General features: G+C 52.5%; 2 protein-coding genes across 5 annotated transcripts; both read right to left on the bottom strand.

Moving 5' to 3' along the window:
• Positions 1 to 32,764: 32,764 nt before the first annotated feature.
• On the bottom strand, positions 32,765 to 41,725 carry FCN2 (ficolin 2). Its single transcript, XM_053558760.1, has 9 exons — positions 41,467 to 41,725; positions 39,374 to 39,487; positions 37,736 to 37,789; positions 37,333 to 37,368; positions 36,366 to 36,398; positions 35,846 to 35,973; positions 35,276 to 35,405; positions 34,344 to 34,478; positions 32,765 to 33,254 (listed from the first exon to the last, which is right to left on the bottom strand). The coding sequence occupies exons 1-9, from the start codon at positions 41,537 to 41,539 to the stop codon at positions 32,866 to 32,868; spliced, it is 1,092 nt and encodes a 363-aa protein (XP_053414735.1). The 5' UTR covers positions 41,540 to 41,725; the 3' UTR covers positions 32,765 to 32,865.
• Positions 41,726 to 55,484: 13,759 nt separating this feature from the next.
• COL5A1 (collagen type V alpha 1 chain) lies at positions 55,485 to 225,968 on the bottom strand. 4 transcript variants are annotated; one of them, XM_053558706.1, is made up of 66 exons: positions 225,388 to 225,962; positions 189,566 to 189,733; positions 184,399 to 184,612; positions 179,910 to 180,072; positions 155,810 to 155,941; positions 154,592 to 154,729; positions 153,443 to 153,682; positions 152,322 to 152,489; positions 151,453 to 151,509; positions 145,723 to 145,764; positions 145,431 to 145,493; positions 138,772 to 138,846; positions 137,449 to 137,541; positions 136,022 to 136,078; positions 134,851 to 134,904; positions 134,499 to 134,552; positions 132,104 to 132,157; positions 130,731 to 130,784; positions 129,512 to 129,565; positions 127,737 to 127,781; positions 126,197 to 126,250; positions 125,465 to 125,509; positions 124,671 to 124,724; positions 124,419 to 124,463; positions 123,418 to 123,471; positions 119,453 to 119,497; positions 117,536 to 117,589; positions 112,395 to 112,439; positions 109,877 to 109,930; positions 107,576 to 107,683; positions 106,745 to 106,798; positions 104,838 to 104,891; positions 100,764 to 100,808; positions 100,577 to 100,630; positions 99,619 to 99,663; positions 99,121 to 99,174; positions 97,995 to 98,048; positions 93,664 to 93,717; positions 92,571 to 92,678; positions 91,128 to 91,217; positions 90,967 to 91,020; positions 89,975 to 90,082; positions 86,604 to 86,711; positions 85,349 to 85,402; positions 84,298 to 84,351; positions 84,091 to 84,198; positions 83,233 to 83,286; positions 83,026 to 83,133; positions 81,807 to 81,860; positions 80,977 to 81,084; positions 80,286 to 80,339; positions 79,912 to 79,965; positions 78,877 to 78,930; positions 77,896 to 77,949; positions 77,019 to 77,126; positions 76,872 to 76,925; positions 76,723 to 76,776; positions 75,662 to 75,769; positions 74,810 to 74,863; positions 73,965 to 74,000; positions 73,591 to 73,644; positions 72,585 to 72,840; positions 71,606 to 71,718; positions 68,199 to 68,267; positions 63,723 to 63,956; positions 55,485 to 57,830 (listed from the first exon to the last, which is right to left on the bottom strand). In XM_053558706.1, exons 1-66 carry the CDS (start codon positions 225,515 to 225,517, stop codon positions 57,684 to 57,686), a joined length of 5,538 nt encoding a protein of 1,845 aa, XP_053414681.1. In that variant the 5' UTR covers positions 225,518 to 225,962; the 3' UTR covers positions 55,485 to 57,683. The 4 variants fall into 4 exon arrangements, with proteins under 4 accessions (XP_053414681.1, XP_053414690.1, XP_053414710.1 ...); XM_053558715.1 differs by lacking the exon at positions 68,199 to 68,267 and adding an exon at positions 68,068 to 68,136; XM_053558724.1 differs by lacking the exon at positions 55,485 to 57,830 and having other exon boundaries at positions 63,769 to 63,956; positions 68,068 to 68,267; positions 225,388 to 225,968.
• Between the last annotated feature and the right edge of the window lie 60,805 nt (positions 225,969 to 286,773).

Genomic DNA, 286,773 nt, shown 5'->3' with positions numbered 1-286,773 from the left:
GAATCACCTCCCTGCCTGACCAGTGCCCCTGCAGTGAGGACAGACCAAGTCCCCACCAAAGAGGGAAAACCCCACTCCCAGGCCAGCCCTCCAGCTGTGGCAGGTGGCTCTAGCTTCAGTTATCAGCCAGCCCAGGTCCAATGTCATCAAGGTGGCAGGCTCCCTTTGTTCCCTTGGCTGTGAATGTCCAGGCTAAAATCTGCCCCTCCCCCCACCACCCCACCCCACCCCCGGAGCCCAGCACAGGTGTGGATTAGGAAAAGAAACCCTTTTTCTACCTGCTTTTCCCAGGTAAGTCACCTCCAGGGGAGTGAAAGGACATTGGCACAGGAGCTGCTGTCTGCTGAGGTCGGTGCCTGCTCCTCTCCTCCGCCACCTCCCCATCCACCCTGAGAGGACCTGCCTCCTCCTTCTCTGCCTGGAAGCCTGGCGAGGGTTTGGGGGCTCTGTGTGTCCCAACACAGCTGCTTCTGAGCTCTGTGCTGCCAGCTGGGTCCCCTCATCCCTCCTGTGATATCCTGGCCCATCCTCTGTGTGGAAAGGAAGCAGAGGGTCCAAAGTGGCTGTATCCTCTCTCTGAGTTTAAATCAGGTCCACAAATCTCCTTCCACACAGAACATGAGAGCACTGTCTCTCTGGAACTCTTCTCCGGGACAGTCTCCAGTTTCCTCTGAGTGGACACCTCTCCAACCTCAGGCTTCCAAAACCACTGTCTTCTGCGACCTGAGGTGAGCCAGGACAGGACAAAACTGAGGTGAGCACAGAAAGTGGCTGCTGGAGAGAGGGAGGGGCTCTTGGTCCCTGCTGGGCCTGTGAGATGCCACCTCACCCGCCCACTCGGGGCTGATCCGTCCTGGGACTGATGCTGACAAGCTGGCAAATGTGAAGGGTTATAACTCAATGAAGGGCACTGCCATGGTCACATTGCCCCCAGTCATCTCTTCTCTTCCCCATGGACGTGCTTCCTTAGGGTGTGACAGGTAACAAGTGACAACAGGGATTGGAAGATGCGTGGGGCTGGTGGACGTGTGGGACAGCCTCATGCTCAAGCCACTGGCTCTGATGTACCATCGTTTAGGATGACAAAGAGCTTGGAGGCAGGGTCAGGGGACACAGGCTGTGACTCAGGGTTCCCTATGTGACTCCACTCCTGAGATGGCCCGGCTTCCTCTTCACCTGCCAACGGTGAAGAGGCCAAATGTGACTCCATTTTGTAAGTAAGGCTCCATTTTAGAACCCAGCCCCCTTACATGCCCCTTCTGGGCAGGACCAATCAGTCCAGGTGGGGCCAGCCTATCATAAGTGGACAGGCATCCCTTCCTAGAAAGTTTCTGATGCAAACTCACCCTATGGCACCTCTGACATATCAGGTGGTGCCGAGCACCTCTAGACAACAGCTCAGCCAATGGCAACCCCTCCTGACAAACACCTGATGGAATTCCCCTATGCGCCTTCCAAAACCTTCCCCTGCTCCATTTCAGGGTCTGCAGCTATGCTGTAGGGTGGAGTGACCCGGGCATATGCTTGAATAAAGACACTCCCTTGCTTTTACATGTGCCTATGGTGGTCTCTCAGTGGTGATTTTGGTTCCAACATTTGGGGGCTCGTGTGGGATAGTCGCCTCTGAGACCCCACCTCGCACGGAGTGCTCCACACCAGTGAGTTGTGTGTCAATTGCCTAGTCATTGTCTTGTCTTGTCTTGTGGTGCATAGAGTTTGTCCTGCCAATACCAGTAAAGCAGTTCCCCATGTCCAGGGGAAGCTCAGGAAGGCATTACTCCCCATATAAGACATTTGAGACAGCTAGGAGTATTGGTTCCATGCCAGTCGCCCTGGAACACACCCCTGCTGCCTGTCAAGAAACCAAATTCCAATGATTACTAACCAGTTCAGGACCTCAGAGAGGACAAACAACGGACAGCCCCATGGTGCCTAACCCCTACACCTTGTTGAGCACCTTACCCCCCACCCAGCAATGATATACTGTCCTAGATTTAAAGGATGCATTCTTCTGCCTGCCTCTGGTCCCTTCAAGCCAACCCATGTTTGTGTTTGAGTAGCATGACCCCACAGATGGATTCAATGGACAACTTACTTGGACATGGCTGCCTCAAGGATTCAAGAACTCCCCCACCATTTTTGATGAGGCACTGCATGAAGACCTCAGTGAGCACTGGAGGGACAATCCTAATGTTAGTCTACTCCAGTATGTAGATGACCTCTTAGTAGCTGTGGATAGTAAATCCGAGTGCTGGCAGGCCACCCGTAACTTACTTAAGGCTCCTGGCAACCATGGGTACAGGGCTGCGGCCAAAAATGCCCAGATTTGTAGGACCCAAGTGACCTACTTGGGTTACATACTCAAGGGGGGACAGAGATGACTGTCAGAGTCAAGGAAAGAAACCATCCTACAAATCCCTACCCTCAAAACCCGAAGGGAAGTCAGGGAATTCCAGGGGTCTGCAGGATTCTCTGGCTGTGGATCCCAGGGTTGGCAGAAAAGGCAAAACCACTGTATGAAGCAACCCGAGGCTAGGAACCTCTAATGTGGACAGAATCCCTGGCCCATGCCTTCAAGGCCATAAGGACTGAACTCCTACGTGCCCCAGCCTTAGCCCTGCCTGATATCACAAAACCCTTCCGCTTGTATGTGGACGAAAGAGCAGGGATAGCAAAGGCAGTACTGACCAGGCCTAGGACCATGGAGGAGGCCTGTGGCCTATTTGTCGAAGAAATTAGATCCTGTGGTGGTGGGATGGCCCCCCCTGCATACGTAGCATTGCTGCCACCACCTTACTGGTCAAAGATGCAAACAAATTAACTTTGGGACAAGATCTAACAGTAACAACCCCACATGCCATCGAGGGGGTACTCAAGCAGCACCTGATCGCTGGCTGACAAACGCCAGGCTGACTCATTACCACGCCCTACTCCTAAACCCCCTGAAAGTTCAATTCAGTTCTAACACAGCCCTCAATCCAGCCACCTGCTGCCTGTCCAAGATTTGGCGCGGCCACTTCATGACTGCGCCGAGATCCTGAGTCAAGCCTATTGCATCCCCTATTGCATTCTGGGACCAGCCCCTGCTGCAGGCTGATGCTACCTAGTACACGGATGGTAGTAGTTTCATCAAGGATGGCACCAGGTGTGCAGGGGCGGCAGTAACAACAGAAACTGAGATGGTATGGGCTGAGCCTCTGCCCCCAGGAACTTCGGCCCAGAGGGCAAAACTTGTTGCCCTGACTCAAGCCCTCCAAATAGGTGAGGGCAAGTGACTGAATGTATTCACTGACAGCTGCTATGCCTTTGCAACGGCACACATGCATAGTGCCATCTACCAAGAAAGAGAGTTATTAACAGCAAAAGAAAAGACAATTAAGAATAAGCAGGAAATATTGGACTTAATCCAGGCACTTTGGCTGCCAAAGAAGATAGCCATAATACACTGCCCCGGACACCAAAAACCCCTTAGCCAGTGGTGAGGGGGAACTGCCGGGCAGATGCTGTTGCACTAGAGGCGGCCCTCGCTGCCGGCCCTCCAGCTACCCCAGCTTTGATGGCACAGTTGCCCCGTGTGCTTGCACTCACACTGCCCAGCCCCGAGTACACAAAGGAGGATCTAGTGCAGAATAGACAGAAGGTCCCCCTACACTACTAAAGAGATGAATGATACTACACACCAACTAAGAGACTGATCCTTCCGGATAAGCTTGGCCTGGACCTAGTACACCAAATTCATCACAGCACACACATGGGACCACAGAAAATTGAAGACTTGTTGTGGAAAGGACCCCTCAAGATTTTTAACCTCAAGACCAAAACACAATCAGTCACTTCCAAATGTGCAACGTGCAGGATTGTGAATGCCAAGTCCACTACCGGGCCCCCCGGGTCATGGGAAAGAGGAACCCGACCCGGGGCATACTGGGAAGTACACTTTACTGAAATAAAACCTGGTAAATACAGGTACAAATGTATTTTAGTCTTCATAGATACCTTTTCAGGATGGGTGGAGGCCTTCCCCACCGAGGCAGAGACAGCGACCATGGTAAGCAAAAAGCTGCTAGAAGACATCATCCCTAGGTATGAACTTCCCACCCAAATAGGGTCTGACAATGGCCAGCTTTTGTTTCCCAAATACAGCAAAGCACAGTCTCCCTCCTAAATATTAACTGGAAATTACATTGTGCCTATAGGCCCCAGAGTTCAGGACAGGTAGAGAGAATGAATAGAACCTTAAAGGAAACATTGACTAAATTAACCTTAGAAACTGGTGGTGACTGGGTATCTCTCCTCCCTTCCTTCTTTATAGAGTAAGAAACTCCCCTTACACCTTTGGTTTAACACTCTGTAAAATATTGTTTGGAAGACCGCCCCACCATCCTGTCAAACCTAAAACCAGAGTTAGTAACAGAATTCAATCCCTCTGAATTCTGGTCCTGTCTGGACTTACTGCACATTATCCAGCAACAGGTGTGGCCTCAACTGAGAGGGGTATATGAAAAGGAACCCACCGCCTGTGCCTCACGGATATCGGCCTGGAGACGGGGTGTACATCAAACGCCATTGAAAAGACACCCTTGAGCCGAGATGGAAAGGAACATATGTCATTATCCTGATTACACCAACTGCCGTTAAAGTCGACGGGATTGCGTGTGGGTCCACCACTTCCACATCCGGCCAGCCAACCCCCAACCAAAAAAGGAAGACTACCAACGCGACCCCCCGGCAGAGAAGGAAGACTACCAACCCAACCCCCACGCAGAGAAGGAAGACTACCAACCCGACCCCCAAGCAGAGAAGGAAGTCTACCAACCCGACCCCCACACAGAGAAGGAAGACTAAAAACCCGACCCCCACGCAGAGATGGAAGACTACCAAACCAACCCCCAGGAACAGAAGGAAGACTACCAACCCGACCCCACGCAGAGAACAAGACTACAAACCCGACCCCCATGCAGAAAAGGAAGACTACCAACCCAACCCCAAAGCAGAGAAGGAAGACTAAAAACCCGACCCACACTCAGAGAAGAAAGACTACCACCGCGACCCACATGCAGAGAAAGAAGACTACCAACCCGACCCCATCGCAGAGAAGGAAGACGACCAAACTGACCCCCATGCAGAGAAGGAAGACGACCAAACCGACCACCAAGCAGAGAAGGAAGACTACCAACCCGACCCCCAGGCAGAGAAGGAAGACTACCAACCTGAAACCCACGCAGAGAAGGAACTACCAACCCGACCCCCATGCAGAGAAGGAAGACTACCAACCCAATCCCTAAGCAGAGATGGAAGACTACCAACCCAACCCCTAAGCAGAGATGGAAGACTACCAATCCGACCGCCACGCAGAGATGGAAGACTACCAACCCGACCCCTAGGCAGAGATGGAAGACTACCACCCAACCCCTAAGCAGAGATGGAAGACTACCAACCTGACTGCCACGCAGAGATGGAAGACTACCAACCCGACCACCACGCAGAGATGGAAGACTACCAACCCGACCGCAACGCAGAGAAGGAAGACTACCAACCCGACCGCCACGCAGAGAAGGAAGACTACCAACCCGACCCCCACGCAGAGAAGGAAGACTACAAACCCGACCCCTAGGCGGAGATGGAAGACTACCAACCTGACCCCTAAGCAGAGAAGGAAGACTACCAACCCGACCCCCACACAGAGAAGGAAGACTACAAACCCGACCCCCATGCAGAGATGGAACACTACCAACACGACCCCTAGGTGGAGATGGAAGACTACCAACCCAACCCTTAAGCAGAGAAGGAAGACAACCAACCCAACCCGTAAGCAGAGATGGAAGACTACCAACCCAACCCCTAAGCAGAGATGGAAGACTACCAACCCGACCGCCATGCAGAGAAGGAAGACTACCAACCCAACCCCTAAGCAGAGATGGAAGACTACCAACCTGACCTCCATGAAGAGAAGGAAGACTACCAACCCAACCCCTAAGCAGAGAAGGAAGACAACCAACCCGACCCCCACGCAGAGAAGGAAGACTACCAACCCAACCGCCACGCAGAGAAGGAAGACTACCAACCCGACCCCCATGCAGAGAAGGAAGACTACCAACCCAACCCCTAAGCAGAGAAGGAAGACTACCAACCCAACCCCTAAGCAGAGATGGAAGACTACGAACCCGACCTCCATGCAGAGAAGGAAGACTACCAACCCAACCCCTAAGCAGAGATGGAAGACTACCAACCCGACCACCAAGCACAGAAGGAAGACTACCAACCCAAATCCTAAGCAGAGAAGGAAGACTACCAACCCGAAGCCATGCAGAGAAGGAAGACTAAAAACCCGACCCCCAGGCAGAGAAGGAAGACAACCAACCCGACCCCCACGCAGAGAAAGAAGACTACCAACCCGACCCCCGGGCAGAGAAGGAAGACTACCAACCCGACCCCCACGCAGAGAAGGAAGACTACCAACCCGACCCCCACGCAGAGAAGGAAGACTACAAACCCGACCCCTAGGTGGAGATGGAAGACTACCAACCCAACTCCTAAGCAGAGAAGGAAGACTACCAATCCAACCCCTAAGCAGAGATGGAAGACTACCAACCCGACCCCCATGCAGAGAAAGAAGACTACCAACCCGACCCCCACGCAGAGAAGGAAGACTACCAACCCGACCCCTAAGCAGAGATGGAAGACTACCAACCCAACCCCCACGCAGAGATGGAAGACTACCAACCCAACCCCTAAGCAGAGATGGAAGACTACCAACCCGACCGCCACGCAGAGAAGGAAGACTACAAACCCGACCCCTAGGCGGAGATGGAAGACTACCAACCCGACCCCTAAGCAGAGAAGGAAGACTACAAACCCGACCCCCAGGCAGAGATGGAAGACTACCAACCTAACCCCTAAGCAGAGAAGGAAGACTACCAACCCGACCACCACGCAGAGAAGGAAGACTACAAACCCGACCCCTAGGCGGAGATGGAAGACTACCAACCCGACCCCTAAGCAGAGAAGGAAGACTACCAACCCGACCCCCACGCAGAGAACGGAGACTACAAACCCGACCCCTAGGCGGAGATGGAAGACTACCAACCCAACCCCTAAGCAGAGATGGAAGACTACCAACCCGACCCCCACACAGAGAAGGAAGACTACAAACCCGACCCCCACGCAGAGATGGAACACTACCAACCCGACCCCTAGGCGGAGATGGAAGACTACCAACCCAACCCCTAAGCAGAGAAGGAAGACTACCAACCCAACCCCTAAGCAGAGATGGAAGACTACCAACCCGACCCCCACGCAGAGAAGGAAGACTACAAACCCGACCCCCAGGCAGAGATGGAAGACTACCAACCCAATCCCTAAGCACAGAAGGAAGACTACCAACCCGACCCCCACGCAGAGAAGGAAGACTACAAACCCGACCCCCAGGCAGAGATGGAAGACTACCAACCCAACCCCTAAGCAGAGAAGGAAGACTACCAACCCGACCACCAAGCACAGAAGGAAGACTACCAACCCGACCTCCATGCAGAGAAGGAAGACTACCAACCCAACCCCTAAGCAGAGAAGGAAGACTACCAACCCAACCCCTAAGCAGAGATGGAAGACTACCAACCCGACTGCAATGCAGAGAAGGAAGACTACCAACCCAACCCCTAAGCAGAGATGGAAGACTACCAACCCAACCTCCATGCAGAGAAGGAAGACTACCAACCCAACCCCTAAGCAGAGATGGAAGACTACCAACCCGACCACCAAGCACAGAAGGAAGACTACCAACCCAACTCCTAAGCAGAGAAGGAAGACTACCAACCCGACCGCCATGCAGAGAAGGAAGACTAAAAACCCGACCCCCACGCAGAGAAGGAAGACAACCAACCCGACCCCCACGCAGAGAAAGAAGACTACCAACCCGACCCCCACGCAGAGAAGGAAGATTACAAACCCAACCCCTAGGTGGAGATGGAAGACTACCAACCCAACCCCTAAGCAGAGAAGGAAGACTACCAACCCGACCCCTAAGCAGAGATGGAAGACTACCAACCCAACCCCTAAGCAGAGATGGAAGACTACCAACCCGACCCCCACGCAGAGAAAGAAGACTACCAACCCGACCCCCACGCAGAGAAGGAAGACTACCAACCCGATCCCTAAGCAGAGATGGAAGACTACCAACCCAACCCCCACGCAGAGAAGGAAGACTACCAATCCAACCCCTAAGCAGAGATGGAAGACTACTAACCCGACCCCCACACAGAGAAGGAAGACTACAAACCCGACCCTTAGGTGGAGATGGAAGACTACCAACCCGACCCCTAAGCAGAGAAGGAAGACTACCAACCCGACTCCCACGCAGAGAACGAAGACTACAAACCCGACCCCTAGGCGGAGATGGAAGACTACCAACCCAACCCCTAAGCAGAGAAGGAAGACTACCAACCCAACCCCTAAGCAGAGATGGAAGACTACCAACCCGACCCCCACGCAGAGAAGGAAGACTACCAACCCGACCCCCACGCAGAGAAGGAAGACTACCAACCCGACCCCTAAGCAGAGATGGAAGACTACCAACCCAACCCCTAAGCAGAGATGGAAGACTACCAACCCGACCACCAAGCACAGAAGGAAGACTACCAACCCGACCCCCAGGCACAGATGGAAGACTACCAACCCGACCCCCACACAGAGATGGATGACTACCAACCGGACCCCCACGCAGAGATGGAAGACTACCAACCCGCCTGGAGAATCTGGCCATCCGAGAACCCACTGAAGCTCAAGCTGCAGAGATGTCCCCCGCATCTCTGCACCTAACGTTCTTTTTCGCTTTACTAACTTTATCACCCCTTTTTGCTCTGAACAACCCCCACGCTCCAGTCAACGTCACCTTGAAAATTGTAAGTGGTATCACGGGCCACACTGTGAATCAGACTTCAGGCCTCCACCCCCCCACCACCACCCAATACTTGGTGGCCCACCCTCCAATTTGACTTGTGTGCCCTGGCTGCCTGCACCTGGGACATACATGACCAGGGGAGCTTGGGTCCCTGGCTGCACTCGGCCATCCCAGAGGGCAGCCCTGCACAATACCTATTTCTACATTTGTCCTGGGACAGAAAGGGGGCAAGACCGGGTAAGAAAATGGGGGGGCCCCAAGACTTCTATTGCTCCTCCTGGGGGTGCGAGTCTTCTGGCTGGTTTAGCTGGAAAGTTTCTGACAAAACTGATCTCATCCAGGTCCACAAAGCTACTGGGTCAACAACAGTGGGGTGGGGCATCACTAAGGGAGGGGGACTTGGGTGACCATGCAGCCGACCTTGGTATAATGCCTTGACCCTAACTTTCACGGAGCAGGTCAGGAAAACCCAAAGGTGGGAAACAGGCAAAACATGGGGGCTAAGATTGTACCAGTCCAGGTATGATAACGGACACCTCTTCACTGTCCAGAGATTGGAACGGCCCCCAGTGGCACCCGTAGTTGCGCCTGTGGGACCCAGTTCATTTATGAATATTAACCCTCAGACAGGACCCCCTGAACAGCCTCCCAATATTACTGGAATTCCACCACCCAAATCTAATGTGCTGCTACAGCCCCAGAATGTTCCAGGAGAGCCCGAAACCCGAGGGACCACCTCCATTTGGAACCTTTTGCAAGGCACCTACCGGGTCCTAAATTCCTCACACCCGGGAGTGTTGGTTGTGCCTATGCTCCCAACTACCATTTTATCAGGCTCTAGCTCTAAACGGCGCCTTCAGCTCTACCAATACTTCCAGCCACTGCCAATGGGAGAGAGAAAGAACTCGAGTAACCCTCCAAAAAGTCCAAGGACAGGGAACTTGTCTAATCTCCTCACTATCACCAAACTCCTCCTACCCCCTGTGCAACAGCACACAGCATAGACAGGATAATACTTATTACACCCCAGCCCCCAAAACCTGGTGGACCTGCACGACAGGGTTAACTCCCTGTGTGCACAGCACAATCTTAAACCAAACCCTGGGGTACTGCGTCATGGTCCAACTGTTCCCCACGATAACCTATTTTTCAGAAGATCAAATAGAAATTGCCTTTTCCCCATCCCAAATGAGCCCAGAACCAGATGGGCAGTGGATGCTGCCGCGGTCCTCATCTCCTCACTAGTAGGGCTAGGGATTGCTGGTGCCACTGGAGTGGGGACCTCGTCCCTAATAATATAGGACAAAAATTATCAGTTACTCAAAACTGTCATAGACCTGGATTTGAAAGAAATAGAAAACTCCGTTAGCCAGTTAGAGGAGTCCCTGTCTTCATTAGCAGAACTATCTTACAAAATCAGAGAGGGCTGGACCTGCTCCTCATGCAACGAGGCGGTCTATGCACCGCACTAAGAGAACAGTGTTGCTTTTACACCAACCATTCAGGAATTACAAGGGATTCCATGGCTCAACTACAAAAAAGGTTGAGAGAAAGGGAATTGGAACAACAGCAGGGCTCCTGGTATGAGTCACTGTTTAATTGGTCTCCCTGGCTGCCTACTTTGATTTCTGCCCTAATTGACCCCGTAATACTCCTCATACTCACCCTAACCTTTGGTCCCTGTGTTCTAAACAAGTTAATATCTTTTATCAAAGAACGGGTCAATACTGTCCAGCTTTTAGTCTTGAGGTCACAGTACCAGCCCTTAGAACAAGAAACTCCCCTGGGCCCAGAATTTGGCCCAGATAGCAACAAACTCAAGAGGGGAATGAAGAGGCCAAATGTGACTCCATTTTGTAAGTAAGGCTCCATTTTGGAACCCAGCCCCGTTACTCGCCCCTTCTGGGCAGGACTGATCAGCCCAGGTGGGGCTAGCCTATCAGAAGTGGACGGGCATCCCTTCCTAGAAAGTTTCCAACGCAAACTCACCCTATGGCACCTCCAGGGTATCAGGTGGCGCCAAGCACTCCTAGACAACAGCTCAGCCAAGGACAACCCCTCCCGACAAATGCCTGATGGCATTCCCTATGCACCTTTAAAAACCTTCCCCTGCTCCATTTCGGGGTCACCCCTCTGCAGCTATGCTGTAGGGTGGAGTAACCCGGGCATATGCTTGAACAAAGACACTCCCTTGCTTTTACATGTGCGTACGGTGGTCTCTCAGAGGCGATTTCGGTCCCAATAGACAGCTCCAACAGGGACAGGAAACCCTGTGAGGTGGGATGTCACCAAATTGGCACCTCAGAGTCCTAGACTGCCCCCCTGAAATTCACCATCCTCTGCGGCTGGAACTGACACTGCGCACGTACATCTTGAGAAATGTCTCGAAGAAAGAGTTAAATTCTCAAGTGCTGTCATTACCGTGGAAGGCAAAAGTCAAGCTGTTAAGGATAGAAATATATTTGGACTGACAAGTCAGAAATTTTGAAAAAACTTTGCTTTTAAAACTTGCTTAATTGAGAGATGAGCTAAAAAACCACTTTTACAAATATTTAATTTAAGCCTTGCTGTATTTTATTTACAAAAAGTCTGTTACTTTTGGGATCTGATAAAAATTTTAAAAGTATTTCTAAGAAACACAGGCAATGTTATCTGGGAGGGCAAGGGGGCTTATGCAATGAGTTTAGGGTAGACACACGTTCACGTGCACTGTGTTTGCAAATGCATGTGCACACATCAGTGACCGCATGTATCCGGGCGGCCTTGGGAAAGTGAAAATGGCTGGTGGACAGAAGGGCTGTGCTGCCCAGGTCACTGTGGGGCTGGCTGGCACTGAGTGGGTGCCTGGAGCTGCAGGGCTGCTCTGTCCCGAGAGCTCCAGCTCCTCTGGGCCACAGGACAGACTCAGGGCGCCCAGCTCCCTCCCAGGAACAGTGGGCTGGGACCAGCTTGAGCCTGGACACAGGCCAGGCCTGTCCCCACAGATGGCCTGTCCCTGTCCGTCTGCTGAGCCCTGCCCCCTCCCTTCCTGTGCTTTGGAGGGCCCAGCCCTCTGCTGTCTGGAGGACTGGGAGAACTGGGCAGCTCCTGCGGGGGGCTGTGGACAGGAGGCCACACAGTGTTGGTACAGCTGTGATCTCTGGATTTCTGTGGTCAGGGAGGGTAAGACACCCATCTGGGGAAGCCTTACTTGGGTGGGGGTGACCAACAGATGTCAGGAAGGCGCAGGCCAGCTGTGGGGCCAGCTGGCACAGAGCCTGCCCCACGTGGTAGAGATACTGATCATTTGGAAGGCCGGAAAGTCCACCTGGAAACCCATCTGCAGAAGGAAGGCCCCGGACCAGATCCAGGCCAGGGTTGTGCTCCACCTCTGAGGACCCCTTTTGAAGGTGCAGTGCCATGTGGATGGAAGCACTCCTTCCTGGGGTTTTCATGCTCCAGGCTGCCCACAGGATACCCCTCTGTGTCTTGGTGCCTTAACTTCTCCAGATTCTGGTCAGATTTATGGTTTTGTCTTCCCCGTGTACCCCCTCCCAGATGGCAGGGGGCTGCCATTATGGAACCCTTAGGAACCTTCCATGGCTGCACCCAGCGACTCTCCAGCCCTTGGACACAACCTTTGCTGCAGCCTGACCACCACCCTGCCCTCCTCCTGTTCAGTCCTCAGGCGAGGCCAGGGCCAAGCCTGGGACCTTTCTCCCCTGGCCCCAGTCTGCTGTCAGCATGTCTGTGGGGCCCACCCTGGCCACACAGCCCTGCCTGTGAGCAGCTGTGTTTTTGGCTCTCATGCAAGGGGCCCAGTAGACCTTACCTCCTCTGAGAACAGCGCCCTCTCTGTTTTGGCTGGTGAAGTGCAGGGGCATTTGGCCCCGGCTGTGTGACCCGGGACCAGTCAGTTGGCCTCTCTGAGTCTTCTTTCTCACGTGACACAGATAATAGGGAGGATTTGGGGGCCCTGGGTAGTGAGGATAGTATGCTCTAACATAGGTCCATGGTGTACCACAGAGTCGGGAGCCGTTGGGGACAGCGGCCCTGGCGCAGCTGAGGTCCTTGCCTGTGGAGACCTCCATTCCTGCCATGGTGTTCCCCTGGGAGAAGGAGCCATTGGCTGTGGGTCCCTGTCATGAGCCACACTCCCTGGGGTCAGAGCTGTGGCCACACGATCTGCCTTCAATGCCTTCAGAAACCATCCCCGGGGGAACAGCTGGCTTCCTCCTCTCTCTTCTGGTATAAAAATACTGTTAATCCTCCAACATAGCTGATCTCTGGGGCACCCCAGACTCTGAAGCCAGGGTGATTCCTACCTCTGCACACCAAACCCCCCTCATCTCCTGTCCGCTCCCTTGGCCCAGGGTTTATAAGCTCTGCCAGTGGCTCAATGCCTTAAGTGCAGCTTACAAGCAAAGAACTTGGAAGGGGCCTTATTGTTGGCTTCAGGCTCCGCTGGATCTAGGTGGAACATGGCATTGCTTACCGGGATGGGGTGTGGTTTTAGGCTGCATTAACAAAGACATAACATCTAGAACAAGGGAGGACACTGCCATTCTCATCGCCGCACAGGGCAGACCACACCTGTGCCTCGGTTCTCAGTTTTGCCCTTTAAAGCATCCAAGGAGGGGACACTGCCTGGGAGTGGGGCACAGCTGGAGGTGGCTTTCTGAGAGGCCGTGGAAAGCAGAGGAGGAAAGTAAAGGGCAAAATGTAGGGTCTGCTCCAGGCAAGAGTGGCACATCTTGGAGAGACCACGGCTGCTCTAGGGCCAGGCCTCAGGCCTCCCCATCCCTCTCCCTCTTGCTCTCCAGGTGTTTGCTCCTGTCCCTTGGTACCTCTGAGCCCGTGGGCTCCCTTCCTCTCCTAGTAGCCCATAACTAGGAAATGTGGGGTGACTAGTTTGTCCTGGGCGGCTGGGACCTATCCTCTTTGGGCGCTGAGCACCCCACCTCCTGGGGAGCCCCAGTCCTGGGCACACAGTATGGAGGATAGCCAGTCATGCTAAGAGGAGTCTCAGTGGCCTCAGGCAAAAGTAACAGAGAATAAAAAGCAAAAATCCTGGGGCTTTTCTTCCCAGGGAAAGGAAGATATAGGCTTCAGGAAACCCAGCTGACTGGCATGACGTCTTCTCTTCACTAAAGTGACGCTAATTACTCTGTTAATGGGGAAGCCCACTCCCCATGCCCCCACGGGCCACCCCCTAGGCACAGAGTTCTCTCCTGGGTACAGGTGAGTCAATTCCTTCTCTGAAGGATCTCATGGTCTCACCAGAGAACAAGGCATTTTCCAACAGCCCCGTACAAACTATGCCCGCAGGAGGTGCAAGGCCAGAGCTCCTGGGGGCCCGGGGCTCCTGGGCACATGGGAGGCTCAAGGCCAGAGCTCCTGGGGACCTGGGGCTCCTGTGCCCGAAGGAGGAGCAAGGCCAGGGTTCCTGGGGTCCCGGGCCTCCTGGGCACATGGGAGGCTCAAGGCCAGGGCTCCTGGGAGCCTGGCCCGGGCTTCTTCCCTGTAGGCTCAGTCCCATGCTCTCCTGAATCCTCCTAGGAGTTCAATTCTTCAGATAATTTCTTACCACCTATGTGGCCCCGGTGGATTTTCAAATTTCAGTGCAAATAAGGACGGTTCATGTTCCTACAGGTGCAGAAATGGCGAACCCATGGGGAAAGAGGGTGTGCCTCTGCCACACACTCCTGTCACAGCCGCAGGTTTCCTGTTGACGTTGTTACTGTTTATAACGGATTCACAGAGATGATGCTATGTCCTGTGGACCTGCTTTCTCCTCCTGAGGATACAGACAGGCCACGTTTCTAAACTTCTCTTGCAGTTAGATGGGGTCACATCGGGAAGACTTTCTAGTCAATGGGATACCCACAAGCTAAAAAATCCACCAGGGATGCATAGACGGTGAGAAACACCCAAAGGATTGAACCCCTAGGAGGAATTCAGGAGACCATGAGACTGAGCCCATGGGGAGAAGCACGGGCCAGGTTCCCTGGAGCCCCTGCCTTGAGTCTCCTGTGTGCAAGGTTTGCCTGGTGCACAGAGGTTGTGCAGACCCCAAACCACCTTTACCATGTCCCAGGGAGCCCCGCAAAGCCCTCTGTCAGCCTGCATTGAATCACAAGGAAAGATGGTGACCCGTGACCCCAAGTGGCTGTGTGTCACAGCAGCTGCGTGAATCTATACTCGCACTGACTGGGGCAGATCCCAGAACTGCAACCCAGATCCCAAATTCGCAGCATGGACCTAACACCGGCCTGGCTGCCAGATGGGGGGTGGAGGGGGAAGATTTCTGTTTGATCAAGGTGTTGCCTCCAATAACTTCGAAGGCAGCTTCATGGAACGTCCTTTGTAGCTCCGAGGGAACAGCTTGGAGAACAGAATTCTCATAGCATGTGTTTATTTTTATTGGCTGTCTGACTAGGTGTTACCAGAGGAAGAAGAGCTCAGGGAACAGCTTAGCCGTTTGCAAGCAGGAATAAAATGGAATGAAGGATGTAGGAATTGGAGGTCTTGTAGGGCTGGAAAATGCCTGAACATTTTTAGATCCTGAACAGTAAGAGATGAGATTTTTGAAGATCTTGAGTAACAAAGACCAGCAGAATGCTTTTTTTGAACAGGATGATTCAACCTTGTAGGAAAGATCCTTCTGGCCCAGCTGAAATCTTCAAGGGAGACGAGTCCATTAGGATGGAAGATGTGGGAGGCATGGGGATAAATTAGCAATGAAACACATCACCTCCAAGACGCAGCAGAAGTACCCTGGCTCCTTGAAGGTCTGCAGGGCCAGCCCTTCCTCCGTGCCCTACATGGGACGATGGTGGCCCTGGGAGGTGACGGACACTTGTTTAAATAGGGCCACCAGATCTTTACAAGGAGGCGGCCCAGGCGAGGGCAGGCGAGAACAGAGGAGAGAAGAAACCTGCCTTCTCCTGCCGGCACTTTAGAACCCTGGGCGCTGTGCCAGCGTTGCCTCCTGCCAGTTTCTTGGCTCTACTTGAGCAACTCCGTTTAGTTGTCATTGTCACTGTGACTAATCAGCCCGAGGCCATCTGGGTGGGGGCAGCCAGTTATCTGCTGAAGCTTTCCAGGGGGCTGGGAGCCCTGTTCGCCCACCCCAAGACATGGCACAAGTCCCAGTCATAAAGCAGGGCTGGGAACAACCTGGAAAGGTCCATTTGTCCCAAGGTAGCTGATAGGGCCCTTCCCGAGCCCAGAGCCATCCCTGGCAGGAGAGGTGTTCTAGACGCTAATCAGGGTTGAAATACAAATCATCGCATCTCAGAACTGGGAAATAAGGGGCAGCTGCTGTGGTCCATCCTTTCCCCCAGAACTAGAGTCAGAGCCTCAGCAGCTCTGAGCAGACCTCCAGGCACGAGAAGCTCACTACCATCTGAGAAGACCTGGCCTGGGACATTTGCTGGTGACATTGGAAGGCCCCCCTCTTGTCAAATGTGGCTCTGCTTCTCTATAAGAGCTGGTCTTTCCAGTGGGCCACATGAGCTCCCCAGAAAGGGCCCCTACTGGACTGGTGGCCGAGACATGGGGATCAAGGACAGAATGATATCTGAAAAAACAACCCCCAAACCCTCGCATGTATCAGGCCTGCCTGACTCTAGATAGCCTCTCCTCCAAAGCTAAGTAGGTGTTTCCCGAGCTCAAGATGCTCAGGATTGAGGATGGCCGGGTGCTGCCCCTGCCTGAGCCAGCCGCTGCTTGGCCGTGCAGCTCCCACTTCTCCGGCTGTGCACATGTGGATTCTAATGGAAACCTCTTTATGTCAGTCTGCTCAGCTCTCTTGCCCAGATAGACAGCTGTAAGTTTCACTCTGATAAGCCAGAGGGTCTCCAGCTTTCTTTTACTTGTACAGAGACCATCAGGCTGGCCGCCCAGCCCTCTGAAGCTGGCACATTAGTGGTTCCTAGGTCTGGCCATTCATCAGAGCCACATGGGAGACTCTTAAGAGTACAGATTTAGGGGCCCCATCCCAGACCTTTGAAGCCCACATCTCAGTGGGTGATACCTGAAGCCCTTCCTGTCATTTAGATGATGACCTGTGGCAGGAAACCTCATGGCAGCATATCCCATGGGCAAAGCTGACATCCAAGCCTGTCCCACCCATGCCCAGCCTTCCTCAGGCTGCATGCCTCCAGGGTCCCCAGTGGCCCCTCAGGATGCTAGGGAAGAGTGGTCTGAATCGAAAGTAAATTCAAATATTTTAAAAACCCTGAATAAGGATCAAGGTAACAACAATGACTACTTACATGGCTTAAATAAAGTGTTTTATGGGGATGTAGCTTAATAATCTAAGTCTGGCTTATACTGTATCACTTACAACACTATAGGAGCTTACAAGAAAGCTTGTAACCTCACCAGGAAATTTATGCTTAGAAAAATCAACATTAAGAGAAAAAGCTGTCCATAAATGCGTTAATCACTGGGTAGAATCAAAGTAGTCAACAATAAGAGGATGTCCATTTCCTTAAATGAACATTAAGTGACCATTTAAAAAAATGCTAAATGTGCAAACTCTAGTAAAATGGAAAAACAACTGTAAAATTAGAACATAGGACTGGAAATGCAGACTCCACTTCCAGTAAGGATGAGTTAGAAGGCAAGGCTCAAACTTCCTTCTGAAAACAAAAAGGTGGGCAAAACTCAGAGTTACTCTTCTTAAGCACTGATGACCAGAAGAGTGACGTATTACCAGAAGTAGAGACCCAGAATGGAGCATTTGTGGGAATCTTTGCCTGTGTCACTTGCCAATCAGGGGGTGTTGAGGCTGTGTAGAAGTCTCAGCAGCTTAGCAGCCTGCAGGGGACCCAAGGTTAGAGTTTGGGGCTTGTCAGGCATGAGGACTCAGGTTAGGGCAGCTGCTGTGAAAGTCTGCATCTTGGAGGTGAGGGCGTCTTGGTGTATGCCTGTTGTCCCCCCACACTGCAGTCTAGTTTCAAGTCACACAGCTGCACAGAGAATGTCAGCGATGGAACTGGATTTCAAGTGCCTGAGCATAGTCCAGGGGGGCAAATGAAAACCTGCCTGGCTTCACATCATCTCATTAAATCAGTCTTTTAAAAGCAAAGTCCATAATTTCTCATGCCAGCCAAGGTGAACATTTATCACTATTCTATGCTTGCATAACCAATTACTACAAACTGTACCCGTTTATTAACCACGGGAATGTAGGTCAGTGCTCTGGGTGGGCTCTCTGCTTAGGGTCTCACAAGGCTGAAATCAAGGTGTGAGCCAAACTGGATTCTCACTTGCAGAATCTGGGGAAGAAGCAGCATCCACGTTCCTTCCAGTTGCTTCTGGAATCCAGTTCCTTTCCTAGTGGAACTAGAAATGGAGGTTTCCATTTTTTACTGGCTGTCAGCTGGGGGCTGCTCTTAGCTATCAGAGACCCCTATCAGGTCCTTTCTACATTAATCTCCATCTTCAAAGCCAGCAATAGTGTGCCAAATTCTCCTCACACTCCCCTCTTGTTACCTGCCAGAGGAAAAACTGTTCCCCTTTAAAGGGCTCACGTATGAGATGAGAAGCACCTTGATAGTCTCCCTTTGAACTCAATCTCAGCTGATTAGCAACCTTAATTACATCTCTAAATCCCTTTTGCCACATAACATTACATAACCACAGGTTTGATAGCTTATCTTTGTAAGCACTGGGAATTAGGATTGGGAATCTTTGAGGGGAGAGGCATTTTAGAATCACCACAGTAAGCCCATGGCAGACAATAAAACAAATGGCAAAACACAAAAGGCTGATGATCTGAAAAGTAACAAAGACAGATTGAAGAGAGAACATAAAATTTGGAGGAAAAAAACCTATATGAGGAAGGCAAAACAGAACCTGTAATCTGAGAGCAGTTGGATAAATTGCCTGCTAAAACAGCAAAATCAACATTATCCCCAAAGATTTTTAAAGAACCCAGAGTTTCATAACATAATATTCAAAATGTCCAGGATACAATCCAAAATTGCACAAAGGATACAAAGAACCAGGAAAACATAAACAACTCTGCAAGGAAAAGTCAGTCACCATTTACCAATCCTGATATGACCAAGTGTTAGAAGCATCGGAAGCTTGATGGCAGTCATTATAACCATGTTCTAAGAAGTAAACCCAAACACTCTTGAAATGAATGGAAGGATAGACATTCTCATTGAAAAACTAGAAGCTGTAAAATAAAACCAAATGAAAAGTTTAGAAATGAAAAGTGCATGAACAGAAATAAGATTTCCCTAGATGAGACCAATACCAGAACAAATATGATAGAAGAATCAGTGACCTTGAAGATGTGTCAACAGAAGTTATGTGAATGGAGCAATAGAGAGAAGAGCCATTAGGAAAATAAACATAGAGAAACTTCTACTCTCATAAAGTAGAGCAGGCATACTTTCTGCCATTTACTTTCAAGAAATATATCTAAAATCTCTGACCTGAAGAAGCTGGTAACCTGGTAACACAAATAAGCACAAACAAACAAACAAAAAACTCTGGTAAAAACCTGCCCCATTTATCCAAAGGCTCAGGAAGGGAGTGGACTAGCAAGACAGAAAACGTTTAGATGATAATTGCTGTTCTGTAGTCAAATACAATGACCCCCCTCCCATATCAGCGAAGGCTAGGAAGGCAGCCTAGATTTTCATCTTCATTAGGCTATAATGAAGCATCCCAACACCCCCTGATGTGGAATGGTATGGTGTTAGAAAAGGTACTTTCATCATCCCCCACCCCCAGCCAGTAACAAGTCCCTTCTACCCCTGCACTGTCAGCAGAGCCTACGCAGGGAGACTGAATTTCCACCCCCACCCCAGCAGTAATGAGTCACTCATCTGCTTCCCCACTGGGCTGGGATCAGGAATCCTAGTGGAGATTTAGGACTTTCACCACCTACCAGTAACAGTGAGACCCCCCCTCCCCTACAGTGTTAGCAGAGACCTCATGGAAAACAATGAAGAGGCGCTCAACCCCTCCCACCCAGAGACGTACTGTGGAGGGCTGTAGGAGAGCTAGATCTACTCCCTTCCAGCAGTAATAACGAGCCTAACAATTAATAATTACATTAAAGATAAATGGTCTAAATATACCAGTTAAAAGAGAGAGATTAGCAAAGTCTATTTTAAAGTATGACAAAAATATACTGTCTAAAAGAATCTTATTTTAAAAATAATGCTATAGACAAATTGAAAGTAAAAGCATGGGAAAATATATATCATGCAAACATTAATCAAAAGAAAGCAGGAGTGCTCTATTATTATAGTATCAGATAAAGTTGTCTTCAGAGAAAAGAAAATTACCAGAGACAGGGAAAGACAAACTATAATGTTAAACGTTAACCACTGAGAAGATGCAGCAATCCTGAACAATTTTGCAGAGGGGTGGCCATCGTGTAGAGGTATTTTGTGAATATTTTGTAAAAATAGGTACGCTTAATTACAATTCCCCCCTTTCCCTATATATGGCAACCTCTGGGACATCCTGTATTAATTTCAGATGAAGTAGAATTCAGAACAAAGATTATCAAAGACAAGGGGCAGTATTACTTGTTGATAAGAGGGTCAGTTCAACAAGGAGACGGATGATCCTGGAAGTGTACACACCTGAAATGAAGCTTCTGAAAAGCATGTGAAAGGAGAAACCTTCCCTGACAGGGATTTCACACTCCCTGTCTGTAATCTGTGGGATCGGCAGGGATTTCACACTTCCCCTGTCTGTAATCTGTGGGATCGGCAGGGAGACATTCAGTAAGAACATAAAAGCCATGAACCCCATCTTCAACCGAATCAACTTAGTTTGCATGTCTAGATGCTTCCACCAGATGACAGAAGAAATTACATTCTCTTCAAGTTTAGGCAAACTTTCCCCATGATAGATCATACTCTGGGCCATGAAATAAACATTAGTTAATGTAAGATAGTTGAAGTCAGAGTAAATACCTTTCTATTCTTTGACCCTGATACCAGATAACAGGAACAGAAAGATATCTAGAAAAATCCCAAATATTTTGGCAGTGAAATTATACCATTTTGAATAAACCAAAGGAAAAATCACAGAGGAAATTCTTAGAACTATACTGAAGTAAATTAACTTTACTGTATTTAAATAATACCTTAAAAAAAACCCTTGACCTAAAAAAAAAATACCTCCCGGTTTTTCATACATCATGTCTACCATTCAATCCAAAACTGCTAACTATGCCCCCACAACTGAGATTTTTTTTTTTTTTTGAAAAAGCCAGAAGAGGCTTTTCTGGCTTTTCAAAAATCCACAGGCCACCCGAGTGTGAGCAATATCTGAAAAGGTATTTATTACAACTATGATTTATATGCTGAAGAAATAGAAGAGAATGAGTTTAGAGAGATGAAAACATGAACTGGTAATTCTGTAACTGAAATGAAGAACTCAATGAGTGGATTTCCATTTATAAACAAGCTGGATACCACTATAAGCTTTATTAGGAATTGGAATGTAAGTCAAGGTCCATGGAAAATATCCAGGCTGAGCATGGAAAGAAAGGAACAATCCAAATACAGAAACTAGCTCAGGAGACCACACATAGAAATGTGAATCACTCTTGAGATACTTTGCTAAGAAGAATACGTTCCAGCTCCATCCATGTAAACATGAAAGAGGTCTCCATCTTTCTTTAAGTCTGCATAATATTCCATGGTGTACATACACCACAATTTGCTAGTCCATTCGTGGATCGATGGGCACCTGGGCTTCTTCCATGACTTAGCAATTATGAATTGGGCTGCAATAAACATTCTGGTACAAATATCTTTGTTATGATGTGATTTTTGGTCTTCTGGGTGTATGCCCAGCAGAGGAATTACAGGATTGAATGGCAGATCTATTTTTAGATCTCTAAGTGTTCTCCATATCTCTTTCCAAAAGGAATGTATTAATTTGCATTCCCACCAGCAGTGCAAAAGTGTTGCCTTTTCTCCACATCCACGCCCCAATGTACTCAGCCCTACTATGAGACTAATTTAGGGTTTTCACATGAAAGCTATAACCCAGTTACAACCTAAGAATAGGGGTAAGGGGGAAAGGGAGGGGAGGGAGGGGGGAGGTGGGTAGAGGGAGGGGATTGGTGGGATTACACCAGCGGTGCATCTTACAAGGGTATATGTGAAACTTGGTAAACGGTCTGTGAAGCTAGTGAATGATGCCCCATGATCATATCAATGTACACAGCTATGATTTAATAAAAAAAAAAAAAGAAATGTGAATCACATATGTCCCTGAGTGCCTGAAAGAGAGGAGAGAGTGGAGGAACAGTGACCTTTGAAGAGGTAAAGGCCAGCATTTCCCAAAACTCAGGAAACATGTAAGTCCAAAGATTTTATGCCTTCCGTGAATCCCAAGCAGAGCAGACTCAAAGAAAATCTCCTTCAAGGACCTCATGGTAGAGATATCAAGGCAAGGACAAAACACTACAAACAACCAGAGGAAAAAACTTCATGTGATCTTTAGAGGGACCACGAGGATTTCAGGCCACTTTTCAGCAGAGACAATCAAACCTGCAAATACTGGACATACACACGTAAAGAGCTGCAGGGAAATAGCTGGCGACACACACGTCCACATCAAATTAAAATACTGCTAAGGATGAATCCAATAAAGAAGACATTTTCAGGTAACAGAAATGGACAGAAATTATCACCAGCAGACTTTCATTTTAAAAAATATATGAAAGGGAGTTTGTCAGGCAGCAAGAAGACGGTCCCAGACTGAAGAAGGAAATGGAGAAAGGGCTGCAGGGCAATGTCAAGGGTAAAAATGTGGATGAAGATGAAGAACCACCACGCAGAGTGAAGGTACAGAGGCGGGACGGGGTTAGATAGATACAGGTAAGATGTTTAAAGGTCTTCACTGGCAAAAGAGTAGAAGGAATAATTTGTATTAAACTGTATAAAAAGTTGAGGAGATATGCCGCAATCTCAAACATAAACACCAAAGAAACAGGAAAAGAATGTATAAGTAATAAGCTAAGAGAGGGGAGATGGGATAATAAAAGATTCAACTAGTACAAAAGAAAGCCAACAAGAAACGAAAAAGGAGTAAAAACAAAGCTGTGTGGATGTCCACAAAGGCCAAAATGTTGCTGGATGGGGCCGTGCCTGCACTCCACCTTTGGAGACCCCTCAAAATGTTTTTTTGCTCATTTTATTTCATCCTCAAATTGCAAAGTCTGACTGAGTTTTGCTGGTGTGAGTTTGGGGGGAATGATTAGAAAAGACTCATCATAGGCATGCTTTGCTGCTTAAATTTGATATTTAGTTTCTGAAAGCTATAAGTTAAAAACAACTTAGTTTATCCCTAATATTTCAGGTTTGACTTACAGTTCTGTTTTTTCTATTTAGAAGACCTACAAATCCTAATAGTCACCTTTTTAGGGCTTTTGGATATTATAAATTTAGCTCATTAAATCCCTTCAAATATTTTAAACGGCAATAATAAGTGGGATATATTCAAATTCTTTCTTAAGTATTTTAGTTGTTTAATGAAAAAACGTTCTTAGTACTAATTTTAAGAAATCCGATAATTAAACTTAGAAATGCAATGAGCCCAAACTCTCTGAAATATTCCAATACCGTGTATGAATGCACTGAGATTTCCATGTAGTATTATACTATTTAAGTCAATTAGTTAATTACACATTTTGGATTGGGTTTATGAAACTTTCTTTGTAATAGTCCAAATTCTTTTTATTTTTTTTTATCAAAACTTTTTTATTATTTTTTTATTTTTATTTTTTTTTATTGTTGGGGATTCATTGAGGGTACAATAAGCCAGGTTACACTGATTGCAATTGTTAGGTACAGTCCCTCTTGCAATCATGTCTTGCCCCCATAAAGTATGACACACACCAAGGCCCCATCCCCCTCCCTCCATCCCCGCCATAACCTTAATTGTCATTAATTGTCCTCATATCAAAATTGAGTACATAGGATTCATGCTTCTCCATTCTTGTGATGCTTTACTAAGAATAATGTCTTCCACGTCCATCCAGGTTAATACGAAGGATGTAAAGTCTCCATTTTTTTTAATAGCTGAATAGTATTCCATGGTATACATATACCACAGCTTGTTAATCCATTCCTGGGTTGGTGGGCATTTAGGCTGTTTCCACATTTTGGCGATTGTAAATTGAGCTGCAATAAACAGTCTAGTACAAGTGTCCTTATGATAAAAGGATTTTTTTCCTTCTGGGTAGATGCTCAGTAATGGGATTGCAGGATCAAATGGGAGGTCTAGGTTTAGTGCTTTGAGGTTTCTCCATACTTCCTTCCAAAAAGGTTGTATTAGTTTGCAATCCCACCAGCAGTGTAAAAGTGTTCCCTTCTCTCCACATCCACGCCAGCATCTGCAGTTTTGAGATTTTGAGATGTGGGCCATTCTCGCTGGGGTTAGATGATATCTCAGGGTTGTTTTGATTTGCATTTCTCTAATATATAGAGATGATGAACATTTTTTCATGTGTTTGTTAGCCATTCGTCTGTCATCTTTAGAGAAAGTTCTATTCATGTCTCTTGCCCATTGATATATGGGATTGTTGGCTTTATTCATGTGGATTAATTTGAGTTCTCTATAGATCCTAGTTATCAAGCTTTTGTCTGATTGAAAATATGCAAATATCCTTTCCCATTGTGTAGGTTGTCTCTTTGCTTTGGTTATTGTCTCCTTAGCTGTACAGAAGCTTTTCAGTTTAATGAAGTCCCATTTGTTTATTTTTGTTGTTGTTGCAATTGCCATGGCAGTCTTCTTCATGAAGTCTTTCCCCAGGCCAATATCTTCCACTGTTTTTCCTATGCTTTCTTGGAGGATTTTTATTGTTTCATGCCTTAAATTTAAGTCCTTTATCCATCTTGAATCAATTTTTGTGAGTGGGGAAAGGTGTGGGTCCAGTTTCAGTCTTTTACATGTAGACATCCAGTTCTCCCAACACCATTTATTGAATAGGGAGTCTTTCCCCCAAGGTATGTTCTTGTTTGGTTTATTGAAGATTAGGTGGTTGTAAGATGTTAGTTTCATTTCTTGGTTTTCAATTCGATTCCAAGTGTCTATGTCTCTGTTTTTGTGCCAGTACCATGCTGTCTTGAGCACTATGGCTTTGTTGTACAGACTAAAATCTGGTATGCTGATGCCCCCAGCTTTATTTTTGTTACTAAGAACTGCCTTAGCTATACGGGGTTTTTTCCGGTTCCATACAAAACGCAGAATCATTTTTTCCAAATCTTGAAAGTACGATGTAGGTACTTTGATAGGAATGGCATTGAATAGGTAGATTGCTTTGGGAAGTACAGACATTTTAACAATGTTGATTCTTCCCATCCATGAGCATGGTATGTTCTTCCATTTGTTAATATCCTCTGCTATTTCCTTTCTGAGGATTTCATAGTTTTCTTTATAGAGGTCCTTACCTCCTTCGTTAGGTATATTCCTAGGTATTTCATTTTCTTTGAGACTTGGTGAAGGGAGTTGTGTCCTTAATTAGCTTCTCATCTTGACTGTTATTGGTGTACACAAAGGCTACTGACTTGTGGACATTGATTTCATATCCTGAAACATTACTGTATTTTTTGATGACTTCTAGGAGTCTTGTGGTTGAGTCTTTGGGGTTCTCTAAGTATAAGATCATGTCGTCAGCAAAGAGGGAGAGTTTGACCTCCTCTGCTCCCATTTGGATTCCCTTTATTTCCTTGTCTTGCCTAATTGTATTGGCTAGAACTTCCAGCACTACGTTGAATAGTAAAGGTGACAGAGGACAACCTTGTCTGGTTTCAGTTCTAAGAGGAAAAGCTTTCAGTTTTACTCCATTCAGTAAAATATTGGCTGTGGGTTTGTCATAGATAGCTTCAATCAGTTTTAGAAATGTGCCACCTATGCCTATACTCTTCAGTGTTCTAATTAGAAAAGGATGCTGGATTTTATCAAATGCTTCTTCTGCATCTATTGAGAGGATCATGTGATCTTTATTTTTGCCTCTGTTAATATGGTGGATAACGTTTATGGACTTGCGTATGTTAAACCAGCCTTGCATCCCTGGGATGAAGCCTACTTGATCATGATGAATGACTTTTTTGATGATAAGCTGTAATCTATTGGCTAGGATTTTGTTGAGGATTTTTGCATCTATATTCATGAGTGAGATTGGTCTGAAATTCTCCTTTTTGTTTGGGTCTTTTCCTGGTTTTGGTATCAGGGTGATGTTTGCTTCATAGAATGTGTTGGGGAAGATTCCTTCTTCCTTAATTTTTTGGAATAATTTCTGCAGTACAGGAATAAGCTCTTCCTTGAAGGTTTGATAGAATTCTGGTGTGAAGCCATCTGGACCAGGGCATTTTTTGGTTGGAAGATTTTTTATTGTTTCTTTGATCTCAGTGCTTGAAATTGGTCTGTTCAGGAGCTCATTTTCTTCCTGGCTAAGTCTAGGGAGAGGGTGTGATTCCAAATATTGATCCATTTCCTTCACATTGTCAAATTTCTGGGCATAGAGTTTCTGGTAGTATTCAGAGATGATCTCTTGTATCTCTGTGGGATCAGTTGTTATTTCCCCTTTATCATTTCTGATTGAGGTTACTAGAGATTTTACTTTTCTATTCCTCGTTAGTCTGGCCAATGGTTTATCTATTTTATTTATTTTTTAAAAAAAATCAACTCCTTGTTTCATTAATTTTCTGAATGATTCTTTTGTTTTCAATTTCATTGATCTCTGATTTGATTTTGGATATTTCTTTTCTTCTACTGAGTTTAGGCTTAGATTGTTCTTCTTTTTCCAATTCCATAAGATCTCTTGTGAGATTGTTGATGTGCTCTCTTTCTGTTTTTCGAATGTAGGCATCTAAAGCAATGAATTTTCCTCTCAAAACTGCTTTTGCAGTATCCCACAGGTTTTGGTAGCTTGTGTCTTCATTGTTGTTATGCTCAAGGAAGTTAATGATTTCCTGTTTTATTTCTTCCTGCACCTATCTGTTATTCAACAGAAGATTGCTTAATTTCCATGCCTTTGGGTGGGGTTGAGCATTTTTGTTAGAGTTGAGTTCCACCTTTAGTGCCTTATGGTCTGAGAAGATACAAGGTAAAATTTCAATTCTTTTGATTCTGTTGATATTTGTTTTGTGTCCCAGGATATGATCAATTTTGGAGAATGTTCCATGGGGTGATGAGAAGAATGTATATTCTTTATCTTTGGGATGGAGTGTTCTATATGCGTCTGTCAAGCACAGTTGTTCTAGGGTCTCATTTAAATCTCTTATATCTTTGTTTAATTTCTGTTTAGAGGATCTGTCCAGCTCTGTAAGAGGAGTGTTAAAGTCCCCTGTTATGATGGTATTATCAGATATCATATTGCTCAGACTGAGTAAGGTCTGTTTCAAGAATCTGGGAGCATTTAAATTGGGTGCATAGATATTTAGAATTGAAATGTCTTCTTGTTGTAGTTTTCCCTTGACCAATATAAAGTGACCATCTTTGTCTTTTTTTACTTTAGTTGCTTTAAATCCACATGTATCTGAAAATAAGATTGCAACTCCTCTTTTCTTCTGAATTCCATTTGCCTGAAAAATTGTCTTCCAACCCTTGACTTGGAGCTTTAATTTGTCTTTTGAAGCCAGGTGTGTTTCTTGCAGACAGCAAATAGATGGCTTGTGTTTTTTAATCCAGTCAGCCAATCTATGTCACTTCAGTGGGGAATTCAAGCCATTAACATTTATTGAGATAATTGATAAGTGTGGTAGTATTCTAGTCATCTTATTTGGTGAGAGTCCATTGCTTAGTTTTATCTTTTGCATCAGTGTGGAGGTTAGGTTCTGTCCTTTAATTTCTGAGTACTTACTTTGCTGCGGATCCATTGTGGTGGTCAGTGTGCAGAACAGGTTGAAGTATTTCCTGTAGAGCTGGTCTTGTTGCGGTGAATTTCCTCAATGTTTGTATATCCGTAAATGATTTGATTTCTCCATCAATTTTTAAGCTTAGCTTAGCAGGGTACAGAATTCTGGGCTGGAAATTGTTCTGTTTGAGTAGATTAAAGGTAGATGACCATTGTCTTCTTGCTTAGAAAGTTTCATTAGAGAAGTCTGCGGTCACTCTGACGGATTTGCCCCTGTAGGTCGACTGGCGCTTACTCCTGGCAGCTTGCAGAATCTTTTCTTTTGTCTTGACTTTGGACAGGTTTATCACAATGTGTCTTGGAGAAGCTCGGTTAGAGTTGAGGCGACCTGGGGTCCGATAGCCCTCTGAAAGCAGTGTGTCAGAATCTTTGGTGATATTTGGGAAATTTTCTTTTATAATATTCTCTAGTATGGCTTCCATTCCTCTGGGGCATTCTTCTTCCCCTTCTGGAATTCCTATAACTCGTATGTTGGAACGCTTCATAAAGTCCCATAATTCTGACAGTGAACGTTCTGCTTTCTCTCTCTTCTTTTCTGCCTCTTTTAGTATCTGAGTTATCTCAAGAATTTTGTCTTCTACCTCTGAAATTCTTTCTTCTGCATGGTCTAACCTGTTGCTGATACTTTCCATTGCATCTTTAAGTTCCCTAATTGACTGTTTCAGTTCCTTCAGGTCTGCTATATCCTTTTTATATTCTTCATATCATTCATCTCTTATTTGATTCTGTTTTTGGATTTCCTTTTGGTTATTTTCCACTTTATTAGCAGTTTCCTTCATTGTTTCCATCATTTCTTTCATTGTTTTCAACATGTGTATTCTAAATTCCCTTTCTGTTATTCCTAACATTTCTGTTTAGGTGGAATCCTCTGCAGTAGCTACCTCATGGTCCCTTGGCGGGGTTGTTCTGAACTGGTTCTTCATGTTGCCTGGAGTTTTCTGCTGATTCTTCCTCATGAGTGATTTCTTTTTTCTGTTTCCTTGCCCTAATTTTCCTTTCACTTCCTCTTGCTCTTTAAGTTCTTGTGCCTGTGGACTAAGGGTTACAGGACCAGAAGGGTGAGAAGGTTGAAGAGCAAAAAAGGGATGAAAGAAAGGAGGACTGAGTGATAAGAAAAAAAAGAAAAATAGAGAAAGAAGAGGGGGTGGGTATAAGGAATATTGACAAAAAGAAGAGAGGCACAGAAAGAGGGAGACAGGGCAATATAGGTGTACAGTGGGGTACTTTGACACAACCTTAAAAAAAACCCACCTTCTGGGGGTGCCCAGTTGGGTGGTTCCCTTGAGGTCAGCAGCTCTTTGCTAACCTGATCAGACACAGTACCCCACCTCCACCCAGTAGAGAGGAAAGACAAAAATGCTATAAATCAAACCAAAACAAGCAACAGAAAACTTTACGGGATAAAATTGGGTGAAAAACCAAATAATAGCAGTAGAAACACTAGCAAAAATGAAGTTCTAATTATTGAAAAAGACAGCAATGGGAAATTATAATTAAACTAGAAAAATTGAGAAAGAAAAAGTATCTGTATGGAAAAGGTTGAACTTATAAAACAAAACAACATCAACAACATCAAAATAAACAAACAAACAAAAAAAACAACCAAACCAAAAAAAAAACCACAACCAAAAACAAAGCAGTATGTATATGTTATTGAATATTGTCTGGGCAACACGTGGTCTTCTGGGGTATGAGATGTTAATCACAGTTCTGATACGACTGGAGGGTGCTGATTTCTCAAACCCCAGCAGGTAGACCCCCTAAATCTCTCTTCAGCCCACTTAAAAGGCACTTTGAACTTGTTCACTTGCTGAGCAGAAGCTTTCCCAGGAAAGTGCCTGTCGCTGGAATCACTGTTGAAGTGGCTATCCACTTACCCAGTGTGCCAAAACCGGTCTCACTCTGCCCCTGAGGGTTAGGGCTGCAAGGCAGCTCAGACCCCACCCTTAGGCTACTTGGTCGCTGGGTTACCAGCTTCCACCCAATTCTAGCTCTGCAACCCTGAGGGCGGAGCTTGCCGGGGCAGATGGCTCACAATGGCTCCCTGTGACCCACCGCCAAACACCATTAGCTCCGTCTGGCTCAGCGGCTCAGACTGGGGCCCTAGACAAAGGCCAAAGTTCTCCGCACTCCCGCTCAGGCTCTCCCCAAGGCAATTCAACTGAGTGCCAAGTCCAAAGACACCAAAACAGTTCACAGGTAAGGCCTTTCTGGTTTGCAGTCTCGCTGCTACTGAACTTACAGTTGCGGGCGGGTTTAGACCAATTAAACACACGCGACCACTTGCTGGTTTTCCACTGTTTTAGTCCTCCTCTTGGGGTCCAGAAGTTTCTCGCTGACTCCCTGTATCCACGCAGGTGTGATGATAGGCAGATCCCACCAGCCAGAGATGCCTGGAGTTCTATCTCCCCAGACTCACGGTGCCCAGATGCAAGAAAACTGTTACTCGGCTCAGTCCAAATTCTTTAAACATTATAAGACCATGAAATATCAAATCTGTTCAGTTTCCTTAATACAAAAGTCATAATTCTATGGCTTTCATTATATTAATCATTTCTGGCTGTTTTTAAATTATTTTTTATTTCAAGCTTTTTTTTATTTTATTTTGAGACATGGTCTCACTCTATCACCTAAGCTAGACTGCAGTGATGCAATCATAGCCCACTGCAACCTCAAACTCCTTGAGCTCAAGAGATCCTCCTGCCTCTGTCTCAGCCTCCTGAGAAGCTGGGACTATAGACACACACCACCCCACCTGGATAATTTTTTTTTAATTTTTAAAATTTCTTGTAAAGATGGGGTCTTGCTATGATGCCCAGGTCTCAAATTCCCGTCTTTGAGTGATTATCCTGTGCCTGCCTCCCAAAGTGCTGGGATTACAAACATCAGCCTGGCCTATTTCCAGACTTAACTCGACGTCTTCCTGGGTTTTTAAAATGCTTACCTACTAAAGACAAAAAGTGCCATCCCAATTAATGGACTGTCCATCTAAATAGCAATTATGGCTAGGACATGGTGGGATGTGGACAGCCCTTACAGTTTCTGAGTCAAGGACCCTGATGTTAGGGAAAGATGTGCACCCAGCTCATGTCCCCAGATCTGAGCACATGAACTTTCCTTAAAAATAGTTTTTAAATGTGTGGAACATAATGTGTACTCAAAGTGTATAAAATAAACAATATAGAGTAAATACTTTCATCACTGCACAGCAGACCCAATTGAATCACCACACAGGGTCCCCCAAGGCCCACACCCCGGTCCCTTTTCCATCAGCACCTTCTCACCCTCAAATGTAATCACTCCTTATTTTTCTTACACACATGCACCACCTAAGTATCCATCCAAAATGGTACAGGTTATTTTTGCTTTTGAAAAGCTTTATCTAAGTGGGATCAGTGGGGTGCACTGTCCTGAATCTGGCTTCTTTTCTACTCTATTTGTGAGTTCAAACTCCTTATACGTGGTGAGGGTGAGTGATGATCAGGGCTGTGCAGAGTGGTGCTGGGTGTCTGGCCTTGCATTTTTTCACCAATTTCCTTCCTGACAGGTGTTTGGATGGACTCCAGTGTGGGACTGTTATGGATATTTGGCTGTAGAGATTCCTGGCCATGCCCCACATGCAAGTGACAGGTCATCCACGGTGTGGAGTAGAGTTGGCAGGTTATGGGGACGTGTGTCTTCTGCCTTGATAGTTAATGCCAGACTGTTTTCCATGCTGGCTGCATCAGTTTGCACTGATGCCAGCCGTACAGAAAGCCCTTCTGTCAGTTGGGTCGTCAGGCTTCCTAGCTGTAGTGGTTCTGATGCATGTGCAGCCTGGTTATAACATTTGGTTGTGATCTGCATTTCTCTGGAAGGCAACAGGGTAAAGTTCTTTTTTACAAATACATCGGTCTTGTGAGTATCATCTGTTCAAATCTCCGGCTTTTTTAAAACTGAGCTGCTCTAGTTCTTTTATTATTCGAAGAGATGTGACTCTGTGATGTACATTTTGACAGGCAGGATGATGCCCTTTGGCTCCCCCCAAAGATTTCCTGCCCTAGTATCTGTGAGCACTGCCCATGGCAAGAGGGACTTTGCTGATGTGACTACAGGACAAACTCAGAGATGGGGACTCATCCTGCCTTGGCCAGGGAGGCCGATCCAAGCGTGGAAAAGCTTCCCTAGCTGTGGTCAGGTGACCACAGAAGAAGGGGTTCCAGTTAAGCAGTGCCAGTGGCCTCTGGAAGCTGGCCAAGACATGGGCACAGGTTCTTCCCAGAAGCCACCCAGAGGAACTGACCCTGCCCAGAGGGACTGTGCCATGCTACCCACCAACGGGGCCATAAGGGCCCAGGTTCTGTCACGGTAAGTCACTGCACTTGTGGGGATTAGTTGCAGCAACAGTGGAAAACCAGTAACCTATGTGCTACAGAGTGATGCTGCCCTCCCTGGCTTCTGTGTTACTCTAAGTGTCCTTGGTGAGCAGAGGTTCTGGATTTGAACGTGGTCACACTTCATACATGCTGCTCCTCACATCCTGAGAACCCTCTTCTCTCCACCTCCTAGAGGGCCAGTGCAGCCTCCCCAAGGAGGCCCACAGTCCCCCTGAGCTGAGGTCTGCTAGGGTGAGGAAGGCCCCTGCAGTCACTTCTGCATGGGCAGCCAGCTGAGCTCCTCGCCTCCCTCCTGGGGACCGGTGTTGGGTGTTTTCTTTCTTCTGTGCGGGCAGCCTGCCCAAAAAAGCAGCAGAAAAGTGCCTATTCCCTAACACACTGCCCTTTTATGAGTGTTTTCTAGGCCGAACGCAACCTTTTGAAAGCTGTGCCAACCACACCAATTAAGGGAGATTGAAAGTTCACTTAAAAGTCATCCAACCTCTCTGGACATCAGTAATGCTGTCTGCTAAATGGGCACCCAACTCTTCCCAACATGCCAATTCCAAGGAGATAACTGCTAAGTAACAGACGTGGGGCAGTGCTCAAAAGCAGTGGCATTCCAGGAACACAGATTTAATGATGACAAACTTTCTGTCAGAAAGCAAACATGTTCTAGAGGTGTAACCTCCCTCTGGGGAGGCTGCGAGGCCATATCAGGTGCGCAGGGCAGGGGCAGTGGGCACTGGGCGAGCACGCTCAGTGAGGCTGCGGGGGCCGGACGCAGATCCAGATCTCCAGGACCACCATAATCGTGTCGTGGTCTCCTCAGGCAGGTCTGTGGCGTCCTCAGTGGCCTCGGTGAGCCGCACCTTCATCTCTGACATCTTGTAGCTGTAGTTGTACCCTTTGCCTGTCTTCCAGTTGATGCCATTGGCGTAGCTCTCATGGGCCCCCTTGAGGTATTGGCCGTTCAGGTTTGCCGAATGGCAGTCCGCGTACCACCAGGCTCCCCGGTACATCCCAGAGCAGTCGGAAGGGTTCAGGTCATTGTCCTGGTCTTTGGTGGAGAAGAACTGGCCGTTGTGTGTTGTCAGAGAATCGCCTGCTCAGAGAAAATGTAGGTTTGAGGTCATTAGAAGGGCCCTGCTGTCCCTGCCGGCTGTCATGGGGTCCCCGCCCACCATCATGGGGTCCCACCTGCCTCCTGCCTCTGCTCAGCACCAGCTTCACTCTGAAGCCCAGCAGCTGAGTCCAAGTGAATTAACCACCTACCCTTGGGGTGAGAGAGATCAGAAGAGGGTCTCCCATCACCTGGTCTGGGAGGTCATCTCCACAACCTTCCTCCAGCAACCACCTACTTCCCCCAGGGCTCCCTTAAAACTGTCAGGACCGCTCTGTCCCCAGAACTCCTCTGCCCTCCAGCCTGCACCTGGCCTCTGCCCTGGGGGTCCCTTGGCAGGCACAATGGGCCTCGTCTGGGGCCTGTCCTGCTCCCTGCTGAGCCCTGAGCCTGCAGCTCACCTGTGGCCTCTCCAGGTGAGCAGTGTTGCCCCCAGCCTTGCTTAGCCACCTATAAAATGGGAGTGCTGCTGCCTCCCTGCTTCCATCCTCAGAGGTCTCACATGACACTGTGAGTGGAAGAGGGGTGGACAAACTCCAAGATCATTCCCAAAGTGACCCCAGGGAGCCTCCTGCTCTGCAGCTCTGGGTACAGCACAGTTAATTGGGCTTTGTCTCTCGGCAGCTCTCAGAGCCTTTAATGAGAGAATGTGTTTGGGGGATTCCGCAAGCAGATGCTCTATAGGAAATGCCACCCCAAATCCTGGGGCCTGAGTCCTTTTGGTTCCAGAAGGCCAGTGTTCCATAGAACACAGTCTGGGAAACTGGGCTGCAAGGCCCCAGGAGAAATGGCCACCCTCTTTCAGGTTTCAGCAGGGATGATGATCAGTCATCTCAGTCCCCACTCAGCTCATGGCTTGGCAGACACAACCTTAGGAGCCTTAATCAATGGTGCCCATGAACCATTGTTACCTGGACATGCAGGTGTCAATTCATCGTGACAGATGGACAGACCCAGCTCAGAGAGGTGAGGTCTCTAACCCAGGGTCCTGGGGGGCACAGGGCCAGATTGTCTCTGCTTCCTAAGCCCCACTCTGAAGCCCAGATCACATGGCCAAGTGCAGACACGCACCTGCATTGCCCCCCACAAAGGCTCCCAGGATCAGCTTGTACTTGTCGGCCTCCCCCGCCACCTTGAAGGAGCGGTACTTGGCAAAATGGTGGTTGCCCTTGAAGTCCACGAGGTCCACACGGAGCTCGCTGGTGCCTGTTGGAGGAAGAGGTCAAGGTTCTAGCCTTTAAGATCTTCTGTCACCAGGCATGGGGAGGTCTTTGTAAATTTTTAGGGGGTGACGGCACTCAGCGTCCAAGAAAATGAGCTGGGAATGTATGAGGACCCCTGTTGATGGGAGAGTCTCGGGATGGCCCCATTCCTAAATATTCCCCCCATTATGTACTGAGCTAGGCCTGAGGACCCACTGCTGGTGCCCATTTGATGGGATAAAGTGTTACATTAGCCTGAAAGGGTAAATTCTCCTTCAAAGCACTACAAAGCCGTCAGCACAGCAGTATGGGAGGGTGTGGGTGTTGTTTCTCGTGTAGGCATTTGAGGCACTCGAGCAGCTGAGGTGCAGAGGTGGAGCACTGGCCAGGCCATGCACCAGAGGGGTGAGCACGGCTGTGTGGGGGCCTATCAAAGCCAGAGCTAGAGGATTTTTCCTGGGATGAAGGTGCCACCTTCATAGGCAGAACAACAATGGGAGAAGGGGAAAGGCCACCCCCCAGCCACAGTGGTCTGTCCATGCTCAGGTTCTTAAGAAGCCAGGGTACCAAGCTGGAAGGGATCTCCCCCCCAGAAGACCTCACTGCCTCTGATCCCAGTGCTCTGGAGGGGGGCTACAACAGGGAATTTGTGTCCCGGGATGTCACAGTGTGACCCCTGTAAGCTCAGGGTCTGATGCCTACAGGTGGCAGGACCAGGCCTCCTGTTCCCAACTGCCCAGTCTAAGGGGCAGGGACAGCTCCACCTGGAGCCCCAGGCCCACCTGATCCCGCCTGGCCTACCCTGGGAGGTGAGGGCGTGAATGTTGTCATTCCCCAGCCAGAACTCCCCCAATTGGCTGCCGAAGCCCCGCTTGTATGCGTCCCAGTCACGGTAGAAGTCCACAGAGCCATCAGCCCTTCGCTGGAAAACCTGCAGAGGAGCCAGGTCAGGAGGTAGGAGGCCAGGCTGGTATCCCAGGGACAGTGGGACCCAGCCTCCTGGGAGCAGGAATTGAGAGGTCACAGCACACATGGCCCTGGGTCATAAGCACCCCCGACCTGGTCTCATCTAGACCCCACATGAGGAAGGAGGAAATGGAGTTTCAGAGAGGGCAGGCAACAAGCCCCAGGTCACACAGCAGGAGGGCAGTGGGCCCTCACTGTGCCCTGCCCTGAAGCCTGCACTTTTCCCCATGAGTGACTTCCCCGCCATTTCTGATTCCTTTTGTCCTCAGGGAAAGTGAGGGATTCAGCTTCAAAATAGAAAGAGCATAGAGAATTTCAAAGTGTTCACCCACCAGAAAGGGAGCCTGGTCTCCAGGACCCCCAGCTGCCCTCTCTGGCCAGGGGACCACCCCAGCCCATACTCACGGTCCAGCCCCCTCCGTCTGTGTCCATGTCACAAAACACAGTCAGGGGCCTGCAGTCCGGCAGGTAGATGGTGTGCCAGCCGCTCAGGAAGTGCCCGAGGCTGAGCAGATCCTGGCAGGTGCGTGGTCCTGGGAGAGAACCGGGGATGGAAGTGGGCCCGGAGCCCTGAGCAGGCCAGGGGTGGGGAGGGCACACCCAGGAGAGAGAGAAGCAGAGACAGCAAGGTCTGTGGGACGGGTGGACACCGAGGCCAGGATGGAGACATGGCCCCCCATTGTGACAAGCAGGCAACAGCCCCTAACCTCCCCGCTCCCAGCACCACCCTCCTTAGTGTCCAGGCCCTGCCATTTGGGGTGAATTATGCGATACAAGGAAATCGCCAAGGGACATTCTGGCCACACAGGCAGCAGCTGCCAATGGCTGAGAGACTGAGGGAGCCCCCTGAGTGGACAGTCCCTCCCTGGGCCCTGCACAAGGGGTTGGAGGCAGTGGACCGGAGGGGGGCGGCCTGAGCACTGACCTGTGGCACACGACGGGGTCTGCCCAGGGTCCCCTGTGTGGGAAGAGGACATTGTCCTGAGATGGGGTCAGAGCCCTGGTACCTAGCACCCCCGACCTTGCCCAGACAGAGGCTGGAGCAGGGACACAACTGTGATCCAGACGCTCCCGGGACATTTGCTCCAGTTCTAATTAGCGGTCGCTGGACTCCGCTTCACTGGTCAGCACAGACAACCGGGCAGGGGCCCTGCATGTCCCGCTTTTCCCTGTGGCCAGAGGTGGGCAGTGTCTGTCCTGTGACACTAACTGGCCTCACACTGGTCCTCCTGCACCTGTCACAGTGGGTCGGTCTTCTCAGCCACCCGGTCACTGCAGGCTCAGCCCAGTCTGCCTTACAGTCTGGTCACCAGTGAGCGTCCTGGCAGCATCTGCACTGGGGGCTGAGCCCAGTCTGGTCATTATTGTAGACCGAGGATGTGACTGTCTAGAGCAGGGGTCCTCAAACTTTTTAAACAGGGGGCCAATTCACTGTCCCTCAGACCGTTGGAGGGCCAGACTATAGTTTAAAAAAAAAAACTATGAACAAATTCCTATGCACACTGCACATAGCTTATTTTGAAGTAAAAAACAAAACGGGAACAAATACAATTCACACCACTTCATGTGGCCCGTGGGCCACACTTTGAGTTAGCCTGGTTTAGAGGTTTGCAGACTTTGCTTTTTTTGACTTTTACAATTTTTTGAAACAAATGGGCATAAATTAGACAAATGTTTAAACACGTAAAATGTCTACATCTATGCGACTGTGTGATTTTGCTCATCACCTGGGGTGGCGGCTGGCAGATGCCGTGTGTGAGACCCCACAGACGCTGAGGACAAGGTGGGTCGGGGCCCTTCCACCCTCCCCCAGCCTGGAGAGGCGGGGACTTGGGTCTGAGGCCTCCCCTGCACAAAGCCCGCATAGGCCCCGGGGACCGCGGACAGCTCACCTTTCTCTCCTCGCATCCCCTTCTGTCCTTGATCTCCTGCAGACAGAAGCAGGACGATGAGACCTCCACGCCCAGAGTGTCACGTCAACCCACGACTGTCCCCCCATTCTGGTTTCCAGGCAGCCTCTACTCTGGGAGGTCAGGGGGAAGGCAGCAGCCAGCTGGGGCACAGTCCCGGCTTCCTCCCCTGGGCTCCACACACTTGTGGGCCTGCTGGCTCACTACGGCTTTGAGATGCCGGGGTCCCAAGCAGGGGAAGGGGACACTGAGGCCCTGACTCCAATGGCTGCCTCGCTGTCCTGTCTCATCTCCCCCTCTGTCTCTGTCTCTGTCTCTCTCCGTCCATCTTTATATACAGGCCTAGGGTCCAGCTCAAGGCCGCCTATCTTTGTCCCCTGGTTACCTTTAGGTCCAGGTGGTCCTTCCTTCCCAGGTTCTCCAGCGGGACCTCGTTCTCCTGCAAAATCCAATCATCCCCATCACTGAGAAAAATGCAGCCTAAACAGTTCTTCTGGAAAAACTTTGCCCCACGCAGTAGAGTCCTGAGTCCTCACCCCTCCAGATCCCATACCCCAGAGTCACTGACCCAAGGCACATCCTGGCGGTGCCCACAGATGGGTGGTGGAGCCCACACAGTGGCGGGTGCGATGGACAAGCCTGTACCCCGGGCTGGAGATCAGTGCAGGGCGTTGGCCCAGCTCCTATCTGCTTTCTGGACACAACCTGGGTTTCACCCTCTGTGACCATGAGCCTGGGTCCAAGTCCCCCTCCTGGAGCCCCCCTGCCTAGTTGGGCACCGCCCTGGGACGAGTAATGTGTCTTCAGAGAGCATTGTTCTGCCAGTCTCCCACACCCAGAGGGCAAGTCTGTGCGGCAAGGTCCCAGGGCGGGAGGCTCTGGCTCTGCAGCCAGGCCAAGTTCCTGCAACAGTCACTCAGGGTTCCACGCAGGTTCTGACCAGAGAGGGGACACCAGGAGCCATGCGGTCTCCCAAGCCAGTGTCATTGTCCTCAATAGGGGTCTGAGGACTGCCCAGTGCCCAGGTCCCACCACCACATGGGCCTGAGCCCAAGGCTGAGCCCTCGCGTGCCCTGATGCCACCTGAGAGGCTGCCCAGCATCCTCTCTGTCCCCCTGGCTGGGAGACGGCGTGTGTCTGGATTCTGCTTTGGGCCACATGAGCCAGCCCTTCCTGCTGCTAGAAAGCTGGCCCAAGGAAGGTCAGTTCCTCCTGCCACAGGAAGAGCTTCCTCCCGGCTGTCCTCTCAGCAGGGCTTGGGGACAGGAGTCCAGCTCTTGGGTAATCAGGCATGACCTGGCCCCATCCTGCCCACTCAGGTACTGAGCAGGGATACCTGGGAGGATGTATGAGTCATGGGGAGCTCCAAGCTTGTCCCATCTCCACTGGGACGTCCCCACCAGTTGCTGTGGGGTCGTCACCTGGTCACCTATAGACAGGGGCAATTCAGCCCCAAGGCAGCTCCCTTTTCCAGCTTAGTGTCCATCTGTGTTACGCCAGGCTCGGGGACCCTCACACATCTCAGCAGGCACCTGCCACCTGATCTTGTTTGTTGGGACAGCTGCCAGCCGTGCCCTGAAGCTGACCCAGGCCAAGGCCCAGCCCCTTCCCTACCGGCGTGTGAGCTCAGGAGGTCCTGACCACCTTGGCACTCAATTTCCTCATCTCAGAGAGGTTGAGAAGAAATTGGTCACCCCAACTTTGGTGAGAATGGGGAGGCCCATACACTTCAGGAGTCTTGCCTGTAGTCAGAGAAAGCTGGTATAGAATCAAAGACAGGTGACAGGCCCCTAAAACACACCCCAAAGTGAGCTCCTAAAAGGGCTGAAGGATCAGCTCCCACCTGAGGCATGTCCAGAACCCATCACCTCAGAGGTCAGCTGTGTCCCCACTGTCCCCTCTCAGCAAAGGCCAAGAGCAAAGCTTCCGATCATGGTGGGTTGTCGCCCAACTCAGCATCTAATTTCAGAGGGCAGGAAATGCTCCCCACCCCCTTCTGCCCACCAGCCCTTGGCTTACGTACCTCTCTCTCCCTGAGTGCCAGTCTCCCCTTTGGGCCCTGGGGCTCCAGGCATCCCTGGGCAGCCTCGGAGGATGGAGAGCTTGTCGGAGCCCTGCAGACCCATCACTGTCACCTCTGTACAGAGACATAAGTGGCCAGTCAGTGCCAGACACAAGTGGCAAGTGAGTGCCATCGTCCTGGGCCTGATGTCCTACAGAGCTGCAGAGAAACACCTAAACTGAGGGAACCTGCCCCTTGATGACACTGGGCCTGGGCTGATGGCTGCTGCCAGAGCACCTGCCTCAGCGGGAGGCAGGCCTGGGAGTCAGTGCAATTTTCCTAATCTGTTGGTAACTTAGTCCATCCTCACCACAGGGGCAGTGGTCAGGCAGGGAAATGATGTGAGGCAGAGCCCCGGCCTTGGGGCCACCCTGTCTGATTGGTCATGCTCCCTCTCCAGGCCATGTCACCTCTCCCCTCGGAGCTTCTGTCCCTTCAGCTACCAAGTGGGAATTATAACAGGACCATACCAGGGATTAGAGTATAGAACACGAATCTTTAAAATTCAGTATAATTCATAACGTCATTTAGAAAGAGCTTCGCCAACAGTGGGTTCCTTCAATAAATAAGGATGATAAACTCATCTAAGGAACGTGGGGAATGGGGCTCACATTAGCACCTTCACTGCCAGACCTTGGGATGGGATCACACAATTCTGCGGCTGCAAAGGGGACTCCTGGGTCACCTGGAGGGTGGAGGAAGGGAGCCAGGGACACAGAGGAAGCTGTAGCACCACTGGAACCAGAGATTTTTTGCTTCTTTAACAAATAATTTTAGTTTTGTTGATGACAAGATTAATGCATCTTCCTAAGGGTCAATTGAGAAAGTATAGAATTAAATCCCACTGCCCCGGGAGATTCAGGCAGGTATAGTATTTTGTGCAGTTTCCTTTTGTATGTCCTCACCCTTCGCTCACTATTCACAGCAAATGTAGACCTTATTTTTTATTTACTTATTTCTGCTCATCAAAAAAGAGTACTTAATAATTTTTGACAATTCACTCTTCCAGGCCTCTCCCTGCAGTGCGGTGGCAGCCATCACTTGCCCTGGGTCACCAGAAACACAAGAGGAGCCGTCGTGCCCACTAACACGAGCCTCACCTGTTCTGAGGTCAGAGCAAGGACCTCGGTGTGGCCAAGACACAGCTGAGCCCATGGGTTGATCCTGGGTGGAGCTGCTGGGCATGGCACTTGCATGTCCCAAGGAGCCCAGGGGAAGGGGTTCTGGAGGCCGTGCAGGCCATGTCACCCTCCCTGTGCCATGTCAGGGCCACCATGGAGCCTCCTGTCCCCAGAGCCAGGCAGATCCCAGACTGAATGTCCTCTGTGCTGGGGCCTTACCCTGTCGACTGTGTTGCGCTGGTCTCCCAGAGATGGTGATAATAGCCCCAATCTGACCAGGGCCACCTCTATACCACCTCTATTCCACCCACTGGAAGTGGGACTTCTATGGCTGATGGTGACAAACATCCCTTCCACCCACTACCCCTTGGCCTGACCTGTACCACAACTCAGTAACCACAAGGGACCCTGGGGAACCCAGTCTGGTTGTGCAACCAGGGAAGGGGAAACAGACGTAGCTGAGCCCCCTGAACACATGCCACGTCCTTGCACAGCCCATGCCTGGGGGCTCTCATGACGGCCCTGGTGTGGAGCAAAGCCTGGATGACCTGCAGTCGGTGCCCTGGCCAGACCCTGCAGGCTGTGCAGTGGACATCTAGATCCCCTCATGAAGGCCCTAGTGTGGCGGAAAGCCCGCATGACCTGCAGACAGTGCACTGGCCACACCCTGCAGGCCGTGCCTCAGGCATCTAGACCCAGCTGGGCCAGCTCTAGGGTTCTGCTCGCAACCCTGCATGAGGCTCCATCTGTTTCTTTGACCTTCTATCTCCTCTTCTAAAAAAGTGATATTTTAAAAAGCAGCTGATGAGGGAATAAGGGCAGAACACTGGCAAAGGTCTTCCCACTAGGCTGGCTTACACTCAGTGGTCAGCAAGTGGAAGCTGTTAGCTTCCAGAGCTGTGGTCCCTTCTTCTCACCTGGCATCTGACTCACCTGGACAGGTGTCAGCAGTCAAGGCCGTGGTCCACAGGAAGGAGAAGACCAGGAGGGCAGGCCCCATGGCCATGGCAGCTCAGCTGTATCGTTCTGGTCCTGCTGCCGAAGGAGCTCCCTGGCTTTTATAGGGCTGTGGCCACCTGCTGTGACCTTTGGCTCTATTTCCCATCCCCAGTGGGGGTGGTCACTTCCTGTTCATGGCCTCACAGGCTTCCTACTCAGTGGGCTTTACTTCCCAGCAAGGACACTCTGTGCCCAGAGAGAGGACTCCCCAAGGTCCGTGTGGGGAGGCCCTGTGTGTGCTTTAGAGCAGGACCAGGCCCAGCCCCCATCACTGGCCCTGCCAGAAACAGTCCCCAAGGTCTTGAGCAAGATGGGAGGGTGTTCAATAATGGGTCTCAAGTTCACGGAAGTTTGGGATCATCCACTGGGACAGGATGGTTCCCAGGGGCAGGGAGAGAGTGCCTCAGCTGCTGGGAAGTGGCATAATCAGGCTCAGACGCTGACAGAGGGGCCAGTGCCCTGGCATGCAGACCAGGCACCAGGCCAGACCAGGCACCAGCTGCAGAGGCTCTGTTGGGGACGGGGCAGAGGAGCCAGCAGACACCCACCCTGTGGGAAGAACATGCTGGATTAGCCCAGGTAGAGAAGCTTTGTCCACATCTTAGAGAAGAGCCCAAAATGAAGCAAATGCTCACTTGGGTTTGGTCCCATCAGAGACAGAGGTGGCCAGTGTGCCCCAAAGCCCCCCCCCACCCCCCCAACCAAGGTCCTGACACAGGTGTCAAAAGGGTTAGGATCTGACCCCAGTCAGAGGAAGGTTCCATGGCATAGGGTCCTTGGTGTCATGTGGCCTGGGAATATGAAGCCATTCAAAGACCTTTACTTTGAAAAGCCAAGGAGAAGTCACACTCTGTGTGGGCAAAAGGTGGCTGGGAGAGGCAGAAACAGAACCCAGAGACGTGGCCTCCCTCCTGCCACCTTCTGTCCACATCACGGCATTGAGAGCTGGGCACAGAGGCATTGGCAGCCCACAGTGGCCTGCCTGTGTTCCCGGGTCCTTCATCGCTGGGCTGCCTGAGTGGTGACCATGACCCCAAGTGGATAACTGTGCCTATTATCCACTGGGCTGGAGAGGTTGAAACTCAGCATGAATCGTGCAGCATAAGGAAATCTGCATTAACTTGGCATTTTGAGTATTGCAACGTTTAAGAGCATTCAGTCTGTTATACAATCTGATAATCCATCTGAAAATGTAAAATTGAGTCACTGAAGCAGTTAGTGGTTCTACGTGGAAATCTTGCTGTGTGTGTGTATCGTTTGGGAACTTTAAGAGACCTCCCCTAAGTTCATCAGACTCACATGCTTAAATTATTAGATTTCTAAAAATTAGTTTATATTCAGAAGGTTTTATTAAAGGTAGACAACTTAAATTCTAAAACATAAATTTAGATACAGTAATTTTGGAAATGCAATTAAAATGTTTAAGCTGTTAAATTAACTCCGTCAGTGAACTGACTAAGAATTATTCACAGGCCCTCTTAAAGGAAGTCGTTAAAGTGTTCCTGCTCCAGATAGAGGTTGGTTTATAAAGCCAAATTTAAAGGCTTACGGAAGCACTGGACTTCTGAAGTTGTAATCTCAATAAATGGACAAAATGCATTTGAATTGATCTTTATAACAAGGTAACAACGTACTGAGTGCAAGAAATGAAATAAAACCAAGCAATAAAACACCACAGGGGAAAACGTCCCCCCACCACAAGGACCCAGCACAGGTCAGCTGCTGTGGGTGGTGAAACTGAGGCCCAGAGAACCACAGAGGCTGCCGTGGGGCCACACAGCTCCCCTCTGCGTCCCATGCATCCTGTCCTCCCTCTATCTGGACTCCACACCTGCCCTGGGCTCCCAGGAGGGTCTGTGTCCCGAAGGTGAGTGGCTCAGCAGCTGGATGGCCTCCCTCTGCCTGGGCCTCATCTGTGATGGCTCCAGCGCAGGAGTTAGACACGCCCCACCCCTCTCAGGAGGGCCCCCTCGGGAAATGAGGTCATTTACATAGTCATGTAAAATCAGTCCAGGGACAAGATCAGAAACTAAAATCCTGTGCTGGGCTTCCTTGGACCCAGGGTCACGCCTCTGTTCGGGAATTTCAGAATGATTCCTGGGAGCTCCGTGTATGTGCATTTCCTGGGCCAGCACCCAGGGATTTGGCTTCCCGTTGTGTTCTAGCCTCACAAGTAGGAGGAAAAAGTGCTTATATTTAATAAACACCTACTATGGGCCAAGCACTGTTTTATGTCCAATAATACAGCGGGGAACCAGACAGACAAGCCCCTGTGTTTGCAGAAACTATTCCGACAATGTAGATAAACTTACTGGTTTATAACTATAGTGTCATAACCTAGAACTCGAGAAACCAATGTGGGCTACAAAGGAAATGTAAGCAGGTATATTATTAGCATAAAACAAACTGAAATATCTGTTCTTAATGCACATATACACGTGCGCACACACACACACACACACACACAGAGACTATTTCTCATTCTCTTAAAAATACATTGTGAGTGCCCTGGGCAGACACCACCCCTCCTGCAGTGATTCCAGGTTCCAAGCTGCCTCTAGCATGTGGCTCTGCCACCTTCCATAAGTGGCCCTTGCCATGAGAGCCACCTCTATTTCAGCCACTGGAAGTGGGACTTCTACGGCTGATGGTGACACACATCCTTTCCACCCACTACCCTGTGGCCTGACCTACACCACAACTGGGTAACCACAAGGGACCCTGGGGAACTCAGTCTGGTTGTGCAACCAGGGAAGGGGAAACAGACGTAGTTGAGCACCCAGGAAAGGGCTGAGCCTATTTCAAGGTTGCTGTTTGCCCGTGGTATGTTTTTCCATTCATTTACGTTCATTTGGTTGTCCTGAGAGTGCATTTCTCTTAAACAGTATATCACTGCATCCTGTTGTTCGTTTAAGTCCATCCTGACAATCTGGGCGTTGAGTTGATTTACATTTAATGTGACTGATGGTATGGTTCTGTGAGGTCTGCCCTCCTGCTATTTATTTTATATCTTATTATATCTGTGTTTTCTCTGGCCTGTCTTCCTTCAGGTTGGTCAAGAATTTTTTAGTATTTCCCTCTCTCTCCCCCTTGGCTTTCCATTTCTCCCTCGGTATATCCTATTTTAGTGGTTGTTCCAGGATCCGGAAGACTCATCTTCAACTTATCACTGCCTCCCTCAGATGACAACTGGGCCACGTCCCCCATAACAGAGGGATCTCACTCCAATCCTTTTTCCTATTCTTGGCATACATTTTGCTTTTGCTTCCATTATGAACTCCAATACAAATATTGTTTTTATTTTTAAATTTCAAATTGTCTTTTAACAACATTTTTAAAAATGAGAAAAAATTATTCTGCACGCATTCTCAGACTACCCACCTCCATGGCTCTTCCTCCCACTAAGGATTGGCACATCTACCTGGTAATGTTTCCTTGGGCTAAAGACCTTCCTTCAGCATTGCTGGCGATGTGGGTCTGCTGGCAACAAGTTCTCTCGGCTTTCACTTACCTGAAAAGACCTTTATTTAGCCTTCTTTTTTCTTTCTTTTTTGGAGACGGGGTCTCACTATCTCCTAGTCTGGAGCATAGTGGCATGATCATAGCTCATTGCAACTTTAAACTAAGCTCAAGCAATCCTCCTGCTTCAGCCTCCCAAAGTGCTGGGGTTACAGGTGTGAGCTCCCATACCTGGCTTCATCTTCAATTTTGAATCATAGTTTTGCTAGGTACGAATGAATTCTCATATGTTAAGAAATGTGTGTTTCAGCCCCTTAGAAATATTCTTTTGTGGTCTTCTCCTTCCCTGATAATGAGAAACTATCCACTCTTCTTATCAATTTTCTCCCTTCTTCTCCCCTCTGGCTGTTGTCAAGATCTCCCCTCAGCCTTGTCTTCTTTACGCCTCGGCATGACTTACTTTGTGTTTATCCTGCTAAGGTTTCACTGAGTTCTTAAATCTGGAGGTTCATGCTATCGATCAAGTTTAGAAAATTTTGGCTAATAGTTCCTCAAATATTCTTCTACCCCGTTCTCCCCCATCTCCTTTGGACTGAAATTGCATTGTTTTTGTTTGCTTGCTACCTTCCCACTAAAAATTAACACTTTGTGAAGTCGTTGTATGAACTTTATTTTCTAGACTTCAGTTTGGATGGTATCTATCCACATGTCCTCTTATTTCCCTCATCCTTTCTTACGCTCCCCACCCAATGAATTTTTGACTTCAGATTTTGCAATTTTCATTGCTAATGTTTACATTTAGTTCATCTTTACAGGTTCCATATGTCTTTTGAAATCATCAATTTCTTTGCCCATTATATCCACATTTTCTTGTATATTATTTAAAATATTTATCACCCTTATTTAAAGTACTTGCCTGCAAACCCTGGCCCCTGAAGCACCCCTTCGTTTGTTTCCATTTAATTTTTTCCTCTTGATTATGGGTCACCTTTTTCTTCTCCTTTAGCATGTCTAGTCATTTTTGATTCTGTGCAAGGCATTGTGAATATTATATTATAGAAACTGAATGCTGTACTCTTCTTCGGGAAAGAGCTGAGCTTTGTGCTAGCAGGCAAGGTCAGTTGCTGGGAGACCACTTTTGATTCTGTGGGTGCTTGGCTTTAAGTCCAAAGTTCAGACGGTGTTAGAGTGGCACTATTTGTCTTCAGTTGTACAGTGCAAGTGTTAGTCCTGGGGTGTGGTCCTTTGACTTAAGCATTAGGTCTCCTGGGGTTCCAGTGGAAAGCTTGAGGTGTTCACCAAGTCCATATAAAGTGATGAGACTTAAACTGTCTTCTCGACACTGGGAAACTGCTGGACTCCCTGCCCTCCAGCTGTTTCTCTCCAGTACTTTGATTTCACTCCAAACATGTTGATGTCAGGAGACAGGCAAGGATATGAAGGAGTCTGTAAGCACATGAGGGGCTCTCCGATACGGCTCTCTCTTTTTTAGAATTTCTTGTCCCAGTCTCCAGCCATCTTGGTAGCCTAGATCCCTGACACCAAGTGCTTAGACTGCAGGCGGCTGCCTTCTGCTTGAGCAATGTTCCCTGCATCACATGAACTTAGGGGGGCCCTCAGAAAGGGTGACTGCAGTTCTCACCCGGCCTGGCTCCTTTCTCTTGAGGCTGACCTCATGCTCATAGTCTACCTGCTTTGGGTCATTCTGCTTTGGCTTTTATTTTCATAGATTCCCTAGAATATTTCCATTCACAGAGGAGTTAATCTGATGTAAACTATCTCCCTATTATCAAATGTTAGAGGTCTGAAAGATGGTTTGGTTTTTTTTTTTTAACATTTAATTCCACAAAGTCTCTCTCATCAGTTGACATCTGAGTTAAGATCTGAATCACATGTGTGAGACATGCAATATTTGGGGGTAAAATCTTACAGAAAGAGGGAAAGATGTCAGTGGATTTAAGAAACAGTAAGGCAGCTGGGGCAGCAGAGAGCAGTAAAAGAGGAGATGACTGGTGGGACCTAGTGTAGAAGGCATGAACGGAGGTGCCCTGGCACCCACTCCTGCAGAGGGTGGGATGTCCGCACACAGCTCTCTGTGATAGCCCCACCCCCATTCGTCATAAACCACTCCTCCAGTCACTTCACTCTTCCGCTCTTCTGAGTAACAACAGCATCCTCCCACAGAATGTGATGACAGCTGGGGTGGGACATATCCGGTGTGAGGCCATGGTCTCCTCCATCTGTGGTCTTGTCCACCATGGTCTCGGGCAGGGGGGAAATAACACCTCCCGACACATGATGCAGCAGGTGAGACTGGCTCTTGGTGCCTCCCAACTAGACACACTCTGCTGACCTTCGCTCTAGAGCTGCCCTTGCACAATTTCTCCCCTTTGCCAGGACCTGCTTGTGTCCAACTTCCACTCTAAATAAAGGCTGTGAAATTGATTTCTACCAAAGGGTCAGAACCTTGTTGTTCTGATAAGAAAACCTCTCTGAATTCTTGGAGAGAGCTGGATTTTAATGAGAGTCCCAGCTTTATATGGGAGGACTAAATTCCTTTACAGTGGAATGTTTGCAGTGGGGGACCCTAGGGGGTGTATTTTTGAGACTTTGGGAAACTCAGTGTATGGGAAGGAGCTTGCTTTTTGTGTGAGCAGGCTGCGTTCAAAGCAAAAGCCTGGAAAACCAAATAATCCTGCATGTTTCAAGCAGGAGATGCAATACCCAAGCACTTTTTAGAAATTAAAATTCCTGGTGCCATCCTAGACCCACCGAATCAGACCCTCACCAGGTGATAGGGGCCAGACAGGGGGCAAAAGGGGTGCCCCCAGCCTGTCAGAACAAACTTTGCAGCAGACTGAAGTGTGGGGACATTGGCTAGGACTTTCTGGTGACATACAGGCCCTGCACCTATGAGCCCGAGGCCTTCCCTGGCAGCAGGGAGAAGCAGCTCCCCCAACCTGTGAGCCCCGGGCCCTTCCCTGGCAACGGGGAGAAGCAGCTCCCCCCACCTGTGATGGCCTCTTTGCTTTGACTCCAGCCCCCTCATCGCCTGGCTGCAGAAGCCCGAAGCATGGAGCCCAGGTCCACAACCTCTGTGAGCCTAGACATACAGCCCTGAGGGACAGTCCCCTCTGCTCCTAGCCAGCCAGCACCACAACCAAAGCCTTGGGCCACTAGGACTCTTGCTTAAATTTTGCCCTGCCTCTGCCTCTCAGGAACAAGCGGGATGAGGAATCATGGCTGACACCCCCTGGAACAGCCTTGACGGGGTTCTAGGCATGGCTCCAGCAATTCCCATGCCTGCCGTGGGCTGGGCAAGCAAGACTCCAAGGGGCATGAGGCTTGCCTACCCCTAGGAACACAGGGAAATTTCCCAAGCGGAGCTGAAGCCCAGCAGAACAGTGGGGGTGGGGGGACTGGCACGGCCTTTGGGGCACCACAGCTGGGGGCAGTTGGGAGGTTTGCTGGCTATCTCTACCATCTCTGTGTAACTTCTCAGCCCCAGAATGCTGCTGGGGGGAAGAGTCCAGCATGGCAGGTGGCTTCCCCTGAGCCAATGGTGGACTGCAGGGTTAGAAAAGACAGATCTAATTCACCCTCCAGGCCTGGGTCAAACCCACTCCCCCAGGGGTCTGTGTCCCCTTGATGGCCATCTGGCACGGTGTGGCAGGGGGAGCTCAGGCATTTACAGTAGACACCCGAGGGCCCCATTTCCAGCTACACACAGAATGTCAGCCGCCTGGGGCAGGACCTGTGTGCTCTCTGTGTTCGTATCCATGAGGCATTTCCTGTGGATCAGGAGGGAGGCCAGGAATTGACAGCAGGCTCCCTGGCCCAGCACTGCCTGCCTTGGCTCTAGCAAGGAATATGGGGCTCTGAGAGTGACCAGCTCGTCTCATTTTCCTCTCTCTTTTGTCAGAACATGAGAGACAGCCCCAGAGGGCAGCTACAGGGGCTAGCCTTCCAGGGCTAAGGGCTGTGCTATGGCAAGCCCTCCATGCAGAGCTTCCGTGGCAGACACCACAGAAGCGTGTGTGACGAGGGCGTCCAGATGGTGTCATCTGTACTTCTCCAGATCCCACCTTCTGTCAAAGGTGAGACCACACCTTCTCCTCAAAGCCCACCCCACACACCTGGCCCCACTTGGAGCAAGCCTGTCTCAGCCTGGGGCTCCTGGCCTCTCAGTGGCTCTCAGGGGAGTCCAGTGGTGAGGACTTGAGGTCACCGTGGGCAGGGCTTTCTTCTCCCCACACACCCTCTGCTCAACACAGGGCTGCACCCCCATGGAGACTGCCCCACGGTTGGTGTCAGAGGCATAGTTCCCTGTGCCCCCAAATCCCTTGGCCAGCATGCAGGAGCAGCACTGGTGTGATCGGAGGTTGACGATTGTAGGGCAGTCCTGTGACAGCTGTGCCTACCAGCAGGGTGGCTTTCCCTGAGCTGAGAGTGACAGCACAAGGAAGAAGGACAGAGTGCTTCCCACTCACAATTTCGTGTGGGCCTACAATCTGTCAAATGCCAGCTCTCTGTTTTCTGAGTGAGGGAACCAGGCAGCCATCCATCACAATTCTGACTTGTCCCATGCACAAAAGGTTAGGAAACACACTTCAGGTCTCAGGGCAGACCTGCCAGTGGCCTCCTGCGCCCCACCCTCTGCATTCTCCCTCTTGTGAGGTCCCCTCCCTTTGAATATGGGCTGGACATAGCAATGTGCTTCCCACCCACAGAGCAACTGGGAGGGCCGTCCCTTCTCAGACTGGGTGATGCAGCCTATGCCTCCATCTTGCCAGTAGACTTTCCTCCCACGGGTTGTGATAGAGCAAGTTGCCAGGTTGGAGAGGCCCACATGGCAGGGAGCTGAAGGTGACCCTCATTCACCCACCCACCAAGTCCTGGGGCCTTAGCCCAACAGTGCTCAGGGACCCAAGACCTGACGGCCACTGTGGGAGTGAACGAGACTTTCCACAGCTGAGCGTCTGGATGAAACCCAGCCCTGGCTTGCAACTCTGAGGCAGAGACCCAGCTAACACGTTCCCAGATAGATTTCTGGCCCTCAGAAGCTGTACAATGACATACGTGTGTGCTGTTTTGAGCCTCTCCATTTGGGGATAATTTGCTGCAGCAGTACTAATGCAAACACTGAGGGTGGCAGCGCCTCTCCGTGGCCAGTCTCCCATCCTTAGGGAGAGTCCTAACCCCCGAGGAGCTCTTGATCTAGCAGTTTCCAGTTTCAAGATGAATTTGAGCAAGTCCCAAAGGGCAGTGAGATTTTTGCACTGTTGAACATGTCAGTTCTCAGCACGTCTGGGAGTCAGACTTCTCCCAAACCTACATGAATTCCACTTGTCAAGTTGGAAAAAGAAAGCAGGAAGTGTCTGTGCAGGATGTTAGTGTTTCCTCCTGGGATGTTACTGGAAAGTTGTATTTTCCTGGCTGAGGCATAAGAACAGACCCCAGTGACCAAAAGAGTCTGCTGGGTCGTCCCAGCCCAACTTAAGTTGAGTTAAGTCGGCCTACCCATCCTTCCCAGCTTGCCCATGTGCAACAGGAGTTGGGGGGAGGCCCAGCCCCCTCTGCACCTGTCAGCCTCTGTAGGCTGAGGGGTTGTGGTAATAGTTTATAGAACTGGAGTGGTGTCACCCAGGCCTGTTGGAGACCTGCCTAAGCTGCCCCCTGAGCCTTATGCATCTGGGGGACTCAGTGCAGTGATGTCCCCTCCCGCCATGGCGGTCAGGATGGGCTTCCTGGGGCCCGTGATGAAGTACGGCAATCCTGCCTTCCCAGCTTGGGGCTGACTTCTCAGAGGAAACCTGACAAACATCGCAACTCCCATGTCTCATTCTTCAATTCTAAATAGACACATCGCATCCACTGGACGTCCTTGTCACCCCTTTCGGCTGAATCTCTGGATTGTATTCTTGTCCTCTGTTGAAATTGTCCTCAGGATAAAATCTCTTTGTGAGAGTGTTGCATCAGAATGAATGACCCCCTTTGTGCTCTGGGTGGATTTTTTATATTAGAAATACAGGAGGGCCTCTGCAAGGTGACTCCCCCAAGGGACTGTCACAGGCTGGCCACACATGGAGGTGGTCAGCGTAAGGTTGGGTTCTGTGAGAATTAGGTCACATGAGGAGGTGGTCAGTGCAGGAAGGTGGTCAGCTATGGGGGTTCTGGCGTATATGAATGTGACTATGGCATTTACATGTTAGTTTTATATTATATGTATTTAAAATACATGCTTGTATTTTATGTGTGTCTGTAAAATATATACAGCATTATGTGAACATGCCTATAACTTTATTCAATGTGATTTCGCAACTCCCCATTTGTCAATTTTTAGCATTTGAATTTATTGCAGCTTTTGCTTCAACTTACTCTGGGCCCTGAGAGCTGGCGGAAGCCTGTGGAAGTGTGGGTGGGTGGGGATGGCCATGGCCGAAGAGAAGCAAGTCCCCAGCACAGCTGCTCACGGGGACCTTTGGGGCGGGGTGCAGGACGCCCAGATCTGGCTCAGGCGTTCTAGGGTGGACATAGATTGTGTGCTCTTCTGGGCATCCAGATTAGGGAGCCTCTGCATGTGACTTCAGCACTGTCACCACAAGGAGAGCCAGGAAACACAGGGGCACAGCCCTTCAGCACCCACACTGAGCCTTTCCCCTCCCCTTTTCCTGTCCTCCAAGCGACTTCCTAAGTAGACCCTCAGCATTCCCATCACTGATCTCCACTGTGTCCCCTCAACCCTGTCTGCACAGAGGAGCCTGATGAAGTACGCAGGGTGGGCCACATCACAGCTCTGACACCCACTGGGGCTTCTCCTCCCCAGGAGTGAAAGCTGGGAGCTTCCCTGCGGCCACCAAGCCCAGACCCCCGCCCCCTGCCCTACAGCTTTCTCTGCCCCTTCTCTGCTCAGGCCACACCAGCCTCCTTCTCTCCTTGAACTGCTGGCACAGTCTGCATCCAGGCCTGCCCTGCTGTTCCCTTATCCTGGGATGCCCCTTCTGCCCAGGGCCACAGAGAGCTCTCCACCCTTCCTGCAGGTCTCCAGGCAAAGGGAAGCTTTAGGGGCCCCCATCACCTCAGGAGCATTTCAACCACTGCCCCGCGTGTACACACACACGTCTTCTCTCCCCTACACGCTCTCCTCAGAACCTCCCCCTGGGCACACCATGCTGTACCTGGCTCTGTGGTCTTGGTCTCCCCTTGACCCCTGGAGCGTCAGCTTCCTGCAGACAGATTCTTCCTCGGCTGCCCCTGCCTGGCACACAGAGGCCTCACTGAGCTGCCGTTGAGTAAATGAATGAATGAATACATGGTAGGAGAGCTGCATGGGGGACCGAGGGGGCACGCTCCCTCCTTCTAGGGTTCCTTCCCAGAGCATGCACGGCTGCCTCCACTCCCAAGAAATCATAGGGCTCTCCCCCAGGAGTGGTAGCCAGCCCTCCTGGTCACTGCCACCCTCCCCGTGACTGAGAAATCAGTGGATCCCAGCTGTCCTGGGCCCCACCCAGGCAGGTGTCCCCTTGCCCCATCTACGCAGGTGTCCCACCTATGGTCCCAATGGAAGCAGCTTCTTGAGGTAGCTGGGGCACAGCCTCGGCAGTTAGAGGCCATGGGCTCCAGTGGACATAGAGGTTCCTTTGCCCCAGGCTTGGAGCCCAGAGCCCCACTCTACATGGATGAGGCCTCCTGGCAAAGCCCCCACCCCTGTCCCTGCCAACCTGGTGCTCACACAATCCTCTCCCACCTTCCTCCTCTCAACCATCCAAAGGATGACCCTAGGACACAGGACACTAGTGCTAAGACAAAGGGGCTGAAGGACGTCTTTTCCAATACTGGATGTTTGATTAATTTCACCTTCAATGGTGAACAATGACCTGCTTTCTCTTTTGTGGGGACAGATGCTTTCCTGATTCAACAAAGACCAACTCTGCCCTCTGAGAAGGCTGAAAACAACTTGGCCCTCTGGGAAGGCTGACAATGAAGAGACAGCTATCACCCCCTCCTGTCCGGGTCCACACAGAATCTCACCTGCGCACTGACACCATGGCTTTCTGCAGGTGATGCGAGGGCCTTTCTTGTCTGAGTGAGGGCCAGGTGGCCTGTCTCCAGAAGCCCAGCTCAGGTGCTGGGAGCCCTCGCTGATGTGTCACTGGGCATGGGTCGGTGGGGAGCAGGGCAATGAGGGCTCTGCTCATGTCCCCGAGGACACCCACACGTGAGCACACACCCAGTGCCAGGCACAGTGCTGAGCCCTCCAGTCCAGCCTACAGGTGCTCAACCAGGGTTCAGGGATGGGGCTCTGCAAGGCCCCCTAGGGTGTCTCCACTGGGGGGGCTTCATACAGGAGCCTGTGGCCTGAGTCACTAGCCTCCTCCTCTCCCCTTTGGCCGGCCCTCTTGAAAGGCTGAGTTCATGGTACTTTACTTGGGCAGGGAGAAAGGTACATTATAACCCAGGACGAGAGTCGCTTTGCCCCCGGGGGCTCTCTGTGCCTAGCCTCAGCCCATCCTGGAGCTTGGCCCGAGAAGAGAGGGTCCTTGGGATCGGGGCCTCTGCCTGAGTGGTGGCATTAAAGTGCAGCTCGTGTGTGTGAGCCTGCTCGCTGCCCCTGCTGGCTCCTCTCTCCACCCTGGGGGAGACTCCCCTACCCACCCGAGGGGCACTCCATGTGACGGTGCAGCCCCCTAAAGGGCTGAGTTTGCTGGCCACACGCCTCTTGTGAGGATTCTGAGGGTCACTGTATGTCCGGCCACTGACTTCCCCACATATACCAGAGGATCTGTCTGCAGGGCACCTCTCAGGAACTTGACCAGCCCCTCAGCTGTGTGATTCCAGCCACTCCACACACTGAAGCCTGCGCCGCAGCACCTCTGGACTCGCGCTGCCTGTCTCTCCCCCTCTGGACTCAGCTGCAGGGACCTCAGACCCATCAGGCTTTGATGCCCGTCAGCGTCCACCTCCTGAGCTGCTCTCTCCAGCTTAGACAGACGTATTAGATGCCACCTCCGGCCACTCCGAGACCTCCAGGTACGAATGTGTTGCCCAAATTCACGGTGACTGAGTTTTAACCAGCATTTGTTCCTCAGAGCATGTCTCAATTTGATTTTGGGATGCAGATGTGATGTTGGGAGCAGTTGCTTCCTCCAAGCCCACAAATCCTCACTCGTGGACTATTTCCTTCCACTGCCGGGTGGGTCTTCCCAGAGCTTATCGTTGCACGATGCCAAGTCCATCCGGGAGCAGCCACCAGCCCTGTGGCCGGGCTTCTTGGCCTCTTCCTTAGAGCTGAAAGTTACTGGTTAGCAATCTGCCTTCCAGCTACCGCAGTTATCAAACAGCAATTTTACGGGATGCTCTGATGCCCATGCATCGGGGCTCAACTCATCCGTCCCCTGATGATAGACCCCACATCCTGCACCTGACCCAGGCAGTGCTGCAGGCCTCCCTCCTGCTATGATGTAAAAGCAACCCCTTCCAGTGGTGACTCTTACATGGCTTGAAATCACCAAGTCAGAGGCTCTTGAACTTTCTTCAGTCACCCAGAAGCCTCGTTAAAGCACACATACCGGGCTTCCTCCCAAGATGCCCAACTCATCAGGTCCAGGTGAGGCTTGGGAATCTGTGTGTCTAACAGGTAGCCCATGCCTTGAGAATCTCTGGTTTAGGTAAAAGCCCCCAGCGGCACGGGCTTCAGACAACAGGCTCCCCCTCTCATGCTGCAAGTCCAGTCTGGCTGGCCTGGGCCTCACTCAGTGCACCTGTGGGCAATGCAGCTGTTCATGGAATGTGGCAGGTGACACGCAGGGATGGACTGATCCTTCAGACTGGAAGTCACGAGTGTGTGTCACCTATGCTCAGGGTCATTGTCTGAGTTGAGCCTCATGGGCCTCCTCCCATAGCCACAAGGGGCTGACCCTGTGTATGGGTCAGCATGGGCACCCAGCCCCCAGCAGGCCTCTTGCGCTGGCTTCTGGCTGAGTTCTAACCTGCTTCCAGGTGAACACCGCTGTCTGTGGCCAGCCTCGACCACTTCTGAGGAAAGAGCTTCCCCGAGGATGGCCGAGGCAGCCTCATGGTTCCTCTTTCTGTGCCCACCACCACTGAGAGCTCCTAGCGTCCTGGGGCTGCTAGCATTAAACATGGGCTTAATGCAGGAGCAGGGCTGAACCACACTTAAGAAGACAGCCAATCACATCTGTTCACGGTGGAAATGGAAAACTCGATTTATTGAAAAAAACTATTACAGTTATTCCTCTGTTAACACAGGTTTAAAATATTTTGAAATACCCTATCCTGTGGCATTACAGTTAAAACTCACGACATGTCTGTGATATTTTTAGGAAATGTACAGTATGCCATTTGACATATTTAGGGCCTAATGTCCTAGAATCTTCAGCGTAAGTTTTCTGCTGACCATTTTTTCTTTTCACCAATATGTGACCAATTATATATATCGGGAGGAAAAAATAAAATTACACCAAAAGAATTTCTGCAAATATAAGAAGTAATTTTATTGCAATATACCGTAGCTAAGGTGGTCTGGGAAGGATGGGACACATTTTGAACTTCGATACGAATTACAACAACTTTGAAGGGACCAACAGGGGAAGAAAATGACAGAATGAAAAAACAAATCAGATGGGGTGAGAAATCAAAACAGAATCACATGACCTAGACAGATCCACAGGGCATCACATGAAATCCTCAGATATGGCTTTTCTTTTGAAGAGATGAAGGTCGTTGGCACAAGCTGGCATCCTGGGCTCCAGAGACTCTCCCAGCCAGACTTTTCTTTGGCAAGAGCAAGGCTTGTTTTTCAGGGAAATTCAGAAAATCCATGTTGGTGATGCGTTGTTACTCCCGGGTTGCTTTGATGGCCTAGGCTGGAATCACATTCCAGCAAGGTGGGGGGTGGACAGCACCAGAGCTGGGGCAGCTTCCAGGGGCCCAGACTATGTTTCCCATGATGGGGAGAAAGGGCATGGCACGAGGGCAACTTTTCACAGTAAGAGGCTCACCTTTCCCAGCTGCCCCTGCACGTCCTCCTGCCCACAGAAGGAAGCCCCGTGCCTTAATGGCTGGGAGAAGGTTCCCAGAGGGCAGTGAAACCCACCGTGTCCGGGACATTTGCAGATGGAAATTCCAATTGCTAACATGGGAAAGAAGAGCCGTTGGCAGCCCTGGAGAGACTCATAGAGTTCATTGCACATTTCTCTGTCTGCCGAGGCTGCAGTGAAGGCAGCCCAGCTGAGATAGCGCGTGGGACAACCCAACAGCCTCCATTTAGTTCTTAGAACAAACACAGAAATTAGCACCACAAACGTTCAGCAACCGAACACAGTCTGCTATGGTTACACCATGCACAATGTGTGTGTGTGTTTTCAGATCATCACAGGCCTCAGGAGTGGACTCAACACAATTGGAGACCGTGAGAACCAGCACTTGGCTCCCGTGCCCGGTGGGAAAGAGGGTGACCTGCCTTTATTGCAAAGTCCTCGGCTAAATCTCAGACCGTGGAGGCGGTAACCAGGATGAGGAAAGCAGGGAGAATGAGGCACAGCCAGGTACCCCAGTGTTGCCTTCAAGGAGATCTTAAAACAGATAGCACCACAAAAGAGAAGTGTAAAAATTCAGCACCAGTTTTCATTTAATTATCATCTGTAGAAAATGTGGTTTCCCTGCCCTGGACATTCTCCCATCAGGCTATGCAGGAAGAAAAATGGAAGAAGGAAGCAATTAAATTTAATTTAAGCCTGTGTTTTCATCTAAGTGCATGAAGAAAAGGCAAGTTTCAAATTCTTCTTCCCCCCCATTAAAAAAAAGAAAAAAACCCTGGAGCTAATGGGACAATTATCTCAAAGGGGTACTGGGGCCTGCTGGGCGGCCGCAGCGCGAGGTCCTGCTGCCGGGGCACACTCTAATTTATTGCACGTTCTTGACGGGGCAGGGGCGGGAGGCTCAGGGGCGAGACCCTCCTTGTAATTGGAACTGGGCTGTCACCCAGCGTTGGTGCCTCGCCCCCTCTGCCCGTCCCTCCAGTGGGATGGAGGCTGTTTCCATGCGTGACTGAAAGCCAGGAACATGTAACATTTATAACAATACAATACAAATATTTACTTAGAACTCACAAAAACATAAGCACCTTTAATCCATTGGAAAGGCACACGTGGAATGACATTTGGCCTCGAAATGGATAGTGTTGAGGGTTGTTAAAAACAGAGGCTTTGGTGACGGTGGGTGACCTTTACGGGGCTTGCCTCAGAACACTTTGGAAGGTCAGGGGAAATACACATCTTCAAGTTGAATTTAAAAATAAAAAAGTGACATCCAAACACTGCGGTCCCACCCCTACCCCCCTGCAAACTATTGAGGAACGGGACAGTGGGGAGCTCGGGAGCCAGGGTGCGGCCCCCGCCCTCCATGTGGCGTGTGGCGTGGACAGACCTGGGCGTGGCCCGAGGCCGTGATGCAGCTAGGTCATGTGATTCGGCTCCGGGGAGGGGTGCGGCTCTTCCCTCTGTTCTCTGGGGGCTTGGGGTCCAGCACCGCGTGGTCCGAGGCACAGATGAAGTCGGGTGGGAGGGGAGCGAGAAACCTTCACTGTCCAGGATCGGAGCGTGTTCAGGACACTCACGAACGACGTGCTGAGGTCACGAGGTTGCGCATGGAAGACCTGGGCTCGGCGGCTCCTAGCCCAGGAAGCAAGCCGGCCCCACCTCAAATCCAAATTTCTGTGATGCTTCACCGAAGTCATTGAACATGATGTCTACGATGGGCACTTGCTCCACTTTGGGGGTGTCGATCTCCAGCACGGTCTTCTGATAGCCCTTTTTGGTCTGGGGGAAGGGGAGACAGGTGGATGGCGGTTAGGAACAGGGGGGCCTCATGGGGTTTAACCCTCACCCATCACCCCATCTGGCTCCAAAACCCTGATGGGTATCTGCCTCCATGCCTCGACCCCCAGGCAGGCAGGATTCATCTTTGGGTAAGTGCTGGTGGGAACGTGCCTGGCCATGTCTTGTGGTGATCCCCACAATCCTCGAGGGGAGTCGAGGAGTCCTCGACCCCAGGAGTCCTCGAGGGCAACAGAGAGGTGCCTCAACTCCTGCACAGCTGGGAGGCACAGGGCAGGGTCTCGGCCCATCCAGCCCTTCCTGCCCTGCCCCACTGGGAACCTCCTGGCAGCATGTTCTGCAGCAAGGCACCTGCTACAGATAGGCGGGGCCACCACAGAACCAAAATGACGGGCTTGTGCTTGGAAGTGAAGGATTTCAAAATGCCACCAACAGAGCCCTAGGCCAAGCGTGGGGCCCCACGATCCCTCATCACACCCCGGAGCCTGGCCCTGCCCTGGGCACTCGGCAGGCTGGGTCGCTAAGAAGAAAGAAGATTCTTCATGTTCACAAGGAAGGGGCGGAGACCTCACACAGAGGGGTCCAGAGTATGGGTAAACTGAGGCATGGAGTGACAGGGACACAGCACCAAATGAGAGGCCTTCAGGATGCATGAGCTCCCACCCCTGTCTCAGGCCAGTGCAACCCCATGGGACAGGATGGAAGACCAGGAGAGGCCGCCTCCCTCTCAAGCCACATCTCCCAGAACACAGGGAACAAAGATGTGAAATTATCTGGTCCCCAAAGCCACCCAGACTCAACTCTGAGCCTTTAGGACACTTATGAATGAGACTGAACTGGCTCTGTTGTCCCATCAGCTTCTCCTCAGACAAGGTTGCCTTATCCACACAGGACACTGCCTGCCAACCCGTGCTGGACAGGGGCCTTTCACTGCCCTGGACAGAGAGAAGATGTAAAGCTTCAGCTAGATCTGGGCCCAGGAAGGGTCTCAGAAGAAGCTGTCAGAGGGAGGAGCAAGATGGAACCAGCAAGTTTCTCCAGGACACACCAGGCAGAGGGTCCTAGCACGGACTCCAAGGCCAGAGACCCCAACATCAAGCCTGCCTCTGCCGCAGTTCACCCACCTGGCTAGGGAAGAAGGCAGGGTCTCGCAGGAATACACACCCCACACCCCCACTGCTGTGGCCTTGTGTTTGTGTCCCCAAGGTGACAGTGTTAGGAGGTGGGACCTTTAGGAGGTGATTAGGTCATGACTATGAGGGTGCAGCCCTGGCAGGTAGGATTAGGGCCCTTGTGAAAGAGGCCTTCTCTCTGCACCACAGCCAAACCCTGCCCCCGCCACCACCCTGCCCTCAAACTTCCAGCCTCCGGAACTGTCAGAAGTGAACGCCTGTGATTTATAAACTACAGATCTATAGTGATTTGACCCCAGGCAAGAACTACTAAGACACTCCTGGAAACTGGGTGAAATGACAAATATCTGGTTTTTTTTTAAGCTGATAAATATTGAGGGTCAATTTTTTACAAGCAATAGAGAACCAATATACTCTCTGGACTCAGTTTCCTCAGCGTGGGGATGCCACCTTAACAGAGGAGGCGGGAGAATGAAACGCATCTCATCTGCCCTGCCTGCCTGGTGCCAGCTTCCAGAGGCTCCAACGTCACCTGCGAATTTCGTTGACCTCTCCCGAGACCTGGTCCTTCCCGAGCCCCCGCCTGGGTAAAGACACTCCTGGGTCGGGCTGGAACTCCTTCAGAGTTGGGTTAGAGCAGCAGCAAGAACATGGGCTCTCCAGGGAACTGCCAGGCTGCTCGGCTCGGCACCCTCATCAGAGGTGTCAAGTCACAGGGTCTCACGTGGGATCAGGAATCTGTGTTTTGGAAAGTGTCTTCCACAGTTCTGATGCATGCGGCTCACAGCCAGCCCTGGAGAGATGCTGTCTCAAAGGATGTCATCACAGGGCAGCTCAGGAACAATAACAGATGCAAACCACCCTGAGTGTCAGGGGCAGCCCATGCCCTGTGGCCTCGAGCCTGCTTGAAGGGTGGTCATAGCCCTCCATTCCCAGGGAGAAGGACGGCAGGGCCAGCTGCAGCTGTGCAGCTGCTGGGATGGAGAGGGCAGGACATGTTGTCCAAGATGCAAGGCCCCCAATCCCTCCAGCCCTGAGAGGCCACCAATCTCCTTGCCCTGCAGTCCAGCCAGCAAAGAGGGGCCAGAGACCACCTCTACCTGTCTGAGCACCCATCCTCTGGCCTCTGCTCCCTACCTCGGTCTGACCTGAGGAATCAAATGAGATGGTCTGACCTGGCCTTCCCGGGGCCAAGTGTGGGGAGGCAATGCTGTCACAGGAAGCCAAGCGACCTCAGTCACAGGGCAGCAAGCCAGTGAGGGCCTGGCCCTCCTTATCCCCTGCCCCAGGAGGGTGAGCAAACAGTCTTCCTTGGGGGCAGCAGCAGCCTCTCTCACCACCAGAGGACATGTGCCAAGCTGGCAGTGACTGCACGGCATCAAGGGGGCCCCTCTGCTCCAATGACCATGGCGCTTAGAGGGGACCTATCTAACACCTGCTACCCCGTAGCCCCGCTATTCCAAAGGCACCACTACAGGCTAGCAACAACCCCCAGAGGTCACACAAAGCTGCACAAACAACAGGATGTATGTGGCGTGGCTCCTGGCCCTCTTGTGGGTGATTTGTGCCTCTCCATGGGGCCAGCTCGGCAGCCCCGCCGATCAGGCTTCCCAGCCAAATGGTGCCACAATGAACTTCCAATTCCTTGGTTACCATTAAAGTATGGATCCAGCAGGTCCCCAGGGGCTGAGACAGATGTTCCTAGGAGCCCAGTAATTAAATGACAGACACTTAGAAGATGGGTGGGCCGAGGCCCCGTGAGTCCAGCCTGGCTTCACTGTGTGCAGCTCCCCATGGACGCCCCTGCACCCACCTCCACGCCTCTGCCAGTGCCATTCCCTCTGCGGGATTTCCTTCCAGTCTATGGAGCCCCGCTGCTCCCACATCAGCTTCTCCACAGGTGAGACCCAGAGGCCAGGGGCTCAGGCCCTTAGCAGGGGAAGCCCTTTGAGGCCCTTTCAGACCTCTGACCATTCTTTGTTCAGAGCTGCAGTTCTACACGGGGGGGGGGTGGGGGGGGGGATTTTGCCCTTAAGAGACACCAGGCAACGTCTGGAGACAATTGGGCAGGGGACTGCTGCTGGTATCTAATGAGAAGAGGCCAGGGCTGCTGGTAAACATCCCACAAGGCACAGGACATATCAAAGAATCGCCTGGCCTTGAATGTGAAGACTGCTGAGGCTGGGAAATGCTGCCCTAGAACTAGACTTCCTCTGCTTGACTTGGGGAGTGAAGCAAGGCCATGATGGGAGGAATTATGGACAAGCAGACTTTATCTCAGCTTCCAGAAGAGCTTCCTAGTACTGAGACTTTGCAACTACAACCTGGGCTATCTCAGGAGGTGGTGAGATCCCTGTCAGTGGAAGCCTTCAAGGTATAGCTACGTCAGGAAGGGGATCTGGAGGGAAGAATGCTGAAATGAGAGTTGGGAGACTCGGCTCTGCCATACCCAAGGGACCTGGGGGAAGTCCACACACCTCTCCGGAGCTCTGCACCTATAAACTAAAGGGAAGATCAGGATCAGGGGTTCTCGTTCAGAAGTGGGCATGTTTCCAGTGGCATCTGACACACAGAGGCTGGAGACACCAGTGGCCATGCAGCCCCAAAGCCAGCAGCACACCCACCTCACCAGGCGATGCTGGGCCCGAGAAAGGAGCTATCTGCTGTGGGGTCAAGAAGACCCAAGCAGGACCCAGTCCCAGGATGAGCAGGGCCCGGAGAGCAGGTTCTGGGTCAGACACTGTCACTAAGAACTCTTGGGACTTCCCGGTTTTGCTTTTGGAATGATTAGGGGTATGAGCTTCAAGAGAAACTGGGATGAAAGAAGCTGACTCTTCTAGGAAGTTCTTAAGAGCGGTGGGAGCCTGTCTGAGCCAGCTCAGGGGGCTGGGGGCCTGGTCACTCTCTAACTGCAAAGATTCTTCATGGGATGGATTTTTCCATTGCCTTCCAGGGAACATTCTCTTCTAGAAAGCCATTTTGTTCCCTTCATCAGGTGACACACCCTGGGCCAACCAGAGTGTTTCCCTTTTTGCCAAGGAAGCCAGGAAGCTCAAAGCCAAATTCAGAGCTCTGTCTGCTCAGGCCCTGCCTCTCCTCTATAGGTTCCTGGTTTCTTGTCACCTCCTTATTTACTCCCTTGCACTTGGGAGTCCACATTGTCTAGAAATAGTCACAGGAGCTGGGTCTCATCCGGGACTTGTGGTGGGTTGGATAAAATTCTCAACTCTTTTAGACATGATTTAATGTGCTCCCCAGAAGCTCTGTGAGGCAGGTGCTGCTGCTGTCCTCATTTGGACTCAGGAAGCAGCCTGAGGCATGTGTCAGCACAGGGACAGATGCTGGAGTTAAGATCCCCTAGTGTTTGGGACCCCCTTTCCTCAGGGAACTGGGTCCCTCAACCTCACACAGAGATGAGCTCTGTACACACCACAGCCAGACCCCCAAGTGCTGACTCAGACAAATTCTTGGGGGCTGCGTGGCAGAGGGAGGCCAAGCCCTCGAGTGAAGACACTCCTGCGGAGTGGGCTGCCCCGCCTGTCTTAAGTACAGCTATATACCTGGGAGCAGCCCTTGGGGGTGGTCAGAGCTAATCCTGGGGTTTGAGGGGCAAGGAGCGGAACATCAGGGCTGAGGGCCAGGTGTTCCCTGGGGCTGGGCAAGGAGGAGTCAGGACTGGAGCCTGGATCTTCCTGGCACCAATCCTACTCTCAGGGGCTCTAGGCAGGCCTGCCCTGAGTCCACACCACCCTCTCGCACTTCCCCAGGCCCAGCGTTGCTCACAGAACTATTCCATGATGCTCTGGGGGCACCAAGGAGCTGCTGGCTTGGAGGGAGGCCGGCCGGCTGGCCCTGAACATGGAGGGAGATGGACGTGGTAGGGCCATGCTAGCCTCAGTCCCTGTGGGTGCTGTGGGCAGAGCCTCTCAAGAGCAGGTGGAGTGAGAATGGGGACTGACGTCAGAAAGAGACAGGAAACCCACCTCCAGCCTCTCAAAGTCCACACAAAGGGGACACGTCCAAGGATTTACACAGGCCTGGGCACATTTCCAGGACACAAGGGCGCATCCTAGATCTGTGCAACAGCCTGGGGCAGACAGAAGCCTGGGCAGCCCCAGCAGAGCCTCTGCAGAGGTGAGCCCCGTCACTCTGGACAGAGAGTAGGACTGGCACACAGAGAAGGCGCCCAGAGGGGGCAGTGAGGTGGGGCTGGACACTGGCACCAGTCCTGACTGGCCGCATGAGCTGAGCGAGCCTCTTTCCCTGTTGACTTTGGCTCCTCTGCCTTCAGGCAGAGCCCCCTCCCCTGGGGAAACTGCGTGTGCCGGACATCAGGAGAGCTGGGGACCTCGACCATGGCGGGTGCTGCCATCACTCTCAGGGTCTGCAGGGCCTCTCCGCAATGGCCATGGTTTCAGGAGCAAACCCAGACTTAGTCCTGGCCCCTCCCAGAAAAGAGCTGCTAAGGAGACACAGGCCCCAAGTTTAGGACAGTGAGGTAAGCCAGGCCTCTGGAGTTTCCTGCTAGGTCTCAGATTTCCTTCCTAACCCACAGCACTATGGAAGTTTCCAGATACTCTGGCCTGGGATTCCAAGTCTTCCGACAACCCCAGGGCTGCCTGGGGACGAGGCGTCTCCTGGCCCTCCCTGCCCCGCCAGCAGGTGCCCCATAGCCTGTGCTAGGTGAGCAGTGGGCCCCACGGGGCATGGGCCCATGGCATCCCCGTGGTGGGGCACTCACCGCGCAGCCGTCCACCAGGGCGCGAATATAGGGGCTGTTGTCATATGACATCTCCTCATCGTTGGAGCCCAGGAAGCGGATGGCCTTGTCATAGCTGCCTGTGGATGCGTCCTGCCAGGCCACCGACTGGTAGCAGTTATAGGTGACATTCTGGTGGGCAGAGGCGCTCAGCAGCCTCAGGAAGGTCATCTGCACCACACCCACAGGGTTGCCCTCGGCGTCCACATAGGAGAGCTGTGCGGGAGGGGAGGGGGCAGAAAGGAAGAGGGGTCAGCAGGGCAGGGACACACACACGGGAGCAAAGCCCCAAGTGCGCACTGCCCGAGGCTTCACCTGTGCCCCATCTCTTGGAATACACTGACTGGAAACCCCCTGCACCCGCAGACCCCTGAGCCAGCATATTCCAGCTGTCTTAGGGGCTCCCAGGAGCAAAGTGAACCATGTCTCATTTCCTTTAGGGTCTTAAATAATCCACCCCCTCCTCTAGGCCTGGGGACCCCTGCTTATCCTGTAGGGCTCAGCGCCCATGGTGCCTCCTTCAGGAAGCCCACCAGGGTTAGATGCTCCTGCACTTGTTCCAGGGCAGCCCTGCCACACCCTGGCCTCTCATAGCATCATGTCTTCCCTACCAGGCTGTAAGCTCAGGGAGGATGGGACGGTGGGCCCCAGCACCCTCTGCCAGCTGCCCAGCGGAGCCTGAGAGAGGTCTGCTGCTCCATGAACTGCGTGCGGCCAGGGTCTCCTGGGCCAGCACCCCCTGCAGTGCCCACAACAGCTGTGCTTCCTGTACGTCCACCCACAGACCTCTCCCCTGTGCCACCCGGTGGCTCCTCCCAGATGGCACTCCGGGCTCTGCCTGGTTTGTATGTGTTGAATTAATGCAGACCCATTCTCAAAGATATCTTGTATTAAGACGAGCCTCCCACCTTTGAAGCCTGCACACTCAGCACCCTAAACACTGGTCCAGGTGCCCTGGAGTCGCAGGCCAGGTTTGCCTCCCCAGTAACACATGAAGCAGGATTAGGAGGAAGTCTCTGGGACCCTGCCGGAGTTGGGTACTTCTCCTGCTCCCTGGCAGCCCTGTGCCCTCCCTGTGCCCGAGTCTCCGCAGGGCTCTTCCCTGCCTGGAACGCTGCCCACCCTGGCATGTGCCGCCACTACTGTCCTTAAGAGTTACACCCCAGACAACCACTCCCAGGCTCCTCTATGCCTCCTGTGGACCCCCTGCTCTGATCCCCTAGACCCCCGCATCCTCTAGCCAGCCCTGACTCCTGTGTTATGGGTCCCAGTGCCCTGTGTGTCCCTGTGGCTGGACCGTGAGCCCGGTGTGGAGAGGAGCCAGGTGTGTCCCATGGCCAGTGAACGAAGCGCTCCTGAGATTATAGGAACAAAGGAAGGTCCACTGCCGACACCTAGGACAGGCAAGGCCCTGCCAGGGAGCCATGAGAAGCTGGAGCTAGAGGGGCTTGAGGCCTTGGGGGGCCCTGGGGCTGGCTGCGGCAAGACCTTCAGCCTCTAGGCAGCAAGGCCGGCCTGAGGAGGGCAGGCTGTGATGATGGCTGGAGGCACAGGATTCACAGCACAGCGTCTAGCATAGCCACCTCCAGGGCTGGCCTCCCAGGGCAGTGAGCAGGTCTGCAGCTGGGGGCTGCATTGGCTGCCTGGCTGCGCCGAAGGGGCTGCAGGGACTCTGGGGACATGACTCACGCTGAGAGCCACCCAAACTACAGCAAGTCTAGGGGAGGCACCAGGGAAAGATGGCGTGCTGCTTCTCAAGTGGCTTCTCCAGCGTCACCAGCTGGGTACCCGCACTGGGCCATCCCGCTTGACGGGGGCTGGTGCAGGGTGACCTGAGAGATGAGTCTCAAGTTTTATATCTTTTTCACAAATTCCAGCTTTCTGAAACACTCAATAGTGCTAGGGACGAGGACACTTCTTAGCCCCCCAAATGAGGCCTGTGTCTCTCTGCCCCCCAGGCAGGCCCTGAAGCCCTCTCTGCAAGGAAGCCCTGGCTGAGCAGGGCCTGGCCTGTCCCGTCGAGGACTGGAGCAGACAAACGCCAGCATCTGAGACCAGCTGTTCCCACCCCGGGGCAGCTGCCGCCCCAATACTCTTCTTCTGACCCCTGTCCCCTGCATTGGACATGAAAAAAATTGAAATCAATATTGTCACAGAGCCCGTGGGTCCAGGCAGGGGTGAGAAGGGCGGCAAGTACACTTCGTAGCCTGCTTTTTAATACATGTAACCAGGCGGGCCCAGAAGGGAAGAGCCAGGACCGGGGAGGCCACTCACTCCCAGCAGGGCTGTGGGAACACACTGGGTCCCCAAGCCATCAGCAACTCTCCACACTGTGGTTATGGGAAGGGAAGCTCAGGCGGACCTTGAGGAGGAAAACTGAATACCAACCGGCAGTCTGGGCCTCCGGAGCTCCTCCTGGGAGGAGATGTGACTGACTCGAGCAGGAGGCATGCTGTGGGGCAGGCTGTGGCAGCCCTGGCCAAGAAGGACCTGAAGCCCCAGCACCCACTGGCCATGTGGGAGCCCAGAGCATTATCTGAATGTGGTATGTGTGGCCGCCCTGCCTAGGCAAGGCCTGGTCTTTGAAGAGGAGCTGCGGCCACTATCTGTCTCAGAGTTAGAGACGAGGACGTGGGAAGACCTCATCGTTGGCAGGTATCTTCCCGAGATAGGCCCTGAACGTCCGCCACTATCTGAGACGTAATGGTCAGAAGAGGGCCACTGGGCTGACAGCTGCTGTGAGTGTTTTATAACCATTTCCTCTGAGTGAGGAAAGGGGGTGGCTTTCATTTTCACATTTTGGAGGGTGGGGTGAGGGGTCATCTTTGGAGACCAAGCACCATCAGAGGAGGAGGAGGCAGGTGGTAACCAGCAGGAGCTCAGAAGGGACCCTGCCGCCTCCCAGCTCCTTCCCCACCCCTCTGTCCACCCAGGCCAAGCGGCCCTGGTCATGGTCCCCACCCCTGAGTGCTGTCCACTTCAGGTCCTTCTGTGTGCTGGTAGCTCATTTTGGAGAGAGCACGAGCAAGGGGGAGATGGGGCGACACGGAGGGAAAGGAGAACAAGTGCCTGAGGCCACAGCACAGCAACAGGAGAGGAACCGGCTACGTCCAGAAGTCAGCACATGCCTTGGGGACCGCTGACAAGGGGATGAGATATTAAGGATCAGCCACAAAATGTCTAGTTAAAGGATGGTGAGTTTCAGAGGTGTGGACAGAGCAAAAGTGGCCAGAAGCCACTACTCTCTGAACCTGTGGCCATGGGGAGTGAGGGACATGGTCTCTGTACCCCTCATCCCCAATAGGCTGGGGCTGGTGCCTGCTTGGGTACAGCAACCAAGGATCAATGGTCAGGCTGGAGGCCACATAACCCAACTCAGGGGGCTCCGGAGTAACAAAGGACTTCCCTCGAGGGCCACTTGGGAATGGGGCCAGTCGGGTCCCAGCAAGGGAAATGGCACCTGGAGGCCATCTGCATTCTGGAAGCTTGATCCTTTAACTTGCAGGTATTGGATCCTTGATCCTTAACTTGCAGGTATTGGATCCTTGATCCTTTAACTTGCAGGTATCCCGAACTTTGCTCTTTACTCCAGAAAAGGGCCCAAACCCAACTTCTGTGATGCTCAGGGGAAAATCTCTACCGTGTGAAAGCAGCCCCTGACATACACCAGCAAGTCCCAGCTGGCTTGGGACACAAAAGCATCTGTCTTGTTCTTTAAAGGGTGCTGAGTTCTTTTCCTTTCAGAGGTGGATTATGTAAGACTAGACCCCCAGCAGTTAAAACGCAAGTACCACGGTTGTGTGGGTGCCAGGCCAGGTGGCCTTTAGAAGTCCCCTGGGCCCTGAGTTACAGGAAGAGGGGACAGATGGCGTGGGTGTGGCCCAGGATCCATCTCCTCTCACCTGCCCACTGGACTTGGCGAGAGCCCTCCCTCTCTTGGATTCCCTGACCTCAAATCCCAGGACGATGGGGCTGGCCCATCCACAGGCTGTGGGTCAGCTCTGGCCTGGGGCTCACACCCAGCTCTGGGAGGCCTAAATATACACTTAAAACCACCTACCTACTCCAGGCTGAAATGTAGTCTTTATGCAGAGGGGCAGGAGGACAGGACTCCACACCCATGCTGAATCTTGAGGTCACATGACATGGAATAGTTTGGCCAAAAAGGCAAGAGCAGGTGTGGTACACGGCAGCAATCAGTTCCATGCAGAGCCGTGAGCCAGCCTGAGCCAGCCTGAGCCAGCTGTGAGCCAGCTGTGAGCCAGCCATGAGCCAGCCGTGTTGCAAGCAGGCAGTGCCAGGTGGCTGGGCCAAGGTGGCCACTTACCAGGGAACCTCGCTTGTACTGACTATACCAGGTAGAAGGCTGCTCTTTGGGCCAGCGGGCCATTTTACTCTGCAAGATACGAGATGAGCGGGTTTAAAGCGACAACCGCACAGAAGTGAGAGGCACCTTACCAGTTTACCGCGCTTGAATTCACTGAACCAGGAGCCCGGGTTTTCTTTGGGCCAAGAAGTGATTCTGGCCTAAACATCCAGGGGAGAGGTGGAGAGGGAAAGAAACAGAAAAGGAAAGGGTTACTTTTCCTGCCTCCACGAGAAAGCCCCCACGCTCTCCCACCCCTGCACCCCGCGTCCTCCATCAGGACGTGGCTGCATTCACTGAGGGGCTCTGCCCTGGGGACCTCAAGGACAGACTCGCATGATGAAGATAAGGATAAAACAGCCCCAGGTGACAGCAGGGGCCGGCACCTGGTAGAGGGATTCACAGGCTGGGTCACACTCTGCATGTTTCAGGCCTCCCGCACCAGGCCTTGGGCACAGTGCCCAATACCCAGCAACTGCTGGGAACGCTCATCGAGTGAGTGAATGAATGAATGAATGATGGAGCCTAAAGATTCTGATGAAGGTAATAAAATCGACATTTCCTGATGGTCAAGGGATGTGTGGGCATCCTCACCTTCTAGCCTCACGGCCAGAGGAGCTGAGCACATTGTGTGTGTGTGTGTGTGTGTGTGTGTGCATGGTGTGTGACTGGTTTGTGATATGGTGTGTGTGTGTGGTGTGGTCTGTGGCGTGCTCTGTGTGTGTGCATGGTGTGTGACTGGTTTGTGACATGGTGTGTGTGTGTGGTGTAAGTGTGGTGGGGGTTCTTCTCTGGGGACTGGGGGCTGTAGTCCTCTGTCAAGTCACCAGCCGGTTTCCTGTTGACAAGAGACCCAGGGCTCACTCCTCCAATGCCTTCCTGGAATTGAGCCACAAAGGGACAGCCTCTGTCCCCTTCTGGGGAGGGTCCCACATAGACATAGGACAGGCCCGGCCAGGCAGGCCAGCATGGTGTGGTGGGTGGATGGACGCCTGTGGGGCATCACACACAGGAACAAGTGCCCCGCCACCGTTGATTTACCTGCGGCCGGTGTGGAGAGAGGGAGCTGGGGGCAGCCTGTCCCCAGCTGGGGCTCACGGGTGTGGGTAAAAGCTAGATTAGGCTGGCATCCCCAAGAACTCATGTGGGGTATGGCCCTAAGTCCCAGCCCCTTGCTGTGATGCACACCTAAGGTGGCGAGGGGGTGTTGGACTGTCCAGCAGTGTAGATAAGAAAATAGTCTGGGAAATGTCTAGATAGAGATCAGCAGCTTACAGTCAGGCTATAAATAAAGCTAGAAAACAGCTGACAAATACCCCTGAGCCACAGCTACCTAACCTGAGGGCTGCAACCTTCCCTACGCTGGTGGTGTTTAATCTCTGATTTAGTGCTCCAGTGTCCTTCAGCCTGATAACTATCTTCCTTGAACGAAAGACTTTATTTAATTGAAATATGAGACTGTTACCTTCTCAGTTTTTGCCTTGTGTGTACATACACCCAAATCCCTAATAAAAAGGCCTTGAATATTCTAGACGGGGCGGCACCTGTCAGCCTCGCAAGAGGCTGATACATGTTGTCCCTCATGGGTCAGAACACTGTGCGCGCAGTGTGTGTGTGTGTGTGCGCGCGCGCGCACCTATGGGTGTATAAATTTTATAGCGCCTTCTCTCCGTTTGTCTGCCAGACCCCGGCAGTCAGGTAAAGTCCTATGCAGAGGATTCCCAGTCCGCCGTGCTGTGGCTCAGTTCTTGGCTGGCAACACACACAGGCCCAGGCCCGGGTCATCCAGTGAGGAAGCACAGGTCAACTCCTTACCAACCCCTAGCTTTCTCCTCCCAGTGGGCCTTGTGCCAGGAGAGCCAGAAAAGGGGACCCACTGAAGGAAAAGGGGTGTCTACCCTGCTTGTTGCCCCACCCCGAACCCTTCCACCCTCTCATTTCCAAACTGCTGCTACCAATGCCAAGCTCAGGTGACAAAAGGGCAGCTTCCTTCTAAGACAGTTAAGACACGGGGCGAGTGCAAGCTTCCCCCCAGCTTTCTGCTGTGACCCTCCTGCCATTCTAAGGAGGCCTACGGCCAGTGCCACCCAGGAGAGGGGTCTGTTTGCTCTTGGCTGAGCGGCTGTGGCCTGAGCCTGAAGGCCCAGCCCGTGGACATCTCGCGGGAAGAGTGGGAGCTGTGGGGTCACCCAGAGGCCTCATACCACACGCTGTGAGAAGCTGCTCGGCTCCCTGGGAAACCTCTGTGCACCGAGGAGTCTGGCCTGTCCATTCCCAGCAGTGAGGCCACTTGCAGAGGACAGACCATGTAAGAGGGATGGGAAACAACATCCTTTCTCACTGAACTCCATCCTGGGCCTCTGGCCGGACCCAACGAACAAGTACTGAGGCGGCCAGTCCTCACATCTGAATCCCTTCTCTGCAGCACAAGAGGTCTGCTGCCCAGAAAGCAGGTTAAGGGTTTATGATGTCAAGGTGGGGAGGGGACACACACCACAAATCTACCAGCCAGTATGCCGTGTGCTGCCAGCAGGCTCCAGCCCCAGAGGGTGCTGGCGCTTACCGCATTCAGCGTGATTTAGGGCGCAAAGGGCTGTCGGCCCAGGGGAGAGCTCAGTTGCTCTCCCTCCTGCAGGAAACAGCTCCTGTGGGACGCTGAGCCCCATGGGAGGCTGCGGCTGTGGAAAGCAGGTACACGGATGCGCTGGGCCTGCAGCAGACAGGCCATGGCCTCCAGAAGACAGCTGCCTTCCTTTGGGTCCTGTGACATGAGTGAGCTGTCTGAGGGGCACATTATGGAGAAACTGCTGTCTGTTCAGGCTGATGCAGGCTCAAAGGCTGGAGTCCTAGACATCTTCCCAGTTAGAGAAAGGACTTTGTCTTCCTCCCTATCCCAGGCCAACATGGTCCCTCCTCAGGTGCACACGCATGCCCGCCTGCTTGCACATCCAGGCGCACACAGCCGTCCGCACACACTCCTACCACAGAGCTGAGGCCCAGGAAGGGCTATTTAAGTGTCATTCCACAAAATCTCAATGAATCAGAATTTAGCTCCTCAAGCCTGTTCCTTACCAGCTAGACCTGAAAATAAAGCACTTGGTAGGGACAGGAACAGAACCCATGGGAAGAGCTGGTACTAAGAATTATAGAATTCTAAAAGACATCTTTGGGTCACTTCATTATACTTGTCCTCAAATTCTCTCAAAGGGGCTTGGGAGTATCTCACTGAGTCCTGGAAGAAGTCCCAACACTGGGTGGCAGGTGGAAAACCCTTCAGCCTTCTATAACCCCGGGCTGCACAAACCTATTTTATTGCTAAAATTTTTTTCTTAAAACAACTTAAAGCCTACTTCTGGAAGAATACTCTTAATTATAAAACTGTTTGATTTCTGGTTTTCAGACTTAAAGTTGTGTCCATGAAAAACATCTGAAGCCCTCGGCCTGCCCCATCATGAGACAGACACCCTGCCAGGGGCGCTCTGAGGACACAGGGACTCACCCCCTCAGACTTCTTGTCGGGGAAGACGCACGTGGAGCCTCCGGCTGTGAAGTTGCAGTACACCTTGAAGGAATCCCTGGAGCACCCTTGGTTGGGATCCACCCAGTATTCACCTGGATAGTGAGGCAGGGAGGGGGCAGGCAGACTCATGAGAATTGCTCCCCGGATGGCTCCAGGAGCCACTGTGACATTCCAGTCCAGGGCCATAACAGCACTGACACGGGGCCTTCCTGGTGTTTGCTTTATTGCATTTTGCTTTTCCTGCTGGGCCCATAAAGATATGTGGACAGACTCATCCACCAGGTGGGTGTGAAGCACCCTGGGCACATGTTCTGGTGAAACATGTCCAATGTCAGGTAGGGAGGGTGGAGAGGGTGGGCTCTGGGTGGGCAGAAATGCAGAGAATGCTCTGGAATGAACTCAGAAGTTCACATGGTTAGAACCCGAGTGTACTGGAACTACGGACTCCCTGAAACTGTGCAGGAGAAACAGACACTTCCCCGAGAGATGACAAGCTGACGAGATGCCCCTGCAACAGTGGCTGGGCTTTAAGGACCGCGACCGGGAGAATGGTTTGTGATTTGGTGGTGAACGGAGTTTAGAGCCTCCCTGTCCACGTACGATGTCGATACCGGCCCTGAATCAGGGTTCACTACATGCCGGCCAAAAGTATGTCATGGGCTGTCTCCTGTCACTGTCCCCTTACAGGGAGCTTTCACTCCATTGGACAGATCAGAACAAGTGGCTGGGAGAAAGGGGGCTACCTTCCTGTAAAGGCAAAGATGAGACCAGGACCCAGCCCATCTGACCCTGCAGCCTTGGCCTCTTTTCCCTGCCTTTAAGGGACCCCATTGCCTCACCCCTGCGATGCCCCTGTATGTCAACCAGGGGAGACCCCTGTGCCTGGCCGTCCCTCCCCCTGCCTGGCCGTCTGTCCCCCTCCTGCCTGGCCCTGTGTCCTTGCCCGTCAAGGCCTCACCATCGGGGAAGTCGGGGTGGCAGAGCTGCAGGTCCTTGCAGGTACGGGCGGGGTTCTGCTGCGTGCCCAGGGGCCGCTTCATCTGCTCGATCTCCAGCTTCAGAGAGTTGAGGGAGCCGAAGATCTCCTCCATGCCGTCCGCGTAGTCCGTGTAGCTCTCCCCATTGCCGTCGTCCAGCAGCTGGCTGGCGTCGATGTTCCGCCGCGTCCTGGATGCCTGGATCGGCAGGGGCTGGATGACCTCGCCCGGGGGACCCTGGGTGCAGGACAGGAGCAGTGGGTGGGAGGGACAGGATGGGTCCCCAGGTGCTTGGAGGCCACCTGGGCACCTGTCCACCCAGCACAGCTTCTTCCCTTGTCCTTGTCTCTGGAACATTCCACACCCATTCCCTCGGCCAGCTCCTGCCTGCATGGGCCGCCTCTCTCTCCAAGCCATGTCCTGGGAGCCCGAGGCCCAGCCTCTCCTGCCTTTGTGACCTCGCACCCTCTCTGCCATTCTGTCCTCGTCTGGACCCTCTCTTGCCCTGCAGCCCGCTGGGGCTGGACACAGTGGGGCCGGGTGAATGCCTGCCGGTGCAGGGCCCCACTTCCACTTCCAGGTGGCCCCAGTGGGCACAGACTGCACAGCCACAGAGGGTGTCTGTCCCTGATGCTCTCCCGACTCCCTGGGTCACCTCGACCTGCATCCTGCCCTCGGGGGCCTGATCTGGTGCACCCCCACATGCATGCACACGTGTACACGCTTTATACACAGGCATGTACACACACATGTGTGCACACTCTCTGCCCCCCCGGCCCATGGTTCTTCCAGGGCAAGTTGGCCTGTGAGTCCCCACCCACAGGCCTGTGTGACTCCCTTTCCCTTGCTGCCCCAAGGGACAGCCTCCTGCACACAGCTCAGGCTCCATCAAGTCTCAGGAGGGAGCCCTGCAGACAAATGTGTCCTGCAATTCCCACAGAGCTTGCCGTACCCCACCCAGCCTCCCTTTCTTCAAAGGCTACCTACCGGGGGGCCAGGGGGTCCTGGGTGGCCTGCCTCACCCTTGGGGCCAGTTGGACCCTGGAGAAAGAGAAGAGAACCAGCATTTGGTCACAAGGGCTAAGGGGACTTTGATTCCACCCTCAGGTCTGGAGTGGTCCCTGGAATCCTGTGTGTCGGAGACAACCCACACGGTGGTAGGAGGGATGGGGTGGCAGAGAACCCTCCAGTCTCCTGGATGCCCTGAGAGGGGACCTCAGAGGCCAGAGTCCTTCCTAAGGTGGGAACAAGCAGCCAAATGCCTCCGTCTGAGATGTGCTGGGTGGCTTAGAAAGATAGGAGGAACTGGATCTCAGGACTGCCCTCCCCTGCTGCCTGGCCCTGGGGAGCACAGCACTTACCGAGGAGCCCTTAGCACCTTTTGGACCTGGAGGACCCTGCAGGAGCAAAAGACGGAGGGTCAGGGAGTGGGCCTGCATCTCTGGGCCCTACTGTAACCCTCCTACCCAGCCTAGGTTTCACCCTGGGTGCCTGCAGCACCCCTCCCCCACCCCCAGGAGTCTGTGTCTGCATTGGCCTGATTAAGACAGGAGAAAGGCCAGGGCTTGGCTGATGCTCAACCCACCAGGGGGACACAGGGCTGCCCTTCCTAACTGGGAAGTCACAGCTCAGGCAGCCACTCAGGGACAGGACAAAGCTCATCCTCGTCTCACAGGGGAGGACAATGTGCATCTGACCCCCTCTCCCACTGCACACAGCAGGAGCCAGCCCTGGGGGCAGCTGGGCCCCCTTGGGCCACAAGTTCCCAAGGCCCAGTCTGTACAGGCAGGGGCAAGTAGAGACTCAGGGCCTCCCAGATATCAGAGGAGCAGACCCCAACTGCTCAGGTCTGGGCCAGGTCGGTCTGCTCCTGTGGACTGGGAGGCCTGGAGAGCCAGACACTGCTGCCCCACCTTCCCTCCAGTGCCCACAGACCAGTGTCCTCGTTCATGGAAGCCCAGAGACAGAGGCTCCTCCCTCTACCCCCCACCAGAGACCAGGGTCCAGTGACCCCACACCGTTACTCCTGTCACTTGAAACCCCACATGGAGATAATGGGCAAACCTACTCTGGGCCCCATTCTGCTGTCTCGGGTGACTTTCCTATAATCACCCAGTCCCACACCAAGACTCAGATAACTGCTTACCCCTGCGCCTGACCTCCCAGAAATGATCTGGGCAACACCACACCCCTCCCAGATACTCACCGGCAAGCCAGGGGGCCCAGGGGGCCCGATTGGGCCAGAAGGCCCAGTGATACCCTGAAAAGGAGCAGAGAATGCAGGTCATCACCCTCAGAGGGCGAGGAGCTGTGCACACAGCCCACCACTAGGTCCCCTCTCCTCCTCGTCCCTAAGGCAGCCTCTTGGCTCCATCTGGATCTGGGTCTGGGCTGCTCTCTAGTGCCAGGGCCAGAGCACTGTCTGGGGAGCCATCCAGCCCAGGCTGGCCTGAGCATCCACCCAAGGCTGACAGTCCTCAGCCCCCTGTCCAGGCTAGAACTCTGCAGGGCCACCAGGAGGTGACTGTGAGTTGAGACTTCCCTTTTCACACTCTATTTGAATTAGAGAACCCATCCCTCAGTGCCTCGGCCCTGGCTCAGTCCCCTCTGTCGGTGTTCCTGGAGTTGTTCTCCCCACTAAAACAAGCCTGGCATCCTTCCTCCCCATCTGTGCTGCCCAGCCTCTGAATGTGCTTTTCACTCCTCGGAGCGCACTGCTGCCACTTAGAACTCCAACCACCCGACCGGCGGTGCCCTGCAGAGCTCAGGCAGGGCTGTGGTGCAGGGTGGCTTCCGCCTCCCTGGCCAGTGCTGTCCCTGCAGCTCGCAGGCCACCACTACAACAAGGAGGCAGCCCTGCCTGCTGGTCAGGGCAGCTTCTCCTTCTTCCTAGGAGAGCCCAGCCCTGTACCCGTCCCTGTATGCAAAATAGGTAGGGTACCTCAGACATGAGGATGCCCTTCCAGGCTCTAACCTGCCTCAGGTCCTCTGGGCACTAGAGCCTGGGGTTCTAAGATGCTTCTTGCCAGCCCATGGGCCAGAGCACCATCTCACACACCTGTTCTCCTTTAGGGCCAGCTGAGCCCTGGGGGCCTGGGAGGCCACGGTCACCCTTCTCACCCTGTTCACCCGGTGGTCCAATGAGCCCTATCAGGCCGGGATGACCCTGTTGGAAAGCAAAGACACAAAGGGGCGTTCACCCACACCTGACCATGGTGGGCCAGTGGGCGCGGTGGCAGCACAGCCACGCCATGGAAGCTGCGGAGCCGCTGGTGAGCAGCTCCTGGAGGGGAGGGGAGGAAGCAACAGACAGGTCAGGGAACAGACTCTGGCCAAAGTCACACCTGAAGCAGACAGAGGCACAGACATGCACCCAGGGGTGGCGGGCTCTTCTGGATGGTAATTTTTATGTTTGTCTTTCTACTTACACGCTTTTTCCAATTTGTCTGGTACATATGTATGCCTCTTCTTATAAAGAACTAAAAATTCGTGGACTGACACAGAAAGCAGGCCACAGAGAGTCGGGGACCACAATCATTTAAAGAGGACTCCGGGGCATACACTCATTGTGTTTATTTATGTTTCTCTGTGTTTCTATGAGCCCCCAGACGCTCCAGAAGGGCTCCCGCAGCTTTCATTGCTTTGGGGCTTGGTGATGAGTGACAGGAGGCACCAGAGTAGAGCATCCTGGGTGCCTTCTTTATGTACAACTGTCAGGCTTGTGAGAACGTCATGTGGGTAAATAAGTCAATGTAAACTGGGAAAATTCAGCATGGATTGCAGAGTGAAAGAGACTTTTCCTGCCGCTAGGCCCAAGGCCACCATGCCCAGGGCCAGCAGCTGCTCCTGTGGTACCAAATACCTTCCAGTCGGGACCTCAGCACCCAGCAAAAGGGTTCTCTGTGAGTTCTTGGGGGCCGTGAGAATCCCCCAAACTTCCCAGGACCTCCCTGAAGGCAGGGACTGAGCCTCAGAGCAGTGTGCAGATTTCCTCTTGTTCACTGCCTCCCAGGCACCACAAGCACCTCCCAGCGGGCACTCAGCGATTCAGGGAACAGACCAATAGCTCACTGAGTTTGAACCCAAGGGTATTGGAAGGGGCTCCTGGGGTCCTTTTACCTTTTCACCTTTGGGACCAGAGTCTCCTTTGAGGCCAGGGAGTCCTGGGGGACCCTATGAGAGGAAGAAGAGGGGTCAGAGTCCTTATCTCAGAAGTTTTATGTGTCAACTCCCCCCCCCACCACACTTCCCTGGGGAATCTCACTCACCATGGGGCCGGGGGGACCATCCGGGCCTGGGGACCCGGGGAGACCTTGTTCACCCTGAAAGACAGAGACGGTCGTGGGAGTGCCCAGACCCACACCCCTCCCCTGAGCTGCCCCTGCACCCCTCCCAGGCCTGCGCAGACCACTCACCACAGGGCCTGGGATCCCTCGCAGGCCATCAGGCCCAGGCTTGCCAGGGGCCCCCTGGGGGCCGATGGGGCCAGTCTTCCCAGGAGGGCCTTCCAAGCCGGCTTCTCCCTGCAGAGAAGCAAGGAGTGTGAGCTCTAGGACTCAGGACCACTTCTCAGAAACCCTGGTGTCTTTGGGGAACCCCCAGGGGTGCCCAGAACTCTGGGCACCACCCCAATTCTCCACACTCCTACGGAAGCTGCTCTGGCCAACTCCTCATCCTGCTAACTTCCTCAGCCAATAGTCCACCCAGCCTCCACTGACCATGTCAACTACCACCACAGTGGGCACAGCCACCATGTCCTGAGCAGCCTGGGAGCCTAGAGACCCCCACCACTGGGTCATTTAACAAAAGACATCCCCAGAAAGGAGGTCATGGTGCCATCCTGGGCCTGCCAGTCACCCCACTGGAAGGATGGGCTCCTGCACCCTCTGGGGGCCAGGCCCTGTACTAACCGTGTGGGCAGTGGCACCCCATCTTTCCCTTGGCCCCACACAGCAGGCCCTGTCCTCACTTCCATTTCAGGGTGGGCAGCCACGGCATGGCCAGCTCTCCAGCACAGTGGGATAGCCCTGGGCTCCTGACTCCTGCGCCCCCCGCCCTCCCTTGCCTCAGGCTGACCAAAGGATGGACTGTGGTGCCAGGAACAGACCCCAGTGCCACTATCTGCTGCCTCTTCTACAGAGAAATGGGTCTCCTGCCCAGGGTGGCCATAGCCAGGGCCCGAAGACAACTCTCCGCCTCTGGCCTCCTCTGTCCAAACATTGCCCTCTTCCCACCCACTGTGACCTCTGGAAGGCCCGTGAACAGGCATGGCCTGGCCGAAAGGCATGTTACCTTGGCTCCTTTCTCTCCCTGTCTGCCTTCAGGGCCTGCGGGGCCTGGTGGACCCTGAAACAAGTGAGAGAACAGTGGGTGGACATACAGTGGGCAGCAGCCGGAGTAGTGTGCCCAGGGCTGGGAACGAACAGGCCAGGCCCTAGGAGGGTGCAGGGTGTGGTCTGCCCTCGGGCTGCCACCCAGCTCAGACACGGGCCCTCAGCATGAGTCCCAAGGACCTAGTCCTAGAGAAAAGCCACTCTGGCCTCCTGCGGAAGCATCTGACAGCATGAGGGCTGGGCGGCCCCTGGTCTAGGGAGCACCAGGAAGCACCAGCAAATGACATCATTCGCTGCGCAGAGAATGCCCTGTTTGTCTGACTTTTAGGCAAAATCTGAGCTGGGGGGACAAAGCATTTTTTTTTTTTTTTATTTTGGCCGGGGCTAGGTTTGAACCTGCCACCTCCGGCATATGGGACCGGCACCCTACTCCTTGAGCCACAGGCGCCGCCCAAGGGACAAAGCATTTTTAAGCGTTGTGGGTGTTTTTCTCCCATGAAAGGTATAATTGTCGGTGGCAGCACTTGGACGATCCTAAAAGGTGCAGCTGCTTCATATACCAAGCAGGTCTGCAGCCTGGTGATGTGGCAAAAACCCGAAAGGAGAACACACTTCACACGACCATCTTTCTCGCCACACCACCCCACTCATGGAGATCACACTTCACACACAGCACCTTCGTCACCACACCACTCATGGAATCACACTTCACACACAGCACTTTCTACACCACACCACGCCGCTCATGGAATCACACTTCACACACAGCACCCTCCTCACCACACCACGCCGCTCATGGAGATCACACTTCACACAGCACCTTCCTCACCACAGCGCTCAGAGCTCCTTTGGCCTCAGCAAAAAATGAAGAGGGAGGTGGGGCCAGGGAGCCGCCTCACCCAGGGCACTGAGAGCAGGGTGCACATGCAGAATTATTTACCCTTTTTCCTGGAGGCCCAGATGGGCCTGGTTCACCAGTAGGGCCCGGGGATCCCTGGTATCAGAGAAAAAGCACACAGAGCATTAGGAACCAGGGCCTGCTGGACAAGATCACGGAGACCGCACAGAATTGCAACCTTGTCTCTCCTGAGCGGGCCGGGGGCTGCCTCCCCTCTTCTGGAGCTGGCACAGAGGCCTGGAGGGGGCTGCGTGGGACTGCTCTGCTGCAGCCTCCACACTCAGCATGGGGGACCCCACCTCACATCCACAGATCTGTGGCATGTGGGAGAACTTTCCCGCAACGGGCTTAACCTGGTGAGTGTAGGCCCTCAGCATCCTCTCACACAAAAGTGGGGATACATACTATCCTGGGGGCACAGGCAGATGTGGTGAAACAGGGACATCTTGGGGGGGAATCTGGCCCCAGAGCTGTGCCCCCAATCCTTTCTTTGCATAGCTGACAGTCGCAAATTGGTGGCACAGGCCTTCTGCCCATGGGTCTATAATTCTCAGTAGCCGTTTGCCCTGCTGGTGGCAGGATGGGGCAAGGGAGGCCTATGAGGCCTCAGGTCGTCCCCTCCAAGCTGCCTCCTCCCCAGGGGCCTGTTGGGGTTCATCTATCCTTGAGAGATGGCCTTGGTTTGAGGAAGCGCTTAAAACGCTCTGCAACGTCCAATAAGAGCTCACCAGGAGCTCAGGTAGGAAGGGCCCTGTGGGGAGGGTGCTCAGCCCCACTAGGGTTGGGGTTAGGGTACAGGTAACTTCTGTCACTTGTGCTGGGCATGTGGGGGTCATGGAACCCTTGGAGCTATGTGCAAAACTGCTCCCAAGACTGAACACAGACTTTCCTCTTCTGGAAATTGGGCCCATAGCATTCACTAGACCCTCAGATGGAGTCCCCGAGCCCCTGTCATGGTCAAGAACCTCGTAAGGGGGCAGGGTTTGCATTTGTCTCAGAAATGAACCACACAAGTTGCAAAGTGCTAAGAACACACAGAGTCCTTCACCAAAAAGCCATGGCAGGCTGTGGACTCACCGTTTGCCCAGGTTCACCATCGTCTCCTTTGTCACCAGGGGGACCATCTTGACCCTGTGGGGACAATGCCAAGTTCCTGGCTGACTGTTGGACTGCACCCGAGTTCATCCACTGGTGCCCAGTGCATCCTCAGCCACTTCTCCCAAGTCACACACTTCACACACAGCACCTCTCTCTGGTGCCAGCCCACAGAGTGCCAAAGTGGGAGGCGCACTTCTCCACCCAGTCGTCAGAGCGTGGGCGTCCTGGGAAAGCATGCACCCCAAACAGAACTCATTGAAAGGAAACCACCAAAAAGAAAGAGGGAAATGGGGCTGTCAGAGGCCAGGCAACAGCAGTGGGGACAGAGCAGCCTTGTCCTCCTTAATACCTACCGCGGGGCCGGGCTCTCCAGGGGGTCCGGGATCTCCAGGAAAACCCACTGGGCCCTAAAAAGGAGAAAGAGAAAGGCTGTCAGCAGCACGCCCAAGACCCTATGTGCTAACTCCCATCACTGCCCCCAGGCGACCACTGCCACCACCCAGCTCCTACAGCAGTCCCATGGTGCTAACACCTCAGCAGACGTTATGACCCGAAAGCCCTTTCACTGCAGCATCCCGAGGAGCCCCCAGCCTGGTCAGTGGCAGGGCAGGGCCAGCTAGTCTCGTGCTTTCCACAGGCATGCCAGGGGCCAGCGTCTTGCCCACACGTCCACTCGTGGGAGCTCCAGGCATAGACTAGAACCTGGACCTTCAGCCTTCTAGAATTTGACTCTCCAAAACCACTCTTGATGCAAATCAGGGTGGGGCAGAGGCAGGGGCGTGCCCCACGCCCATCTGTCCTGCAGTGTGCATCAGGCTGGGTGCCTGGAACCCGGGGCGACCTCCTCTATCTCACATCTACTTTCTCCCCTTCTCCACTATTTCACCCATCACTGGTGTGAAAACCTCAGGGAAAACTACTCTGAGACCAGCAATGGTGCTGGCACTACTCCCTGAGCAAAGCATACCCTACTGATGAATCAGATGATCTGGGTGCAGGGCCCAGTCCCGCTCCACAGACCCCCAGCATCGCAGAAGTACTCACGGGGCTGCCCTTGGGGCCATCGTCTCCGGGAGGGCCTTTGGGTCCAGGGGGTCCAGCAGCACCAGAAGGGCCTGACTCACCCTTCTCACCCCTTTCTCCTTTGGGTCCCTGGAGGGGCAGAGCCAGGGTCCAGTCTCAGGGACATGGCAGGTTCTGGCCTGTGGGGTGCCTCCTGGTTCTCGGCACACACAGACAGCCCTCTCCAAATATCTGCTCCCCTAGCCCTCAACAGCCCCTCTGAGTGCTGGCCCCTCTGTGTGCCACATGGCTGACTAAGGAGCCCTGGCTTCCAGGGCACTCTAAGGCCAAGACTCAGTTCTATGGGGGGGACCGACTCCATAATCAGACAGCAAACAGTGAGGACTACAAGGACCAGGGTTTTCAGGTGGAGGTGGCAGCTAAAAACCCAGGAGGCCTTTGCCACTCCCTGCCCTCAGCTGTCACCAGGGCCCGAAAGTCATCTGCAAGCTGGCCTCAGAGCAAACATTTCTCCGGCTTTCAAAGGCCTGGCATGGTAGGGTGACAACAGTTGCCCCACATGTATGGTAGCCTGGGAAAGGGGCTGGATCATCACAGACACTGCCAGCCACTGGTGACGCTGGTCATGATGGTCACCATCGTATGCGCGTGCGCACACACACACACACACACACACACACACACACACGTGTTCACTCCCCTGTGTCCAGTGATTCTGTAAGGTGGGCACAAGAGGACTTATGACTCCCATTTTATGGATGGGAATACTGAGATAGGGCCAGAGCTTCCAATCCAGACCCCTGTCCACACAGCCACTTGGGCACATCCCACCCCAATGCCCACTCACTCACCAGGGGGCCTCCTTCTCCTGGAAGACCAGGCTCACCAGCTTCACCAGGCTCACCCTGAGGAGACAATGTGCCACGGTTAGGGCAGTGACGGGGACAGCAGCTCCAGCCTCAAGCATCTGCCATCAGGTGGCAGGAACCCCTGGGTCAGTGGGACAGCACTCAGTCCCCACACAGCTCCCAGGATTGGAAAGGAGGCACGTGAGGATGCGGTGGGCATGTGTGGATGCAGGGAGGGGCGTCTCTACCACAGGGGACTCTGGGGGCTTTGTAGGATGCGTATGAGACATGTGGGGGGTGAGCAGGTGGGTCCGTGTTCCTCGGGGCACAGCCAGGGCAGAGGCAGGGAGAAAGCTTCCTCCACTCCTCAGGCCATGGCCACTGGGAGGACCTGGGAAGGCGGAGCAGGCAGGGGCAGCCAAGGCATGGTAAGAGAAAGATGCTGCCGTCCTCTGTGGGCACAGCAGGGCGTATTTCTGTTTGAGTTCTTTATCATAAAATTCTGTCTCATAAAAAATGAGAAGTGAGGGAAACTTCTCGTCATTTCATGGACTGATGTCAGAAAGAAAACTCTGGAAACAGGATGCAGGGAGCTCCAGAGCACAGGTGCCATTCCCGCCTTCCCTCCTGTCCAGTTTGCTTTACAGTCAGGCCAACTCTCCAGCACTGGCGTCGAGGCCCACCCCCTGCACGTGCGCGCGCGCGCGCACACACACACACATACAGACATACACACACATTCAGACACACATGCACATACAGGCGCACACACAGACACATGCACACAGGGGTACACACGGGTCCCGCACACTCTGAGTCATCTCAAGGACCCAGGCCCTAAAATCCATCAGCAGACAGAAGAGGCCCCCAGGTGATGGGAATAGAATTCAGCTGAAATGGGAACGGCAAACATGGAGACTCCGGCACTTCAAGGAACAGACGATAATTCCCATCAGAGCTAAATCTTGGGAAATGTGGCGGGGCCTTACTGGTTGGGGACACCATTTGGAAATTCTGCCAAAGGCCACCACCAATGAGCATTATCAGAGTTTCCAGTGCCATTTCGTGAATCTTCTTCTAAATTTCAAAACGTGTCTGATGGGAATGACTCAGCAGTGCCCTCGCACACTTTTGCACATACATACGTGGGTATGTGCACATGTACACACACTGGATTCTCACACAGCACAGACCTGCTGTGACAAGGGGCGCGAGGCCTCACCTTCTCCCCCACGGCACCAGGATTCCCTATGCCTCCGGGAGGACCTTGTGGCCCATCAGCACCTGGAGCTCCAGAGGGTCCTCGGGGGCCAGGGGGACCTGGCGGGCCCTAGGGAAAGGGAGAGGACATTGAGCCCAGAGGAAAGGCAGACTTTCCCCCACATCAGCCAGCTGCCACGACCCGGTCTGGGTGTCCAGACACACTTACCATCTGGCCCACGTCTCCTGTCTCACCCTTTTCTCCTGGAGGTCCCGGCAGGCCCTGCAAGCAGGAAGCACAGTTAAGCACTGTCCTCACACACACACACTCCCCCCTCTCACCACCTCCACCACATGATGGCACCGAGCCCCGACAGCCCTGGAACACGCTCTGTGCGTGCAGCTACTGACGAGAACATCCCAAAAACTCCAAGTCTCAGATTCAGTCCAGGGAAATAATTAGAGAATGCAAAAATTTATGGCAAAGGTGCTTATGGCAGGGTCCCATAAAGCAATAAAACCTAATGAGCCAACAGCGGGGAAATGCTGGGATGAATTATGTCACCACCAGATGCTGGGTTACTATGTAGAGACTAAAAATCATGTTTCCCAAATAAATAAAAAGCCATTTGTTCAGAGAATATTTCATGACATTCAACACACCTCAAAATGAAAAATGAGGACGGCGGCATACAAACTTCCTGCGTAACATATGACATGATTCAGATTTTGCAAAAGCCAGATAAAATGACGTGCGTGCCTCTGACTCTGTGAATGCATGCCTCCAAAAGGGATGGCAGTAAAATGTGCCCAGCATTTTATGGTTCATTTCTAGGCACTATTCACAAGTCATTTTGTTTCCTTATAAATTATCGGTTTCTACAATGAACATGGGAATAAATGTGATTGTTTAAATAAGAGCAGTGAATTTGGGATGCCTGGAATTCTGGGAATTTGCAGCACTTCTGATTGGATGGGGAGGCCCCCGCAGCCTCACAGGCTTCCCCATCCTTGCAAAGTCGGTGACAACAGTGACAACAGAGGGGACATCTGAAGTTGACCTGGCTTAGTGAAAACGTGCACTCACCTGCAGCCCTACTGGCCCGGGGGGGCCAGGAAAACCTCTGGGACCTTCATCACCCTTCTGCCCAAAAAGGCCTTGCTGGCCACGAGGCCCTGGCTCACCGTCCGCGCCCTGCAGGGAGACCAGGGAGCTGTCAGTAAGGACCAGTCGAGGTAACACGGCAGTGAGGGCTGTGAGTCTAGTTGAAGGTCACTGACCACAGATACTCACGGAGGGGCCTGGCTGTCCGATGGGGCCCTGAGGACCCGTCGGCCCGGGAGGACCCTGTGGGAAACAAGGCAGAAACACAGGTCTCTTCCTGTACCTCAGATGAGGTTGAGGAAGGGAATGGATCATGTCCAAAGCTGATGCATCTGAGGTCATCGGTTCAGTCCCCAAATGTGTCCTTCATCAGAGGGAACATCAACACCAATGTGGAGGCTGTGCTGCAGCCTCTGGGAATCTGGCCAGGTTCTTGGTTCGACCCCAAGTCCATCATTATGGCAGCAGAGGCAGCGGCCCCTACGTCTCCCTAGAGGTCACCATGTGTCTCCTCAGGCCCATCCCACCCCCAGGACATGGGCACACGCAGCCCCATCCCCCAAGGACACAGGAGTGCTCTGCTCACCCCAAAGCCCCACGTCCCACACTTGGAGAGCTGCTTCCCTGTGCTGCCCTGAGAAATTGGCAGCTCAGAGAGAGTGGGAGAGAGGGAAGGAAGGAAGGAGGGAGCAGGAGCCCGACCCCGGCCAGAAGGACACTGCCCGGGGCAGGCTCCCGGGAGCATGGCTCTTTCCCGCCTGGGAATCTAGCTGCTGATTGAGACGCCCGATTGCAGCGAAGTAAGGAGACACTTCCCATCAGCAGAAAGAAGCTGGCGGCACCATGCTGGGGCTCTTAGGAGAACACGCTAGTATTTCCAAACAGGTGACGAAACAGAAAGGGGAAAAGTAAACAAGTATTTGGTCAAGGGCACTGCCCCTGCAGAACGCTCTGGCTTCCCTAGCCTCAGAGGGCCATGAGTGGGTTTGCAGAACCAAAAATCTCAAGGACAGAAACACTCAACTGGCTTTAATTTATAAAACCTGTGAATGGTGCCCGTTCATTTTAACACTGAGTGACTCACCCACAGGCGCGCGCGCACGCGCACACACACACACGAGAGTCACCCAAATGCACACACATGGGACTGGGACTTCAGGAGTGTATCGTAGCCACATCAGCAGGCACCACGCGGCCCCCAGTGCCTGGGAGCTGTCCATGCCACCGTGCCCCCTCTTACCTGCTCGCCTTTGTCCCCCTTGCTTCCTTTCTGGCCGGGCTCCCCAATCTCTCCCTGGAGGAAGATGTGGAAGACCAGTCAGACAGGCTAGTGGTGAGTAGTTTCTCTGGGAGGACATTCTCCTCCAGGAAGCCCCGTGCCTTTCCACAGGAGAAAGCCTTCTGTATACTAATTCGATCTCCTTTTCAGGACAGGGCTAAAAGGGGCAAGGTCTTGACCTGACCTGATACGACACAGAATGTCTGCTGACTTGAAAATGTGGGGAAGCCATATCGAAATCATTTAACTTTTCTCATCGCACTGTTATCCCGCCACCATGATAACAGGCAACTCTGTCACTGTGTCTCCACAAAAGTTATTAACACCCGCTCCAGTGTTTCTGTTGGGGCGGGGCTGCTCTCCACCTTGAGATGTAAGGCGTCGTCCATGCAGAGGTGACAAAGTTGAGTAACAAAGAGATGTCACCCGAGAGCTATCATGAATGATAGTTAAACTAAAGAACTGCATTTCACTGTGTTCATTAAATGAAGTATAAAATACGAGGTCCATGATAATGGCGTTAGAATTATAAAGCACATTCTTAAGGAAAGGGAGCCTTGATAATTCAAGTGAAGACATTTAAAAATAGATAATGAGGCGGCGCCTGTGGCTCAGTGGGTAGGGCACCAGCCCCATATGCTGAGGGTGGTGGGTTCCTGCCCAGCCCCAGCCAAACTGCAACCAAAAAATAGCTGGGTGTTGTGGCGGGCACCTGTAGTCCCAGCTACTCGGGAGGCTGAGGCAAGAGAATCGCTTAAGCCTAGGAGTTGAGGTTGCTGTGAGCTGTTTGAGGCCATGGCACTCTACCGAGGGCAGTAAATTGAGACTCTGTCTCTACAAAAAAAAAAAAAAAATAGATACCGAGTGAAACCTCATTAAACGGGGCTCCATGGTTAAAACTGTGAAGTGATTTGCTCAGGGAAGGGAGCCTTTCTCTTTGCTCTGGCTTCTGGTAACAAATGTTTTAGTCAACCTCAAAAGGGCACAGGAGGAAAGTGTTTCTGAGCGTGCTCAGGCACACCAGAGGGCTCACTTGCTACTGTTTACCTGCGTGCTGCTCCTACACTGTCCACTAATACCAGGACTGCAGGGTGGGTGAGGGTCAGGCTGCCGGCCTTGCCCCTGGGCCCATGGGCATCGTGCTGGTGCAGTGGCGGCCTCGCTCTGGCCGTCCCACCCGGCCAGGTTTGATGTCACAACTCTGTGCTCTCCTTACCTTATCTCCGTCTTCTCCAGGGGGACCCACAGGGCCAGCTGGGCCTGGGAGCCCCACAGGACCTTGGAGACCATCTCGGCCAGCAGGGCCTTGTGGGCCTTTCTCACCCTAGAGAGGATAGACAATCACTGGTCAGATGTGGTTTTGGCTTGGGGACATCCCACCACCAGCTCATCACCCCAGAGAAGGACCTGTGGTGAGAAGGTGGGAGCCCCTGGGAAGTGCCCATCACCATAGTCCTGAGGACACCCAGCCAGGGACAGAGAGCACGCCCTGAGCCCAGCCCCAGACCGGACTGCTGGTGCCTCACTTTACTTAATCCACACTCATCCTATGAAGGGCTGCTCTTCTGCAGGTGGGAAAACTGAGGCACAGTTGGTGAGCAGTAGAGCCAGATTCAAACCCAGCCAACCAAATTCCTGGGACTGTGCTGCATCGTCTAAGCCAGGGACCAAGAGGGCCTGAGTGCCGGCCTCCACGGACTTTCTGATTCTGACTTCTCTGCAGACACTCTCTGTGCACATACACATACACAGAGACACACACACATGCACAAGCAAGCACTCTGTTGTGTATGTGCACACATGTATACATGCATACACACACACCTGCACACACAAAGCACACGTGCACAGAGACACACACGTACACACAAGTGCCTATACACACAGACACATGCACACACACATATACATGTACCTGTGCACATGCAAAGCACACGTGCACACACAGAGACACATGTACACATGTGCATATGCATATACACATGCCTGTACACAGAGCACACATGCACACCCACATACACGTGCCTATACACAGAGCACACATGCACACACAGACACATGCATAACGCACGCCTGTATACACAGAGCACACATGCACACCCCAATACACACATATACACATGCCTGCACACACACAGAGCACACATGCACACCCACATACACACATATACACGTGCTGTACACACACAGAGCACACATGCACACCCCAATTACACGCCTGTACACAGAGCACACATGCACACCCCAATACACACATATACACATGCTGTACACACACAGAGCACACATGCACACCCTAATACACACATATACACATGCTGTACACACACAGAGCACACATGCACACCCCAATACACACATGTACATGTGCTGTACACACAGAGCACACATGCACACCCCAATACACACATATACACGTGCTGTACACACACAGAGCACACATGCACACCCCACATACACACATACACGTGCTGTACACACACAGAGCACACATGCACACCCCAGATACACACATATACACGTGCCTGTACACACACAGAGCAAACATGCACACCCCAATACACACGCCTGTACAGAGCACACATGCACACCCCAATACACACATATACACATGCCTGCACACACAGAGCACACATGCACACCCACATACACACATATACACATGCTGTACACACACAGAGCACACATGCACACCCCAGATACACACATATACACGTGCCTGTACACACACAGAGCAAACATGCACACCCCAATACACATGCCTATACACACAGCACACATGCACACCCCAATACACACATATACATGTGCCTGTACACACACAGAGCACACATGCACATGGATACATGTAGGCACACACCCCATCTTGCCAGTATAACTTTCTTTACCACTTTGATTCATGTTCACCCTAACCGCCCCAGCAGTCTCCAGTGGTCCTTACTAAGTCCTGCTTTGTGAGTTTCACCAGACATCACATCACCCTGTGAGCACCAGCACCTGGATTTTCTCACCCCTGCAGGAGTCCCTTCATCCAACAGACACACAGACAGAGGGGATGCACACTGGGAGGGGATGGGAGTCCCTTCAACTGAAGACTCACAGACAGAGGGTGTGCGCCCTGGGAGAGGATGATGTTTGGACCTCAACGCGGCTGGCATTTGGTCCTACATCACCATCCCATCATATTGCCCCCTGCCCTCTCACACAAGGCACTTTCTGCTCCACGAATCATGAATCTATCCATCCACATTTCTACTCCACTGAAGCTACAAAGGCCACAGCTCCATGAGGCTTTTTGGGGACCTTTATCAGCATTAGTGGTCAGGCTGGGAGCTCCTGGAGACACCCTGACCTCTCCTTGACCTCCTGTTCTCTCTGGGAGAAGCTATTCTGGGAGAATAAGCTTCTCTCTGGGTAAGGTTTCTGCTTAAATCTTTACTCTCTGGAAACAATGACCATGTGGCTTCCTGGCAACATCATGTGTCCTCTACCCACATGCATGGAAGGCCCCAGGTGTCCCCAGTCCTGGGAGCCTCACAGGAGACACTGAGATGCCATCAGAGCTTCCAGAGACACGCTGATGGACTCTCAAGGGTGCCAGGGTTCCCAGCGTGGCTCCCGTGGGGACCGGGGAACATGGGCTGCTCTCTCCACCCACAAGCCTCTGAGAGCGAAATGCACACAACGGTCCTGCCTTTGGGACAGAGCAACCTGCTCGCGACAACTTCACTGGGCACAACTGTGCAGACGTATATAGAACCCTCCAGAACTCAGACTCACTGGGACCCTCTGAGTTGGGAGGAGAGGGGGCTAAGCTGAATTGGTCTCCATGGCTGTCAGAGCGCCGGGCCTGGGGAGACGCTGCAGCACTGCATGGCAGACTCCAACGTGGACCAAGAGAGCCCCTCTAGGAAGGGGCTGGAGGGAAGTGCCTCACCAGGACCAGAGCTTGTTCGCCTCCTTCGTGTAACCGACATGCAGGCGGCCACAAGACACGCCATTCCCTGCTCCTGAGGCTTCACAGAACCTGTGAGCTTCAGGTCACTGAGAGGTTGGCTTGTCTCCCCATGGTCTACCTCCCATCCCATCACTGATGGACATCTGTTCTCCACGCCTGCCCCCGGACCATCACAGGGGCCATTCCAAATGTCCATCTTTCTCATAAAAAGACTAGCCATGGTTTGGACCAGCAGAGAGGAACATTCTTATCCACACACAGCACTCAGAGGCTAGACCGAGACCAAGTCCACAGGGGACACTGGCTCTGGTCCCTCACTCTGTGCACGTACTCGAAACCAATGTGCAAGTGTGGACAGCCTGAGCCCTGGCCAGCATCTCATCCATGGTGCACCCAGCTGGACCCATTCACTGAAGGTACACAGCTGGCACAGGCACCCCTTCCCATGGACCCCAGTCAGGACACCTTAGAATACACATGTCCCAGAAGATGATTATAAACCTCCCTCATCCCCCAGGCCCCCTGGAAAAATACCCATGGGGATGTCACAGGAGGATGGGCAAGGCTGGGCATGAAGAAACCCCAGTGCCTCCAAGGGGAGGGCTCCCCCAACCCAAGGCTGTACTTACAGGAGCCCCTTTCTCTCCAGCCGGCCCTGGAGGTCCCTGGGGCCCAGGTCTCCCTGGAATTCCGATGGGCCCAGCAGCACCAGCTGGGCCTCTCTCCCCTGGAGAACCCTGGGATGGAGCAAGAAAGTGGTTTGTTTCAAAAGCTCTCATACTGCCTGGACACGACCCTCCGGAAGCAGCACTTGCTCACTTTAGAGCCCACAGTGGCTCCCAGTGGCCTTCTGCAAGCATAGACTGGAGGCTCCATGCCTTCAGGGCCCTCTCAGCTCTTCTCCTCCCGTATTCCACGCTCACATGGCCTGCTCTCCATGTCTGAGAATGAGTCTTCCTTATGTGCCTACCTCCCCCAGGAGCCTGGCGCCCCCTCTCTCCATCAGGATAAACCACTCGCCAGCCCAGAGGCAGGCATTGCCCTGGGGGGCACCTAGCCTGATCTAGGGGTCACATGGAGAGGCCATTGCTCCCCGATAGGCCCAGCCCTCCACCTGCCCTTATCAGAGGATGAGAGTTAGTGGCCATGCCACTTAGGGGCACGGGGAGCCCCCATACAGCCCCCAAGTCCTCAAGACCACAGGTAACTGTTGGGGATCATGGAATCTTTAGGTTGGTACTCTAAAGCTGGGAGGGATCACCTAGTTTAAAGAACAGCCAGCAAGATGGGGCAGTCTGGCTCTAGGAGGCACCCTCAGAGTCCATGGAGACCCGCGTCCATCCCACCCCTCTTGCCCATCCCAGACCCACGTAAGGCCTGTGAGCTCTAGCTTGCTCCTCCTGCACAGGCTTCCGTCCCCCATTCCTCATACAATGCACCTCTGGGACCCACCTCACCCAGCTGCCAGCTCGGAATGCGCTGCCCGCCCCTCCCAGAGGCCACCTTCCCCACCACGTCCTCCATAGGAGCTGAGGTGGGGCCACACAGCTGTGCTCTCTCACTCCCGGGCCTGCACTGTCTTGCCCACCGAGTCAGCTTTGAGGAAGAGGCTGTGACTCACCGCAGGGCCGGGTGGGCCGGGTGGGCCTTCGCTGCCTTTCAGTCCCACAGCTCCCTGCAAAGCCAAAGTAACGTGAGTCAAAGACAGGCAAGGAGAGGACCCCCCGCCCCACCAGGGCTGCACATTGCCCAGTCTCATCCCCACCCCAGCCCCTCACTCACCACTGGACCAGGAAGGCCTCGGTCCCCGGGGAAGCCACGTAATCCAGGAGGGCCGTCTTTCCCAGGGATGCCAGCAGGGCCAGGGTCACCCTGGAAACAGAGCCAGAGATTGGCTTTACTGGGAGCCAGTGCAGGACTTTCATGCCAAGATCCACCTGAGATTTGGGTTGAACTGGGGCCGTCTTCTGGCCACTTGGCATTAAATGAATTTCTGAGCCTTGACGGGACTTGTTGGCAGCCCAGGCACTGAAGTTCATGCCTGGGAGCTGCGAGTCTGGCTGGCTGTGTGTGTGCAGATCCCCAGGCCACCAGACTCAACCTGAGACTCTCCCCCTATGCTGTGTGGAGCTCCAGGACCCACAATGGGCCAGCGGCAACTGAGGTAGCACCTACCGCTTCCAGCGATCCAGGGCTCCTTGCAAGGCTGGGCCCACAAAAAGCAATCGGTGGCCAGCACAGTGTTAAACACTGCCCTAAATGGCCACAGTGTTTGCTTACTCAAGGCACTTGCTTCAACTCGGAAAGCATGTTTCCTGACAACCGGCACCATGAGAGCCTTTGCCATCCCCAAGGCACCTTAAGCTTTGATACCTTCCAGCCCTTTCTCTGAGGTCCGACGTCGGGGCACAGGGGATTTTTTCAAAACAGCAGGTCAAATGCTGCTGCTTCCTTTCCAAGCTCAGAGAGCTTCCCTGTGTCTAGAACACACACGCAATCGCACTCTAAGACACTCACGCAACATGTAAGTAGATACCTAAGTACATACACGTCCATCTGAGCACACTTACGCACGCGTGTGTGATTTTTTTTCTTCATTTCTTAATTTGCTCTACTATTTTTGAGTTTATTCTTTTATGTCATCACATAAAAGGCTGGAGAACATGCTTTTTTTTTTTTTTTTTGTATCTCTTATTGAGAAGCTAGAAAGAGAGGGCTATTGATTTCTGTGGTGACTTGTAGGAAGTTAGGACCACCCATCCTGGGCCCTGCACCAGAGGGGACGAAAGGGGACGGTCAGGGCTGATGCTACCAGGGGATAGAAACACATTCGTTTTTCATTTTTGTGATTATTTTTCAGCCTATCATGGTAAGGGATTTTTTGAAGGATCGCTTGCTACTAAATCTGTTGTGGACATACAGAGTGCAGGAGCTTTTCATCATTTCTGGAGGCAAGGCCAGGTGGTGGGGAACGGCAGCCAGCACCGTGTGAGGAAGGCTTGACCCCTGACCCCACCACGCACCTGCTGCTCTGTGTAAAGCTCCAACGCTGGAGCAAATTAAGAAACAGTGCGCTAGCTTTAGGGTTTGGGAGCAAGTGGCATACAGAGCTTTTGTTTGAGGAATTACCCACTTACCAGCAAAGAGCATGAGAAAATACTAGAGTCCCCCAAATGGTTTCTTAGGAAAAGCCCAGCCTTGATACGGAAGGTTCCAGAAACTCACCTTTGTCCCTTCTTTTCCAGTAAGGCCTGGAAGCCCCTGTTCTCCTGGGGGGCCAGGAGGCCCAGGGTGGCCACGTTCACCCATTGGACCTGTTTCTCCAGTGGGACCCTAGGGGGAAATCAGCATCAGTCACGATACAGTTTCAAGTGACTTGCAAGAGGGTGACCTCCTTTTTCCAAATCTCAGGACACAGGGGAGGCGAAGAGCCTCTTGCAGGCCCATCAAACCTGTACATTCCTCTAGTGAAAATCCAGAAGGGAAAGACCAAAACAAGCTGCCCCTGCCTGGCTCCATGTCATAGCCCTGCAGGGTGCTCTTCTCCCACTCAGCACCATCTTCCATGTCACAGCCCCACGAGCTGTTTCCCCCACTCAGCACCGTCCTCCATGTCACAGCCCTGCAAGGCGCTCTTTCCCACCTGCTCAGCACTGTCCAGGAAGCACGGTAAGCTGTGTTCCAGGGTGTGCAGTGATGGGCGGCCCCATCAGCTACCAGAGAGGCTGTGGGGGGCAGGAGGTGCAAGGCCATGCTGGGCTTTGAACCCATGCACCCTCCGTCTTGCAGCGGGTAATATCTTGTTTGCCGCTACATTAGGGTTGACGTTTCCAAGAAACAAGGTGACTGCTTCCCCGTTATGTGGCACTGAGCCATCAACCTGGCCCCAAGCCAATCCTTTCATTGACCTGCTAGTGGTGAGAACTGTAGGCTCAGGGCACAGACAGGATCTAGTGGCAGGAGAATTTGGCTGCCTTGGACGGACGCCCACAGCAAGGACAAGTGGACATGGCTGGGGTCTGTCCTGGGATGAAAGCCCAGCTCATGAACCTGGGCCCGGTCTGGCCCTGGGCCCAGAGCCTCAGGCAGCTTCCTTTATTCTGCCTTCTGGGGCGCGGTGAGTGTTCAGTGATTCACTCACAACTCCTCTCAGCCCCACGTCTGCACGAGGCAGACGTCATATTAACAAGCGTCACGGAACCCAGGGTCCTCTCTCAGCAGCACCCACACCTCCCAGATCATAGGGGCACTGACCCCCTCTACTGTACAGGTGGGTGATGCCGTATGCCCCATGGAACCCAGGGATGCAGAGACTCACCTGAGGGCCGACCACGCCTGGGGGGCCCGGGGGGCCAGTCTTGCCTTGGAAACCCTATCGAGAGAGAATTGACCACTGAGAGCGTGAAGGGGCCCATGCTGCCGCCCCCACTTCCCCATGCTGTCTCCAAATAGAGAATATTCCAGACTCCTTTGCTTTATTGTTGCACCAATTTCATAAAGGTGATGAAGCCAGACAGGCCTGTGTCACCAGCAGCCTTCCCACCGGCATTTTGTCCTGAAATTGTTCTTCTCTCTATATCACCAAGCGCTCATTCTCCAAGTGCATGCGGCGCCGTTTCTGGAGTTGCGAGCTACCTCTGGGCTGTTTCTCATTAGTGGCTCTGGGAACTTGCCTGCTTTTGTCATTAAACGTCTCTGACGCACGACAGGTGATATCGCTAGCACGTTCTCCTGCACGTATTTAAAACAGGCAAGAGCGAGGACTTGCCGCTTTCATAACCTGACAGCTTGGCTGTATTATTTTTAGCAGGATTCAGCGGGAGGATCTCACTTCTGCTGTGTGCACTCACGTGCTGTCATAGGCCTGCCTTGGTTTTGGGCACTTGCTGTGCAGTCTACACCCTCTTTCATAAGAGGAGCAGAGAGAACCTTAAGGCAACGTAAGAGGAATTTCTGGGAGTGTCTGAAGAGCATGGCAGGTGTCAGATGAGATGCCATCTGCAGGTGCCACCTGACACTTGCAGGGACATGCAGATGTTTGGCCTGGAGGCCTGAAAGGGAAGCTCTGGACTCTGGAGAAGGAAGCAGCTGGCTGCAAGGCCCTGGCTAGCAGCTCATTGCTTCACTGTCCTGATGGCAACACAAAGGGTTTTCACATGTGTGGCCCCAGTGACAACTGCACATGGGATACAATGGCAGATTCGGCTTCTCTGCAATTTCTAGGAGGGCCCTTTCCTTGAGGCCTGGCCCAGTTGCGCACAGTGGGCTAGAATGATCATCTCTCACGCAGTATTCTCCACAGCTTGCATTTACAGGTCAGAAACAAGGGCTGGGGGACAGGTTGGAGCCCTCCCTGCTCAGTGGACCAGCGAGGAGTGTCCAGAAAGCCTCGCTAATGTCAGAGTTAACCACAGAAACAGGGAAGACCCCGCCCCCTGGCCCATGATCATCCGTGTGGCTGAGGATGGAATCTGTCCTCAGCCCTTTGCTGAGAATGGGCTTTGGCTCACGTTCAAAGGAAGTTAGGGCCACTCGTGTTTTCATTTTCAAAAGAAAGAAAAAAATCAGCCCCTTAGGGAAGATCCTTCTGGAGGAGACTTTGTGTCCCAGGCCGGTCTCAGGGAGGGGGTTGTTTACTGGCATCACTGTGACAGAGACGGCAGGAAGGTACACGTGTAACTTGCCAAGCAAAGACCAGCGGCTGATTTCTAAAGGCAAGGGCAAGGTTGAAGGTGAGCGTGTGATGCAAACACACCCACCATGTGTGTGGGAGGTGGGTGGACGTGGCAGAGGCAGCAGGAAGGGACATGAGTAACTTGCCAAGCAAAGACCAGTGGCGGATTATCTTCCCAGCCTCTTCCCAGAGTAAGTCAGAGGGGGAAAACCACAGAATCTGCAAACCTCTACTTTGTCTCCTTGAAAGGCATTAGAGAAAAATATGCAAAGCTTAGAAGAAATGTTTTAATTTTTCTCTATACACAAAAGAGCACAGTAATCTCCATTCATCAGCCAGCACGTGTCATGCAGAACACTGCTGAAGGTATAATTAAAAGAGGTTTTATCGCAATGAACCCAAGAGAGACAAAGGGATTTTTTAAAAAGTGGGTACCAAGAATATATTAAACATGTCATTCAAAGCCCACTGCAGGAGAGGGCCTGCTTTTGCCAGGAGAGTCCTTTATAAGCTTTCGACCACACAAAAACTGGCTGAAGAGACAAAGGGGCTGCTCCAGCACCCGATGTGGCCCACTCTCCTTGGGGGACGTGCTTACATCTCTGTAACTCATCTTTAAATTGGATGAAGCAAACACAGAGAAGGAACAGCACAGTGACAAGAAAGTCACCCAGCACCACAAGTCCCCAGATAGTGGAGGTGGCAAATGTGAGCAAGGTGACAGGTGTGCCGACACCCTTTCCAGGACATGTCTTCAGGGAACGGAGCCAGATCCCCAAAGGAGCAGAAAGCCAGGAAGTGAGCACGTCTCTGATAAACGCTTCCTCCCCCAACTCAAAGTGTGTGGTCCTTGGCGTGTGCTGACGTTGCCTATAATCTGTATTTCTAAAGGCAAGGGCAAGGTCGAAGGTGAGTGTGAGCGTGTGATGTAAACACACCCATCATGTCCTCAGCTAAATGTCCAGAGGAAGGCCAGGTCATTATTCCAGAGGGAAACAAAGGCTGGATGTACAAAGTCTCAGTACACCCACGGATTCACCTTGCCTCTTAGTGGTTTTAAACGTGGGCTCCGACCAAAGTCACAAAAGCCATCAAAAAGATGGAAGCTGCCTTCTGCACAGAGAGGTCACAGGGCCTCTGCACAGAGAGGTCACAGGGCCACTGCACAGAGAGGTTACAGGGCCTCTACATAGAGAGGTCACAGGGCCACTGCACAGAGAGGTCTCAGAGCCACTGCACAGAGAGGTCACAGGCCACTACACAGAGAAGTCACAGAGCCACTGCACAGAGAGCTCACAGGCCACTACACAGAGAGGTTACAGGGCCACTGCACAGAGAGTTTACAGGGCCTCTGCACAGAGAGGTCACGGGGCCACTGCACAGCGAGGTTACAGGACCTCTGCATAGAGAGGTCACAGGGCCACTGCACAGAGAGGTCACAGAACCACTACACAGAGAGGTCACAGGGCCTCTGCACAGAGAGGTCACAGGGCCTCTGCACAGAGAGGTCACAGGGCCACTGCACAGAGAGGTCAAAGGGCCTCTGCACAGAGAGGTCACAGGGACACTGCATAGAGAGGTCACAGAACCACTACACAGAGAGGTCACAGGGCCTCTGCACAGAGAGGTCACATGGCCTCTGCACAGAGAGGTCACAGGGCCTCTGCACAGAGAGGTCACAGGGCCACTGCACAGAGAGGTCACAGGGCCTCTGCACAGAGAGGTCACAGGGCCACTGCACAGAGAGGTCACAGGGCCTATGCACAGAGAGGTCACAGGGCCTCTGCACAGAGAGGTCACAGGGCCACTGCACAGAGAGGTCACAGGGCCTCTGCACAGAGAGGTCACAGGGCCACTGCACAGAGAGGTCACATGGCCTCTGCACAGAGAGGTCACATGGCCTCTGCACAGAGAGGTCACAGGGCCACTGCACATAGGTCACATGGCCTCTACATAGAGAGGTCACAGGGCCTCTGCACAGAGAGGTCACAGGGCCACTGCACATATGTCACATGGCCTCTACATAGAGAGGTCACAGGGCCTCTGCACAGAGAGGTCACAGGGCCACGGCACATAGGTCACATGGCCTCTACATAGAGCGGTCACAGGGCCTTTACACAGAGAGGTCACAGGGCCTTGGCACAGAGAGATCACAGGGCTACTGCACAGAGAGATCACAGGGCCACTACACAGAGAGGTCACAGGGCCTCTGCACAGAGAGGTCACAGAGCCACTGCACAGAGAGGTCACAGGCCACTACACAGAGAGGTCACAGAGCCACTGCACAGAGAGGTCACAGGCCACTACACAGAGAGGTCACAGGGCCACTGCACAGCTCTGTGACCACAGAGAGGTCACAGAGCTGGCCCCCAGGGCTGGGCCATTGCACAGAGAGGTTACAGGGCCTCTACACAGAAAGGTCACAGGGCCACTGCACAGAGAGGTCACAGGGCCATTGCACAGAGAGGTTACAGGGCCTCTACACAGAGAGGTCACAGGGCCACTGCACAGAGAGGTCACAGGGCCATTGTACAGAGAGGTCACAGGGCCACTGCCCAGAGGTCACAGGGCCACTGCACAGAGAGGTCACAGGGCCACTACACAGAAAGGTCATAGGGCCTCTGCACAGAGAGGTCACAGGGCCACTGCACAGAGAGGTCACAGGGCCATTGTACAGAGAGGTCACAGGGCCACTGCCCAGAGGTCACAGGGCCACTGCACAGAGAGGTCACAGGGCCACTACACAGAAAGGTCATAGGGCCTCTGCACAGAGAGGTCACAGGGCCACTACACAGCTGTTCCACGCCAGGCTCTTTCCACATGGCCTGACCTCAAGTCACTGGAAGATGGTCCAGCCCCTGAGAGCCTTTCTGAGGCTCACCAGTCTCCCCTGAGCCAGGGGTCCCCCTAGCCCACACTGGGCAGTAAAGCCAGTGCTATGTGCAAGGAGGTGACAGGTCAGCCACGGTACTCACAGTCTCGCCTCTCTGTCCAGGGTGTCCTGGGAGCCCATCCTTGCCCGGAGGGCCCTGAAGAAAGCACAAAGGAAAGACGTTCCATTCAGTCCTGAGAAGCACTCACCTGTGGCACTCCACCCCACACCGGACAGCCATTGCCTTTCCACGGCTCTCACCCTCGAAACGTCCTCCCATAGTGACAGTCACAGTGAGGACAAAAACAAGTACCAGAGAGGAGCCCGTCCCAGGTGCCATCACCAGCGTCTGCCCCTGGCTCCACAGGGGGACATGCTACCCCCCCCCGAGAGAAATGGGGGTGGGGGGGCCAGCTGATGTTCCGAGGACCTGCCCGCAGAGGCACAGGTGGCCCTGGGACCCAAGTCCAGCTGCCTGCCAGGCACTGCCCTCCACCATACCCCGCTAGGAAATAAGCTCCACTGTTAGACAGTTTTTTCTGGAGGGGTAATAGGACAATGAACTGAACCCAAGTAAGCTGAATTCTGTCCCCTCAAAGATATAGTGAAGTCCTAACCCCCAGAGGCTGTGAATGTGACCTCACTTGGAAATAGGGCCTCTACTAGCATAATTAGGTCAAGAGGAAGTCACAGTAGACGAGGGCACTGCACCCCCCGGCCCCCCCAGACCAGTGTCCCCATAAAGAGAGCGATTTGAAGACACAGATACAGACAGGAGAGGGCCCGTCAGGGTGATGTGTCCACAGGCCCTGGGGCACCTGGACTGGCTGCATCACCAGACTCCGAGGGAGGCATGACGCTGACTAACCCTCAGAGCTGACACTGATTTCAGACGTCTGGCCTCCAGAACTGGGAGAGAGAAATTTCTGTTGTTTTCAGCAACCCAGTTTGTGGTTGTCTGTTACATCATCCCCAGGACACAAACACAGCCCCCAGCTAGAAATGCAAGATGGCTTGGAGGAGGAAGGCGTCCACACACACTGTCCAGCACAGGAGTCATCGACAGCCTCAGCCTCATGCTGCCCCTGCAGGGTCCCACCTACAGCTTCCCTCCACCAACCCTCCCACTGTGAGGAGCTCTGAGCAGCCTCCAGACATAAGCATGTCTAGGACAGGCCGATGTCCAAGGGGCCAACTGTGCTAGCCCAAAAAGGAAGCATGCTACTTACAGGGGGGCCCTTTGGTCCAGGAAACCCCGTGGGTCCTTGGGGTCCGTTGGGTCCCTGGGGACAGAGAATGGCCAGTTTGAGGAAAGATGTCCTCTCTCCCCTTGTTCCCATTGCTGTCCTCCTGTGTCACTGGGGCTCTGCACACAGGCATCATTTCTCACTGCCCCCCACGAGGTTTCTCCCATTCATTCAGCCCCCTCCCTCGCCACAGAGAAACAGGAAGCCCACTAAGGGGCTGAGGGGGCAATACCACAGGGCCCTTGAGGGAGAGACAGGGCTGAGGACCACCTGTTGTCATCTCAGTCACCTGGCAAACCCTAAGACCCGGGCCAGAGGTGCAGGGTCATCATCTCTGACCAACAGAAGCATTCACTCCCAGGGGTCCACAGTCAGGATTACAGGAAAACTCTCACCCCCGCCCAGCCCCAGAAGCCATTCAGGGGTCTGAGTGAAGCAGGCGCCTTCTGGGAGACGTCCCCAGAGCCTCACGACACTTACCCGTTCACCAGGAGGGCCGGCTGGGCCGTCACCTCCAGAGTTGCCCTTGGGAGGAAAGGAGAGAGAAAAGCTTCTTACTGTAGCTACTTGGACAAGGGGACTCTAGCTCCCAACTCGTTGGAACTTCTGAGTCAAATCCTGGCTGTGTGTGCTTCCCAAGGTCACCTTGCCCCTCAAGTAAGGGGCAAAGAGCACCATGCTGACCAGTAGTGCCCAAAACCAGCCTGTCCAGTCTGCACACATAGCTGACAATGAGCCGACTTCCCCCAACAGGGTCATGACATCTGGAGGCAGAATCCCAGGTCAGACAAAGGCTGTGGTTCAGCCAAGAAGCACATCAAAAAGTCACGTGACACAGGGATGTTTCCTGGCCTACCCCCACGTGACAGCAGCTGTCCCAAGTTCTCACAAGTGAGTGTCAAGTCAGCTCACGGAGGATAGGAAATGCTCACTGTGAAAGCATTTTTGGTAACCCCCTGGGTGGTGCGTTTGGTCAGCCAGGGCTGGGCCAGCTCTGTACCTCAGCCGGGTGGACGGTGCCACTTGGAAGGTGGGTTCCAGACCCCACAGGGGCAGCTGCTCACTGGGCACACACAAGCCAGACTCTGGCACTTGTCGTGCCAGAAAGCACTTTCTTTAGATTTCCATTAAAGATGTCTGCAGCTTCCAGGCCCCTGGCAAGTCTGCCTCCAGGGTCCAGCCCTGCTGTCCAGCCCTAGCATGCAGCCCAGTCCTGCTCTGCTCACAGGGGCCACCCCCCATAAGTGTCATCCTTAGCCCCATGATTCAATTAGATCTTATTTGTCTAGAGGCCACTGGAAGGGACATGCTCCTTAAATACACCCAAGAAAACTGGTATTTTTAAATGAAAAAGGCCACAGACATCCCCCCACCCCCCGGAGCCCCATGTCTCGGGAGCTTTGGTTCCTGCCACCCGCCACAGAGACCACACACATACCTTGGGGCCAGGCTTCCCAGTGATGCCACGCGGGCCTCTCTCACCCCTTGGGCCCTGGACAGCCAGGAGAGAAGAGAGGTCAGCTCAAATCCTGCAGACTAGGAGACGCCGTCCCTGTGCCCCACACATGCTCCCGAAAATGTGCTCCCAGCTCCCAAAGATGGCCCTCAAGACAACAGGGTGTTACCGTTGGGCCTCGCTGCCCCCTTGGTCCGGGCTTTCCGGGTGTCCCCTAGAATCAGAGAAAGGGCTGGTAAGTCACTCTCAGAATGCCTGGCCCTGCATGGGCCCCCTTGGGGTTATTTAAAGACTGATTCCCAGGAGGCTGGGAGGGACACAGGCCTTCCTGGCCCCCTCCTTATCTTTGTTTGAGTAGGAGATTGCCCTACTCAAGGCGAGGAAGCTAACTGCACACCCAACACACAGCACTTTATGCTGGCCCAGGCCCCGGGAAAATCCAATTTTCTTTCTGAAGCCTGACAGATGTTTAGTCTGTTATCTGGTTTCCTTTCCTCACCACATCGCCACTTCCCTCCCTCCATCCTCCTCCTCCTCTCTGCAGGAGGGAAATCATTATTATAAGAAAAAGAGAAGAAAGTCCACCCCTTTCATACATAATTTACTTTTCCTACAGTTAAGAATATTAGCCATTAAATTTTCAACAGACCCTACATTCGGACAAACTTGCACTTTAACATATAAATCACAGATCTGAGGGTCCTTTGCTTCTCCTGTAATAGAATTTGGACTCCTTTATCCAATATTGTTTTGAGTTTTCCAAACCACAGAAACCAACGCACTGCACTTGTTTTTTCCATGGCAAAGACATTAAGAGCTGGGCATGCAGTTCCCCGCAGTGCACGGAGGTGATGAACGGAGTATGGACGTGTCGCCAACCAGCTCTTGGCTCCTCTTCCCAAGTTTTATTCTGGCTGCTAACGGGAGAGCCCGAGAGGCATCCGTATCACTAAAGGCCACCTGGTGAGTTTCCTCTTACCGCCTTTCAATCATTTGCTGCCAGAATCAAAGCTGCTTCCTGGAGTTTCCCATCTCAAAATGTATTTAATAAAACTTCTATAATGACGAATTAATTACGTTGCTTTTTGACGCTTCAATTATATGGCGATATCCTTCAGTCTTAAATAAATATTTGCATAGGAAAATGAACAGAGCATCTGGCTTCTTCCAGTGACAGACGTTCCACCTGTGTGGACACTGTGACCAACCCAGGACTTTCCAGCACCTCGGGACAAGTCCCGGCTGCCGGGCCTCCTCACTCCCACTGTCCACCAAAGTGACACCCCTCAGCCGGCACCACAGTGACCAAACCGCGCCTCAACCCCACAGCACAAATGGGTCTCAGCAACTGTCCATGCTACACCAGCAACTGTTCAGGCCCGCTGGCCTCCCAGATGGCACCTTGCTCATAGAATTCTTTGTCAACTAACCCAAGCTGAGGAGCATGGAGCTGCGGAACACAAGGTTCCCCTCCCCCTCCCCGCCCATCTCCCTAACAGGCTCCTTAACAACCGTTGTGAATACTCTTCCTCTCGTCCCTGCTGGAAAGGGACGGACAGTCCCACCAATGACCTTGCCGATGTCCTCTGCTTGAGACATCTTTCAGGTGGCTGATGGGCACTCCTAAGGGCTGGTCTTCCCTCTCCCCAGGCAGAGCCCCGGCATCCCCCCATGGCCCAGGGCACAGGCCCACGATGGGCCGTCCCTTTGCCCACATCTCCACCCTCAGCTACAGCTCGCTTCAGACAGCAACTTGTGTCCCTGCTCTTCATGTCCAACCTGTAATCAATGGTCCCCAGTACACAGCCACCAGACCTGCAGGGGCTGGAGGGCCAGGCAGGCAGCCCAGTCACACTGGCCGTCTGCCATCTGGGAGCATCCCCCAGACCCAGACAACCCAAGGATGTAAAAGACCTCCCTGGAGAACAAAGCCCCCATCACCACCCTGGAGCCCTCTGGTCCCCTTTCCAATTCCCGCCACAACACTGGGAACTGAGCTGCTTTTAACAGTCTCCCACATCCCCCCTGACTAAACCAGTAGTGACCACAGCCCCTGCCAGGCTCCGCTGCACGAGTCTCCTCTGATGGGCTCAGCCAACCTTCACCCTATCCCTCCACCTTCTCCCCGCTCTGCTTTGTTTTTTCTACTGTCCCGGCCCAGCAGCCATCCCTCCTGTGGCTCAGCAGAAATGTCACTGTCCCCTGGAAGCCTCCCCGGTGAGACTTGGTGCCTGTGACCACTCCCTGAGTCCCTGTCCTTTGTGGTGACGGGAACACCTGTGCGTGCTGGTCAGTGGTGCTGCTCTCTGGACAGCAGGGGGACGTCTGGGTTGATCACCTGAGCCCCCAGCCTGGCAAAATGGCCCACACGTAGGGAGGACTTGAGAAGCTTGAGCTGCTGGAATGAGTGAACTTTAAATGAAACCACAGATTATGAAGTTCAAGGAAGGGGACAGAAAGTAGGGCAGCCACCGAGGCTCAGCAGACGGGAGGCTTCATCTGGGGCCGGCCTGGGAACAACTAGGAAGGGCCATCCAGCCAAGCGTGCTGACAGTGCCACTCTGTCCTTCCCCAGCTGTGGTACAAAGCAACAGCTCCATCCAGAATACTATCCTACACTTCAGACACCTCTTCTCAGTGATTTGACTGAAGTCTCCCAGGGTGACAGCTATGCTGGGCCTGCTGAGGAGGCAGCTCTGACGGGCCACAGGGAGGAGGAAGACGCCCGGGGCTCCAGCCCACGTGGATCAACCACATCACCACGTGCTGAGAAGGAAGCGAATGCCTCGTCTTCTCTGCCTAAGGTCTGTACTGTGAGTTGAGCCATGAGCATGGGCAGCCGGGGTTGGACATCTGAAGCCACAGAGCAGCCTTGGGCAGCTCCAATCTGTGGCTGGGGTACGTGGCACCTGGGGGGGCCTGGCAGGTCGTTGCTTGAGTCAGGCTTTGTATGTTGCCTCGTGACCCACATGGCAGATGCCCTGGACAACAGATAGTCGTGCCCTGAGGGTAGCCAGAGCGTTTGTCCAGACCCCAGCTCAGGAACAGTGAGGCCAAGAAGCCCAAGGGAAGAGCATGTGGGCATGTAACCTAAGGGGCCTCAATCCCTGGTTCCTGCGGTCCTCCATGGGAAGTATTTGTGGTAAATTCACATTGCTGGCCACTGCAGGTCACATTCCTTCCCTGTAGTGTGGCTGGAGAGGCTCTGGTGTGGGAGCGGTGCCTGTGGGTGTGCAGAGGACAGCCTTTCCCCAAGTCGGACAATCTCTAGAGGAGAGAATGACCGATATAGATAGATGGAGAAAGACAGACAGCTAAACAGGAGGTGGGTGGATAGATGAACAGAGCTAAACAGAGGCAGGCAGACACGTGGCGGGGGGTGGCAGACACAGAGGTGATAGGCCTGGGTCCATGCTGCGCACTTGTGCTCAGAACAGCCCTTATTTCCCTGTTCTGTGAATCTGGCAGAACACATTTGCTCACGAGGTCTTGGCTGTCCTGAGTCTTTCTCCTTGTCCCTCAGGGGGTGTGTGGACTCTGCTTTAAACACGACATTCACCGGAGGCCCATGTCCGGGAGCAAGGGGCCCAGGAGGGTGGGCTGCCGGGCCTCGGGCTCGGGGCTGGGTGCTGCGGTGCCCACAAGAGCCGCCGTCTTCTGAGGCACAGGGCATGCCGGGCCTACTCCCCCCTGAGACAGCACACAGACCCCCCTCTCAAGCCAGCTCAGAGTCCAAGGCCTGAGGTGACCATCTTGCCCCTGTCTTCTCACCGGCCACGCTCAGGCACTGTGACTCTGTTAAGGAGTGTCCTGGGCAGCAAGGGACTCCGGAAGCAGGGAGGACACAGCTGCCCAGCCCGGCCCCCGCATGCCTCACCCAGAGGGTAGAACAGGGGTGACAAAATGTGCTATGCTGGTGGGGGCTCATGACAAGGCCAGCTGCTAACAGGGATTGACTGAATTGGGACCAGGGGAGGGAGGCACTGGGACATTCAAAGAAAAGAAAACTCCTTTTCTCTTTGCTTTTAAAAATAGCTTGGAAGAAAAGTCCACTTGGGTAGAAAGGGAGGAGGAACCGCTTTCTACTAATGGCCTAGAAGAGCTTTCTGGACTGAGGTGCTTCTCAGAGAACAGCGTGGGCAGCCAGGTGGGTGAGAAGTAACCAGGTCGCCGACTGCAGAACCAGCTGCCACCCACCAGGGCAGCTGAGCCAGCCACCGGGCAGCAGCTGGGCTGTCCTTACCCTGCCGCCCTTCTCTCCGTTGGCACCAGGAAATCCAGGGAATCCAACGGAGCCCTGAAAGAGAATCACAGAGGACGCCGCTGTGCACCTGCCAGCTGGGGGAGGGGCCTGTGTGACAGAGCACAGACTCTGACCCCAATGCCACCCACCTCCCCTTCCATCTACCTGTTCATACACCCCCCTACCCACTCTAAACATTACTTCCATAGCATCTCACAGACTTCAAACCTGAAAACCCAAATGGAGCCTTAGCCAGGCCTCCACTCCTCTCTCCCCACTGTTCCCCCACACGCCGCATCTGTAAAATCCTGACCGGTGTTTCAAGAGAACAGGGGACAGGGACGACCAAGATTAGTAAGATGAGTCTCCCTGTGTGATAATTTGTGGTGCTTTGCTGTCATGTTTTGTGGCCTTCCCATAATACCTCCAAGTACAGCACAGCAACTCCCAGAAAGAAATGCAAATTCATGCCCCGATGACAGCGTCTAACAGCTACTTAGCCCTAGAAATCTATGTGTGTACAGATAAAAAGTGAGCTTAAGGACTCTGATGTGGCAAATATCCAAACGCCTCCCACGGGGAGGAAGGCGCACCAAGCACCACAGCAAAACCCTGAGCCCTCTTTCCTCTGCCCATAATGTCACACTGGTTAGTCCCAGCAGGCCTCTCCCCTCTGCAGGGCGTCAAGCCCTAAACCTGACCTGAGCTGGAGCCCACGCCTGTGAAGAACTTGCAGGCTTCCGAGCTCTGTGTCTCTCACAGGGGACTGAGCTCCCCCAGCCCATGTGCATGGCCACATGCCAATCTGCACAGGAGACTAGACTGAGGAAACCCCGGTACAGGTGACCCAGCTCAGTCCAGGACCTGTGTCACTGGGTATGTCAGCCCTTCACTGGATCTGGCCACTGTCACAAGGACTCGAGCAATATCCCCTATCTCTTAAACTTCTCTTCCTTCCTCTTCTCTCCCAAAGGGACATGTATTTAAAGAGGACAAATGAACTCTTCTGCCTCTCTTTAACCACATTTGTGTGACCATGTGTGGTCAACAGCCATGACACAGCCATGTTCAATGCTACAGTTAAATATGAAACAAAATCCCTGGTTGCAGCAAACTGCCTCTCCTGCACGTGGCTATGTGTCCACACACAGCACCAACATTAGCATTCCACGGGAAGGGCAAATATGGAATGGAGAGGCCTGGAGAGCATCCTGGACAGCCCATGCCTGGCTACCTGTGTTAAGGAGTCCTTGCTCACGGGATGGAAAGCAGATGAGGCTAACAGGGGGCATCCAAGGGCCATACGCCAATCTGGAAAGGGTCAGACCTTGCTTCTGCTGCTAATTATGTCTCTAGTGCAGGCAGCTGGTTATTTTTTAAGGCAGAACCATGAATAATAAAACATGGGATTTGGAAAAAAGAAGAAAACATTTTCAATGATTTCCAAAGCCTTAAGGACCGGTTTCACTTAAACCTGAACATGATTCCATGTAAGAAAGGTTTCCTTTTTCTTTCATACTCTATTACAAGTGAGCGGCCTTCAAATCCCCCAATGAGGCAGCGCTGAGAGGACCATTTAAGGAGTTCAGGGTATGGACTAAGGACACCTTTGTCCACCAGCTGACCAACAGGTACAGAGGCTGCCAGGAGGACTGCAGTGCTATGTGCCCACGGCCTGGGCAGGCTCTGTCCCCTTCTCAGCAAGGCCCCACTCGTCACCCAAGCACCTCCCCCCAAGCTGGCAAACTAACGCAAAGGCACTCAGGAGGCACGGGGAGCGGGTCACCCCTCAACATCTCACGATCCACCGGAAGGAGAGCGGATGAGCAGGGGCAGGGCGGGGAGGGGGCCAGCGAGTGTCCCTACAGCACACGCGTGCTGGGACACCTCCCACAGCTGCACGTTACCTTTGGCCCTTGTCTTCCTGGGTATCCAGGTAGTCCCGGAACTCCGAGTTTTCCCTGCATGGGGAGAAAGAGCGGCATTAACAGTGAGTGTGGTATTAATCAAATCATTTGCTCTGAGCACAGAAAAAGCCCATGTGACCTGGCAGGGCAAGAGGGGGATGCAGCTCTCAGAGGGGCCCTGCCTGTCCTCTGGGATGGATAAGCACCGGGAGGGAAGGGGACATCTGATCCGTCCTGTAGCCACACAGAAGCAAATGCCCACAAGGTTGACTCCATTGTGGAAGCAAAAGTGGTTACAGGCAAATGCCCCAAAGGACATTCCTCATCTGTGGAGCGTCTCTTCACCCTCTGTAAGAGCTCCTGCCATGGGGGCAGGGTGGGCTGGAAGCCACTCCGTATGCTCACCCTGCTGGCCTCTGGCAGCTGCAAAGGGCACCAGGCAGGTAACACCAGGTTGCCGTGCTTTCAGGCTGTGATCGGGACACTGTTGTTTCCCCCAGTGTGGAGGTGGGAACTCAGTAAGGACAGGGGTCCTCGACTGTGGGTTGAGGGCTCAGACCCCCAAGCTTCATGACCACCAGGAGGAAGGAGCTCCTCCAATATGATGCCGGAGGTCTCCCAGGTTCTCACTCAGGACCACAAAGGCTCGGTCGATCCACCACAGTCACTGGGCAGAGGGCAAGAGGCCTGGGTGGGCAGACAGGAGCCCTGACCAGGAGTCACCCCTGCCCTGCCCCAGGGCCCCAGGCCAGGGGCAGGAACGGCCTGTCTAAAGCTTTTATGGAGCACAGACCCCTCTAGGACAGTGCTCCAGCGTCCAGCAGTACCAACCTTCTCCCCACTGGGCCCCAGCGGACCAGGATCGCCATTGGGACCTGAGCGACCCTTCGGGCCTTCAGGGCCATCTTCTCCCCTGGGACCAGGTGGGCCAATCTCCCCCTGCAAGTAAGAAAAGAAGAAATAAGGGAGGCCCCCCCCACCACCATGCTGAGAGCAGGGCAGAACGCTGGCCAGCTCAGCCTCGGCCACCAAGGAGCCCATTGTGCAGCAAATTACAGGGCTCTGCTGAGCTGCCCCTGCAGGAGGCTCCCTGCTATTTATTTTCTCAAGGCTGCACACTCCCACTTCCCAATCACCTTCTCTAAATTGAGGGCCTCTTGGCTAAAATAACTTTGGTTAACAATAGCAGCTCTGAACTGCTACTTCCCCAAATAGAGCAGAATGACTGGGGACTGCTCTTTCTTCTGAAAGCCCAGGAGGTATGGAAATAGACCACAGCCCCTGGCCATAACTGGGACTCAGACACTCTGCCTAGTCTGACTTCCTCATGTTACAGATGGGGGGCCTGGGCCCAGATAAGAAATGGGGCTGGGGGCCTGCCGAGGCTGACCGCTGGCCAGGGCGGAGTCCCCAAATGCCCCTCCTGGTGCTCTCTGTCTCCTCAGGCTCAGTCCTCTCTGATCCTTTGCTTCCAGGAGCAGCGGTGGAACTGCCTGCAACCCCACAGTATAAGTGTGCCTTGCACAGATAAAAAAAGGAGTAGTAACTTTCTAATTCTTAAGCTCTAATCTGTCTAAGTAGAGAGCTCTATCCCTAAGGAGGTTCCTTGGTTCAACAAAGTAACCCTTCCCCTGTTTAGCGAGCACCTACAAAGAGCCAAGTGCGGGCTCCGCTCTCTGGAGATGGATGGGCCCCATGTCCTGGGCTCGGCAGTGCCGCACTCCCGGCCCCACCCTGGCCAACTGCAACAAGAACTCTGCTCACGGAGCCCAGGCACAAGGGCTGGGGGTGTCCTCCATGCAGTTACTCTGGAAGCTTTGGATTCCCTCATAATATGGACCCCAAATGTACGTATTGCATCATCCCAGGGGAGGGGTAAAGGGACTTTCACCAGCCAGGCTGAGGGAGGCCCTGAATATGGGGAGATTTTAGGGTCCTTCCCCTATAAGCAGCAAAGTAACTGGACAGAACTGTGAGACGAAGCCCTCTCTCTTGTCTAGCCTGCTGACCAGGTGAAGATCACTCCTGCCTTCTGTCTGCCTGGGTGGGACATGGGGCAAGTGCTGGGGGCTCTCCTGTTCTGGCAGGCTCTGAAAGCTGCCGCAGACTCTGCTTTGCAGAGGGTTAATTAGGGTAGCTGAATAACAGCCCTGCATCAGCCAACATCTGTCCATCCAGATATGTCCACAGCTGCCACTGTGGCTATACCCACCTGAAGGGCACCTCCTTCCTTCTGCCCAGGCTTCTACTCCTTCTGAGGTCATCAGGAAACTCCCAGCGCCCACCCCAGCAGCTGGCCTGCCCTGGCTGCTCTGCAGAGCCCACTGATGGGCCCCATGTCCTGGGCTCGGCAGTGCCGCACTCCCGGCCCCACCCTGGCCAACTGCAACAAGAACTCTGCTCACGGAGCCCAGGCACAAGGGCTGGGGGTGTCCTCCATGCAGTTGCTCTGGAAGCTTTGGATTCCCTCATAATATGGACCCCTGTGCCATTTGTCCCCCTCTCTCCTGGTTCTCTGTGGGCTGGCCATGTGAACAAACCCTGGCCCTGGCAAGCACCAACGGGATGTGTCTAGAGCTTAGATAAATTAGTCATTAAAAAACAAGCCAAATTGTTGGGGCTTCTCCAGATAGCCAGCATGAGCCCATGAAGACTGTTTGGGAACCTAGATGCCCAATGGACTCAGCAGAGACCCCAGGCCCTCACCAGAGTACTGCTCTGCTGGTGGCCAGCCCCATGGCCCAGGCAGGCTGCTGCGTGCCCTGGTCATCGGGGCCATTTCCACCACCTCGCTCCTTTCTCACCCCAGGCACCTCTCCTCATCCTTCTTGAGCCAACCCACAGTTTCAGCCAGAGGAAAAGTGAGTCCCTATAGACCCATCTGTGCAGAACACAGGCAGAGGGGCTGGGTGACCAGTTATCCAAGGCCCCAAAGGAATAGGAAGTGAACAGGGTGGGGACAGCTGGACCTCTGGGCCCCAGGCTGTCCTGCCCTTCTAGCCAGCAACCTCTGCAGAGGTGTCGCCTCCATTCTGAGATGCTGCCCTGGGCCCCCAAAGCCCCCAGACCCTCCTGCAGGGCCCAGAGCGCGCCCACCTTTCCCCAGCCCAAATCCCAAATCAATGTCCTCACCCGATCTCCTTTGATGCCCATGTCGCCTTTAAAGCCAGGAAAGCCATCTTCACCCTGCACGAGGGACAAGAGGTGTGGGCACACCTCAGTTTGGGCACAAGGGCCCACCTCCCAGCATGTCCCCACCCTAAGCCACTCAGCACAAGGTCCCCCAATCTCAGGGCTGCAGCTCATGGCCTGGCAAGGAGTGAGGTGCCAGTCCCCTATGAATGCCTTTCCTGTTAATCCTTGCATTTCCAGACATAAAGCTCTGTGGCTCTGGCTGGCTCAGTCCAGCAGCGGCCCTGGTCTGGGGAGGGCCCAGCCTGGCCCTGAACCTTCTGTGTGGCTGGTCTGAGGGAGGCTGCCTGAGCTTGGGCATCACTCCTCAGAGCAGCTCTGCTCTGTCCACCTAGCACTGTGTGAACGGAGTAAGGCGGGGTGGAGGTGCCCCCAAACAAACCCTACTGGCCTTGCAGGTACTTCCCCCTGAGAAGGCAGGTCACAGAGACCAGGAGCCATCGGTGCTGTTTGGGAATCGGAGGAGTCACAGGTGAGGCTGCCAATGACCTGCTTGGCCCCGGGTCTGGTCTTTTCCATCCAGGAAACCACAGAGGGACCTGTCCTGCAGGGCGTGGCTGGCATTGAGAGAGTAGCCTTGGCTGGGCCTATGCTCAGGATTCAGGGGCCACATCTTAATCCAAGAAGGGTGAAAGGCCAGGAGCTGGGGACCCAGTCAGGCCACAAATTCTCACAGCTCTGCCAGGACCTGGGACAGAGCGGGATAGCCTTCTGTGACATGGTGAAAATCCAGTCCTCCTGGCCAGCTGCAGCCCAAGGTCCTCATCCACAGTGTTGGTAAAGCGCCGGCAGCGTATCAGCAGTGGCCACAGATAATGCAAGAAGCCCACAAAGATGGCTCCTCACCACTGCCCTCTCCCACCCAGACGGTCTCGGGCTGCCTGCAGGGCCGGGGGACAGCATAGTGACTCCCGGCAAGGAAGTATCCTCACCACAATATGGTCAGCATCCTCTCAAGCAGCCCTGTCTCTGGGGAGTGCAGATGCAGGGACCACAGTGGGACACTGAGAGGCCATCTTCCAAAGTACAAGAGGTCCCTAATGAAGGTGCCCCCCAGAAACCAGCGTGCCAGGAATTCTGGGACTCGGGGGCCTGCAAACAGCCCTGCCAGGGGCACCAACTGTAAGGGGAATCCCTGTCCCCAGACTCCAGCGAGCTCCATTTAGAAGGCAGTACCCTTGGGTGACGGAGTCACTCAGAAGCTGCCTCAGAACAGACACAGGCTCAGGGCTCTGCCATGTGGGAGACGCACTCTGGAAAGCATTGGACAGCACCTCCCTCTTTGCTGCTCCGACCACCGGGGCAAGCCAACTAGGGTGCTTAGCAAATGCCACCACTCAAGGGCCTTTTAGCTGCTGTGTTATTTCCGCTCGGTGTGACCACTCAATATGTCGCCTTGAGAACAGTTTTAAGGCCAGCAGATTCCACAGAAGGATCCAGGCAGCTCCTGCCACAAGTGCTGAATGAGGGGGTGCCGAGTGAGGAGCTGCAGCACGCGCACCATCCCAGCGCAAGTGCAAACACCAGGCACCGCACACAGCCCCGCAGGCCCCTGCATCCCTGGGAAACCTCGCGGTCTGCCCGGCAAAGAGGCCTGACACGCCTTATGAAGAACGCGTCCGGGGGCTGCACAGAATGCAGGGACACCCACAACAGAACAGAGGCAAAAATGGGGAGTGAGGCTCAGAGTAAGCAGCACCCCCGGAGTCCAAATCTGCACCTGGACTGAGCATTAAACTTGGCTCTGAACTTCCTTCCTCAAAACAAAGAGATGAAAGTGTCCAGCGAGGTCCACATTGTTCAGAATGTCACAGCTACAGGGTTATGTGGAACATTCCAACTGGCAGCCCATGGTGACACCCTGTAGCTTTGTGTTAACCAGAATGATACCTGTAGGCCTGACCTCATTCCTGGCCACAGGCAACAGCATGGTTCTCTGAGCCACAATGTATGCTCATTAACGCCACCTGTCACCAAGCCAGGTGGGCCATGCCAGATGCAGTCAGTCACCTGGCAGCACTGGGCCAGGTTCCATCCTCAGAGCTGGGTGGGGCCCAAGAGCCAGCTCATCGCCCCCCTTGCCTGGCTCTGCTACATGATGTGAGTTTCTGCAGCTCAAGGGGCTGCCCAGGGAAGAACATTTAACTAAATAGACCTTTCTGCTAGCTGCCTCACTTCCTTCTGCTGGGGAGGAAAACATGGGGCAGAAGGTGTCCGCTGGTCTTTGGAGGGCAGTGGGAGGCTGTGCCTTGCTTCTGGGGTAGGTACACAAAGCCCAGTCACCCTCAGCCCCACCAGGCGATGTGCCCCAGGGCCCATCCTCCTCAACTTGTTTTTCTTTTTGCAACCCACATACCTCCTGCAAGGCAGTGTCACCCCCTCCATATTCAGGGTGACATCCACCTGCACCTGCTGGGAACCAGCTCTAGATGGGGCGGGGCTGGAGGAACACACTCACCTTCTCACCCTTGGTGCCCTTCAGGCCACGGATGCCATCTGCGCCCTGTGTAGCAGAGAAGGAAGAAGGGGCAGCAGTTACAGGAGGGAGCCTCCGCTGAGCTCCTGCTCCCACAGGCACAGGTCAAAGCCCAGTGCGCCAAGAAAGGCTAGACTCTCCACAGCTGGAGCTGGGCCCAGCCGCCTGCCCCTCAGACAAGCTCTCCGGCACAAGTCCCCACTCAAGGGAAGAAGGTCTCCCGTCCTCACACAGCCTGCACCCAAGGCCCAAGAGAGGCCCAGGGTCTGTGGTTCTTGGGCTGACCTCCACGGACTCCTCCCCTCTGTGCAGGAGACCCAAACCCACCCTGGCCCTTCCAGGGGCCCTTAGCCAGCACACACTGCTAATGCGTCAGATGTTTGGGGAGGAGGTGGGACATGGTGTGTGGGGCAGGACAACTCATCTGTGTCCCAGAGCCTGCTCTGTGGCCTCTGACAGTGTCCCAGACTTCTCTGTGCCTCAGTTACCTCACTCAGGGAGTAGAGATGATGACAGCCCTTACCTCGTGGCTGCTGCTGGGAGGGGCACATGTGTGAGGCCTACAGGACCGCATCGGGCACACAGCAGCTGTGCCATAACCAGTAGCTGCATGCCATCTGGTTATTTTAATTCCGTATTATCATTAATGTATGACATGTTATAATATCATCAATTAATGATAACAACAATAATTACCATGCTTGTAATCAGTTCAAGACACACCATTGCCTCTCCCTGCTAAACAAAAACCTCCAGGACAGGCCCAGGAGGCTTTCCCAGCATTCTCACTGAGCCAAGAGCCTCAGTCAGTGCAGATAAACCCGGTGCAATTACGCAGCCACATCCTCACTATTAATGCCTATCGACCTCTGACCTCCCAGCAGGGAGGCTGTGAACTCTAGAGACTGACCGCTGACTCCAGCGGCTGCCTCAGCCATGGGGCGCCTGAGAGGGCCATGCCTCCCTCTCAACTGAGCTCCCGGTCCAGGCTGCAGGAGGACCCAGGAGTCACCAGCTGCCCTCTTGTGGCCAGAACCTTCCAAAGACCTTGCAGCTCTGGCCTCTTCCTGGGTCCTGGGGAAGGAGGGCTGGAGACAGGTGCTCTGCAGAGCCATGGGGTGGGAGGGCTGCACGGCCTGGCCCTCCCTGGAGAAGCAGCATGATGGGTCACCGCAGTTCCCCTGAAACTGATCACCCGAGCACTCGGAGCATCGTGAGATGCCAGCGAGCTAAGCCAGGCACACCTGCACACTCAGCTGTGGACGGTGACGCCTGCTCTGGCCCAGCCCACTACCGCTGGTGGAGAGGCACCAACACAGGGATCCAGGCCTTGGGGCAAAGCCGAGGTGCCCAGAAGGTCAGGGTAACCTGAGGAAGCTGGCAGCTGGGGACGGCTCCTGCTCACTGAGCAGTGACACTAGGTACACTGACAGGGACAGCACCACAGGTGCCTGGATCATCCCTCAACACCCAACCCATCGGCAGAGAGGCCACGGCTGAACGAGCTCCCTCATGCTTGCTTCCACCTGAGCCTCTGACGGGAAACGCACAAATGCAGACCATGTCTCAGTACCCATGTCCACAGCAGAGGCAGCCCAGCCGAGTCTGTGAGCCAGCACCCCAGGGCAGCCCCTGCACTCGCAAGCGCTGGTAACATCTGTTATCCCACTGCCTGCAGCCCCGTGTTCTCCAGGAACTTTTGTTTTGTTTTCTAGCAGGGCACCTCCTTCCAGAGTGGTCCTGGCCAGAAGCCCCAAGGGGCAAAAAGAACAGGTGGGCCACTGGGGCTCTGCAGGGGCACGCAGAGGCTCTGTCCGACTCACTGCATCCAGGCTTCTCCATAGAGCAGGGTTTCAAAATAGCACTAGAACCCCGCACAGGAGGACGTAGTAGGAGAGGAGGTATTTTCCTTTTTAAGGCAATTTTGAATTCTCTCCACACTTGTTAAATAAGATAGTAATTTTAGATTCCACTTATTTCCTCTGAAGCTCATATAAAAATCACAAGTGTGGTGGAGAATACAAAGAGGATGTAACCGACGTGGGGGCCCAGGTTTAACCTGCTCAGGTATGCTAGCTCCTCAGTGTCTGGCATCATCTGGCTCTCGCTCCCCTATCTAGTGCAAGCCCAGAGGCAGGGTCCGTGCGGTTGGCTCGTCTTTCCAGTAGCGCTAAATGCCCTGGTGTGGTGTGGGGGCATCTGGCACCCCTCTCTTCCCTCTGGCTGAGCGGGCCTCCCAGGCCTTATGATCCATGCCAGAGACTGGGACCAACTACACAAGAATGGGGCTTCCCAGCTACAGAACTTCTGACCATTGGACCAGATAATTCCTTGTCATGCGGGGTTGTCACATGCACTGTGGGGGTTCAGCAGCACCCCTGGCTTCTGCACACTAGATGACAATGAACCTCCGCAGTCACACAGGAACCAACCTCTGTTGAGACTGGCTGGGCCGGGGCATCCTTACACCAGCAGTGGGCCTCTGTGCCTTTCCATTTACATGAGCTTCAGAATGGCAGGGAGCAGACGTGGGGACAGCCCAGAGTGTGGCAGGGTTTTTGCCTAGGCCTAGGTAGGAATTCACAGCAGCTGTGGGCTCCTACAGGGTGGTTTGATTTTGCTGATAGTCCAGGGGTCCTCAAACTGCGGCCCACGGGCCATATGAGGCGGTATGATTGTATTTGTTCCCATTTTTTTTTTCTTCAAAATAAGATATGTGCAGTGTGCATAGGAATTTGGTCATAGTTTTTTTTTTAACTATAGTCCGGCCCTCCAACGGTCTGAGGGACAGTGAACTGGCCTCCTGTTTAAAAAGTTTGAGGACCCCTGGAAGCCCTTCAGAAGGGCAAGGGCAGAAGGAACCCCAAAGGAAAGTTAAAGGTTAAGTGAAACCAAAGAAACACTATGCTATGCTCTGAGTGTCATGTCCCCCCAAATTTATATGGTGAGACCTAATAACCAAAGCAACAGTATTAAGAAGTGGGGCCTTAGGAGGAACCTAGGTCATGAGGGTGGGGCCCTCCTGAGCACTATTAGTGCCCTTATTGGAGGCCCAAAAGTGCTTTTTGCCCCTCCTGCTATGTGAAGAGCTGCCTAGGAACTGGTGAGCAGCCCTTACCAGACACTGGGTCTGCCAGCTCCTTGATCTTGGACTTCCCAGCCCCTAGAACTGCAAGAAATAATTTTCTGTTCTACCATTTGTGGTATTTTTGTGACAGCAGCCTGAACAAAGACAATATCTTTTTTTTTTTTTTTTTGTAGAGACAGACTTTCACTTTATTGCCCTTGGTAGTGCCGTGGTGTCACACAGCTCACAGCAACCTCCAACTCCTGGGCTTAGGCGATTCTCCTGCCTCAGCCTCCCGAGTAGCTGGGACCACAGGCGCCCGCCACAACGCCCGGCTATTTTTTTGTTGCAGTTTTGGCCAGGGCTGGGTTTGAACCCGCCACCCTCGGTATATGGGGCCGGCGCCCTGCTTGCTGAGCCACAGGCGCCACCCAAAGACAATATCTTTTCTCAGGAAGAGAGTAGGGCTTTGGTGGAAGGTAACTAGATATCTCTTAATAGGGACTATCTCTAATGGTGACAGTTCAGTGAGTCCACCTGCTGCCACCATCACTGCCATTTGGGCCAAGGCTCATTAGGTGGCTGGAGCCACTCACACTGTCTAACTCATGGGAGTACCAGCATCTATTTTCCCAGCCAAAACTGTTCCAAACCTGGGTTTTCCTTCCACCCTCCGCTTCCAAGTCTAACTGGATTGCTCATGTCGTGAATGAATTTCAATCAGATAGACAAGATAAGAGCATTCTCCATAAACATTTTAAAGCAAACACCTTTTTAGCTCACAGAAGCAGCATTATGCAATTAGCCATGTATGGGAGCTGGCAAAGACTTGGCTACGCGAGAAGAATTTATAAGATACACATGCATCGAACTCACATAATCAGCATTTCTGTTAAATTATAACCCTTATAAAATTCACTAGGTGTCTTGCTGGTAAAAAATGCTTTAGGGAGAAACCTGACAGGCCCCAGGCCCCCACCTGTTGGGAGGTCTGTCCTCAGTGGACCCTGAACTTAGAACATCCTAATTTCTGGGAAAAGGAAGTTGGGGCCATCCAGGAACAAGACCCAAGGACTTAATTAGGAATCGATAATTCCAGCTTGAGTTCCTCCTTACTGCAGCGCCGATTTTAGTGTAATTTGGGGCAAAGCACTGAAAACTGAGGTCTTGGGTTCTCCCTCCCCCAAGCCCCAGGGCAGCCATGCACTTGGAGGCTTGGCAAGCGTGACGACGCACCTGGGGCTGTGCAGATGTGGGCAGGGGGCTTAGCAGCGTCTTTATGCAAATCCCTCCAGCTGAATCAGTTGAGATGTGTAGTGTATATTTTCCCTCACATCCACTTAAAATCATTTTGACAGAAAGAATCATCATGAACTTCCCTATGCAGCTTCTCTGCGGCATCACTACTCTCAGAGAAGAGCTTATGTGCACATGTCCTTAGGGGCACAGCTCTCTGCGTACAGACGTACTGACATGTCCAGGGAGCCGCTCAGAGCAGACATGGCCAGGGTGATGCCACAGCAGGACCTGTGTGCTGGACCCCGCCCCAGAGCCCTGCACCCCGTGTAACATAGTTCTAGAAGAGCCAGAATGGCAGAGACTGGCTGTGAATGAATGGACACTTCCCGTGAACCCCATCATGCAACACGCTGGCCTGCCCAGGGGCTATCGATGGGGACAGACTCTCTTCTTCACTCTTTGAATGGGCCAGTGGCTCAGAAGAAATATTTCAGAGCTTCCCCAGCAAAAAGGCCACGGCTGCTGTCTGTGAGGAGGATAGCAGGAGCCTTACAGATGGACATACTGAAAGGTGTCAGGCCCAAAGCACATCCCCATCCTGACAGATGGGCACAGGCGTGCCGGCAGCTTTGTCACAGACTGGCTGGAGACTGTCCTCGCTCCCAATCAGCCCTCCGCTGCTAAGCCCCACTGCCCCAGGACCCAGTGTCCCCACTCAGGACTAGGAGGACCAGGTCACTCCAGCTTGGGCTGGAGGGAGGTTTAACCATAGAGGAACTGCCGTGCTCTTGGGGAGACCTGTTCCCATCTCTCTCACCTTGACTCCTCGAGGACCTGGGTAACCAATGGGACCCTGAGGGCCAGGCGGACCCTAAAATGAGAAGCAAAAAGACCATCAGCTGCATGTTGGATGGGGGTGCCCAGGTCATTCCAGAGTAAGGCAGAATGTAGACTCCCCCAGCCCAATCCCTCCTGCTGCGAGCAAAAGCAGCCTCCCAGGTGAGGCCTCCAAAGAGGCTCCTGTGGGAGATGCCAGAGGCACCTGTGCCCGCCCCGTAGGCCCTGCCCTGAAGCTGGAATAGCAGTCTGTGTCCATGTAAGCGGGGACACCTGAGGCCAGTTAAGCAGCCCAGGAACTCCAGCAGGGGTCCTCAAACTACGGCCCGTGGGCCACATGAGGTGGTGTGATTATATTTGTTCCCATTTTGTTTTTTTACTTCAAAATAAGATATGTGTAGTGTGCATAGGAATTTGTTTATAGGTTTTTTTTTTTTTAAACTATAGTCTGGCCCTCCAACCGTCTGAAGGACAGTGAACTGGCCCCCTGTTTAAAAAGTTTGAGGACCTCTGAGGGGTGGGCCAGGGTGAAATGCCAGCTTTGCTGCTCTGGGAGGCAGAGTCATCCTTGAAGAAACACATGCCAAGCCCAGGGCCCCTGCAGCAAGACAGGAGAGCCTCTGGCTAGGAGAAGGGGACAAGGGCTGGGTGTCTGGAGTAGGATATCCTCTAACCGTCAGAGGGCCTTGGCGATGACCACCCAGAACTCCCTGGGGTGGGGCCCATGCCTCCTGGTGGGGCATTAGCCCCAGGAGACCTATGCACTGGGCGGCCCCCACCACACCCTCTCAGGCCCTCTCCTCACAGTGATTGTGACAACAGCCATCAGCCCTGGAGAGGATCAGCTCTGTGAGGGCAAGGCCCCGTCCTCTTGGCACACAATGGAACTGAGACGCGTAAGTTCTGGGGGAATGGCACTTGTTCGGGTTGGAAAGCCAGTTCCCAGAGTGGCAGGTGTTCAGGGGGGGCTCCAGGCCCAACAGCTGGTCAGCACAACCCCAGGTGGCCCCGGTATGCCTCCATCTCTGACTGAGGGCCAGAGGCTGTGCCCAGGGAGGGGGTACATCTGAGCCAATGCTGGCCCTCTGTGGCAAGGCCTAGAGGACATAGCTCAGATTGGCCAGCCCCTTGCAGGCTTGGGCAGGCTGCCTAGGTCGGGACCCAGGAGGACATGGCCTGAGACCCTGAGTCATTCTTGCCCCTCGAGTCCACGAACGCTTAGGGGAACAGCAGTCTGTAGGGCAGAAGTCTGTACCAGCCTGAGCACATGAGAGAGGCACAGGTGGGCCTTTGTCACTAGCAGTGCACAAAACCCACACATCCTAGGCTCAGGATGAAAGAGCGGATGGGCCACCAGGAGCCTCCCGCCCCCCAGCCAGAGGGCTGCAGGAAAATGAGGGTACTGCCATTTACAGAGCCTGCTAGGGCTCGGGTATCCATCCAGACCCATGATAAACCACCCACTGGCAATGGAGCAAGTGTCTCCTATTGGGAAGGAAAGCTGCAGGGAGGTTTGCCCCACTGACCACTGAGACTTCCACGGGAGTGGGGAGAAAAAGGGAGGGGAGGCAGGGGGAAGGGTCATGAGGCCTCTCCTGCAAAGCACTTCAGCAGGTTGGGGATGGGGGACTGGCCACAGGCCCCGCTGTTCCCAGAGACTCTGCCCTAGCCCCACCACATCCCTGGCAGGGGTGCACTAACCCAGACAGGGGCACCTCATGGGCAGTGATAGGGACCCTGCTTCCTGGGAGGGAAAGTCTGGGTGTCCTTGGCAGAGACACCTGAGCATGGGCTGAGGCTCAGGTACCCTGGGGTGGAGACTGAGCCTTGAGCCCCAAGGCCCACCTGCCCAGGACGCTGAGAGGAAAGGGGACGGCAGGGCGTGGTGAGTACCCACCTGACCGCCTTTCTCTCCTGGAGGGCCTTCTTTGCCAGGGTGCCCCTGTCACAAAAAGAAAGGCCTTGGTCAGACATCAGCCACCCAAGAAAGTAACCTCCTTCAGTCTTCTGCTCCCCCCACAGCACCACAGCACATGGCCGTGATCGCTGACATTCCCTCATTTCCTTCCCTTGCCAGGAGCAGGGTGAATGCGGGACAGCAGGAGAGGAACCAAGCACAGCGGGTCACTCCCAGACCTTGGCCTGAGCTAGTCAACCCAGAGCCCCAGCTGCCTCATTTGCAAAATGGGAACCATAAGGCCCCGTCGGCCCTCGCCAGGCCGGGAATGATGACCCTCTAGTGCAACCTCCACAGGCCACAAATCTATGACTGAGGATGGGACAAGGCAGGCACCTGCTCCAGGTCACCTGGCAACAGGCATCTGTGGGGTCTGGGGTTGGGCCCAGGCTCCAGGTGCTACATTTCAGGATTAGCAGACCCAGGGGCCTCTGACCATCGGGAGTAGGGGGACCCAGAGAAAGGCAAAGCCTGTCACCTGGCTGAGGGGCCCCAGCACATCCCCAGGTGCGCCCTGGTTACACTCCCCTCCCGCTGGGCCTGGACCAATCCCATTCCCAGGGATGTGAGTCTCTCTGACTTCCCACAGTGATGAAAGTAGAAGGACACAGGCCCACCACGAGGATCCCAGTGGAGAGGCCGTGTGGTGTGGTGAGGGGCTGACCGGGCATGGTCTGACTTCCCTGCATCCCCCACCCACCTCGTGACTGTGGACCTGGATGAGATGCCCTTCAACCTGAGCACCCTAAAGCTCTGGGACTCTGTTTCCAGACATGGCAGGTTTAAGGAGACCCCAGACACATCTCTCAATAAATGATTCATGTGTGGCTTTTTAGAGACTGGGTATTCTACTCTGTCACCCAGGCTGGAGGGAAGTGGCACAATCACAGTTCAGTCCCTACAGCCTCAAACTCCTGGGCTCAAGTGATCCTCTGGAGTAGCTAGGACTATAGGTATGCACCATCATATCCAGCTAATTTTTTTTTTTTTTAAATATGGGGATCTCTCTATGTGCCTGGGCTGATCTGGAACTCCTAGGCTAAAGCAATCTTCCACCTCAGCTTCCCAAAGTGCTGGGATTACAGGTGTAGGCCACCCTGCCCAGCCTTGAGTGTGGTTTTTACACTTTTATTAGCTGTACAATTGGACTTGATGCCTTTGCAAATAGCCTGTCATGATGGCAAAGCGAGTCAGGGTGCAAAAGGTCCCTTTTGGGAAGCCTGTGGACTGGGAAGTCTTTGAGGAAATCCAGGCTTTGTTAGGGACACACTTGGTCTCTGGTCCAGAGGGGGCACACTTGGCCTTCCCACCTCATAGAGGCAGGGCTGGACCCAAACAGGAACAAGGAGGGGTTCTTTGTGGGCTTTTATCACAGTTCCACCAACCACAGCCATTTTTGAGTTAAGCAACTTGGAGCAGGGGCATCCGTGGCCGAGTGCCAGGCTCCAGAAGGATGCACCGGGGGGCAGACCCCAAACCTCAGTCACTCAGAGAGGCCAGCTGACCTCGGTCAGGGGCTGGAAACACCAGCCTGCAGCAGGGCTGCTGCACGACTGACCCCGAGCACCCACGAAGCACGTCCCCAACCACGAATGGCCGGCAAACACCAGCGGCCACGCTGAGGTCAAATTTCTTAAGATATGTTTTAAGTTGTATTTATAGACTGAGAGTAACTGGAGCTGGGGGAGAGGTACAAAATTTGCTCAGTAAAAACGTTTGAACAGAAAAAGACTGAAAGGAAACAGAAGAAAATAACGCGAGTGATAGACCTTTCCGCAGTGAAAGGCCAGGCCCTGTTCCCTCTTTTTTTCCACTCGTTTGCATTTTCCAATATTCTGTAATGAGCATTACGTTTATAATGGAAAAATAACAAAGCTTAAATTATTTGTATTAGATATTTCCCTGATTAAAAAAGTAATATATGTTCATTGTAGGCAATTAGGCAAGTGGAGAGGAGATTAAAATCCTTCATAAACTCAGCACGCAGAGTGACTGTGGCTAATTGCATGGATACAGTCCTTCTAATCCATTTTTCTCTGCATATATCCATGCAAAATTGACATGGCATGATCTATTTCTAATTTAATATTATACTGTGAGCATTTTCTCATGTCACAGAATATTTGCTGCAATTTAATTTTTGCTGGCTCCATAATATTCCATTGAAACATAATTCATTTTATCACATCCCTGTGGTGTGCCATCAGAAATTATTTAACAATCTATTTCAGGGTGTTGGGTCTGATTTGTTGCTTCAAAACACCTAACACTTCTTGATGGGTTTTAAATCAATCTTCCTTTCTTCAAAACCAAAACCAAACCAATATAAGAAAAAACATATCCCTACCATGCTACCTTTCTAAAGGAGATTTTCTTTAAGTCATTTTTTTTTCTTCTAGATTCGCATAGGACCACTGAATCTGGGTAGCTGAGCTGACCGATTTTTCCCTTTTGTTTGAAGGACCTCCAAGCATGAGCTGGCTCAGCTAGACTCAAATACACCCACCTTCCAAAGGTGTGAGTGCAGGTTGGGGAAGACAGACGGGGGGTCCGTGAAGGGCAAGGCGAGGGTGTCTCCAAGGCACTCTCCACTCTTTGTTTCCCCTAAATAGGAATGGAAACTGGGGACGCTAATTCATTGCTGGTTTCAATGTGGGGAGGAGGATTCCAGGACAGAACAGTCAGGTCAGCCGCGGACCCACAGATTACAGCAGAGCAAGGAAAGGGGACGCAGCCACCCCACACCAGGCTCGGCTGTCCCTCAGGGCGCCAGGCCTGGCCATCAGCATCACCCACTGAGGAAAGGCGCGGGAAGAGCAAGAGAGACACACGTCACCCTGTCCCTACTGACTCCACCCACGGGGACCAGATGGGGTGGTCTATTTATTTTCCTAACTTTGTATAACAAGATGTGCTATTTTCATAATTACAAAATAAAATTAAATACAAATGTACATTAAAGGACACAAAGCACCCATTGGAAAAGATGAATCACTTAGTGTGCAGGTGTGGCCAGGCAACTGCAGGTCCCCAAAGAGGTTCACATGGTGATGAGAATGACCACAGGCTGCTTGTTCCCATCAAGGAAGGGCCATCTATGATTTGCGATTCACTGGACCAAATATTCTCAGGCACAGGAATGTCGTGCGGCAAGCAGCCACCAATTAATTGTCAACATATTTAACTTTCTCGTTTAGTTTTTAATGGCCTTATTAAAACCATAAAATATGCTGTGTTTTAAATAATTCATTTAGCTAATCTCGTGTTCTAAAATAGGCTCTCTTTCAGTATCCACTAAATAACACTCCCCCGCCCCAAAAGAAAATAACAGCCGGCAGCAACTTACAGAGAGGGTGGTGGGTACAGGCCCACACTCAGGCACACACACGCATGCACATTTGCACACACGTGTCCTGGGCATCTTCCACTTCCCCGCACCACCCCCTCCACACAGCTTGGCTACAAATTGGACTTGTCACTAACTCGCTATTTCCAGGCAGAATCTAATTTAGCTCCACAGCTGTGCACTCACACATCGCAAACGCGTTTGCTCACTGCTCTGCCTTCTCAGTGCGTGAATGCTAAAAATATACACAGCCCACCCTGCTTCGCTTCCAGCACTGCGGACGCACGCGAGGGCTCAGCGCCCAGCCAGGCCCAACTCGTGGCTCAGAACTCGAGGCTGAGTTCCGGCAATTAGACAGCACCCCAGTAAGTAACTAAACACTCCACTCTTCGGTGAAAACACACTGTGCAAAGCATGTCCAAAACCCAATAACCACTGAGCAGTCAGGCTCCAAACTAAACGGGTCTTCAAAACAGAGCCCAAAGAGAGCCAGTGATGTCCCATGTCTCCTGGGTCCTCAGCCCTATCAGAAGTGTGCAGACGGGGCAGGGCTACTCACCGGGGGTCCGTCGGCACCGGGCATTCCTGGAAGGCCTGGTTTACCCAAGGGACCCTAGAACAAACCAGACGCTGTTAGGAGACACTTGGGCTTGCCCAACCTCTCTATACATCCCCAATGTCACTTTTCAACGCTTCCGTTCCAGGAAGTATGGGCAGAGGTGCTCAACTCTCACGAACGGGAAGCACCAGCCACCTGCAGCCCCCACAGAGAAGGTGCCTCTTCCTCTTGGTGTTTCCAGAGCCTTTGAGTTTCGCTATAGGAACAAAAGCACCCCAGCAAGCATTTCGCCCCTTCTCTCCTCGCCTCTGCCCCAGGAGTCTTTCCTGAAGGGCACCTCTACCCCTCATGTTGCTACGCTTTCCTTGTGGCCCTCCTTGTGGTGGTCCATCCCTCCAAGGTCCATCCACACAAATGCCCCCGGAGCCTGGCATAGTGGTCCAGCCTAGGGCATGCAGCATCCCAAGCCTGGCAGCCTCCCAGCCCTCTGCATTTCTAGGGACTCCCATGACCAGGGTCACCCGTAGAGGCACTCGTGATACCCGAACTGCCTGGTGCCTGGCTGAGGCACAAGCTGTCACCCCAGGGCTTAGGACATGGCAGGTGCTGGAGACATACTTAGGGTTGCCAGATTTAGCAAAACAAAACTAAGAGCAACAATAGCAACAAAACAAGATGCCCAGTTAAATCTTTATTTTAGATAAAAAAAATAGGTCAACTGTAACCGGGTGTCCTGCCTTATTTCTCTTGTTCAGTCTGGCAACCTCCATACATACTGGAGAATGAATGAACAAATGAATCTAAGAATCGCTGAGGAATAAAACCCCAAGATCTTGCTCATGCCTGTCACTCAGTTCCTAGGAGAACTGGGCTTCAGTGCCTCTAGGTGACACCCAGGCACGTGCTGTGAGCCAGCAGCAACCAAGGTCCTCCCAGGCCAGGCCAGAAAGTGCACCTGCAGACACATGGTGGCCGCCACCACGCAGCCCGGGCCCACCTACCTTTTCTCCTGGAGGACCGATTGCACCTTGGGGGCCTGGAAGACCCTAGGGTGGGAGAGAAGAGGATGAGGGGCTTCCTGACTCACAGCCCTCCCTGCCATCCACCCAGGTCCCCGCCAAGCATCCCTCATCCAGGCACCAGCCCAGATTCCATTTTCCTCCAGGCAAGGTGAAGGCAGCCCAGGAAAGTAGGCTGGAGATCCCCACCTCCTACGGCCCAACGCCAGGGCTGCCTCTCCCAGGCTCACTTACCTGGGCACCTGGGTTACCCTGCTGTCCTGGGGGGCCAGGCTCTCCCTGGGGACCCTACAAGAGACAAGAGGCCAAAGCAAAGGTACTGAGGTGGGCTCTGGGCACTACATCCCACCCTGGCTTGGGGCCTCGTCACCGCCCCAGTCCTGGTCACCCCTCCTCTCTGCTTCTGAGTGCCTGGGGCCAGCTGCAGGGACAGACACATGGGGGTAGTGGGGAAGAGAATGGCAGGTGGGTCCTGCTGCAGAGTGGACTCAGCACCACAAGGCTGTCGGCACTGCTGCTGACACTGTGGGCAGCCACTTGCTTACGAGATACACCCAGACACCCATCCAGAAGGAACACAGGAAAGGAACTGACTAGAAAGATTTTATAAATGTGTCAAACGGTGTATAAAACCAGTGTATGGTGCCCCATGATCACATTAATGGACACAGTTATGATTTAACAATAAAAAGAAAAAAAAAGATTGTATTTGGCAGAAAAGTCCCAAATCATCCTATCATGCTAAAGTCTCCTGGGCCCTTGAATGAGACAGGGGTATGCAGGAGATGGGTCTCCCAGGGCGTGTTAACCCCTGACATGCTCTGCTGACCGGCCCTGGTGCTGGACGGGCCAGGCAGGACTCCTGGCTTCTAGCGCACTGCTCTGCCCATGAGGGTGAGCCCGGCTGCCGTGTGCCTGTACTCTCCTCTTCACATTCCCAATGGCCTGGACAGCAACAGTCCTGCCTACCTGGGCAAGCAGCATGCCAGGGAAAGTCACCATGGCCAGGCTGGGTCCCAGGGACTTACCACATTTCCTTTGGGGCCTGGTTGGCCATCCATACCCGTGACACCCTGCATCAGATTTAGTAAGAAAAAAACACATACTGAATACAAAAGAATTAACAACTGAAAGCAAAGTCCCACCCAACCAGGCTCAGATGCCTGCCCCACAGCACAGCAGAGGACGGCACAGTCTCTGGGGAAGGGAACAACTTGATCCTAAATCTCTTCCCCAGAGGGTCCACTGATTAGCCCTCTAGCCCTCCCCTAAGGGTCCACAGAGCTGCCAGGCCCCAGCATCCCAGGAGGCAGGACTGGAGTTCTAGAAAAGCAGGTCGGAGGGGTTGAGAAGGGTTGGAGGGACAGACCCTGTCCTAGGGAAGATGCCCACCAGGGCAGAGACCCCCTGGAACCAAGGGCTTCTGCCCCCTTCCAGAATTTTTGCAGAAGCTGCTGGAAGTTCTTTCAAGCAGGGAGGAAATGTGGCATCCTAGGATTCTGCTTATAACCCAAATCACACTTGTATACTGGGCAGGACAGCGGCCAGTGTGAGGGGAACGGTAAAGCCAGTGAGCCTCGGGCTCTGCCTGCTCGCCCACACCTGCGGGGGAACCTTCCTTTTGCTGACGAGCATTAAGGACCTGCTGTACAGAGTGGTCAGTGCACACCTGCTGCCCTGGTGCCCGCATGGGCCACTAGCTAGGCAGTGGGGTCTCAAGGGTCATGAGGATAGACACGCAGAGAGGTGGCAGGACTTACCGGAGGTCCAGGAGGGCCTGGGGGCCCCTTAGGCCCAAGCAGACCACGTGGGCCCTGCAAGAGGAAAAACAAAGAAAGTTTCAACTCAGCCAGGAACCCTAGCCTTCCCCTCTGTCCCAGGCAGACTCTGGGCCCCACCAGCCCCAGCTTCTCCCAGAGCCTCAGTGGGTGACTCCAGGTCTCCCAGAAGTGAACCAAGATGCCCTCTCAAACTGTTCCATCTCACATCCCCCCACCATGGGCACTGGGAACTAGGGCTGGGTGCCTGGAGCTGAGGGGTGCTCAGGGTATCAGGTGGCACCCCTAGGGAAAGGGGCCTTTCGAATCTCCCACTGCTGATAACTGCCCAGGGCAGGCGAGCCAACAGCTCTCCTGCAGAAGTGTGGTACAATTATACCCCACTGCCTGGAGCGCTTTTGTCCAACTCGTTCCCAGCCTCCTCTGGAATCCCTCTCAGCAATGACTGATATCAGAGGGGCCAGGCTGCAGGGAAGGGAGGCAGGAGAAACTAGGTCTCTGAGGGGAGCCCCCTGCCTGGAGGCTGGAGAGCAAGCCTGGCACTGAGATCTTTTCTGGATGGCTACCCTACCCAGGAGCTAAGCCCCCCTCCTGCATCCGTGGGGGGCCTGTGAGAAGAGACCACGCCCTGAGGGTGGCACACCCCAGAGGCGCCGCTGCTCCCAGCACGGTGACAGGATTTATGAGGCGGGCAGGCCCTGTCTGCCACGGGGCTGATCCCTGTGACAATCCACGGCCCTGCCAGCAAGGAATTAACCAGCTTGTGAGCAAGAACATGAACATCAAGTGCCCTTAATTTTGACAGAACCTTTTCAGACTCAGTAGAAGAGAATCCTTGTCATGTTCATCGCCTCTTCAATGTTTCGTTCATTATTTTAATACCTAGTCACATAAATATTTCTTAGAAGCTAATAACCCAGAAGGTATTGCTTAGACACGTGGGAAGGAGAGAGCGGTGCTGAATTCTCCTCAGCAGCTAATCAGACATCGAGGGTATAATTTAGTCCCAAATGAGTCTACAGATGCCAACCCCTGCCCTCTTCCATGCCACATTTGCCGTATTTCTCATCAATTAGCATCACCAGATGCACACAGCTGTGCAGACTCCGGTAATGAAAAAAGAGATAATTTAAAGCAACAGTGAGTGGAAAGTAATTAATGTCCTTTCATCATGGAGGAAATTTGCTTTGGGCCTACGTGTGAGTCAGCCTAGGGTAAAGAGCTCATCAATGCCGAGGCTGGGCCTGTGCTGGAGGGACCCACTTTGAGACAGCCCAGGACAGGGCTGGTGCAAACCCTGACAGACTCAGGCTCTGTGACTGTCCGGACCCCACCTCGTTCCTCAAGGGCCCACGTGTCCTCCCACAGGAAAAGTACAGACCCGCCCACACACACCCCTGGGCGCTATCAGCCAGCCTACCAGTTGTCCCCTCTCTTCTTCCCCTGGGAAATACCCAGACTTGTCTGACCACAAGGCTTAGCCCCTCTGCCCACACTCCCGCCACCCAGGCAGCAGACTTACAGGCTCCCCAGGCAGTCCTCTGGGCCCAACTTCGCCATCATCACCCTATGGAAGAGAAAAAAGGCAGGATTTTAGGGACAAGGCATAAAGCCTGGACACAGTGAGACTGGTTTCCTACATCACTGGAGAAGGGATTTTTGGCCTGGGGCTATAACAGCATTTGCTGGATTTATCAGGCTCTGTGCCATGAGGAGCTCCTGGGAGCTGTCAGGTGGGCAGATGTGGGGTGACAGGCCAGGCCTGGGGCTGAGATGCCCATTAGGGAACTCACAAGCGCCCCCCCCAAAGCAAAAGCAGGGCAGAGAGACTGTCTAATTCAAAGGCATTGGTTCACTTCATGAATGAAATATACTCAAGTGGGCACACAAGGGGAGAGCCAGAGATCCCTGGGCCACCTCCAGGAAGCCACAGTTCTCCATTTTTTGAGCACACCAAAAAGAGCCTTTTCCTTCTGGCGCTAGAAACGCGCTCCCAGGTTCCACCAGCTCACACCAAGCATGCTGTGTCTGTTTAACATGCCACGGTTCCCTCCCACCTCCCCAAGTGCAAGTACGTGTGCTCCCACACAGCCTGCCTGCATGTGGGTGCACACACCACACATACACCCTATGCCTGCAGTCATACGCAGCCATGCACATATATGTGTGCACACACACATGCACCCTGTACACCCACATGCATACATGACCATGCCTACACGCACACACACAGGCATACACATCCCATGTACCAACACGCATACGGCCATGCCTATGAGCACAAACACTGGGACACACATGCACGTAGTCACACACATTCATACACATGCAGTCACACATATGCACACGGGCACAGTTACACACAGCATAAATGCACACACATGCACACAGTCACACACATGCACACTGACACACACAGGCACAGAGTCACACAGGCAAATTGTCACACACACAGTCACATACCATCACACATAGGCAAACAGTCACACATAGGCACACAGTCACACACACAGTCATACACACACAGGTACACGTTTCCTCTGAATCAAGAAGCACAGACATCTAGACAGGTCCCTCTGTCCTTCCTCATCTTACGGCAGACTGTGCTGAGGCCTGAAAGCTGTTCCTTAAACCTTTTCCCTAAAACCCCGCAGACACTGTCCAAGTGCCCGGGATGTATGGAGGGAGGAGCCTGTGCAGCTCTTGCCACAGTCCCTTGTGCTGTGGCCTAGACATGGCACTCAGCCTCCAGCCCTGTGAGGACACGAGCACAGATCCCAAGAGCTGCAGGTGCACACGCCCCGGGCCCTGAGCTCCCTCCTGCGTCACTCACATGGTGCGGTCACCTGCCCCCCTACCTCTTCAGCACGAGGGTTAACCCACAACCCTACTCTGTTCCCCCAAATCCCTGTGCTTGGCCCCCGGGCACCTCCACCCAACTCCCCAGCTGGGTGAGACAAGCAGAGACACTGGGCTCAGTGAAATCTCCCAGGGGGCTAGGGTGCCTGCCACCTGCAGTTAGAGGTGCCCTTTCTGAGACCCGTGAGAAGTGATATGCTCCCCAAGCCCCACCCACTAGCAGGAGGGACAAGGCCAGTGCAAGGGCCTGTGACCAGCATAACCTCACACACACAGCAGCTGCCTCTCCACACGAGGTCACTTTCCCACTCAGAATTCTCTTCCTTCTCCCACCCCGCCCTCCCCAGCAGCCGGCCAGCCCCACTGCCACAGGCCTGTCCCCAGACTCACTGAGGAGCAGGGTGGGCAGATGCAGCTTCAGGGACCTGGGATACCTACCCTTTCTCCATCATCTCCCGGAGGGCCAGGGGGGCCAGAAGGACCAGGGTCACCCTAGGAGGTGAACAGGGCCAGTGTTAGTCTCTCCTGAGCAGGCCACCCAGTTTCCTCTTTGTTTTTCTCTAATTCTGATAGTGAGACTCCCAAGTCCTCAGATTGGGCTTCCAGTATGGGAGAGATTCTTTTGAATATGCGGTAAGCTGAGGGCCAGGCTGAGGCTGGTTGTGGAGATTCACCTGAGTCTCACCTTGGTGGCCCAACAGCAGGAGGGTTGCTAGACGTGGCACCCAGAAGACTGCACAGGGCCACAGACACACACACACAGAGCCAGGTCCGAGCTAGCCTCAGCCTGAATTCTCTGGGGGAGCAGGGCCACGTCTGCAGCCCCACCTTCACACCCACGGGAACAGCAACCAGCTAATGGTTGCAGACCTTGCACACAGTCGGTGCTCAATATGTGCTCATCAGTCAGGCAGAGACTGCCTTCATGGCTGTACAGTTCTCACATCATTGTTGGAGAAGACAGATGCAGCACTTTGGATAAACTGCAATGGCCACTTTTCAGTGCATTATGGAATATAATAGATAATTGTTACTGGCAAAATCAACAAACCTCTGTGTGAGTTTGTATGCATGTACACATGTGCCTGTCTGTCCTCAATGTACTAAAATATAAAAGAGGCATAAAGAAATCTACTCCAAAAGGAAGACGGTAAGAGAGAAAACCTGCACCAAGCCACAGAGGCCCCCGCACCGTGTCCACCCCAACAGGTAGGAAAGCCTGGATGGGCGGCCATGTGTGGCCTTCCCTCACTGTTCCTTAACAGGAGACTAGCTGGAGACCAGCTGTAAGCCCCCAGGACCACCACCTTCATGGTGCAATAGTAGCTCATTGGGTCTCCCACCCTGTGACAAGATCCCAGGAAACACAGGCTGGCTTTCCAAACGGAAGGGCCCTTTCCTCACACCCTTTCAAGCCCCTGCAGTGAGAGGGCTCATCTGGCTCATTCACCACAAGCTGCAGATAAGAAATCCAATTTCTTTGGACTAACAGAGACATCTTCTTGGGGTTCATCTGCATTCACTGACCCTGTGAGGTTCGTGTGCGGATCATTTAGGAAAGAGGAACCTGACCCTATGTAAGAAATCTGTGTGGAGGGGGCCTCTCGAGAAACCCCTCCACTGCAAAGCCCATTTCTCTTCCTGAGAAAGTACTTACCCTCTGTCCCTTCTCACCTGGCAACCCAGCCAGGCCATCAAAACCACGATCACCCTGCAAGGAACACAGAAAGGCCACTTCAGACGATGCTGTGCAGATGCAGACACAGTTGACAGCCGCCCTTCCCGGGGCCATTCTTCATACGGATCTGTGTACCTTGGGCCCTAGAGCCTTGGAGGCCACTGGCCAGCCCTCCCACCACAACCAACCTCCTCTCCCCCAAACACCAACACAGGCCGCAAAGGGAGAGGTGGCTTTTGTCCCCATATCCCAGGCCCCGGGCCTCATGGACAGTCTTGCAGTATTAGGGATGGCTACTGCAGCCTCCGTGTGCACAGGTGCAGAGACACCGTCTGTCTGCCCAGCACCGTGACCCAGAGCCCAGAGGGCTGCCTGCCACACAGAAAGGGCTCACGCTCTTTCGCTGGCTGGCCCTGGTCACCCTGGTTCCCTGGCCAGCAGGAACAGAGTCCTGCCTCAGACTAGGTGTTGCAGACCATGTGGGGTGATGTCCAGGCCAGGACATTTTGGGTTTTCAGTCATTTTGTTGTTGAAAGAAGACACTGTAAACTGGGACAGATCCAGTCACACCGTCTCTCTCCTCCATCCAGCACCCAGGCCCCCTGCAGATCCAGTCACACCGTCTCCTCCATCCAGCACCCAGGCCCCTGCTCGGCTCAGGGGAAGCACAGTGGCCTCCAGCCATTCCGGGTCGCAGGCCAGGGATGGTGGACACCTGGCATTTACTCCTGACGCAGCCTCTATCCCCCCTTCTATATAATGGCTATTGTCCCCATTAAGGGCTCCTCAGTTATAACTCAGGTACCTCCCATGGCCTTGGACAAATGCTTCCAGGGGCTGAGAAGGGGGGGGGGGGGCACGAATGGGGACGGTGCCACACACCAAAGTCGGGGATTGAGAGGTCGACACACCCAAGCCCAGCAGTGGCCCCAGGGGATGAGCACCCCGTGCAGCGCTTGTCAGTACCCACATGGGGGCTCCAGAGCACAGACAGCCCCGGCCTGGATGGGACCTCCCGCCCCTGACACAGACTCGCCCCTGCCCGTGTCACCACAGCCCCTGCACCTCCAGGAACAGTCTCACGGTTGGTCCCGCCCCGACCCGGGCGCACCACCCACTAGAAAGGAGCAACCACCCTCTCCAAGAAAACTGTGATGGTCACACTTGCTTATGAAATAAATGCTGAGTCCCACCCGTCTTCATCAGATTCCAGAGCAACTGACCCAAGTGAATGTCACTTGTCATCATAACCACAGCTGTCACATATCCAGTATCTTGGTGACATCATCAGTGTGACCACAGGGGTGAGGGGCCGGAGACCCGGGGGCACCAGAAGGCATACAGCAGCCTACCTTGGGGCCAGTTTGTCCAGGCATTCCTCTGGCTCCGTCACTCCCAGCCCGACCCTAGAACAGAGAAAAACTGTCAGTATGAAAGAGCCTGCTGTCACCGAGGGCCCCGAGCAGTGGCTTCCTATTAAAGCATGTGAGGACACGCCTGCCACGGGCCCAGCCTGCATGGCCAGGCTGGTCAGAGGACCCGGATGCACCACGTCTCACAGCACAGGACTGGACACCTGGGGCTGGCCTTCTGGGGCCATCCTCAACTGCCAAAGCAGACAGTGCCACTGCCCCTTCAGGTTTTGAGAGGACAGCATGATGCAGCCGGTGAGGCCACACTGGGGGAGAAACCATCATGTGAGCCGTCATTGTGGGGGCCATCAGTGTGCAGCCCCTGTGAGGTGTGCTGAGGATGTGACTGGGCAGGATGGCGCCTTTCCACTACTCAGAAGGCAAATGAAAGGCCAGAGACTCACAAGGGAGAGAGAGAAAGATCTAGGTAGTCCACCTGACTCAGGAAGATAGCAAGGCCCGGAAGGGCACCTGTCTCTCAGACCACAAAGCTGCTTAGACAGCCTGGCCCTGAAACAACCAAGGAGAAGCCCACCTTGTGTAATGAGGGGTCCCCTGACTGGCCATGGGCTGGGAAAGGCCTGGACCTTCCAGAGCTCATGATGAAGCTCCCCACACTCACCACGGGGAGAGCCCACCAGAGGGCAGGGACTTGCTGGCAGTTATTAAATCCAGCCAGACCTCGCTCACCAGCAAGGCACACCCTGTTCCCCGTCGCCATGTGCTCTCATTGAACAAGGCCATCGCCAAGCAGAGGGCACACGGGGAGTGGCAGCCTTGGGTCCCAAAGTACCGACCGCAAAGACAGCAGAGGCAGCCCCTGGGAACAGCAGACCAGACAGAGAGGGATCTGAGCAGGCCACAGGGATATGTCTGCATCGGGGGAGGGAAGAGCTTAGTGAGTGAATGCTCAGCTCACAAAAGGCTCCCCAACACAGCTCCAGCTCCAGTTGGTACTCAGGGGAGTGCCACAACCTGCCTGGCAGCCCAAGGGCCTGCAGGAGCCTCTCCTGAAATCTCCAAATGCTTTTAGAAATCAAGAAAAGTCTGTCAGAAAAGTTCACAGGCACAGCATGACACTCCTGCTAAACATCGGGACACTTCCATAACTGACAGGGACTCGCTCCCCACAGGATACCCTGGCAAAGAACTTGGGAGGTTGCTCAAACACCAGGAGCCTGGCCCGCAGCTCTGGGCCCCATGGCCACTGTCCTCTCTTCCCAGGGGACCCGTGGGGCCTGCTTCACACCCGGCAGCACTCATGGCCCTGACATACTTGCACTCTGCCACTGGCCACACGACAAACCTCTTCCCTTATCTTCTCCCTTTTCGCCTTTTAACCTTGCCCTGACAAGGAGATTATTTCTGGTAAGGCTAGACAGTTACGTGTTTACAAGATACATAAGAAAACCCTAAGGGAATAAAATACTTCTCAGAATCTGGACCAAGATAAATCACACAATTGTCAACCAAGAATCACCGAATTCCAGCCTTGGTGGCCCTTTTTGGGATTGTCCAACCTAGCCCCCCACCTCGGTGCCCAGATCCCTCCCCAGATCCCTGGACCTGTCACGCCCCAGCCTCTTCATTTTCACTGTCTACAGTTCATTCCCAAGGTAGGGGCACCTGGAACCAAGAGGGAATTACTCATTTTTGTCTTCAGACTCAGAAGCTGAAGCGGCTAAGTGGTATCTTGGGTGGACAGTGTTGCTGGAAGAGGCCCAAACGAACACAACACTACACCAAATACTGTCACCAGAAACAGTCACTGATTGAAAAGGTCCATTTGTTAGACAGTGATGGGGGTTGTCTGGTGTCCAGCAGTTTCAGCAGCCACGGTCATGTGGGACGTGCTAGCTCCACTCAGGAGGACAATGTGCCAGCCAGACAGTGCCAGGTAGCCAGGGAAGCCAGTCCTCTGGCCTGAGCAGCACCTGACTGTTCTCCCTAAATTGGGGCTATTTCTGCAGAAATGATGCTTCCCCAGAGACATAAGGCCCAGTGATAATTTTACCTTCACAACACTTGCTGCCCAAGTCCTGGGAAATTGCTTTAATCTAAAATGTTTATCAAACTAGATAAAGACACTCAAGGCAGAGACTGGGTGTCAGGGACAGGTCAGCTGTATCTACCCCCAGGACACAAAGCAGCTGGCTCAGATGCGGTTTTGGAGATGGACGTGCCCTTCAAATGGAGTGAAACAAGCTGCCTTGTGCTACGAACTTGGCCTGTGCCTCGAGGCACTGTAGAGTGGGCAGCCCCACCCCAGACTTGGGGCTCTATCAGCCCAAACTGTGGTCACTGAGCCATGAACTCATGGGCACCAAATACTTACCCGTCTTCCAGGCTTCCCCGCTGGACCAGGTGGACCCTGCACTCCTCGAGGACCCTGGCAGGAATCAGAGGACACAGACTCAGTGGTGGGTCTACCTTTTACAGAGGAAAGAGCAAAGTCTTGCCCTGAGCTTGACGATCCAGCCTGCGACTTGTGGTCCCATCTGCCAACATGTGGGCTTTAGGGGGACAGCACATGGATTTGCCCAGAGTGAGACAGTGTTGCAGAAAGCCACGGCAATCCCACTCACTTCCTTGAAGAAAAGCAGCAGCTGGGGCGCCATCACCCTCACAGTCACTGCACCCAAGAATGGATGTGCCCTCCAGAGAGCAAAGGCAAGGTTCCCACGTACCTGAGGCCCCATGTCTCCCGGCTCGCCCTTCAGTCCTCCGCTCCCAGGAGGGCCCTAGGGAGACAGGGCTGGGTTAACACTTGCTCAGAGGAGGGACAGGAGCAGGGGAAGGCTGCTGGGGTGGCCGGGCAAGGGGACAGGGCAGGGCCTCACCCTGTTGCCACACATAGTCCTCAGCACCCAGAGCCCGACTCATGGACTCGAAGAGAACCAGAGCAGGAGACGTCTGGGCTTCTTCCTAATCTGGAACTAAACTCTAGACGGGGGAGCTGCGCAGAACCACAAGGCTCATGGAGACGTTTCTCTCCAGGATGAACTGACTCTGGTCTGTCCTCAGCTTTGGGCACATGTACACATTCTACAGCCATCCGGCAAAGGTGCCCTGGAAGTGGGTGGCCGGCCCTACATCAGCCTCTATGAGCAGGGGACTGAGCCCAGACCCAGTGGTACGAAAGTTCTGTACCTCCTGGCAAACTCACATGTGGAGAGCCCAGAACCCGGCCGCTGTGCCCAGCACTGAGCCTGCATCTGAGGGAGGCCTGGGTAGAGCTAAGAAGGGCTGAGCAGGGCAAGGCTAGGACCCCAGTGGCTGTTCCGCATTGAGTTATCTTGACTCTGAAACAGGGCTGCCATGATTGATGGGGCCTTGGAAGAAAGAAGCTTGGACCCCCAGTTCACCAGGCAAAATCACCACTGGTCTAAGAGGGGGGCCTGGGACTTCCCTAGGCCCCTGTTCCTCCAAGGGGCCACACCTACTGCTGAGGTGCCCTTGATGGAAAATGTGGGGATTACAACTCGTAATATGTACTCTGCAGGGCAAGTTCTATGCTCACAGTACGGGGATGAGGAAGAGCCTATCCCCCCCTCCCCTCAGCTCTTCCAAGTCCTTTCCGGTTTGGACAGAAGTGGGGGATGTCTCCCTGGGATGGCTGATGTCAGCTTTACCTCAGACTCCCCCCAGGGCAACCTCAAGGCACAGTCGTACCCCCGCCCCATCCCCACACAGGGCTAGAGTAGCACCAGGACGCAGCTTGTCTATACTGGACACAGAGACTGGCCGAGGGCCACCCTGTCTCCACATAACTGCACGGCCACCCACCACTGTCCACTGTGGACACAGGCAAGGCCAAACCAGACAGGGCACCCAGCTCCCAGACCACCAATGACTTACCATGGGGCCAGGCCTCCCGGTAAGGCCCATTGGGCCAGCTGGTCCCCTCAATGCCAGCTGCAAAGGAAGAAGGGACATGCTGAGGAAGAGGCAAGGCAGAAGGGAAGGGGCGAACTGGACAGGGCGAGGATGGAGGCTCTGGGAGCCCACCCACCTTACTAACTGGGGCTCTCTCAGCGCTGACCAACACAGGGAAGCCAGGGTGGCTTCCATCTCCTCCATCTGGGCCCCTCCAGCTCCTTCCTCTTCCCTACACTGCGAGGGCCACTCCTGACCCTCACCCCCTGCTGAACTGGAATGAGCCTCCCTCTCTGGGGGGAAGTTGCAAGGGTGGGTGTTTGCCAGGGAGATCAGGCTATGTCACAGCACAGGAGGCACCTGGAGCACACTCCAGCAGCTGGGGAGGCATTTGGGGGGATAATGAACCCCACACCACCCTGGGCTCTCTGTCACCCATAACCCCATCCGGAATGGCTCCCACCTGCCACCTCGCAGGCCCCACCTGTTTCCCAAAGAACTGCTTCTCCTGCACATGACTCTGTCTCCCCAGCAGGATGTCATTTTTATTTCAGAAGATTATTTTGCATTATGAAATCTTCTCCTAAGCCCATCCCTCACTTGGCTTCAATTGAAATACCCACAGATAAAGGGCGAGCCAGGCAGGCCCACGTCCGTTAATCTAGCTGCAGGTAATAGGGTTTGCCACACGCCATCCCGCATCATTCCAGCAATTTGTTCCATAGCAACAACTCTGTACTTACACCATCCTGTAATTATCCACGCCCTGCAATCATTAACATTGACTCCAGGCCGCTCAGGGAGCCACACAAATATTTCCCAAACAAGGCATTATCTAGCAGCTTCATTGCACGCCCCACTGACAGATCGCCTGCCCACCCACCCCAGCCCACAGGGAAGGGTTTACTCCTATCATGGGCAATCAGCAATCTGGACCAGTGTCAATTAAAACTCAGCTCACTAGTTAGCTAACTTATGGCAAGGAGGCCAACTCTCCTCTGTAGACCCAGCTTCTTAGGAACCCCCAGGCTGAGAGCCAGGGGCTCTGGGGCCCAGGGAGTTTCACTCAGAGGTGCCCAGACACCACTTGCAGGAGCCACTGGGGCTTCTCTCTGCATTTGGGACCCCAGCAGAGAGTGTGCACATGGCGGAGCGGGGTTCAGCTCAGGGTGGAGGTGGCCTGTCAGGAAGTTAGAATCTGGATCCTCAGAGTGGACAAGGACCCCGAGAAACCCCCCAGGACATCCCTCAGGACACCGAGGGCTGGATGCTTCTGTGGCTCCCCACCAAAGGCAGGCACATTGGGCTCCGGGAAGCACTTCACCCCAAGCTGGGCCTGAGCCAGTCCCCAGTCACATCATCCTCAGGGCTGGGACCTGTCACACTTGGATGGGACCTGTGCTACTCACCCTGGCCTGCTGCAGGATGGCCTGCGCTTGGGACTCCTGGGCTGAGACCATGGGACCCTTGGAGCCCGCGTCACCACCGCCACCAAATCGGAACTGCAGATGCAAAGCAAGGGTCACCCTACCGCAAACCCTACTCACCCCAGAAGCACGGAGCTGCCCCAGCCCCCAGGGATATCTGAAGCCCCAGGAAGCCCTTTCTGGTGTCAGAGCAGCTCCCCTGACACCCCACAGCCCCCAATTATTGTCAAGAAAGGCCACAGGCAGAATGGAAATGGCTGTATCAAGGAGGCCTAGAAAATCATCCCTGCTCCATGCTGGGCCCTAACCAAGCCCAGGCCCTGGGCACCAGGTGGATGGGCAGCACCAGGCTCTGGAAAGCAAGTCTCAGTCATGAGACGGATGCCCAAGACCAGCACTCCGGACACCTGCTGCAGCCCAGGTGCGGGGCTCACCCTCCTGCTGCCTCCTCAGCAGACCTACAAGGTCAGGGGCAGGTCAAGCTCAGGCCTAAGGGGGGAGGTGGGTGCTGGTGACCAAGGGGATGCATGTACAGTTTTCTTTCAGACAGAAGGGCACCACTGCCTTTCAGAGATGAACCCAGCTCAGACACCCGGCCCCCGAGTCTACTCTGCCTCGTCAGCAGAATGCCCCGGGGAGCTCAGCTCACTGAGCCTGAGGTTCTGTTCAGCTCGTGATCATTTCTAGAAAATGCCTGTCAAAAGCAGGGCAACTGTCTGAGGTGAGCCAGGGCTATCCTGACTATAAGATACATCTCAGGGCTAACATGAAATGCCGCCTGTATCAGGTGCCCCAAGGAAAAGCCTGAGAACTAATCGTCACCTTCTTCAAAGGGGACTTGGTGTGAGTGTCCCCCTTCTCCTCACAGGCCCGCTTGGGGCTGAGGGGCAGGGAGGGTGCACCCAGTGGGGCCATCGCTCATGGCGGGGCACTGGGCCCTGGGCCACCCACAGAGCCTGTGAAGCAGAGATCAGAGGGACTCCTCCACTCTGTTATGGACACAAAAGACACAGGCCTGTGCCTCATTTGGACACGTTACTTAGATCCAAATCTAGAAAGTTCTGGAATGAAACCACCTTGGGTACAAAAGATGACAGATGACCCCTGAGGGTAGCCTCCGACGCCACATGTTGGTGCCCCCCAGCTGACAAGCACCAGCTGATGCCCTGGGGAGCTGAGCATGAGACCTCACGGGACAGGAATGGAGAAAGGCCACCCATGCCCAGGAGCCCCCTAACCTGGGCCCCACCCAGGAAGAAGAGTTCCTGCCCTCCCAGCCACCTGCCCCCAGACAAGGATACTCACAGGCAGCATAAGCATGGTCCCCGGAGGGCCGGGCAGGCCATCAGCCCCAGGAAGGCCTGGGCGTCCAGGGGGACCCTGTGGACAAGAGGCCAAGATAGCTGGGTCAGCAAACCACTGGGGACAGAGTGGGGCTGTGGTGAGAGTGGGCGGATTGGAAGACACAGCCACCCGGGAATATGCTGGAAGTGCTCACAAGGACGCAGGACCCCATGGCAGGGATCCCCAGAAAGCCCATCCCAGAGAAGGGAGGGACGCGAGCATGGCTGTGAGCTGAGGATCAGGAAAGGCAGGAGCGCTGATGAGGGAGGGAGGCCTGGGCTGGATCTCGAGGAACTCAAGAGAGAGAGGAGGAGGCTGCCTCCCAACAGGCCTTGGCCAGACTCTGCACAGTGAACACGAGCCAGGAGGAGGGTGGGAGGTGCCAAGCCCCTCCTCCCAGGGACCACACCTCCTAGGGCCCCTTCCTCCCAGGAGCCCCCTCCTCCCAGGGGTTCCTCCTCCCAAAAGCCCCCTCCCTGGTCCCCATGTCCAGCAAGACACCAGAACTCGGGGCTCAAAAGGCCCAGTTCAACACTTCTACACTGCTGGTGGGAATGCAAATTAATACATTCCTTTTGGAAAGATGTTTGGAGAACACTCAGAGATCTAAAAATAGATCTGCCATTCAATCCTATAATTCCTCTACTAGGCATATACCCAGAAGACCAAAAAATCACATCATAACAAAGATATTTGTACCAGAATGTTTATTGCAGCCCAATTCATAATTGCTAAGTCATGGAAAAAGCCCAAGTGCCCATCGATCCACAAATGGATTAATGAATTGTGGTATATGTACACCATGGAATATTATGCAGCCTTAAAGAAAGATGGAGACTTTACCTCTTTCATGTTTACATGGATGGAGCTGGAACATACTCTTCTTAGTAAAGTATCTCAAGAATGGAAGAAAAAGTATCCACCATACTCAGCCCTACTATGAAACTAATTTATGGCTTTCACATGAAAGCTATAACCCAGTTATAACCCAAGAATATGGGGAAGGGGGAGAGGGAGGGGAGGGAGGGAGGAGGTGGGTGGAGGGAGGGTGATCGGTGGGATTACACCTGCGGTGCATTTTACAAGGGTACATGTGAAACCTAGTAAATGTAGAATATAAATGTCTTAACACAATAACTAAGAAAATGCCAGGAAGGCTATGCTAACCAGTATGATAAAAATGTGTCCAACGGTCTATAAAACCAGTGTATGGTGCCCCATGATCGCATTAACGTACACAGCTATGATTTAATAAAAATAAATAAATAAATAAATCAAGGCCCAGTTCATCCTGTGTTGCCAGCAAGCGGCTCCTCCTTCATCCGGCTCCACCACCTGCCTGTGGTGGCTCAGATGGAAGTCGGGAGCAGGTGTCCACTTGCTTAGACATGTAAAGATACAGAGTAAATGAAGGGACCATCCACAAGAATGCAAACTCACCTGGAACAATTTTGAGAATTCTACTTACACAAACGACATAGCCCCCTCCCCAGACCCAGCTCCTCTGGCCTGTAAGGCAAGACCAAGGCAAAGCCACAGGGCTGGTTTCTCTAGAGCAGTGATTTTCAACACGTGCTGTGCCATGAGAGATCTCAGGTGTACCATGAAAATGTTTAAATATCACTAATTAAATTGTTTTCAAAAGAAGTTCAAAGCATAATAAGTATGTTCCTATTTTTACTCCTTCTTTTTGAGCAACATAATTTAAGTGTGCCAAGGAAGTTTAACTATATAGATTTAAGTATGCTGTGAGATAAAAAAAAAAGGTTGAAAACCATTGCTCTAGAGTAATCTGGCTGGCTTCAGGACCATACAAGTGTAAAACCAACCAAGGGTCTTGTTTTCAGAACCACGTGTTATCAACAACTATTTCACCAATGTGGACTCTGGGTAGATGGCAGGTGTTCTGCGTAGAGATGGAAGCTTAACTCCCCCCATTGGAAAGGACCCCAGGGCCACAGTCCAGGATGACAAATGCGGGACAGCAAAGCTCAGAAATGTGCGACTCAGCCCAGAGCTCAGCTGGGAAAGACCAAGAACCGGGATGAGAGCTCTCTAGAAGGGTGCGGAATCGTCTGGGCCTGAACCAAAACCCTCCTGCCTTTCCGTAAGTAAAGGTGACTACCCAAGGGACGGTAACAAACTGATCACCAAACTGGTCACCATAACTGGTGGTTAACGTAAGGAACCAGGCCTACTGTACTGCCGTGAGCATGAGGCACATGTCCAGTCTGTGAAAATCAGGTCAACTTACGGGTGGTCGGTGCAGGGAGGTGGTCAACAATGAAGGCACTACTGTAGTTACTTTTCTGCAAGTCTAAGAGATAACTCATGTTCTTGAGAAATGTACAATACTGATTTATGGAGTGAAAGTGAAGCCCCCCTTTTGTCTCCAGATATAACCAGCGCTCAAGTTCTGCCCATGCTACCAAGCTGGAAACTTGCACGTCTGACATACGCCACGTGACTCCCCCATCACTGCACAGGATGTGCGGCTTGAGAGGAGTGTCTCTGTTCCAGTGGGACTGTCCCTCCCTGTGGCTCTTCACTTTGCTCTCTCTCCACAGTCAGCGATGGCCTATTTCCTTGCTTTGTGCCCGGAGAGTCTCCCACGCATGATAATTCTCTCCCAGTACACGATGCATCCGTTCCACTTTGCACTATGACAAACAAGGGCACATTCTGCTAGATAAGTCCCTAGGAGCAAAATTACTAGGTCCAAGGATTTACACCTTTAAAAAAACACGTTCCTGGACACTGCCAAATTACTCTCACCTGTCATTTCGGAAAAAAAAATTCTCAGAAGACAAAAAAATCCTGTTTAAGAAAGAAAGACCCGGGGCGGCGCCTGTGGCTCAGTCGGTAAGGCGCCCGCCCCATATACCGAGGGTGGCAGGTTCAAACGCGGCCCCGGCCAAACTGCAACCAAAAAATAGCCGGGCGTTGTGGCGGGCGCCTATAGTCCTAGTTGCTCGGGAGGCTGAGGCAAGAGAATCACTTAAGCCCAGGAGTTGGAGGTTGCTGTGAGCTGTGTGAGGCCACGGCACTCTACAGAGGGCCATAAAGTGAGACTCTGTCTCTACAAAAAAGAAAGAAAGACCCAGAACATGTTTTGCTACCCAGGTTTTGTCTTTGGAATCTAATGCTGACAGCTGCTTGCAAAAGACCTTTCTGCATCAGAATCGATCCCAAACCAAGCCCTCCAATTAAAGCTTGCGGTCAGCGCCTCCCAAGGACGACCTGGGTCTCTGCAGTACCAGCCTGAGTGCCTGTGTGTGTGTGTGCATGTATGTGTGTGTGTACACCCCTGTTCCCCAGGCGTGGGGCGCTAGAAGGAAGGAAGGAAGCCCACCGATTGCAGGCCCTCGCCCACGGTTGCCCATTTCCAAAGGCCTCATTTCTGTGTTCTTGCTGCCCGCTCTTTCTAAGCCAGAGTGGGGGAAATGACCCCAGGGCTGTGAGAGAATATTCATTCTTATGACGGGATGCTTCCTCTCACCTACACCTGACATAATCCTAAAAAGTGAGAAGAGAGATTAACCAGGATAACCCCAAAGTCCTAAAAGAAAGAGACAGTTTGGAGGAGAAAGGAAAGAATGCCCTCCACCCCAATGAATCCTTCCAAAGTACTTCCAAAATTTGAGACAAGTCTTGCTTAGTTGTCATCATGAACCTGCATTTACTATCTCTTTAAATGATTGTCAAAAAATTTTGCCAAGCACTGTGGTATCTCACATGAAGACTCAGTCCCCTGGGCTGGAAGATGGAGCTACATCTCAACGCTATGTTTCCGTTTTTCATGACACTGAACGGGGGTAACGATGTGACTCCTAAGTGATACATGGCCCCAGTGCTGGACCCTGAAGGGTGACCGTCACCTCAGCCAGGCCAGGCCGCGGGGGATGGTGGTGCCCAGCCTGTGGCCACTTCCCTACAGAGCCATCATGTTGGAATGACCCTAGACCATGGGTGCATGTGCAGGAGCCTCTCTGACAAACTCTGTCAAGATACTATCACTTTCTAGGTACAAGGAAAGACTGGGTCTGCATATCCTGTCCCCAGAAAGCTGGGAGACAGAAGGGCAAGGAACCTCTCGCGGCCTGCCTGCCTCACCATGGCTCTTCTCGAATCCCCCATGCTGGACAGCAGCCACACGTCCTGCCATGGACTCGCCCTCTCTGTCACACTGCCAGTGACCTGGCCTGTGTCCCTCCACCTGACCCCACCCTGGGCATGAATCCAGAAGGGTGGTGGTGACAGCACAGCCCCAAGGCTGGTCCCAGGGATATGGCACATCTCCCGGATTCTAGCTGGGGGGCAGTAACTTCTATTCTTATAAACCTTCTCAAGGCACAGAAAATGTACTCAAGCAAAATCCCAGCCTAAGCCGGAAACATGGAAAGGAGGGCCAAGGTTGGAGCCCCTGCAGATGGGAAGACAGCTGGTCAAGCAGAGCAGGGCAGCAAGCTGATTCTGCACATAGTGGGGTCATGGGCAGGCAGGGGCCTCCTCCCAGGGCAGTCAATGTTTCTCAACTACACAGGGAGGGAGGCTCCCTTGTGCAAAGAGCTGAAGAAACACCTTGGGACACACACAGCCTCCATTCTGTCCCTGCGGTGTCCGGAAGGAAACCTGGGAGGCTTTCCAGAGGCAAACACAGGCCTCCAGGAAGCCACTCACAGACCCGAGGCCAAAGATACTTCTTTAACCAAAATAATAAATATGCTGCAAATGGAAAATCTGTGCAAAGTCAACCCGAAAGCAACAGCTTGTAGAGGCCAGCCAGCAACCGCTGGAGCTCCCGGGGGTCACTTACAAGATATATAAGCTTATTTCCAAACAAGAACTTTACACTATCCAGTGGACTGCTGAGATTTAGAGGTTTTTTAGCCAGAGCAATCAAAAAAAGCAGTCAAATCAGACTTCACTCACTGAGTTACCTTAGAACACATGCACACTTGAGGAGTGCACGGGGGAGGAGGGCCCCCTCAAAGATGTTCTGAACACATGTAAAATTTCTCTGGCAGAAACACTGCTGGGCCACACTAGGACACACACTCTACCGAGTGTGGGGGATGCCAGCAAGCAGCGCTGAGCCAGTCCCTGGCTTCTGGGCCCTTCTGGTGAGTACAACAGGTGTGGGTCGTGGGAGTCTATGGACAGAAGGACCCACTTGATCTTCACTGCCAGCCCTACCTGCCCAAGGGCTCTGAAGAACAGAGACTGCTTAACATCCCTCAGGGACAGGGCACCGTCACTATGGGATTATTGGAAATGCTGAAATGCCACTCACAAGTGCACAGCCCCAATTATTTCAGACCCACTGAGGTCTGTCAACAATATCCCGGGAAGCCAGAGAGAGCCAGACACCTATGGAAACACACTGGTGAGAGGCACAGAAACAAGACCCTTTGGGCATCGATGCCGGAGAGGGACTGAGTAAGAGCCACCCGGCCCAGCAGCTCCCTTGGGGACACCCAGCTCTGCGTTTGGTTTTCTTCTGAGCCTGAGAGTAAGAGTGGGCATCAGGAATCTGGGCTCAACCCTGAATGCACCTCCATCTCCCCGTGGGCCCTTGCAAGCCCCACCAGCCTGCCCATCTGTCAAATGAGGGAGACCGGATGGGGTGATGGCTCAAGCCCCTCCTCGACTCTGGCACTGAGGAGGAGCAGGACACCTCGAGGTCCATGGCCGTGACTACTCTCACAGAACCCGTCCCAATCTTTCCGGGGGCCCCGGGGTGACCTAGCTCACCACTCTGAGGAATGCTGCAAAGCCTCTAGGCACTCACGCAAGACACCCCCAAACAAATTCTGAAGAGTCCCTAGCCATGGGACTTTGATGTTGCACACCACCTCCCGTGCGACCCCACCCAGCCCTCCATCTGCCATTGCAGATACCTGCAAGGTCCACACTCTGCTGCAGGCAGTGGGCCCGGCCGTGGGAAAAACACCCACCAAGAGTCACACGCACACCTTGTTTCTGTCACCTACACCTTAGCCCTTCATTCATCAGCCCCCGTGCTGCTGTGCTCATACCAACATTCATCAGGACAGCAAGAAAATCAAAAGGAGGAAAGATAAACCCAGACAGGAACCCATGGGCTGCAGTACTCCAGGGTGCCCACCAGGTGTCATAGGGAAATCACAGCTGGCAGGGCTACAGCCCCAGGTCCTCTGACCCAGGGCCAGGAGGGGAAGAAACTAGGCCGGGGAGGCTCTCTCACGGCAGTGGGACAACGCTGATCCCAGGCGGGGGAGCTGCACCAGGCAAGGCCCAGCAACAGCCCAGGGCTCTGCAGCCACCACTGCCATTGCCTGTCTGGCTACTGCAGGTCCTTGGGGCCCTACTGCCAGCTGACCACTGGTGGCCTCCAGGGACCTGCTGGATATACTCCTCCCAAATTGCCTGCCCGGCATAGGGCCAAGGAACAGATAACCTCCATGAATATCTGCAGAGGGACTGGTGTTAGAGGCACCTGGTGAGGGGCAGTTTGAAGAAAGAAATCAATGTGCCCACTGTCACGTCCACTCTCAGGGGACAAACTGGGCCACAGAGCAGGGAGAAGGCACGACAACCCCACAGAGATGTGATCTCAGGGACCTAAGTCCACCTCTTACCCTTTCTCCAGGGTCACCAACTTGGCCAACGGGACCAGTAGTTCCTGGGGGTCCAGGAAGACCCTAGAATTAAAAATAAAGCCAAGACAGGGTCAAAGACACAGGACAGGCAGAGCCCAACCCCTACCCGGCTCACCCAGGGTGGAGGCAAGGGCCAGGGAAGCCCTAGGCCCCCGAGTATTTGCAACAGAGGCAACTCCCCTTCATTTCCATACAGATTTAAGTGGTATCACCAACCCTTCCCCCCAAGAATGCCTCCCTCAAGTCATGGGAAATAAAGCTTGATACTCACGGCAGGGCCTTCTGGGCCAGGCGGTCCCTCAATGAGCATGCCCTGGAAGACAGAGAAAGGGCGTCTGAGACAGGCCCATCCTCCCAGCCACGGAGACAGAGAGAGGGCGTATGAGACAGGCCCACCTTCCCAGCTCAGACCCCAGCCTGATGGACAGAGAGAGGGCGTCTGAGACAGGCCCACCCTCCCAGCTCAGACCTCAGCCACAGAGACAGAGAGAGGGCATCTGAGGCAGGCCCACCCTCCCAGCCATGGAGACAGAGAGAGGGCGTCTGAGGCAGGCTCGCCCTCCCAGCACTCAGACCCCAGCCACGTGGACAGCCTTCAGCTGGGTGGCCAAGAGGCCCGTAGACCTCAGCCCCCAAGTCAGTTCCTGGCTGTCCCCATGGGGTCATGGGCAGCAGAATCTACAATGGCAGCTGTTCTGGGGACTGCAGTGACTATCCTCCTGGCATTCCAAGGCAGAACACCAGTCCTGGTCCATGCCCAGGGACAGACAGGCTTCCCGTGAGGGCAGCACCAGAGAAGCGCCAGAAAATGCCAGGATGAGGGAGAGGGACCCAGATCATCAGGCCACCTGGTCTGCCCAAGGGGATATGCCCACAGCCACCTGAGGACCCCAGGACATAGGGGCTCAGATGGGAGAAAGGCAATGCAAGCCCCAGGCTGGACCTCTGCCCCGGACTGACAACTACTGTCCTGGTGCTGTGGCCTCCAGCTGACCCTCCTCAGGTGGTGAATGCTTCCTCCCACACCCACAGCAGAAGCCCAGAGCACACAGGAAACCCAGCCATGTTCACCTGGATGCTCGGCAGCCCTCCCTCCCCAGCCACTCACCTTACTAGCCATGGCCCACCTACATCGAGGCCCTGACCTCACTCACTCTCACCTTAAACGGAGACAGAGCCTCCAGCCCGCTTGGTTACCTGAGCTCTGGGAAAGGCAATGATGTGGGCAGTGGCAGGAGAGTGGGCTGCAGCTCCCTACTGGACTGAGCCACCTGGCCCAGGAGGCACTTCCTGCCCTGAGACCCCCCTTCCCAGCCCCCCTTCCTGGGGCAGGACTCTTTTCTTCACTTCTCTCTCCACTCTGACAATGCCAGGGTCAGGCACCCCCAGTGCCCCGCATGGCCTCCGTGTTCCCACCCACCTCAGGGGGATCTGAGGCAAAGCGCTCCCTTCCAGGGAGGGAAGGATCCCACCCCCACAGGGATCTGCCCCTGAGAAGGCAGCACGGACGGTCCCTGGGGGTCCTGGGACCACACATTTCTGCCAGACCCTGCCAGGCAGACTTGTCCTGCACACTGCATGGTCTAGTCACATGCAGGCAATGAACCGTGATCCTCCTACCCGCTGATTCTAGTGACCGCAGAACAGGGCAAAAGGCACCTGTCCTGGGGTAGATGTCCCTGCCTCCTCTTCGTCCAAAACAAAGGGATAGATGAATGGCTGCTCTTGGTGATGACCGATGCCGCTGTGCCCTGGACTTTGCTTTGCAAGAAAGTGGTCCTTTTGTGGAAGTTGGACAAGTGCTGTGGTTCAAACGTGGCCCTCAAAGCTCACGTGTTGGAAACTTAATCCCCAATGCAGCAGTGTGGAGAGGTGGAACCTTTAAGAGGTGATCAGGCCATAAAGGCTCTTGCCTTCATGAATGGACTGATGCCATTAACGTGGGAGGGGTTCAATATAAAAGGATGGGTTCGCCCCTTCCCCACTGCCTTCTGCTGCGTCACGCTGTGGCACAGAGGCCCTGGCCAAATGACCACACTGGGCTCTTGGACTTCCAACCTCCAGAACTGGGAGCCCATAAACTTCTGTTCATTTTAAATTACCCAGCCCATTGTTACAGCAGCACAAGAAGAATGCCGGAAGATTGGTACGAAGAAGCAGGGCTGTTGTTCTAACAAATATCTAAAAATGCAGCAGCAGCTTTGGAACTGGGCAATGGGCAGGGCTGGAAGAGCTTGGAGAAGCAGACCCAGAAAAGTCTGTACTGTGGAAAAGGGAGCATGAAGGGTGATTCTGGGGAGGCCTGAGAAGAGCGCAGCTTCAGGAAAAGTCTGGAACATCTCAGAGATGACTTCAGTGGTCATGATCAGAATGTTGGCAGAAATACAGACGGTAAAGGCTATTGAGATGAGGTCTGCGGCGGAAATGAGGAGTATCTTAAAGGAAGCTGGAGGAAAGGCTGTCCCTGTTATAAATCAACAAAGAACTTGGCTGAATTGTATCCATGCCCTAGGGCTTTATGGACAGCAGAATGTTAAAGCAATGAACTGGGCTCTCCGGCAGAAGAAATTCCTAAGCACTGTATTAATGGAGAGGGGAGGCTTCTTTTAACCACATTTAGTCAGAGGCAAGCAGAGAGAAATGATTTAAAGGTGGAATTTGTAATTAGAAAGGAAACAGAACTTCAGGATTTGAAAGATTTTTAGCCTGGTCATGCGAAAAGTAAAAGGCATCTTTAGAACAGTGAAGCAAGGGTGTGGCCAAGCAGAGGTTTGTGAAAAAGATTAGAACTGACAGACAGGAGTGGGGGGGCAAGGAGGACCCTTCAGAGGTCTTCTAGGCGAGCCAGGACCTGGGGGCCAGGTCTCCAGAGAGGTAGTCAGACATCAGCGTTTGCCGCCCTTCACCACCTTAAGTGGGTGCCGCACCCCTGAATCCTGACACGGCGCCCTTAGCCACCCCAGCCAAGGCTCTGCGGCCCCGGGGCAGCTCTGGCTGCTGGTCTGGAAGCTGCAAGCCTCCTCCTCTCTGCCTGACCCACGTGACACCTTTGGCCATGTGATGGGCTGCACGGGGACCCTTACCAGGTGTAGCCCTCGATCTGGGATTTCCCAGTCTCCAGAACCTTTCTGTTGGTTATAAATTGCCCAGTCTGTGGTATTCTGTTATAGCAGCACAAAACAGCCTAAGACAACACACTTCCCAAGAGCGAAAAGATTTGCCTGGCCAGAGCAGTGCCGGCTGCCAGCAGGCCGGTCACCGCAGGTGCTGGGCACCAAGCCAGTGAAGGGACACCCATTCAGGGGGCTGCAGAGCTCCTCAGCACCCCCGTCCTGCCCACCAGGGCTCCCTGGTTGCTGGGAAGATGTACACTGTGTTTACACAGATGTACATTCAGAGAAATATTTGTGCATGTGATGTACACAGGGAGTTCAGCCAGCAGCTTCCTCAACTCCAGCTTTCCCATTTCCTCTCTGACAACGGCAGCTGAGAAGGCTCAGAAGATGAGCTGGGATTAAGTGAGAAGCCCCTAGCTGTGCAGGGCCTGGGGGACTGCAGCTGCCTTCCCAGACACATGAGCCCTTGTTCTCTAGGAACTAGGGCAAGGCTGGGTGGGATCTCGAGGGACAGCCAGTGGCAGACCACTCCAGGTGGGCCTGGGAAGCACAGGAGAGGATTCCTGAACCTTCCTGGGCAGAGTGCTGGCCCGCTTGACACACCAACCTAGCCCACCACCCCTGCCAGTCTCAAATCTCACGAGGGGAGCAGAATGCTCAGAAGGGCCTCCCTCTAGTTAACAATATTGCATCACACATGGGCCATTTGCCAAGAGAGACCTCAGGAGCTCCTATCACAAAGAGTATAAGAAAGGACATGACGGGCAGCGCCTGTGGCTCAGTGAGTAGGGCGCCGGCCCCATATACCAAGGGTGGAGGGTTCGAACCCAGCCCCGGCCAAACTGCAACAAAAAATAGCCAGGTGTTGAGGCAGGCGCCTATAGTCCCAGCTAGTTGGGAGGCTAAGGCAAGAGAATCCCCTAAGCTCAAGAGCTGGAAGGTTGCCACAGCACTCTACTGAGGGCAACAAAGTGAGACTCTACCTCTAAAAAAAAAAATATATATATATATATATATATTTGAAAGAAAGGATATGAGATGACACGTGTCACTTTGCCATACATTAGCATACCAAGGTAAGTATACCAAATATTGTTAATCCTACGCAAAAAGAAATAAAAGATGTCAGACTTTGCTGAAGTCAAACTGGCTCTTAACGAAGGTCCAGACATGTATTACTGACACACATTGAGAAAAGAAACCTGCAGCAGAAAGTGGAGACGGAGACTCAGATGTCCCCAGTGGACGTCTACCAGCGACATGAGCCATGGACTCTGGGACTTCCTGGGCCCTGAGGTCCAGGTCAGCCAGAAGCCCTGGGATGCTGGTAAATCGTCTCCACTCAGCTAAGTGGATTCTTGTCCTTTCAAGGAGCCTCTTGTCTTGCTGGCAAATGAGAGGGTGCTGCGTCGGAACAGGAAGTATCCAGGCATACATGGGGTACAGACATATCACAGGAGGGAGGTCACGTGGGCAGGGGCGGGAGGAAGGGACAGGTCTGGCCCCCAGCCTCGGGATAGGGCTGGGATGTGCAGCAGGACTTGGCCATCTGCTACTATGTGCCTAAGGCTCTGAGGGCATCTGGCAATGCTCCAGGTTGAGAAATTTCAACTATGTACATGATCTCTCCAGGGGACTGGCCAGAGGCCTCATGGACACTCCAAATGGGCTGGTGGCTGGGAAGGAACAAACACCAGGCTGGAGGCCAGATGGGTCTTTCCTTAACTGCATGCAGATGGCTCAGGGAAATGGATTTTCTAGAGACGTGGAATCCGTACTGGACCACCTCTACTTCCTTAGCCCCCTCCTCTGTTCAGCCCTTGCCCACCACCCCCTTCGGTGGGGCCTGGCAGCAGAAACCCTGTGATCCCCATGCCTACAGCCTGAGCGCCACTCAGTTTATTGGGACCAGAGTAAATATAACTCATTCAAAGCTCCATGGCAGGAGCTGCAAAGTCACTGGACCCTGGGAGCCTAATCCTGGCAGCAGAAGCAATAGACCAGCTCGAGCCTCGAGTCCAGTCATGAAGCAAGATGTTCACCTCCTCCCCTGGACAACATGGTGGAATGGATGGAGTGTCCAGCTCCTCCCGCTCTCAGGTTGGAGCCACTTCCCAGCCATGCCACTGTGCACACCACAGTGCATCCTGCATAAGAGATTTCAAGGCCCTGTCCTCGGCACCTCTGAGACCTTAGGGCTCTCTGAGGGACAAGGGCATCCCAGCACAGGGAGGGGCCCCACAAAACCCACTGACCCTGGAGGGGCATCTGGAATCTGAATGTCCCCGACATGATCATCTTACCCACGATTCCGTTACCCAACACAGTGGGTTTGCTCAGCTTGAATTTCAGCACAATGCTGTTTTATTTCATTCCCTTGACAAGGCTTCATAAACAGCCTTACATGTTTCAACAGCTTTGGGAAACTTATTCCAAATAGTTGCTTAATAGGCATGGAGAGACAGAACTAACTATCTCTCCACCACCCCGTACCCCAGACTCTCACGGCTGTGCAGACACCCACCACCTGCTAACCCTCCTCCGTTTCCCTCCAAAACGTAACTGAGCAGTGTCCCAGGTAAAACTGATACCCCAGGAGACAACCACACTGGGTCCAGGCCACCTCCTCCAAGGGCTCCAGGTCCAGCACCTCCAGGGCTTCAAGGGTGGGGTATGTATTGATCAATGCATACCCCAACCCCTCCGTCAAGGTCTAGAACATTCCCCCACCTGGGGCTCTTCATGAGTCTCAGTGACAAGCAGGGTGTGCAGGCTGTGAGGTCAGGAAGTTCCTCGAAGTGACCAGTGCATGGAGGTACAGGGCACCCACAGACCTGGTCACCCCACATGCCCATGTCCCAGGGAAGGGCAAGTACATTCCTTACCGGCTCGATGATCGCTGGCTCTCCCTTCTGACCTTTCTCTCCCCGAGGTCCTCCAATCTGACGGTGATAAAATGCAGATGGAGAGAGAATGACTGAGAGGAAGTGCAAAGGAAGGTCTGTGTGACACAAAGCCAGGAGGCCTCTCACAGTTGGGCCTCCTCCCCCAGGCCCAGGAGGACCAGGGTGAGTGCAACAGAGAGCAGGTCCCCAGAGACCTCATAAAGGAATGAACAGGCCATGAACGGACACAAACCATTCCTTGCTCGGATCCAATTCCGAGCACAGAGGCCTCTTTAGAAAAGGCTTTGGAGATGGCACATACCACTCTCACCGCCCCCAGCCCCATCCAGGGCAGGCCCTGATGGCACATACCACTCTCACCGCCCCCAGCCCCGCCCAGAGCAGGCCCTGATGGCACATACCACTCTCACCGCCCCCAGCCCCATCCAGAGCAGGCCCTGATGGCACATACCACTCTCACCGCCCCCAGCCCTATCCAGGGCAGGCCCTGATGGCACATACCACTCTCACCGCCCCCAGCCCCGCCCAGAGCAGGCCCTGATGGCACATACCACTCTCACCGCCCCCAGCCCCATCCAGGGCAGGCCCTGATGGCACATACCACTCTCACCGCCCCCAGCCCCGCCCAGAGCAGGCCCTGATGGCACATACCACTCTCACCGCCCCCAGCCCCATCCAGAGCAGGCCCTGATGGCACATACCACTCTCACCGCCCCCAGCCCTATCCAGGGCAGGCCCTGATGGCACATACCACTCTCACCGCCCCCAGCCCCGCCCAGAGCAGGCCCTGATGGCACATACCACTCTCACCGCCCCCAGCCCCGCCCAGAGCAGGTCCTGCCCCTTACCCCTTCGTAGATGGTGTCCTGGTTCGCCGGCATTCCAGGCCCGATCTCTGACGGGGAGATGGTGGGATCATAGTAGGGGTCATAGTAGTTCTCATCGAGATTCCTGATGGTTTCTTCAGTGAACTCCCCCTCCAAGTCATCCCTTCCTTCCCCTGGAGATGGAGCTGGCTGCAGGCGATAGGAGGGAGCAGCAAGGTCACCCAGGAGAGGGTGGCCTTGACAGGCACCCTGCCTAGCCCCACGGACACCAGGTGAACTGGACAGAGCCCTCCTCCAAGGGCTCCAGGTCCAGCACCCACAGGGCTTCAGGGCCACACAACTGGAGCATGGGGTCCAAGGTGTGGGATGCACATCTGGGGGAACCATCAGCCCCAAACCTGTCCAAGGCACTGTGGCCCCCCATGCCAGCTGTACCACACACCCAGGGCTTCCAAGTCTCAAGACAGCACAGGCTTAGTGCCACATCCACAGGAGCAGGGGCTTGGACCCCTTGGAACCGGGCATCCTCTCTGGCGCTGACAACTTCAGCATCCTGTGAACACTACCTCTACACACTTGTCAGGAGCTATGTGCTGTACAAGACTTCTCTCTGGTCTGAAAACCTCACCACCCCTGGAGGCAGGCATTATCCATGCCATGTTGTAAATGGGCACCCCAAGATTCAGAGAGGAGGTAACTCTCCACGGTCACAGGTGGGATCCACGCCAGTCTTCCTGATGAGAAGGCCCAGTGACTTCTACTGCCCTGCCTCACGGTCAGATCTGTTTGCTGAGATCCTGGCTCACAGACCTATCCAGCCGGACAGCCCCCCGATCACAGGCAGGGACACTGTCAATAAGCAGGTCCCTCCTCATGCAGTCCCTCCCAAACCCAGGAGACCCTCCACTTTGCAGGTGAGAGCACTGAGACAACTCAGCACGTTGGGGACCCCAAACTTGCTCAGCCATGGCATACCCCGGGCACACTAAAATAGTCCAGCTGCAAAGAGCCAAGGGCCAGGGCTGGCGGATGTGGGGACGCAGATGCCACTCATGGACACCCCAGGTGAGGCAGAGAGGAAGCAGCTCGGGGTCCTGACCCAGCCCTCCCCGGACCAAGCCAACCAGAAGGGAAAAAATTACGTTGGAGCCGTTGGAGGTGTGGACAGTGCTGGTGGGCACCTCAGCCCCTGCGCTGGGGTCGGTGGGCTGCTCGGGGTTCTCCATGCCCTCGCCGTAGCTGAGATCCTCGTAAGGGGAAGGCGTGTAGTAGTCCTCGCTGGGCACATAGTCGTAGACCCCGATTTCCGGGTCCTCTCCCTTCCCGGCCCTCTCACTGGTCTCGGGTATTGGGGTAGCCTCAGTGGGGGGCAGGGTCAGTTCCTGGGTGCCAAGGGTAGACTCAGGGTCAGGGCTGTGGTAGGGGCATGGCTGAAATCTGGGGCTTCCCACTCCCAGGCACGAGCATCTCTGAGCACGAGAGCAGGCGGCAAAGCCAGGGCTATAGGCCGGTCAATAGGCCTGTAGACCCAGGGATGAGGTGGCTTCCCTCCACCCAGGCAAGCGGAAGGGGACATCCCAGCCTGCCAGCCCAGTTACTGAGAGCTGGGAATGGCCTGAGGCCACCTAGTTCCACATAGGAAATAGGAGAGTCAAATCTTGAAATTTAGAAAACCAAAGTAGCAGAACATTCTCGGCTCTTCCAGCAACATGGGAGGACCAGGTGCTCTCTCCAGAAGGACACATGGACACACACTCATTGTTACTCACACACACTTGCTCACATACAGGCCCCACCATCCTGATGGATGGCAGGAGCTGCCCAGGTATACAGCCTCCCTGCCCCCAGCACCCTCCAGCACGCTTGCTACACGGGGCCAGGCATTGCTGGGCGCATCCCTCAGGCACCTCCAATGCTTCAGAGCTCAGGCGATAGCAGCACGGAGAGGGCGACCCTCAGACTGACCCTAAGGCCACGCCATGACCCAGCAGAGAGCCCCTGAGCCTCTCTTGTGCCTCAGCTGTACCTACAGTTGAGGACCCCAAGACCCAGACTCATCCCGGGGCCCCCTGGAGGCTGGTGGGCACAGGATGGGAACACATTCCAGCACACCTCCCATCACCAGATGTCTCTCGAGGAGGAAGCCCAACATTCCCTGTGAGTACAAAGCTCAGGCGTCCCACCTCATCTCCAGCTGCCCCTGACCGCCTCCCACCCTGCATGCTGAGCCCAGCCTCTTCCAACCTCCCCTTCCCTGCACCACAGCCTCGGGGCCCAGAAGCAGCCCAGACCTCGGGGATCTCGGTGGTTTCTCTCGCAGCTTCCACAGGCTTCTTGGTGGGGGTGGGCTCCTTCCCCAGGTCATCCGTGTCTTCGTAGTAGGGATATTCGTAGTAATACGTCTCACCCTCACCATCCCCTTCCGGGTACTGAAAGTAAATTTCAGCCACATGAGGAGGGAGAAGCCCTGCCTGGACTCTCCACCCTCCCACCTGGCTGGGAAGAGCACACCAAATCCTGCCCTGGGTCGGGGAGGAAGGTCGGGGAGGAAGGGTTCTAGCCCGCTTGGGAAGCTGAGCCAGCCCTGCCAGAAGAAAAGTCCCCATGATCAGAAGTCAGAGAAAGCTGAACCCTAACTAACGGTGAAGACAGTGCACCCTTTGGAGCCCAGGGCTGGGGCAAACATCCACACGGTGGGCTTCACCTGGCCCACAGGCCCAAGCCATAGACCCACTCCGGGACAGAGGAGAAGTCCCCTTCCCAGAACCTGGATTTCCTGGGTAGCAGGAACTCAGCTGGAAACTGAATCCAGCCCTGTCGTTGGAGTCTGTGAGGTGTGGCCCAGTGTGGGACCCTGGACCTTCATGAAATCCACCCAACTTTCCCTCTGACTGGCAGTAAAAGAAAGAATCCCGAGAAGAAATAAATAGCAGAATTTAGTATTATTTAACCAAAGTAAGAGTCAAATTTGACTGGGGTGGGGGGGATAGGGGGGTAAGAGAGGATTTTCATTAAGAGGTGGCAGAACCAGGCGCTGCTGGAGTGCGGGCAGGTGGATAAAGGCCAACCCACAGCTACAGAAGTGTCAGACACACGACTGCCACGCTGGGGTCAGAGGGCAGCTTCAGATGCCCCCCCAGATTGCGAGTCCATGGGGGCACTACAGCATCTCTGCACACAAACACCCTGTCCGGGTCATGAGCCAGAAGGTGAGAGACAGCTGGCCTCTTTCATGGACAAGCACAGTTGAAAAGGTAGAACAATGGGTCACTGACAACAGCTTCCGCCACCCTATCCCCAAGGGGAGCCCTGTGCAGGGAGCTGAGTCAGACAGCCCATAATTCTCACAATTCTCACCTGGCCACTGGAATTCTTACTCAGCAGGTTTATTTAAATGCAGGGGCCCATAGCTTGTGTGTCCCTCTCCAATTACGCTGCCTGCCAGACCTCAGCCCACACCAAGGGGTCTGCCCAGGCCTCCACCATGAACCCAGCCAGAGCCAACTCACGTATTCATCTGGATTGGGGTCCTGTGACTGCGGGGTGTCGGGAACTGCAGTGTCACAGTCAGGGCTGTAGTGCTCGCAGTAATCATAAGCTGCCCGGTGATCTGAGACAAACAGCAGCTGCTGGATGTCACCCTGGAAAAGGACAGAAGCTCATAACAAGCAGCACACAGGACACTCACATGGGGTTCCGGGAGGCCCTGCCTGATGCCTGGAAGCAGAGAGCATCCCAGGCTGAACTTCGACAGGAGTTTGTCCTCAGGGATAGACTTCTTCCCTGGAAGCTGCCACCCACAAAAGCCACTCAAGGTAAGCTGGTCCATCCATCCATCCACCCATCCATCCATCCACTCATCCATTCATCTACTCACCCGTCTATGCATTAATCTATCTACCCATCTATCCACCCATCCATTCACTCATCCATCCATCCATCCACCCATTTACCATCCATCCACTCACTATCATTCTACCATCCATCTATCCATCTATCCTTCCATCATCCACCTACCCACCAACCATCCATCCACTTACTCACTATCCACCCACCATCCACCCACCATCCATCCACTATCCATCCATCTACCCATCTATCTATCTACCTGTCCACCATCCATACATCCACCATACATCCAACCACCATCCATTCATCCACCTATCTATCATCCATCCACCTTTCCACCATCTCCATCCATCCACCTCCCATCATCCATCCATCCACACTTCCACCATCTACCAACAATCCATCCATCCACCCACCCACCATCCATCTCCTCACTATCATTCTATCATCTATCCTGCCACCATCCACCCACCATCCATCCATCCATCCACTATCCATCCATCTATCCGTCCACCATCAATACATCCACCATCCATCCAACCACCATCCATTCATCCACCATGTACCTATCTATCATCCATCCACCTTTCCACCATCTCCATCCATCTACCTCCCATCATCCATCCATCCATCCACTCATCCATTCATCTACTCACTCATCTATGCATTAATCTATCTACCCATCTATCCACCCATCCATTCACTCATCCATCCATCCATCCATCCACCCATTTACCATCCATCCACTCACTATCATTCTACCATCCATCTATCCATCTATCCTTCCATCACCCACCTACCCACCAACCATCCATCCACTATCCACCTACCATCCACCCACCATCCATCTACTCCATCCATCTACCCATCTATCTATCTACCTGTCCACCATCCATACATCCACCATCCATCTAACCACCATCCATTCATCCACCATCTACCTATCTATCATCCTTCCACCTTTCCACCATCTCCATCTATCCACCTCCCATCATCCATCCATCCACACTTCCACCATCTACCAACAATCCATCCATCCACCTACCCACCATCCATTCATCCACCATCCATCTCCTCACTATCATTCTATCATCTATCTTGCCACCATCTACTCACCATCCATCCATCCATCCATCCATCCACCTATCCATCAATCTACCCATCCACTATCCACCCAACCACCACTCATTCATCCACCATCCATCCACCCACACACTATCCATCCACCCACCTACCTGTTCTTCCATCCATTCACTCAATAGCCATTACTGTGCACCTCCTAAGTTCCAGCCACTGCACTGCACACTGACTGGGGATGCAGCTATGACGCAGACCCACTGCCTCATGGTGCCCACATTCTCCGTAAGGCACCACAGACTTGTTTGTGCCCTACTGATAAATCACATGTGCCCAGACCCCAGAGTATCTGGCCTGGCTTCCTCTGATGCTCCCATTGGTCCCATAGCCCCCTTCTTGCCAGCAGCCACCTTGTGCCCCCAGCATTCCTATGTTCTGGTAAGAGACATGTTCTGTTCCTGTTCCCTTGACCCAAAGGAGCTGGTCACCATCCTGTACATGTCAGAACCAAAGACCCCAGCAGGAAAGCCATGCCCTCCCTGCCTTTCCCAGAGGATGTGGCCTCCCATCTGCAAGACCATGGTCACGGTAGAGAGATCTGTCACCTGCAGTCACTAAGTGTGGGTCCATGGATAGCCCCAGGGGCTGTGAAGCAGGGTGCCAGTGGGGTGCCCTGACCTAGAGACAGGGTCCACCCCACCCCCACCACCTGTTTCCCAAACACTCTGTGGAAAACTGGCCCAGAGGTGGGCTGGGGGTGGGGGGACTCACTATCAGAACTGGCAGGGGGCAGCTCAGTGCAGAGAGGTGAATGGTTGGATGGTTCCAAATACTTGGGCCCCTACCTGGGTTTAGGAACCTGGAATGATCTGTGAGGACCTTGGAACTCAGAACTGCCCCTCCTGCAGAGGGGAAGTCCCTCCTCACACCAGGCCCAGCCCCAGACCCAGCCCCACATCTGGATCTGCCTTGGACGCCAAGCAGATGGGCACTCCTTCCTTAGACAGTGCTGCAACTCCCACAGCCTCTGCCACCTGCCCCTGGCCTTGCCGTCACTGGAAGGTAGAAGTGATGCACTGTTGCTTCCCTGGGTCCACCTAGTGCCTGGTGGACTCAGGTGCCCGTTCACTCACAGGGCTCACTGGGTAAGTGTCCATCACCTCCATCTGACAGATGAGGAATGCAGCTTGGACAGGAGAGGTCACTGGCCCCAAATACAGGGCCACAAAGGTGGTGGCTGTGACTTATAGTCCATGAGCCCAGCACAGCCCCTGACTCCAGCTGGCCAGCCCACCTGCCCCATCCCTCTGCAGGCTGACAGAGCAGCTGGGCAGAGATGGGGGCCCTGCCCACAAGCCTGAGCCCCGGGGCCCTGGAGTTCCCCCACTGCCAATGTACCTGCTGCCTCACCTGAAATTTTGGGAACTGTGAGCCCTGACATCACCCCACACCACATGCAGCATTGCCTGTCAGACCTGAGCCCCACTCTGTATGTCCTACGAGCCAGGACAGTGGTGTGAAAGGCACTGACACTTGCCCCTAGTCCCAGGCCAGGGCAACTGCCAGCCTGGTGGAGGGAGATGTCCTGTCCTTCTACAGACCGCAGCTCTGAGGCTACAATCCACAAGAGATGGGTATGGGGGAGCAGGGCACAGGGAGTGACCCTAGACAGCTGCATGCTGGCACCCCTGCACGGAACTCCCATCACAGCAGACGGGGGCATCTCCAGGGGGAAACAAGGGAGGAACCTGATTCACCCATCTCCCTCAGCATTTCTCACGTTCTCCGCACACCAACACCCGAGCCAGATGCTTCACTCCCCACGTTCACGGCACTGCTCTACAGCTCCTCTGGGGCCGGCAAAGCCGCCCACTTGCCCGCCTCTCTCTCTCCACCCCTCTCTCTCCTCCCCTCCATTCCTCTCTCTCTCCACTCCTTCTCTCCTATCCTTCATGCCTCTTTCTCCTACCCTACATCCCTCTCTCTCCACCCCTCTCTCCTGCCCTCCATCCCTCTCTCCTACCCTACATCCTCTCTCTCCACCCCTCTCTCCTGCCCTGCACCCCTCTCTCTCCAGCCCTCCAGCCCTCTCTCTCTCCACCCCACTCGAGTCTCCTGCCCTCCATCCCTCTCTCTATCCATCCCCACTCGAGTCTCCTGCCCTCCATCCCTCTCTCTATCCACCCCACTCGAGTCTCCTGCCCTCCATCCCTCTCTCTATCCATCCCCACTTGAGTCTCCTGACCTCCATCCCTCTCTCTCTACACCCCACTCGAGTCTCCTGCCCTCCATCCCTCTCTCTATCCATCCCCACTTGAGTCTCCTGCCCTCCATCCCTCTATCTCTCCACCCCACTCGAGTCTCCTGCCCTCCATCCCTCTCTCTATCCATCCCCACTTGAGTCTCCTGCCCTCCATCCCTCTCTCTATCCATCCCCACTCGAGTCTCCTGACCTCCATCCCTCTTTCTCTACACCCCACTCGAGTCTCCTGCCCTCCATCCCTCTCTCTATCCATCCCCACTTGAGTCTCCTGCCCTCCATCCCTCTCTCTCTCCACCCCACTTGTGTCTCCTGCCCTCCATCCCTCTCTCTATCCATCCCCACTTGAGTCTCCTGCCCTCCATCCCTCTCTCTATCCATCCCCACTCAAGTCTCCTGACCTACATCCCTCTCTCTCTACACCCCACTCGAGTCTCCTGCCCTCCATCCCTCTCTCTATCCATCCCCACTCGAGTCTCCTGCCCTCCATCCCTCTCTCTATCCATCCCCACTTGAGTCTCCTGCCCTCCATCCCTCTCTCTCTCCACCCCACTCGAGTCTCCTGCCCTCCATCCCTCTCTCTATCCATCCCCACTCGAGTCTCCTGCCCTCCATCCCTCTCTTTATCCATCCCCACTCGAGTCTCCTGCCCTCCATCCCTCTCTCTCTCCACCCCACTCGAGTCTCCTGCCCTCCATCCCTCTCTCTATCCATCCCCACTCGAGTCTCCTGACCTCCATCCCTCTCTCTCTACACCCCACTCGAGTCTCCTGCCCTCCATCCCTCTCTCTATCCATCCCCACTTGAGTCTCCTGCCCTCCATCCCTCTCTCTATCCATCCCCACTCGAGTCTCCTGCCCTCCATCCCTCTCTCTATCCATCCCCACTCGAGTCTCCTGCCCTCCATCCCTCTCTCTATCCATCCCCACTTGAGTCTCCTGCCCTCCATCCCTCTCTCTATCCATCCCCACTTGAGTCTCCTGCCCTCCATCCCTCTCTCTCTCCACCCCCTCTCTCCTGCCCTCCATCCCTCTCTCTCTCCACCCCCTCTCTCCTGCCCTCCATCCCTCTCTCTCTCCACCCCACTCGAGTCTCCTGCCCTCCATCCCTCTCTCTCTCCATCCTTGTCTCTTTTTCTCTCCACCCCTCACTCCATCTGCTCCATCCCCCTCTCTCTCTCTTTCTCTCCTCCTGTCTCCCACCCTCCCTTCCCAGGGAGCTCCTGCCCATGTTTTAAACTCTCCAGCAGACGAGAACCATGTGACAGGAACAGTGAATCAAAACCACAGATTTTTATTAAGCTACATGACTTCTGGTTCAAATTTCATCCAATTCAAATAAAATACTTTTTCCTTTCAACTGGCAACTCCACATCTGAATATACAACCTCCAAATGAGCTTCATGGCAGGAGAAGTCTCGGAGCCTCGGGGGGCAACCGTGGCCCTGGCACTTGGTCCCCTCTCCATCTAGCAGCCACAGAGCTGCTTCCCCTGGAAACCCCTGCTCCTGGGGCCGTGGACATGTCCTGCACACTTTCCCACCCGAGTGCCCAGCACAGCAGCCACACTTTGAGGGCCCTGCATGAGGTGGCCATGCTGGCACAGTGGGTATGGGCACACCTGCACGACCACCAAATCCCAAGGCTGGCACGAAGCCTGACTTGGCCCAGGGCCCACTCCGCCTCCCTGCCCTGCCTCCCTCAACTGCAGCAGAGCAGATGTGCGCTCCGTCTGGGCAGGGCACGACACCCCTTCACTCCCACTGCCCGGCCTCCTCCACAGACCCACGTGCTGGTTTAAATTCATTTGCCCACCAAATCCTCAAGTGGATTTTTACACCAGAAAATGTGCCTATTTGTTCTGTGGGTACACCCACTGAAGGGCAGAGAGTCTAAGGGAGGGGGAAACTGGGGCACGGTTGCCAAGGCTCACATTCAGAACCCTGCAGAACCAAGGCCAGCGCTGACCCGGGTCCTGGTCCAGGGCTCCTACCAGCCTACCTACCTTTTCCTCCCTGCACATGGGGCAGAGGGCAGGACCCCAATGCCTGCAAGGCTGCTGAGGAACAGATAAGGGCTGGGAGGAGGGAGCTGTTGCATCCCTAAGACGGAGCAGAAAGCCTCTGCGGCCCAGTGATGCTCCCTTGGGGTGGCCCCAGGTGTGACTCTGGCCCCAGAGTCACAATCTGCTTCTAGGCCACCTTTAGGCAGGGGAGGGGGGCTCCAGGACACCTGTACCCCATCCTTCCAAGCAGACCCCGTGAGGACAGTGAGGATGGGGGCTAGAGCTGAGGGAAAGGTGTAGACCCGCCTGGGGGACCACCTGCTCTGCCCTGGGCTACCTGGTCACACACAGCCAGGCTGCAGGTGGCTGCTCCTCTCCAAGGCTGCACTTGGCGAACTGTTCTGAGCAAAGACAAGGCAGCGGCTGTTCCAGAGCACAGTGAGGGGCCAGGGCTGGGCAGGGGAGGGCAGCCCTAATGAGCAGGGCAGAGGAGGGCAGCCCTAATGAGCAGGGCACAGGTTGCCCTACACAGACTACTCCAAGTCCCTATACCTACGTTCACCACTGACCTGCTAAATGCTGTGATGGAAACGGCAGAGAGGGGCCCTGGCCTCCTGCCCCTCACTTGGTCACTCACATGTGTTCTGACACCATGGAATCCTGGGTCCCACTCAGAGATTCACCCCACCCCACCAATCCCATCACAGTCCTCAGGGTCCTGGGACTCAGGAACCATGAAAGCTCCAGCAATTTCAAGATGCGGCCAGGACTGAGCCCTCCCTTAGACCTCATGAGCAGTGTCTGAGAGCAGGAACACCCTCCTATGTGCCCGGGGGTCCTCAGGAGCTCCTCCTGGAACATTGAGCTCCAATCAGCTCCTCTCTGGTTGAAAGATGAGGGGCATGAGGACACCCCAGGCAGGAGCAGCCCCTGGAGCCTGTGTCCCCATTCAGACAAGGGGATCTCAGCCCCCTCCCGGGCCCACCACACCGCTGTGGCCCAGACAGCTCTGCTGAAAGTTCAGAAACCCGCCTCCCACTGGCTTTGGTTGAGACCAGATCAACCTCAGAATCCTTCTCAACTCAGGGCTTCCGGCAGCTGCTGCCCCATGCCCCAGAGATGGCATACCACCGCAGCCACTCGGCCTGATACACACCACCTTTTGAATATAAAACTAAGGATTGTACCTTCAGGGTGGCATTTTGAAAGCACTTCCCTTGTGCCTCGTGTGACTCAAAACCAAGCTCCAAAGGACGGATGGAGACTCACGTGAGCCCCTCTTCCTGCAAAACCTCTCACAGCAGGGTGGGAGACTCAGGGGGCTGGACACAGGGCTGGAGCTGGGAGTGGTCCCTGCCCTGTTAGGGTGTGTCCGTGTTTTAGGGGAATAAGAAGCTGTACCTTGGGGCCTCAGGGAGAGGCCTCAGGCCTGTTGCCTCACCAGGCCCCACCCTGGCTCCACAAGGCTACCAGAGGATCAGGGTCACCTGGTAGCTGCACCCTGGCCCTTGCTTAGGAATCTTTCCCCCACAGAGTAGGTGGGCCCTGACCTAGCTTCCCCTGCCTGCACGTCTGAGTCACAGCACACGTTGTCTGCGCCTGGGGAAGGCCCTGGTGTTTCCTGTTGACCCTAGGTCATGTCTTCCTGCCCATCTCCCTCTGGCCTCACCCCATCCTCACAGCCCCGCCAGCAGGGGGCCTCCTTCTCCCTCTCATCCTACTTCACAGGAGCACACAGGAGGCTCAGACAGGTGGGGTCCTGACGGGACACACGTGCAGTTCCTGCCCTGGAGCTGTGTGGTACGAGCGCCTAGTGCACGTCCTACACACAGACAACTACACCTGTCACGTCCATGTGGCCCTAGGAATGGCCAGGCTGTCCCTGCTCCCAGGCTGAGCCCGTCAGTCCCTCAGCCCCAGCAGCCACATGGCTGGACCTGCGGCTACCCACCAGCTGCCCAGAGAAGCAGGTGGCATGCGCTGGAATGCCATGCCTCACCACGATGGCTGACCGCCCCTTTCCTCCTCTGCACGTCCACTTCTGTTTCCTGCCCCCCTGCCAGGTCAATAAAGCTCTGCGTGCCTGAAAGCTTCCACCACTGTGCCCAGCATTACGGCCATTCTGCTCTGCTGCTCAGCCTCGCACCATCAGTGGCCCTTGATCCTCTGTAAGACAGGTGGGCGGCCTAGGAAGCCGCAGCTGGGCCGCAGTGGGGAGCATGTTGTCCTTGGCTGTCACGGAGCTGTGAGCATTTTGCTGAGAGAACCAGTTCTGCCTTTTCCAATAATGAGACTGAGCCCAGGCTGCACTTCTGTTATGAGCTGAGGAAATCGCAAAGTTTTCATTGCAGAGCTCTGCACCCCAGGGGCCGGGGAGAGGAAACAAGGAACTCACAAATCAGAGAGGCCTGGCAGCCAGGGCCTGCCCACCCATGGCATGCCATGTGACCTCTGCCTCTGTTCCCCTGCCCAAGGAATTTTACATCCCTCCTTTCAACCCACTGCCCCATCCCTGGGGCAAGCCAGCCCCCAGCACTGCCTGGCACCGGGGCCCCTCTGTGTCCATCCCAAACAGGCTCCGTGGGGATCCCCGCTGAGCACTTTGCTTGTCCAGAGGATTTTGTCATCTAATTTTAGCCAGAGCATTTTGTGGTCATAACACAGAGACACAAATCATTTGAGAGGACAAACCCTTCTTGTTCGAGGCTGCGAGTGAGTTAGTCGGCAAGTGTGTTTATCCGTGGAGCAAAACCAAGAAGGAAGCTCTGAGTGCCCAGCTGCCTGCAAGCCCTTGCCACGTGTCTGCCCAGCACCCACTTCCCCCAGCCTGGCAACCCCCTGCAAAGCGCCACCCAGCATGAGTTAGTTGCTGCCCGCAGCCGAGGGAGGGCCCAGGGCCTCAGCTTCTTATCACAGGACGGAAGGAAAGTGGGGCCTGGCTCTCCTGCCTTCACATCCCATCCCTGCCCCTGGCCAGCTAAGTGGTCTCAGGAGTGTGCAAACTGTGTCAAGCTGCACTTCCCTCATCTGACAGCCAAGGATGGAAATGACACTGGCCCCAGAGGGTGACATCCTGCCCCAGGCCTCTGCAAACAAGAGCTGGAGTGGGGCTGCATTTCCCAATGATAACGAGAAACACAGTCTCAGCCCTCTGTGGACAGAGTACCCCTCCCTTGCAGAGCTTCGCTCCTATCCCGGACCCAGTGGAGTCTGAGACAGACGCAGCCAGTGCAGGCTGGCCGATGCTACGGGGCCCTCTCCACGACCCATCGCCCTTATATCCTCAGACTCATTCCAGCTCTCATGGGCCAAAACAAGTCACATTCACAATCCTGCTTCAGTATTTTTCATCCATGAGTCACACAACATTGAAAAAACAAAGTACGCGGGTGGCGTCTGTGGCTCAAGGAGTGGGGCACCAACCCCATGTGCCAGAGGTGGTAGGTTCAAACCCGGCCCTGGCCAAAAACTGCAACAACATAAAAGAATGAAAGAAAGAAAGAAAAAAGAAAGTACCCTAAGCCAAAGGAAGTCTAAATGATTTTCTCCATGATGTTCACAGCACCTGTGGAGTCTGAGGATGAATTTAGCCCTATTAAAGTGAGTGTTAAAAAAATACATTCACATGGTCAGAAACCTTCCTGCCATGTCCCCCCTCATGCACATGTGTGTGCCCACCTCTTCCAGTCCCATTCCAGAGCCCACCTGCAGCCATCTGCCCAGGACATCTCAAGTTGAGTCTACTCACAATTGCACTGGCACCAGGCTGCAAAGTGTCACACTGTGAGCAGGGCACATAATATAGACTCTGAAGCTGGCCATGGTGACCAAAGTTCAGCTCAGTAAACCAAGAGAGGGCAGGCTTCATCTTCCAGAACAAGAAAAGGTGGATGGCCCACCTCCTCAAAGGCCACTGTTACCTATGGGACATGGGTCTCACAGACAAAGGTCCACTTGTCACAAGGGCAGTGCATGAGTGTGCTGTTCTATCCTTTTCTGCATGAGTATTGTCAGAGCAGCAGGCCTGCAGAAACGGTACTCCACAGAACGCAAGAGCACCACTAAGCACAGAGACATGTGCTCCCAAACCCCAGGGAAGGAAGAGAGGTGTTGACCATAGTGGCCTGAGCACTGGCTCCCGCCCTTGCCATCTGTGAGGACTTCCACACATAATCATCGCTCCAGACTTCCGTTTGTTGATAAAGAAAATACTGAGATCAACATCACTGAGGACTGGATGATGTTGCACCTGCAGAACCATGACCACAACCATGACAACACCACCACCACCGCCATCCCCTCCATCACCACCTTCACCTCTAGCATCACCATCAACAAGATCCTCATCATCCCCATCACAACCATCCCAATGACATCACCATTCCTACCCCCGTTACCATCACCATTATCATCGTCATCACCTCAGTTATTACTATCACTATCATCATCATCATTACCACCACGGTTACATTCATCACCATCAGCAACAACACTATCACCACCATCACCATCACCACCATCACCACTATTACCACTGCCACATTACTGTCAGCACCATCACCATCATCACCACCACATCACCAACACCATCACCACCATCACCACAAGCATCACCATCATCACCATCACCACAAGCATCACCATCACCATTAACACCATCACCATCACCACAAGCATCACCATCACCACCATCACCATCACCACTACCATCACCATGATCATTACCATCACCATTATCACCAGTACCACCATCACCACCACATCACCATCACCATCATCACCATCACCACCACCACCATCACTACCATCACCATCACCACCACCATCACCACCACATCGTCATCATCACCATCACCACCATCACCACTATCACCACAATCACCATCACCATCACTACCATCACCACCATCACCATCATCACCATCACTACCATCACCATCACCATTAGCACAATTGCCATCATCACTATCACCATCACCATCACTACCATCACCACCATCAACACCATCACCATCACCACCATCCCCATCATCACCACCACCATCACTACCACATCACCATCACCACAAGCATCACCGTCACCACCACCACTACCATCCCCACCATCACCACCATCACTATCACAACTATCATCACCACCACACCATCCCCACCATTTCCATCAACACTACTACATCCATCATTAATATCACCACCATCACCATAACCATCACTATCAGCCTCACCATCACCACCATCACCACCATTCTCCTGTCCCTATAAAGGACTCACTAGCCTCTCAATATTTTAAAGCACGAAGGGCTATATTCTTTTATTCATTCAACCAGTGTTTCTCACACATCTCTGATAAGTCTTAGGGACATAAAGATTAATAAATCAGTGTCCCTAACTTCAAGTCTCCAGGGAGAAGAAAACAGCTCTTTGTTCTCCTTTGGCAGGCACATAGGTGGCAAAGACTAATTCTGCCTGGGAGGTCAAGGAAGGTGTCACAGAGGAGGTGGCTCAGAGCTGAGCCCTGGAGGGGGGGATGGATGCTCAGAGGTTCACTTCCCATCACCATCTTTACTCTGCCACTGTCTCAGTCCCTTTCCCCTGGTCAAAACTGTGCACTCGGACCACCAACCCTCCCCTCCATCTGCCTTCTGTGTCCTAAGCTCAGACCCCCTGTTCTTCGACTTGGCCTCTGTTCAGCACAGGATCCAGACCCTTGATCATCCTGTGATCCTTGCATCACAGTAATGGTCACTAATAAGTTTGACACCCATAGACCCAAAAATAGTTTATGTAAAATGCTTGGGCCACCACTTCTTACACTTGCACAATCAATTATTTTGAACCTAAGCACAGAAGTTCACATTTCTCCTCACTGAATTTCATTTCCTTGGTTCCAGAACACAGACCCAATCTGAAAGAAGCTCCTGAGCCTTCATTCTGTCATCTCAGAGTGACTTGGTGTCATCTTTAACAATGACTGACTTGACTCCTGGGTATTTCTACATATCAGGCACCAACACACTCCCTGCTGGGGTGCAGGCAGGAGAGGTGGGCAGTAGAGGCTACATCAGAGGTCAAGCTGCTCCACATGACCACTCCACACACTGAGCAGATGGTCCCGTGATCCACACTCACTCACGACACGGAGCTCCATGCTGTGGGCTGAGGCATCCTCATGGGACCTGTGCCATGGCCACCCCTGGTATTAAACTCACCAGTAGACACAAGTGAGACTGGGTGACCCAGTGGATAACTCATGGGAAAAGCTATACTTTCCAACCCAGAAACCTAGCAGCAAATCCACCGTGTCCTGGAAGCACAGCCCACAAGCAGGCAGGGGCAGGGCCCTGGAGAGAAGGTGTTGCTCACAGAACAACTCGTGCCTGATGTGAACCCCAGGCCTCCAGGAGGGCTGAGAGGTGCTGACTGCTGCCTGACCATCCTGCAGACTGTTCTGAAGGACCTGGAGGTGGACAAGGCCAGGACAGGGAAAGGATGGAAGCAACTGGACAGACACGTCCTGGGGAGGCCTGGTGCCTGCAGTCAAAAAATTCCCAGCAGAGAATAGAGAGGGGGCACTGAACAATGAAGTGCCAAGACTGGGGCAGGCAGGAGCAGGAAGGAGGGTGGAAAGAAGGAAAGGGATGGGAAGGAGAGAGACAGGAAGAGAGAGAAAGGAAGGAGAGAGACAGCAAGAGAGAGACAGGAAGGAGAGAGACAGGAAGGAGAGGGACAGGAAGGAGAGAGACAGGAAGGAGAGAGACGGGAAGAGAGAGACAGGAAGAGAGAGTGACGGGAAGGAGGGAAACAGGAAGGAGAGGGACAGGAAGAGAGAGACAGGAAGGAAAGAGACAGGAAGAGAGAGATAGGAAGGAGAGGGACAGGAAGGAGGGAAACAGGAAGGAGAGGGACAGGAAGAGAGAGACAGGAAGGAGAGAGACAGGAAGGAGAGGGACAGGAAGGAGAGAGACAGGAAGGAGAGAGATGGGAAGAGAGAGACAGGAAGAGAGAGTGACGGGAAGGAGGGAAACAGGAAGGAGAGGGACAGGAAGGAAAGAGACAGGAAGAGAGAGATAGGAAGGAGAGGGACAGGAAGGAGAGAGACGGGATGGAGGGAGACAGGGAAAGGGAGACATGAAGGAGAGAGACAGGAAGGAAAGAGAGACAGGAAGGAGAGGGACAGGAAGAGAGAGACAGGAAGGAGAGATACAGGAAGAGAGAGACAGGAAGGAAAGAGAGACAGGAAGGAGAGGGACAGGAAGGAGGGAAACAGGAAGGAGAGGGACAGGAAGAGAGAGACAGGAAGGAGAGAGACAGGAAGGAGGGAAACAGGAAGGAGAGGGACAGGAAGAGAGAGACAGGAAGGAAAGAGAGACAGGAAGGAGAGAGACGGGATGGAGGGAGACAGGGAAAGGGAGACATGAAGGAGAGAGACAGGAAGGAAAGAGAGACGGGAAGGAGAGGGACAGGAAGAGAGAGACAGGAAGGAGAGATACAGGAAGAGAGAGACAGGAAGGAAAGAGAGACAGGAAGGAGAGGGACAGGAAGGAGGGAAACAGGAAGGAGAGGGACAGGAAGAGAGAGACAGGAAGGAAAGAGAGACAGGAAGGAGAGAGACAGGAAGGAGGGAAACAGGAAGGAGAGGGACAGGAAGAGAGAGACAGGAAGGAAAGAGAGACAGGAAGGAGAGGGACAGGAAAGAGAGAGACGGGATGGAGGGAGACAGGGAAAGGGAGACATGAAGGAGAGAGACAGGAAGGAGAGAGACAGGAAGGAAAGAGAGACAGGAAGGAGAGAGACGGGATGGAGGGAGACAGGGAAAGGGAGACATGAAGGAGGGAGACAGGAAGGAAAGAGAGACAGGAAGGAGAGAGACAGGAAGGAAAGAGAGACAGGAAGGAGAGAGACGGGATGGAGGGAGACAGGGAAAGGGAGACATGAAGGAGGGAGACAGGAAGGAAAGAGAGACAGGAAGAGAGAGACAGGAAGGAAAGAGAGACAGGAAGGAAAGAGACGGGATGGAGGGAGACAGGGAAAGGGAGACATGAAGGAGGGAGACAGGAAGGAAAGAGAGACAGGAAGGAGAGAGACAGGAAGGAGAGAGACGGGAAGGAGGGGGTGGGAAGGAGAAGGACAGGAAAAGGAAGACAAGTAGGAGCAGGGACATGAAGGGAGGACAGGAAGGAGAGGGGACAAGAAAGGGGAGACCAGGAGAGGGGACAGGAAGAATGGAACAGGAAGGAGAGAAGACAGGAAGGGAAGAGACAAGAAGGAGGGAGGAAAGAAAAAAGAGGGGACAGGAAGGAAGGTGGACAGGGAGGAAAGTAGACAGGAAGAGGTTGTGACAGAAAGGAAAGGGGACAGGAAGGAGCCATGGAAAGAAGACAGGGAAAGATAAAGAAGGGACAGGAAGGGGACACAAGAAGGATACCTGAAGGAGAGAAGACAGGAAGAGGGGACGAGGAGAGGGAACAAACAGTAAGGAGAAAGCACGGGAGGGGGCGGGAGAGAGGGGACAGGGTGTCCGGGGCTGAGCCGGGCCCACTCACGGGCCCAGGAACCTAGGGAGGGGAGAACCGGGGCCATCTGTCCCAAGAGGGCCAGCACCTGTGGGCAGAGCAGGCCCTGGCTGTGTGGGGAGAAGGTCAGCCGCCCGAAGGGAGATGTGAATGGAGAGTGGGGACTTCATTGAGGAGACACAGGAAGCTGCCTCGCAGGAGCACAGGAGACAGGACTCAGGTGGAGTCTGACATCTGAGACCAAAGCCCTGGCCCCTTCACCTGAGAACCCAGACGTCTGCCTAGGAAGGCTCCAGACCTGGAAGCTGGCTCCGCCCGCCAGTTCCCAGCTGTGTGATGCTGGGTAGGTGGCTTCACCACTCTGAGCACCAAATCTCAGTGCCTTGGGTTTTTTTTAACAAGTATTGACCACAGCACACTAGCCCGCAGCCTCCCTGCCCTGCCTGGGGCTCACGCCAAGGCTCGACCCTAGGTGCAGAGGTGGCCCCGGCAAAGCTCCTGTCCTCACCTGCTGGCAGAGCTTCAAAACAGGCAGGAAGATGATTCATAGGCAGATTTTCCATGTGCTCAGAGATCAAGATTTAGAGCAAAAAACGTCAAAAGGCCTCCAACAAACCTGCTCATTAGCACAACTGGCTGGCAAGACACCTCTGGCCCCACATCCTGGGCACATGGGCTGCAGGCCCACACAGGCCCTGTGTCAGCATCCGCCTGCCCGGCCCCCGGGGCTATCTGGTCTGGGTCTGCAGAAGAGTCAGGCAGCCTCCCCAGAGCAAGCTGGAGGCAGAGCAAACCCGAGCCCCGAGCCTCATGAAGGCTTTTTCTCTTGAGGCTAGAAAGGGCTCAAGCAAAGGGTCAGTAGTTCACACCCCAGAGGCACGTGGCCAGGGAAGGGCCATGCCAGTTTGGGGTGCTCTATTCCCTGTTCCCCACCCCATGCTGGCTGCCCTGCAAGGTGGCCCCCTCCCTCCCCACAGCAGCATCCAACAAACTGCACCAGTGTTAAGGTGGGGCAGTGACGATAATTATAACCACAATAACGATAGTAAACAACAGCTGCCTCAGGTGTGTCCAGAAACTTCTGGCAGCCCACGGCCAGGCACGTGCATCTCACTGAAGGAGGAGGGGCTCGCGGGGCTGGCCCGTGGAAAGGGCCTTCTCAGGCTTGCTCGCCTTTCGTCCACACCACAAGCCTGACATCCCTGTCTTCCAGGTGGGGAAAGTGAGTCTCAGGCCTAGCCCAAGGGCATAGGAATAGTAAGCAAGGCCCTTGGCCACTGTGCTGAGGAAAAAGCTCCACTTTCAGGTCAGGACCCCCCAGGCCCATCAGCCACGGGTGGCAGCTCCTGGGCTCAGGTGGGCGGCTACCCTCGGCTGTTATGCCCCGTCCTGCAGGAGACACTCTGGCCCTCAGCACCTCCTCCCACATGACGCTGCCTGCCCCAGGGGCCCTCCTCCCCGTGACCCTCCAGCATTGTGGGTCCCTTCCCAGAGCCCCGTGGTGCTCATCCTCCTGGGACCCACCCATCAGAACGTCCACTGTAAGCCTGGCATGATGCCGGCTGCTGGACCAGGCTGCTTTTCCAACACCACATCAGCCCCGCAGGCTGGGAGCCGGGCCTGCTGCTCACAGTTTCCACGCAACAAACTCAAAGCCCTTTCAGGCGGAGTCCAACAGCCCTGCCTGACTCTGCAGGGTCACCCTGGACCCCTCTGCACTGGGTCCCACGGGGCTGGAAACCTTCCACCAGCTGCTGGCAACAACCTCACTCAGCACAGCTCAGTAAGCTCAGTCGCTGGCACCAGCCCAGCCGGCTCCCAGCCACCTGTCAGGCAGCAGGCCAGGCCCCAGCTCGCTGCCCCAGGCCAGCCCTCCTGCGCCACAGTCAGAGAGGCAAGCACACCTCTCTACCTGCACACAGGTTCCCGAGGCCAGCTGGTCACCCATCCACACCCGGGGCTGCACCCAGGGCTGCCTCGACCACACCTCCAGCCAGGAAGAGCCCACCCCACCCCTCACCCAACTCCACGCAGCCCACAAAAAAGCTGGGGTTGGAAACCAGCCCTATGGTCACACCCAGGAGCCGCTTATAAGCTCACGTGCTCTATGAGAATTCGTGGAGAATGACACCTTTCCATGCTGGTCTGGGGAAGTGGCCCTAAAAAGGTGCATCCAAGTCTTACCTAACCCCCAGAATCTGTATTCACAGGAAACCTTATTTGGAAATAAGATATTTGCAGGTGGAATTAAGTTAAGGATTCTGAAATGAGAAAATCTAGATTAGGGTAGGGCCTAAATCCAATGACAAGTGTCTTACAGGAGACACGTGGAGGTGAGGCATGGGGAAGAAGGGACAGGCCGAGTGGAGACAGGGAGGCAGGGCTCGGAGGGATGTGGCCCCAAGCCAAGGAACACCTGGACCCCCAGTAGCCGGAAGAGACAAGAGGGACACTCCCTGGAGCCTTCAGAGGGACCATGACACTCCCACACCCCGACGTGGAACTCTGCCTCCAGAACTGGCAGAAACAAAACCTGTATTGTGCTTGTCATCACGTGTTGTGGCCACACTCCTGTCTCTTCCAGGGGTCAGGGAAAGTCCAAGTGATGTGCATGGAGTTGAAAGTGCGGCCTGGAGGCTCTGGCCTCTGCTTGAGGACACTGCAGCACCAGGGGCTGCCTGAAGCAGCCGCCAGAGGCTCCCACAGAAAGCCCAAATGGACGCTAAGAAAGGGCAAGGCCTGGAGGCAGGTCTTGGGCCTGGGCTAGAAGTTCCAGGCCCTTCCAGATATATTCCACCTGCCACTGGGCCTGGCCACAGCCGCTGCCCTCCCCACTCCAGCCCTCTCCAGGACACGTGGTTAGAAAGCCTGGGTCTGGGCTTCCTATTTCCCCACTGCCAGACCCCCAGACTCAGCTCTGGAGGCTTTCTTGTCCCCATCTACAAACCTGGTGACACTGCGCTGTGCCCACACAGGTCTCTCTCTGCTTCTCTGTGTAAGAAGTCTCCCCAAGGAGTTGCTCTGGGCTGCAAATGCAGCCACCCTGGCCTGGGCAGGGCAGGGCCTGCACTCCGGAAGGGCCAGCACCAGCAGCCCTGTGGGGCCCTGGCAGAGAACACCTGGCTCAGCACTACCACTGACCTTGAGGAGAGGGCACAGAGGTGCCACCTGCGGGGCCCACAGGACTACCCAGGCAGTAGAAGCCCCTTCTGCTGCCCACTGGCCAAGCCTGGTACCAAATCCATCTTGTGTTGAGAGTCACCCCCAAACCACCACATGGCCTCTCCCACTAGGGTCAGGCAAGTGGGCACAGACCCGGAGAGGATGAGAGATGCAGAGACACTTGGGGAACTGGGGGCACAGCCTCCCCACCCACCAAGAGAGGCCAAAACCATTGCAGGAGTATCCACTGGCCCACAGCGTGCAGCTCCCTGGTCACGCCTGTGCCTCCTCTCCTACAGGCCATGAAGTGTGCTGTCTCCACAGCAGTTCTCGCTCTCCCCACTTCCCTGGCTGCCAGGTCACCTGCTTGTCAGCTCTCCAACCCACTAAGATGTGAGACCCTGAGCCTGTGTCCTTCCCTGCTGTGTCCTGTGTCCAGCCCGGAGGAACCCTCAGCTAGCAGGGGAGTGACAGGGTGGCTCCTAGAAGAATCTGGAGGCTCAAAGGGGCCTGGCCTAGGACGTCACACAGGCGACATGGACCTGGGCCTCTGACGCTTCCACCAGCTGTGCCATGGAGGAGCCCCAGGCTGCCTCATGGTCACAGATAAAGTGTTCCTCAGAGGAGGCCCCATTCCTGCCTGGGACAATGCACTCCAGGAAATAACATGTCAGTGGAAAAGGCAGGCCCCTAGAAACAGAGAACGAGGGATTAGGTGAAACACACTGTTTCTCAAGGGGCAGACAGACAGAGGGCCGTTGGCAGCTCCGACCTGACTCTGGCACTTTTCCCGCCAGCACCCAGGGGCTTTACAGGGATAGCCCAGTTTACTATCTGTTGGGTCTTGTTGCCCCTTCAACAGCCTTAATAGCACCTTTGGCTCCCAGCCTGGAACCAGCTAGCTGTCTCGGGGTGGGGAGGTCTCATTCTCCTCCACAGCCCCGCTCCTGGCACAGCTCACCCACAGCAGGGCGTCCTTCCAGCACAATGCCCGTGGCACAGGCCCTCCTGCATCTGGGCCCCCACATCCTCTGCCGGACCTGCCCCCCAGACCTAGAACACTGCCCCTGCAAGCCTGGATGGAAAGAAAGGGCAGAGTCCAGCCCCACGCTCTATCCCCAGCTGGGGCAGGGCCTGGGACAGGGCAGGCTCCATGGGTCCAATTCCCTGCCATGCGTGAGGATAGCCCTGGGAGCCTCAGCCCTTGCAAACAGCTTGTGCTGACTCTCCCTGGAAGGTTCCAGGGCTTCACAGACCTCACTGGCCAGGGGACCCCTACATCCTCAGGGGCCTGTGCAGGGCCACAAAGACAGAGCCTCAGAGCCTGAAGCAAGGCCAGGCACACAGCACCATCAAAGCAGCCCAGGTCCCCTGCCTGTGGCCCTCGGGACACTACTTGGCTGCCATTTACCTGGGTGACCTTTGGCAAGAGACTCACCCTCCCTGGTACAGGCTTCCCAAGCTACGAGGTGGCAGCGAGACCTCCCCCAACTTCCTATGCACTGGGAGACTGGAGGGAGGGCGGAGCGGGTGGGCCACTGTCACAGAGCCTGCTTTGCCTCTCACTTGGCTATGCCCTGCCTCTCATGCCCACCTTCCACCACAGGCCAAGCACACTCCCTGGCCGCCGTGTCTGTGTCTCTGAAAACACAAAGCTGGTTCCTGAGTAAGCCCTGGATTAAAAGGAGACTTTCCTGCACAGGCAGCTCTGGCACCCTCTCTTGCCTCTCCCTGCACGGTGGCCCTCGGCCTGCCTGGTGTCTCTCACATCTTGGGGGCCAGCGAGCTGTGCCCTCAGACAACAGCCCACCCACACCCCCATGATCACTGGCCCCAAGGCACAGGTACATCAGGAGAAGGGACAAGACAGGGGTGGTGTGCAGTTTCCCAGGATGACGCCCCAGGTGGCCCCAGCACATTCTTTCCCTCAGAACATGCCGGCAGGAGACCAGCACGGCCACATCAGCAAGGCGGACAGCAAAGCAGTGGCCCACGTGAGCCACTGGTTCCCAGCTCACATCACCCCGTCCTACAGGATGGGACCAGAATGGGGCCTAGCCTAGGGGGCTCTGCCAGGGAAGAAGGACAGGGGCCCACCAGGGGGGCTTCTGAGAAGGCAGCTGTGGGCATAGGCTGGAGGTGGCTCAGGAGCACTAACCCCAGCTCGGGTTGGTGTGACCCTCAGCCAGTTAGTCCTTCCCCAAGGGCCTCCTGGAGTCTCCATCCTCCCCAGGGCTCAGGGCCTCATCTTTGAGGCAGGTGCCACAGCACCTAACTGTCACGGTGAGTCCAGAAAAGCTGAGACAAGGGACAATTTGTGACCATGCCACGGTGGAAAGAGCATATCTCAGTCATGGCTGCTAACACTGCCCCTGACGTCATTAGCATGTGAACGCCAACCATGGGCCAGAGAGCATCTCTGACCTCCAAGGTCTAGGGTCAGGGCAGTTCACTGCGGCCTTCAGAGGAGCTGGCATCTAATACAGACTGCGTCTCACCACCTCAACCACCACAGGCAGCCCCAGTACCCCCGTTTCCCACTGAGGATGCTGGGCTCAAGGCCTTCATCAGGAAGGAAGGAAGTTCAAGGCCTGGGCCCCAAGAGCAGGCCTCTGCCATGCACGTTACCTGCTCCCTGGGTGGCTCTGCAAGGGACTCAAGTGTCCAACCTTCTGCAACAGCAAGGCAGCCCCACCAGAGCCAGGCTCAGATCAGCACTGGGGAGGCAGAGAGGTCCAGGCCCAAGGGGGCCCGTGGCCTGACATCTGTACCCGGGGAGGCCACAGGCATGGTGACAGTGCCTATAGCTGCCACTGTGCTGTGAGAGATGCACTTAGTTTGGCCCCAGGGGCCTCTATCCTCAGCTCTGTCCCTCAAGGGCACTTCACTTTGGATGAAGGGGGCCTTTGTGGGACCACATGCACCCTGAGAAGAACCCCGGTATTCTGTGTAGACAAACTCTCTCTCTAGAGTAGCAGTTCTCAACCTGTGGGTTGCAACCCACAGTAACTGTATTAAAGGGCCGCAGCATTAGGAAGGTTGAGTAACTCTGCTCTAGAGCCTGGTCATGCACGTTTTGCACCAAACACAAACCTCGGGGACCGTGCACCAGCGGTGCTCAGCCAGCATCCACGGAAAGCGCAGAATCCTCCCACTCCACAGGGCTTCATAGCTGTGGGGCAAATTAGCTTTTAATATGTGGAAGTCATCTTCCAGGGGAGGAATAAGGCTGCTGGGGAAATATTTTTCAACAGTGCTGGTCCCTGTTTTTAGGAGACCTCTAGAGAACACAAGCTGTTCAAATGGGAGGCATCTGCTGGAAAGCAAAGAGTGAACTAATTCCAAAAGAAACAAAAATTTTGTTTCACCTACAATGAGAAAAAAGGTGGCCAGGATTTTGAGACCAACTCACCCAACCTTATCATTATGCTGTTAAGAATAAAAGAAAAAGAAAAGTTGCCCTGAGTTGCTGAAGCGGTCACTGTGCTCCATGGTCTTCATTAAGTAAGACGGGTCTAGCTCGGTGCCTATAACTCAGCAGCTAGGGCACCAGCCACATAAACCAGAGCTGGCAGGTTTGAACCCGGCCCAGGGCTGCCAAACAACAATGACAACTGCAGCCAAAAAATAGCTGGTCATTGTGGTGGGCGCCTATAGTCCCAGCTACTTGGGAGGCTGAGGCAGGAGAATTGCTTAAGCCCAAGAGTTCGAGGTTGCTGTGAACTGTGACGCCACGGCACTCTACCCAGGGCGAGGTAGTGAGACTCTGCCTCAAAAAGAAAAGAAAGACGGGCCCAATTTTCCAGCATGAACACAACTAACAACTAAAAGCCAGGAAACCCTCGCCTAGGAGAACATCTCCTTCAGACCATTGACAGCTTGTGGTCAATAAAAATCTCTCATTCCTGGCCTCCACTCTCTCTCAAATCAAAGTGCACAACTGGAAAAACTGGGTCACCAGACACACGCTGCTCTGAACCTATCAGCAACCTACAGTCTCAACCAGAGTCGCCAGGCACCAGCTGCAGAATGAAACTTGCCCTGCTCCTGGGAAGAATGAGCTGGAGAGGGAAGATCAGCCCCTTACTGCAAGATCCGCTTCTTTCTGCAATTAGAAGTTATTTTCATTCTTTGATAATAGCTAAGTCACAGAATGCCTGCCGCGAGCCATTCCTATGTTTTATCCGTGAATTAATTCTTATATATGCCTCAGGCACAAGAAAAATGGAGTAAGTCCTACTATTGTCCCCATTTTACAGATGGGGAAATTGAGTCTCAAGTTATACAACTCCCAAGGTCCCACAGCTAGGAAACGGGGGAGATAGGGTTCCAGCCCAGCCCTGGCCGCTGACATCAGCGCTTCCTTCCATCCACCAGTGGTTTCTTACTGTGTATGTGCATGTGGGAAAAGAGCTTTTCCTGCTCAGAAAATCCAGAAAGTGGCATTTGTTTTAGGATCCTAATGTTTTTTTAAGATTATACAAACTTTTTCCTAAATCTTTACAGTAAGTACACAGTGAGTACGTAAGAGGTGCCAGAAATACGGGAGACTTAGCACAGCAGGGGAAAAGCTAATTCTGATAAATTCACTGGAACCCCCGTTGCCCCTGCATGGCCTCAGCACACCTTCCTACCTTCATGTGTAGACCCTCGAGCCACAGGAACGTGGACGGTGGTGGAACAACAGCCCTGAGTCTCAGCTGCTGAGCAGCACCCAAGCTGAGCAGACACACTCCCCTACGATGCCCCAGTGCCATCCTGCTCTCCACCTGTCACAACAAGAGTGCTGAAGCTCCCCAAGGCCTCCTCCTTTGCCCAGATTCTCTTACCAGCAAGGGGCAAAACTGTCACTGGGACCCTACCCATGCAACTCCTGAGCCAGCTTTGAATACCAGCTGCCCCAGAAGGGCCCAGAAGCAGCCTCCTGTCTGGCTGAGGACAGCCCTGGACGTCCCGCCATTCATCCCAGCCCCGGAGCAAGTCCTGTCAGCAGTGTGTCCAGCAGGTGTGTCTTATAACTGGCATGGGTTGGCAGCATCACCCCACCCTACCGAAGACCCAGGCTGTAGCCTCCTGGAAACCTGACCCGCAGGCAGCTGCCAAGTTTAGCAGAGCCCCCACCCCGGCCCCACCCTCTCCTAATGGGCCTGTTTGACCTCTCCTTGGCTGTCAGCACTGGACCACCAGCTCTGTCCTGCCTGTCCACCTTGTCCACCTGCCGGGCCCCAGATTAACACCCTCAGCACAGTCACATGTTCTCAGGCACTGCGCAGGAGGCTGGAGGCCAGTGTGTCACTACATCTAACCTCACGGGACTTTCGCCACAGCTCCAGGAAGTGCTCATGTTTATGGTCCCATTTTACAGACGGAGAAGTTGGAGGTTTAGAAATAGCAAAGCAACCTGCCCTATGCCCCAATCTAACACACAACAGAGCTGAGGGTCCACCCAGCGTCCTGCCCACCTCTCCATGGTGACGCTGTGTGGGGCCTGTTACAATTTGATGAAGAGACTTGCAGAATCTCATTCTCCTCACATGCTTAGAGTGGCAGGGCCAGAAGGACCTCCCTTGCCCCACCTGCAGACGTCGCTGCCATTAGCATGGAAGTGGGGAGAGCACCTGCATGTCCCCTGCGTGCCCTCGGCAGAACCCCAAGATTGAGTCAACACTGTGTCCCCAGTGGACCCCAAGTTGCCAAGAAGATGCACAGCCCCGAGGACGCCACCCCAGAAATGAAACATGGCGGGCCAGATGCAGGAGACGGCACCAAAACACAGCCGCACACCTGAGCTTCAGTTTCAGGAAGTGCAGAAGGAAACACTGCCCTGATCTGTCCCCTCTCTGGGGAGGAAACGTGAGAGCCAGGAAAGCCCTGAGGAACCATCCAGCCGTCGTACGCCCATGTTGGCCATAGAGCCCTTGGTGCAGACCAAACCTCTGCAGAGCCTTGTCTCTGTAAGGGGACAAGGAGCCAGCGGGACATCCCGGCTGTCCCTCTCCCAGGCAGAGGGGGCATCACCTCCTGAGTGCTCTCGGGAAGCAGGTTCCCCACCCTGCAGCGCTGCTGTCCCAGCACCTCAGAAGCCTGGGCCTGGAGCCTGAAATTCTAGAAGCCCTCCACGGGGCAGCGGGTAGGGGAGGGGTGTCACTGGCCCCCTGGAGAGATTCTCTACCTGCTTCCTGGCCATGGGTCAGAGAGTCCCCATGGGCTGAGCCCCAATCCATGAAGCTCCCACAGGCAGAAGTGAAGGCCCCAGAGCCCACTCTGCTCAGCCTTCCAGACTCCAGTGTCTGAGCCAGTCCCCAGGAAAGCAGGCCTTCCAGCTAGACACTGCTGGGTCAGGCTGTCCCTAAATTAGGTCAGCAGGGGTCTTCCTGATGCACCATGCAGTGGCCAGCTCTGCCCTCCAAGTCTTTTGAGTGTGACCAACCCCTTCACAGGGTGGCCCTCAGACATAAGAAAGGAGAAGTCTTCATGTCTCCACAAGCCCTGGGTCAAGGCTGGCCAGAGCCACATGTCCTCCCCAGCCTGGCACCCAGGAGACACAGGGCCCTGAGACAAAGGTGGCCACTGCCATCCCCACATGACCTAAAAACAGCGGCAGGTCTAGCTCCTCCCTTCCCACAGACCACAAACATCCCTTAGGACGGTGGCAGAGGCTCCTGACCACACAGGAACACCAGCCAGTCCCCAATGGAGGAGACAGGCCTTGGGGCAGCAGTGTGGGCACAGGGCCCTGCTTACCTCAAACACCTCCTCATCCAGGATCCGAGTGCCGAACACAATGATGCCGTTCATGTCTATCATGGGGTGGTCGCTGCGGTCCAGAAATTTGGTGGCCTTCTTTTTACAGTCAAGGATCAAGGTGACATTTTTCTTGTGAACGCTGAGAGCAATTCTATGCCACCTGCAAAGAAAAGAGGGGCTTGTATCACTGGTGCCAATCCAGGTGGCCTCGCTGAAAATCCCTGGAGACACAGGAGGGGTCTATGCACAGCTGCAACAGGACTTGGCACATGGAAGCCCAGCCCCTGGGGTGGGACAGGTCCAGGCACAGGTCCCAGCAACACCACGTGCCATTGTGAGAACGACTTAAAGTCCAGAAACCTCAGAATTCTCGTCTCTCAAGTGAGGACGGTTGTCTGAACCTGTGGGCTCCTCACAGGTCCCCAAGTTCGGGGACGAGTGTGGGGCTCAGAACTCCAGCGTGCACGCCCAGTGGCAGCTGTCCCAGCACTGGTGGAGTAGCAGGGAGACAGCCATCACATTCTGACACTGGCAGAAGACTGCAAGTCCTGTGTGTGTCATTTGAACCCTGATGACAACCTAAAGTCTTCCGGACAAGACCAAATTGTCACAGAAAATGGCAGAATGAGACTGAGGGAGGAACACGAATCTCATCCTCAAGGTCTTCAGGCAGGACCTCTGATGCATTCCCCGTGCAGAAGGTGATTTTGCCCCACGAGCATGGAGGCGTGCACCCAGCACAGAACTCTGGCAAGACTTCCTTCTGTTTGTCTTGTCCTTCACTCCCACATCTAATGCATCTGTACCTTGCAGGGTACCTTAAATCAGGGGCATCCAACCTTTCAGCCTGAGTCACACTGGAAGAAGAGGAGTTGTCTTGGGCCACACATCAAACACACAAACAATAATGAAAATTGAAAGCAAAAAAAGAAAGAAAAAAAAAAGGGCCTGTGCATAACTTCTGTAATATCTGCCACCACACATTAACAAAAAGTCCTCACGTAATCATCCTAATTCTGCAGCCCGGTCAGACAGTCTTAGAATCGTCAAGCAAGTCCCAAGTTTGCAATCGCTACTATAGAAATGTACATATATCTAAGCAATAAAACGTGTTCGGGTTTTTTGAATTTTTTTATTATCTATGTAAAAGTGGGCAACACAAAACTGGTGGGATACCTGACATTGTATTTGAGAGGCTAACACATCAACATCTGGTTTGAGGGAAGTAGTTCCAATTCTCAGTGAGTCTCAAGGAGCTCATCAGATGTTTTGGTTCTAGTTTTGCTCTTAATGTGCTTCATTATTGAAAATACTTGCTCACAAAATGCGGGGGCTGCCAAAAAAGCAATGACATGAATAAGGCGTGATTGGGAAGCGAGGGATATTTGTCTCTGAGAAGACAGGACCTAGAAAAGTCCGGTAAAGAGACATGATCAGATTTTTCTTTAGCTGAATGTCAGATTGCAGCTCTGTGCATTCCATTTGAAAATTGGCAGGTGGGCAGCGCCTGTGGCTCAAAGGAGTAGGGCGCCGGCCCCATGTGCCGGAGGTGGTGGCAGGTTCAAACCCAGCCACGGCCAAAAAACTGCAAAAAAAAAAGAAAGAAAGAAAAAGAAAAAAAATTGGCAGGTAACATATTTATGTCAACTGCAAATAAAGACACGAATGCACAGAAATAGATTTTTTTCCCAGAAATCCTGAAATTTGTTTTCAAATTCTTGTGTCAAATTGAAAGCAAGGCTGCCTATTTTTACAAATGCATAAAATTATCTGCCTTCATTTGAGCTTGCCATAATTTCAGTTTCATCTGTAATGCTGTTATGTTTTGAAACAACATATCGATTTTCACCTCGAAGACACAGGTGTAACTCATTTAAATGAGTGGTTAAATCCACTAAAAATACTAAATCTATAAACCAGTTTTCATCATCAAATTCTGGCACAAATTTGGTTTTGGATACCATAAACAACTTTGATAACACGTCACAAATCAAAAAATCTTTTCAATGTTTGGCCTCCCCTCAGCCATCTTCTGAAAAGTAAATGATGACACCATAGTAACATACTTTTAAAGGATTCCTGGAACTGGCGATGATTCAATCTCTTGCCCCTTATGAAATTCACAGCCTGGATGACCGATTTGCATGATGTTATCCACTTTTAAAGATTTTGCACATAAATTTTCTCTAGGTTCTATGCAATGATCCTTCATCAGACGTGAGTTTGGGGCAGCAATTGCTTGGTCTTCTATTAACTTCACTAGCCTCTCTCCTTTACCCACCACCGCCAGAGCACCATCAATAACTATACCAGAGATGTTGACGATGGACAAAGAAAATCACCTTAATGTACTTTCTACTGTTTCCCATAAATCCCGTTTTATCTGTGTCTTTAATGGCACTAAGAAAGCCATCTCTTCAGTGACATTCTATTCATCATCATCCGCTCTAACAAAAACGGCAAGTTGAGCTGTATTTGTAGCGTCAGAGCCGTCGTCCAGTGCCAAAGCATAAAATTTAAAATCAGCAGCTGTACTCTCCAACATTCTTTCAGTAGATTTTCCAATTTCTTTAATTTGCCTGGCTATCGTCTGGTGAGACAAACTGATTTTAGAAATATCCACCCTTTTTTTCAGGGCAAAAGATATCTGCCAGGCTTTCCATATATTGCTTAATAAACTCAAAATCAGTAAATGGTTTTGATAATTTTGCTATTAAATATGCTACCACATAACTAGCTTTCACAGTGGAATCCATCTGACTTGTAACTTTAAAAAAATTCTGTTGAGAACACAAACTTTTTTCAGTTCTGCTGTTTTGTCCTTGTAGCACTGGAGAGGTACTGGCCCCCCAACCAAAGCAAGAGACATGGCCTCATGTGCTCCCCGAGGAACATTGCCCTAAGATGGAAAAACTTCTTTCTTTGTGGACATGCCCGGGCTAGTAAGAACAATCAGTTAAATGTTCACAGAAAGGAAAGTTACCGAGGGCTTCGCACGGTTGCAGCTGGGGGCTGGGCACCTGTGGAGGTTGCGGGAAAAGTGCTCTCTCTTTTCTCCTTTTAGCAAACTATTCTTTCTTAAGTTTTAGGGAACTAATCAATCAAGAACAAGACAGCTAGAAGCCGTCGTGGTTAAGCCTTCGGCAAAGTGTTGAGCAAAGGTTCTCGATTTAGAACTAGCTGTGTATGTGTCCAGCAGCATGTGTGCTGAACACAGAATTTCTCAGCAGTCTTTATGATTTCTCCATTAGATGTTCCTTCTTCTATTTCTATACCTTTTTCTTCTTTTGACTAGTGCTGTGTATAAAAACACCCAATAAATGTGGGAAGTCACCACAGGCCTGAGCGAGCCTTGGTCTCCCTCTCATAATAATCATTCTGTGTGCAGTGCTTACCTCTGAGTCTCTGAGCATCTAGTTCTGAGGACAACAACACAGCACAACCCTTCACACCCATTGGACCGGGCAGTGTGTTTTTGTGTATACTGCCTTTCAAATTACGGTCTTTGAAAACCTGCACAAATTCCCTACAAATTAAGCAGAGCACCTTAATATTTGCCTCAACGAAAAAAGTAGTGATCCAGCCACTTTTCATGGAACAATCATCCTTCATCTGGAATTTTTCTTTTGTGCTCTGTTTTCTTTTGAGACGTAGAAACCATTCTGGGAATAAAAATATAATGATAAATAAGGGCCCGTGTGAGTGTAGGTGAAGCCAGGCTGACTGTAAAGCACGCGGGGGATTGATGTACGAGGCAGCGCCGAGGAGTGGAAGTACTTTAATCAAATAAGAACACTCACCTGACTCCTAAACAACATCAAATACCCAACATTGCAAAGGTGGCTGAAATATTATTAGTAATCGCTGCCTGGCAAGTCACCACGAGCACATGTGACATCTGATGGTGTCAGTTCGACCGAGCTCAGACGACAACACACAGGAAGCCACACACCATGTAAGGCTGAAATCTCGCATGTGTACAAACAGCGAGAGCACACGTATGTTTATTTTATGTGACATTGTGACGTGATGTCATCTACAAATTTCATGCTCGAGAACCACACAATCGAGTTCTACCAAAATATCACAAAAAAGTTTTCATAATGTTTTAAGTAAGCTTACGATTTTGTGCTGGGCCTCATTCACAGCCATCCTGGGCTCTGCAGGCCATGGGCTGGACACCCCTGCATTAAATCCTTTCTAGAGCAAGTTGGGCATAACAACACAACCTCCTGCTTCCCTTTCTGATACAAAGAGGCTAGCGCTGGACACGCTCTAGTGCCTGAGGAGAGAGAAGACCCGCCACAGGCACAGAGCTGACCCAGGTCTCGGGGCTCCAGCTTAGCGTCCCTCCCCCTGCCGCCACACCTGAGGTGGTCTCAGTGCCAGCCGTGATGGCCGCTGTGATGCCCCATATCCAGCCAGCAGGCGCTAGACAGCCTATCGCCCCCTCCAGCAGGATGGGGTTCCCAGCATGCCCACTTACTTGCCATCTGACAGGTTGATGCCCCTGAAGAGGGGATAGTCCTCTGGCCCTGGCTTCCCCGTGTGGTCCTCATAGAGGAAGACGGGCGAGCGTCCCAGCTCCAGGCCGAGCTGTTGGATGCCCTGCTCATTGTAGATGGAGACCAGGAAGGCCTGGCTGCCTTTCTTAGCTTTCACAGTGGTGAGGATGGAGAAGTCCTCGGGAAATGTGGATGCTGGAACAGAGGACAGAGGTGAGAAGGCAGTCAGGAAGCCCCTCCCCCTGCCCACCTGTGGCTCTCTGCAGACAAACCATTGCCAGGACCTGGCCGTACACAGCCATCTACTGTGCCTCTGTGCTTTGATCAAACTGTTCCTAGAGCCCTTTCCTAGTGCCACTTGTCCAAGCCTGACCCCTCCAAGGTCCATTCAAATGCAATGCCTCCAGGAAGGGACTGGTCATTCCATGTGGGAGCCCTCACCTCCACCTTCCCTCCTGTATGTCAAAATATCTGCATATAAATCCCAGTTATCAGCTCCCAGACTGCGAGCTGGCCCTGGGCAGAGGCTGTTTCTGAGGCAGCTTTGTATCCTGCACAGCGTCCAATCACTCGGCCTTCACTGGGGGAAGCGGGGGGACAGGGGGGAGGCAGGGGGAGGTGGGGGGGGGAGGAGAAGGGAGGCAACAGCTGTAGGATCACGGCTGGAAGTGTGCTTTTTGACACTTCCTAGTCAACTTGCCAAACACAGAAAAAGTCAAAATAAATTAGAAGACTTCAATCCAAATTTAATTTTTTTAATCCCTTGTGTGTTGACAGGAGGAAATGCCCCTTGCAACATGGGCCAGAAACCGTCTGAGGTCACCAGAGGCAGACCCGAGCTGCCCTGCCGAGCTTGCCCAGGCCCGCTCCTCAAGCCTCCCCATGGTCCATCTGTGCAACAGGAGGCCTCAGCCCCTCCTCTGCATTGATCCTGGTGGGAAGGTCAGTGGCTCTGGCATGTGCAATCTGCAATTCTGCCAGGAGCCCATACCACCTGACAGTGTGTGGCTAAGGATACACAGTGGGGTGGCAGAGGGACATGGATAGGCTGAAGGAGGGGCAAGGACCTGCCTCAGAGCCACCTGACTCTCAACAATGCTCCAGGGCTCAAGGGCTTGAAGAGTCCATTCCCATAGCCACCCCTTCCTGGGCTGAGGGCCCCCAGGCCACGGAGCTGGCGTGGCATCCATCACTGTCCGTGAGTGCCCTCTGCTGATGGACCACGGCACAGCCTCTGGTCACGGAAGCAGAGCTGCAGGTGCCACATTTGGGCGAAGGGGACATCAGAGGCCCCATGCCCAACAGCCTAAGACTCCCTAAGTGGGCGGAGGACGACACTGCCTGCCAGGGCCTCTGCATCCTCTGGAGGACACAGGCCAGTGAAACCTCTCCGGGGCAGTCAAGACGGAGGTCAGGGCCTCTCCAGATAATTAAGTCCACCCAGGCCCTCAGAGGCCAACCCAGAGTGTTGTGTGAGCCCCCTAGGCTGTGAGAGAAGGCAGAAGGTGGGCTGAGAACTCATCCTGGGGCATCTCCTCCACCCACTCAGGTGCCACTCCGCAGAGGCCCAGGGCTTCCCCACCCCAGGTCAGGGGACAGATTCAAGTGCTGGGTGACAATGTCAGAGCACCCATCTAGGAAAGACAGATTTCAGAGAGGAGCCAGTACAGACGGCCCTCCTCTTCCAGACAGGAAGCCGTCCGGGAAGAGACGTGTTGAGGTCACCACTGCCACACAGCCATGGGCTTCACACTGTCCCTCCCAGTGTGGGGACGTGGACGGGGAATCTGACGGCCTCAGCAGGGACCCCTCGGTGGTGGGGGAGCGTAAGGCACCCTACGCACACCCCCAGGAGGAGACCCAGCCCGCAAGGCCAGTGGCAGGATCTTGGAGGCCCCACACGTCCCTGGAGTGAGGGGCATTCAGAGCCCAGGGTGGCACACAGAGGTCCCTGTCTACACCCAGGCCCAGCAGGGACCACTTTCATTTCAGAGGGTCCCCTGGCCACCCCCAACACCAGGAGAACACTGCGTCCAGACAGTCACTCTGTCCTCAACAATGAAGGAAAAATAGAGAGCTCCTTCTCTGGAGCACAACCTTCTGTGAGGACCACCAGCCTCCAGGTCTCAAAGCTCATTAAAATGCTGTCTCTGGAGTTCTAAAATCACTATCATGATACATTTTCTCAGCTCAGATAAAACTCAAAAGTATAAATTATGTTTAACATAAATCTCTCTCCTGGCAAAATAACAGTGGATTTACTGTCATGGTAAGAAGGCCCATGTTAGCCGTGACACAATCTAGGACGCTGACATGCTTCATAATCTACTGTGGACGGTCAGGGAGAAACGGGTCTCCTGCCAGATACTTCATATTTCATTTCTCCGAGAAAAGGCACAACTGAGGGGTGAGCTCAGCATTTCCCCTGCACTTGGGCTGAGGCCCAAAGGCAAAGACATCATTAGGTGCATCATTAGGTAGGAGCCTAATAATGCCCTTGCCATGCCTGAACCAGCAGTGATTTGCTGATGTGATCAATAAGCACTAATTGGTCCCCTTTGTGGTAGGCTCTAAGGAGACACAGTCAAGGACAGATACATATAGTCCCTGTCCTCTGAAAGTGACATTTACACAATGGAGACAAAACCAACCATTAAGAAAATCCATGTATGGGGTTGAGCTCCCCAGCCCAAGGGCTCTCAGAGCCCAGGTCACGGGGTCTAACCAGAGTAGAAAAGCTCCCAAGCAAGGTTGGAACCCTAGTCTCTGTCCTGCCCAAGTGCAGGGCGACACAGCTGCTGGGTATGGGGATGGGTAGGGCCAGGTTTGCACTGGGAGGAAGGGGACAGTGTCCTGACAAAGGTGGAGCACCCCATGACCCTGATCCACTCGGCCTGCTGAGGGGCACACAGCATCTTCAGGGAATCTGGGCAGCCTGCTCAGGGAAGGACTGGGGACTTTCTTGTCACGGAAATAGTCCACCTGGGCTCGGGCTTTCCCTACGCAGGTCCCCACAGCCTGGGCCTTACTGAGGCCACCTGGGCCACACCATCCCTCCCTCTGCAGCTGTCAAGGTGGGCCCAGCTGCTCCTCAAAGAAGAGGGTGTTTCAGCTCCCAGCCCCTCTAAGGCTTAGACTGTCCCACCCAAGGTGGCTGCTATGGGACTGTGCTGGTCCCCTGGAAACAGCCATTTAACAGTCTGACTGTACAAGCTAAGCACTTTTCAAACACTCTGAGCAGGGCCTTCCACATTAGCTGGGGCAGAAGAGAATAAAGCAGAAAGCACAGTCTGTGGCTGCTTGCTCAGACAAACAGAGTCTCGGTGGTTGCCCCAGGTCTGAAGCCAGAAAGGTCACACTGCCCAATTCTTCAACAATGTGCCCTGAACATCATTCCCAACCCGACACTTGGGGGCCTGCAGAAATCTCTCCTTCAATAAGCAACCTCCAAGGCTATTGGCCCTTAATGAGGCAGCCAATATACATGGACCTGCTGTACTATATAAGCTAGTTATCACTAGAGGGCCCTGTAAGAGCAATCTAAACACTTTGGAGGACTTAGAAAAAACAAGAGCTTGAAAAAAAATTCCCAACATACTGTTCAGCAATTCATCCTAGCTTTCCAACACAACCCTGTATTCCTGAGATCCTGTGATGTTTCTGGCCACAGGATAATTCAGCAGGGAAGAGAATATGAAGGCTCAAAGTCCAGAAAATTTCTGTGCCAGTGCCCCAGAATTAGGCTACAAAGGTAAAATTAAACAAACTGGTTAAAGACGCCCTCTAAGGGTCGGGTCCCTGATTTCCACAGTATGCCCCTATAGCAATGTGTACCCAAGGGGTATTTATGCTAAAGCTCAATGTCCACACTGCCTTCAGCAATCAGCTCTCACTAGCCTTTCCCTGGACCCAGAAGGCCCAATGTCTTTAGGTCAAGAACCCTATACCTGGGGCTTTTTCCCTGTGGCTTTCAGGCAAAAACATAAGTCAGTGTTCAGTGGGTGATTCTGAAAGACACATTGTCCCCAGGTTAAGAAACACTCCTGTGGATACATGAAAAACCAAATCCCTGTAGTTCTTTGTGGCACAAGTTCATCCTTCCTGATGACTGAGACATTCTCAGGCTGGGTATCCGCAGCCCAGGGCGACTCTGGTACCCACAGAGACCTCTGTGGAGCTATGAGGCAGGCACTCAGCACCTCTGAGTGGATTCATCTCCCCAAAATGACTTTCTTGAAAAGTACTGACCCTGACTCTCTCTCAGAGACAAACTCCAAAAAGTCACAGTGTCTGCAAAGGAAGGCTGAGAAAATGGGTGGGGATAAGCACACATCACAAAGAGGTCAAGGGCGCAAACACACAGCCAAGGTAAGAGGGCGGCCTTCAGGGACCCAGGGGGTGACTGATTAACAGAGACCTCGTGACTCATTAAAACACTGCCCTGGTTCTGGGTTTGATGTGGTCACATCCAAGTCCTGAAAAAGATAGTGCACTCTCTTCTAATAATTATAAAACATCTCATAAAGAGAATTTGTCTTCCCAGGGTCCCCTAGTCCCCATCTCGCTGGAATCAGAAAAAGGAGCTATTTCAGGCCAAGCCCCAGCAGCGTCCTGAAGCAGCGAGAGGAGGTTAGCCATCAGGGGCTCATTTATACAGGTCCAGATACGCCCGGAGGGTTTAATTAACTCTGGGGGAGGGGGACACCATGCCACATGGCTAGGGACAGGAATGAGCTGGACAGTGCATCTTGCCAGCTAAGGTGGCTTTCCACCCGGATGTGTAATTACAAGCAGAGATGTGGTAATTGGCAATTGATTCTCATTATCAGCTTCACGCTCTCTTCCCGAGAGTCATAATGTTTGATTCATGAGCCTGTTAGTGTCACTGCCCCCCAATTAGGCCTCTGTCGGGAAGGGCTTCCTTTCCCATGGCCCTGAGCTGCTCTTAACCTCAACTCCAGGACTCAGCCACCTCCTTCACACTTGCAGTCCTGATGGCTCATCTACAGCTGCAGATACACCTGCCCAGAAAGGAAGGTGCAGAGGGCTCATGCACCCACCCCTGGAACCGTTTTCTCTGTAAGGATGTCAACCTGGGCTCTGCGAGGAGCTTCCCAGGACAGCAGCACAGAAACCCATGTCTCTTACCAGGGTACAGCTGCTTGGTGGGGGCGCTGAGCTGTGCATCTTTGGTGACTCTGTAAGCGACGTCCGGGCTTTTGGAGGATTTCCGCATCGGGCAAAAACCTGTTGTCTTTGTTATTCCATCAGGCAAGTTGTGAAAATCTAGAACCTTCAGGAGATCTGCTGGCTGAGCTGAAATGACAGAGGAGTAGATTAGCCACAGAGAGGAAGAAAGAGCTCCAGGTGCACCCCAGAGGGCCAGGAGGACCACAGCCAGCCCCTCACCACCTCCTAGCCCTGCACCACCACCAGTCTCTGACGGTCGGAAGACACTGGGCCCAGCACAGAGCCAGGAGCTGGGGAGGCAGGGCACCGTGCCCTGGATAAGGGTTCCATGCCTGTCCCTCAAGGGGCCACATGCCAGGAGCAGCCCCAGCCACTCGATGACTGTGCCTGCTTTGGTTCACACCTGCTCACTCTCTCATCTTGAACCCTCAGTGGGTAAAAGCTGGGCCGCCCCAGCCCCCAGAGGCCTCTTCTTATCCGCATGTAAAGACACAGCTCCACACAGAAGCTAGAAGGTAGCAGGAGACCACCTGCCGACAGGACCATCTTAGATAAAATGGGAGTGGCTGAGCCACCACTCAAGAGAACAAAAGCAAAGGTCATTGGCACATCTTGCCCCTTGCTGTCCAACTAAAGTGAAGTCCCCATAATAGCTTCCAGCAAATGTCCCAGGAGACCCGCCCCACGAAACAACACAGAGCAGAGAACAGGAGCAGCCCCTCCTCCTTTCCAGAAGGTTCCTGAGTCTCCTCCATCCAGGGGCAGAGCAGGGTAGAAGCTGACCCCACACCACCACCTGAAGCAAGCGAGCCCAAGAGTCCCCCAGACGCAAACTGGCCTCCATCTGCCAGCACTTCCTTCCCATACCATGAGGACCCCAGACCTGCAGCCGCTGCAACTCTCAGGGTCCAGATGCCTGCCCTAAACCAAGTCAGCTCCACCTGGAAAGCTGAGCTCCTGTTACTATGAATAAAAGGCTCCCTGAGAGTCCAGGCAGAAAAAACGGACTCAAAGTTGGGGGTCACAGTGACAGAACATGTGTGCCTACAGCTGGGGCATCACCCTGGGGCACATAGGAGCCCATGGCTGGTATCTGCAGGAGGGCGTGGAAGGGGTTGGACACACCCTTCTGCAGCCAATCACAGCACAGCACCACCCTGTCCCAGATGTCCCTTAGGACTGATGTGACCGGGGCAGGCCAGTGGGGCTCATCCTGGAGCATTTTCCTTTGGGAAGGAGGGGTCCTCCCTGCTCTGGCTGCCTCCAGACACAGACTAAGAGCGTGGAGCTGTCGGCTGCTGTCTCCCAGGGAGCAGAGAGACTTTGCCATGTGGTTGGGTCAGCTGGGTCAAGCTGAGCCTGAAGACAGTCATCCACACAAACTTGTTCATTCTTATGCTCATGCCAACTTGGGCTGGGTTCCGACTCCTGCTACTAAAAGGTGAGGGCCCACCCTGGGTGCAGCAGGGCCCTAGGCAGGCCTGCCCTGGAGCTTGGCTCTCCTTAACTTTCGTTTCACAGACTCACTGGCCTCCTCTCACATGCCTGAGACTCTTTGTTATGAGGGCAGGAGAGCTGGAGTGAGAAAGGACAGCCAGAGCAACTGGAGCCCTGCAGCCAGGGCAGGTGGGTCCTCCAGACAGCCAGGCCTCTCTACCCCTTGTCCAGGCAGACCCCTAACAAGAGTCCCCCAGTCTGAGGACCTGTCCCCCAACACGGTACGGTGCATAGTTCAGGCCACACGCACACGGAGCTGGGCCAGGCTCTGAAGGAGATGGAGGAGTGGGGGGGGGGCATCAAAGCTGCACTTCATCAGGAAGCACCCCCAGCCCATAAGTCTCCCTGGAAGGTGCCACAGTACCCAGACCCCAGAGACATGAGGGCCCCTCCTCCACTTCTACAACTTGGCTTCACTATAGTCCTGTCAATTTAATCAAGAAACCAGAAACACAGAAGGCTGAGGATGTCAAGGGTAGGGGGACTGCATAGGGACCCAGGACACTGAGGACCAGGTTTCCTGGCTGGCTTCCTCTCATTTACAGAATCTCTACCTCCTGGCCTCTCCGCTGCCACCAAGGCCCAGCCCACCCAGCACTGTCAGTTCCCAGGCACCTGTGCCCCCCCCGCAAGCCCCCTAAACCCTCACTGGGCCTTTGCCTTTAACATCAGAAGCAGTGCCCAGCGAAGTGTGTGGGCAGGCAGGGCCAGGCCTGGACTCGGCTGTGGGAAGAGAAAACTGCACCAGCTGCCAGAACACCTGCCAGGGATGATACAGTGCCCAGCCCCGGTCATCTGTGAAACCCGTTCCAAGGTTGCTGGTGGCCAGGGGAGGACATCAGAGATCCCAGCTGGGGCTTCCTGGACTCACATCACAACACACCCGTGATATTCTTCCCAGACTCACAGGCATCCAGCCTGTTTTCTCGATTGCTGAAGGCACAGAGCTGTTTTCCAGCAGGCTTTGTGGGTATGTTCTCAGACCTTGGTTGCAAAGTTTTAAAAGGCCACCAGACCTCTCCCCGGACCAATGCCACCCTCCTGCTGGCCAGGGATTTCCTGTGCCAGAGCTAAAAAAAAATGCTAGTTTTTAAAAAGGTGTGGGGAGGGCCTGAGTGGAGGTGGGCAGCACGGGCTTCTCAAGACGTTCCCTCCCATCTCTCCCAGGATGGGAGCTCCGCCCAGACGTACCACTGGGTGCAGCTGAGTGTGGGTCTGAAGCCAGCATCACATCCTGCTAGGGAAGAGCTTGGCGAGTCAAGGCCAAGAAGCCTCAGAAGTCACCGGGCACCCACTGCGTGCAATCCACACTCTTTGGCTCCACATGCATGAGTGGTTCCTGCAGGACTCACTGTGCTAATCCAAGGTGCTCGCTGCAGACACATGGCATTGCCCGTGTGGTGTCCACACCCAGCGCTGCCCACTCTGCAATGTGAGGGTCATGGGCGTGTCCAAAGGCGCCTCCTGACTGATGCAAACAAGGCCATCTCCAAAGCACCATGAAACAAAAGCTGTGTGCTGCCAGGTAGCCCCACCGTGACTGGCGCAGCAAGTGCCCTGCCCTGCCTCGGCCCCTCAGCCCCCCTTCCCAGCCCCTCAACCAGCACCCTCTGCACTACAGAGTCTGGTAACTAAAAACTACATCTCCCAGATGCCCTTGCAACAAGGATTTGGGATGCAAATTCAATTCTGTGAATGGGTGAGAGTCCCCTGGAGCTGGAACCTGAGAGAGAGGCAGCAGCACACAGGCCGTCCTGGTGTCTGGGTGGCCTGCCTGCCAGGGCCTGGAGACTCATGACCCCATGCAGTCAGGGTGGCACCCTCACCGTGGCAGGGCTGTCCTGAGTGGACAGTGGGTGGGGCCGCTATGGCAGATGTCACACAGCCTGTGTACTGCCTGGTCCCTGCATTCAAACCTCTCCCCCAAACAGCTGGCTGTGTGCGCAAGCCTACCTGAGAGCAAAGCCCCATCATGAACAGCCCACCTCTATCATTTAATGAGGTTATAACTAGGTGTCACAGTCCCAGACTCACAGAGAAATGGGCACAGGTGATGTCAGTTGCCAGGTATGGGAGCTGATCGAGAAAGAGTCTGAAGTATGTAGTTGAGTCCTAGGTGCCACAACCCATAGAAGGCAACAAAAAGATCCTGGAAACAGACCCAGGCCTGACTCTGCCAGTGCACGGAGGAGCTCAGCATGGACAGGGGGAGTGGTGGAGGGAAGGACTGGCAGGTGGGTGGGCGAAAGGATCAATGGATGGACAGATGGATGAGTCAATCATTCAGAGAGCAAATGGGGAGGTGGACGGTGAAAATCAGGACAGAGGGGCCAGAGACAGATTTTTCAACTGGAGGGCAAAACAGGGGAGGCTATGTCACCCACTGGCAATGTGTCCCTCCCCACACAAGGGTGACGTCCCCCTCTCCCAGTGAGCCCCCACGGAAGTCCGCTGCTTCTACTGCCAGAGCCTACCCCTAGACGCCTGGCCTGCTACCCAGCCATGCCACCCAGTGGCCGCAGCACTCAGCACAGAGACAGTCCTGGCTGGGACCACCAGTAGGTTAATGTGACTCAGCACAAGGAACCAGAGATGACGGTGAGGTACAAGGACATGGCCCTGGGCTCTACTCAAGGCCTGACACACACAGCTGCCACGATGGGCACACTGGGGACAGCGTCACTGCACCCAGTCCAGCAATGTTCACTTCCCTCCTTGGAACCCAGGGAGGGTGTCTGTTTGGGCACCCAGCACCTCCAGGAGCAGATGGGAGGAGATGGCTGCTTTCAGCAAGAACTTAAATCAGCTCCTGGCTGCCACCTGGTGTCCAGACACTCCTCCTTGGTGCTTGCTTTGGAAGCAAGGAGCAGGTGACTTTGTCCATGGCACAGCAGAGAGCAGTGGTGTGAAGCTGGACAGGCCAGGCAGGGCTGCACAGGAACCTGGCTCTGCCCTCCACAACACAGGCCCTAGTCCATGTCCTTGCCAATGTGTTGTGGAGGGTCTCAGGCAGACCCTTGCTAAAAGGGTCTTGCTGCCCCCAAGTCTCCACCCAGCCAGCCTTTGCTAAAATGTCCCTAACCACCTGCCAGGCTCCCCATCCCAGAGCCATCAGAGCCTGAGCCAAGCCCTCATGGGGACCGACTCACCATGAAGAAAGGGAACAGCCTATGAGCTAGCCGGGGATGCTGTTTCAATCTTTGCCCCAATGACTTTCCCTGGTGGGAGTGCACCCATCAAGCCTGGCTCACTGCTTGCATTTCTAAGAGTTCAGGGCCCACCCAGATAGCTACCAGGAGGATGTCTCACCAACTCCACCACTGCTTGTGTCTTGCCTGTGCTCATGTGTAAGGCCCTCGTGGGGCTCCCGTCTCCCCCACTAGACTGTTACCCACAGGCCCACCTGGCTGGCACTGCTCCCTTCCCAGGATGGGCTTGGCTTATGGCTGTGGGCAAAGTGGGTCCCATCCCTGAGACTCCCTGTAAAGGGGACACATGGTAAGGACAGGCTTCGTCAGGGGAGGGGCTGGCAGGAGTCCGGTGCCTGGAGCATGTGGGCAGCACTGGCTCAGCCTGAGACTGGACCCCAGACAACACCTGCCATCTTCCCCAGGGCCCCAGGAAGCCCCACAAAGCAGGGCCCGGAGTAGGGAAGGGCTGCAGGGCTGTGGCCCCAGGGACCGCATCTCTGTGACCAGATAAGGAGGCCCAGAGACAAAAAACTAAGAATGACTTAAACAGGCTTGTAGCTAGACCATCATGGTATTGTTTTAACAGAGATTAGCAGTGAAGGGGAGGCTCAGAATGACGAGAATCGGTGAGAACCTAAAGCCAAAAAGGCATCTGGGACAACAGAGGGCAGAGGCCATGTGGCCCTGTCAGAGTGCCAATGACGGCACATCTTATCCGCTGGGATCTTACACAGATCCTGCCCAGACCCCACACCCCACCTACCGGTACGGGAGCACCAACCACCTGACCCCTACTCCTCCTCCCAGGCCTGGAGCCCCCCAGCCCCCAGCAGGCTCTGCTTTAAAAAAAGCAGCTGTTTCAGGGGCCACCCAGGTACAACCGCACACACTCCCAGCCCCCCAGTTCCATGACCTGGGCAGCCTTTTCTTCCTGGCAAATCTAGCTGTATTTGGTTTGTGCTGCACCTCTCTCTGCCCTGGAAGGTGAGAATCCTATGGGACCATGAGGGCTGTCGTCCTAGGCAGTCCAACATGGAGGGAAATGGGGTGCCTATAACTTGTTGCAGGAGTGGACATTAGCTCTGAGGTGAGAGCAGCCAGCATGCAAACAGGCTATGTCTGCAAGACCACCAGAGAGCACCAGGTGGAGGAGGGAGGTGCCCACCAGGGATGCAGGCAATTCCACATCAGGGCAGCACACACAGGGACTGGAGGCCACTCAAATAAGCCCATAGTGGGGGCTGGCTAAGGCCTTGAGCACCCTCTGCTCCCCACATACCCCAGGACAGAGGCAGCCAAGGCCCTGAAACCCCACCACCACCCCCATGTGCTTTCATGCCCTGGGCTTGTGCCCAAACACCTGGCCTCTCTTATTCATCAGGACAGCCAGCAAGGTCAGCCCCTGTGCCTATAGATAAGGAGTCTCAGACTGGCAGGGGTCAGGTAAGTGGCCCAAGATCCTGCCTTCTGTTGGGGTCCCAAGTGAACTCTGGAGGGGCTGTAGTGGAAGGCAATTCCCTAGCCACCTCATCCTGGGGGCTACTCTGAAAGGTGCTCCCCAGGCCACAGCTGCGCAGGGGCGTCTGGACACCTGGCACCTCCACTACAGCCCACACCAGCCAGGTGCCCTCTCCAAAGTGCAAGTGCACACACCTGCCCCACCTTGGAACTGCAGGCTCCAACAGTCCAACTGCCGACAGCCCAGAGGGAAAGGTCACCCTGCAGGCACAAACACTACTACCTGAAAGTAAGCTGTGCCAAGCTGAGGACACATGGGCAGATGGGCTGTGCAGACAGGCAAAGGACGTCCGCAAGGGGGACTGACAGGGCAGAAGTGCACACTTTATGGCCACACAAAATGCTCTGAGCACAGGCCATTCACCCACCTGGCGGGGCAGCACCCACTGGACAGCAGAGGGACTGTCCCGGGGACGGCAGAGCCAGGCTGTCTCTGTGATGGCCTCCCGCTGCTCCAGCAGCCAGGCAGTGCGGACCAAACTTAAGATTCCACGCTGAGAACTGGGAGGGCACCAGCAGTGGCCAGGGTACATTCCACCCTGAACAAGTGCGGTAAGTGCCCCCTTCCCGGTGTGTCCAGTCAGCATCTTCTCACCTATGTTGGTCACCACTGCTTTCCCTCCATCTGTAGTAATAGGTATGCTTCTCTAACCCTGTCATTTCTCAAAGGACTGCAAGTAGAACAGGACGGAGCATCAGCAGGCCTACCAGCAGAAGCCTGTCACTCCAGAAGCCGAATCTGCAAGCTTGAGAGGGAGCCACATGAGCTAACCAAGTCTCCTCAAATGTAGCTCATCTCCTCATTCTGGAGAAGAGGTAGTGGGGGGCAGGGGCGCGCTAGCAGGCAGATTCCACCCTGCTGGGGTCAGCTGTGTTTGCTCAGGTGGACTCTGTGTGGTCCAGCTGCTTCCAGGAGGCCCCAGAGGGTGGGTGGCTGCCACTGCCTCATGCTCAGGCTGGCAGAGAGGAGGGGTAAGGATAGGTCTACACCTTCCATCTCTGCACCCAGGCCTCACCCAGGCCTGGCACCCAAGAAGTACTCATGAAGCTATGCTAAGGAGGCAATGGGCATGAGACAATTACAGAGCAGCACCAGCTCCAGATAAGATACTCACAGCTTGGCTGACCCAGATGGCTTCTTGAAATGGACAAGTGGCGCCAATCACCACGGCTCAGCTGGGCACAGGTGCTCCCTCACATGGCCACGTTCCACTAAACACCCACCGCACACTGGGTGGGTCAGAGGTCCACACCATTTCTGAATGAACCCTCCTGTCTTTTCAGAGTAAGGGACAAAGACCTCACTGATCTCATTTCCAGACAGCCTGTCCCCACCAGAGGCACATGGGATTCCTGCCCGTTCTGGGGGAGTCTTCAGGACTTAGAAGGCAATGACACACATCTTACCCTGCAGAGAAATGCTCAACAGGACAGGTGCAAGGACAGACACTAAATCTAAGAGCAGCTCCCCTGCCCTGGGCCTCAGTTTTACCTGCTGCGAAACAGATACAGCAAGAGGACCTGCCTTTCCCAGAAAGCTGTGAATGGCAGCTGAAATCAGCAGCCTGGTAAGGCTGTACTCTCAGACTCCTTCCCACACTCAAGAGTTATTTTGAGTAGCTGAAGTAGCGTGCAAAACAGACTCCCCCCAGAAAGTTCAAGGAGAGTGAGAAGTCCCATCATAAATTATGATGAACCTTGGTCTTCTGGTCCTTGCCTCCTCTGTGTCTCCCCAAAACCCCCTTACAGTCAGGATCCCCAGCACTGGACTGGCAGGAGCTCCCAGGGACCTGCTATACTGAGGACTGTTAGCTCCTTGCCCTTAATCCACAGTGGGAGAAGAGAGTTTAGCTCAGAGAAAATGCTCTGCACAGTACAGGGTGGAAGGAGTGAATGAGGAAGCCGGCTGATGAGCAGAAGAAGGAATGATCACCAGTGAACAGGTGAAGCAGCAAGCAAACAAACCAATCAGTGAGCAGAGGAAGGAATGAGCAAACCAACTAACCACCCAATGAGCAAATGAGTAACTAACCAACTAATGACAAAGAAACTGAGCAACCAACTAACCAACCAATGAGCAAAGGAACCAACTAACCAACCAATGAACAAAGGAACCAACCAACCAACTAATTAATAAGCAAAGGAACCAACCAACCTACTAACCAACCAATGATCAAATGAGCAACTAAATAACCAACCAATGAACAAAGGAACAGGGCAACCAACTAACCAACCAATGAACAAAGGAACCAACTAACCAACCAATGAGCAAAGGAACCAACCAACCAATGAGCAAAGGAACCAACCAACCAACCAATGAGCAAAGGAACCAACCAACCAACTAACCAACCAATGAACAAAGGAACCAACTAACCAACCAATGAGCAAAGGAACCAACCAACCAACCAACCAATGAGCAAAGGAACCAACCAACCTACTAACCAACCAATGATCAAATGAGCAACTAAATAACCAACCAATGAACAAAGGAACTGGGCAACCAACTAACCAACCAATGAACAAAGGAACCAACTAACCAACTAATGAGCAAAGGAACCAACCAACCAATGAGCAAAGGAACCAACCAATTAATAAGCAAAGGAACCAACCAACCAACCAATGAGCAAAGGAACCAACCAACCAACTAACTAACCAATGAACAAAGAAACTGAGCAAACAACTAACTAACCAATGAACAAAAGAACCAACCAACCAATAATAAGCAAACCAATTAATAAGCAAAGGAACCAACCAACCAACCAATGAGCAAAGGAACCAACCAACCAACTAACTAACCAATGAACAAAGAAACTGAGCAAACAACTCACTAATGAACACAATGAGCAAAAGAACCAACCAATGAATGGATGAACAAACTAACCAGTGAACAAGTGACGGAACAATGGAACACACCAACAGATGAACAAGTGCATCAGCAAACCAACCCACTAATAAAGGAAGAAGCAAACAAACAAACAAACCAAGTGAACAAACCAACACATCAATGAGCAAATCAACCAATGGACAAATTAAAGAAATGAGCATTCCGTGGACCCAAGGTGAATGCTGGGGCAGCAGCAAGCTCTGGAGGCGGCAGTTCTGCAGCACCTCAGTTAGGACATGCACATGTGTGGACCTGGCATTTCCCCTGTGGGGACTGAATCCTCAGAGGACACCACACTGGCTCTAAGTAGCACAGAACTGGAAACAAGGTAAATGCTCATTGGTCAGGAACTGCTTCAATCAACAAAGTTGCATCCGTGAAACCCATTGCTGAGGCTGGACAGGAAGGGATTGACCCAGATGGCCCCACATGGAGCAATGGCCAAGACACACCACTAAGTGGAAATAGCAAGTCGTGGAAACGTTTACAAGGCACAACCCCCCTCATGTCAAAATAAATAAAAGATGCCGACGTAATCGGAAAACACATCACATAAATACACACACTCAGAAGTCCAGGGCTGCCTCTGGGAGGGCTGACCTTTGGCAGAACAGAGGAGGGACAGGTCTGCTGGGCACTCTCCAAATACATCTCCTTAAAAATCATGTAAGTATATGTCCACATAAAATTTGCCTAATTTTGTTAACAAAAAAATTCCAAAGCAAGATTTTAAAGTATGGAAGTTTAAAAATGGGGCCACAAATTCTTGAACGAAAGGTGGGCTCTGTGAGTGTGTGATCCATGGAATGTGATAGAAACAGCACTGTGCCAGCCCACAGAGGGGCTGTGACACACTGGCAGGTCCACTTCCTGGGCCTCCTGGAACACTCCTCGGAACCAGACACCATGCTGTGCAGAAGCCCAAGCAGCCCCCTGGACGGTCCCATGTGAAAAGTAACCCAGGCCCTTAGCCAACAGCCAGGACCAACAGCCAACGTCACAGCAAAGCCATGTTGGAAATGGATCCTTCCGCCCAAACTACTCAACCTGAAGTCACAAGTCCTGCCCAAACTGCAGCTTCCCAACTTAAATAGGAGATAACTATTGTCTCAAGACATTAAGTTCAGGGTGACTGTCATGCAGCAATAGACGGCCACTACAAAAAGCAAGTAATAACCGGGGAGAATATTTACAGCGTAAGTACACGGGAGACACTCTTGCAACTATAAAGGAGGGAGAACAAACAAGTAATGTTCAACATCACTGGTAGTTAAACAAATACTCCTTCATCTCCCATCAAACTGGCAAAAATGATGTTGTTTTGTTTTGTTTTTTTAAGAGTCTTGCTCTGTCTCCCCAGCTAGAGTGCAGTGCTAGAAGCATCATCACAGTCCTGCAGCCTCGAACTCCTGGGCTCAAGCAATCCTCCTGCCTCAGCCTCCCAAGTAGCTGGGACTACAGGCGCCTGCCACCATGCCCAGCTAATTTTTTTTTTCTATTTTTAGTAGAGGGTCTCACTCTTGCTTAGGCTGGTCTCAAACTCCTGACTTTAAGTGATCCTCCCATCTCCCGCCTCCGCCTCCCTGAGTGCTAGGATTACAGGCATGAATTCACTGTGCCTGGTCCAAATATTTTTTTCTGATAGACCAAATATTGGCAAGGATGCCAATTCTCATTCAGTACACTCTGGAGTCTAAACTGACGCCTTTCAGGAGATACTTTGACACTTGGTACTGAAGGAATTCCTGGCCATCCTTCACCTGTGGATTGAGCTTGATCCGAGAGCAGGTGGCATTCCCTCTCTTTGTTTCCCAGTAGGATCCTGCCGCATAACTGTGTCTCCATTTGTTTACCCCCGCACTAGTCCATGGACACGGGGTGCCTTCCAGTTTGGGGCTATTACCATAAAGCAGCCCTCAGACACTCCCATGTGTCTCTGTTTGACCATACATTGTCACTTCTCCTGAGTGAAAACCGAGAAGTGAAATTGTCCTGTCCTATTTTAAGTGTATATTTAATCTTATACAAAGTTACCAAACTACTTCCCAAATTGGCAGCACCATTTAGCATCCCCATCAAGACCGGATGATGATTTTTCCACTCCCCAACATTTCTGCAAGTGGTGGGATTCCCCCATGGCTGTAATTTGTATTTCTTTGATAACAAGTGCTGATAAACATCTTTCCAGATGCACACCGGCCGTTCCTATGTCTTCAAACATCTGTTCAAATATTTTGCCCAGTTTTAAATTGGGTCACTTCTAGAGTGAAGTTGCAACCATACTTTATATATTCCAGACGTAAGTTCCTTATCAGATGTGTGTTTTCCAAATTCTTTATTCCTATTTTATTACTTTTCCATTTTCTTAACAGTGTCTTTTGAAGAGCATAAGGTTTTACTTTAATAGTCTGATTTATCAACTTTTTTCTTTAATCTTTCATGGCTCATAGGTTTTGTGTTCTGAGAAATCTTTGTCTAACTCAAGGTCAAGAAACTCAAGATTTTCTTTTATGTTTTATCCTTTATACTTTTTAATAATACATTCAGATCTCTGATCAATCTTAGTTTTCATGTATTATTTGAGGTAAGGGTCAAGGTATACTTTATTGCAAACAGAAGTCCAATTATTTCAGCGTCATCTGTTGATAAAGACTATCTTTATCTTTGAATTATCTTGGCACTTTTATGGACAATCACATGATTATTGATACATGAGTCTATTTCTGTCCCCTGTCCTCTCCCATTGGCCTGTAAACCTTTGTGTCAGCAACATCCCACCTCCCTCATTGCAGCTTCACAGTGAATCTTAAAATCCAAAGCACAAGCCAATTGTCTTCCTTTTCAAACTGTTTTGGTTATTTTAGGTCCTTTCCATTTCCATATAAATTTCAGAATTACCCTATCAATCTCTATTTTAAGGAGACTGCTGGGATTTTAACTGGCATTACGTTAAATCTATAGATCAACTCAGGACGAAATGCTATCTTAATCTTGAGTTTTCTGGTCTGTAAGTATGACGTATCTCTGCATTTCTTTAGCTTTTCTTTGATTTCTCTAAGAAACACTCTGCAATACGCAATGATAGGTCTTGCACTTTTTTTAAAATACAAAGGGCACCAAAAATTGTATGCACATTTTAAGAGATATTATCTGCATTACGTTCTGAAGTTGAATTGAAGTTTCCATTACTGGTCAAGTGTGCCTCGCCGTGCTTCACACATCCATTTTCCCTGCAATCCATACACTTTTGGGGAATGATCTGTTTTATTTCCAAAAAGATCTCTTAAGATGTGTATACATTTTTTGGCATCCCCTGTATATCTCTTAAGCATTTTATATTTTTCATGTTATTTCAATGGCTTTTTAAATTTCTATTTCCAACTGTTCATTGCTACTATCTAGAAATACCATTGGCCTTTATCTATTAACTTTGTAGGCTGTCGCCATGCTGAACTTATTAGTTCTAGAAGTTAATTTGTAGTTGCCTTAGAATTTTTTACCATCGATAAAGTAGTCAGAAAATAAAGACAGTTTTGTTTCTTTCTTTCTAATCCATATGTCTTTTATTTTATTTTCTTGCCTTATATCACAGGCACACAATGTTGAAGCAGATACCCACACATTGTTCGCAGTCTTAGGGGGAAAGACTCAGTGTGTAGATTTTACACAAATGCCCTTTATCAGGTTCAGGGAGTTCTCTTTTATTCCTCATTCACTGAGATTTGCTCATCATATTTTAAGTTTAAAACTATTATGCCATCCCAATTTTGTAAATACAGACAGAGTACACAGTAGGAAATAAATACATCAAAATGTTCCTTTCCTAATTTATTTGGCTGCACTTAATAGAAACCAATGTCATCCTCCTCCTCCTCCTGTCATCAGAAGCCTAACAGTTTAAATGAGTAAGAGATCGTCATGATTATTTTTATTTTCTTCTTTATACTTTTCAGTAGCTTTTAACATTTCTGTAATGAACCTACACTGCTTTTATAACAAATTAATTAAGTAATAAATGCCACATAATGTGCAGCAGGTAATGCATTATATAAATAGATGTCTCTCCGCTCTCCACATCCACCTAAAACTGAAGGACAGTCACAGATCTGTTGGCCTTTGCCTTGATAATGGGCATTTTTTAACAGGCCTTTATAAAACAAAACCACATTTGCACTTCTCAGGAATGTCTCCGTGCCCAGGGGTGTGACAGGTAAAGTGAGCCACTCCATACCATCAGTCCTCTCTGGGCCCCTGGGTGAGGCCCAGGAGCAGCTCACACCTGCCCTTTTGGGCTAAAATGTGGCCAAGAATTAGTGTGTGCTGCCTCCTTGCTCTTCCCCTGCTCAGCTCCTATTTGCCTTTCAATTTTGCTCAGAACAGACAGCCTTAGATATAGAAGGAAATTGGAAGGAAATTGTTAAATCATATAGATGATTTAACACCCACTAAATGCTGCAAAGCAAGCAACATGACAGGTAAAGTTAAAGGATATATTTCCAGCCACAGAGTAAAGCCACCCTGTCTACTCACCTCACACACACACACACACACACACACACACACACACACGTCTGAACCCCCTGCACCCGCAAAGACCCTGTGGGGCTGCCCTTAGAGCACAGGCTGCCACTGAGCTGGCACAGACCCTGTGGGCTCAGAGCGCGGGCTGCCACTGAGCTGGCACAGCCCCTGGTCCTGTTGTTTCAGCTCCGAGATTGTTTCTTTCAGTTATGTGATGCGAGTGAAAGAACAATGCTCTGGGTCACACTGACCTTTGGAGGAACATCTTACATGGCTTCCTCCAGGACCAGCAGACCTTTTCAGTTACGAGAGCTATGCAGGCTTTCAAATAAACTATGACTCAAAACCAGCCATGCCAACAGTCAATGAACATGTAACTCATAGGGCCACAGAAAGGTCCCCAAAAGATGCACCACAAATTGGGGGCAGGGCTCCAAACCCACTCCCAAGTCCCAGCGGCATTCCCTGGACGCACATTCAGTGAGCTAATGAAACCAAGTTTCAAGGTCTCCTCCCGGGTGCACAGCTAGGGGCTCTCCAGGAGTTACGTTTGCAGGCCCAGAAAACCCAGCCAGCCCTCCAGGTAGTGGAGCAGTCAAGTGTGTGGAGCTACACAGAGTTCATTTCCATACTGAAAATCCTCTGCGAGAACCCATCCTGCTGCCCCAAGCTAGCTAGTCAGGATGTGTAGTAGGCTGGCCCTCTCCCACCCATCTCTGGGCATTCCCAGACATCCGCCCAACCTACCCCACTCTCTGGGGGTGCCCAAAGGCAGATTGTAGCACCAAGCACATTCATCCAATGTGGCACCTGGAATGCTGACATCATCGTCTGCGCAGGGACTCAGTAAATACACAGATGGCCAAAAAGAGGCAGGGAAGGATGAGGGAAGCAATTAGCATCTATTGATTTCTACTTGACATTTCAGAAGATTCCAGAATGTTCTAGAAGATTCCCTGACATTTTTTTTCTAAATGGGATGGAGGCAGACTTTCACATGAGTTATTATTGTTATTAATAATTCAACTCCCCGTGACAAGGTCATAGAGAGCAGGAAGTACTGCTCTGCTCCCTTCTCCAGGTGAGGAAACCAGAGCGCGCCTAAAGGTACAAGGCACCAGGGACATACCACAGACCCAGTGAACAGCCACACCAGGTCCCAAGCATTAAATAACAGCTCCCTCTGCATCTCCAAGAGCAGGCGGGAGGCAGTAACAGGCTTAACGGGGTGAGTAGCCCCTTTACCTAACATGGGGTCCGTGGGGTCTAATACCTGAGGATAATGCTGCCCAGGGCATGGTGGCTCTGTGATAATTGCCTGTTGGTTGGAATGTGATTCTGCAACAAAAGGACTTTAAGATGGCCGTAGGCTGGGGTGCAGTGAGTCAGTGTCTAGAAATCCACCCCAAGGAAAGAATCAGAGAAGCAGAAGGGATTTACCAGAAGGATGTTCATCCACGTGGTATTTGTTACGGCAACAAGCGGAAGTAACCCAAACCCAAAACAAGAGGAGCAGTGAAGTAAGCTGTGATAGGAACGCACAGTGTGGGGGTGTCCAGCAGCCGCTGACATTTACAAAGAGTCAACAACAACACAGATCAGTGTCCATGTCTACAGGCAGGACACAACCTTGTCTCTACACATGAGCTCACCACCTAAAGGAAAAATGTGAGGAAAAGGAAAGAAAAAGTCATTTTGCTATTTCCCAGATTTGCTTTAATGACTATTTTTACAGTCAAGGAAAGTTAACAAAATTATCTGAGAATCAGTAGAGTCTCTCACTCTATAAGCAAATACCCTGGAACGTGAGGACTTTCTATCTCCCGTTCTCACCGTGGGGTTGTCCTGTGTCTTTCTGCCCCTCCTGTCACACCCTACCTCTGTGGAGTGCCCCTCCTTGAAACTCCAAAAATGCAGGAGGCACCTCATTGTCCTTCTGACTGTACTGGCTGCTGCTGCAACTGGATCTCTCCTGCCTCTCGGTTCAAGCCAACAAATACAGCTGGAGAATCCAGTGGTATCTGCTCCTACTCTGAGCACTCCAGAAGCTGAAGTGAGTTGGCCAATCTTTGCTCTAGTGTAAGTACAAGGTGGTTGTAAGCCACTACAATGCAAAAGTACAAACGTGTTATTGCAGATGGGGTAACCCAGTGCTGTGATGGATGGATGGAAGGGAGGAAAGAAGGGAGGGAAAGAGAGAGGGAGGGAGGAAGGGATAGAGGTACAGATGAAAGGATGAGTGGGTGGATGGATGGATGAATGGATGAATGGATTGGATGGGTGGATACATGGGAGGAGGGTGGATGAGTGAAAGGATGCGTGAATGGAAGTATGGAGGGTGGGTGGAGGATGGGTGGAGGATGATGGAGGATGGATGGAAGGTAGATGGAGGCATGGATGGAGGGTGATGCCAGGTGGATGGAGGATGGGTGGAGGACGGGTGGAAGATGATGGAGAGTGGATGGAGGATGAGGGAGAGTGGATGGAGGGATGATGGAGGGTGGATGGAGGATGATGGCGAGTGGATGGAGGGTGGATGGTGGAGAGTGAATGGAGGATTATGGAGAATGGATGCAGAGTAGATGGAGGGTGGATAGAGGATGTTGGAGAGTGGACGGAAGATGGGTGGAGAATGGATGGAGGGTAGATCGAGGGCGGATAGAGGATGATGGAGGGAGGATGGTGGAGAGTGGATGGAGGGTGGATGGAGGGTTGATGGAGGGTGAATGGAGGGTGTATGGAAGGTGGATTGAGGGTAGATGGAGGATGATGGAGGGAGGATGGTGGAGAGTGGATGGAGGGTGGATGGAGGGTGGATGGAGGGTTGATGGAGGGTTAATGGAGGGTGAATGGAGGGTGGATGGAGGGTGGATGGAAGGTGGATTGAGGGTGGATGGAGGACGATGGAGGGAGGATGGTGGAGAGTGGATGGAGGGTGGATGGAGGGTGGATGGAAGGTGAATGGAGGGTAGATGGAGGGTGGATGGAAGGTGGATGGAGGGTGGATGGAGGGTGGATTGAGGGTAGATCGAGGGTGGATGGAGGATGATGGAGGGAGGATGGTGGAGAGTGGATGGAGGGTGGATGGAGGGTTGATGGAAGGTGAATGGAGGGTGGATGGAGGGTGGATGGAGGGTGGATGGAAGGTGGATGGAGGGTGGATGGAGGGTTAATGGAAGGTGGATGGAAGGTGGATTGAGGGTGGATGGAGGGTGGATGGAGGGTGGATTGAGGGTATATCGAGGGTGGATGGAGGATAATAGAGGGAGGATGATGGAGGGTGGATGGAGGGTGGATGGAGGGTGGATGGAGGGTGGATGGAGGGTGAATGGAGGGTGGATGGAGGGTTAATGGAAGGTGGGTGGAGGGTGGATGGAAGGTGGATTGAGGGTGGATGGAGGGTGGATAGAGGGTGGATGGAGGGTGAATGGAGGGTGAATGGAGGGTGGATGGAGGGTGGATGGAGGGTGAATGGAGGGTGGATGGAAGGTGGATTGAGGGTGGATGGAAGGTGAATGGAGGGTGGATGAAGTATGGATGGATGGATGGATGGATGGATGGATGGATGGATGGATGGATGGATAGTGGAGGATGGTAGATGGGTGGAAGGATGGATGGATGAATAAGCAACTGCATGGATTTGTGGTTTGCATGGCTAGGTGAGTGGGTAGATGGATATATGAGTGGGTCTATCCCAGAGGTGAGCATCAAATGACATCCAGGAGCCACACCTTGCAGACGTTCTGGAGCTAGATCCTGATTTCCAGCTCTCAACAATGGGGTTCTAGGCAGATCCTCCTTCCCGTTCCTCGCTTATTAAATGAGCTGACTATCACACCTGCCTCAGAGGAACAAAACGTAACATCTATGCAACTCAGTGTCCAACCCACTGAGTGCTTGAAAAAAGGCTCAGGTGACTGTGCCACCCTCTGTCCTCCTCACTGGGGTCATGCAAAACCCTGAGGAGTTTTGCATTATTCTGTGAAGGTAACTCATTAGGTACACCACAAAAGGGGAAACAGTGAATTTCATAAAGGACCAAAACCTTACCCAGTGCACAGAAGAAACTGAGTCCTAAAGAGCCTTCCAGAACCCTACATAGCCAGTGCCCAGCCAGCACCAGCCCAGACTCAGGTCCCCACAGTCAGCAGAGGTCGAAGGAGGAAGCAGGCTGGCCACACTCCATCCTCCCGGCACCCCTAATGAGAGAGCCCCCTTGGAGGGAAGGACAAACTCGCCTGCCCCTCCCAGCAGGCAAACAGTAGGCAAAGGCCTTGGCCTTGAGGACCCTCAGCCATTTAGGAGTGAGGCAGAGGGGCAGAGCTTGCCAGGCTGGGACATTCCTGGACCAGCATGCCTTTTGTGCCCCTGAAGATGAGCTCCCTGAAAGCCACACCCAGTGACACCCAGTGACACCCAAGGTACGAGCTCTCTAAGGAGAGATTTCTCCTCCCTGAGTAGATCTGCCTGAGGCCAAAGTCTGCTCTCCAAAGAGGAGGGCAGCCTCCAAAGCAGAACAGCCAGGAGCCTGCGCTGAGCCCAGAGGCCCAGCCCCAGTCTCTTTGCCCCCAATTTGCTAAGTGACTCCAAAAGAGGTATGTGGCAACTTCAGTTTCCCCACCTATAAAATGAGCAGATGGAGGTTACCCAGGACAATTTCTGTTTCAAAAATCTCTAGGAAACATTCCTGTTTCCTAAGTGTTGTTTACTAAATGGTGCCCACACAATCAATTCAGTCTCTTCCTGCACTGGTCTTCTTATCTTGCCTTTGTCCTTTTTTATTCTATTTTGTAAGACCACAACTTGTTTTAATCAACTGAGTCATTTCAGCCAAAAGCAAGTTGCCAGCTGAATGGAAAGGCACACAGCTCCCAAAGCTGCCACCCCACCCCCACGCTGTCTCTGCTGGCTGTCACCCACACACCTGTTGACCCACCTAGCAAGGCAAAGCATCTACCCCTCCCAAAAGATGCTGACAAGAACTGCACCCCACACACCAGCTGCCCGTCTAGGGAGAATGATGGGTCCCTGTGTCCACGCAGCCTTCCTTGTACTCTATGCAAATACAAACCTGGATGTGTGGCTTTTTTTTTAATAGAGATGGGTCTGTATTGCGAGGAACATTCTTTACCATACCTGGCTTTGCTTAATACAGCTTGGAGATTGGCCCATTGCGGTAAATGCCAGGCCATTTAGACTCTGTTGTTTTAGCTGCTGTACCTCGCTCTGGTCTGTAGACACACAACCGCGTACCTAAAGGGCTCATCAGCACAAGCATTTAGATGCCAGGATCCTTTGTTCTTCCAGAGAGCTTTCCACAACAGTTCTTAGACACCTAGGTCTCTCCCTGCGGGTGTGCTTGTGTAGGAAGCATTCCAAAGACCGCAGCTGCCATGTCAAAGGGCAGGTGCACCTTAATAGTGTGACGGATCTCGTCGAGGGCCTTTCGGAGAAGGCCTGGAGAATGTCCACTTCCTCACTGCAGCCACTGGTGTGTGCAGCCCCATCCATCTGGCCAGGGGAGCCCTTATCTCCCATGGAATTCATCTGCTTTCTCTCCTTGTAAGATTAAACATCTCATATTTTTAAAAGTTACTGATATTTTCTTTCCTGAGAACTATTTGTGTGTTTTGGCCATTTGTGTTGGGTACTAGCCTTTTTTTGCTGATTTATAGGAGTTCCTTGCATATCAACCCCTTTTCTGCCATAAATATTCTTATTCTTTTCTTATGGTGATTAGTTGTTCATTTGGTTTTCTTTTGTACAGACAAAAAGAATTTTGACTTGTATAGAATCTACTTTTTTTCCTTTTACAACTTCTGGGATTTACATCATACTTAGAATGGTTTCCATTCCGAGATTATAAAACTCAGTCTCCCATGTTTTCTTCTAGTAGTTTTATGGTTTCGTTTTTAAAGTTCATCTGGAATGCATTCTGGTATAAGAGTAAGTCAGGATCCAATTCCTTTTTCCCAGATGGCTTCTGCATAGTTCCAGCCCAGTTCAGTGACTAATCCTTTCTGTCCCAGCCAATGTGAGAGCCTGGCCTTTAAGGGCAAAGGCTGCATGTCCCTACCCCAGCTAACTGACTCCCTCAGGTTAGGAGCAGCTGCCCACCCAGCACTCTGAGAGGCTCCCCTCCCCCAGCGTAGCCTCAGAAGGTGGTGTCAACCCCCAGGTGAAGTGTGAACCGCAGGCTTTCCAGACATTCATGACAGCAGAGTACCCACATTCCAATGTGAGATGAGAAAAGCCCAGGACGGCGCCTGTGGCTCAGTGGGTAGGGCGCCGGCCCCATATACCGAGAGTGGCGGGTTCAAAGCTGGCCCCTGCCAAACTGCAATAAAAAATAGCCAGGCGTTGTAGCGGGTGCCTGTGGTCCCAGCTATTCGGGAGGCTGAGGCAAGAGAATTGCCTAAGCCCAGGAGTTGGAGGTTGCTGTGAGCTGTAACGCCATGGCACTCTACCGAGGGCGATAAAGTAAGATTGTCTCTAAAAAAAAAAAAAAGAAAGAAAGAAAGAGAAAAAAAGGAAGTCCCATCTGCTGTGTTCAGACTCCAAGGGCTTAACCTTCAGGGAAGGCCACTCAGGACAGAGGCCCTAAGGCTGTGTCCAGCATTCCTGATCCACTGCTTGACACAATTTCCTCTGTTCTTCATTCTTTGTACTCAGACCCCGTGAAATCTGAGTTTGGGGATTATGGGTGGTTTTTCTTTTTTTCTTTCTTTTTTTTTTTTTTTTGTATTTTCCAAAATGACTATAATGAAATATATCCTTTTCCTTTAAATATGTGTGTGTGTGTGTGTGCGCGCGCGCGCGCGTGGCGTTAAGAAGAAAGGGAAAATGGCTGAAGCCAGGGAGTCTTTCCCTCCCACCCAAGTGGCCATGCCCGCCACCCCCTGGCAGAACTGCTCCTGGCTGAGCATCTCCCCTCCTCCCCGGCATGTGACATCCGTGCCAAGTTTAATCTAGAAGCAGTATTTTTAGTAAATTTCCAAACATGGAGCCTGACGGGCAAACAGGGCACACAGTAGGTCTGTGGTAGACATTTATCAGCTTCAGTAAACAAGGTCAACAAGGTTCTTGTACAGTTAACGGCTTTGGAGTTGAGAGTTACAGACCCTGGCACAGACTCTGTGGCCAAGAAAGACGTGATTAACAACAGATTCCGGCTGAGATCTGCAGAGCAGAGCGTGCGTGCAAGTGAGCTCACTCCCAGCCGCGGGCAGCCGCCCTCACCCCACCGCCTTTCAGAGCTGTGGAAGCCCAGGCCGGGAAGCAGATCAGAGAAGAGATAAGGGGGGCCACACAGCACAGTCCTTCCATCTGGGCTGCCTCCTGCACCAGCGCCCAGTCCCACCCTCACACTCACCACCCCAGGACATGCAGTCCCTGCGGAAGTGGTCCGTCTGTCCTTGGCAGAAAGTGCCATGCACCCAGCTGCAGATCAGTAAGGGGGCTGGAGGGGCTGGGGCAGTCCTGCTGGTATCAGCGGGCCTGAAAACAACAGCTTCAGGGCACCTCAGGCTGTCAGGCAGCCAGACTGGGCGAGAAACCAGCTGAGTCGTCAGAGAAAAATGTGCAAAGCGTTGGGCCTGACATCTCCCAAAGAGGGTGACTCCCAGAGCCCCACAGATGTCAGGCCCACTCCTAGGTGAGTTATGCACTGGCTGTTTACACTCCTGGAGAAAGCAGATAGGAAATATTTTAATAAGTGACTAGAAAGAGACCAGACTATCTTCTCCAGTGGAATTTTTTTTTTTCTTTTTGGCCAAGATGTTGACGAGGCATCAAAGTTTATGGGGAAAGGCACAACCCTGCATCCCAGTGCTTTCACTGTGCTAAATTCCGCACACCGAGGGCTGGACCCTGCAAGGCAAGTGACAAGTGCAGAACCCAGCCCCAGCCTCTGCTTGAGCAGCCATGCCAGCGACAGGGCTTGGAATAGAAGTGCTCAAGGCTGGCATCCGAGTGCATGTGGAAGCCTGTGACGGCACATCCCCCAGGCATCCCGAGAGCCCCACCTGCGTGATAGGAGCAGTTCAAGACAAGGGCTGGGAAGGGAAGAAGAGCAGGAAGAAGCTGACAGCAGCCAAAGAATTCCCAGCCATGGCTGAAAGAGTTTCTGTAAGTTATTTGTAGGGTGAGATGATTGATCCCAGAATTAAAGGAGTTTGGGTTGAAAGGGCCTGGAAGGGCTCATTTGGAGAGATTACAGGGGCCAGGCAGTGTTAAGGGGGACCACTGGGAGGGGGCAGTGGCAAGGGGTGCAGCAGGAAAAGAACGAACTCCGGGACCTGGGCTCTGCTGCCCGATGGCCCAGTCACCTGGGCAAGTCCTCCTAGAGGCAGGAGAACCACCCTGACCTCATAGGCTTGCTGAGTGGAGTAAAACAGCACAGATACAAAAAATGCCTCCTAGTGCCAAGAGGTGTTCACTGCATCAGCCAGCCACATCCCCTGGAGACCAGAGATGCCAGAGAGACAGGGGCAGCTTTGCTGCTTTGGTGCATGTCTGTCTGTCTGTCTCTCTCTCTCTCTCTCTCTCTCTCTCTCACACACACACACACACACACACACACACACCTACTATAAACTGGGATCTGCCTGGGGATCCCCTGCAAGATCTGGGGTGGCTCAAATGGCTACGTGAAGCATGGCAACACACCCCGGGTCAAACTAATGTCAGACATGGCACAACCAGAGAAACTCAGAGCCCACAGATCCTGATGAAACAGCACTGCAGGGCAGGTTCCCTGGGCTGAGCGCCAGGAGGGTATCTCCCACACTGCCCCAAGCAAACTCCCTGAGCATTCTGTCCCCGCCAACCTCTCTGAGGTCATCAAGCCAGCACACCACTACTCTGTCAGGCTGTGAGGCAAAGGCACAGTGAGCTGCAGCCACCCCTCTGGCACCCTCCAGACACCTAAGAAGAGCCCAGGCAGCCATGGGACAGGGCTTCCTGCCTCCTAACATCCGTCACCCTACTTGAGAGCACTCTGCAAAGGCCACACCCTCAATGTTCACACAGCACATTCACTTCTACACAACGACAATTCATAGAGTACCTCATGCTTGGAGTCCCCACCTGCTTCACGGAGGTCTCAATTGTGACTCCTCAGACACCACAGGTGCAAAGGCAGACAGGCGTTGGCAGGTCTACCACAAGGGGAAGACTGAGGCACAGGGGACAGGTGGGGTTCTGAGGGTGCACGAGTGCTGGGGTACAGCCTCGGGAGCCAGGCCCAGGTCTTCATGATGTGCAGTAGAGCTGGGGTGCAATACCTCCCTTGGCCTCCAGGGGGGCTTCTGCCATTCTTAGTCTTCAGCCACTTAAGCTGCAGGCATCACGGCTGCTACAGTGAACTAGGGCCACAGTTTACTGTGAATTCTGGCCACTGAGATAACCTGCCACCATAAAGGCCTAGGATCACGTATGTAGGATAGTCCCTATGTCCTTAGTTTCAAATAAACTGAAATCCCCTTTTTCTAAGTCTGTCCAGCATAAGCAATAGAGGAGGTGGCTACCCAGTTGACAAAATTTCGAAAGACTTTGACAATTCTTCAGGACTGTGAGTCCATTTTAAGGGAAAATAAAGAACCTTGTCCTCGGCCAGCCTGAGGACTCTCACCAGCACATGGGACACATGATTTGCTAAGAAGATAAGGGAGGGCTTCGAACTCCAGCTGTGGCACTACTTCTGGCAGAGTTTGTACTTTTCTCTTCTGAAACACCCCTAGGTTAAAGATATGCACCCCATGCCCTTGGACGGGAGAGACTGTGGTGGCACAACCCCAGCTTAGCTCTTGGGACAAGAGCTCGGAGGCTCCACCCCTACCCCACCAGCAGGCGCACAGGCTCCCACCCTCCTCTCTCTCAGCATCTGGCTTGCATCCTTCATTGTGTGTTGGCTGATACTAAACAGGCAGCATCTACCTGACTATAATCCTCTTCTATCTCTCCCTCCTTCCCGTTAAAATGGAAAGAATGACTCAGAGCAGGGCAGCTCATCCCCTTACACAAACAGTCTCCCGGCAGCGCTGCGCAAGGCTGCAGATTCCACCCAGAGATCTCATCTAAGACCATCTGAGGAGGGCCCTCTGCAGCCCTGGGCTCAGGTGGCTTTGGAAAGCGGGAGCCGAGGGACAGGGACCTGCTCCCTCCTGAGACCCCCACCATGAGCCAGAGAAGGGCTTCACTTCCTCCTTTTCTTCTCTCTCAGCCTCTATGGCCAGGATGAAGACCCCAAAAACAAAAAGGCAGTGGTGCCTCCCAGGGGGACAGACCTCCCGCTTCCCTGACTGCTCAGCGCTCTCTACAAGCCCAGACTCTCAGCATCGGGCTAGTCCCCAGAGACTGGGCAAAACCCAATTCCCACAACTCAAAGGCAATTTCAAAGTCTCCGGCTCTGCTACTTACTAGCTGCGGGACTTCTGTGTGCCTTAACTCTCTCACCTGCAACATGGGGCTGACACTCCTTGCCTTAGAAAGATGTCATCAGGACAAAACATGGTGTGAAAGGCTTAGGGTAGGATGAAAAAAAAAAAAAAAAACAACATCCAATGGGTCTTACTCTTCACCTGCAGAGAAAATTCTCAAGCCACCCCTCCCCCATCACTGTTGCATATTCCTTCTACCTTAATCCACACCTCAGAGCCTGCTCAGAGCCCAACAGCCCTGCACCCCCTAGACCCAGCACCCGAGCCCCCCAGCAGCTCCTCACCCAACCACAGGGCACCTGTGGATGGGGAGGCAGCCACTTGCCTCTGTCTCCAGGTACAGAAGCAGGAGGGACATCAGCTCCTGTTTAAGAACCCCACATACACATGCCTTTCGGCCCACACTGCTTATGCCGTTGGACAACGGCCCTTAACTGGAGCCGGCGGAGTGCTCCAGGCCCAGGCAACTGTTTGTAATTGGCCACCCCAACCCCATGAAAGGGAGGCAGCAGCTTGTCCACACAGAGGGGCCGAAGGTGCTGCGGAGCATGCAAGGACAGGCCCAGCTTAGGACAGTCTCCGTGCTGGAGAGAGGGCAGGCCTGAAAAGGGAGAGAAGAGGGCTGTCTCCACTCGGGATCTTTCATTTATTACTGATGAGCAAGGAAGCTTTAAGACATCTTCAGCCCTTTGTTTTATGGGGTAATGAACACACCATGGGCTTTGGAGGCCACATTCCAGAACCTTTGGATGTGGGTGCCCCCTGCCTGCAGAGGGGTGAGCTGCCCTCCACTGGAGATATTTGGCAAACATCGGTCCTCAGCGCCTGCCCTGGACAGGAAGACCCTGACTTACAAGTCCTGAGACCCCTTCTAGCCCTTTGAGGCTTAAAAAAGACCTTCCAGGTTTGAAAACCATTACTGGTGGTGGAGATTCAAGAGACAGCCAGAATCCTTTCCCCAGTGAGAGGACACAGACTCATCAGGCCACATCTCCATGCAGGGCCCATCCCCTGGCAGCAAAGACCTTCCAAGATCCCAGGGTCTGGTTCCCTCAATTACAGCCTGTGGTCCCAGAAACCCCCACACCTTCTGAGCTTGTTCATCTGCATGACGGCCCCAAGGCCAGAGGCTACATCTGCAAACCCTCCCAGAAAACATCCAATTCCTTCTCCAAAAGTCTGGGTGTGTTCCTGCCAGGCCCTTGCACTCCTGAGCAAAGGAAATGCATCTGGAGCAATTTCTGGATCAGCTGCAACCCTGCCCACCGGATACACCCTTCTTGTTGGCAGGGCCATCGTGCTGACTGCTCAGCTCCTCTGAGGTGCAGAGGTGGCCTGGAACCCGCAAAGATCAGGTTCTTCTTTCACACTTTATAAAAACTATAAGTACTGCTTCCCAGCCTCTCCTGATAACCACAGCAATGTGAAATAATAGCGATATATACCCACAACAATAACGGTAGTGAGCACTGTTACTGACAGTACTGGAGCACCTGTCGGCCGCACTGAACACCAGAGGTGGCCTGAAAGCCAGGCGCAAAGGGCTTGGTGTCCACACCAGCTTCACTTCCTTTGATCTTCACAGCTGCCCTTCCAAGAGGGCAGCTACTATTTCCGATCAGAGCTGGCAGACGGGCCAGAGGTCCAAAGCTGCTCTCTTGGCCTCCCCTGTCCCCAATGCCCCTAAGCACCCTTGCTTCTCTCCTCATCCCCTGAACTTCCTTCCCAACAAAGAGCTAACTCTGAGCTGGTGACCCAGAGGGAGTAACCAACCCTCCTACCTGCTGCGCTTAGGGCACCCACAGCAGGACATGGCAGGTGAGCCAGGAGCTCCCAGTGTGCATAATGCAAGGCCGGCCACTGTGTGGAGGTCGCGGGTCCTGGCCCCTACTCTCGCCTTCCGGCCTGCCTTCCCAAGCCCCCTCAAAGCCCCACCTTGCAGAGGCTGGACCTGCCCATCATCCTTCTCTGCTCCCTAGCCCCATGAAAGGGAGGCAGCAGCTTGTCCACACAGAGGGGCCCAAGGTGCTGCTTGTCAACCCCAGAACATACCAGGGTCCTCCGGGCCACGGTCACAGACTCAGAGAACTCCAACCTTCTGCAAAACATCAGGGCAGCTGCCACCTTGAGGACCAGCCTTCCATGCCAAGGCATTCCTGGAGCTGAGAGCCCCAGCCCTTTTTGCAGGTGACAGGGAACTCCAACACACCTCATGCCAAAGTGGCTGTAAATGGACACCCTGGGTGGGGCTCTCCTGATAGCAGGGCACAGTAGTCTACAGCTCCCCTTGTGTCCTGGACACCAGATGCCCTCTCTGGGCCCTCACCCCCTAGCCTTCAGACTGGGTCAAGTCTACTGCCCAGAGACAGGGAGTCACCCCACTCTCAGCCCGGGAGGATGCCCTCGCTCTGGTCAGGCCCAGGGCAGTTCACTCAGCAAATTGAGGGCTGCTCCTGACAGCGGATAGGGAGGTGTCCTCCTGTGTCAAGAACATCTGCTCGGGGACCTGCTGAGCTGCCGGAAGAGTCCAGAGTCCACCACCAGCCCAGTTCACACTTTCTTCAGACCTAAAACAGGCCAAATGTTGGTCCCTAAGGTGTCACCTGTGGCACCTTAACAATCCCCAAGTAGCTCGGCTTTGTGGCATAAGTGAGCCCTGGCACGACCCACAAGGCAGGCGCTTCTTAACACTCATGTCCTGCACAGTGAAGACCATGGCCAGTGCTGTGGAAGTCCTGTGTGCGCAGTCCACATATGCAAATCCCTTCAGTCCTTCCAGCCTCCGAGACAGGTGTTATTTTCATGCCCATTTGATAGATGGGGAAACTGAGACAGGGAGCGGCACACAAGGTGCCTCGGCTGTGCTGAGCCCAGGCACACAGGGCAGGTGCACAGGTGATCTGGGTGGCTGAGGACACAGGAAGCAGCAGCCCTCCGCCCCTCCTGGCTTGGGACGGCTGGGAGGCACTGGGCCTCTCTGTGCCCTTGGGTGGGGGTGCCCATCCTCCCTCCCACTAAGGCACGGCACCACCAAGAAAGCACAGAATCTGAAGCCCCAGGCAGCGGCTGCCCCCACAGCTAACACCCACCCCTGTAGACACGGCACAATCTGGGTAGCCCCAGTGGCAGGGTCAGGGAAAGGGAGAGCGTACTCCGGAAGCCCCGCAGACGGAGCCTGGCAAGATCAGAAGAGTCTCAAGTAGGACTCCTTATCTTTCAGAGATACTGAAATGTTTATAGAAGAGGGAGGTGATGTCAGGGATCTGCTTCAAAATCATCAGGGTGGTGGGTGTGGGTGGGCGGCCAGCTAGAACAAGGCTGGTCCCAGGGGGCCGTGTGGAACCCAGAGCTTGTCAGACTGTTAGCTTTCCCGTATCAACAACAACAATAATAATAGGCTCTCAGAGCCAACCCGTAAGAAATCCCTTAACTGGAAGTTCACTGCCCTTTCCAGGGTATCTCTGCCCACAGCAGCAATCTGCAGGACAATAGAGTCCATTCCCTGTAGGAGAACTTGCACTCCCCCAGGTGGGGTGGGGAAAGAGCATCAAACTCCTCCCCAGAGGGAAGGTGAGTCCACTCTGGAGAAGAGGAGGCACCCTGGGCAAGCACCTGCAGCCCCGCTCTCCAGCCCCGCACTTCTCTGCAGAGACACCCAGCACACTCCCCTCCCGTCCCTGCCACCACCATCTGTGCTGAAACACAAGCCTTGTGGATCAAGGGTGCTGAGCCACTAGTTTTCAAAGTAGTTTTTTGGAAGCTGTGGGCTCCAGACTCCCAGCATCTCTAGGTTTGGGAGAAATGCAGTTTCCTGGGCCCTGAGTCAGAAACAATTAGTGTTTTAAGAGCCCTCCAGGGGATTCCCACACCCAGTGGGAGCCGCTGGTCTCCATAGCACAGAGAAACCCAGGACCCAGGCTAAGAAGGGCCACTCCCTCTTGTCTGATGATAGATTAACTATCCTAAGACACAGGGAGGGGGTCAGCACCTTTGATGACCGGGGTTGGTAACTCTCTGTGGTGGGGGCTGTCCTGTGCACTGAGGGTGCTGAGCCACATCCCCATGGCCACCAGATGCCAGCAGCACCGCCCCCTAGGTGTGACCATCAAAAAACATTTCCCACATCCCTTGGGAGCAAAATGGCCCAAGGCTGAGAAGCCTGCCGTCTGTCTGTCCCCAGTGCAGGAGGCTGCCTCCCTGGAGAGACAGCTGCTCCCCTCCCTGCCCACCCTGTCTCTAGCTTCTCTACCCAGAGCACACCCCTGCCTCTCCCAGAAGTGCCACCCGCCGGCTCTCTGCTGCTGTCCCCAGCCTGCCCTCACCAAGGGAAAGTCGTCACAACCACACTGGCTGGAGGATGCTCCACATGTTCCCAGTTTTCAGTTGAGATATTGCCACTGCCCAAGCAGTACTTTTTGAGCTAAATAACCATTATTTAAGCCATGAACCTAAATGACATTGACAATAATTCCATGGGAAACAATTATAGTTAGACATGCTGTTCCCCGCCCTTCACCCAGCTTGTCTGTGTGAACCTCTGTAGGCCAAGTCCGTTGAGCAGGTGTGGCGTCACCTCCCCCTTCTCTCCGTAGAACCCCCCGGACATCACCAGCCCACTCCTCGAGCAGAAGGGCAAGCAGCATCTACAGAAACATGGGCACGGGAAATTTTCTCTTCTCTGTCCTCTCCCAGGGGAAGAACACAGAACTGGCATAGGGAGAGGAAGCTGGAACCCCTGCTCAGCATTTCAGATCATCCCCAAAGGAAAAAATGAAGAGGCCGGAGAGGAAGCTGACAGCAAAGACAGAGCCCGGTAACCTCAGAGTATACAGCCCTGGGAAGGCCGCGAGGACATGAGGAGACGTCTCCCCCAGAAGGCTCCCCCAAACTGGCTCGGCTTTCCACGACCAAACTGAGCTCGAAGCTGGGAGGCACGGCCCCCTTTCCCATGCCTCCCGCACATCTGCAGCCCCCATCATATCATGCAGGGTCCTGAGGCACCAGGCCAGCTCTTCCCAGCCCAGGCTTGCCTGTCGCCCCTATAACTGACCCAGATGGACCAGGACCCTGTGTGCCCAGAGGGTACACAGCTAGACCACCTTCCCCTCCAGGAGGAGGGTTCTGATGTCTAATAAGACAAAGCCATGGTTAGAAAACATGAGCCCCCTGTGCTCACTGGTGTATGTTTTTAAGTATCAAAAGGGTAGAAAGAGAAACCGAGGCAGAGGCTCCATGCTGCACACCATTACTGGTAGGCTTTCTTCATTCTCTCTTTCTAGGCACCCAGACACAGGTGCCATGGGGCTTTCCCACAGCAAACAAAAGCTGGAAGCAGCAGAGTGTCACCCCCAACACACATATCTGGCTTCAAGAATGGGCTGGAGGCCATGTGGGTCAGTGCACATGACTATAATGACACACACCAAAATGTAAGCTGTGCTTGGCACTGGGAGGTGGAGGGTGATTGGTATTCCTTTGTTCCAAGTGGACTTGAAGAGCCAGACTTGCACACCTGCAGGATGGGCGAATCTCACTTTGCACTTACAGCTGGCCTGAGGATGACAGGTGCACAGGCAACTCCCAGAGAAGGGGGTCTGGCGTGAACATGAACACAGGAAAGTGCCATCTTCCTCCATGCATGTGAGGGGTGCACCCCCAAGGGCTCAGAAAGGGTGGGTCTGTGGCCTCGTCCTCTAAAAGCAGGCTGGTTTCTGATTGGCCAGGCCCTGCTCAGCTAGTAGATGCCTCCCTTGGATTGGCCAGTACCTCTCTGGGGCTGGCAGCTGCCTCCCTCTGATTGGCCAATGGCCACATCCACTTTGTGTAAAATAGCCCCTGTTCCGCTGACACACTCTTTGCACCAGAAGCTCCACCTGTGCACCTGACACAGGTCAGACTTGTACTGGAGGTCCATAAATGCTGTCAAGTAAAATGCTGACACACTTGCTTTCTCCACAGGGGACTGGCCTGTTCCTCTGCACACCCAGCTCAGGACAGGGGTCCACCCGGAGAAGCACATGTCCCACCATATGAGGGCAAGCAGGTGCTTCGCACATGTCGTTTAGGTAAAGATGTTCACCCTTGCATTGGGAGATCACTGTTTTTCCCAAAGTAAGCATCAGAGCATTTCAACTGAAGTCACTCCCCCTGCATACATGTATTTTGATGCCATTTTATGGCATTTATTAAAAAAATTAAGAGGCCACCAGAATCCCCACTGCTGGGGTGCTGGCAGGAAAGAAAAGGACAGAAGAATGAATTTTCCCCTAAAAACATAGGTCTAGGAAACAGAAAATAAAGGCATTCTTTATTTCATGCACAGAGCTGTCTCAGCAAACCGGCTGGGCTCCTGCCCCCGGAGCTCTGAGAAATTAAATTTTAAGAAAAGTGGGTCAGACTGTTGTTCCATTTCTTAGGTCTGAGTCACCAAAGGATGGTGGCATTTACTGGTAATGTTGGGCTATAACTTAGGTTGAGAATGTTCCAGAATAAGGACATAGGAAGCTGATGGCTTGATGGCTCAGGTCATTTGACACAGATGACACAAAGTGACCTGCTTCACCTGCTCTGGCATCCAACTACTGGTGCACTCACTCTGTGAACTTCTCTCCAGAGGCCAAGGGCTGAGCTGACACCAAAATAGCACCTGAGATGGCACAGCTCCCTTCACCCGAGCCCCGCTCCCCACCTCACCCTTTCAGCGATCAGCCACCACCCCTGCTCATGTCAGAGAGAGGCAGATGAACAGTCCTCCAGCTGAGATGTGCACACGTCCACTCACATCTCCAGGCGCCAGCTTGTCCTTATAACAAGGGGGGAGCCTTGCTGAACTTGGCCTGGGCCAGGAGTGCACCAGGCTCAGGCTCGGAAGCTGAGACATAGCAGTGAGTGACCCAGTGAGCTCACCAGTGGACGCCTTCTGTGTGGACTATTCTCATGCTTCCCCCTTGAGGGAGGCACTGTGCATCCCCGCACAGGGCAGCGAAGGAGTCCCTCACCAGTGGGCAGAGAGCTAAGAACCCCTCACCACAGCCTTGAGCTGAACTGGAGCCCCTGAGTTATAAGGGGGTGACAGGGGCTCACTCTGTGCCCTCATGAAGTGCTACTGTCACAACATGGTCAGCCCTTCTCACAGATGGGGAGACTGAGGCAACAGGTGGTGACACGCACAGCTGGGAGGAGTTGAAGCCAAGAGAGTAACCAGGTCATTCAGTCGGGCCTCCTGTCTTCTCACCACTCCATACCCAGGTCTTCACACTGTGTCCCGGGGCAGCTGCAGTCCTGCTTGTGACCAGGGCCAAAGCAGACTCCGCCTTCGGGATCTCGGCATATCCACAAGCCAGGCCAGAAATTTTCGAACCAACATTTGGCAAAGTGCTGACACCAGATGAGTGGATTACATGGGAGAATCTAAACAGAGGGGGGAGCAGAAGCCATAATAACATTGCCCTCCTGTGAGAAGTTGTGGGACGCAGCTGGCTCGGCCCGCCCTGCGGCAGAACCACGGCCCTGTGGGTCCCCAAGGGCTGCATGGCCACGTAGCATCCCTGCCTTCCGCATCCAGCGGGGGCAGGTCCTGGTAAGGAGAGAGATGAGCTCCCCAAACGCGCTGGGCCCTGCACACGGAGCAAGTCGGGAGCACCTTGTAAACACATGTACATGTGTGTGCACACTCATACACGGGTGCCTACCCAAAAGCACACACAGACATGCCACACCCACAGACACAAAACACACTGGCAGGCTCAGACAAACACATTAGACATGCATGCACAGTCCAGCTTGTGAAGCATTTCCAGATGTGCTGACTTGTGTGACCTGTCTGAAGACCCCATGAGGTTACATGGGACAGTGTCCCCACAATGCAAAAGGGTGCAGAGAAATACAGTCTGCACAGCACCAGCCTGCGACTGTCCCTGCTGTCCAGGGTATCAGCAGCTGACTGTCAAAGAATGGCCACTCCCACATCCGACCACCTATCACCATGCACAGGTACTCAAAATTCCCACCAGAGTCCCTACATCCCCAGCCACGGCTGTCTATCTGTCAACTGTCTACAGGGCTGTGCAGACACCCTCCCTGGGCCTCGCCTTACCCCGCCCCCCCACACACACACACAGGGATGTGGGAGCGGGCAGAGAAGGGGTTAACCAAGTACCCAGGACCTGCCCTGGTCTCCCCTGTGGGGCACTTGCACTCTTCTGGCAAAGGGCTCCCAGGGCAAATGTGCTGGGGGCACCTGCCAACCACATTAACAAGGGGCTTTCCAGCCAGGGAAAGTCGCCAGGAGAACTCTGGGATGGGGTGGGAGTGTCCTGCCATGAGGGAGGGACAAAGGGTGAGATTAAAGCCAGAGGTGGACAACAGCCTGCTAAGGAGACTCCTTCCTACAACAGAAGAAGGGGAAGGCCGGTGCCAGGCCACCTCCTCCAGGACGCCGGCTCTCCCTGAGGAGCCAGCCCTCCCAGACTGCTTGTCCCAGGGGGCTGTGAGTAAAACAAACAACAGTGCCCACCGGCCAGACTGGACACCCTGCAGGGAAGGACGAGACCCCCACTGCCCTCGGTCTCCCCAGGGCAACAGCGAAGGCCTTCAGAGAACAGGCGGGGGGGGGGGTGCAGGCCATGGACAAAAGGAGGCAAGGGGACCGTGGACAATCAGGGCCCTTTGGGAGACAATGGAGTGAAGAAGGGAGAATGGGAAGGAGGGAGGCAGGAAGGGAGGGAGGGAAGGAAAAGGAAGGAAGGAGAGAGGGCGGAAAAAAAGACACTCAGACACGGGCCACATGGAGCACCTCCCTCCGGCCCTGTTTAGCCTGGGGCCCCCAGGCCAGGATGACAGCTCAGGGCACTGATGTGAAATGAGAAGATAAAACTCCACAAGGCAAAGGGTGACAAGCCAGGCAGAGGGTAGACAGACCCGCCTGGGATCCCTGCTCCAGGTGCCTGACCCTTGCAAGCCTGTGTGAGGGACCCACGTGATGATGTGGCCAGTGCTCAACACAGACCAGCAAGTGCCAGAAAATTCATTCCCACATGTAACTATCTCCAAAGGCTATTCCCAGAGCCACGTGATAGGGAGGGCAGATCCTGTGTGGCTCCAAGTCAGCCTGTGCTCAGGCTTCTGAGTGGGTGCCCTCAGGGGGTAGATGACTCATCCTGGCCTCCAGGGACCATTCTCTGTCACTGTTATTAAGTGGGGCGCAAGGCCTGTTCCCCACAACCCCTGTTCCAGCCCACAAAGTCTATAATCCAGGAAGACAGAACTGGGTGGTGCAGGCAAGAGACTGGCCAGACAGAAGGCAGGGGCCAGGCTGGCATCAGCTGCGCTCAGCTAAGGGCGTGACAGCAAGGAGAGTCCAGAAATATCTGAAGGGTGGGGGAAAGGGGCAGCTCTGGCCAGTACCCCAGAACAGCCTAGAGCAACATCACTGTAGGAGAGGCAGAGACGCTCCTGCCCACGGCCACTGCTGGGTGGTCGTGGCCTTGGGCATAAGCTGCAACTCCAAACCCTTCGGCCACTGAGATCTGGACCAGGGCTGGGGGAGTCGCTGGCTTCTGAACCCTTCCCACTGTCTGTTCTTTCAGGGGAGAGGGAGGGAGGGGGCAGAGGATGGGAAAGGATGTCTTTCCAGCCAACTTGATTGAGTCAGAGGAGATTTAACCATTTGATACCTGTCAAGTCTCAAAAAACTTGGCCGACTCTCCCCACAAATTATTGCAAAAAGTGATCATGTGACTGTAATCAACCAATGGTGTGCCAAGGAGATGACCTCAATTTCCAAATATTGGGGTCATGTTTCATTTCCCATACTCTCCTTGCCCGTTACAACGTTAAACTGCCCCAAATGCAATCTTACTTTTCATTCCTTCACACACTTGGCCTAGAAGAAGGTAGGAAAAGGAGCTGTGTTCAGAGAAAACTCAGAAAACATCTGGCAGAACCCAAGATGGAGAAGAGCGAAGGCCCAGGCCGAGGACCTCTCCCGCCCGGCCTGCATCTGGCCGCGTGCGCGCGCTGAGGATGACTTCCAAATGGGTCCCACCCTGGCCGGAGGAGAGGGGTTTGCAAACCCCACCAGGAAAGGGGCTTCTTCACATGCTTCTAAATGCCTGTTTTGAAAAGGCAAAATGTCCAGCTGCACAGCCAGCTCTACCCATGCCACCCTGGCAGTGCCACAGATGAGGGGTGGGGGGGGGAGATGGCAGGAGTGGGATGAACAGCCCAAGCCCAGATGAATGTAGGGTCTGCCAGCTACACCCAGCCCTGACTCCTCCTGAGTCCCTCCTGAGGTTCTGGGAAAAACCCCAGAGAGGCACTGAGATAGGACCAAGTCTCCGGTCAACAGTGTGGTCCCCTGAGGTCATTCTCCGTCTCTGTCCACCCTACTCTTCTGGGGACCTCTGTTGTCCCCCACCTTCAACTACCCTCTGGAGAAACACAAGGCCAGTTAGCCCAGGGTCATGGGAGAGCTGATGGAAGCCCCAGATTAGACCCCAGGTCCTGGGAACCAAGCCAGACTCCTCCCTCCTCCCAAGGAGCCCCAGAGCAGCCCCACACCCTGACTCCTCCTGCTCATCCACGCCAGCCCAGCAAGCGCTGATTGTGCCAGGAAAAAAGGGAAAGAATCTTTTAATTGGCAAGTGGAAGGTGGAAAATGATTCTTCCCACTTGTCTCCCCATCACAAGGCATTAAAAGCGGCCTTCTCTCCGGGGGACGGCTGGTCCGTCCAGCTGTCCACTGAGCCCACTGTCCCTTCCCCTTGCACCAGCAGCTCTGAGCCTTCATCGTCCCACCTGTCCATGGGGAGTAAGGCACCTTCCAGGACTTTGGGCTCTGATGTTTGAGCGACTGTGAAGACCCACCCCAGAGCTAAGCACCAGTGTTTTCTAGCCTAGAAAAACACTCTTGCACCAGGCAGTGCGCCAGTCAGAACTACCAAAACCCAGGCAGGGATCCGGTCAGTGCCTGCTGGGGGAGCCCTCCCAGCAAAGCAGGGCTCTTTCTAAGGGCTGACCCCCAGAAGGAACTGCACATCTGCCCACAGTGAAAACCAGACAGCCCTGCCTCCAAGAGCGTCTCCTGGCTTTTCTCAGACGCCCAGTCTCTGGGCAGGGAACCCAAGAAAAGCGGCCTCCCAGGAGTACAGAGGTCTGGGGTGGTGGGATGGGAAGCAGTGCTGGTCTACCACCGTGCAAGACTCCCCAGTGCCATTGAACACAGAGAGACCAGGACCGTAGGAAGCCCTGTCCCCAGGGAAAGCCGGAGCCAGCCCAAGAGACCGCGCGCCTGGTGGGGAAGTCCAGGGCTCCGGGATCCCCCACCACAGGAACCCCAAGGCAGTCAGCCGGTTTGACAGACTGTGACTCTAGGGGGCGGCCCTGCCCGGCTTTCAGCCGAGGAAGTTCCGCTGTAGGGCCCTGTGGGCCAGAGCCGGGCGCCTCTGATGTGGGACCGAGAACGGAGAACTCAAGGTTTCAGGACAAAAGTTTGCCCGGCTCGTGGACGACACCCTGGAGGCTCCAACTCGCAGCACTTCCTCGCTCACACGGCTGCCCCGCCCGACCCGCACGTTTGGGGACTGCGGCGGCAAGTCTCCCCCTCTGGGCCCCCAGCCAATGGCATTCGCGGGCTCGGCCCGTGCATTCCACAGGCCAAGGGGGAAAGTCGTGCAGGCGCGGAAGAGGCGGGCTGAGGCGCCCCGGGTTGACAGCGCCCGGCGCCCTTACCTGCGCAGCTCGGAGGCGGCGCCCACAGCAGCAGCAGCAGCGGCAGCAGCAGCAGCGGCAACGGCGGGGTCAGCGGCGGAGCGCCCAGGCGGCGCGGGCTGCGCGCTTTCCAGCGAGTGTGGACGTCCATGCCGGCGGAGCGCGGGCCGGGGCGCGCAGGGGCGCTCGGTGGCACACGGGGACGCACGGGGGCGCGGGGCTCCGCCCGGGCGGCAGACTCAGCGGGGAGCGCACCACTTCAGGAGGGCATGGGGAGCTCGGCGCCGCCCGTTCTTCTTTGTGGAGGTGGCTGTTCTGGAAGGGGCGGCTGGCGCGCTCGCCCACGGGCGGGAGGGCTCGACTCTGGCCCGCGGGGCGGCCGGGACCCCGCTCGGCTCGCTCACACTCGCCGCCTCCTCCTCCTCCTCCCGCAACTCCTTCTCGCCTCCTCCTCGCCGCCGCCGCCCCGCGACCCGCTCCCCGTGGGCGCTCCGCTGGAGTGAGGTCCTGCGCCAGCCGCGGGGACGAGGAGTGCGGACCTCGCCTTGGGCGCCGCGCACTTTTTCCCCCTCTCTCCCTCCCTCTCACCTGGCAGGCGGCCGCGGAGGCTGTCGTTCCCCCAGGCCCGGCAGCGAATCAGAGCCCGGCTCTGGGCTCGGCCAGGCCAGCCCCCGCCTCCCACTGGGCGCCGCGGGCGAGGGGGTGGGGACAGCGGGCGAGTCGCGGCGAGGAAGGGGCTGGCCCCGGGCGGGAGCGGACGTGGGGCGGGCGCGACGCCCCTGCTCTTTCTCCCAGAGCGGGCGGCGAACCGGGGCGGCCTCGGAGCGCAGCGGCCCACTCTGGCCCCCGACTCTTCACTTCCCAGGTGCCCGCAACCTGGCCAAGCTCCAAGAACCAGTACGGAGGGGCCCGCAAAGTTTGATCCCCCTGGGTTGGGGAGAAAGAGTTGCCGCTCTCCCCGCCTAACTTTGTCAGGAACGTGGAGTAACTCAGAACTCCTTTTCTGGGTGGAGACTAAACTTCCACTCCAGCCAGATCGGGGCGCCCAAGACTGTGGCGACGTGTCAGCCTGGACAGCGGACCTTCTACCTCCCTCTTGGCTGCTGATCGCAGGGGACCCTAGTGACAGACCAATGTCCCGAGAGGTCCCAAGTCTCCATGTGCTTGGACACCGAACATCTGGGTTACTAATCAGGCGAGGTTTGCTCTGCTCCCCGCCACCCCTTCGCCTCACTCCTGCCTACTGGGGGCCCCTCTGCCATGAAAAGGAAACCAAAGAAAACACCCCCTTGGGGAGATGACAGAGATGACAGCCGCTAAGCAGAGGACATTCCTGATCTCTGCCCCGAGGAGCTGGCAGACAGCCCCCTCCAGCCTTCCCTTCTTTGCGGCCTTCTGAGGGCTCCTCCCCTCCCGCAGAAGGCCTGCCAGGCTCGCTGGTGGGTGGGAGTCTCCCTCTCAGCTTCCCCAGTCCCGGGTTGGGGGCCCTCCCTGCACTGCCTGCAGAAGCCTGACCCACACTCCTTCCCCCAGGGTTGATCCGCTTGCTGTTAAAACAAGGAATGAAAGTGAATTAAGAAGGCTTTTCAAACCCTGAGCCATCCTGTTGCCTTTGAACAAACAATTCAGCCCGCAATGCCAGACAGGGCTGGGACTCCCCTCTCCAGTTACATCTCCAGACTGGGTGTGAAATTCTCCAAATGCCCTTTAATTCCCAACATTCTGGAAACAGGAGCTGAGGAAGGCAGGCAGGGGTCAGGCTTGCTGGGATGGTCTTGTGCGGGCTCTTGAGCCAGGGGGGCAAGTTGCTGGTGCCAACTTAATGATTCAGCTTTCAGCCTCCACACCTGCCACATAGACTCTTGTAGGTATTCAGTTTTGCAACCACTCACAGGGAGAGAGGCTTGAGACGCTTTCTGTAAAGCAAAGATTACTTCTGGGTTTTATATTCTTTGTTATTTGATTATGTTTTCCAACTTGTATAGGTCATATATGTGACAGGAAAAAATGTGTTTGTGTGAGTTGAGAGTACATGTGCTTACGTGAGAGTGTGGGGCTGTGTGTGTACATGGTGTACATGTGAGAGAGGTGTGGGCTGTGGGTGTACATGGTCTACATGTGAGAGAGAGGTGTGGGCTGTGTGTGTCCATGGCGTACGTGTGAGAGAGGTGTGGGCTGTGTGTGTACATGGCATACATGTGAGAGAGGTGTGGGCTGTGTGTGTACATGGTGTACGTGTGAGAGAGGTGTGGGCTGTGTGTGTCCATGGCGTACGTGTGAGAGCGGTGTGGGCTGTGTGTCCATGGCGTACGTGTGAGAGAGGTGTGGGCTGTGTGTGTCCATGGCGTCCGTGTGAGAGAGAGGTGTGGGCTGTGTGTGTCCATGGCGTCCGTGTGAGAGAGAGGTGTGGGCTGTGTGTGTCCATGGCGTCCGTGTGAGAGAGAGGTGTGGGCTGTGTGTGTCCATGGCGTCTGTGTGAGAGAGAGGTGTGGGCTGTGTGTGTCCATGGCGTCCGTGTGAGAGAGAGGTGTGGGCTGTGTGTGTCCATGGCGTACGTGTGAGAGAGAGGTGTGGGCTATGTGTGTCCATGGCGTACGTGTGAGAGAGAGGTGTGGGCTGTGTGTGTACGTGTGAGAGAGAGGTGTGGGCTGTGTGTGTACATGGTGTACATGTGAGAGAGAGGTGTGGGCATGTGTGGGTGCGGTATGTGTGTGGGCACGTGTACATGTGTGAGAGAGGTGTGGGCATGTGTGGGCCCGTGTACATGTGAGAGAGAGGTGTGGGCTGTGTGTGTACATGGTGTACATGTGAGAGAGAGGTGTGGGCATGTGTGGGTGCGGTATGTGTGTGGGCACGTGTACATGTGTGAGAGAGGTGTGGGCATGTGTGGGCCCGTGTACATGTGAGAGAGAGGTGTGGGCTGTGTGTGTACATGGTGTACATGTGAGAGAGAGGTGTGGGCATGTGTGGGTGCGGTATGTGTGTGGGCACGTGTACATGTGTGAGAGAGGTGTGGGCATGTGTGGGCCCGTGTACATGTGTGAGAGAGGTGTGTGCATATGTGGGCACGTGTTTTGGTTAAGCTATCACTTTTGTTCTCTGCACCCCTTGCTGAGTGAGCCCCAGACCCACATGGCCCCCTGGAGTACACCATACCCACCAGCAGGAAGACCAGGATCCCCCTAAAGACTAGGGGTGCTGCCACAGGTCAGCAGCCTGATTATCAGAAAAGGGTGCAGACTCTCTGATCCCAGTCTTGTGAAGGTCGTCCTTTTCCCCAAGGATGACTGAGTCTCCTTTCTGACAGTCACACGTGTGCTTCTGAGCTGGTTAGCCAGCCCTCTAGTCACCTGTAACTCAGAACGGGCTTCTGAACTTCGGCCTGGCTCACACAAGTCCCTCAAGAGCTGAAAGTCAAATGACCACCCCAAGGTCCCGCTGAGTTGACCTCCCAGCAACAATACGAAGGCACAGGCTTGAGACTCATGGACCCAGCAGCTGAGACAGGCAAGAGGTGTAGTGGCTCGGCCAGGTTGACAAATGTGCTTTCACATGGGTGGGGACTAGGAGTCCAATGATGGCAGTAAGACTCTCAGCCGTCCCCTCAGGCCTCCCACACCACGCCCACAGGCCTATCAGTTCTCATGCAATGGCAGGGAGTTCTGTCGTGTGTCCCGTTTACAGACAAGGAAGTTCCCACATACCAACTCACCTGCAGGAGAGTCAGGATGGGAGCCCGGGTCTCCGAGCTTGCAGCCTAGAGCACGTGCTACTTGTCCCACACACCATCTGGACCAAACACTGCCTGCAGGACCACCCTGCCCAGACTCAGGCAACAGTGACCACAGGAGACTGCCCCAAATCTCTCCTCAGCCTGTGCCCTCCCACAGCCGGTTAAGTAGAGAGTCCTTGGAAAAAGGTTTACTGTGCATGCCCCTTGCCAACACCACTGTAGGCTCCGGGGAGTCTGCAGTGAGTGAGCCTCCCGAGTCCTTTGCACACTGTCCTTACAGGCAGCAGAAGGACTGCAGCACTCCAAGCCCCTGGTGTGCCCGTGTGTCTTCCTCTCCTCCGTGACACACACCAGTTTCCTGTCCAGGCCCCCCCTGGGCACCACTTCTGCATGGCTCTGACCATGGACAGGGCTATCCCAGTCTGGTGCCCTGCACAGCCCTGGACGACCCCAGCCTGGCCTGCCAGTGGCTGTGTGTTTCCCATGGCACCTTGTAGGGAGTGGGGCAGGCCAGATGTGCCCTGCACCTCGCTCCTGAGATCTGGTTGCCCGACTTCACATCTGTTTCTTCTCACTTATTTTTTAGGCAGCATAGCCAGAATCCCCAAGAGAGCACCTGTGGCAAACGTCAACTGTTGCTCTGTCGTGGAGCTGATGATCCCTCACCCTCATGAGGGTCCCACCAGCCTCCCGGAGTCACTGCCTGGCAGGATGTGCGGGCCCCTTCCCAGGGTCAAGCCCTCGAGGGGCAGTAGTCAGGCTTTCTCTTCACCTTCTCACAGGCGGGAGTTCTAGTCCCAGGAGGAGATGGGTACCCAGGTAGCCCGTCTTCACAGAATGCCCAGATGTACGCCCCCCGCAGGGGTCTGCTTGCACCCCCCCCCAGGAGTTTGCAGTGCACTGAGGTGGGCCCCGGAGGGCCTGGCAGAGTACCCAGAGCTTCCCACACTACCCCAGGCAGGGACGCCTTAGGGCCTGCGCTCGCCCCAGCTGCCAAGGAGAATGCTCCAATCCTGTGTCCTGCGCTGGTGGCTACAACTACAGCCTTCATTCAGCTGGTGTCCTGGAACCCAGCCTTGTCCAGAGTCACCCAGAGACACTAGAATCCCAGTGGCACCAGTCATTAGCCATGCGACCTTGGGCAAGTGGGTTCTCTCTGAGCCTCAGTTTGCTATGTGTGAACTGCAGATGAGGAAACTGACCTCTGTGGACCCCTGTGGTGCTTAGATGAGAAGACAGGGGAGGGAGGCCTGGCTGGGCGCTGCAGATGGCATCCCCTTCCCTGCCCCTGACCCTCCAAGCCCCCTGCTTTCCCACCAAGGCACCACTTACCTGTATCATCTCATTCACTCAAGCAACAACCCTTTGAAATAGGAAGACAAGGAGACTCAGGAAGCCAACTGCTCCCTCTGGGCTGAACAGCAAGGGTGCAGCTGATCAGGACTGGAGCCAGACCTTCCTGACTTGGCCCTGCACTCCACAAGCAGAGTGGACCAGGGAGAACCCAAGGGCTGGTCCAGGCGGAGAGCGAGTCCTGCTGGCTGCAGAACTCACAGCACCATGCTGCTGCCCTTGGTTTGCCTTTGACCCTCAGCCTTGACCCAAGCCCACCCAAGATGCAGCTTATTAGAAGACCAGGCCACGGCTCTGTCCACAGACCCAGCAGAACTCTCCCTCCATACCGGGGTCGTGGTAAGAAGGGAGGGAGCCCCTTAAATCCCAGTGTCATCACTGACCAGTTACCAATACTTGGAAAGGCAGCCACTTTTGAGGCTTCAGACAAAGACTGCCCTTCATCATCGTGTGTTTGAAGCCTTCTTCATTCTGCATCCCTCGAGTCAGAGAGAGGGGGAGAGAGGGGCCAGGTGGGCTGGCCAACAGGCCAAGGGGGCTCCTGAGATTGCCAGGCTCTGCAGGTGGCCTGCTTGGGCTGCCATGACTAAGAGCCACACACAGTCTGGCTTAAATGACAGGAAACTTTCTCTCCCAGTCCTGGCGACTAGAAGCCCCAGACCAAGGTGTGGTGGGCTGGTCTCAGCTGAGGCCTCTCTTCTCAGTTTGCAGAAGGCCACCTTCTCCCTGTGTCTTCACGTGGCGTCCGTCCCTGTGTGTGTCTGTGTCTTAGCCTCCTTTCCTTACTGGGACACCAGGAAGACTGGAAAACAGCCTGCCCTAATGACCCCGTTTTGACTTAATTATCTCTTTACAGGCCCTGGCTGCAAACACAGTCACGCTCTAGGGTAGTGGGAGTGATAGATTTCAGAGGGTTCAAACCAGCCCATCACACGTCAGCCACCCCACGTGGGGGCCTTCAGCGGGAATCCAGTTTTGAGGGGCTCTGCTTTCTGGAACAATAGGGGCTTTTAGCTACCAAAGGCACTGTCCTGCTGCATGGGGTCAGGGGATACAGGGCAGTGACCCTGTCCAGATGGACTTCTGACCTCTACTAGACCTATTGCCACTCTGGCCATTTATCCCCTTTAGCACATGGCACTGAGCCTTGCCTTGGTGGCATCATCCACCGGGGGATGAGCATGGGGCCTGGACGAGGGCCCAGAGCGCAGGTTCAGACCCAGCCACCTCCTCCAAGGCTCCCAGCTCATTCCAGAGCCCCTCTCTCTTCTTTCTTCCCTACAGAAACTTGCCCATCCTTTTCTGGGGATGAGGTGTTCCCAACCAGCATCAGGAACACCCTCTTATCTGGTACTTTGTGACAAATGTTTCTGGAAGCAAATGTGCACAGGGGCAGGTGCAATGGGAGCAGGTGTGCATAGGGGCAGGTGCGATGGGAGCAGGTGTGCACAGGGGCAGGTGTGATGGGACAGGTGTGCACAGGGGCACACAGTTAAGCATCAGTGGCAGGAACACAGGTCTTGGAACACTGTCGGTCCTGTCTGTGTTCCCTCTGCCTGTAGAGAAGCAGCCGCAGGTCTGCTACCGACCCCACCTGAAGTCTGAGCACCAGCAAGACGTGAGAGTGAGAGGAGTGAGCTGGGAAGAGCCCCTGGCCCTGGTCCTAGTGAACTCTGGGACCCAGATTCGGTCTAAACTACTATGGGTTTAACTGGAATGGTTTCTCAGTGCAGCCCTCCCGAGGGCCTGAACATTCACCACTAGGTGAAGTGAAGGCTTCTTCCTGCCCCACCCCAGACCTCTATCCCAGAATGGGGCAAAGGCGCTCTTCCCTGGACAGAGGTCCAGCCAGGACCCCACAGTGCCAGGACCCCAGCCCCACCCACCATGCCACTCCAGCAAGACCAAGACACGTGTTTAACAGGAGGCTGGAGTTTCCTCCCCTCATGGCGGGGAAGGGCCAGGAAACAGGGCTCTCAACAACCACAGCTGAGCAGCCAGTCCCAGCAAGCACAAACTACAGAGGACCAGGGCGGTGACACAGATGGGGAAAGCAGCCTTGTGCCCCCTTGCTGTGCCGGCCGTTGGCCCTGCCCCTCCACGCTGCCCAGCTGTTTCCATGTCATGTCCACAAGGGCCTGGCTTTACTGGACCTGAATACTCCATCAGGTGCCAAGTAAACCTCACAAAATAATGAGATTTCCAGGCAAAAGAGCCCATGACAAACACACCATACTGGCTTTGGACATACAGAGTGAGTTTGCAATTAATTCAGACGACAGTGTGCCAGTACACACTTTCCACATGGTCCAAGAGACTGTTTCATAGATAAAGATCGAGTTTGCAGCCCGAAAAACGTGTCTGTCAGAAAGAGCCATATGAACTCTTTTAGGGACCCCCCTGCATGGCCGTTTCCTAGCAGTTAACGAAACGTGAACAGCCTTCTAGGGTGTCTGTGACACGCCCCACGCGGGGTCCTACATGCTGCAACACAAGCTTCCATGGCACCTGAGCAAATATACCTGGGGGTGAACAGCTGAGCCTGCTTCCCCCAGGATAAAGGCTGCAGTTCCCCAGTTCCTGAGCCTCCTCTGGAAACAGAGGCAGGTGCGCACCACTGCTCAGGTTGCTGGAAGGGATCCTGAGATGACTCGTGGCTGGTGCCAGGTACAGAGCAGATGCTCAGAAAGGGCCCATCTGACCTGAGCACTCACTGTCTGCCGGCCACGTGCCTGAGTACCTCCCAAGGACTCTAAGCACAGGGGAGCCAGTGCCTGTGGAAATGCCTGCGTGTGTAGAAGAGTTTCTCGGGAACATGAGGGGACAGGGCTCCTATCTGCAGGGTAAGCCACCAAGACCCCTCGGGATCAAAATTCCAGGCCCCTTGCCAACAGTGCCAGCTTCTGGGTGGCTCACAGCTGAGTCCTTTGCCCAAATAGCCTTTCCTAGAGCTTAGACGCACTCTCTGCTCAAGGACAGCCCACATCCAAGGACTGCTTGTGGGAAGGCTCGAGGTCTCCTGGCCTTGCCAGGATGTGGGACAACTCTGAAGTGCAGCCCCAACGCCCTGTAGGAGGGGCTCTGTAAGGCTGCCCCGGCTCCTTCCATGGGCCTTGTGCCCAGAGCCCTGCCAGGACCCCAGAGCTGCAGTGACAGGGGGCACTGTAGTCGGGGGCAAGCAGCAGGTGGGGGGAGCAAATCCCAAGGCCCAGGCCCAGCCAGGGAGGGCAGGGGCCCCCAAGGAGACCGAAGCTCAGACCAAAATGAACACAGAATGGGGAGGTAGCTCAGGTTTGGTGCCACTGCTCAGGGTGCCATCCTGAACTCCTCACCCCACCACAGAAGGCGGGCACTGCCCAGGGCCCAGAGGAAGGCACTTGGGGACCACCCCATGGGGGTTGAGATGGAAAGGTTAGCAGAGGCCGTGGGGGACCCTTGGGCAGAGGGCAGGCCGGTCTGGACTGTTGCAGAGGAGAATGGGAAGTGTGGACAGTTTAAAAGTAGATGGCTATGGTAAACGTGTGTTCTGGAAAAATCTGACCTGCAGGTGGAGAACTGCTTAGAGGGACAAGTTATGAGGACCTAAGTCAGAAGCAACTGTGGCTTCCTGGAGCACAGTGTGGGAGACGTGTGGGCTGGACGTGGGTGCCTGGTCCATGCCTCTCATCCACCGAGGCCTCTGTCTTGGACATGGTCAGCTTCAGAGAGTGTGCAGGTCAGGTGCTGTGTGGGCCCCACAGACGGGCAGAGTAGATGAATGGAGTTCTATGTGGGATGCCCACCTGGACATCCCATCTGCCACACGTGTCCCTCCTCTCATGGTACTCTGCAGGGTAACCCCTGCTCTACATTTGCCTGGCCCTTCACATTAGTTGTGCCCTGTAAGGGCATCAAAAGACCACGGCTTCCACATCACAGAAAGAAAAACTAAGGCCAGGAGAGGGGCTGACCTGTCTTGGCTAGCAAGCCGGTGTGTCTGCCAAAAGCTCCCACCTACTGAAGACCCAATCACATGTTCTTCCCTGCAAGAGCAGGACTGCCTGCTGTTTCCACATGCATCCTGATGACACTTCCAGGCTGACATTAGTCAAGCTCCCTCCAGAATAAGCCTTTTCTTGATGCCCTGGGTCCTTCCTGAACAGGGTGCCGAGGGGTTTCATGGGTTCATGGTTTTATCCCCCTTCCCATGCCATGTGGCAGGGACCAGCAGACAGGAGGCCCCAGGATATTAGGTAGCACACAGGACATCAGTCCGTGAGGACCTGATGATGCTGGGATTTGGACCTGGCCCCTTGACCTCCCCAGGTCCGGGGCTTCCCCGTAGCATACACATTCATGTGCTTCCTGGCCCCAGTACCTGAAGAATAACTGAGCACTTATTCAGGATAAAGCCTGGGGTGCCCCACATCACCCAGGCACACTCTCCATCTCTCAGGGCGGTGCGGACCTTGCGGGTAGGACAATGTCCAGGCAGGGATGCTTGTTGAACCAGCCATGCTTAGTTTTCAAAAGTTCCAGTCCTAGAGCCATGCTGGCTTCATCTTAGTCCCCGAGCTACTGCAACAAAGTGGTTTAAAGCAACAGAAATATTTCTGTCCCGGTTCTGGACACCAGAAGTCCACATTCCCTCCCCGCGGGGGGTGGGGGGGACCCTCACCACCTCTCCCAGCCCCTGAGCTCTACAAGTCCCCCTTGACATCACCCCAAACTCTGCCTCTGTCCTCACCCCTTGCTCACAGTGCGTGTCTGTTTTTTAACTTCCCAAGGCCTCCCTCCGACATGGACACTGGTGGCAGCATTTAGGGCCCACCTGGCTAATGCAGGTTGATTTCCGAATGTCAAGGTCCTTAACTTAATGGCACCTGCCCAGACAGCTTTACAGATAACTCACATTGTAGTTCCAGAGTTAGAATGTGGCCATATATGTTATTTTTGCCTCCATCCAACCCTCTACAGGTCTGGACACAGTGGGACAGGCCTCCACACCGAGTCTTCATATGATCCTCTAACAGAGGCCAAGAAGACCACAGGGCAGAAACAGGCCCAGCATGGGACCCCACCGTGCAGCTGGGTGCCAGGGGAAGAGGCCTGTCCCCAACAGGGGGCCACAAACTGGCAATTACGGGACAGGGAAGCTTGGGCGGGGGCAGCGTGTCGCCATACTTCGCTCAAGCCAGACACATGCTGTTGGAACTGTTGTTTTTTCCAGTAGCCTCTAGTTTTCTTTGTTTTCATTTTTAGTATTAAACTGATGTTTTTAATGGAAACCTCTCCCAGATTAGATTTTCTTCCATTAGAGGAAGTAAAAAGGAATATAGAATTTAGAGTGAGTCTCCCAAACTGGAGTCTAACTCAGAAGTCATATTTGTTCCCCAAAGTCGCCTGGCCTGGTCTGCCGTGGGGAGGCTGCACCTGAGCAGCAGCTCCCGGCCCCACCCTCTGTGACGCCCCTCTCCCTGTGACAGCAGCCGGCAGTGTGCAGGGGCAGGTGGGCACTCGAGCTCGGGGCCTAGAAATAGCCAAAGCCATTGATTCCCCAGATTGGGCAGGGGTCAGGATCCCATTCCAGGCCCTTCCCTCAAGGTGCATGTCCTGTCCACGGCTCCCACAACGGGACTCCAGAGCTGCTCAAGTACCCATGGAGGCTCTTGAGGTTGCGAGGGGATAGGCCTGGGGGTTGGGAGCAGGTGAGTAGGTGACCTGGAGCACATGTCTGAGAACGGGGGCAGCCCATGCAGGCCAGCACTGGCAGAGGCAGCACCCACGTGAGACAGGCAGTGGAGGAGGAGTTGCAGTGGGGGTGTGTGTGGAAACTCTTGTCTGATCACTTCTGTTTGGCTTGGGATGGGGTGCAGGATGTCAAGAAGAGGAGAAAAGGTGGTATGTGGTCCTTCAGGACACTGGACAGGAACCTACCAGGGCAGGGAGGTATGGTCACCTGGCGTGAGCAACCATGAGCTCGGGACACTCACTCAACTATCTGGCCCCTCCTGCCACCTCTGTCCACAGGGCAGCCCCAAATGCCCAGAGGGTGGGACCAACCCCAAAGTGTTGGCATGAGTTTGTCTCAGAGCAAATGTTCGTAGAGAGGCAGGGTGCACCCCCAATGCTCCGATGGAGAAGGCCACCGGCCTCGTGAGGACGGTGCTGCTGTTTAATTCATGGTCCTTAAACAACCTAGAGAAAGAACTGTTTGCTCAGAGTGCTGTGCAAACTTCTATGCAGAGAAGCTTCCTGCACAGCTCTGCCTTCTGCATGCTTGACACGGGTCACACCGTGCTCCGTGAGTAGAGTGGTAGCCCCCAAACGACAGTTCCGTGCCGAATGGAACCTATGACCTGTTACTTTATCTCGAAAAATGGCCTTTGCAGATGTAACTAAGTTCAGGGTGTCAAGCGGGATCTACCCAGATTATCAGGTGGGCCCTTACTCCAGTGACAAGTGTCCTTATAAAAGACACACAGAGAAGAGACACAGAGAGAGGAGGATCCTGTGAAGACAGAGGCAGAGGCTGGAGCCACCAGATGGGGGAAGAGGCGGGAAGGATCCTCCCCTCCCTCCCAGGAGCATCCAGAGGGAGCATGGTTTGGAATTCTGAGCTCCGGACTGGGACAGCAAGTTTCTGTTGCCCTCATCATCCCAGCTGCAGCGTGGGTCCCCCACTTGCCCATCCAAAGACCCAAAGCTACAGGAACCTGGTGGACCTCAGGTAGTCAGGGATAGTGATACAGTGTCCACCCACCCGCTGCCACCCAGACTCTCCTCTGCCCGGAAATAACTGCCACCATCCGCTCTGCTCCCAGGAGCAGCTGTCTCGGGTCCCTGGCGTGGTGCTTGAATTGTTTCATCAATATGTGGGAAATACTCCAGGCTGTCAAACTCTCACATAGCAATCCAGAACCCAGCACAGGCTTCAGTACAGTGTTGAATTGATGGGGAAAGTCCAGAGGGGGAAGGAAGTACCTCTCCAGCTTACCATCCCATAGGACAGTGATTTTCAAACTGTGTGCTAAGAGGATCTTAGGTGTACCCTTTCATGGCGTCTCAGACTCGCCAGCCTGCCTGAGCTCACTCAGCGCTGGCCTTGCAGCCCAAGTCTGGCGTGCCCATCAACTCAGCGTCCACATCTCACCTCTCAGCTCAGTAAAACCCAAACCTTGTGCCAAGGAAAACGAAACAGAATGTTGTGCAGCGTTAATGAGACCCTGGGCTTGGGCATCTCTGAGCTGCTCCCCCTGGGGAGACACTTCCATGTACCAGGGCGCCCTGCCAAAGCCCCTGCCCGATTAGGAATTTTCCAAGCTTTGAAGCCTGTGGGCCTGTGCCAGCTTGGAGCACGGAGACCCAGCCCCTTGCGGGAGAGTAAAAGCAACTCGCAGACAGTTGGTGCTGGCAGAGGTTTGGTTCTCTTTATTTTTGTCAACAAGGAGATTTGTTTTAATGGGAACCAGCAGAATCAAGGCTTCAGATTTTCCACTCCTGCAGGTCTCAGCAGCACCAGCCTGGCTCCCCACCCCTGGAAGGACAGCTGTGGACTTTGGGGACAGCAGGGACGGAGGGAAGAAGCCAGGGAAGAGGAGCCTCAGCACACAGCCAGGCCGTCCCCATCTCCCTCCTGGCCTCACCCACTCCTGCAGCTCAGCTGGCACACAGCCCCCCCACCCCGCTGTGGGCACGGATGCCATAGTCCCCCCTGCGGTTCCCTCTCTGTGAACTGACCCCAGGTGAGGATGCTGACTCTTTTCCTTCCTTGTAAGAGGGAACCGTAAAGAACAGACATGCTTCAGAAAGGTACTAGCCTCAGTTTCCTCATTTGCAACCCCTCATGGGGTTATCGTGAGGATTCAGTGAGATAACAGGTGCCCTCGTACCCTGGCCCACAGAGGGTGCTGGATTCACCCTTGCTAATGTCAATCAGGCTTGGCCTGGATCAGGGAGGGCCAGGGAGGGCCAGGCAGGGAGGTTGGTTGCATGCATGCTTCTTAGGTGGCCAGTGTGCAAACCTCAGGGGCTCAGAGCCGGTGGGAGCCCCTTCCCTACAATACTGGGGACCAGGCCACCTGGAATGTCCCTCCCTTTATCCCCGAAGACCTTGGAAGCCCTAATCCTGACCCTGACAGACTGTTCATTCTGAGCTCAGCCCACTTCCCAGGTAGGAGGGTCTGGTGGTGAGTGGGCAGGCTCCAACCAGGCTGCAGCAGACAGCCGTGTGCGCCTCTCCCCAGCTCTATTCAGTAGAATAGTGCAGGGACCTAAAGGTGGCCCCAGCCCCTTCTCTCTGACCCCTTGCCAGCACCCCTAGGGTTGGTCTGTCTTCCTGGAGGCCCCGGGCTGGCCGCTCCTCCATGAACCCTCTCAGTGCTGGGTCGGTCCTCAGGGGAGGATGGGAAGCAGAACCATCCCGTTATCCATCTAAAACCTGATTTCCTGTGAGGCGGCCATCTGCTTTCCTAAGAAGCTGACTTTCCCAGCAGCTGCGTTGAGAGATTTGGAGGCCGCCACGTGGAGCAGGAATCATTCCACACAGGCCAGGAAGAGATGTTTGGGGAAATAGTTTTCCTCGTACTCCACATGTGTCCTGGGCCCCAGACGCCCTTCCCCGGCCTGTGTCTGTCATCTGAAGCCCTCACAACTCCACGCACTTTGACAGTGAGGAGATACTTTCATTGTGAACAAAGGTTCCTTTTGCCTGATGACTAACAGTGCCTGACCCCTCCTGTTTCTGTTACCGAGAGGTCCTCCCAGGCTAAACAGAAAACACACAGCTCCTTGCACAGGCCTGGCAAGAACTAATTCTGGGTGACCAAAATGTCCCAGTCCCACATTGCACCAAATCATGGAACTTCAGAGCCATTAAACGCTAGCACTGTCATCTTTATTCCCAGCAGACGGCCCAGGAGGTGGCCCCTTAGTCACAGCCCCTCACGGGGGCATGCTGAGCAGGGCAGTGTCGCCTGCCCACAGCAGGGTCTGGGGCCACCTTGGTAAACAGTCAAACTGTTGGCCCTGGTTCAGACCAGCAACTGCACATCCTGGATATAAGATGTGCTGTTTTGTTTACTTTTTAACCAAATTTTAAAAACTAATGGTAGATTTAAAACTGGGCTGACTGAAAGCCTTTTAGGGGCAGGGGAGATTGTATTTGCTTGAAGATGGATGTTGAGTTAACGTCACAGAAAAACGCTGGGTGTTATCTGGTGAATATTTTTGTTGCTTGTTGCTTACACAATGCTTTCAGGCATGTCTTTTTTCTTTTTTTCTGTACTTTGCAAGAAGCCCCCTAGGGGAGTGAGGATGCGGGAACAGGCACCTGCCTCAGGTCATAGCACAGTTTGAGGGAACCAGAAGACAGAGCTCAGGGATTCCAAGTGCTGGTTCCACTTCGTCCCCTGAAGAGCAGGTGCTTTTCATGTTCAAAAATGACCAGGCAGTGCAGACAACAGATTCTATGCGTGAGCTTCTGGTTTTATGTTCTATCCTCACGATAATCCTGGGAGGTGGACGCTCTCAGCCACGCCACACAAAGCAGACCCAAAGCTTGGGGTAGGAGGAGGTCTATCCAGGCTGGAATTCATTCCTGGTCTTCCCAACAGCTGTGCCCTTCATCTGTCCTCATACACCTTAGCACCTTCCTTCCTAGGTAACTAACCAGCTCTGCTCTGAGCTGGGACCTCTTTTTGTTACCGGATGAAGAGGGTCCAGTCCTCTGTCACTGTCAGCCAATATGCAGAGACGGGGTTATGCCCACCAAACTTAATTTGTCAGAAGGCCAGCGATTCTGGAGAACAGTGAGAATAGCCTCTCCAAGACTGCCCTGTTCTTCCATTTCCAAAATCACAGTTTAGGACACACAGGTTCAAAGCAAAGACCACAATTCTTATTTTAAATAATAATCGCAACTCGGTGACCTATTTCAACATTTCCAATTTAAAAGTCAGTTTCCTAAATCAATTCTCCTAAACTATGCAAGATAGGCATCTTTAAGGTGGGAGCTAAATTTACAGACAGTAAGAATGGGAGACCTGGGGTCTAAAACAACCAGACCGGCTGTGTCATGTCGGCCCTGGCCTGACGGACTCCATCTCATTCTCACTGTGTGTGTTCTCATTGGTGGTGGGAACCAGGATCAGGGAAAGCATGGTGCTCATCACGAAGAGAGGTGTGGCTCATGTTGTTCAAATGCGTGGCAGGTGTGAGTGTAAGCGGCCACAGGGTGTGGGGGCATCTGAGAAAATGTCAGCTGTGGGGTCAGGAGGGCCTGTAGGGTCAGCCTGTGGCCTAATTTGAGCGGCTGACCTGCTTTTCCTCTTCGTCTTTGGGATGAGACTTACTGCTCCTTGGAGACAATGTCCCCATCAGCTGCACCACGGCACCCCCCTAAGCTGAATGAATCACAGCAGGAAAGTCTCTGTCACTCTCAGCGGTGAGTAAGCTCACTGGCTGGTGGGTGTCTGGAGGGGTGAGGCAGCTCCCTCCTCTGCGGACAGGACTTCTTTCAGCTCCTGGAGAACGAGGACACCAACGGGCCTCACACCCAGCCCACCGGCGGGGCCAGCTGGTGACTAAGGGACACAGATGCATACAGACCTTAAGGTGGGTGGACCCTGAGCCAGGCCAGGCTGGTCCAGGGTGGTGCAGGACGTGGGCAGATGGAGTCGGGCAGAGCAGTAGCTGAAGGGAAGGCCGGGGGCAGCTCGAGTGGTCTTTCTGCAGCAACATGGTGGCTGCTACGGGGCCTCTGGGATGCAGGGATCCCTTTGTGCACAGGGCCAAGAGAGGTGGCCCAGAGGGTTGGTTTAGGGAGGGTCATCTGGTTCTTTCTTATAGGATGTGAAGGGTTTTTTTCGTTGTTGTTGTTTTTGCTTTTTTGCTTCAGAAGAAAGGATCTCTCTAGAATCTGAACACCCAGACATAAAATAGAGCCTCCTTCTCGCTCCTTCACCTGCACCACCCTAGGAACTTTCAAATAGCCCAGGGGCAGACGAAGAAACTCTTGCTTGTCAATCCTGGCCTGTCGTGTGACCTCAGGACATGTGTTTTCTCCTCTGAACTTTAGCTTCCTCCTGGCTGGCTCCCGGTGAGGACACGATCAGGCAACTCACGCTGGTGGCCTCTCCAGCCCAGGCCAGCAGCATCTACCACTCCAAGTCTCAGCGGCGAGGCGTGGCCTGAGCACCACCAGCCCCGTATCTGCACCTATGTCATCCAGTGCAGTAGCTGCTAGCCCGTTGTGGTTATTTAATTAGCGATTTAAAAGTTATTAAAATCAAATTAAATGTAAGTTCAGCTCCTCATTCACACGAGCTGCACTTTGAATGTATGATGGCCACGTGTGGTCAGCGGCTGCCCCTGGCACAGGATCCACTGTACGCTGGGCAAGAACAGCTCTGGAAGGTCTGATGATACCTGCTAAAAATGCAGATCCCTGCAGCCCCCACAGAGATTCTGCAATGGAGACCAGGTCCTGGACAAACTGTGCCACTACCAAGTGGCACATGGAACTACCAGACACGGTCCACAGTAACCTGCCACACCCCCTGCTAGAGGCAGAGCTGCCCAGTACAGGGCTTCTGCTCCCTGCTTTCCATCAGTGGTTGAGCTTTGAAGGCTGTCCCCTTAAGCCACCTGTATCTCCAAGGCCCCATGTTTGCTGGGTGATATGGACTCACACCCTTGACTCCCAGTGCCTCCAAGTTACAGTCTACCACACTCTGGGCACCCAGCGTGACAGCACAGGCCCTTTCCTTGTGTGGAGCCCACGTGTGAACCCAGCCCACCCCACTGAAAAGCGTCCTCAGCCCTCCAGGACGTTTCACTGGAAATGACTTTCAAACATAGGGACCTGGCAAGGCAGCCGGGGATCAGGTTCTTGAAAATGAATCATGGAGCCCTGGCTCAGGCCAGGCCCTTGGTTTCTACATAACGGATGTTTATTTCTGTTCATTCAGAGTTTACAGAGTCTGCTCTGGACTCTCTTGAATTATGGAAAATGCATCAGTGTGACCCAGAGCGGAGCCCAAATATGGTCGGCAGGGCTGCATGGCTGGGCAGCTGTCTCTCACGGCCAGCACGGCCGCCTGAATCCAGAGAACTTTCCCCAGCTGACTCCGGCCCACGGCAGTCTCAAGCCCAAAGCCAGCCCCCCTCACACAACCACAGGTGGAGTCCCCACAATGCGGGATGGCTCTGGGTCCCCACCCAGTCATGAGACCTCAGGAGAGCTTCAGGCAGCACAGCCCAAAGTGGGGCAAGCTGGGCCCTGTCTCACAGGGCTCGTCAGCCACCCTCTGTGCACCCCGAGACGCCCATCTCAGGGGCGCATACAAAGCAATGAGGGTGCCCAGGTGGGGGGAGGAGGGAAGAAGGACTTAACAGAGGCAGGAGCACTGCGCTGAACGCACAGCTAGAAGGGTTAATGGACACAGAAGCCGAAATCTCACACAAAGTGTAGAAGCCTCCCCACCGCCAACTGGAGACCTGCCTGGGTCCTGGGGAAGGTGGAGAGGACCTGATTAGCAGCCACTGGTGAGCAGTCGAGCTGCTAATCAGAGGGCCTCTGCTGCCATCACTCCCATGATTTTTGTCAACTCATTAAAATAAATTAAAAGCTCCAGCCAGGGCTCAGCGCCCGTAGCACAGTGGTTACTGCGCTGGCCACATACACTGAGGGTGGCGGGTTCAAACCCAGCCCTGGTCAGCTAAGCGACAAGACAACTGCAACAAAAACTTGCCAGGTGTTCTGGTGGGCACCTGTAGTCCCAGCTTATTGGGAGGCTGAGACAAGAGAATCACTTAAGCCCAAGAGTTTGAGGTTGCTGTGAGCTGTGATGCCATGGCACTTCACCCAGGGTAACATAGTAAGACTCTGTCTCCAAAAGAGAACGCCAGCCAGCTTCCCTGTGTACCCTGGCTCCTTGGGGCTAAGGCCAGGATCTGGCACTCAGGTGCCCTAAGAGGGACCTCAGAAAACACAGTCATCTCAGACAGACACAGAGCCACCTGCAGGTGCAGCTTGACACACTTTGATCAGGAGCCCCAGTGCCACCAGCAAGCCTGCACGGTCGGCCCTGCCTCCTGCTGCACCCCACCTGCCCCCCACCCACACCCCTAGTGCAATCTGTCCTGACGGTCCACACAGGCAGGAATCAGGCCTCTCAGCCTCAGGGCTGCTGATGCAGAGCTGGAGCATTCTTTGTTGTGGGCTATCTGGTGCACTGGGGAATACTGAGCTGTGTCCCTGGCCTTTGCCCAACAGGTGTGGATAGCACCGGCCCCTCTTTGCCATAAAGAGCACCCAGAGACCTTGCCTTGTGTGTCCCTTGGCTGAGAAACACTGGCATGCACATATTTGTGTGTCCTTGGCAGGACTCTCTGCCAGGCCAGTGGGTACACAAACTCGCGCCCAGCTACCCCTCAAGGGACAGTGACAATCACTCTGGCCTCTCAGCAGGTGCTCACAGAGCCACACGCTTAAAGGTTCAAGACCCTCAATTTGGAGCTTCAGAAACTTTCTCTGTGAAGGGTCTCAACAGGGCCCATCTGGGCTGGTTGGCCACAAGGTAAAGTCCCCACTGTCACTACTTAGCTCTGGGGGGAAGGCCAGAAATGGCCACAGGTAATAAGTAAGTGATGGGCGTGGTCATGTTCTAAGAAAACTTCCTTTATGGGCACTGAAGTTTGAATCTCGTGTAATTGTTGCTTGTCATGAAATACTGTTCTTCTTTTTATTCCAACCATTTGAAGATGGAAAAACCACTCTCAGCTTGTGGGCCGCAGAGGCGCGGGCGTGTAGGGGGTTGGCCTGTGGCCGCAGTATGCTGGCCCCTCTGGAGCCCACGCCCATCCTCTTGCAGAGGAGCCAGTGGGTTTGTCCAGAGGCATGAGCCACAAGTGGCATCCTTGGGGAAGCTGTCCCAGTGCACCCCCCCCCCCGCCCCGGGCAGCCTGCTTCCCTGCCACCCCTCATCCCATTCAGCCTGACCCTGACGCTGGGAGGGCTCAGGGACACACTTAAAGCTCTGGCTCTTTCCTGGGCAGGGTGGGGAGTGTCTGATGAGGAGGGGAAAGAGGTCGATGAGCATGGGAAGAGCTGGGTTAATCAGAGCCCCAGCTGAATCCCACTCTGTGGGCTGGCAGGGCAGGAGTAACCAGTGATCAGCCGATAAGGAACCAAAGACTCTACATATCTGGTGGGAAAAAAGATAGCTCGCTTTTTAGGGGCAAAGGGACCTGCCAGAGCCTGTCTCGGTGGCCACGAGGTTGGCCCTAACACACAAACTGGCCCGAGATGTCCTCACTGCCCTTCAGGGCCCGGCCTGCCCTGTTCAAGGCTCAGCCTTCTTTTCAAGACAGCAACTTCATGCCCATCCACAACTGGTACTTGTAGGTCAGAGGAGAGAAAGCCAAGAACCACAATTGCTAGACTCACCATCTGGGGCTGCTGTGGCCAAGACACAATTAGGATCCCAGAAGAGCAGGACACGTCGGCTGTGGGCAAGGGTTGGACCTGGAGGCCATATGGGCGAGCAGGGCATGGCCGGCCTCAGAGGGTACATGAAGACAGCCCCAGGGCACACTTGGCTGCTCAGGACCCAGGCCAGTCCCGAGTGAGCCCCCTTGTGTGTCTCCCGTTGGATGTGGGCCAGGTCCTGCCCCTAACATGCCATTCTCATGGAGAGTGAAGTGTGGACACACACCTCACATGGGCAACACTCTGGATCTTTCCAGCCACAGGGCCGTGCAGAAGAAGATGGTACAGGGCCTCTTGCCGAGGACAGGAAGCCAGGGCTGATGCCTTCCAGCCACCAGCTGGCCAGAGGGCCTGGGTGCTCAGTCAGATGCTCTGGGCTCTGTCTCCCTTAACCCTAAGGGAGGATTGGCCTGGACGGGTCTGGGTTCCAGCACAGTACTGCAAGCCCTGCCACACCCCCATGCCTTGTCAAGACCAAGCACACAAGCCACAGAGGCTCACCCCCAGGAAACTGAGGGCACACAGCACTGGGGACATCAGCTCTGGACAGGCTGGGCTCAAGTGCTGCCCCTCCCAGTCACCCCCATCTGAGCCTATGTGTGCAGGCAACCTCCAGGACAGTCAGCATTCCTGCTGGGCCCTGCCTCGAGGGTGGCATCCGGCCACCTGCTGTGGCTCAGCCACGTCTCCCAGGCTGGGCCTCTCTGACTTCCTCTGCGTCCCCCAGGGACGATCAGAACAGGTCTGGTCTTCATGAAGCAGCACTTCCCCTAATCCTGGTGAGGTCAGGAGTGGACAGCCCACTGCAATAATCTATCTCCCCAGAGGACACGTGCCACCCCCCACATGCCAGAGGCTCAGGCAGGAAGCTGCTCTCAGCACTCCGGCAAAGGCAAACCAGCACCAAGCACAGGCTGTATCCTGCCTGAGAGGATCACTCCTGCAGTGCATGGAAACAGCCCTCATGTGAGGTGTGGGAGCAGGGTGAGACTCCCCTCACCCTCCCCTGTCCTCAGGGCCCTCCCAGCAGGAAGCCAACATGGCTCAGCCTGGAACTCAGGCCCACCTCCTCTCTGACCCTGACCCAGCCTGTGGCTGACCCTCCATCAGTCCGCATGGGCCTTTGCTGAGCTCCTGCAGTTTCCAGGTGTTGTCACACACCCTGGGGATGCTCAGGTGATGCGGTGCAGAGGAGGGTGCCCGTGGAAGCAGGACCCACCTCCCCCACACCTGTTTCTTCCCACACCTTTCTCAGGGAGCCTGGACCACCCTGTAGTGTCCAGCGCCCACCACCCCAGACCCCACGTGATACCACCTCCCTCTGCAGGACAGCCTCTTACTGTCATTTTTGACCCAATAGGTAAGGGGCTCCACCCCCCTGTGTGGGTCCCCTTGGCCTCCTGTCCACCCAGCTCAGCAGGGAGGTGCCAGCAGGCTGGGCACGTCTGAGAGTCCTGCGGAGGGAAAGAGGATGAGCCCCAGGGCAAACAAATGCTGATGAGACTTAGGAAATGGAAAATATCAAATCCTCTCTCTGGCAAGAGAACCAAGAGCAGAGCTGGGAAAGCCAAGGAGGGTTCCGGTGCTGGTGCAGCGGGCTCTAGAGCAGATGGTCTGAACATCAGGCCGCAGAGCCAGCGTCTGGCATCCTGCTCTCAGAAACCCACATATGCAGGCCTGCGGGAAGCTCGTAAAGGCGACCAGGTTGGAAACGGGCATGTGGAGCAGGAGGTGGCTGAAGAGACACAGGGAGAGACACAGGCCAAAGAGATGCTCTGCCAATGCCCTGTCTGGGCCCTGCGGTCCCCCACCCAGGACCTAGAGAAGAGCTGTCTGGGAACAGGACACTGGACCTGCAGGCTGTGGACAGGAGCCTGGGGTCCAGAAGGCGTGAAGCTGGCTGAAGGAGAGGGGTCCAAGGTGTCACACCCTAGTTAGAGAGGACTGACGATTCTGCTGGGGGTGGGAGAGTTTGCATGAGGAGGATGGGGGGCTCCAGCAGCAAGGAGACTTCTTCTGCGGCCAGCAGAATGCCAGTGGCCCAAGGGCAGTCAAGATCTCAGAAGCCCTTGGGGAGGATGGCCACAGGGCTGGCTGGGCCAACAACTGAGATCACCTCCAGGGCCCAGGTGCTTTCCATCCTTCATGCCGCTGTCCTCACAGGCTGCATAATGGCAGACCCAGGCTTCACATCCTGTACACCCATGTCCCAAGGCAGAAGAGAACTAGGTTCTATTTGAAGAGCTAAGGACGTTTCCCAGAAAAGGCCCACCCTGACATGTTCACAGAGGATAAGAACAGAGTCCCCAAGACTGGCTAAAAGTCTGGGCTGGGGATAGGGTCACTGTATAGGACAGTGCCTGCCAGTCCAGTCACTGCTGAGGGGTCAGCCTCTATGGACTCAGCAGGACTTCACCCCAGCCAGCTTGACCTCCTCCTGCCTCCACCTTAGCCTTTGCTATCCAGGTGGAGGTGTGGGGGTGCTGCAAGAAACCACTCTTTTCCAAGACATGACCAACTGGGAAATAAGGGAGCTAAGGTCCCATAGGTGACACTGTAACCAGAAGTAATGGGAGATGGCAGATAAATTCTACCCCCTGGAATCACCGTGCCCAGACTAGGAGTGACACTTCCCAGAACCTGTGTCATGAGAGACATACCTCACCTCTCACTCCCATATGTCTACCCCCAAATAAAGTTGTATCATGCAAGCCTCTACCAGAAGCTGATAGCCATGTTCTCTGAGCACGTGGGTGGTGCAAAAAAGGGTGATCTCCAAAGCCGATCAGCCAACAAGAAAGAGAAATTTAGATAAGAATTTAAAATTCTTAGTACCTGCTAAAACAATATGGTTTAATAAGCTTGAAATGCAAGAAATGGGAAGAAAGCATTAAAAAAAAAATTATGGGAATGATACCTTAAGGAAAAAAAAGCTCCAGGCCAGGACAGTTTTATGAGAGAGCTCTTTCAGATGTTCTAAAATTATTAGAATTCTCTTGTAGCAGAAGTTTGTATTCTCAGGCTATGTAAATGGTTCTAGGTCACAAAACAAATGAGAATTCTTTAATTCATTTTATAAAACCACATAATCCTTATGTCAACAAATAGAAAATAAAAAATGCATGAGTGATTATGTGGGTCAAACACTGTTTGAAGCATTTTATTTGTTGAATGATATCAGTATAATTATTATTACCTGCTTTACATAAGAGAAACTGAGGCACAGGAAAGTTCAATTATATGCCTAGATTCACATAGCTAATAAACAGCAAGAGCATATTTGAGAGCCTATCATCTTAATTTCCACAAAGCCCTGCCTCACAACAACTATCCTTTCTTAAAAATTTAAATGGAAATAGCTCAAATGAAAAGGGTAGGACATCAAATCAGCAGTGTATTTAAGGATTAGCACACCAGAACCAAGCAGGGTTTAGCCCAGGGTTATACGGAGGTTGGTTTTATCTTTATAAATTTAAAAGTTTTGCTTAATGAATCCTATGTACTCAATTTTGATATGAGGACAATTAAGGTTATGGGGGGGAGGAAAAGCAGAAAGAGGGATAGAGGGAGGGGGGTCGGGCCTTGGTGTGTGTCACACACTTTATGGGGGCAAGACATGATTGCAAGAGGGACTTTACCTAACAAATGCAATCAGTGTAACCTGGCTTATTATACCCTCAATGAATCCCCAACAATAAAAAAAAAAGGAAAAAAAAATTTTGCTTCATATTGACTTGATAAAAATTTATTTATTAAATAAGTGTCATGTACAATAAAAAACTAGAACACAGACCCACCTCACCAGCCCCAGGGTAGGACATAGAACTTTCTCTCTGCCCAATCTCACTCCCTCTTTCTCCCTCGGAGGTAGCCACCTGCCTGAGTTTTAGGTCATCTCACCCTCGTGTCTTCTGAATAGTCTCAGCACAGCGGCACACTTCTCTCTGTGGATTTGGGCGATGTATACGAATGCAGCCTCACTCTGCAAATATCTCTTCTTCATGTTCTTTTTGCCCAGTATTTTATTTCTGAAATTCATCTAATGTATTGAATGCAGCTTTGATTCACTCATCTTTATTTCTGTAGAGCATTTAATTTTATGAATGTCATACCATTTCTGTGGCCATTCCACGCTCAGTAGGTGTTTGGGTGATTGTCCTCATTTGGGCACTGCGGAGGGACGCGTCCCTGTGAGTGCTCGTGAGTGTTCATCCTCGTTTGGAGACATGGATTTGCTGCATCCTGCACGACTCTGTCTAATTCTTTTCCAAAGTGGTACAATTAATCTATATTCCAAGCATACTTGCTGTTTCACATCCTAGACAAACCTGATACTTCTATAGTTTTTAATTTTTACCAAAGTGGTCTGAGTGAAAGGGCACAATGTTTGGGATTTAGTGGGGATTTCCTTATTACTAATGACTTTATATACTAACCATTCAGTTTTCCTATTTTGTGCAGTGCCTATTTCAGATATTTTAACCCCCTTTCTATACATTTTTTGTCTTCGTATTGATTTACAGAAAGCTCTTTTTAAATTTCACGTACTAATATCTTCTTGGTTTTATGGGTTACAAATACAGTTTCTTAGTTGGATGTCTGTGTTTCACTCTCTGTGGGTTCTGTTGAATGAACAAACGTTCTTCATTTAAATGCAACTTTCCCCTAGTGGGTTCCACTACATGGTTTAGGAAATTATTCCCTACTTTGAGGTCAAAAATATATTATCTTATATTATTTTCTATGAATGGTAAAATTTTGCCTTTCAATGTAGATCTTTTGATCAACCTCTAACTAATGTTTATGAATAGCATGAGGTGGAGGCGGGGTCCAATTTTATTTATTTATTTACTTAGGAATGAACAGTCGCCCTCGAATAATTTGTTTAGAAATCCATCCCTTCTGCTCTGATCTTTAATGCTGTCTTCACCACAAATCAAGTCCCCAAATAATTGCAAGTCTATTTGTGACACCCCTATTCCATTCCATTGGTTGTTTTGCTTATTCACACAACATTACAACACGTAATTACTTTAGTCCTAGAATAATTTTTGCAATTTGGAAAATCCAATTCTCTTGTAGTGTTGCTGTGTCTCAGGAGTGTCTTGGTACTTGTGATCACTCTACCATTTATATAAATATTCAAATATGTAGCTTTATAAGTTGCACACACATGCACACATGCACACCTGCACAGTCGCATTCAGGAATGTGCTAGTAGATAAATGAATCTGGGCAGAACTGACCTGAGACTCTCATTGTTAGATGTGGCATGATTCAATTTATTTAGATTTTCTTAAAAGAATCAATGAAATTAAAAATTCTATCCATGAAAGATCTTGAACATATTTTATTAGATTTAACTCTGAGCATTTTATCTTCTCTTTTTTTTTTTTTTTTGAAACAGAGTCTCACTATGTCGCCCTTAGTAGAGTGTTGTGGTGTCATAGTTCAAAGCAACCTCGAACTCTTCAGCTTAAGCGATTCTCTTGCATCCGCCTCACAAGTATCTGTGGCAGGTGCCTCACAGGCTGCCACAACACCCTGCTATTTTTTTGTTGTAATTGTCATTGTTGTTTTTAGCAGGCCTGAGCCGGGTTCAAACCTGCCAGCCCTAGTGTATGTGGCCAGCACCCTAACCACTGAGCTATGAGCGCTGAGCCAGTATTTTATCTTTTAAATGTAATTATTAATAGTAACTTTCAATTGTATTTTTATTAACATATTATATAATTAAATATGGTAAGATGCAAAAATCTTCTGTGTATATCTCAAACATACATTGTATGTACGTTTGCAACAGAGTCACCACCTAGATCAAACATAATGTTTCCATCACTCCAGAACATTCTATCCTGCCTTTCTGTACACACCGATCCCCAGAAATAACCACTACCATCAGTTTGATTCCAGTAGATTAGTCTTGCCTACTCATGAATTTTCTTGTGTCTTACTTCTTTTGCTCAGAATAGGGGTTTCAGATTCATCCATGTTACTGAGGGCATCAGTAGAGGTTTTATTGCTATTGTTTTGTTTTGCTGCAAAGTACATATTCCAATGACGGATACAACATAATTTGTTTATCCATTCTCTTTTGGTGGATGTTGGGTTATTTCCAATTTGACATTATGGGTAAAGCTCCTACAACTTTTGTGTGTGTGTGTGTGTGTGTGTGTCTATTTTCCTTTCCTTTCATTTGAATAGCTATCTGGGAGTAATTACTGGATCATTGTAGGTTTTAGACATTCTGGTGGGTATGTATTTGCATCTCTTTATGGTTTTGCATTTCTCTGATGATTGATTATTTTGGGCATCTTTTCATGTGCCTATTGGCTATTCAGTATCCTTTATTATAAGGTTTTATTAATTTTCAAATTTGTAAGCTTGAGCTTTTTACCTTTTTATTAGTTGCAGGAATCCTTTACATATAAAGGTCTGATAGCTAGGTTCTCAAACTTGCCACTTTGCACTTGCATGGGTGGCACCGTTAGCTCACTAAGTGTTCATAACCTTGGTATCCCAGTTTCTCGCAGCTATGTTCATGGCCACATGTGGCATTGTCTTTCTGAGTGCCATTCATTACAGTTGTTGCAAATTTTCATGTGCCATTGCAAGAATGTCAAAGCTTGAACCAGTGCCATAAACAAACATTAAATTTCTTGTTATACTTGGCAAGAGTAGAAGTGAAATCAGAGATATGTTAGTACGAGTATATGGGGATAATGCCATAAAGAAAACAGCAGTGTAAAAATGGATTAAATTTTTTTCTGAGGGGAGACAAAGCATCCCTGATGAAGAGAGGCCTGGGAAGTCAGTAATAAGCAGAACTGACGAAAACATTGCAAAACTTTGTCAAACTGTATGTCAAAATCATCAGCTGACTGTGAGAAGCATAGTAGACCAGGTAAACATCAATAAACAGCTAAGAAAATCCTAACTGAAAATCTTGGCCAAAAACTCATGACTCTTGCATCACGACAATGCACCAGCTCACACAGCACTGTCTGTGAGGAAGGTTTTAAGCAGTAAACAAATAGCTGTATTGGAACATGCTCCCTACTTACTCACCTGATCTGGCCCCCAATTACTTTTTTTCTTCACTCAAAGATAAAGGAAATATTGAAAGGGAGATATTTTGAGGACATTCAGGACATCAGAAAGAGTTTCAAAGTTTCTCTGAAGAGTGCACTAGGTGCTGGCATCAGTGGATAGCCTCCCAAGGGGAGTACTTCAAAGATGACCATAGCGATACTCAGCAATGAGATGTGTAGCACTTTTTCTAGGATGCATTCATGAACTTAATTGTAAGACCTCATATTCTGGTTTAATTTCTTTGCAGATTTATATATCACAGATATTTTATTTTCTACCAATGTGTCAATTGCCTGTTATTTTCTTAGTGTTTTTGAATAGCAGAGAGTTTAAATTTTTATTAAATATGATGTATCAATTATTACTTTTATGTTTAGTGCCTTTTACATCTTGTTTAAGCAATCTTTGCTTATCCCATGAAAATATTGCCATTACCTTGTAAAGACTTTATAGTTTTAGTTCAACATACATCCATAAATATAATTCACTATATAAATAAAATAAAAAACAAAGACCATATGATTCTTTCAACTGATGCAGAAAAGGCTTTTGATAATATCCAGCATCCTTTTGTTAGGCCTAGTGGGCCTGGGATAAGACAGAAAGGTGTTAGGCCTAGGCTATAATGGAAAAATATCAGTTAACTCCTGACAAATTTCCGGACTACAAGCTTTCAAAAAAAGAATGAAACAAAACAAGTCTAGTTCACTCCCAAGATAGATGGGAAAGTACTGATTAATTTCTTGCTTCTAGTTTACTCCAAGTTTCTTGCTTGGCTAACTCCCTGGGAAACAGACAAGGAGGTACCTACTGTTTCCCGACTGACTTTTAAACAATACCGGGTGAGGAAAATACTGAAACTAAGATGTACGGGGGGACAGTACTGAAAGTAAGATGTATAGGAGGAAAATATTAAAACAATGATGTGTAATGTATGACTACCCACAAAATGCTGCTTCTGTACAATGCTTGCTTGCTATCCTACCCAGATGCACCTGGACAGCCTGTGCGCCAACCAGGATGCAGACCAAGCCTTAAAAACCCAACCCCTTAAGCCTTCAGGGCTGCTCTCAGAAACCCCATGTTGGGGCACTGGGGCAGTCACCAGCTGGCTCTTCAATAAAAAAGACTCCTCTTCAAATTTAACTTGTTTGGCAATGTGGTCTTTGTGGAACTCCTGACATAACACTTTCATGATAAAAATGTTCAAGAAAATAGGTTTATATGGAACATTTCTTAAATTGATAGAGGCCATCTATAGCAAACCCACAGCCTATATCATGTTGAATGGAGTAAAACTGAAAGCATTTCCACTCAAATATGGAACTGGACAAGGATGCTCACTCTCACCATTGCTATTCAATATAGTATAGGAAATACTAGCCATTGCAATCAGGCAAGAGAAGGGGATCAAAGGTATTCGAATGGGGACAAAGGAGATCAACTTCTTGCTCTTTGCAGATGATATGATCTTGTACCTGGAAAACCCCAGGACTCGACTACAAAGCTCTTAGAAGTGATCAAAGGAATATAGCAGCATCTTGGGATTCAAAATCAATACTCACAAATCAGTAGCCTTCATATATGCCAATAATTGTCAAGCTGACAATAAAGTCAAAGACTCTATTCCTTTTATAGTAGTGCCAAAGAAGATGAAATACCTGGGAATATGTCTAACAAAAGATGTGAAAGATGTTTATAAAGAGAATTATGAAACCTTGAGAAAGGACATAGCTGAAGATGTCACCATGATCGTGGCTGGGAAGAATTAACATTGTTAAAATGTCCATATTACCCCCCACAATTTATAGATTTAATGCAATCTTCATCAAACCACCAATGTTATACTTTAAATAACTTGAAAAAATAATACTTTAATTCATATAGAACCAGAAAAAAAAAACTCTGAATACCAAGTATAGTTCTTAGAAATAAAAACAAATCTGTAAGCATCACGTTGCTAGATTTCAGGGGTAGGGGAGGAGGGAGAGGAAAGGGGGAGGACAATTGGCAGAAGGAAGGAGGGCATGTGGAGGGCACCCTAATGTGCACATTGTGAGGGTGTAGAGCACACCCCCTGGACGAGGGGCTCTTCTACAACTGGAACTTTCTCCTAGAAGTGAGAAAAATGTAATCTAAAACTTTGTACTCTTGTATTAATTTGAAAAAATATAGCTAAAAGTATTTATTTGTAAAAAAAAAAAAAAAAAGACTTTATAGTTTTAACCTTACAGTTAGGTTTATGACCCACATTATATTAATTTTTGTTCACATGGTTAAGGAGAAGATCAAGGTTTGGGGGGTTTAGTTTGATTTTTTTTCTATTTAAATACCCAGTTTCTTTATCACCATTTATAGAAAAGATTTTCTTTTTCCCCACTAAATTAAATTGATGCCTTTCTATAAGTTTATTTCTAGACTCTATTTTGTTGTGTTGGTCCACATGTCTATTCTTGTGCTAAAGTCACACTGTCCTAAGGACAAATTGTACCTTTGTAAGAAGTTGTGAAATTTGGGAGTACAGATTCTCTAGCATTTTCTTCCTCTCCAAAGTTATTTTGCCAACTTATTCTAGGCCATTTGCACTTCCATATATATTTTCAGAATCAACTTACAAATTTTTATTTAAAAAATCCTTTTGTTTATTTCCCTCCTGTATTGGCTTTATTTATTTATTTTAGCTAAATGGATACTTTAGAAATTGTGATATAAATTCTTGTCTTTCAGACTCTTTTAGGCATACCATAGTCAAAATGCTAAAATTCGTACAAAAATCTTAAAAATAGCCAGGAATAGGGGTATGTTATCTCTAAAGGAGCAATAATAAGCATCACGGCTGACTTTTTAATAAGACTATAGAAATCAAAAGACAATGGAATGATATTTTCAGGGTACTTTTTTAAAAAGTATTAATACAGAATTCTACAGCCAGTGAAAATATCTTTCACAAATTGAAATGAAACAAAGATTATTTCACACAATAAGAAGAAAGCTTAAAGAATATGTCACCAGCATACATGTAGTACAAGAAATATTGAAGGGAGTTCTTGAAGCTGAAGAAAAATAATCCTAGATAGGGTTACAAAACTGTAAGAAGAAATGAAGGGCCCCTCCCCACTGTGGGAAATACCAATGCTTATTATTTAATACAATATCAATAATAATGTCTTCTTGGTGTTAAATACAGGTAAAACAAATATATGACAATAGGATGGAGGGTGAGAGATAGATGTAAATGGAGTTAAACTGGCGTAAAGCTCTTGCATTTTGGTGGCAAATGATTCAGTAAATTTTTTTCCTTGAAGTCTATTTCTCTGATATTAATCTAGCTATGTCATTTTTCACTAGTATATACTTTATCTATTAATGTCCATCCTTTATGTTCATATCCTTATGTTTTAGAAATGTCTCTTTTAAACAGCTTATAATTGGATTTTTTAAAATACAATTTGGCAATTTTTATCTTTTAATGCAGTTTTTAGTTCACTGACATTCATTTCAGTCAAGAATAGGTCAATTTATGCCCATCAGTTATTTTGTACTTTTTATTGATCTTGTCTCTTTTGTTTCATTTTCTTCTTTCTTCTGCTTCTTTTGGGTTGATTTAATGATATTTTAAATCCAGTTTTCCCCTTTAGAGTTATACATACTACTGCTACTACTTTAATGGCTATTTTAGACGATTTAACCTCCACGTGGAACTTACAAAAATTCAAAGTCACTCAGCATATTTACCCCACTTCCAAACAATAAAGATTTAAAACATTTTAGTCCAAGCCATTCCCTCTGCCTCCTAACTTGTATTGTTATAACTTTATGAACTCTATAAGGCGTTTGTATTGTTTGTTTTCACTATTGAGATCTAACCACTTTGGCTCTTCATTCATCATTTCTTGTTGCATCACATTCCCGCTAAGATTACTTTCATTCTTCCTTATATACATCTTTTAGAATTTCCTTTAGGGAAGTTTTTTTGTAGAGACAGTGTTATTTGCCTAAAAGTATTTTTATTTTGCCCTTATTCTGAAAGCATATTTCCTTTGGGTATGCAAATTCGAGGTCTACTCCTCTCTTCCCTCCTCCACCCAAATAAAGTAAAGATACAATTCCCCTCACTTCTGGCTTCCACTGCTGATAGTGAAAAGTTAGGTGTGGATCCAATTGTCATTCCTTCGTGGGAAATTTGTTTCTTCTCTCTGGTATTTTTAAGATCGCCTCTTAATATTAGGGTTCTGAATTTCATTTCTTTTTTTTTTTTTTTTTTGAGACAGAGTCTCAAGCTGTGGCCCTGAGTAGAGTGCCAGTGCCACGGTGTCACAGCTCACAGCAACCTCAAATTCTTGGGCTTAAGCAATTCTCTTGCCTCAGCCTCCCAAGTAGCTGGGACTACAGGCGCCCGCCACAATGCCTGGCTATTTATTTTGTTGCTGTTGCAGTTGTCATTGTTGTTTTAGCTGGCCCAGCCCAGGTGATGTGGCCAGTGCCATCACCACTGAGCTCTGGGCGCCGCCAGGATCCTGCGTTTTCACTCTTCTGTCCCTAGCAATAGTGCGATTTTTATTTGTCTTGCTTCATATTTTATAGGCTTGATGAATATGAATATTGGTCTATTATCAGTTCTTGGAAATTCTTAGCCATCATTTCACAAATATTGCCTCTTCCTCCTCTGATTAGGTGTAAGTTAGGCTATTTCATTCCATTTCCATAATTTTGTGTCTATCCTTTATATCCCTGCTTTTTTTCTTCCTGTGCTGCCGTTGGGTCATTTCTACAGCTGTGTCCCAGTCCATTGATTCTCCCTTAAGTCTGGGCAGTGGTGAAAGCCACACATTCAAGCTTTGATTTCAGTTAAAATGTTTCTCATGTTTAGTGAATGTATTTGACCCCCCTCTTTAAGTCCACTTGGTCCTTATTCAATTCTCTTGTTCCTTTCTCATATTTTCAATCTCCTCTTTTATTCCTTTAACCAAATTAAGGATACTTATATGTGAAGTATTATGGCTCTGATCCTTCCAGTAGTTTTGGTTTTGGTTTTCCTGTGGGTCTACTTCATGGCCTCTTTCTTTGTATGTAATGTGATTTTGACTGTGAACTCAAACTACTGGCAATGGGTTTATTTGAGGGAATTATCTGATGCCTGGTTTTAAGTTGACTTTCTCCAGAGAAGGTTTATTCTCACTTCTTTAAAGTTCCTCTCTAAACTAAATTTTTGGATTGGGGCTCTAGGACCACCTAGGTGGTGTGAATTGGGGTTGCAAACCATGTGAGGGCTGGCTTATGGTTACAAATTCCACAGAGATTTTTTTCTCTCCTCAGTGTCAAATTTTTTTTAGGTGATTTCCTTGACTGCTCCAGGGACTGTTAGAGGAATGTCTAATTTACCTGTGCACTGATATGGGTCTTCTGGAGTTGCAGCAATGGGCTGTATCTTAGTTTATTTTCTGTTGCTTATAACAGAATACCTGAAAATGGGAGATTTATTTTTTTAAAAAGGGAATATATTTCTTACAGTTACAGAGGCTGAGAAGTTCAAGCTTAAGCGACTGCATCTGGTAAGCACCCTTTTGCTGGTGGGGACTCCTGAGGTGGTCCGGGGTATCACACAGAGAGGAAGCTGAGTGTGCTAACTCAGGCCAGTCCTCTTCCCCCTGTTACCAATCTACCAGACCCACTCCTACAATTGTCCATTAACCTATTAAACTATGAATCCACGAATCCAAGAATGAGCTCTCATGACCCAATTACCTTTTAAATTCCCCACCTCTCATGGGGAAATAAGCCTCAATATGAGTTCTGGAAGGAACAAACTATAGCAGACTTCCTCACTTGGCGTGGCACCTGTATCACAGTGGTTATGGTGCCAGCCACATGCATCTAAGCTGGCAGGTTTGAGCCCGGCCAGGGCCAGCTAAACAGCAATGATAACTGCAACAAGAAAGTAGCCAGGTGTTGTGGTGGGCGCCTGTAGTCTCAGCTACTTGGGAGGCTGAGGCCATAGAATCGCTTAAGCCCAAGAGTTTGAGGTTGCTGTGAGCTGTGATGCCACAGACCTCTACTGAGGGAAATATAGGGAGACTGTCTCAGGAAAAAAAAAAAAAAAAGAATCTCCTCACTGGGCAAGTCTTGGGCTCTTGTTGCTCCCTGCACCCTGGAAGGCCACAGACACAGACCCTGACATTCATGGCAAACACCTGTTCCGGGTTATTTTGCTTCAGAGAATCCTTTCTTACTAAGAGAGCACTTTGACAAAGTGGTTTCTCAATTAAACACAGAGAATAAACAGGTGAGAATAGTAGGCAAGACATTTGGGGAAAAATAAATACTGGCCACACCACCACCTGTCCCACATTTAAGCACAGTGTAAAGCAGTGATTCCAGCCAGGGTGCCGTGAGAGGATCTTATCCCACATTAAAGCACAGTGTAGGGCGGCACCTGTGGCTCAAAGGAGTAGGGCGCCGGCCCCATATGCTGGAGGTGGAGGATTCAAATGTGGCCCCGGCCCAAAACTGCAAAACAAACAAACAAAAAAAACCACAGTGTAAAGCAGTGATTCCAACCAGGGTGCTGTGAGAGGATCTTAGGTGTGCAGTGAAAGTTATTAAAGATCTTTGATTAAATTGTTACCAAAAGAAGTTCAAAACACAGTACTTATATTCCTCTCTTTTACACTTGGTTTTGATCAACATAATTTAAGTGTGCCACAGGACTTTAACTAGAAGTTCAAATGTGCCGTAAGATAAAAACAATTGAAAAACACCATCCTAAACAACAATGACAACTATAACAACAACAGAAGAAATAGCCAGGCGTTGTGGCGGGCACCTGAAGTCCCAGCTACGCGGGAGGCTAAGGCAAGAGAATCACTTAAGCCTAAGAGTTGGAGGTTGCTGTGAACTGTGAGGCCACGGCACTCTACCCAGGTGAGACTCTGTCTTAAAAAAGAAAAGAAAGGGGCGGCGCCTGTGGCGCAAGGAGTAGGACGCCGGTCCCATACACCGGAGGTGGCAGGTTCAAACCCAGCCCCAGCCAAAAAACCACAAAAGAAAGAAAAGAAAAAACACCACTGTCCTAAAGCCTCAATAATCTCAAATGTGTGGCCCTCGCTCCTTTCACAACTAGAGATCAGTAAAAGCAAATATAAGATCTAGAAACTGACTGCCATAAGTACCTTTTACATCAGTGGAGATAGAATTCTTTGCAAATAACCAATGGTCGTGTAACTGTTAGCCATTTAGAAAAATGTCCTGTTAGGGTTACAGTGAGTACCAAAAACGGGTCCAGGGGAATTTACGAGTCAAGTGTAATAAGTGAAAACATAGAACGATATTAAAAGTCAAAGATAATATTTCTATAATCTCCAGATGGGAAAGACATGAAAAGCAAAGGAAGAAAACACAAAATGAAATAAAATAAATATTTAAACTACTATTAGTAAAAGAACACGGTGAATCAAACTACTGGGCAGAGGCAAGTTGAAAAATCCATGGGAATAATGTGAGACAGAGATTGGCATTCCTTCCCTTTAAAGAACTACTACAAATTAATAAAGCAAAGGCTCAGAGATGACATGAACAGAAAATTTACACCAAAAATGCACAGCAGACTTTTAAAACAAATTCTCAAGTTCACTAATAATCAAAGAAATGTGTATTAGAAAGAGGATAGCTTCCAGACTCACTGAGACCTTTTCAGTGATTACAGTCTGTTGGCAAGGTCTGGGTGAATGGATATTTCCTATCCTGATGGTAAATTGAATTATGATTTCTGGAGGACAGTCTAGCATTATGTGTCAGGAACTATAAAAGTATTCCAACATTTTGACCTAGCAATTCCCCTTGTGCAATTATATATCAGGCCAAGGCAAACATAATACAATTGTTACTGGCAAAACAGTAACTAAATCAATATCTAACAATAGCAAGTGGCTAAATATATTACGGTATAGCCAAAGAGTACAACATGATCAATCTTAACAATTAGGCTTTGGACAAAAGAACAAAGGTAATACGATGGCGCAAAGATTGTCTTTTTAAGAAATGATACTAGAAAAATCATACATTCTCATGTTAAAAAATTCATCTAGACACAGACTGTATATCTTCACAAAAATTAATTTAAAATGGATTATAGACCTAAATTTAATATTAAAACTATAAAGCTCCTAGAAGATAACATAGGAGAAAATTCAGATGACTTTGGGATGGCAATGACTTTTTAGATACAGCACCAAATACACAATCCCTAAAAGTAATAACTGATAAGCTTGAGCTCATTAAAAACATTTGCCTTTCAAAAGACAATGCCAAGAGAATGGGAAGGAAAGGAATGCCAGGAGACTGTGAGAAAATATTTGCAAAAGAAACACCTTTGTGGGCGGTGCCTGTGGCTCAAAGGAGTAGGGCGCCAGCCCCTTATGCCGGAGGTGGCAGGTTCAAGCCCAGCCCCAGCCAAAAACTGCAAAAAAAAAAAAAAAGAAAAGAAAAGAAACACCTTTGTGTATGTTGACTAGCAATCCAAAGTATACAAAGAACCCTTAAAATTTAACAATAAGAAAACTAACAATCAAATTTAAAAATGGGCAAAGGATCTGAACAGACACCTCACCAAAAAGGATTCACAGATGGTCAATGTCACATGAGTATGTCATTAGGGAACTGCAAACTAAAACAACAAAGAGACACCACTACACACCAGCTAGTATGGCAAAAATCCCAACACTAACAGCATCAAATGTGATGAGGATGTGGAGCAACAGGAACGTTCATTCGTTGTTGGTGAGGATGCAAAATGATACGGCCATGCTGGAAGACCATTTGGCAGCTTCTCACAAAACTAAACAAGCTCCCACCATATAGTGAAGCTATTGCACTCCTTAGCAGTTATTCAAGGCAATTAAAAACTTACGTCCACAGAAAACATGCACATGGCTGTTTATAGCAGCTTTAGTCATAATTGACAGAACTTGGAAGCAACCAAGATGCCTTTCAGCAGGAGAATGGACACATGGGTTGTGGTGCATCCAAATAACGAAATGTTATTCAGAGCTAAAACGAAATTAGCTACCAAGACATGAAAAAAACATGGAAAAAGCTACATTTTACCAAGCAAAAAAAGCTAATTTGAAAAAGACCATCTGATTCCAACTGTATGAGGTTCTGGAAAAGGCAAAACTATGAAGGTAGCAAAAGGATCAGTGGTTGCCAGAAGCTGGGGGTGGGGATGGTGACTAAGTGAGCACAGAGCATTTTTAGGGCAATGCACTTTTTCAGCACAATAGGGTAATGATGGATACATGTCATTAAATATTTGTCAAAATTCGTAGAATGTAAAAAAACAAAAGAGACCTCAAATGTAAGCTATGGGCTTAGCGTCCATGCTCAGGGATTAGGGTGCTGGCCACATACCCCAGGGCTGGTGGGTTTGAACCTGGCCTGGGCCTGCTAAACAAACAAATAACAAGAACAACAACAAAAAAAAAGCTGGGGGTTGTGGCAGGCACCTGTAGTCCCAGCTACTAGGGAGCCTGAGGCAAGAGGATCACTTGAGCCCAAGAGTTTGAGGTTGCTGTGAGCTATGACGACATAACACTCTACAGAGGGGTGACAAAGTGAGACTCTGTCTCAAAAAAAAAAAGTATAAGCTAGGGACTTGGGGTGATAATGATGGGTCAAGTTAGGTCATCAATTGTGACAAATGTAACACTCTGGTGGGGGAGTCTGTGCATGCTGGGGACAGGGGTTATATGGGAAATATCTGTGCTTTCCTTACAGTTTTACTGAAAACCTAATACTGTTTCAAAAAATAAAGTTGATGAATTAAAAAAAATAAAGTAAGTGCTATGGTCTGTTTCCCCTCAGATGGAATTAGTGCAAAAGAGGCCCCCAGAGCTCCCCCTCCCACTGCCCCACAGCATGAGGACATGGCCAGGAGACGCCACCAACAACCCTGGGAACAGGCCCCACCAGATGCTGACTGTGCTGGCACCTTGGGCCTCCCCAGCCTCCAGAACTGTGAGAAATAAATTTCAGTTGTCTTTAAGTGACTTGGGGGTATGGTATTTTGTTAGAGCAGACTGAACAAACTGACAGAAAATTGTACCAAAAAGGGGGGTGCTACAATAAATACCTAAAAATGTGGGTCGCAGGCAGAGGCTGGAAGAGTTCTGAGGTGCAGGCAGGCAAGGGCCCCCACTACTGTGAACACACTGCTGGGTGGTTCTGGAGAGGGTACAGGGAAGAGGGGGAAAGCAGCCAAGAAGGCCGTGGTCTTCCTAAAGCACACCTAAGTGGACAGAACACGGGGAGGCCCGCAGACGGTGACGATGGACCGTGAAGGCCATTACTATGAGGCCTCGGAAGAGAATGAGGAACATGATAGTGGAAATCAGAGGAAAGGCCATCCTTGTTATAAAATGGCAAAGACTTTGGCTGACCTGTGTTTGTCTCTGGGTGTTTTTTGGAAGGTAGTATTTGCAAGCTATAGAATAGGATATTTGGCAGAAATTTCTAAGCAAAGTGCTGAATGTAACAGCTTGGGTTCTCTCGAATGCTTGCAGCAAAAGGAAAGAAGAGATAAATAATTTGGGGAAGGTTTCTTTGAGAGAGGCTCTCACTCTGTCACCCAGGCTGCAGTGTGGTGGCATCATCATAGCTCACTGAAGTCTCAAACTCCAGGACTCAAGCGATCCTCCTGCCTCGGCCTCCAAAAGTGCAGGATGTTAGGCATGAGCCACCAAGCTCAACCAGATGTCATTTAAAGACGGCATTTTTAATGAATAGAGAAGCAAAACTTTAATATTTAGCCTTAGCCTATCCTAGCTGAAAAGAATGAGAAAGTATGTTCAGGAGAGATGGCCAGCATGGTGATCCAGTGAGCACATGAGCAGGAGGTCACACAGCTGTCCCACTGCAGCGGGAGCCACTGGGCTGCCCCTCCCATCACAGCATTCTGGGAACAAGGAGTCTGTCGCCCGTCACTCAAGCCAATCAACGGAGAAGTGGATGAGAGATTAACAGTTTTATTTTTATTTATAGAGAGAGCAGGGGGGATAACTCCCCAAAAAACTGCTCTGTCCTCTTCTTTATTTCTGTTATTTTTATATTTTTACAGTAAGTATTAGTAATGTTATTAGTCATTATGATATATGTCAAACAGATCTTCTCTCATAGGCTATAAAGTTACACAATATTTTCTTATCTTAAAGTGGTTATATTTTCAAAGTATTTTACTCCAGACTAAATCTATAGTGAGTCAACACATCACCACGTGCACAGCAGCACCCTGCATGGAGTGGCCATTCAGGTTAACGGTGGCCGGGAACAACAGGTCCACAGTGCCAGGGCCCAGGGGGCAAATGTTTAAAGGGGGCCACCCTGACTTAGAATCCAGTAGACCCAGGTGTGGCCAGCCTTCCTCCCTCCTCTCCTTCCTCCCTCCTCTCCTTCCTTCCTTCCTCCTCTCCTTCCTCCCTCCTCTTCTTCCTTCCTTCCTCCTGTTCTTCCTTCCTTCCTCCTCTCCTTCCTCCCTCCTCTCCTTCCTTCCTTCCTCCTCTCCTTCCTCCCTCCTCTTCTTCCTTCCTTCCTCCTGTTCTTCCTTCCTCCCTCCTCTCCTTCCTTCCTTCCTCCTCTCCTTCCTCCCTCCTCTTCTTCCTTCCTTCCTCCTGTTCTTCCTTCCTCCCTCCTCTCCTTCCTTCCTCCTCTCCTTCCTTCCTCCCTCCTCTTCTTCCTTCCTTCCTCCTGTTCTTCCTTCCTCCCTCCTCTCCTTCCTTCCTTCCTCCTCTCCTTCCTCCCTCCTCTTCTTCCTTCCTTCCTCCTGTTCTTCCTTCCTCCCTCCTCTCCTTCCTTCCTTCCTCCTCTCCTTCCTCCCTCCTCTTCTTCCTTCCTTCCTCCTGTTCTTCCTTCCTTCCTCCTCTTCTTCCTTCCTTCCTCCTCTCCTTCCTCCCTCCTCTTCTTCCTTCCTCCCTCCTCTTCTTCCTTCCTCCCTCCTCTTCTTCCTTCCTTCCTCCTCTCCTTCCTTCCTTCCTCCTGTTCTTCCTTCCTTCCTCCTCTCCTTCCTTCCTCCTCTCCTTCCTTCCTTCCTCCTCTCCTTCCTTCCTTCCTCCTGTTCTTCCTTCCTTCCTCCTCTCCTTCCTTCCTTCCTCCTCTCCTTCCTTCCTCCCTCCTCTTCTTCCTTCCTTCCTCCTGTTCTTCCTTCCTTCCTCCTCTCCTTCCTCCCTCCTCTTCTTCCTTCCTTCCTCCTGTTCTTCCTTCCTTCCTCCTCTCCTTCCTTCCTCCCTCCTCTCCTTCCTTCCTCCTCTCCTTCCTCCCTCCTCTTCTTCCTTCCTTCCTCCTGTTCTTCCTTCCTTCCTCCTCTTCTTCCTTCCTTCCTCCTCTCCTTCCTTCCTTCCTCCTGTTCTTCCTTCCTTCCTCCTCTTCTTCCTTCCTTCCTCCTCTCCTTCCCTCCTTCCTCCTGTTCTTCCTTCCTTCCTCCTCTCCTTCCTTCCTCCTCTCCTTCCTTCCTTCCTCCTCTCCTTCCTTCCTTCCTCCTGTTCTTCCTTCCTTCCTCCTCTCCTTCCTTCCTTCCTCCTCTCCTTCCTTCCTCCCTCCTCTCCTTCCTTCCTTCCTCCTGTTCTTCCTTCCTTCCTCCTCTCCTTCCTTCCTCCTCTCCTTCCTTCCTTCCTCCTCTCCTTCCTTCCTTCCTCCTCTCCTTCCTTCCTTCCTCCTCTCCTTCCTTCCTCCTCTCCTTCCTCCCTCCTCTTCTTCCTTCCTTCCTCCTCTTCTTCCTTCCTCTCTCCTCTTCTTCCTTCCTTCCTTCCCTCCCTACTCTCTCCCCCTCTCTCTCTCTGCCCTCTCATGTGTCCATTCACTCAAACACCTGTCAAGTGTCTGCTGTGTCCCAGGCCACACTAGGCCTGTGGAAAGGAACACGGCTCAGAGCCTGACCTCAGAGACAGCACCTGGGGCACAGCCACTTCTGTCACCAAGCCCGCCATTCCCTTCCACAGAGTTGGGCCTGCTGCCCCTCTGCCCTCACACCCAGGGCAGAATTCTAGCCTTGTCACACTCGCACAGGGATATCCCTCCCCATCACATCCCTTTTGGTGACAATGCCTGCTGGTCGGTCCCTCTCCCGTTGGCCTTCTATGCTCAGAAGTGGAAAGCTGGCCCATTATGGCCCTCACAATGGCTGCCTTGTTGCTCGCCTGGCTACTCGAGGCCCAGGGAGACCCCTGGCACTCTGGGGACTTTCTCCCATTGCGGTGCCTTCTCCCATGACCGTCCCGCACCCCAGATAAAAGGCATGGGAAAAACGACGTTGACATCATCGCCAGGGAGCATGACAGCAATTAGCCAGATGAGAGTCACTCATGGTTCCCCACTCTCAGAGAAGGGGCCGGACAGCGCAGTCCTCACAAGAACCGCCTTGTTCCGGAGAGCTGGCAAGGGTGTCGGTGGGGCGAGGGGTGAGCTGTCCTCGGTGCCTCCTTCCCTGAGAAGAAAGGGCCAGGGAGAGGAAGGAGGCAGCGCGGCTGTCAGTAAGCGGGGCTCCCGTGGGCTCCGACAGTTGCCGGGCCTGTCACAGGAGATCCGTCTAAGCACATTTTAACAGAGAGGCTTCCTGGTGAAAGTTGCTGGAGCCATTTGTCCCGCTTCATCATGGTGAGAGCTGCTCGGGCCATGGGTCACTGCTTCCTCCCGATAAGGACAATGCTTCATCGGGAGGAATGCAGTCCATGCCTTCCTGGTCTCCGTGTCAGGCAGCCCCATAGGTGGGAGCTGGGGAGGTTCTCAGAGGCGCAGACGATTTCTCAGCTCTCAGTTTTCAGAAATTCCACTCACTGGTCTGGGACGTGAATCATGCTTAGGGTCTGGAAAAAGTCGCAGGATTACAGCCAACTGAGGTTTGGGGCCCACCCCAGATGTGGAGCTGGGGCTGGGGAAGGGGTGCTGACTGGAGGCTGGCGGGCGGCTTCCCGTGGGCTCTGGGGCTGGGTGGGGGTGGGGGCTGCCGAGCCGAGGGTAGGTTAGTCACTGGCCAGCGTTCCCAGAAATCTGGATTCATCCCGTTAACCATCTTAGACCACAAACACACCCGGTGACTCCTGGTTCTACAATTTTCTGTTCTCAAACTACTTCTAGGGGTTCCCAAATCCCCAGAATAAAATGATTCCTTGAGTAAGCATGCAGAACCCTGCAGTGAATTATCTTACAAAGCATCCCAAGTGTTGGCAGAAGACCAGGAGGGGGACCTGGGGGGTCTCAGTGCCAAACAGTCCAGCGGGTCCCATCATCCAGCAATGGGGTAAGCAGCCCTCCAGGGACGGAAGAACACTGGTACCTTTATAAACAGAGAAACCAAGGCCCAAAGAGGGAAAGGGAACCCTGCACACAGGTCACAGGTACCACATAACATAAACCACGTGACCTGCATCTATTCTAGAAATTTCTGTCAGTAGGGTTTACTCCTTCATGACCCACTGAAGATGGGTCAATTTTCTAACCAAATTTGCAAGGATTCGCAGAGAGCTACTTCATCACTGCCACCTTCCACCCCACAACCCCCCTTGTGAGTCCACATCCTGCCCTCTGCCCAGCTCGGTCACACCCTTCGGGGACATTTTCCTAGAGGGAGTGTGCTGCCAAGGGGGACACTTTCCGCTGCTATCACACATGCTGGCAACTCACTAGGCATGGAATTTAGGATCACTACCTTCATCCTTCAAAGTTTGCTGGGATTTTTGTTTGTTGCGTTCCTTGCCGCAGAGACCAACTTGATTTCTGCTCCTTTGTAAATAAAATGTTTTCCCCATCCCAGGAAGACATAAGCCATGAGAAGGGGCTTTGGTATTTCCTGTAAGAAACGAAGAACATAGCTGGGCATTGTGGCAGGCGCCTGTAGTCCCAGCTGCTCGGGAGGCTGAGGCAGGAGAATCGCGGAAGCCCAAGAGCTGGAGGTTGCTGTGAGTCCTGTGACGTCATGGCACTCTACTAAGGGCAGTAAAGTGAGAGGCACCTGGCTGTCACCCACAGTTAGCTTTATGGGAAGCTAGGAAAGCCCAGATGGTGGGTCCCTCTCTGCTCTGGGACTCCCTGGTGGCACCTGAAGGTGGCTTGGGGCCGGCGTGCACAGACAGAGGAGGGGCTGGAGGTGAGACAGCCTAGGGTATGGCCTGGCCAGCCCACGGAACAGCAACGTGCATCCTGTTTGCCTGTGTGGACTTCTTCTTCTCATCCCTCTTAATTTGATGTAGGCTGAGACCCTTACTCTGCTTGGGGGGCACTAATGGACACTCCTTTAAAAAGCAAGGTTACAACCTGGCAAAAAAAAGGCCGTCTAACTTTCTAAATCCCCAGTTCCTTTTGATCTTTAAGAAGCTAATGTGTTTTACCTGAAGTGAGAGAAGTAACAGAACCCAGGTGGGAGAGTTTTGTTTCAAGTGCAAAGCCGCATGGAATGGAGCATGGAATTTCCAGCTCACCGTGTAAGGCAGCTGGAACTTTACGTCTGTATTCTCTCCTCTCCCCTCCCCTCCTCTATCCCTCCCGCCTCTTTCTGTGTTTCTCTCTCTCTCCATCTCTCTCCTGCCATCTCCAGATGACATCAGTGTAACTTGAAGCCCAAGCAGCCAGCATGTTGGATGCCTGAAGAATCCATGTTTTTGGTGTTTTAGGAAAGAATAATGCCTTTGTACTTTTGAGACAGGACAGAATGACTCCTGGGCTCACCGGTCCCTGGACTAGATCACTGAATCCGTAGAGTGACAGGCCAGGTGCAGCTGGGAACTCCAATCCCTGGGACACAGAGGCCTCCTTGCTCACAGAAAACCTGCTGGCAGTCTCTCCCTGTCCAGAAAGTCAGTAAACAAGCTGGCCATGTCCGCTGGAGACCAGCAGGCTAATGACAATTGCAGGCTCTGCTGCAACTGCCAGTCTGGGCGCGGAGACACAGCAGGCGCCTCTTCCAGGGCCTCATGTTTTCTGTACTTTCCTCCAGAGTCTGACTGATGGGGACATGTGTGGGTCAGTAGCTCTGGCCTGGGCCCCAACCATAGAAAGGGCCCTGGCCTTTCCTATTCCATGGGCGCCGTCTTGCGCACAGGAGGCACAAACAGCGTGTGTGTCCCTGTGCAGCGTCAGGGACTGTGTGAGCCTGGGGGAAGGGCTCGCTGCCAAGGGCAGCTTTCCTGGACCAGCCACTGCTCAAGGCCAGGGACCTCAGATACCTCCTTCTGGAGGGCAGGCATGGGGAGCCTAGAAGTAGAGGTTAGAGCCCAGAGAAGCACGTATTACTCTCAATCTCAGCTGTTCAAAAGTTTCAAGGCAGAAAAGTTTAAAAATGGTGTCCGCTTCCAAACAGAAACCAGGCCAGGGGTGGCCCGCCGACCAGCGCCTGCCTGGAACGGGAGGACAGCAAATCCATGCCTGCTGCATCCCTCACCCGCAACCCCCTTGAGATTCCAGAGCATGGAGCTTCAGCACTAGGAGACACCCCAGAGAATCCTATCTACCCCTCACTGAACATATGGGGAAACCGAGGCACACACAGGAATGAGTTGTCCAGTTCCATCCAGTGTCCTGATTCTTAGTCTAGAAGTTTTCTCTTTAAATCATGGCCTTCTGGGGATAAGGATCAACTTGGTAAAGAAGAAAGGGTTGTGGAACAAGGGAGGCCCCACTAAGCTCCCTTGCAGCCACCAACTTTGGGACAATGAGCGCTAGTGTGGGAAGTGCAGTGAGTCACTCATGACCACGTCAGCTCCCCAGGGCACTGGTTGGACATGGCAGGAAGACCCAGCAGAGCCACCACTTAAGAGGTGCAGGCTGTCACTGCACAGCTCCAGAGGACACCATTCACATTGTGGTCTGTGGACAGGCCTCCAGTGCTGTGCACTGCCACCCACTCTGAACATGTGTCCTGTGTACACTGGTCACTTTGAGGTCCTGAACTCGGGGCTGCCACCCTGCTAGTGGGGCCTTCCTTAGCAAGCAGGTGATGCGTTAGAATGTTAAACCATGATAGACACTGTGCCCTGGGTACAGGAAACCTGTCACCCTGGAGAAGGAAATCTGCCCAGCTAGGAAATCTGCCCAAGGCCACCCCACATGCTCTTAGGGTCAGAGTCTGATTTTAACCTCCCCGCTGGCCCATCAAGGACACACACACCACTGTTTGAGGTTCACAGGTGGGAGATGTGAGCAAGTCCTCCTTGAGAAGACAAAAATTCAAAGATCCAGGAGTTTCTGGCTCCAAAGCTGAGTCACTTCCTTGTGCCCTGTGGCCTCTGTCTGCTGAGAGACCAGCCAAGAAGCTGAAACAGGGCAGCATGTCACCCACCAGGGCCACCTGGAGCTCCACGCCACCTGCCATGTGGTTGACCCCTCAGTAAGTGCAGGGTGGCTCTGAGCAAGTACTCGCCTGGACAGGGAGTGAGTTCGATGGGTCAGGGCTCAAGAAAGAGCCAGAGCTAGAAGGAGACGTGCTTAGAGAGTCATCACGAGGGACCGGCTGAGGTTGGAGGCCTGTCAGCCGGACATGTGTGTGCATATCGCCATTAGGTTCTGCTCACATACCACAGGAGGTTTATTATGGAGTCCAAGGAGTCCTACCAACCTGCCGGCTGTGAGCTGGAGACCTCGGAAAGCCAGTGTGTGGCTCAGCCTGAGTCTGAATGCCTGAGAACCAGGGGCACCAGTGTCAGAGTCAGGAGCAAGTGAACGTCCCAGCGCAAGGACGGGTGAGCTCCTTCCTCCTCTGCCTTTGCCCCTTGGGATGGCTGGGGGATGCCTGCCCACTGAGATGACCACACCAGCCCAGCACCAGTCCCTTGGGGAAGCGCTTCACAGACACATTAGAGTCACTACTTTCTCCGCTATCTGGGGACCACTTAGCCCAGTCAAGTTGACACATAAAATGAGCCACCCAGAGGTGACCAGGCACATGCAAAACCCCAGGACATGTGTCAGGAGGAGCAGGCCGGACACTCAGGGGAGGAGCCGAGGCTGTGGTTCAGAGAGACTTTCTTCTTCTCCAAGGGAGCCTCAGCTCTGCTCCGCTGAGCCAGCCTCACCAGATCCTCCAGAACAGCTCCCTCAGTTAACGTTGACTGCTGTGGGCTCCAACCCTGTCTACAGAGCACCCTCGAGCACCACTGAGACAGATGTTTGATCGAGTAACTGGGCACCACCACCTTCGCAAGCAGACGCAGGGAAATGGCCATCGCAGCTCCCAGTCCAGCAAGCACTACCATCACCTGTGGTTTACGAATGACTTAAACAGCGTAAGCCCAGGTCAGAGGACTAGTACAGGCATGCCGAGAGGTGCGCTCAGGCCCACCCAGGGTTCCACGTTGTCTCGGGATGGACGGATCCCATCCTCGGCACTGAACCAGCCAGGGAACAGCTCCCAGGTGCCCTTCTCAAAGTCCACCTCCTGAAAGTCCCCACGCTATGTGCCCTTCTGGGACAGTGACAGGGAGCTCACATGCTCCACACAGAGGAGGCAGGTGTGGCAGGGAGTGGCACAGACACCCACCCTCTCCTTGGGGTTTTCATACTAAGGCCCCCTGCAGACTCTAGGCTAATCAGTGACTCCTAGGCAGGTGATGAGGAGCCCTGAGACCCATGACAAGGGCTCCAGCTGGCTGGGGTGAGGGAAGGCTTCCACAGGGATATAGAAGCCAGTTCAGGATGGTGAGTGGCTGGGTCAGCTCGGACTGCCATTGGGGTTCCCAGACAACAAACAACAGCCTGCCCCAGCCCTGGAGGCCAGAAGTCCGAGCCCAGGTGCTGGTGGATTTGGCCAGGCCTCACATCCTCCTGCGCACATGGGGCAGAGGGAGGCTCTGCCACAAGCAGCTCTCTGGTGTCTTCCCTTACAAGAACACTGATCCCATCAGGGCCTCACCCTCATGACCTCATCCAACCCTAATCACCTCCGGGGGACCCCACCTCCAGTACCATCCCTGGGACTTAGGGCTTCAACATGGGAATTTCAGAGACACAGCTCAGAGGGGGGCGTGAACAGGTGGTAGGGAAGGGGCTGGTGCTGTGAGGGAGGAGTGGTACACCCACACACCCAGCAGGGGACCTGAAGGACTCCAGCGCCCAGGCCCCGAGAGGGCGAGCTGGCTGGATCGGGACAGTGGAGGGGGGCCTGGCTGGTCAGGGTGCAGACGGGATCCCTCACAGGTGTGGTGTTGGGGCCCTGTGAAGTGGTGCCTCAGGCCACCCTTCCTGGGGCAGGTGCTGCCTGGGGCCCTCATGGAGAAGAAAGGGAGGGGTGGCCCTGGGTCCCTTGCTTCCCTTTGAGCACCCCATGTCCACAGAGGGGGCTCCTTGGGGCTCCCTGGGGCCAGGTCACTGGGGAGTTGGGGGATCTAAACCAGGCGGTCATACCCCCAGCCTCCCCCAAGACCTGTCTTTCTTCCCGCCCTCTCATAGGCCCCATTATGGCCCAGTAGCTGAGGTGCCTGTGACTCCCCACTTAGCAGGGCAAGGAGGTCTTCCCTCTTCTTGCAGAAGAGGAAATAGTGGCTGCATGCCCAGGCCTCAGCCAGCTCTTGTCACACATCCCTAGGACCCCGTGGGAGAGGCAGAGGCCGAGCCCAAGCCCGCATGTCCCAGCCCTTGGTGCCAGCGTGGTCAGACGGGGCTCCTGCAAGCCCCTTTATTAATTCAGTCATTCAGCAAATATTAATGGAGCATGTTTCATGTTAAATTCCATGTTAAACCTTAGGGAAACCAGCCTAAAAAGAGAGCAAGATACAGAAAGAAAAGGAAAGGAGGGAAGAAGGGAGAGCCCTAATCAGAGAGAGAAAGAGGGAGTGAGAAAGACAGAGAGAGGGAGAGAGAGAGAGAAAGGAGGAGAGGGAAGAATAGAGAGGGAGGGAGAGAGAGAGAGAGGGAGACAGCCCCCCAACCAACGAAGTCCCTGGCCGGAGAGGAGGGGATGGATGGGGGAGTCTTTGGGGCTGCAGGGGTGAAGGTGATGGGACTCCAGCCACCAGAAGCGCCTCTTCTCCCAGTGTCGAGGTCCCACCCAGCCCTTGGATCTTTCAGAGGGCAATTCCTAGTTCTTTAGTGGGTGGTCAGCAGCTCTAAGGAGAGTCCTAGGAGAGGAACAAGGGGGAGGATGGGGCTGTGACTTCACTTGAATGTGGCATCACCCCCGCCAGGCCTCTCCCAGCCTGAGGCCTCTACGTGGGGCATCCCAGACCCCACCCGAAAGCCCTGAGTCCTGAGCCTGGCGTGCACAAGTCTGGCCTGAGCCTGGGAACCCAGGGGGCCCCGAGGCCAGGCCGGGAGGGGTGGTGAGGCCAGCAGAGGATGTTTGCTCCGTGAGTCAGAGCAGATGTGGCTCCGTCATGACAGGCTCGTCCATGGAGGCCCTGGGAGGGGGCGGGGAGGGCTGGCCACAGGGCCCTCAGAGGCACAGCACCCACGGACAGGCTCTAGACTGAGTTGGTAGACATCTGAAATGAGGAAAGTTCTGTTTTGCTCTAAGAACATAACTCTGTTAGAACAGTCAGCAGCAGATAGCAGCCGAGGCTTCCCACCAGCCTGGCCTGGCTGGGCCTGCCTCGAGGAGCAGATATAAATAACTCGTTTTCAGGACGTGGATTGTTCGAAGGGACACAATGGCAGGGATCTGGAAGCTGCTCTGACGCTGGGCCTGTGACCTCAGGGTCATCGCTGGCTCTGCAGCTAACTGCAGCGTGGGGCTTGCTACCCGTGGCCATGGCATCTAGGTGGTGGGCGACGGCTCTGCTGGAGAGGGCCTTGAGCTGTGGGGCTGGACTTCGGAACTCCAGAGATGCCACCCCCCACCTCAGCTACACTGTTTTTCAAACAGAAAAAGCCACTCAGATATTCTCCTGTGGCTAATTCATTCCAGAAGGCACCAGACTGAATATTGCTACTGTAAATAGATTTCTTCATTATCCTAGGGCATTTTTTGGCCAAAAGACTAAGAAAAAAACCAGGAAAGAGTCAGTAAGTGTCTGGGCTCCCAGCAGTCCCCAGCAGGGTGTAGGAGGAAAGGCGCAGGGCAAAGCTGGAGAGAGCAGCGTGTTCTCTGCACAGCGTAATGTGCAAGGCCTCACTCTGCTGGGGACGGCTGCACAGCCGTGAGAACCGAGGCAGGAAGAGGCAGATGCTCCAGTGCCCGGGTGAGGTGAAACGGGCAGCATTTCATGATGTCACTTGGGAATTAATTTATAAAGGTGACTGAGTGTTGACAAAGAAGCTCATAGCTCGTGGAAGAAGGGGGCACCCAGGTCAGCAGGGCCACACAGGGGAGCCAGGGGAGCATGGCCCAGAGCACTAATTGGTTCCTGCAGGAAAAACTGGGCAGGGCAGACAGGCGAGCTGAGGCCGGCTGGTAACTTCGGCAGCCCCTGGGCGTAGGGGTGGTCTCTTGCTGCCTGGTTCCTGGCCCCAGGCTGATGTTGGCCTGTGGTATGAGAGTCAAAGGGAGGCCGTGCTGCGGATAGGGGCTCTATCTCTAGGAATTAGCCTGGGAGGGGGCTCAGGAAGGCCTTGAATGCCAAACCATCACAAAACACAGAAGAAGCCTGATGAATTCAGGCCAGTGGTCCTTATCTGGCCTTTCCTCTGGGCATTCTCACCACTAGCTGTTCCCTGCTCCCTGGAACTGCCTGGGTGTCTCAGCGGCACCCTGCCCCTCCCTGGAGTCTCCTTCGTATTCTCTTTAAAGGGCTTTTTCTGATGGTCACACTGTGTCTCCTCAAGGCCCTGATCTGCAGGGGTCTGCTGTCACTGACATGCCCCTGGGGACCCACTGGGAACATGCACAGGCCAACGGGTCCTATCTCCACCCCTATCTCACCCTTCCTAAGCCCTGAACCTGCCTGTGGACCCACCTGTGCCACCTCTGCTGACCCCGTGGGCCCCAAACCCCCTCTCCTGTGTGAGTTTCCTCTCACGGCCTCTGTCTCTGTGGGTGGGCCCCTGTCCTTCCTGTCACCAGGCTAGAGCCCAGAGTTTCCTTTACTTTGACCGCTCTGTCCACACCACCCAAACCTGCTCATAACCCCAGACCTTTCTTACGTCCACATCAGTCCTTGCTCCTGCAGTGTGTTCCAGCCCTGCCTATCTCCCCAGCTCCGGGCTTGACCCTCCTACACAAGCGCCCCAGCTGTCTTCCTGGGAGGGAGTGAGCACCTCCGCAGCTGCAGCCAGGCTGGCCCGCCTGGCCCCAGGCCTCCTACAACGTGGGGAGTCTTCCATTGCTCTAGGGATTCACACATATCTCACACCTTCCTGCCGACCCACTCCTGGCCCGTCGTCCCCCCGCACTCAGTAGAACCCCCTTGGCTGGCATGGCCATGGTGGCACCTTGTAGTCCCATCTACTCAGGAGGCCAAGGTAGGAGAATTGCTTGAGCCAAGAGGTCTAGTCCAGTCTGGACAACATAGCGAGACCCTCTTCTTTAAAGAAAGACATTTGAGGCTGGGGCAAGGGGGAAACGCCCATGGCTCCGGGAACTTACTCTGTTGCTGCCGGCCTGGGGGCTTTGCTCAGGATGCTCCCTCTGACCCCCAAGCCTCAGCCCCCCCACATGCCCAGCTAGCTCAGCTGTCCAGACCCTTGAAGCCACTGGAGACCTTTCCTAATTATCCAAATCTGTCTCCAATGGTGATGCTTCTCATCCAACAATGAACCCTTCCCAGATACCTAGTGTCCTGGATGGGGTTCCTGCCCCCTGGAATGTGCATCTGGGAAGGAGTCAGGCAAGGAAGTCTCCATGAGAGCATCTCAAGTGCCAGGACCAGGGGACCTCAGTAGCCTCCTGAGGATAAGTCCCCCAGGAGGAGGTGGGCAGGCCAGGCCGAGGGGTGTAGCAGCAGCACCCCAGACCCCGGAAGCACACAGGTGAGGGGCAAGCAGAAATCAATGGGGGGAAATGCCTGGGGGGCTTGAACATCCTCATGCCATAGCATCAGGGATCCCTGGGACGCACCAGAGCAGGAATAGAAAAACTAAAGCCCTGTGAGGGGGAGAATGGTCCAGATAAGTGGGAAGTAGTATTCTCATCACACCCCATCATACCCTCTCGGCTATATAACACAAGTGACCTGACCAAGGAGCAATGGCCAGTATGGTCTGACCTTGTTCCCACTGGAGATAGGCAGAAGAGGGCAAGATCTCTGTGTGGCTCTCAGGTGCCACCAAACACAACCAGACACCAGGCTCGCAGGGCTGAGGCTCTGGTTCAGCCAGAGGGCTGAGGGCTGAGGGCTGAGAGCTGCTGCCTGGCTCACCCTCCAGGAGCACATCGGGCCTGCTGGGCCAGCGGAGCCCCTCAAGGCTGGGCTTCCCTGATGACACTACTACCCAGTTGTCCACGATGGGTCAGAGCTGCCTGGCTGGCCCACAGTGGACCAGACCCACCAGGGAGCCCAAGCAGGACGAGAGGTGTGGCGTGGCCGGTAGTGGCTGGGTTAGGTCAGCACTGGTGTCTTGAGCACTGAGTTTGGGCTGCCTTCTAGGTGCACCAGATGACGTGTCACCCTTGTTAGTGGGACTGTGGGGAAGGGGGGAAGCCAGGCCCAGCTACTCCTTGGCATGAACCAGCCCACTCTGGAAACAGCCCACCTGCACGAACCAGCCCACTCTGGAAATGGACTGAAGCCTTGGTGAGCAGACCCCCAGGGCTGACAACCTGACCTTGGGCCCCCACCAAGGAAAAGAGGAATGGTCCCACTTCCTGTCCTCAGAAACTGCCCTTAGGACGCAGGCAGCCAGCTAACAACCCACATTCCTAGCCAGCCTGGGCTCAGAGAGGGACCCACGGGTCAGCTCCTCCCTCGCTCCCCTGCCCAGGGCGTGCCCGTGTGGCCATTTGGCTGGCCTTGTCAAGGGTCAGGGCCTTGTATCTCCCACACTGCCTGCAACACACTTTGAGAATGTTCTTGAGGTCATTTTCAATGGGGAAAAGAAATCCACAAAATGAGAAACCCAGACAGACTTCTGTCCTGTGAGTCCCTCAGGGACCCTGGGAGCCCTTGAGAATTAGGCCAAAACTTCTTTGAGCAGATGACTGCCCACTAGGGGCAAGAAGCTGTGGTCACTGCAAGCCAGGGGGATATTCTGAGCCCTGACCCCAGCCTACAACACCCCCGCCCCCGCCCCCACCACCTCCCTGGCTCCAAGCACCCTGCATTGACAGCATGGCTCAGCCAGGAGGACCCATCATCTGTGGAATAGAGGGGGTGGCACTAACACAGGGGTCTTAATCATGAGAGTTTCAGGCCCTTTCCCCAGAAAAATGCAGAGCACATATATGCACACACACTGGCCTGTCCCTCTGAAGCCCAGCCCTGTTCTGAGATCCTAAGCTCTGCTCCTGGCCTGCAGCCAGCGTCCAGCCACCAGGGAGGCCTGCCTGGGGCATCCAGGGTCCCACACGGCAGAGTGCAGCCTGATGTCCTCACCCCTGCCCCACTCCCCAAGGGGCTTCCACGTCCCAGGGCAGCCCACACAGGAAGCAGGGCCACAGCCCCTCAGAAGTCATTTTTAGGTTCTCTGGTGGGATAACACTGCCCACATCTGAGCTCTAGCCCAAGTCAGTGTCTCCCTGGCAGGCCTGCAGGAGCCCTGTGACTGGGGGTACAGTCATCTGCCACCTGGGTGACTCTGCTCACTCTGTGCCGGGCACAGTGACATGCTCTGTCCCCTGACCTGTACACTGAGCAGCAGGATGCCACCCCTCTGCTCCATCACCTTCCTAGAGATGGGAAGATGGGCAGGAGATGGAAGGTGCCTCTGGGGCCAGCCACAGCTTTGGGGATCCCCAGGGCAGCTCTGGGTGGCATTCCAGCTGGACACAGAGTCCATAGCCTCACTATTTGAGGGAGGCCAGCTTGTCCACAGACCTGCGAAGGAGGGACGGCCGAGTGGTAACCTGGGGTTCCATGAGCAGGAGGGTCAAGGTCGTGGAGACCTTGACAAGCTGGGATATGACTGGGCTGCTCTTCCAGTAAGTTTAGGAGTGGTGACACAGAGGGTTGCCTGGCAGCCCCGCCCAGGAGCCCCTGAGCTCTGGGTGACCAGCAGCTTGCCCTCTGTGTGCCCTGTCTGTGTATCTATAGGATGCCAGCGAGCCCCATGCAAGGACACCTGTGGGGCTACATGACAGACCCTGTGAAACAGCCACTTAACAGACTGTTGTGAGTTGTGTGGAGCCCCGCCTTGCCCCCACAGTCTGCATTCGCTGTGGTGTCTGCGACATGCCGTGGACGGTACCACATTGCACTTACTTGTTTACCCAGCTGTCCCCTACCCTAGACATTGAACTTCTAGATAATAGGTTCTGTGTGTTTTCATTTGTGTGTCCCCAGTACCTGATGTGGTCTGGCTGTGCTCTAGTGACATGGAGCGATCACTCCACTTCAGTCTCACTCCCACCCTCGCTCAGGACTGCCACATCCATAACCACTTCTGCACCGCTGCTGGTCCTGCCTTACACTTGTCACTGGAGGTTTCAGAGTCCTCCATCAAGCCCCCAGCCCCGAACTGCCCTCCAGACCCCACCAGAGTAACCACCATCCTGACTTCTGCCACCACAGATTAAAATGTACCTGCTTTTGAACTGTATGCAGGTGGCATCACGTGGCTCGTGTTTACCTGTTTTTCTCTCTGCCTGGAGTTTCCCCTCTGCCTTCTGTTTGTGGGATTTTCCCTGAGTCCAGCTGATGGCTCCCTAGGATTCCTTAGTGCCTGCCATACAGCAGTTAATTAACCCAGTCCAAGGTGGACAGACATTCACTTTGGGCTAGTACTTTGGTAGATACACACATACATGTCATTGGGTTTAAGAAACACTGAAATGGCTAAGTCACAGGGTTGGCTTGCTTTCAACTTCAGCAGATGTAGGCAAAGTGCACCAGGAGGCATGGCCACCAACAGGTGGGAGAGTGGGCGTCGTCTCAGATTCTCACCAGCAGGTAGCTAGTTGGTCAGTTTAGTTAGTTGGTCAATTTTAGTTTGAGCATCTTGGGGAGTACATCACTGTGGTTTTTTTTGCTTCATTTTAGTTATTTATTGAGATGAAATTTAAATAGTATGAAATTAACCGTTTCAAAATGAACAATTCTACGGGACTTAGTGCATTCCCACTTGGTGCGAGCACCACCTCTACCTGTTTCCCAAACATTTCTGACACTCCAAAAAAAACCCCTCAGCCCTGAGAAGCGATTTCTTCCCACGCCTCTTGCCCCAGCCCCCCGGGAGCCACCCGTCTTCCTTCTGTCCCTACAGACTCGTCTGGCTAGGCTTCATATAGACACAGTCACACAGCATGTGGCCTGCTGTGACTGGCTTCTTGCACTTAGCACATTTTCTCTCCCCAACCCCATGGTGTGCATCGGTCTCTGTCCCCTTAATGGCTGAATGATAAGCCCGCTGTGGGGACAGACCTCTGCTGTGTCATCCCGGTTTCTGACTCACACCTTCTTGCTTTCTGAGGAAGGGCAGCCCCTTTCTGCGGGTTTATCAGCCATTTGAACACCCTCTTTTCTGAAGTTCTGCTCGAGTCCGTTTCCTATTGGGAGGTGGGTCTTTTCCATACAGACCTGTCCGAGGTTTTATATTTTCTGGATTCGAGTTGGCAGGTACATGTGTTGTAAATATTTTCGTCCACTTTGTGGGTTTTGCTTTCGTTCTCAATGGTGCCTTTTGATGAACAAAATTTCTTAACTATAACTTGACTATAATTATCAATTGTTAGTTTAATGGGAGAGCTTTCCATGCCCTGTTAAAGGGGACTTACTATCCCCAAGGTTGTGAAAATGGTTGTTTCCTTCCAGAAGGAGTGTCGTTTCACACCCAACCTACAAACCACTTGCAGCTGATATTTGAGTATGGTTGTTAGGGTCCTAGTCTATTTACCATATAGACGCCCTATATGATCGAACACTGTTTATTTTTAAAAAATCTTTTCCCTGCTGCTTTTTGGGAGCAGCATAAATCAAGTGATTGTCTGCATTTCACAGACACATAGGGGCCTGCTCTGTTTCCTTTCTGCTCCATGGGTCTAGTTATGGATTCTTGAGGAAATATCACACTGTCTTACTTCTTTATTAAGTTTCAGTATGTGATGGAGTAACTAAATATTGTGTTTCTTCTTTGTCTAGGCTACTCTCGGCCCTTTGCATTTCCATGTAAATTCTAGAATCAGCACATAAATTTCTACAGAATTCCGTTGAGTGATTTAGACACATTTGGTGATGAACTGACATCTTTATAAAACTGAGTCTTCCATTCATGAGCATGACATATTTTTCTATTTATTTGTATCTTCCTTAATTTTTCACAATAATGTTTTATAGTTTACTATGAAGATATTTTGCATGTCTTTCAATGTCTTTATTCTTAGAAAACTTATTTTTTAAGTATACGTTTAAGGATTAGAAATATATCTCTATAGAAATAAAATTAGTTTGTTTTTGGTGTTTTTTTTCGACAACACATTCGGTGACCTTGCTGAACTCACTTGCTAATTCCAATAGTTTAACTGTATGCTCTCTTGGATTTTCTATGCAAACAGTCAGGTAGTCTGTGAATAATGACGCTGTTAATCCTTCCTTCACCACACTCACACCATGTGCTTGATTTTGTCTTGGACTTCCAATCAGTATAGAAAGATACAAAGGTAGCACACATCCTTGTTCCAGGCCCAATCTCAGAGGAAATTTGCAGTCTTTTATCATTGAGTGAAAAATTCTTTTTTCAGATTAAGGAAGTTTTCTTGTATGTCTAGATTACTAATAGATAATAACTTCTGTTTCCCTTTATCCTGTTAATGCAGTGAATTTCATTGCTTGTTTTTTTTGAATGCTAAAACACCCTTGGGTAATAAAATGTATTAGCCTTTTTTTATCTAACCAGGTTAAATTTGTTTTTTTATTGTTGTTGTTGTTGTTGTTGCAGTTTTTGACCAGGGCCAGGTCTAAACCACCACTTCCAGTATATGGGGTAGGTGCCCTACTCCTTGAGCCACAAGCGTTATCCTAACCAGGTTAAATTTGTTAATACTTTAGAAATTTTACATCTATGTCCATGAGAAAGATTGGTTTATACCTTTTCTTTCCTGTAACATCTATATCAAATTTCATATCAAGGATCTGTCATTATCACAGATGGAATTGAAAACATTCTCTCTTTTCCTGTTCTCTGAAAGAATTCGTGTAAGACAGGCATTAGCCTTCCACGAATTTTGGAAGGATTGACTAGTCAATGGTCAGGACTAAAAATTTTTTCTGGGGATTTTTTAAATGAAGGATTCAATTTCATTACCAGTTATATTAAATTTTATTTCACTTCTTATTTCTCCTTTGGTAAGTTGTTTTGTTTTTAAGAATTTATCCATTTCATCTAAATTTTCAAACTGATCAGTATAAAATTATTTAAAATATTCCCTTATTATCCTTTACTGTCTGTAGGATCTGTAGTGATATCCCTATTTTTCTTCCTAATATTGGGAATTTGTGCTCTCCCATGAGCTAGCGCTCTCTCTCTCTATCTCTTATCAGAGGTTTATCAATTTTAATAGTAGTTTCAAATAATTAATATTTAACTTTATTGATCCATTCTATAATATATTTGTTTCTTACTTCTTTGATTTTCTATTATCTTTTTCCCTTCCTTCCTTCCTTGGGTTTGATTGAAGATACTTTTTTACCATCTTAAAATAAATACTTAAATCATTATTTTCAAATTTTCTAAAATGTGCATCTGTAAGGCTATAAAATTTCCCCTAAGTATAGCTTTTGCTATATCCAAAATTGTAAATATATCATATATTAATTCATTTTAAGTTCAAAATATTTTTCAATTTCCATTTTTATTTCTTCTTTTATACATTTTTTAAAGTACTTTCTGTGAATTTACAAATACTTAGAGATTCTCTGATTATCCTTTTATTATTGATTTCTAGCTTAATTCCACCATGGTCAAGGAATATGTAGCATATTCTGTATAATTTCAAACCTCAGAATTTCAGTGAAACATGACTTATGGCCTAGTTAATTAATTCTGCTAACAGATCTATTATACCTGAAAAAGGATATGCATTTTGTAGTATTTGTCACAATTCCATATATGTCAACAAAGTCAGATTTATTCATAGCATTGTTCACAGCATTTATTTCCTTTCTGATTTTTTGTTTGCTTGTTCTGAAAATTACAGGGAATGGGTGGGTTTAAATAGATCTGCCTTTTTTTGTGGTTTTTGTCAATTTTTGCTTTATGATTTTTGAATATATATTAGTAAGTACGCACAAATGTAGAACTATATCTTCATAGTGAGACTTGATCCTTTTATCATTTAATCTGTGGAAATGCTTCTTTACTTTGACAACAAGAAAGGAGCTTTCTTAGAGTTACTATTTGTCTGGTATATCTTTGTTCATGTTTTTGCTTCCAACCTTTCTATATCCTTATATTTAAGTCTAAATCTTTTTAGTAATATAGAGTGGGTTTTGTTATTTTTATTCAGTGTGAGATATTTTGGCTTATATTTGTAGTATGTATCTCTATACCTTTAATTTTTATAGCTATTATTCATTCTTTCAGCTTTTATACATCTATTATTCCATTCTTTCTTCTTCAAATTTATTATTTTACAGTTTGTATAGTGATGCTAGGACTTGGACTCTGCAAATTACAAATCTCCTTCTTCCTTGCCAGCTGCGTAGACTGTCATAGAAAGATATTGAAACATAGGACTTGGGGTGAGGGGACTTTCTGACTTGCCCTGTCCCCTCAGTGTCCCTCTGGCAGTGGAGCAGTTGGCTATTGCTATCCACTCCTTCTTGCGTCCTTATCACATTCTCTGGGGGCATCCCAGCAGTGTCTGGGCAGCAGCACCCTTCCCATGCCTCCCTTTTGTCCCCTCCCCAAATGGTAATTCCTTCCTGCAGTTATTGTCTGTTATCTCATTGTTTCCTTTTTGCTCCTTCCACATTTTAACATCTGTATGACCAATTCCCCCTAATAAATTCCCTTTCTGTGAAATAACTAGTATGGCTTCTGTTTTCCTGACCTTGACTGACAGACGGTAGCATGTATAGGGCTTTAAAACTACCATACGACTCTTAGTTTTCTATACGATCCAACTTCCTTGTTTTTTTTCCTTTGGTTATCTTTCTTACCTACTTTTAGCTTGTTTTTTATTTTGCCATTTTTGCTGTATATAATTAAAGTAGTTATATATTCTTTTACTACTTTTTTAGTGGTTGTCCTAAAGATGACAACATGCATCCTTGACATTTAAAAGACTAATATATATTAATACTTCTTGGACAAGGAAAGAATTTTACAGTATTTTTACCATCCTCTCTCAATTTATGTGCTATCATGGATGTATTTTATTCTCTCTAAATTTTAAACTTCAGAAAATATTAGCATTGTTTTATAGTATCAAAATTCATTTAGTTCTAACCTCATAGTTATACCCTTTTCATTCTTTCTTGCATCTTTGTGTTGCCATCTGGGTTAATTTTCCTTCTGCCTGAAGAACTCTAATATTTCTTTTTTTGAGACAGAATTTCACTCTGTCACTCTAGATAGAGTGCCATGACTTCATAGCTACAGCATCCTCAAACTCTGGGGCTTAATTGGTCCCCTTGCCTCAGCCTCCTGAGTATCTGGGACTACAGGTGTCAGCCACAATGCCTGGCTATTTTTAGAGATAGGGTCTTGCTCTTGCTCAAGCTGGTCTTCAACTCCTGAACTCAAGCAATCCACCCATCTTGGCCTGACTAGCTGACAATTTTTGCAGATTTTGATAGTCTGAAACTATCTTTATTTTATCTTAATTATTAAAGGATATTTCCACCATGCACAGAATTCTAGGGATAGAATTCCAAGCAACCTTTTCTTTTAGTCCTTTGACATTATCATTCTTTTTTTTAAATTGTTTTTTATTTTTTCTTTTATTGAAATACATTTTACATATTTATAAGGTACACGTACTTATTATGTCCCTAACGTGTGTAATGATCAAATCAGGTATTTGGAGTGTCCACAACCTTGAGTATCTATCTCTTCTGTGTGTTGGTAATATTTCAATCCTCTGTTCTCTCCACTTTGAAATATACAATATACTGTTGCTAACTACAGTCACCCTAGTCTGCTTTCAAACACTAGAACCTATTTCTTCAATCTAAGTGTATCTACTCACCCGCAGTCTCATGTCCCCTCCCACACTCACATTCTATTCTCTGTATCTGCGGTCTCCAACCCCTAGGCCACAGATCAGCACCAGACTTTGGCCTGTTAGGTACGTGGCCACACAGCATCACTGCCTGAGCTCTGCCTCCTGTCCCCATGTCCACCTCACTCCTACGCATGGAAAACATTGTATTCAATGAAAGTGGTCCCTGATGCCAAAAAGATTGTGTACTGCTGCTCTGTGTCTATCAGATCAGAGATTTTAACTCCCACATGAGTGAGAACGTGTGATATTTGTCTCTTGGTGCCCAGCATATTTCACTTAACATAATGACCTTCAGCTCCACCCCCACTGCAGGAAATGGCATAATTTTTATTCGTTTTTCAGGTCAAATGGTATTCCATTGTGTATATATTCTACATTTCCTGTGTCCAGTTGTCCATTGAACCCTTAATTGACTACACATCTTTGCTATTGTGCATAGTGCTGTGATAAATATCTAAAGTTGTGTGTCCCTTTTATATACTGATTTATTTTCCTTTGTATAGATGCTGGTAGTAGGATTGCTGGATTGTATAGTGATTCTATTTTTAGTTAAGAAATCTCCATGATGTTTCCATAGTGGCTATATTAATTTACTTTCACACCAACAGTGTAAAGTGTCCTTTTTCCTCCACACCCTGGACCAGAATTTTTTTTTTTTTTTTGAGATAGAATCTCACTCTGTCACCCTGGGTAGAATGCCACAGGGTCATAGCTCACTGCAACCTCAAACTCTTAGGCTGAAATGATCCTCTTCCCTCAGGCTCCCGAGTAGCTGGGACTACAGGCCTTCACCACAACCCTTAGCTATTTTTAGAGATGGGTGTCCCTCTTGCTCAGGCTTGTCTTGAACTCCTCAAGAAATCCTCCTGCCACTGTCTCCCAGAGTGCAGAAATTATAGGTGTGAGCTACCATCTCTGGCCTTATTTTATTTTTTTAGAGACAGAGATAGTTCTTTCATCCTTTGTAAGTAAATGAAAATACTAAATTATTTCCTACATGTTCTATAGTCATAGTTTTCACCACCGAGTCCTTTTATGTCTATGAAAGGAACTGAAATGATGAAAGGCTTTTCCACACTTCTTACATTCACAGGGTTTCTCTCAATGTGGGTCATTTCATGTTAATGATAGATGCTGGAACAATTGAATAATTTCACACATTCTTTACATTTGTATGGTTTCTCTCCAGTATGAATTCTTTCATGTACTCTAAAATAACTGGAATGACTGAAAGCTTTCCCACAGTGCTCACAATGATAGGATTTCTCCTAGTGTGAGTGTTTCATGTCTTTGAAGTGCACTGGGAAAATCAAAGCCTTTCACACATATTTTATACATTTATGAAGTCTATCTCCAGTGTGTGTTATCTTCTGTCCCTGAAAGCTTCTCAGATGAGAAAGCTTTTTCCCACATTGCTTACAGCCATGGAGTTTTTCTCCAGTGTGAGTCCTTTCATGTAGTCAAATGTGACTGGAATACCTGGAGGCTTTCCCACATCGTTTACACTGGAACACCTGAAGGCTTTCCCACATCGTTTACACTGGAACACCTCAAGGCTTTCCCACATCGTTTACATTGGAACACCTCAAGGCTTTCCCTCCTCATTTACACTTATAGGTTTCTCTCCAGTGTGAATTCTTTCATATTTGAAGGTAAGAGCAACACCTGAAGGCTTTACCACATTGCTAACATTCACACAGTTTCTCTCCAGCATGAGTTCTTTCATGTATAAAATTAAAACTGTGAACTAATACACCTCAAAGAACTCAAACTAGACCTCCCATTGATCCTGCAATCTCATTACTGGGCATCTACCCAGAAGAAAAAAAAAATCCTTTTATCATAAGGACATTTGCACTAGACTGTTTATCACAGCTCAATTTACAATTGCCAAAATGTGGAAAAAAACTAAATGTCCACCAATCCAGGAATGGATTAACAAGCTGTGGTATATATACACCATGGAATACTATTCAGCCACTAAAAAAAGATGGAGACTATACATCTTTTGTACTTACTTGGATAGAGGTGGAACATTCTTCTTAGTAAAGCATCATAAGAATGGAGAAAAAAAGAATCCAATGTACTCAATTTTGATATGAGAACAATTGATGACCTAGTACATGGTGGGCTGTGGGGGAATGAGGGAGCGGAGAGAGGGAAGAAGGGAGGGGGTAGGGGTCACAGTGTTAGGCACACCTCTTGGGGGAGGAACAGATGTATAAGAGGGACTTTGCCTGACAAATGCAATTAGTGTAACCTGGTTCTTTATACCCTCAATGAATCCCCAACAATAATAACAATAAAAAAAGATATGAACTGCAACAAAGATTTTCCCACAAAACTTACACTTATAAGGTATACCTCCACTGTGTTTTACTATGTGTCTTTCAATTTTGAGAGAGAAACAAAGGTTTCACCACATTCCTTACCACCATAAGGTTTCTCTCCAGTGTGAGGCCTTTCATGTGTTTGAATGGAGGCACCATAACTGGCGTTTTTCCCACATTGTTTACCCATAAGTGGCTTCTCTCACTCATATGGTTCAGTGTCAGGTGTGATATAGCGATTAACAGATGATCATTGTTGTCTCTCTTCCACACACCTGGCTACACCTGGTTTTCCTCCAAGGGGAGTTTTCTTGTTCACAGTAGCACCTGGAATCTGAATGAAGGTTTCTTTCTCCACCTTGACTCCCTTCTTTACTTTCAGTCTCTCTACCAGGGGTCCTCAAACTGCGGCCTGCAGGCCACATGAGGTGGTGTGATTGTATTTGTTCCCATTTTTTTTTTTTTACTTCAAAATAAGATATGCGCAGTGTGCATAGGAATTTGTTCATAGTTTTCTTTTTTTTAACTATAGTCCAGCCCTCCAACAGTTTGAGGGACAGCGAACTGGCCCCCTGTTTAAAAAGTTTGAGGACGCCTGCTCTCTACCATGTGATTTCTTAGATTTCCTTTGGATTTGGCGGAGTTATCATTCTATTGTCTCTAACTTCAATCATTTCTGTTGAGAAATCAGCTGCCAGTCTAATGTTAATCTTTTAAAAAAAAATGTCTTTTCCTTTGGTTGCTAATAAATTTTTTGTCTTTGGTTTTTAGCATGCTTACTACTGTGTGTCAAGATGCAGCTTCCCTTTGTATTTACTCTCCTTTGGGATACTGCACTTATTAAATCTGGGACTTCTCATCTTTCTTTAACTTGGGAAAATCCTCTCTTCAAATAGTGATTCTGCCTTATTCTGTCTTGTCTCATATTCTGCCTTCCAGTTACATGGGTGAAATCATATCACTACAGCCTATATCGCTTTTCTGGTTTATTTTATATTTTCTATCCTTTTGCTTTCCCATGGAGCCTGAATGTTTTTAGACATATCTCCCAACTCATTAATCTTCTAGTATGCTGTCTACCATTAAATTCATCCATAAAAGTTTTAATGGTATATTTTTTCCTTTCCAAACTTTCTATTTTTTTTATGGTTTCTGGAATTTTTGTGAAAATCCTCAATCTTACATTTTAATTTCTTGTTGGCATTAAATA

This window comes from Nycticebus coucang, chromosome 2, assembly GCF_027406575.1.
Source record: "Nycticebus coucang isolate mNycCou1 chromosome 2, mNycCou1.pri, whole genome shotgun sequence".
Taxonomy (NCBI): domain Eukaryota; kingdom Metazoa; phylum Chordata; class Mammalia; order Primates; family Lorisidae; genus Nycticebus; species Nycticebus coucang.
This window is presented reverse-complemented; position numbering and strand designations above follow the sequence as displayed.

Bases quoted from the DNA above. Each gene is read 5' to 3' on its own strand.
- FCN2 (XM_053558760.1), bottom strand. From the start codon at position 41,539: ATGGCCATGGGGCCTGCCCTCCTGGTCTTCTCCTTCCTGTGGACCACG. The intron at 36,399-37,332 runs GTGAGCTGTCCG...CTTCCCACACAG, and splicing joins GGGGATGCGAGGAGAGAAAG to GGGACCCTGGGCAGACCCCG. The intron at 35,406-35,845 runs GTGAGTATGGGC...GCTCCTCTGCAG, and splicing joins CAGACGGAGGGGGCTGGACC to GTTTTCCAGCGAAGGGCTGA.
- COL5A1 (XM_053558706.1), bottom strand. From the start codon at position 225,517: ATGGACGTCCACACTCGCTGGAAAGCGCGCAGCCCGCGCCGCCTGGGC. The intron at 189,734-225,387 runs GTAAGGGCGCCG...CTGTCATTTCAG, and splicing joins GCCGCCTCCGAGCTGCGCAG to CTCAGCCAGCAGATCTCCTG. The intron at 152,490-153,442 runs GTAATTTTTTCC...TATCGCCTGCAG, and splicing joins ACACCTCCAACGGCTCCAAC to CCAGCTCCATCTCCAGGGGA.